This window comes from Notothenia rossii (assembly GCF_949606895.1).
Source record: "Notothenia rossii genome assembly, chromosome: 2".
NCBI lineage: Eukaryota > Metazoa > Chordata > Actinopteri > Perciformes > Nototheniidae > Notothenia > Notothenia rossii.
Window position 1 is genome coordinate 38,001,909 of NC_136904.1, and position 216,390 is coordinate 38,218,298.

General features: G+C 41.1%; 1 protein-coding gene across 2 annotated transcripts; it reads right to left on the reverse strand.

Annotated features, from left to right (window-relative positions):
* Nucleotides 1-31,468: 31,468 nt before the first annotated feature.
* cdh8 (cadherin 8) lies at nt 31,469-164,337 on the reverse strand. 2 transcript variants are annotated; one of them, XM_079666499.1, is made up of 12 exons: nt 164,036-164,337; nt 161,592-162,102; nt 123,647-123,941; nt 81,980-82,099; nt 71,786-71,953; nt 71,346-71,533; nt 64,390-64,637; nt 43,003-43,139; nt 39,979-40,100; nt 39,159-39,276; nt 33,744-33,995; nt 31,469-33,594 (listed from the first exon to the last, which is right to left on the reverse strand). In XM_079666499.1, the coding sequence occupies exons 2-12, from the start codon at nt 161,847-161,849 to the stop codon at nt 33,107-33,109; spliced, it is 2,394 nt and encodes a 797-aa protein (XP_079522625.1). In that variant the 5' UTR covers nt 161,850-162,102; nt 164,036-164,337; the 3' UTR covers nt 31,469-33,106. The 2 variants fall into 2 exon arrangements, with proteins under 2 accessions (XP_079522625.1, XP_079522624.1); XM_079666498.1 differs by having other exon boundaries at nt 31,469-33,600.
* Between the last annotated feature and the right edge of the window lie 52,053 nt (nt 164,338-216,390).

A 216,390-nucleotide genomic window follows, 5' to 3' on the forward strand; every position in this document is an offset into this window, starting at 1 on the left:
ACATAATATATATTTTAGAAACCTGAAGGCATTTTAAGATTTGTATGCAAGTATTATCCCACAACTCAATACCTTATTATTATTGAACGTTTTGCAGAATAGTTTCATGTTAACTTACCTTAAGCAACGTAAAATGTGCAGACCGGGAGCAATAGACGTAGGTTAGCCGGCTAGCATCCCAGATCAGCACTGCTGAGCATGTTAGCTTAGCTTGGTAGCCTCAGCTAGCTCTGGAACTTCCAGCTCGCTGGCAGGAGGTCCCGCCTCGGCTCCGCCTCTTTGCCCTTATTTGAAACAGGCGGGAGTTACGGCCCGTCCACACCACTTTGAATGGGGTGACGTCACGCTTCACCGAACTGCATTGTGGAGAGCGTAGCTACGCATTGCTCGCGTCAAAAGTTGAACATGGTTCAACTTTTGAAGCTTCGACGGAAGCGTCAGCCAATCATATCCCGTTTATGAAAATCTGCCAGTACAACTGCTAGCCAATCAAACCGCGTGTATGCTTCGAGTAGTGAATCACCCGGTGCTGTATGATCAGTCTCTCTTCATCTACCGGGATACAAACCGGAGGAGCCAGGCATGGAGGAAGGTGGCAGAGATAGTGGGTGAAACTGGTAGGTTTTCGCCTGTTTGGGGAGTTTATATACAGTGTACCTCGTTTAAACATTGAATGGACAGTATATATAGCTAGCATGGGCTAGCTCCGGGACGCTGGCTGGAGCTAGCCCCCTGCGGCCCCGTTAGCTCCGGCGGCCACCACTGGGATAATTGGGTCCCCTATTACCATTTGCTCCCGTTTAGCATTATGGCCATAGACTATAAAAGTCTTACCCAAGGCTGAATCATAAACTAAAATGTATATGCATGTATAAAGGATTACGTCCTTAGCTGGCTAATAAGTAACAAGCTAAGCTACCAAGCACACAAACACCTGCGAACGGGATTAACATGTATAATATTATCATTTTAGACTTCTTGGAAGTTCTGTTAGTGCATTCAAGCGCACAGCACGACATTTTAATTGTCTGGTATTTGTAACAATATTCCCTAAAAGGCACAATCACCACGAACACGGCTAAAGCTAAAGGGTCAAGTACAGTACTATGACTAACTAACGTTGTAGCCTCTATGGTTGTAGCCTAGCAGAGTGGACAAGTTGCTGTTAGCTGACAGTGAGGCATGTACATGTCCATCAAAGTGACCACGCCCTAATTTATGCAAACACTTTAAGACCTAATATAAATAAAAGGGTCGTGTTAGAAAACGATTCACTCACAGATTCATAATCATGAAGGTGGAATCTAACTATATTCATAATAATATTTATTGCATCCATGGGTAGAAACATGTTTTTTTCTGCTGTAAAGTTGGGCATTTTAACATGGGGGTCTATGGAAATTGCTCCTTTCTGCAGTCAGTCCCTAGCGGCCCATGTATGAACTGCAGTGTGTTGCACTTCCGTATTGGCGTCCCGGCTGTTCCCCAGAGTTTACCGCTTGGTTTAAACCAACAGGATTACACGCCAGGGAACATCAATATATGCATAAACCCTGTGAAAATTGTTCTCGATCTGTCATGTAAAGAAATATTTACCATGATAGTAGGGAGAGTGGGGTAAGTTGAGCAATTTTTTTAGTTATGCTGTCCTCTAAGCAAGGAATGACACATAGTAAAATGAAAGCACACATATAATTCAGGATGTCTCCTATCAATGGCAATGATATGAATAAATATTTTATAAAGGGCAGTGAAAAAGTGGTCTGGTGGCTCAACTTGTTAGGGGTATAATGGCGCATTCACACTACAGCGCGGAGCTCGCTTTAAGCGTGCCGAGCCGTGCGGGGCCTATTTTTGGTTGCGCTTACACTTGGCCTAGTTCCGGCCCGGGGCTACTTTTTCAAATTTTTTCTGGCCCGACTATATTGTGGTTCTATCGCGGCCAACAAACAGGGCTGAGTCGGGCTGAGTTTGCTAAACTAGAGAGAGAATCGCTGTCAAGGGGGCTACAACTACAACAAGATGAACATATTTTACCGTGATTTAATTGTAATACACGTTTCAAAATGATGCCGAAGTAACAACATACTGATACCGGATAGTAAAAACCATGAATTAATGCTTTGACAAGTCTGCAGACAGACGGCAGGCGAAAAACCTTTTAAAATGCGTGTTTTCTAAATGGAGCTTGGCTAAGCTAACGTTATATATGCTCCGACCGTCCACACTCACAACAACGGCCTATACAGACATAAATAAACCAGCGACTGTATTCACCATGACACAGGCAGTCTGTGGTTTGTACTTGTTTAACTTGTGTCTAGTTTCTGAACAGATATGAAGAGCTGTGAGCTCTGAGTGCTAAGAACTAACGGCTGTGTTGTTTTTCTGGGGCGCTCATTGAAGATGACGTCACGGCTCCGCCTACACTGTGTTACTATAGATACTACCCCAGTTCCTAAACTATAATGTGAGCGCAGCATTAAAGTGAGCGGGGCCTAATAAGGCCTGACCAAACCGAGCGAGGCCGAGCGAGGCCTGCAGTGTAAATGCGCCATAAATTGATCCAGGTCAGGGGGTAAATTGAACCACTGTTCAAACCTGGGCATAGCTGTTCGAACCTGGGCATACCTACAACAAATCTTAAAGGTAACTTTAAAAAATAAATAACAAACCAAATACAAGTTTAGTTTTTCAAATATTTTTAATATAAATTTTGATTGAATTGATTGATTTTGTTTTAACATGTTAAAAGGAAAAGTAATTTCATACATCTTACCAATCAAACACAGGATAAATTCAACTTTAAATGTAGCCTACAATGAGCTCTTATTATCAACTTGGCCTACTTTCATTAATTTCTACATTGAAAAACTGGCTCAACTTACCCCAAGGCCCATGGTTCACTTTACCCCATAGCCACCATTTTGGAAAAAATAGCCTAGCATTAAAATTCAGAGTCATCTTTAGCATAATGAATCAATACGCTGCCAACACATCAACATATACAATATATGTGTTTAAACCTGGATACATTTTTTACGACATGACAGCCGATATAGCTGACATCTAGAAAATGTACTTTCACAAGCAAAAAACTTTTTTTGTAAAAATGTTTACTTACCAGACCACAAGGAGCATCTCTCTTTCACAGGCAATGAGAAATGGGAGGAGCTTGCATAATTTCTGGTCACGTGATTACAACTATAAAGCGTAGCCTGGTTATAGGGCGTGGTTCAATTTTACCCACTGGCTCAATTTACCCCCTTCTACCCTATGTAGTCCTTTTCTGAAAATCTATGTATTAAAGACATATCATGATTCTTGTTTGTTGGGGTTTTACTAGATCATATTTACATGCTTTAATGTTCATTATTGATCTGTTTGTGTATATACATGTATTCACCGTGTCTAAAACGCTCGGTTTTGGCACCTGCATCTTTAATAACGTCTCCCGAGAAAGCCCACTCTTATATGGTTGCGAAAAAATATGGGGCCTCTTTGCCAAGAAAGTTCTCAAGAGGTAGATGGTGATACTCAGATGGGGGGGTTCTTATCAACCTGCAAGTGAAACAGAAAGAGGAGGCATATCTAAATGGCTAAATTCCATGTTTTCTGACTTCTAACCATAACCCTAACATTTGAACTTCATGGAGGAACTGGAGGAAAAGTCAGGGGTAAAAATCTGCAGACTTCTGCCCCTAGGGACCATTATGTATTTAAAATTATATTAATAATACTTCTGATAGCTTTCAAGATATTTCAATATGGATAAAAGCTGTAGATTGACCCACCAACGGGTAACCATGCTGCTAGCTTGTCAAAAAAGGCTGGCCTCCGAAAAGAGAGCAATTGTTATCCTTTGTTGTGTGCATCAGTCTTGAACATTGACACTTTGTTGGATAAAAACATCCATATACACTGTCTTTGATGGCTTTTAATGTTCTTTTGCTCTTGTTTTAATTCAGAAAGTGTCACAATACTTGCCATGCAGAAGAGGCCTTTGTGATTAACTTTGCTTTGAAATATCTAAACTTTCTTGCAATGAAAGCGTTGCCCCACATAGCAAACTGCTCCCATCTGTCACATAAGTAAGTTAAACTGAAAGCAAAAGGCAGATCTAAATAGTTATCTGGCTAAGATCTTTACACGAACAGACACTCATAACAAAGACCATCATAGTTTTAAAGTGACAGTAATGTTTTAAGTCATTTTGGCCTGACCAGAATGACTTCAAGAATATATATTCTGTCATAACTTTAGATGCTATAAACATTACGTTTCTTTCTTCAGGGTTTAAGAAGACATTTAAGTTTCTGAATAAAGGACATGTCCTACTTCTGATTGCACACATTATTTCAGTTTCTGCCCTAATACCCCAAAAGAACATATTCCTACCATACATTTTACATGTCTAATGAAAATACAATTGCCATTGATTTTCTCATCACATGAATCTGTCAAAAACAGTAATCTTTCAAAGTTTTTTCACTGTTTTAAACTTTGACGGTGTAAACACGAACTCTGTCTTCCATTCCGTCAACCTTTTTGCAATGGTTTGCGTATATCAAAAGACATGTTGATTTTAAAGTATTTTATAATGATTCTCTTAACAACCAGACATTTTAAAATGGCTTCCTTTTTGGTCATGCATCTCTAGTTGGTTTACTATGAATGCACAATGATGGCCTAACAGGCAAGATGTTATGCAATATGTTAAATACTCGAGTGAGACCCATACTCCAAATGCACTGTAAAGATTTACGAAGAAATCTCCTAAAAACAGCACGTCTCAATTGGAAGCTGCTACAATCCGAATACGGCCTGTTTACATGACCAATATTAAATTCAGCCATATTTTAAATAGCAGAATATGCGTGGTCATGTAAACATAGCCCCTAATGACATGTTACTTTAAAACAGACTGCAAAGTATCATTGACCCGGAGTCTAATGATTAGTTCCTAGATATCAGGGTATCTACATGCTGACCAATACCTTAAGGAATTTTTCCTCACAACCTCTCAATCAATGATAAATGGCATATAGCTGCAACAACAAATCATTATGACTTCCTTATTAAGTGCAAATTAGTTACTTTGTGATCACCCTCTCCAGTGAAGTGCTGCATCATATTGTGCTTTACTTTATAATTATCGTACCATTACTTACCGTTTTTTCTTTTTCTTTAGTACTTTACTCAAGGGGAATCAAAAACAGTAGATGCTCGAAGAGATATAAACCTGAAACCCAGATGAACCAATAATGCAACACAGTATTTCTCCCTTACACTTCCTACTGGACACCATTAGTTTGGATGCCAAAACGTCCATGCTTTCACCTAGTAAGTAGCATGCATTTGTTTCTGAATTAACACGTTGGATTATCCTTTTAAAATTTAATTAAGGCCTTTCTGAACATACTGTAGGTGTCCTTGTTAATCTTTGTGTTGAGCGTAGACGGCTCTGCTAAGATTGTTCCCTAGTTTAGGTGTCATGTTATGTGTTTAGATAGGTTCCTGTTTTATTTTTGATAGTCTTGTCTACCCTCATGTGTCTGAAGTACGTTTCCTGCCTTGTCTGTTTTCCCACTGTTGTGATTGTCTAATTGTCTTCACCTGGTGTTGTCTGTCTAGTATATATAGTTCTCGTCTTCCCCTGTCTCGTTTCCAGATTGTCTTGTGTGTTCCAAGCTTTCCAGCATTAAGATCTTTTGTCATTGTCCTTAGAGTAATCGTCCATAGAGAGTTAAGTTAAGTAAGTAGTTTTTGATAGTATAGGTTAGACAGTTTATTGAGTGTTTGTTTTGTTACTTTATGTATTCAGTGTGTTGTACCTGATTACATTAAAACACTTTATTTTGATACTTTTTTTGTCTCTGCATCGTGCATTTAATTCCACGCCTTTGTAAAGCCTCAACAGTACAATCTGGCCTAAACATGGAATTAGCAGATGCAGAACCAGTTAAAGCAGCGATACGACTTCAGGGTGAACGTCTACACCATCATGAGGAGAAGTTCTCTGTCATACACCAGGCAGTGAGGGACCTGGCGGAGCAGCAACATGGATTCCAAGCCTCTGTCAACACCCAAATCAGTGACATGGCGGAGACAGTGCATCGTGTGCTGGCACGCCTGGACGCCGGTGCCACTGCTCCGGCATAAAGACCGGGCAAAAAGTGGGGGGAAACTATTCTGCACCCCGTGCAACTGTGTGTTGGAGCATAAGAGAAAATCGACGGTGACGACCCACTTTGATTCATTCAAACATGAACAAGAAAGCGGACAAGAAAGCCAAACAACACACGTTCACCGAAGCATCAACCTCCAAAACCCTTTCGAGGGCTACAAGAAACGAAGTGAGTAGCCTACAAGATTGAAGCTGGTCAGATAACGAACGAGTAAATGAAAACAGAATGGGGCGGAGAAGTGTGTGTATGGGGGCGGGGGGGGGATGTGTGTGTTTGTGAGATTAAAATAGCCCAATTGCTTTTACAATAAATAAACATTGAATGTGTTTAATTGAATAGTAAAGGGGTTTAACGTTAGTGGCAGGTTGTGTGTGAGAGAGAATAAATAAGACAGCCCAATATTTGAATTTTTTTTAATTATTTTTTCCCGCATATTTAGCATATTTCGAAACTTTCCGCATATTTCGCAACTTCCCGCAATTTCACCGCATAAAATCACATAAAAACCCTGCATGTTTCATCGCATAATCAAGGATTTTAGCCCGCATAATCAAGGAATTTAGCCCGCATAATCAAGGATTTTTGCCCGCGTTTTTCTGGAGGGTCTATCCAATCGAGTCTGTATGCAGACCACAGCAAGGAGGCGGATCCTAAAGGGGGTGGATCCTATAGGGGGCGTTTGCTAAAGGGTTATGAGCCCCGCCCCCCACGTATTTCTTAAAGGTATATGAAGCTCTGTTTCTCATTTATTTTAATGCTTTGAATGAATCATAAAGGAACTTTGAAAAATAATAATTATAATTAATTTGCATAAAGAATGAAGAGTATACAACCCACAGAGAAGACAAATTAATTGACCTATTGACAGATCATAATGAATACAGAGTCAATTTGATAGTTTATCATAACATAGGATACATTAAACTCATAAATTATAGGCATATACTTTTTTACTGTTTGTGCAGTGGTAGTAATTATTATTCAAATCAATCAACTACGTTTTATGGAAGATATTGCTGTATATCATTTAACAACATGAGTAGAGGTTTCTGTACACCTAGAATACTGAAGTTGAAGTTATACAAAGAAGAAAGTCTTCATTAAACATAAACATTTTATTGGGTGTTCTAATTCAGCAACCACAAAATATGTGCCCAGATTTCATTATCTCTGACTTCATCAACCAAAAGATCAATTTTGATATTTAACATGAACTTAGAAAGAAAAACACACTGTCTGCCTTATACAACTTTTGTTGGTCATCTTTGAATATCCTCCAAGTTTTGGAGATGGACAATTTTGCTATTATTAGTATAAGGTTTACACTAGGCTATATATTTCACTATGGGGTATGTTAAGACCCAGAATGATATTTGGCTATTTCTGTGTAAATTCCACTTTGAACAGAGACAAGATAAGGGCAGCAACTTGAGTTGCCCAAGCATTGACATGAAACAAACATAATGGTCTGTCTCCTCTGTGACCAAACAAACAGCACATAGAGGAGTAGGGACAAGCTTCCATTTGTACAGGTTTTACATATTTGGAAGAATGTCATGTCATATTTGAAAATTGAATTCTGGCAATTGACCCTCTGGAGAAATTGTCTGTAGCTGCCATACATTATTTGACTTGCTATTTGTCAACCACAGCTTCCCAGTACGTCTGTATGTATGATGTCTGCTTATATTGTTTTAAAAATACATCCTGTCAGAACCATGTGTACATTGTCAATGTAATCTTATTCAAAGGAAGAATCAGAGCATAATAAATGAAGCGGTAATACACTAATACTTGCTATGCACCCAATGTCTGATGCATTATGAACATTCTTATAATGTATTATAATCAGCTTATAACACTGTATAGTTATAAGAACTCATTAATGCTCATAAATGAACTAGTTGATGTGGGATTCAACAATAGTAGGACTCAAGTTTCTCTCCATTCTCTTATGTAGGGTGTGAGCTTGCTTTACTGAACAGGACTATGAAGCACAGCTTCCCAGTATGTCTGTATGTACAGTATGATGTCTGCTTGTATATTGTTTTACAATTACATCCTGTCAGAGCCATGTGTACATTGTCAATGTAATCTTTGGGTTTTGCTTCTATTATTTCGAAGCAGGAGCCATTTTTTAGGGATTGCCTTTCTAATAATGAATAAATCACTTACCCAATTCCTTTTATCCTGAAGCTTATGGCATATCTTTAATGCAAATTATACCTGAGTCAATCCAATGTTGATACATTAATTAATTTCCTCTAAGATCCGTTATATACTTAGATCCCCAAATGGTCTGGTTTCCAACCTCATCTCCTGTACGGCTCCTTTAGTGTTCCAGCCGCTGCTTTCAGCCAGCGAGCCCATCTTTGAATGACACATTGATAGAAAGAAGGAATCCCTGTTAAAATCAAGGTTTTTTTCCGAATCAATTGTGAAATACTTTAGGCAATAGCTTCCAGTCCCCTGATGTTGGGTGATTGATCCATAATATGCTTCAACCAACCATAATGAAGTGCTTCTCTGTGAGATAAAAATATGTAGCATTTTAAACCCTGTCTCATAATCTCCAGTGATAACTGATCTTTTTCAATTGTATGCCTCTTTCCAGACCAAATAGTCTAGGGGTAAGATGAATAACTTGGCTTTGGATAAGTTGAGCCTATAAATAAGGGAAAATACTGTACCGTACACCACATGGCTTTAATAAACACATATTGTTTATGAGGAGAGAAAAGCTGTGTTTTTCATCAATGCATATATGGAAAGGAAGTTACATCAACACACATAAGATAATTGCAAAACACAAATTCCCCTTAAACCTTCATCTTATTCAAAGGAAGAATTAGAGCATAATAAATGAAGCGGTAATACTGGCTATGCATCATACTTATAATGTATTATAATCAGCTTATAACACTATAATTATTGTTATAGGAACTCATTGATGCTCATAAATGAAGCAGTTGATGTGGGATTCAGCAGTAGTAGGATTCAAGTGTCTCCATGCTCTTGTTCTGAAAACGTATGTAGAATTTAGAAGGTGTTTTTAGAATCGGCTATACAGTTATACAGAAGGACCAGAGTTTGCTCTGAATAGGAAGTGTTTTAAGGAAGATTTCAGAACCCATGGTGTAGGACTAAAACACATACACGCATATTACAATCACTCACTTAGACTGGCCTCCAATGTGTTAAAACAAGAGACACAGATCAGTGTCCCTTATGGGGTTAATTATGGTTAGGCTTGGGTCTAGGGGTAAAGATAGTTTTGAGGGAACATAGGGCTGACTGTAGGTACGCTCCCGTGTATGACAGTGCAAAAATGTTTGCCTATTCTTTGACTCCTGTTGTCTGTTATTCTGTGTTAAAGTAGTAATAGTCTGTCTGTTAGCACAGTTACATATCTGCCCGGTACAAATGTTTAAGTGAACAGCTTGACCTGTATCTGTTTTTGTGTAATTGTCTAGGCGGATGATGTGTCCCTTCAAAATGTGGCAGGCAAGACAGTTTTCTGAATCTTACATCAATGATTGCTATTAAAAATCATTGCTATCTGAAACATTAAAATACAAGGTTATTTAATTTTCAACAATGTAATAGAATCAGACCATACGATTTTCATCAGCATCCTGGGCTGTACAAAGAGCAGTTAGCACTGTTGAAAAAAGGACAAATATATAAGAGAAGTATAAAATTGTATTTTGTATGACATCTAAAGTCTAGAAACACAATATTTGTATGCACAAATTACTCAAGTATAAAGACATCAGCCCATTGTGTCCGATGACAGCGGAAGGAGAGAGCTGGTTAGGAAGACGTAACTCCTTTTCCCCGCAGCGTTCCATAACTTAAGCATTGGTCTGTTTATAGGAAAACATATGCAGCACTGTGCAGTTGTGGAGGATGCAGGACTTAACACTAGGACCGCCAGAGGTCGCTGTATACCTAAAACCGCCAACGGGTAAAATGTACCCGCTATAGATTTTCAAGGTACAATGTTCTTTTATTTATCATACAGAACAGTGAGTTTTGATCGCACAGGGATGAAACTTATACCAATAGAATCTGTGGACTCTCAGCTTTTCATATGGTATAGGTTGTGCAGATAGCATGAAGTTTAAAATATCGCTAAGATTTAAACGCTTGGTGTTACACTTGAGTTTTGTTTAGGTATTCATCTCTCTAGCTCTCTCTATCGATATATCTGTAATGTTCTGTTCTATGAACATATAATTGTCTACATAAATAGACGACGGGGACTACTCTCATTCTGAGTGTCCATCTTTATTCAACTGGCACGTAACCTGCACACATTCATTACGTCCTCAACATGAGCTCAGTCATCCAAGATCTTGTATTCTCCAAGATGTTACACTATCTATAAATATATATCTGTCTATCTCTTTCTCTATCCATCTATCAATATATCTATCTATCTATCTATCTATCTATCTATATATCTATCTATCTATCTATCTATCTCTCCCTCTCAATCTATCTCTATCTATAAGGAACCGCAGTAGACAAAAAGCGTTGCTATAGCAACACGTAATGTTTACGCTGCATTTTCTATGAGGTAAATATAACCCGCTGGCGGATATAGGTAGGCTATAACTGGCATTTCTTTTGGCGATTTTTTCAATCTGACTTCATATTGACAATTGTTACCAACAGAGGGTGCTACATAACACACTTTCAGGAAAAGTCACGGACTGGGAGACTTTAATATGTTATTGAACAAAAGTTACATAAAATAAAAAACAGCTGCGGTTAAAATTTACCCGTTGGCGGTTCTAGTGTTAAACATAAGTATGATTAAAACGAGCTACGCCATTACCCTCTCGACAACAAATAAATTATTATTATTAACAGACAGAACAGACGTGACTAGGAACTCTCAAGTAAACACGTGTTTAGTTTAAATAAAGCCTCTCATATTTGGTATAGAGCTTGGAAATAGGGCTTTGAATTTGAAACATTAAGGCTTCTACACAATTTCTGAACACACGATGGCAGCAGTTAACAATAGAGTCTGTATGCAGACCACAACAAGGAGGCGGCTCCTAAAGGGGGTGGATCCTATAGGGGGCGTTTCCTAAAGGGTTATGCGGTCTGCATCCAGACCCATCTCAGAATCTCACCTGAGGAACGACGTCGCCGCCTAGTGGAGGCAAGATGTTTCTACTGCGGTCAACAGGGTCATCAACAAGCCATGTGTCCAGTAAAAGAACAGGCTCGCCTGTGAAAGGGAAGACACTGGTGAGCCAATCTGAGTTTTTTGACTTCCCTCCACGCACATTAACTCAAGTTATGCTATGTGAAGGTAATCAGGGTATTGAACAGGGGGCACTTGTAGATTCTGGAGCCGATGAGAGTTTTTTGCATAAAGAGCTAGCTCTTAGGCTTAACCTGACGTTGACGCCATTACCTTCGCCGTTAAAAGCGAACGCGTTAGATGGGCGCCTACTATTCACAGTGACTCATTGCTCCACACCTGTAAGAATGACAATCAATGACACTCATGTTGAGAACATAGTTTATGTGTTTAAATCAGCTCAACACCCGATCATTGTAGGTTACCCTTGGTTACTTTTGCACAATCAATCCTGTCATCGATTGGCGATCAGGGAAAGTACAAGATTGGGGAATGTTGTGTAAACAGAAGTGTGTACACGATCAGAGTAAGTTGGTACTGAGGAAGATCTCCACTTCTAAAGCAGACTGTCACAACGAACCTCTTTCTGACTATTTTTCTGATTACCCTGATTTATCAAAGGTCCCCACATGTTATCATGATCTAAAGGAAGTCTTTAGTAAAGCTAGGGCGAATGCACTACCACCCCATCGGCCTTATGATTGTGCTATAGACTTGTTGCCAGGATCCACAATTCCCAAGGGCCGTCTGTACTCCCTGTCAGCTCCAGAAAAGGGGTCCATGAAGGATTAAATCGACGCCTCACTCAAGGCAGGACTCGTCCGACCGTCTTACTCTCCTGCCGGAGCGGGCTTCTTCTTTGTGAAGAAAAAAGATGGTTCTCCTCGTCCCTGCATCGATTACAGTCCACTGAATGACATCACGGTAAAAAACAGATATCCCCTCCCTCTCATTGACTCTGCTTTTGACCTATTGCAGGACGCTAAAGTGTTCACAAAACTGGATTTACGCAACGCTTATCATCTGGTAAGAATAAGGGAGGGGGATGAGTGGAAAACTGGATTTAATACCCCAACAGGACATTACGAGTACCTTGTAATGCTTTTCGGGTTAACTAACGCCCCAGCAGTTTTCCAGGCGCTGGTCAATGTTGTACTCAGGGAGTTTTTGAACGTGTTTGTCTTCGTGTATTTGGATGACATTTTAATCTTCTCTCCTGATAAGGAGACTCATCTGCAACATGTCCATCAAGTACTACAGCGCCTATTGGATAATCACCTGTTCGTAAAAGCAGAGAAGTGTGAATTCCATGCATCAACTGTCTCATTCCTGGGGTTAATCATTTCTCCTGGACAAATCCTGATGGATCCTGCAAAGGTCAGTGCAGTGACAGACTGGGCCACCTCCACCAAGAGGAAGAAGGTACAGCAGTTTTTGGGGTTTGCTAACTTCTACAGACGATTTATTAGGAACTTTAGCTCTGTTGCTGCTCCCCTTCATGCACTGACCTCACCAGGGGTTAACTGTGGGGCCTCAGGGCCGAGGAGGCTTTTAATGAGTTAAAAATAAGGTTTACCACAGCTCCCATACTGACTGTTCCTGATCCTCAACGACAGTTTGTTGTGGAGGTGGATGCCTCCAATGATGGGGTGGGGGCCATTCTCTCACAGAGATTGGCTCGGGATCATAAGATGCATCCTTGTGCCTTTTTGTCTCGCAAACTATCTCCCGCAGAGAGAAACTACGACGTCGGAAACCGAGAGCTGTTGGCAGTCAAGATGGCTCTGGAGGAGTGGAGGCACTGGCTTGAGGGGGCGCCACAGTCGTTCTTGGTTTGGACCGACCACAAGAACCTTCAATGCATCCGCAAAGCTAAGAGGTTGAACTCACGCCAGGCCCGGTGGCAACTTTTTTTCAACCGTTTTGACTTTTCATTGTCTTTCAGACCCGGGTCCAAGAATGGCAAACCTGACGTCCTCTCACGCCTCCATGACCCAGAGCTCATGGCCAAGGATCCAGAGCCAATCTATTCATGGTATTCCCAGAGACATTGTGTCGGATCGAGGTCCTCAGTTTTCCTCCAGGTTCTGGAAGGAGTTTTGCACCCTCCTGGGAGCTTCCGTCAGCCTCACCTCAGGTTATCATCCCCAGTCCAACGGACAGACGGAGCGGCTGAATCAGGAGCTGGAGACATGCCTGCGCTGCCTGGTTTCTCAGAACCCTGCAACCTGGAGCGAGCATCTGACATGGGTGGAGTATGCACGCAACTCTTTGCCCACCTCTGCTACCAGTCTGTCTCCCTTTCACTGTGTCTTTGGCTATCAGCCTCCTCTATTCTCAGAAACTGAGAAGGAGGTGGTAGTGCCATCTGATCACGCCTTAGTCAGAAGATGCCACCGTGTCTGGGTTGCAGCTCGTCGGGTCCTCCTGAGGAATTCGGCTCGGATGAAGACGGTGGTGGATCAACGGCGGCGGGCGGCACCTACATACAGACCGGGGTAGCGGGTGTGGTTGTCCACAAAGGATCTGCCACTCAGGGTCTTGTCAAAGAAGCTCGCTCCAAGGTTTGTGGGTCCATTTCCTGTCACTAAAATAATCAATCCTGTATCTGTCCGTCTTCGTCTGCCCAGGTCAGTAAGGGTTCATCCAACGTTCCACGTCAGCCGAATCAAGCCGGTTCTGGACAGCCCCCTGGTTCCACCCTCCAAACCCCCCCCCCCCGTGTGGTTGATGGCGGTCCGGTGTACTCTGTCAAACCTCTCCTGTCAGTGAGAAATCGAGGCCGAGGTCGTCAATTTCTGGTTGATCGGGAGGGCTACGGTCCTGAAGAACGGTCCTGGGTCCCGTCCAGTTTTATCGTGGGCAAAGACTTAATTGAGGACTACTACAGGTGTCATCCGGAGGTCCCAGGGCCATCAGGTGTTGTCCCTAGAGGGGAGGGAGGGTGCGTGGACGGCTCTGCTAAGATTGTTCCCTAATTTAGTTGTCATGTTATGTGTTTAGATAGGTTCCTGTTTTATTTTGATAGTCTTGTCTACCCTCACGTATCTAAAGTACGTTTCCTGCCTTGTCTGTTTTCCCGCTGTTGTGATTGTCTAATTGTCTTCACCTGGGGGGTATACTACGAAGCAGGATTCTCGCTTAGCCGGCTAACTTCAGGGAAAACTCGGGGTTTCCGGTCCTACGAAGCTGGTTCTCTTTTTAGCGGGCTAGATCTCCATGGTAACCTACTAGGGATGTAACGATATACCGAATATCGCGGTATCGCGGTAAATAAACTTCCCAATACCGTCGTGAGACTGACAAAATCTACCGCGATTTTCCCCAAAAATTATTTTTAAAAAAAGTTGTTTTTTTTAAACACTTTTTTTTTTAAAACACTTTTTTTTTTTTTAAACCTTTATTTAACCATGTGGAACCATTGAGATCATCGATCTCTTTTTCAAGAGAGACCTCTCTGACATGGCAGCAAGTAGGTTACAACATGAAAATAAAACAACAGATAACACAAAAGGACATCGTATTTACAGGGCTACATTTACACACCTAGAGACATTGACAAGTATCAACCATATATTTATATCTCGCCCTGTCAATAAGCCTGGCGTTAGACTTTTTCGCTGTCCGTCATTTCGACAGACAGGATCGTAAAATATCCGTCATAATCCCTTATTACCCGTCGGGTCTGAAAAGTTCACGATAGAGCATGCTCGTGAACTGTCAACGGGGGGGGGGCGGTGTTAAGCCGTGTGTGCATGCACCTCGCGGGACGCGCACAGCGTAAAGCAAGACCTCCCAGACATGTATTGATCTATACGGAAAAGTACGGCTTGGAAACTATATCATTTCCTTTTGGAGGGCATGCATAACACGGCATAACACCAGAGCCTGGCTGCGGGGAAACGTTGGCGCTGTTCCGAGTTTGTTCTAATCTGTCAAAATGACAGACTGCGTTCAGATTTTTCCGTCATTGTTAAATAAAATATTCGGTTAACGCGACCACTGGTGTCACAGCAACATCAGTACCAAGCGACAGAGTTTTTTCCAGAGCAGGGGATATTGTCAATGCCCAAACATCCCAGTTTATAAATACCTGGAAATGTGGACATTCTCATATTCCTAAAAACCTGTCTGATGATGGTGAGTGAGTGACTAGTGAGTTTGAGTTGAGTTACTTGAAAAAATAAAGTGAAACTTGATTTATTTTATTGCAGGGTTTGATTATTAAATGTCCTTGTTTATTTGTGAGATGCAGTGGCATAAAGAAAATGCTTACTTTGTTTGGTAGTACTAGTAGGTAAAAAACACTGGTTTTCTTGTTCCAGTCTGTTGTTGTCACTTTGTTTTTGACACTTTAAAATACTGCTATCCTACAAAAATGCTATAAAAATCAGATTTATTATTTAATAAAAAAACATTTTCCGAGTAAAAAAATGTTTTATTGAAGAAAAAAAAATTCAGATTTTTTTTCTTCTTCCCTTTATTATTCAATATCGCGATAAATACCGTACCGTGGACTTGTTATCGCGATATTATCGTACCGTGAGTTTTTGGTATCGTTACATCCCTATAACTTACGCAGGCTAAGAGATCAACTCAGTGAAAGCACTGCCTGCTGACCAATCAGAGCTCAGTGTGCGGAGTTTAAAGCGATCAAGTCATATTACAGGAGAAAGGAAATACAGAAAAGCTGCCGTTGCAGGAAAGACGGCCGGCAAAAATCACCGACTGTGTGAACGTGAACATTAATTGAATATCACCTCCCATCTTCAGAGCAATCTGACTATTATAACATTAGCGTTAAGAAAGCTTACTTAAGTTAAATATCTGCCACAACATAGGTAACAGGATCAGAGTAACATTAAGTACAGTCCGCAGCATATCACATCATAATGTATCATATATTTCCTTATCTGAGTCAGCCGAGCCGTATCTGGCCGTGCAACACTCACAGTGTCTCATACTGTATGCAGAAGTATTATTTTAAGTAATACATTCAGTTGACGAAACACTCGAGACAAATTTAATTAAAGTCAGATCCACTCGTGTCTTAGACGGGGCAGTGATACAATATCATAAACCTGTTAATGTACGCATTCAAACACTTTTTCTTTTACCAGCTGTATTCACCTTGCAGGTGCAGCTATGTGGCTTTTATCCTGGATAAAGTGTTTAAGTCATGGATGTTTAAAGTTTAACGTCTTCATATGTGTCTAATTATATAGTTGACTTTTCATTCAGGAAGTATGATGCTGCGCTGTCAGTATGCTTGTCCATGTTTGTGATTGGTCAAATGCTCCAAATACCACCCCTTTCATGTGAACGCGCACCTAACTAGATAGGACACGGCTGGCTTGAGCGATCCGCGTCATAGTACCGTTTAGCGAGAGTGCGTATGTTTTGGATTAGGCCAACCGGCTTACTCAAACATATCCATGTTAGGTTAAACCAGCTTCGTAGTATACCCCCGTAGTGTTGTCTGTCTAGTATATAGTTCTCGTCTTCCCCTGTCTCGTTTCCAGATTGTCTTGTGTGTTCCAAGCATTCCAGCGTTAAGATCTTTTGTCATTGTCCTTAGAGTAATCGTCCATAGAGAGTTAGGTTAAGTAAGTAGTTTTTGATAGTATAGGTTAGACAGTTTATTGAGTGTTTATTTTGTTACTTTATGTATTCAGTGTGTTGTGCCTGATTACATTAAAACACTTTATTTTGATACTTTGTTTGTCTCTGCATCGTGCATTTAATTCCACGCCTTTGTACAGCCTCAACACTTTGTTAAATGAATGACAAATAAAACTGTTCTGATAGCATATTGTTTGAGGCTAATAAAGGCAATCTGAACATGAAGGCTGATTAACACGATGATTAGAAGTGTTAAATATTTTGTGTGGGTAGTTATAATTTAGTCTAATGAAAAGGGAAGGGTATACAAAATTTGCTTTTCTCCTACATCCTTAAACTACACAAATTCCCACTGCTTTATGATGCAACAATGTTACATCCACACAAGGTCAAATGCCATGCACTGTTAAGAAAATCGAAACTAAGGTTTGAACAAAAGAATAAGAATCAAGTTTTCAACAAAGCTGTGAACTTATTGAATAATACAAGATGATCAAGTAACTCTAGACTCTCACTTCACTTTTTCATGTTGATATATTGTCATAAAGTAGTTCATACATACAACTGCTTTCATGGTTCATGATCTGGAAGGAGAAATTGCAGTTACATTTGTTGAATGTATTTGTTTGGTACTTGGTACAAGCCTGTATACATCTAGTTCCAATATATGTTAGAGAACATTTTTAAGGCCGATATCTCAAACACAATTTTAACTGAAACTGTTGGATACATTTTTCTCCTTTTTTTGTTTCGGACATCTCTGAACATAGCAGTTGGGTAAAAATAGACCACAGTACAATCCCAATGCTGGATAAACCGTCCTTCTCAGGGTGTTTTCTCTGAGAAGATGTTGCTGAAAAGTAACCGGCTATAATACCTTCCAACAGAAAAGTGTCAAACAAAGAGAATCCAAAAACAGCCCAGTATATCTCATAAGACTCGCTCTGTCGTCCAGCAGGGCCACGTTTCCTTCATGCCTTTGGCAGCTGTGAAGGGACGAGCAGGCTCAGGAACTGATTTAGGTACCAGCAGTCGTTTGGCAGAAGCCAAAACAGCGGTGCACCGTAGAAGCTGCAGGACAGTTATGGTGCAATTCTGCTGGCTGTGCTATCCACCAACAGAGGTGCTAATTAATGCTAATTGCAAGAGGGGGTCAATTATACACTCCATGGTGCATGATTAGGACCACTGTGTAAGCAACCAATGAATCAAAACCACAGCTATCCTCCCTTCGGCAAAAAAAAGCAGAACACAAAAAAACATATTGGTGTTAAATTAAAGTTGTAATAAGAGGCATTTTCCCTTCCCCTCTGCACAGCATTACCATAATATTGCTCCAGGAGAAGGATAACGTTGTAACTGAAAACCAATATGTTAATAAATACTTGTATTCGTGCAAAGATTTCTTAATTTATTTCTTAGTTTCTAGCCTGTTTTATTGTGGTTTGGAATAATAACTTTACACTCACTATAAAACTTAGGAAGTGACTACTGGCCCGCACCCACATGCATTTCCCCCTGCTCAGCAGCTGAGGATGCTGGGACAAATGTTCAGCATGCAGAGACATTGTCTTTTCACTAAACATTTATTTTTGGATTTCTTTCTCCTCCACATTATGGATGAGCAGACACTATTTTCGGAGGAAGCTGAGATCCTTCAACGTGTGCAGCAAGATGAGCAAGGCCTCCTCCGGCATCATACCCTACCGGGCGCGTTTCAGAAGCGGAGCGTCTTGCCTGCCGGCTCACCATTTTTGTTGATTTGGGCATATTTCCTGGACAGGCTACTTTGTACAGACAAAGTTAATAATAATTGTAATATTCCAGTTATAAATGACATGAATCAAAGATGTGTTGCTGTATTTTAGTGGTAAAAAAATTCATTCATCATAATTATTCTATATAATTTACACAGTGCCTGTAAACCAGAGGAGAACGCTGCCATCCTACTTGAAAGACTACGGAGGGATAAGGTCTGCAAAATGGTTTAATTTTGGGGATGGGCCGGATGCTCTGACCAGTCCACTTCCTGCCCGGTGCCTCTGCAACGCTTTGCGTTGCGTAAAAAAAAAAAAAATAGGATTCGAATCCTATTTTGAGCGGAGCCCAGCGCCGACACGCTTCTGGGACGCTTCTGAGCCGTAACGCGGTGCGTCTGGTGGAATAGCACCCATTGACTAGAGTGGCCGCGATTAGTTGGGAACGCCGCGGCGCAGCGGTAACGCAGCGGTAACGCAGCGGTAACGCGACGCAGACGGACCCGGTGGAATTTAGGGGGCTCTTGGGCACGAAGGAGGGGTTCGGTCTGAGTGTCGCACCGCTCCGGTCACCCCGGATCAACAAGCAACTTGGGTGCAACGATAGAGCAATGCAATGCTGTCTTCCACGACAGTGCTTTCAGGGAGGAGAGCTCCAGAAACTCAAATGGTTCTGTGATCAAAGCCTCGAGCACCAACGGCAAGTCCCACTGCACCAACGGCAAGTCCCACTGCACCGACGGCAAGTCCCACTGCGGGGCGGAGGAGTGCACTACGGGGCGCAGCCTCCTGCCCCCCTGTAAAAACCGCGACATTAGTGGCTGACTAAATCCCTCATGGCAGGACGCAACCTTGTCTCCTAAAAATTACTTTCTAAACTGCATTCTCAATTACGTTTAGCTAGAAACGTATTTTCTCCCACGTTACGTTCGTTATGAACGTATCTCAAATACGTTTATTTTCTACATATCTTCGAGAAACATATTTTCTCCCACGTTACATTTCTTATGAACATCTTCAATATGTTTATTTTCTATATATCTTTGCCATTTATTGTGTTGCTTATAATAATGAAAATAGTAATTTATAAATATCATTTTAGAGCACACATTTAAAATCAGTAGGCGAGGCTTTAATTTCGCCAGCTGTTACTCTCATGAGCGAGGCAAAACATAATAGTTTTAACATGCCAAAAAGCTGCTGTGTTGTTTATTGCACCTCAACCATTAAAACAAATCCAGAGTTACGTGTTTCTGTACTTCTTCTAAGAAGAAAGGACAGTAAGAGAAGATCTCTGTGACGCCAGATGTGGTGTTGTTAATGCGATATGATATCCGAAAAAAAAATCAGTTTAGGATGGCCGAAGACACTACACTACCCATGATCCCCAGCTATCGTTTGGGACTACAGTCCCGCTGACAAACCCCGTGATTAATGTTCAAGCTCTGGGATTGGATGTTGGAGTGGCAGTGCGCCAAGGTTACGACAAGCGTCAAGCTCTTTGAAACAGACTATTCAAAACTGGACTTGAACGCCCCCCGAGAACTACACATGCTGTGTTTCGCAACATGTTCTCTATGGCACGTCTCTACTGGGAATTGTAGTTTTAAAAGACGTTTTCGTTTTTCCCCAAATTAGAAGTTGACAGTATTAAACTGTGTACAGCCCTGGAGGTTTAGGTGATAGGAAACACATTGGTGTGTACAAATTTAAAACATGTAATTACTAAATGGGTGAAAAATGAATGTATCCATAATGGGCAGCATTAATATATACCCACATGATAGCTCATTGTTACTTTGTAATTCTACTCTACAATTCAGAGGTTAACCTGGTATTTTCACTCCACTACATTTAATTTAGTTACTTTGCAGATTCTGATTAATGATGTGAAATATAAACAACCCTTAAATCAGACTTTAGTTACACCTGAGTAAAATTCAGGGAAAGGTGATTGTCAAGTGCCAACAATCAGGAGAGATATTTGATAGTTGGTGCTTGAGAAGACTAAACATTTATCTGCAGATCTCTATAAAGTATGTTAATTACTCGTTATTCTCTACTAATAATGAATTAATGTTTATAATTGCTATTTTGCACATCCCTTTCAAGATTTCAAGATTTTCTTCAGGTTTATTGACATATCATATACACAACTACGGTGTAGTTATGCAATGAATGAAAAACTTGGGACACAGGTTCCTCAACAGCGCATTACAAGACATCTATCAATATGTGTGTGTACCTCCACCAAACTCAGTATACAGCATCGCTGGAGGGTCAGACACATTATCGTAGGAAATGAGCATGTTCAGTCGATAAATGTGGCCGTCATTACTCTAAACGTGTTCGCAAAAAGGCGGGGCTTAGATAGAAATGCTCATAACTTATCAACAATATACCAAAAAAAAACACATTTTGGTGGTAAGGTTCAGTCTGTATTGGGGAATAGGCACACAAAGTAATTTTCATTTTGGACTATAGGGGGTGCCAAAAACATGACAAATGTATAACTCATAAACTGATGTACAAAATAATTTACATTTTTTTAGACATACTCTGGGGATGAGTATAAACTTATATTTAAAGTGTCACAACGAATGACAAATGTGGGCGTGGCCTGTACTTTTTTTTTTATGACGATGTGCTAAAATGTGCTTCGGAACGCAAAACTTGGGACACAGCCCATCACCTTTTCGAGAATGTAAAAAAACCCCGTAATTTTTCAAAAAAACTGCTCACTAGCGCCCCCTATTGTGTGGTAGTCACATATAGTTTCTCAGAACTTCACACATTTTGGCACATACATTCCTCCTAGAATTGCGGACATATTTGTCTTTGGCTTCCATTAGCCCCGCCCCCCAATAAGTCGGCCATTTTGAAAAATGTGCGTTTTCCAGCCATTTTAAGCACATTCTTGCAAACTCCTCCTAGGGCAGGGGTCGCCAACTGGCGGACCGCGGTCCGGATCGCTTCGCGTCGGGCCGAACCACGCCCCTTAGCTGTAATATAATGAGCATATACCACGGCCTGTCGTGAGCTATTGCTTAAATATATCACACTAATTCATGAAGCAAGTTAGACATTTTGATGTTCCCGACCTTTGCATGGGGACATTTTCTCTAACTGGACCTCGTTGCATTTTAGTTGAATACCCCTGTGCTAGGGGAATGATTAGAAAAATCCAGGACACGTTCAGCCCCTATCCAATATAATGCTAAATTGAGAAGAACATTTTTGATAGCTCAATCGTGGAGGTCGTAAGCTAACAGCGAATACACCATTTTTGACGATTTACATGTCGCAAATTACTCCAAACTACTTGGATATAGTTATTCTGATATTCACGAAACGCTGTATACATATTGCTATTATAATTGCACACATATTTCAAATTGCATTCCATTAGCCCCGCCCCCGAAAATGTCGGCCATTTTGAAAGATGTGCGTTTTTCATGCATTTTAAGCACATTTTTGCATACTCCTCCGAGGGAAATGTTCGTAAAAATTGACAAGTTAAGCGCATATCCAATGTCATGGTACATTGAGAAGGAACAGTCCTTCGCTCAAACGGGGAGCTCGTAGGCTAACGGAAAATATACAATTTTTGACCATTTATATGCCAGATAACCTACTGACACCTGCCTGTCTGCCTGCAACATCAACTCTCACACACACCTACTGTTAGTCCAACAACGCCCTTTGCTGGCAGCATATTCATTACAACAGACACCTATACACTCCCTAACTCTAACCCTACTGTTTATTTGTAGATATCGCCTAAAGCCTACAAATAAAGTGTGAAATGTGGGCTGCCTGTTACATATATTATTGAGCGATATATATTATACACACTGTTCTGTTTCTGCACTGACCTCAGTCGCTGTTCTCACTGTAAACATCGCGTCACAATGAAAGCAGTTTTATTAAAAAAATAAAAAGCCTAACATCCAGTGGAGATCTGATAAGTGAGTAAACAAACGTTAAAGGGCAGAAAGTCTGATGCACATTTGATCATCTCAAATAACTTATAATCACAACGGGAACACAACGCTTTGTTGACATAAGTCCAGCCATTCGTCACACCTCTTTTAAACATCACTGTTGGCTGAAATCGTCTCCGGAGAATACTTCAGTGTACCCTCGGTTATAGCTCCTCCAAAGACACTCCTCTCTCCTCTAAATCAGTGTATCCTCGGTTACGGCTCCTCCAGACAGCCTCCTCGATAATCAAACCTCGACGAGCCTTTAGAGAAATTTGTTTTCTTTCGAGACAGCGCGCCGACATCCATTTCCGGGTCGCTGCCGGAGGACCTGGGAGTCTGGGACGCGAAAATTATAGAAATGACAAACGGCTCATTTCCCAGGACTCGCGCGTGCCGGCTTGACGCCGGGACGACCGGCCGCCCTCCCCGACAGGCGCACAGACGCGAGGGCCCGCTCATCAATGCGCGCACATGTGGGACCGCAGTTTTAATTCATATTAATATTCCTTCTGTCATATATTTATGTATATATATATATTTGTATATATAATACCTTGTTAAATTCAACATGTATATTTTGTACTTTCTTGATTATTTCTAGTCTTTGAATTGTTATTGTATTCTACATTGCCTTGTCTTCTTATGCTGCTGTAACACAAACATTTCCCAAATTGGGATCAATAAAGTGCCATCTTATCTCTTATATTATCTTATGAAAACATGACACTATCGTGGGTTTAATTACAGGTTGCTATTGGTCAAGCGCGGGATGTGAGAAGAAAAAAGTTCTAACTTTGGCTTAACTGGATGTCAAACTTGGCTGAATTAATTTCGGTCGCACAGTCCTTCCTGTCAACAACATTTTGAAAACTGCTAGCAGAATAAATTAGAGCAGGAGCTGCGACCATATGGTGTTTACGTGTTTTGGCGGTCCAGTGACCAATGGCGAAAACACAAGATTGGTTTGAACATTAGTGTGATCCTTTCTTATAAAGAACATTAATGGTCCCAAAAATACTTTGTCCACTTCTGAAACAAACTTTGATGAATTTCATTATCCTTTGTTCAAACAAGTGCACCCATTCCACTACCTATCTGCACCTGATAAAACTGTTTACTTTTCTTTTGTAATGATGTTGTACAATATTTCTCGCAGCAACCTGCAGAAGATCAAAGTGGACTAAATTAGACATGTAAACACTGTTTGATGGAACTTAATTAAAAAAAGTTACAGTTAAGGTTATTCTGCCTGAATAAGTTCAATCATAATGATGGAATAAATTCTTATAATAAAGAAACATGTTTATTTGTGAATTCTCTTGGGACTTTGTTATTGAGAGTAAAGGTAGGAAAACTATTTGCCTAAGCGAAATCACACAGGGATTCTGTTTTTAATACAGTTATATGCATGTGTATGTAGAGGCTAATTAGCTAGTTTTTACTAATACAAAGCCTTCTTCAATAGTGCTATGAATTAGTTTACATATATATAATTAATTCAAATCAATGCCAAATTCTAGAACATCTTGTGCAGCATATGTTTTTAATATTTCCCTACATGCAAAAGAAAACAGAGTTAACTCAAAATCATATTGCATATTCTTCCACTCACTGCCACTCATTGGACCACTCCAACAATAGGGAGTGCATGAGTCCTAATGGTGTGAACCCCCTGTAGGCCTCTCCCTTGGCGGCGCTTACACCCAGGTCCGTGGCAGATGAAGGCCTTGGACAGATGGGCAGGAGTCCTCCTTCTTCAGGAACAATGGAGGCTAGAAACTGGAGGCCTACTGGAATGGGGACTTTCCAGTGGACAAGCTGGTCAGTGTGTTGTTTGCGTATCAACCCAGAGAAAGTGCAGGGTCGGTTCTAGAGAATTTGCTGCCCTGGGTGAGATTTTAGCTGGAGATTTATGCATATTTTATTATCTCTCCAGTTTTAAACAATATTTTTGGTTTACTGTCCTATAGTATACATTGAAATGATTTCAAACCTGTTCATCCCAATAATTATAAAGGAGCGCCTTGGAAATATTTTTTTACATAAATTGTGATCAAAATGTTTGAGACCCACTGAGATAACTTAGAATAAAGTTAGCTATCCAAACACTCAGTTCTTTACCTCACTGAGTCTCTCAGTCTGACAGGAGACCTCTCCCCCACCCTTGTTGTAGAATCATCTTCTTCTTATATCCGTTAGCGCAGCTAGCACCAGATGCTAGTAATAACAACAGCGCCGGCACCGGTGCCCTCTCTCTCTCCCTCGTTCGCTCCCACGATCACTCGCACTTTGGCTGTGAGCCTGATAAGCCAACATCCCCCACTTTCATCACTTACAGCGCCCATCGTACAGGGCAAATGGAAAGTGTAACCGGGGTGAAAAGGGTGTTACATTTACTTAATTATGAATGTTGTTACATGAAGGCCAAAAATTAGGATGAGCACAAACAGTAAAAAAAGTTTTTTTCCCTCCCAGAGCTGCCAGCGCAGCACCCCCCCCCCCCCCCCCCCCCCCAGATCTGGCGCCCTAGGCGATTGCCTATGTCGCCTATGCCAAACACCGGCCCTGCTACAAGGAAAAGGATTGTTTAGAGACCTGCACCGTAGGGCCATCTCCATCTCCTGGTTCTACCGTTCGTTCTAGCCAATGGACTGGGGATGGAACCCAGATGACAGACTGGAGGTGTCCCCAATTATAGTTTAAAACTCCCTTCAGAACACTTGACCACATGGTCTCATAGTGGTTGCCTAACAGGAGCATGCAGAGAGGCATGGTCTAATTGGTTAATGTTCAAGGAGATGAATATCCACGGTGCTGGCAGGGACCGGTCAAGGCAAATAATCCTGATCTAAACCCAGCAGCAGGCCAGATCTGTCACAGAGTCTAATATCCTGCACAAGAGTCAAAACATGTGGTGAGGGCATATGACCCATCAGCCAATAATAGCTGAGCGAGAAAATATGTATTTGGTGAGGAAACAGTTATGGTTTGATCCACCAGTACATCCCCCATTACTGGCGAGCCAATTTACCTGCCGGGCCCTGCGCTTCTAAAGGGTGCTCTAAACCCTCTAGTGTGCGCTGGGTCCATAACCCAAATGCAGCACACATGACGCAAGGAACAGTTGGTAATAATAATAATAATAATAATAATAAATGATATTTATATATCGCCTTGCAAGGGACCCAAGGTCGCTGTCCATGGTGGATAAACAAAACAAACAGACAATCAAAGGGCAAACAAAAAATAAAGGAAGCCGGGGGACCAAAAAAGGGCTAGGGCCCGAAGGCCAGGGTGAACAGGTGTGTTTTTAATGATGATTTGAAGATGTCCAGGGAGGCAGCTTTACGGATCTCGGCAGGAAGTGCATTCCAGAGGGTGGGGGCCGCAACACTGAACGCCCTGTCACCAACAGTTCGGAGACGAGAGTGGGGGATGGAGAGCAGGCCCGTGTCTAAGGACCGCAGACTCCGAGGAGGGGTGTAGGGATGGAGGAGGTCCGATAAGTATGGGGGGCGAGGGTATGGTGGGACTTGTACGTGAGGAGGAGTGTTTTGTACTGAATTCTGGACTTGACCGGCAGCCAGTGTAGGCAGCCATGTTGCCATGGCTTGGTGCGGGTGAGAAGCCTGGCGGCAGAGTTCTGGACGTATTGGAGCCTGTTCAGGGTTTTGCTGGGAACCCCCGGACAGGACTCCATTGCAGTAGTCCAGACGGGATGTGATGAAGGCGTGTACAAGTGTTTCTGCCACAGAGTCAGAGACTGAATGCCGAGTCTGGCAATGTTTTTGAGATGGTAGAAGGCAGATTTGGTAACAGATTTGATGTGCGCCTGGAAACAGAGGGTGGTGTCCAGTAATGACCTTCAATGTCAAAACTCAGCAGGTACAGGGAAGGGTAGGTAAATTAACCAACACAAGTAGTGACAAAGTCCGAACTACATGTAGTGAACAGGCAAAAGATAGGTTAAGGCTGGGCCAAGGATCAGGAAGCCAGTAGGTAGGCCGCCTCAGTGACAGCCAACAGCCAAGGGGAGACACTGACCAAGAACGTGGAAGCAGATCTCAGAAGGTTTACCGGACAGGTCAGGGTCCGTAACTGGAAACCAGTCCAGAGCCAAGTTCTAAAGAGTCTTGCATGAGTGGCAAGAACAAACCTATATACTGGCTCGGTTGTGGATGAGATGTCCAGGTGAGCTGAGAGGGTGGGAGTGGCTGGGTGAATGGAAAAGTACGGAGGTTCAGCAAGTAGGAAGGGAAGCAGAATAAGGCCCAATTCCAATCCACACCCTACCCCTACACACTACCCCTCCGTTTGCATGTTCTGTACTTTAAGTGCTGCTCCAAACCAACGAGTGTGGAGGGGGAGTGGGTTATCAAGCCCTCAAACAGCGAGTCTGCATCGGTCCTGACTTCACCTGCTGCCCTACCTGACCGGTCTCAATGCTGTGTGTGTCTGTCAGGAAACAAGCTGTTTACATTAGTTCCAGCTAATAAATTGCGATGTTAACAACCTCATGATAACCTCATATGTTTTTAACTTAGGATCATACCTGTGTTTAATCTAGATTCTAGAACAGTGATTCCCAATACCAGAAAATAAAGAGAACGTTTTCGACATTGAAGGCTCGTGATCTGTGATCTTGAATAGCGATGAATGCTACAATATGAACATGCTCGTGCTTGGCCCACTGGTATTGTTTGTTTATTTATTTTGAAAATTAACTAGCAACGCCGTGCTGTCATATAGCAACTGCTAAGCTACTGCAGCAAATAAATCCTGGCGCCGCCCATGTCGAGACCCCGCTGAGTGTTGCTGCATGTAGCAGCTGCGTGTGTGTAAACGGCCCCGCCCCCTCGCACACAGACGGGGAGAGAGATCTCGTCTGATCGAAAATACATCATAGACGCATTTGTTTGTCTTTTTGCATATTAGAAACGAGTTGGCGACACTAAGACTGCGATATAATGTTTTTGTAGCAATAATACATGACATATATTTTTTAAATGTCTCCAGTACCGATAAAAAGACCAATAACTTTGGAGCTTAACGGCGCGTAAAACACACGTGACATATATTCCCAACCTGGGGGGCGCGCCCCCCTTGGGGGGGCCACCAGGCCTCAGATGATTTGAGGCCAAATATCATATTTAGACTTTTCTTTTTCTTTTCTTTTTTATATATAATTGCAATGCAATTCATGATTGTCACTAAAAGCCTTGTCTCTACATTACAATAAAATGTAAAAAATAATTGATTAATTAATTTGAATACAAATTCAAGTTAGTAGCTAATAAAGGCATAAAAAGACAGAAATGTTTCTTCTGCCCGTAAACTGTCCAAACCAGGCTTTTCTGGATAAGCGCATTTTTAAAACATAGTCATTGTCCATGCCGGTCTCCATTTTGTAGATTATTTCTGACTTTTGAATCCACATAAACACATCGGTAAAATCCGGCTTAATTTGAACATGTGTTTAATGCTCAACAGTTTAATGCCTTTGTGAATTGTTTCCACTTGCGCCGTCCTTTCATTTCTTCATACAGCGGGCATACTGTACAACTCCAATAATGCTCCTTAATTATGCTTTCATCCTCCTTTAACAAAATACTTCACATTCATCCAGTTTGTGACAGTAGTTGTAGCATTTTTTTTACTTTAAAAATGTAATTACCGCTGTTGCTGCCGGAGAGAGGGGAGTTTGTCCCATAGCTTGCCGCTGAATTTACACCCTCCATCTGATAGGAGGGAGCCTCGTTGAGCTGCGAGTGTCACTCCGACACGGAGTTCACTCTGCCACAGAGTGGGAGTGGGTAGGGTGTGGTTTGGAATTGGGCCTGAATCTAAATCCAAACACACAGACATCATTATGTTTCCAAAGCCATGTCGGGTTTACCAATATTAAGAAATAGTATAAATAAGGGACATCGTCCATCTCTATTATATGTTCTTACTTCATCACAGAATTCAGACACATTTCTTTTGGTATGAGAGTAAGGCAGATGATTGTTGTCTGTACACTGCAGATGATACAAAAGGGAAAGACATTGAATTAAACAATACACTACGAGACTAGAGCATGAGGTATTTTTAGTTTCTGAAATAAAAGACTTAACACTATAAGGACTGTACTTAAAACAGGACGGTTGCTTAGGGAGATAATGTCTGAAAAGCTTTGATTAATTTAGCAAATATCGTTTTTTTTGTTAGTAACAAATACAATGTACTATGGTTAAAAAAACAACAACTGAAAGCGCTTACATACCATTTGAGGTATAGTAAGTTGGAAATATACAAACACTTCAACACAATCCAAAACAGGACAACGGTAAATATGAAAAACACAAAGAACAAACATGGAGTACGACATAGCAACCTATGATACCCATATCTCAAAAATTCAGAAGAGAGAGCGGCTTTCCTAATTTGCATGCACCAAAGTTTGTTTGTAATTGAGGGCATCTCTGCCAGGCAACAGTAATTACAGTTTCTAAACGAGCCAGAGCCACGAGCCTGCCTTATACAATCTTCCAAATATCAGCAGGGAACACCTAGTGCAAGGTTGTCACCCTAGGGACACTTCCATTACGTGACAAAACGAAGAATATAATTTGATTTACTGTTTCGTTAGCCAACCTCTGTTAGACCTGCAGCCATACACAGCAGTGGGGGTGCATGAAGATTGACTACAAATGAGTCTGCTGACCTGCCGGGGTCGTACATCCCGGAAAACAATTTGTGCTATCATTTAGCTGTAGATATCGGGCGGTAAAATGTGTTCCGTGGCTGATTTTCTGACTAATGGATCAGGTGTGTACAGATAGCAGCCTCCAGATTTAACATCACTTTCAATCCCAGAGGGCAAAAGCATCTGAACCACCAACACCTCTCCTGGAAAGTTTGGAAAAGGTATGAAGCAATGTGGAATCAGATGATAAGACCTCTGATATTTCTGATCTTTGACATCAAATGTATCTTTGGCAATAGTATCCATATTGTTTTTATTAAGAACTTTATCAAGCAGAGCAATTGACTGCCTATATGTTGTACTGCACGCTCTATATATACGCGCAAGTGGATTTGTGTGATTCTGTGCCTTTGACTTCAGTGAGGCACAGCCGGTAATTGATACGATCAAAAATCTTTTGTCATTTATGAGAAACTTCAATATCAGATAGAGCCGAACAGAAGTCTAATCTTTCAACAAGATTAACAAAGACGAGACAATGCTTAACATCTATTAAAAAAAAAGGATAACAAAAGGAAGTACAAATAAAAAGAGGCAAGAAACGGGAAATTGCATTACATCTAATCTTCTTTGCTCATAAAAAATAAAATAAATGACAGAAGCACATGAATATCACTGTAACACAGCACAATTGACGTACCAGATTAATTATTTTTAATGAAGGCCTTTCTAATGCATAATTGTTATCTCCCTTGGTACTCTGAGATGGGAATAACAGTCGTACACAAGTCTACATTTTTTTCCCCCTGGTTTGATAAGACAAAGATAATGATAGACGGCAGATTAGGTCGCATTATTCTAATTATATCTTGCTGTTTAGAATTATATATATATAATTCAGTGTGACCATATTTGAAAGGACTGCTTTGTTCCTATCTGTGTGACAGGGACACATTCTGTTTAATCCTGCAAGTTATTTAAACAGCACTGCTAGCTATATTTTATAAAAGTTGAACAGTCATAACTTCATAATGTCAAACTGATAAAGCACTTTCTTAGGACAGTTTATTTTCTGCAAAAGCAAAACGGCAACTTGTATAGGGATGAAAGGTTGCCTTCAACATCAGAAACATTTTAAAACTAAGGAAAAGCTGCTAGGGAAATGATAAGCATTTGACTTTTCTTTCCTCCATGTTGTGTTTTCTTATCTTAATGCTGTGTTAGCGTGCATGTTCAGTTCTAAAGCTGTAGTAATAAAATGTTGAGTCAAGTCGGTTAGAAGTCCATGTCGTGCTTACCACAGCAGCAGGAAACACAATGGAACAAACAATGTTTGCTTTAAAGGAGCCCATGGCCAGAATATGCTATGTGACAAAGAGGGTCACTGTTTGATGAAGCATAAGAGATTCAACGCAGCCTTCCTGTTACTTTGACAATGGGTCCAGTTGTATTTTCTACATTTACATTACAATATTTCTCTTCAATGTTCAAGGCTTTCCACGAGCTGATGAAATGTTGTCATTTACATAATTGGTGCAATAACCTTTAGTCAAATCCATAAGAAACCAAGGACCAAAACAGACCAGGTGATTCATTTTAGGGTACATTCACAGTAGTAACCTACCTCCATAAAGTTGAGGGAATCACAAGACACAGTTTGAACAAACGATAGTTCAGTAGATTTCTTAACTCTAGCATCAAACTCCAAAATAACTTGGCTCTCATAATACAATCACTTGCAACTTTTGTTAGTTCCCCAATGTCTTGTAAACTCTTTCAAACTCAACACCTCAAGTTTGTTAAAAACATTTAGTTTGTAGCCTCCAAGCCATTGGCCGAATAACTGATGACATCACTGCAACATCATTAGGGTTCTTTTCTCAAACTTCAGACAGCTCTCTCTGAAGCCAACGGAGCCATTATCCAATTATCATATTACAAGTAATTCGCCCCTTGTTGGTGTATAAAAATGGTAGGAAGGTCCCATTAACAATTTGAATATCCAATGTGCAAGGTTTGATTGCCCTCAAGTTCTCATCTGCAAAAGAAAACCACAGCCAATCAGCGATATTTATAAAAATATATTTCACAAAGTAGGAAACAATACAGGGTATCTTAGATTACAGTACAGGGAGTAAATAATTGAACATACACATTTATAAGCAGTAAAGCACAGTACAAAATATGATCTGCATGTAGGACTATTCCATATATATTGTTAAGTCTACCGAGAACTGCCATAATACTGTATCAGTACAAACTGAGTATGCACGCAGCTGTAGTGCCATTGAAATTCTCATGTGCAAGAGCTAACGTGCAGAGACAAACCTACCACCTCATTGAAAGCTAATGACATTAGCGGTAACTCTATGTACATTACAAGTCTTTTTTATTTATATCATACAGTGTAAGCACAATATGCACAGTCTTGATTTGTGTTTTCCTTTTTCTTGGGCTAATGCAATCTGTGTTCCCTAAATGAGATTTGATGTTTTGGGAGAGTCACACATACTCTGGTATCAATTGGACTATTGTGCTCAGACGCTCACTGGCTGTACCTCAGAATATATGAGATATATTTTACACAGAATTAGCATGTGTCAGAAAGGTCCCATTCCTGCAGTCCCAATTAATTCGATCGTCTGTATTGTTACTTAGAGCTCTTGTTTGCTTTGCTTACATCTAGTCTACATTATCAACTGCAATAAATTCATGATATGGTTTGGCTGTTATGAAATAGTGTTCAAGTGAAAAAACAGCTGAATGTGATAGAATCTAAAACACACTCACTTCAAATTGTCAGCACAGGATAAAAGATGATTCTAATAACAGAAATTCAAAAACTGAGAACAATAATGAAGAATCAACACATCTCTTGTCAAAAAACAGTAGATTACAATTGTATTTAATGTTGCTTCTGTAAAAAGAAGGCCTCAGAGTTTCTACATTTCTCTTTTTTGTCTTCGCGTCAGTCTTTTATAGGCTAGTAACACTTGCGATCCACACCTGTAGCGTGTAAATACAAAGAGTTGTATAAAGCAAGCCTCTCTGGGCTTTAGATAGTTTATAAATGTGGCCACTGTAGAACATATCAAATTATAACAAATTCACCTTAAAGCCAATACTGGTTTGTCTTTTTGCCTTCTTCAAATCATACATACATTCATCATTGTAATGTAGACCATATATTGCTTTTTCATTGTCACTTTCTTCATATCGCCGATCAGTTGGGTGGCCTAGGGTGACATCGGACAAGAGTCACTCTGCACTTTCTGAGGTCCAACTTTCTGTCAATGGAGCATGAAATATCCGCTTCAGAAAACCCAACAATATTCGTTATTCCCTTTCATCAGGCAACTACCAGTTATCCCAGGGTTTTTCTGCTACTGGCAGTCTCAGCAATTGACTAACACCCATAATACTGCTAGACACTCCACAACGGAATCTAAGTTACACTCCACAAGAATCATAGATCTCCTAATAAAGACATTGTTTGGCTCAACAATTACAATGCGCTTGACGTAGTGGATGACGACTGCTATACCTCACTCTAAGAAGAATACAAAAAGTTGGCCTTCCTTTTTATTAACAGTTTTTTTTTTAAACACCAGTTTCTAAAAGCCAGCAAACCGCCTAGCGTTTAATACACAAGTATGTGGACAGAAAAGAAATCGGAAAGGTCTTTTTTTCTAACCAACCAAAGGTCAGGTTTCGCGGTCGCTCTCGCCCACTGAGTAGAGCTCCCCAAGTCTTCTGAAGCGTGGGCCCCACTCTCTGAGATAGTCATAGTTCTGATCCGAGTCTGATGATGCCGTTTCCAGTGAGCTAAGTGAACCGGCCATGGATCCCCGACCTTCGTATCCATAGATCTGGATGGAGTCGTAAGGCGGCGCTGTGGCATCATTGTCTGCCTCATGGAGCCGTACATTGATGAATTCGTCTACATCCACGCCGTTTGGACCAGAATGCTGTCCCGCCCTGGGCATGAACTGCAGGTCGGGCTTGATGTCCTTGCGCGGTAGGTAGCCGTTGACGCCATCCGGATTCTGCAGCGTGGCGATGTCGAAGGCCTCTGTGTCTTCCTCGCCGCCTCCTTCGTCGTCGTAACGGATGATATTCTCCCTCACATCTTCATCGTCTTTTATAATCAGAGGCTCATTCTTGTGTCTCCTCAAGGTCACAAATAGTACTACTATTACTGTCAGAAAGACGGAGGGACAGAAAGGAAGATAGAAAATAGAAGTCTCGGTCAAGCTTTGGCAGGTGCATTTTCTGTTAGTACAAGCAGATCATGGAAGTTCTAACAATAATGTGGCAATGCAAAATAAAGAAACTCCTCACCCAACAGCAGTATAATGCAGGCCAGGATAGCGATGAGAGCTCCCATACTCAGGCCGATAGGTAAGACGTAGGCCTCCACGTTGCAGGACTGGACGATGCCATCCTTACTGCATCCACAGACTCGGATGGTCAGGGTGTTGGTGCTGCTCATTGGTGGATTCCCGTTGTCCGTCACTATGATTGGCAGGAAGTACATTTCCTGTTTCTGTCGCCGGAAGGTATCATGCTTGGCCAGGACGCTGATTGAATTGTCTGTCAGAGAGAAAGGTAAAGCCAGAGATGAAGATGTGTGAAAACACCATTATTATTATTCATGTTAGCATCAGACCGAAATTCTATTTTTAAGTGGTGTGAAAATCGATGCAGAATGAGGGCTAAACTAATTTCCTATCAATCGTCACTAGGCTTTCTAACACTCTTGAATTCCAATGCCTTAGATCAGGGGTGCCCAACCAGTCGATCGCGAGATGTGTCTGAAAATAGAACAACAATATTCAGTTTTAACGTTAATCTCCTATAACATAATCGTCCTGTGCCAGAATAATGCACTTGAACGCATCAAAGCTTTGTGATTGGCCGGCGTGACCCCATGTGTCGGGGCGTGGCTGGTGGGCAGTGGGCACTATTTAGCTGACGTTGTCCGTGTCAACAGGAGTGACAGTCCGCACACACACAAGACCGCAATTATGGCAGAAGCAAAAAAGCCCAAAATATATAATTTTCACTCCGAGTGGGAGGATGATTATTTTTGTATCTATTCCAATTCAAAGTCCATCTGTCTCATCTGCAATGCGAGCGTGGCTTTATCGAAGAAAGGTAATTTAGGAGCGGCATTTCAAAACAGTGCACAAAAGCTACGAGACGGAATTCCCTCCTAATTCTGCCCTATGCTCCCAAAAGGTGAGGGTCCTGAAAGGACAGCTAAAGGCACAGCAGTCCATTTTCACCAGGCCCAACAACAAGAGCAAGGCTGCTACCATAGCATCTTATCGTGTCAGTCACGTTCTTGGGAAACACATGAAGTCTTTCAAAGACGGCAAAGTTGTGAAAGAAGCATTCCTGGAGGCTGCCGACGCGCTTATTGGGGACATTAAAAATAATAGTATTTCAACAGGTTTTTGATATAATAAAAACTCAAGTTAGATACCGTTATTAATCAGCTGTAAGTTTTAGTTTGTCTGAACTTATTCATAATAATTATTTTACAAAATGGTATAAGAATGCAACCATTAAGATATGTTCTGTTTAAATTGATTATAGTCTATTATCAATTCAGGCTAAGAAACTAGTGTTGCTTGCATCCTATTTTAAAGGCATTTCTTTTTATACTCTACTAAAATGCAACAAAAAAAGGGTTTGATTCTATTAATTTTGTCTTTTTTATTGCACTTTGGCAGCAGATTCCTGTGTTACTGCAGATCTGAGTTGTCTTATTAGTAAGCCTCATTTATACTTTTGTAGCAACACTATTTTTGAATAATGGCAAAGAAAGGGTTCAGAGTCTTTTCTTTTTTTCCTGTGTCATATGTGGCAGCACTGTTCAATGTTTCTTGAAAACATTACCCACTGTAGTATGTGACGTGTGAATAAACTCCAATTCTGTATCAACAACACTGTTGTGTAACTTCAGTTAAATACTTGTATGTGTGTAGATTAGAAAGAGGTAAGATAAAGGATCTGTAGTATTTTATGAAGTATTAATCGTACAAAGGTCAGTTTTATACAAGTAGAAGTGTGTATTTACCTGGTAGTAGGCTGTCAGTAATGGCTACGCCTCTCTATTTGGACTGGTAGATTTCGGCAGACTGGCAACTTTAAAAGTAGCTCTCGGTTCAAAAAAGGTTGGGCACCCCTGCCTTAGATAGATTTCAGCCACCTTCCTTTTTTGTCCACACTCCAATTTGGGAATTTTGAAGAAGGGCGAGCCAAAGTTGGCTTTTCTCCTTTGAGAGCTGAAGAAATGAAGGGACCACGCAGACGACACTGACTTAGAAGATGGCACATGTCGACCCAGAAAGGTACCAGCTGCTCTTTGATGACACTTCTGTGAAGCTGTCTGCTCATTAGCTGGCTCTCCTTACCCTGATCACATTATCAAACACTTGCATTCCCATAAGAATCTACTCCTGCTGATCTTATGGAAAACGTACAAGAATTTATGATAGTGTAACCTTTGTCTCTCTGCTTGAGGGTGCACTGAAGAGGGAGGGTTAAGAAGATGCTGTGATATACGCAACAAAGAGACGAGCCGCGTTGAGAGAAAAAATGTGATCAAAAGATGCAAAGCCTCATCATATAATTATTTGCTCTGCACAGTCTGCAATTCAAGTGAACATATGCTCAGATTTATTTTCTGCCACGAAGTGGTACGCTCTGCTTTATGAGCATCAACTTGTCCTATTTCATTTGGATCATTCCACAGTGCATGGTGAGTTTGCAAGTATATACTACTGAAGAAATCCATCAGGGCTCGTCTTCATATACAGGTCATTTTTATGTTAACTATAGATGGTAAAAATAGAAGTAAACATTTCCTGTCTGTCAGCCAATTGACAGGGAAGGTCTGCTACTCAAAGAGAGAGGCAGGTGTGCAGATAACCTTCAAATTGATTGAACTTACAGGAGTTAAAAAAATGCTCTTTTTTACTACCTATTATATTTGAAGGTGGAACAAAAGTGTTTCATCTAGCAGCTGATGGATTCTGATGAAACTCTGTACATTGAAATATTAATCATCATCATAACAAAAGCTCATTTGAATCAATGTTTGCTACAAATAGCTTTGTGGGGAGGTTCTAAATGACAGCATTGACACTAACAGTCTGAAACCATTTTTTTGAAGATTATGTGAGCAAGTAAGCACAGCTGTGGATTAATGCCAAATTAGTAGCAACATAATATGAACGAATGTGAAGGAACAAAAGGGGTAATGTTGGTACAAGTAGTATAACTTTGTTTAAACTTACTGTATCTGTTTTCTTTCTTTTCATTTTTTTCAAAAAAAGGAATACAACAATTAACTTCTAAACTGGCGGACACTGATATTTTTGCGGCTAGGGTTTTTCTTTACGCTGTTCACGGTGCTTTAGCTGATTAGATCATTAGCCTGCAGTATCTGCAATCATTAGCAAGCATTTTTCCCAAGGTGGATGTATGTTTCGTTGCTCATACAGCAAGACAAGCTGCAACCAAGACACTTCTCCGTGATTGTAGGACAAGAGTACATTAGCCACAAAGCCAAAGCTAATTTGTCTTTGTTGTGTTTTTTCATGGCGGTTGACCGGCTTCAGAGTCAGTGTCGCTGTCTACCAAGGAATAAAAGATCATGCATACTGCCTCATCCTACTGTAATATAGATAGTTGAACAGTGTCACAGCCACTGTCACCACAAGCAGCCCTTCTAACTCCTAAGTCAATGCATACAGCAACTATAGGCAAGAGCCCTACAGATTCAACAACTGTCAGAATCTCTTGTTATGGTTGACGAAAAGTAGGAAGTCAGGTCAGAAAGAAGTCTAGGGTGGCTGGATGGTTCAGAAAACGTTTACCAGGAGGCTGGTGCGGTTATCTTGTGTGAAAGCAAATACTTTAATTTATTTAGCCTATGCAAGTTAAATACTGTATGTACCTCAAATTCATATTAAACATACCTATTACCATTACATAAACCTTGTCAAGTAATTTGGTTGCCTGAACCCAATAAAGTTGTTTGCTGATGCTATATTGTATAACGTAGTAGATTGAAGTGTTGGGACACCGACCGAGCTGCCGTATTTTACGAGATGTGAGTGAGAAAAATTGCCACAGGTTACAGTATTGAATAATATAAAAGGCTAAAACCTGACTTGACAAACATCAGTAGAGAGTTGTGATAAATTCACCAATTGATTTAAAGTAATAAAAAACATTTTCCACCACAAGATACTGATACCAGATTAAGTAATGAGCAAATAGTTCTAATTAAATGAGAAATGGGGTATTTTGTTTGTTGTTTTATATTACACTGCATGATTATTTTATAATTTTTTAACACAGTTCAAATCAGTCTGGAAAGGTTTTTGTATCAGCCATATTTCTTGGCAGCATAGTGAATGTATGTTGCTGCTGGCCTGTGCTGCGACCCCGCCTGGTGAACCCCTGAGTCAGAGTGCTTGGTATGTTATACAGCTGGTCAAAACCATCGCCTTCTTCCTCAGTGTGAGCAGCCTCTAACCTCTTCACTGTACAATCCCTACAATTAAACCCATCATCACAAACAAAAACAGCCCACGCAGGTTCACAGGAGCCTGATGCTCTTCACTCAAGTGTCTCCCACAGCTGCACATTCAGATAGAAATAGGCACTGAAGTGTTGGGGGATATGGTGCGACGGGCTTCTTGTCTCTCTTTGCAATCGGCAATACCGTAGACAAGTGGTTGGTGCAGTATGTAGTATATATAGAGCGGAACTACAACATATATTTACTGTGGTTAAAGACTAGTGAGAGGGCTTTTGTTGTTTGGAATAACGCAGGTCTGTGTTTATGAATAATCTGAAAACATTTCTGGGGGGGATTTATCTGTAACATCATCTTAAGAAACTTTGAAATGTCTTCTTAACAAAAGGACAGGGTTCCAGGTCCTGCATTATTTATATCCTTTCAGGTTGATTCACAGTTAAGAGTATTCTGCAGCAGGTAAGTGCTTGTTAACCATCTCTCCATTTTTCATGATTTTGCATGTTCTCGACAGTCAAAATATGATTAGGTCCATTCCATTCAAAAGAGGTACAAAATATATTTATATATTTGAATTGCCTGTGATTTTGACACTCATGTTTCACCTTGCTGAAGTACCTGTTTCAAAAGTAAAAGCTTTTTTTTGTTAAAAATGGCGAGCCCATTTGATGACCTGAATTTTATGGACACTTGCAGTAAGTTAGCCTGCAGCCTCTACGCCAAAACAGAAGGCTAGTACCATATGAAGATGATCTGCCCAGAGCTGAAAACATTACACAATGTCATCATGAACACAGCCTGTTCGGAGCCAGTTATGGAGTAGAGGCAGGCGAAGAGGAATGGAATAAAGACAGAGCGAAAACGGCAAATAAACCAATCAGAGTATTTAGCAAATAAATGTAGCACCATCTGCCACAATGCAACAGCTCAGGGAAGGAAGTCACCCTACATTGAGCTGCGAGACTACCAGGAAAAGCCATTTGGATCCCATTCATTTAGTTTCCCTCAAAACGCACTGGGGAGTAAAAAAGAAGCTGGTGTCCAGACAATTTCACATCTGCTAATTTTGAGCTACACTGATCCACCACATTTCATCTCGAGTATGGCTAACACGCCAAGGGTTAGCGATTAGCCTGGAAAGCCATTAAAGAAATGTAGAGAAACTTCACTCAAAGAAGTAACATATTTTTGTTCCTCACCTTGGTTGTTTTTTATAGTAAAATTGGGGTTGTTGAGCATCTCAGGAACTAGACGATAGTCAAAGTAGTGGCCCTGGATTGGGTCGTCTTTGTCCACCGCGCTGACAGTCTGGATTACCTGTGTTGAAAGCAGAGAGACAAGAAGATTATACAGAGAGGCACTGGAAGTCATTAGAGGAGGTAGCCTATTCATTACTCTGTTTTTCGCAGATTGCCTCAATCTAATACTGGCTGCATCACACCTGATGAAATGTATGCCCTATTCATTCCCGGAGTTTGAGATTATTATCAATGAGGTCCTGTCTAGTCTGGAACTCTTTTCAGGCTCCTGGCTCTATCTGATAATCCGTCATCATAGGTTTTATCGTGCCGTTATGATTGATTGGAAATTAGAATTATGTTTTTTGGCTCCTCTTTTTGATCAGTCCTTCCAATAAAGCTTCCTATTGTACGTGCATAGGTCCCTCCAATGAGGTCGATTGATGAGAAGGATAATGCTAAGTACTTGTCTAGAGTGTTTGGCTTGGGTAACCATTGTGCCATCTGGAGGAGGACATGAAAGGCAGTCTTGAATTACAATCCACTCTGATCAATCCTGACCGCTCTCATTCCGCCTTTTGCTTTGCGCACACTGTGAAGGGAGAGCTAGGGCAGGGAGAAAAGGGACTGTACTCCCACCTCGGTAGTTTCCCGGTGAAATAAATAGGCTATAACTCAATGTGGCCAATCATTACAGGGGAGGAAAGAGAGACAGAAGCATAGGGAGTGAGAGAAAGAAGATAGATCAGTGGTTTGATGAATGAGCCACTTCTTTTCTTACCTGTCCAGGTTTCCCATTTTCACAAAGGAAGGCCTCGTATTCGGTGGCAAATTCAGGCGCATTGTCATTAATGTCCATTACTCGGATGGCAACGATTGCCCTCGATATCTGACTGTGATTTCCTAATATAGATAGATAGATAGATAGATAGATAGATAGATAGATAGATAGATAGATAGATATATAGATGGATAGAAAGAAAGGAAATCAAAGAAGGGAGAGACAAGAGGAGATAAATAAGAAAAGACAATCAAACTGTAAACAAAACAAGGAATGAAATCCCAGGTAAATTCTGTGACCTAGTTTTAATTTCCTTTATTTTCCCTCCTTATTTCTCCCTTCATTTCCTGAGCTGATGGGAGGACACATGATAAGTCACATCAATATACATTTTAGCAGGTGTCACATGCGTAACAGAGTCTAGGCACCAGAAAAGAAAGAACAAATTCCCATCCAAAGTGTATTTTAAAATCTCCCTCTACACTTTCATGTTTAAAACATCAGGGTTAAAACATGCATATTAATAAGTCATTCGTAACTGAAGTCTAAAAAGACAATAAAAGGCAGTTTAATTAGATTGGATTTTGATTTGAATAATTTATCTCTGGCAATTGACAGTCCCTTTCGAGAGTCCCCGTAAACGTTGGTGTTTATTAATCAGCAGTGCAAATGACAAGTTTTAAAGCAATTAATGTGGGCCCAAGAGGGTTTTGCCACTTTAGCCAATGATACTGTTGTGTTTTAATTTGACTTCTGTTTATTCATTTACTTACCCCTTCTGTCACCTTAAAAGAAGAATGAATGACAAGTGTATTGTGTCTTTTTTTGGGCATCCTAGGATCTCGTTTGCAGTAAGACTTTCTGTCATGGTAGCCAATAGCAAGAACTCTCTTGCCTAATATCAAAGGCTTTTTTAAAAGTGGCCCTTTAACTTGGACACGCTTTAATGTTCAAAAAGCTCTTTATTTGTCTCATACTGCCTGTGCTGCTGCACCTCTTTTCACCCTCTGTCTGAAACCAGAGCCCAGTCTGCTCTGATTGGTTAGCTGGCTGGCTAGGTTGTGATTGGTCAACCATTTAGAGATGTCCCACTCCCATCACGCACAATTTGTGGTGCTAGCCACTAGAATATTGAGTATTACATAGTGATGTTACATAGTGATGTCACTATGTTACGGAAGAAAACAAAGGAGTCCAATGGAGGTGTTTTGGGCAGGGGGGCCTGAGTTTGGGAAATTAGTATTTGCTGACCATTATCATGCACATAAACCTATAACACACTACAGGAAAATGCAAAAATCCCAAAAACCATATTAGGGCCTCTTTAAATTAGTAATCATGAGCAGCAAGAAATGTTTTTATATAGAGTGGCCAGTGTGATTACAAGATAATGATAATTTGGGGTTACCTTTATTTCCCAAGAAATGTGTTCCTAGATTCAAATGCACTCATTAATGCCAGAGAAAAAGCATGTAGGGTTTGTGTATAGTACCTTTTGTTAGCTACAATAAGCTTGTCTGGTAAAAAACTTTACCAGAAAAATATACATGTTTTTGTATTAATTCTAATTGATTTCAAATAAAACCTTAACATAGCGCAGTGGACAGACTGCCCTAGGAAAAAAGGCCCCTGGACAGGCCACTCTAAAGAAGAAGGGGTAAACAGGGAGGAGAGTGGAAATTGACAGGGTGATAGACGGTGATAGATGGATTAGGGCAGAGGGAGACAGGGAGACAGAACCCCCCCCCACAAAAGTGACTTTCCCCCGGCAGCAGACAGGGAATAGAGTCTGATTAGTCAGATGTCAACCGGTGCGAGGCGGCAGAACGTGCCTCCGTTCGGGCCGCAAATGGCATCAGGATAGAACTGGGAACACCTCTTCACGCCAGAGAAGACACAGACTTCCCTCCCATCCGTGAAGAATAGCAAAACTGCCTTGTATATTTTGGCAAGTTCCTATTAGGTGTTCTCAGAGATGCCACTATCTCGAGCCACAGTTACTTTGCCAGGAGGCATGACAACATGCTTTAAATGTATGGGTGCGAGAAAATGACAAGGCAACCGGCTTATCAAATGAGACACATTCAACTCCTCCAACGGGTTGCTACCATGGGGGAATGTGTGTGTCTGTGTGTGTGTGTGTGTGTGTGTGTGTGTGTGTGTGTGTGTGTGTGTGTGTGTGTGTGTGTGTGTGTGTGTGTGTGTGTGTGTGTGTGTGTGTGTGTGTGTGTGTGTGTGTGTGTGTGTGTGTGTGTTTGTGTGTGTGTGTGTGTGCTGCATGGCCAAAACATCATGACAACATTTTGGCATTCACTTCATTCTGTCAATTAACGTGTGTTTCCTTTGATTAAGGAAATGAAAGGACAGATAAAGGATGCGATGGAGAGAGGAAAGGGGGTGGAAAACGACGGGGAAAAAAAGAGTTACAAGCTGTGTACATTTCTATTCCAATAGCTTTAAGGGGTACATTAAGCTTTATCACAAAATACAGCCCCCCTGAAACAATCTGTATGCAAATAAAGCCTTACATATGGTTTGAGCTGTTTGTAGCTCTGCCGGCAATATTTTTTACGTAGTCAGTGAGTTTTGCGGTTTGCAGATGTTCTTTAATCTGTAATGGATGCTGGCATTGGAGTGATCCACTCCGGAGCATGTCTTTAAAACTGTTTATTTGATAAGTCTTAATGTTCTTGCACAAATTGACTACTGAGCTGTTTAATTCAATCAAAACTCAGCAAATTAACAAATGTAATGCCTCTGTGGATTCAAATGCTAATTGTTTGTGCCATACTTTCAGAGCGATTAGAAGCGCCCGTTTACAAAGTGCTATAGTGTTGAGCAGAGGATTGTGTGTAGCAGGTCAGTGATTCCTTTGACAAAGGCAACTTATGAAGTCGAGGAAGGGGATATTGTACGTGTCTCCCTGCAGTTCCAAGTTTTAAAATATTGCGTGCCAATGCATGTCTAATAGTATGCTGATTTTCAAAAATGGGGCATTACAAGCAGAGTCAGGGGTCTACTTACGGACTTCTGTGGCAGTCACTGTGATGTTGTGCCACATGTCCGTCTCCCGGTCCAGCGGTTTGGCCAGTGTGATCTTCCCGTCGTCCACGTTGATGTTGAACTGCCTCTCCAGGTCTGTGTGCCGATCGATGAAGTACCTGCAATTACAATCAATCATCAGCAAGCCCCCACTGCAGCATCTTTGGCAATCCTTTGTGTATTGTGGCTAACAGGGTCCTATCCAGCAGGAGAAACTTGTACATAAAGGGAAATTAAAATGATTAAGAGGTCTGATTACTATAATTTCCTACCAACAGCAGCCAAGGTCTGAACCTCATATTGTCTAAATTGCACTCCATCCTGTCCATCAAATGCAATCAGCCATGTACATTTTCATATCATTTAAAAAACATGCATTTAAAAATATCTATAGGGTCCTTTTACCTAGAGACACATTGAGGATACAGTTGATGACAGTTGTACCTTTACAATAAATACACTGAGTCCCAGCACAATTAATGGTAGTTCTACATTAATAGTAAAATAATTTAAAATTTCTATTTATTTGTTGCATTTATTTTATACTTCTTATCCTATAGACTAACAAGCCTGTGATAGCCCTTCCAGTAAAATGAATCTTCGGATGAATGTAGTATTTGCCATTCTGTCGTGCTACTGGGGTAGCCTGGAACAGTACCTGGTCTTAATACAATCATAGCGTAAAAAGCTGATAAGTCATGCCAAACGATTGTGTAGTGTTACTTTAGTTGGAACAATGGACTATATACAAGAAGTGGTCATAGTCAACATGACATCACACATTAATTTCTGGACTACAGTAAAACATACTTGAGTTTTACATGTTGACACCAGAGGGGTCGTGCTAAGTACAACCCAATGCTAAACAAGACAATTACAGGCAACCAAAATATTAGAAGTCACTTTACTGAAATGAAAACACACTGTGAAAGAGTTAAAGATTTAGGGCTTGATCACACCAAAGCGACCTGTCAATCACAATGTTGCCACGCCCTAATGCACACCCTGCTTTTTTCCTCTAAATACAACAATCAATTATAACATGAGGACTTAAAAAAACAGCTTTTTAAAAAAAAATTAACGGAGGTTATAAATCAAGTGAGAATTAAGGTAATTTTCTTTTAGACTTCTATCAAATCGGACTACTTTTTGCAAGCGGTGGAGTTGCCCCCTCTTCAATAAAAGAGAGAAGGGTCAGGGTATGTATCTTGTTGCTCCATGCTCCAACTCAATCTACTTTCTCCCATACCTCTAATCCTTCTTGCAAACACTTTACGCACGGTAGAGCAACTGATTTGATGGCTTCAGTTGATCAAACTATTACCGTATTACATAAATAGGTTTCAGTTCAGATCACGCCCTGCCACATGGACCGCATAGTGATTTACATAAAAGAAAGTAAGAAATCAATATTAACTATGGAATAATTACAGCCTAAACCTGAGCAACAGAGGGCATTAAAGCCTAATAAGGTCAGAGAAGCCCTCCCCCCCAATCGTTGCTACACCTCCCTCATGCACAGAAAAAAGACCATTAGTACGTGTCATGTCAGAATAAAAGATGGGGTGTTGTTAACCCTGTTTGGGATCTGTCAACACGCAATGGCCCCCAAAGGCTTTGCATTAATGAGTTAGGACAGCATTGTGTCACACATGAGATTTAACAACACAGTGCGGGGGAGGGGGGTAATTGATGTAATGGAGATGACCGGCTTGTTTTGTGTGACCTTGTCTGATCTAAATGATTTTGTTTGTTTTTTAAACCACTAGCCATTTGTAGGTCATGAAGCAACACATTAAGTAATCATTTAAAAAGGAGTAGACTTTTAAATAAGTCAAACACAGTCAAAGAATATATTTGTAAGAAATTCCTTTCCTTGATTCAGTTTCTCTGTGACCCTGCCTCTGACACACTGACTTTTTGAAGCTTCTATTAAGGATACAGTGGCAGTGATATACAACTCCTCAGGAAAAAAAAAATACTCTAGCAGTTGGTAAGAAAAATTGGAATGCACATGAAAGAGAATTTGCGGGTGCTACTGGAAGCTGTGAAATCGTTCCTTCATGTAGCGGCGCGTAGAGCCAGATTCTTTGGACGAGCACACACGAAACTGAGTTTAAAAAAGGATCCGTCATTATGGGTCATCTTTGGCTTCATTTGCCATTATGCGTAACTGTCACAAACATCCTACCCACCTAAAACACAAGGCCACGTGTTTTCGTTCCTCCAGGACAAACTGTCTCCCTACCTTTCTCCTTTTTCTTCTATCTTCCCTCACAATCTCGTCCCCCTCTTACCCACTCGACAGTCACAAAGTATTTTATTTTCTATCCAGCTGGGTCTCTAGCTCTCCCTAATCCAATCCCCCTATCCAATTCTCCGCGGCCCCCCTGTCCCCACACAGCCGTCCCTCTACACCAGGCGTCCCGCTGACCCTTCCCTCCTAACCCTGGGTCTTGCAGCAGAGCCGCTCATCCCTATCAGTGCAGACCTGTTGGCAGGAACCCTCCAGTGTTGCTATAAAGGGAAGAAGGGATACAGAGAGATGGAAAAGAGAAAAGCACAGAAAGCCACAATAACAACAATTTATATGAAGGAGGGCGCTGCTTATACAAGAACGGGAGGAAATGAAATAAATAAAACCGCTGGCCCAGATTCCAATTGTTGGGGAGATGTACCGAGCCGTGACATTTCCATTTTTGAGATGAAATGGTGTAAAATCCTCAAGACGCTGGGCTGGGAGAGGTCCATAAGGACCCACTCCCAGCCCACAAACCCTCCCTCACCCACCCCCCCATCTCTCCCTCTCTTTTCTCTCCTGCCCTGCAGACGCAAAGCACTTTCAAGACAGGCAGACAGCAGCAAACCACCTGGGAGCAGCCTCTCTCCCGCAGACTGAGTGGATCCCAGTCAAACTCTGACAGCCTCACGTGGAAGCGAGGAGACAGACCCTGAAATGTTCTGCCACCTGTCACTCAAACTGACAACGTGATGTGAAAAGAATTAAAAGCAAATAAAAAAATGATATCCAGCGTGGTACGTGCGCGGTTTCCCTGAGTGTGATGTGGTAATGTGTTTGAGTGTGACAGTGTGTGTCGCCTCGTTTCAGCTTTGCTTTACTTTACACATGCCTTTAAACGCCATTGGGATGACCTCAGTCTAACGGTTTAACCTTGCAGGGAGGCAGTTTGTAAAAAATATTGGAAACCACCAAAAAATATCGTTTTTTAAAGATGATTTTTTTTGGCCAGTTTATCCTTTTTTAGAAATACAAATTTGAAAGTGGGAGATAGAAGGGATGACCTTAGACGGGATTAGAACCTGCGTCCTCCGCAGCACAATTTATTCAACCTCAATATAGAAACATAACAAGCTATTCAAATGCATCAGTGTGACAGAAGCCGTTCACTGCATACAAATAGATAAGCTGTAATCAGTGACATCATCATTCTTTTTTTCCTAACTCATTTAAAGTTCCTTGGCTCATTGATGTGGCCTCTCTGCTCTGTTTTTCTGGCAGATCATCTGTCAATCAAACTGTGGCCCGGACGTCTTCTCTGTTTGAGTTTCTGTGGGTGGCAATCTTTTGTCTCTTTAGTCGCGGTGACTATCATTGCTCATGCTACCCAGTGATTTTTCGCTTTCCATCACACAATGCGTGTCATCGTCTCCACTAATATTTACCAATGTATAGGCCTAATGAACCCAACAACATGCTCACTATAGCAATCCACAACATCTGCACCATAGAACCTTGAGCATTGATCACACTGCTGCATAATGGGTTGTGTTTCACAATGAGGTGCAAACTGACACTGATTGAATCTGACAGGAAAACACTGAAAAAACAAGAAATTATCTGTGACCTCTAGCTTTAGGGGTTCATGTCAATAGGAGACATTTCTAATTTACTGAAAATAGCCGAGATTGGGATTGCTAGTGCATAGAATCAAGGACATGATTTCTCTCAAATCCCTTGAAGTGAGGTTGTAACTTTTATAAGCCAGGAAATTGACAGTAATTTCACAAAAACTAAATTAATTTTCTATTAAAAGTTTGCAAGAGTCAGTTTACACAAGCCCTAAGTCAAGCTGCTTACAATCCTGATTGTAATTAAGTGATTAATATTGTGTTTAACATCTTATAATTTATTTGTTCCATTTATATTATATCATAATTTGTGTATACTGAGAAAGTACTTCCAAATTGTAATGATGTACTTACTGTATGACATATTACTATGTATGTCATTATCTGAAAAGGATAAATGTGCGCCTTCGCATGTGAGCACAGTGTGATTTTGTCACCTTGAGAGTATAATCTGTGTGAGTGTCTAACGAGTTGCTGGATTTGATAAAAAAGGAACAACTCCTTCCCTTTTTTTCTGCAGGGACAAAAATGCTTCAGTGACATTCTTGCTTGTTATAAGGTCAGCAACTCTATTGGGAGTACCACAGATTTAGGGTTAGGGTCAGACTAACCCTAACTCTGAACCCACATTTTTGGCCGTGCCCTGAATGCTGACCGGAAATAGAAAAATAATATAGAGCAAATGCTTTTTCCCTTTTGTATCTGCAGAATAAAAAATGCCTCTGTGACATTTTTGCTTGTTTTCATGTCAGAAACTCCAATGGGAGTTTCACACATGTAGGGTTAGGGTAAGCCTAACCCCAACTCCTTACCCAGTTTTTGGCCTTCGCCGGAATGCTGACTGCTTCTGTATTGCTAACGCATTTTATTCAGGTGTTACTAGAATGTAGTTTTCCTGGAGGGTCCATAGTAAATCATAAATAACAAAACCACAAGTCCTGCGGAAAAGGCCTTCTCGACATTACATTTCAAAACCACCCAGTTTTCATGAGTTCTTGTATTACCATATACATCATGTTAGCTGTCAGCTGTGCTCAGGCAACATAAGGACGCCTGCAGTAAGAAACAAGCTTTACAGAATTACATTACATTTTCCTCACCAAGACGAGAATAGACGAAAACAAAGATGTCAAATAGAATTGTTTAAAATCCAAGGCTAGTTTTGCCAATGCTTGTCACAGTATCAATAGTTTGGACTGAAATACAGTCACAGCGATTCTATAGGCAGTTTGTGTCAGCCACAGTGACTGCCAGATGTCACATTGCCTTTTATCTGTGATCAGTCAGGTAGAAAACGGCAGAGCACAGGCTCCAGAGAGAAGCAATACTGGGAGCATTTCATGGAGTGCACCTGAAATGTTGTTGGTTGGCTGCATTAAGTACAGCTAAGGGCTTGTTTGTCTCCTGAGTGCAGAGGACATGGCAGCCCACCAGAGCACCCGCCCCCGAGTGGTTTAGACTCAGACCGGTTTAGTCTGGTCAGGCTGGAGGGGGGGATTGAGACAGAGAGGGATTCTAATCAGAAGCTCGTTCAGATGGGGGTCAGGAGAAGCTGCTGCCACTCCTCAACTATAGATCAACCTTCACTAACCTCAGCTTTATTTTTGGGATGCTCTTTCCCTTATATATCCTTAAGAGACAAAGATTCAAAATGAAAGATGAGTAAAAGAGACAAGAGGAAGGACGATAATTGTATGCTAATGAGCGTAATTTATGGGTAAATGGGTAAAACAAGCGAGATGTCATGACATGATATAACTGCCTCATTCCCTGGTTGATCAAATATATTTTAAATTAAAAAAAAAAACTCTTTAAAAAAAAAAAAGAGCCCTCTCCATGTAAGTTTAATTCATTATTTTGTGTTACTTCACCCAAACAAACTGTTTTAAGAGCTACAATGATTTGTGGGTTTTTAATTAGTCAATCAGAAAAAAAACTGAATTACCACACATCAAACATCAAATTTCAAGATTTTTCAAGGGGTTTCTAGGCTAAATACTCTTAAACTTTAGAAGCAAAATAAATGATAGCAAACTGAAAAATCGAGATGAATGAACGTTGCTCATTCTGGCGAAAAGAGGCGCTTGAAACAAGGATGAAACAGTCGGAAACACATGCAGAAAGTCTAGAACAAAAGGGAAAACCCCCAAATCATTAAAAGGGCCCCTATAAGTATCATCTCAATCTAAGACTAATAGAATACAAAGGTGACTGCTTATCTAGTGTGTGGATTTACCTGTTTTACATCATTCTCTATTGAATTTATTTGAGCTTTGAAGGGTTGGTTTAGATAAAGCAGAACAGTTGATGGAGCCACCTTTCATATTTTTCCGATGTTTTAAAGACAGAATGATCAATTGATTAATAATGGATAATCATGATAATGGCAATAATTAGTGCAAATGCTGTACAACAGCATTTGCAGTCAAATAACTTCAGCCTACTTTCAGCTACAGAAACCATTACAATCTCAAAAAATATTCAGCCTTTTCAGCACATGATGGAAACTTTCAACTTTTTCAAAAATATTCTGCTATTTTAACTCTTTTTTTAACTCAACGGGAACCTTCAAATCCTCTTTTACCTACACCTTGCGCCAAATGCAACTCCTTCCACATACTTTCAACTAGAGACTTCATTACAACTTTAAAATGATCACAAGACATTCAGCTATAACAATTTAATTCAGATTTTTCACATCTCGTACACTTTTTGAGATATTTAACTTAGTTTTGCAAAAACGTTCAACATGTCTCCATGAAGGCTCATTGTAAATTCAGCCTGATCTTTCCTAAGAGCAGCAGCTGCACACCTTTAATAAATATGCCAAAAATGCCACATTATTGACCCAAAAGTACACAAATAGCAGACTCAGATGCTCGTCAGGGTCCTGAGATGCTCCACGCATTGACATTTCAAACGTTCAAATGTAAGAGGTTTATCTCTCATTCAGATCAATGGAAAGGCTCTCCTCTCACAGATCACTGCACATCACCATGGAAACCTTTGATCTCTGCACACAGGTGTTGGATAACGTCGTCACCATGGACACCTTTGATCTCTGCACACAGGTGTTTTGATTAGGTGCTCAGCACAGAAACAAACACTGACAAACAGACTGGAGTTTAAAGACTTTCTCAGCCTATTATTTTCTGTCTGATGGAGAATTCATACTGACTTCATCATGTTCCACATATTTTACACATTATTGGTGACGTATGGTTTTAGTTCAAAAAATTACAGTTCAAATATTCTGCTGCGTTTCAAAGCGTTTTTACTTTCTTTTCTCTTCTTAGTACACATTAATTCACTATTACTTACATTCAAAATCCAACTCCTTCAGCCTACTTTCTGCTACGATACCATTAAACTATTAAATTATTATATATATGTCAGGACATTGAGGCTATACATTTTGTTGTTTATACCTCTTTTAAATATTAAGCTTCTTCACTATGTTTCCTACTCTTCCAGTTTAACATTTCACTTTCAAGTTTTCAACAAAGTCATTGCAATGCATTTGAGCTGTAACAATTTTGATTCAAATCATTTCACTTTTCTGCATTTCTCCGCTAAGTTCAGTAACACACTTACTTGGATGTTGTCGCTAAAAGCAGCTACAGAGACCATTCAACTAATAAAATATTTAGCTTTTTCTGCATTTTCAGCTAAATTCAGCAACAAATGTACACAGTTTACAGCATTCACACACATTTTCAGCAGGAAATGAATTTTCTAGTTGTTAATAGCAGCCCTGCATGCACTGCAAACAAAGTATGTTTCAAAGGCATTATTCAGTGAGGATTCTTTATTATAAAGAACATCCTTCTCATCATGTAAGAGGCGTTACTAAGGCTACAGCCTTCTGTTAGCCAGCATATCTGGAAGGATTAAAATCGTCCACACTGTAATCATTTTATCAGCTCAAGGCTCAGACTCACAGGCTGATACAAATGTGAAGTAAGATCAATTGGTGCCTGGTAAGGGGTGATGCATCATATTAAGCTCTCTGTAACAATAGTTTGTTTCATCTCACCCCCTACAAAGAAAACACTTGACATCTGTGATAGACCAAGCTCATCTTGAACATTTGTTCGAATAAAAGATGTACGTTTTGGACTTCAAAGAAAATCACATGTTGAGGCAAAGCCATTTGTTGTGACAAAATGCAAACTGGCACCAAAATGTCTGGTTGTGTGTGTGTAATCTTGGAGCAGTTGCTTCTTCACGCTGATCAGTGGCTTTGCAGGAGTTGGCAGATGATTAATGCAGCATTCCATTAGCCACTCACAACTTCCTCTCATTTCTCTTGGAGAATGGAAAGTTTGATAATGAGCTGTGTTAAAACAGTACTTGAGTACAATTTCAAAAGGCTTTATTTTCACTGCGAGAACATTTTTGGGTGCCTGACAGTCGCACAAAGCCCCGGAGCAACAATCCATTGTCCTGGCTTTTCCAAAAAAAAGAAAAAAACTGATGATTAAAAGCTAAATAGACACTGTGAGTGTAGGTGAATGACCTCAGGGCAAAATAAAAACAAATAAAGAGAGAAATCCAAATAGGCAAGAGACGAAGCTGGTACCTTATGACCTATTTCACACTGCATCATCCTCAAAACATTTAACATTAAAGTGCCAAGACAGGATGTTTATATCTGGACAGTGTCAAAGCAGCACATGTGTGAGTAGATCATGTCAGCAGGGGGGTGTCATCTGCATACACACTCATTCATTATTTAGGCCTTTTTTTTTCCAATGATGGTGCCCCGTACAAGGCGAGAAACAAGAAAGAACACATGACTGGCTATTAATACTGCTCATAAATCAGAAGAAAATTATTTTTATGAGACTGTTTAATGTAGTAATGTACTGGACTTGTATAGACTTAAGATAAAATAAGACACATTTGCAATAACATGTCTCTTTTCTGTGCATGTGTTTGTTAATTAATCGATCAACTAGTTAATCATTGAAATCATTTTTCAATTAAATACTTAAAAACTTCTCAGGTTATTTCTTCCCCCGTGGGAGGATTTATTGATTTTATATTTTTATAAAATAATTTGGACTATTGGTTGGAATTAGGGGTGTCACAAATACCAATATAGAAAATAACCATGTTGTTTAAAAATGTATACAATGTTAATTATACACAAATGTTAATATTGTGTGAATAATCTAGCACTTGTTCAATCATTTCAGACATAAAAACATGCACAATAAACAAAGTTCAAGATGAAGTTCAAGATGAATCTGACGTATAGCTGTTTTTTGTTTGTCTATAGATAATTAAGTTGGCCACATTATTTACCATTTAACATCTAATATTGTGACCTACACATAATCACAAAGGAATTGTTCAGTATAAAAACTAGTTTGGACTTATGTTATAAAATAACACTACCATAAGAAAATGCTGTGTCCGATTCCTTCCCCATTCTTAGTTATCTTGCCTAAACAAAAGACAAAAATAATACTAATGCAAATAAAACTTAATTGATTATTTTATGTAGTCAATTTGCAGATTTTGAAAATGTTGTAATAATTTAATTTCATCATTTGCTGAACTGGTCTCTGTATCTCACACTAACATACAAATAACTGCTAAACCAAAATAGCATCACCATGACAGCAAAAATAAGGACGGAGATTAAAACAGATGTCATTAACCATAAAAAAAACGTTTAACCAAGGAAGGACATCACACAACCTTTAGGCTTAGTTCGTCCTGGCAATCTCATCACTAAACATGAGGATGCCACCTGAAAAGTGTGGGGGAGAAAAAAGTAGAATGCAGAGAACCTGCTCTATAGCTGCAGCCAATCTTTGAAACCCAGACTGCTCGCTGCTCACTGGCAATTACACACAACCTGTTGAGTGTTGTCCCTGGAATGCGGTCAGCAAGTCGCTAGAGAATTAATGAAATGCCAAGATGGAGGGAGAGAAATTGCCTGTATAACCTATCCTCAAGGTGCCCTTGTGGTATTTCCAAGAATAAGTCATACAAGAGGAGAATATAGCAGTGCTGGTCAAAGATTGAATGTGAAAGTTGTGCTGCCTTCAACTCATAATCAACTTCTTTTTTTTACATCGGTATAAATGAGAGGGTCGCTGCCGAAGACACTGCAACATTCTCCAAAGGTCACCGGCATGAAGAGATTTAATTGCATGCCTTGGTGTCAAGCCTTTTATTAAAACAACTCATTATAGCCTGAAAGGACTCATTATTAACCTATATTCTAAATCGCTTCTTGAAGTTACACTTAAGAACTTTTTATTTCTCAATTGTATCACTGCTGTCAGTCAATAGCAAATGGGAAACAAAGAAAGGTTAAACTTACAGTAAACTGTACTCCCTGTAGGTTTGTATGCATGTAAACGGTCTGCAGAGTCACAAACCCTCAAAGTACACCCTGTAGCGAGTAAAACTCTAACATAGAAAATACCTCCCCAAAACGCCTCGTTGGAGATTTCTCATTTTCTTCCTGGGTATCGCTACGTAGGGATACCCAGTGTGGCCGCACCCTCTGCCAGCCTTTCACGAAACAAAGTTTCCCAAACCTTTCAACGATTCATGCTGGATATGTACAGCGTAGGGTACTGAAGAACGATGCTGTTCCTACTTTGTTTGGACCAGCGGGAGATTCGGGTACACAACCTGTAAGTATTCATTGTTGTTTGTGTATTTATGATGTTTAAAACAAACAAGGTATCTACCACAACTGTTTAAATGTGTAAATGTTTTTCGGACTGCTAAGTTGGGATGGCGGAGAAATGCTCTCCGCAGACCCATGCTCACAGCGTTATAAACCTTTTTCTTACTCAATATCAAGCCACACTTATTGTTTTTACTTCGGCTGTGAGTGTTTGTGTTTGCTCAGGATGAGTTTTGCTTGTTCTCGCTGTATCTATCTCCGACACGGAAGCCCTGCCTGCTCCTCACGAGCAGCTGCATGTCGCTTGACCAATCAGGGAGGGGGGGCGAGCTCCAACAAGCCGTTTAGGACAGAGAGTGAATACCGGTGAATACGAGGGCTGAACGATATATCGTGTCATGGCGATAACCGCGATATGCGCATGTGCGATATTCACACCGCAGGGACTTGCGGTTTTATTCATTTTAAATGCTAACGCACTTTAGCACAGAATTCAAAATAAAGATACCCTTATTACTTATCGAAACTGCACATACAATATATCCGATTAAAGCTGAGACTCCAAAGATTATTTAAGTATAGTATCATCACTAAGCGATCCGAACTCGCGACAGGGGAAGCAAACACAGACATCACAACACGTACCTTTACGGAGCTTTTACGGGAGATCGTCTCATCGTAGCTGTCAATCTGATCAAAAGACATGTTCAATGGCATTAAAACGAGAAAAAACGCGGCTGAATCGGTTGATCCATAGCTTAATAATGTATCTGTGGCTTTGAAGCAATTGTTTATAATCCATAATTCAATTTTTATGTAAAAATCGGAGCACAAAAGTCAGCTGCTAATGGTAGCCACCAGAGTGTATGCAGCTTCCGGTTTTGGCTACGCGTCACTCTCACTCCTTATAGAGAACCGCAGTGACGCGTCCTTAAACCCGGAAGTAAACTTCTTTCGGTTCCTTCGTCGAAAACCAATGCAAATTCTCCATAGGATTTTGGAAAATAGCTCGAAATAAGGTCTGTGGTTGACACACATTTAAGAGAGGGATCACGTTTTATTCAGCCAGATAATCTCCACATGTCAACCCTACTTTTATAATTTTTTAATCATAAATCTAGTCGCCAGAAGCAAAATGCTAACGTGATGCTATAAACGAACTACAAGCCAGTACAGCAGCAGGGCTGCTGTGGCTGCTTGCAACAAAAGGAAAAGTTGCGTGGCTCTCATGTCAGGGGTACTTGAGTGAGTGACATGCAGGCTCTGCATGCATAGCAAACCAACAATCACAATCATTCTTGATCCGATCACAGCAGGCCCCGCCCCGCTAGTTTGTAGACCATCAAAACACCGGTAAAAAATGAGCGAGGCAAAGGAGGACAATACCTTCATCTGGTTAAATATAGTTTAAAAAAACGCAATATTTATCGCAGGGGGTGAAAAAATCGCGATGTCAGTTTTTTTCAATATAGCCCTAGTGAATACACATACTACAGAGATGCTGTATGAGAAACCAATGTGAGTTTGGAAAATTGCATAATATGAATCTATTTTAGTATACCTCAACAATGGAATTATGATCAGTAGAAATGGCCATTTAATATTGTACCGTTGGTGCAAAATAAGCCAAAGTCTTCTGTTGGTTTTGTAATGTGACTTAAATCAAGGTTACATGTTTAGCCTTTGGTTTAAGACGATACCGGAAGATACTTTTCTTGTAGATATAGGTTTAGGGCAGGGCTATTCAACTACACATTCAGTTGGGCCAGATTTTATAACTACAAAATTCAGCTGGGCCAGACATTCAGCGGCCTGTAAAAAGCGGGTAGTGACACATTTTAAACCAACACATAGTACTGCGATGAAAAACATGCAATTTTTATTCATTGTTCATCTAACAAAGGTAGGTCAAAAAGTGCATAAAAACACAACAAATTAGCATTAATTTAACAGAATCTGAAAAAAAAGTGCACAGTTGTAGCATTACATTTGTTTGATTTAGAAGTCAAATATTCAGGTTATTTTTTTTTAACCAGGCACATCACAAAGTGCATTTACTGAATACAATAATAGCAGTCTTAATAAATGTCCTCACATACAAAAAAAACAGCTAAAGAGCTCCAATGCGACACAAAGAGGTAGTACTGTAGCAATACTATTTTTTCACTTTTCAAGTAATAACAAAAAAATCATATGTTTTGGTCACATTTGACCCAGACACATTACAAAGTGCATTTAAATGAATACAGAAAGAACTGTCAAACCCTTCAGTGCACAAACCCATAACAAGGGATACGGGTAACTATATGAATGAATACTACACTACACGTCTACTATAGTAAACTAGGTGCTTACTATCACCTCATTTGTGATTTGTCATCGCTGACTTTCTCGATGGGAGAAGGGACATTTTTTGTTTTGAACAAGAGCAGTGATTCTTGGCTCATAGGATGTCAATGCAATCCTAAGACTTGGTGAAGAGTGCTGTCAGTCAGGGAGCAGCGAGTGCTACTTTTGATTGAGTTCATGTGTGAAAAGCTTGATTCACATTTGTATCATGTTGATCCAAACATACTGAGCACACAGATCGCTACTTTCTGAACGTTAGGGAACTGCTGTTTTTTGACTTCACTCCAAAACTTCGCTGGCCCGTTAGTGCGCTGCATGTCAATAAGTTCCAGTGTATATTTCCCCTTGTCGATGCAGGGGACCACTTCCTTTGTTCTGGTTTATACGTCCCCCTCTATTGCAACAGTGAAGGGGTCTCTGGCAAAGCTCATCATCACCTCTGTGGGCAGAGCAAGTACATCCAATCGACCGGCAAAGTTCTCTTTCAACCTCGCAATGAAATCTGTCATCACATCCGTGATTTGTGCCGGAGATGTGATGTGTTTGGGGAGCGTCGGAAAATGCAGTATCCGACCCGTGCTCAAGTCGGTCGCGAAAAGGTCCAGCTTGACTTGGATCTGCTCCACAAGATAAATGACCGTTTTGTCTCTGTTTACGCTTCAGAGTTGAGAGAGACATGTTTTAGAGTTGCTATCATTTGGCTGCGGGAGGCTGGGCCACTCAGGAGTTGGTTCTGGGCCGCATCTGGCCCGCGGGCCGCCAGTTGAATAGGCCTGGTTTAGGGTTATGTCCCAGGGTTAGGGGTAGGGGTGTAACGCTATCCGTGTTCGTCTCATACCGTCACGGTTTGGTGCATGCAGTCACACAGCGATTACCCCTTTTTTTTTACGAGTGGGAAAAAAGTCTGTCATTCAGGGCAGTATCCACTACACTAGGAGTCGGCAAGTAAGTTTGGCCTTGGGCCAATTGTTTTCTGAGCCACTAGATGGCGGGCCGGAACATAATCAAAGGCTTATTTAAGTAATTGATTGTTAAAACATGTGACACGTGCCAATGCTTGGGGGGGGAGGGTGCTAGTGAACTGTCAAAGGGGGGGGGGAGCCTTGCTGCGGTGCCGTTCTGTGATTCTCCAGATTCTACAGATGGCCAGTCCGCCACTGCTCACAAGCTTATTAAGATCCAAAGCTTTAATGCGTTTCGAATCAATGCTGAGTACAGCCAAACTTGAGAGTCTCTTCCCTGTCATTGTAGACCGAATGCTTCTCGTTTTGCGCCGTCCCGTTAAAATGACAATCACATTTCCATTGTTACTGTTCACATATAAGTAAACATTACGTTTGAATGATTTAGTGATCTGGTGTTTTTTTTTTCAAACCACAAACCGCATGTTTGCTATTTCAGCACCACGCACTGTCCACCTACTTATTGATCAGCGTCAGTGCACCCCGCTGCCAGGTTGTGCCTGTGCTGTGGGTCATTCACTCTCAACATGGATAAAAGTACAATAAGCATTCTTCAGGTATAGGTAGATTCTCTATTCAAACATTATAGCCTATATGTGTGACTGTCGGTCCGATATTGTACAAAATAAAACAATTTTTTTTTTAAAAAACATCTCAAAATAATCTTTTATTTTTATTCTCAAAATAATTGTCCGGGCCGCCTATAGATGAGAGTAACACCTACGTCACTTCCGGGCGAGAATTACGGCCCGCCTACTTTTTAAATTGCGGTCTTTTGAATGGCGGTCAATACAAATTCTGAAGTTTTTGCCAATCCGATCAGAATTTTTTGAAAACCGTGGATTTTTGGATCTTCAAAGAGGCGGATTAAGATGGCCAGTCAGGCAAACAATTGCATTCAATCATTTGAACAAGAAAATCGGGTTCGATATATGGTTAAATTAAAATCAGTAGGCGAGGCTGTAATTTCGCCAGCTGTTACTCTCATGAGCGAGGCGTAAAATTATAGTTTCATCATGCCAGAAAGCTGCTGTGTCGTTTATTGCACCTCAAACATTAAAACAAATCCAGATTTACGTTTTTCTGTACGTCCTCTAAGAAGAAAGGACAGTAAAATAATTTATTCATTCTTGATCGCCGTTCAAATGACAGCGTTGTTTCCCCCAAAAGTGTGTGGGGCCGTAAAGTGACGTAGATGTTACTCTCATCTATGAAAATCGATAGCTTACTGCAATATTTAACCATATATCGAGCCCGGTCGTCGATTTCTATTGGCTTAAAGTGGACCTATCATGCTATATTTGAATAATATATTGTAGGGCCATACTTATATAAAACATGTCTGCAAAGTCTTTTTTTCAAAATACCAAACAGATCATGCCTTTTAGCCATGCCTCATTTTGCTCTATTTGTTCTTTTTTAGCCCTATTTTTGCAAGGGCTGAATCTGTGAGAAGTCTTCTTCGCTGCTTTTGTGGCAGACTACAGCGCCACCTACAGGCCTGGCATATGTACTACAGTGTATCCAGTGCTTTTGAATGGCAATGGCCGTGGCCGTCTCCTCCTGATAGGTGGAGAGTTGCCCATATAGGCGAAGCTCGTCGTTTCTGATGTCAGAGATATTTCAAATCTGGATCAGTCTGTATCAGATCCGTTGCAGCCCCGTTTTTAGAGATTTGGGTATGAAGGAAAAGAGCAAGGGTTGTTTTTTCTGACACTCGGTGAGTTCCCTGACACACCGGGGACACATGTTCATGTATAAAAGACGTACAAAAGTGCATTTTCCACCACACTATATATAATCCAGGGGGTGGTCTTGTTTGTTTTTGGGCTAATTATTGTCTAAACGTTATTTGTCTGTATGACACTTCATTTTTGAGAGACCATGCTTCTGATCCTGTGGATTACTTTTTGCCCTCTGCGGACCATGTCTGGCCATACAACTTTTCAAAACACACCTGAGCCACAACATGAACAGGTACGGCGAGGAGCCCCGGCCTCTACAGCCGAGAGGCTATCCCGGAGCTACAATGCGATCGGCCTCCTACGAATACACCAAGCCACCTGTGTTCTTCGTTATTGCATGACATCCCTCTGGAGCTGCTTAGACACATCAGGAAAAAGAAACGAGGAAGGAGGGGAGGCGTTCGGAATCGCCTACGGCGGAGATTCAGCCGGCCACCACTTCCATCCATCATTCTTACAAACCTGCGCTCATTGAGCAACAAAGTGGACAGACTAAGGATATACACAAGGTACTGTAATGAATTTCATGAGGCCTCTTTACTATGTTTCACGGAAAGTTGGCTTCAATCTACGATGCCTAAATCTCTCTTTGAAGTATCCGGATTCACCCTTGTTCGAGCAGACAGGGATGCGACCTCGGGGAAAACCAGAGGAGGCGGTATTTGTGTGTATATTAATGATCTGTGGTGCCGATCAAACTCAGTAAAATGTAAAACCTGGGATCCCAACGTAGAAATTCTCGGCATGACGTTAAGACCCTTCTATCTGCCTAGAGAATTTGGGTGTATTTTACTGTTTGTTGTTTACGTGCCTCCCAGCGGCAGAGCGTCACTGGCGGTAGTCTCCATTGCTGACTGTGTTCACGAGCTGCAACTCAGCCACCCCGATGCACCGGCAATAGTGCTCGGGGACATGAACCAATGTCGCCTAGAGACTGTGCTACCTGGGTTCCAACAGTATGTTAAGGACCACACCAGAAAAGACAATATCCTGGACAAATGTTTCGTAAATGTTAAAGGAGCCTACGTGACTAAATGTAGACCACCAAAACTGAACTCTGATCATAATGTTGTGAATATGATACCAGTGTATAAGACCAAACTGAAGAGAAGTAAACCGGAAAAGAAAGTAATAAGGACATGGACAAATGAAAGTAGGAAACAGTTGAAAGCCTGTTTTGATTGGACAGATTGGGACATTTTTCAGGAAGGTTCACTAAATGAAATAACTACTGTTACCAATGACTATATCAACTTCTGTGTAGAACTAGTTGTTCCCACTAAAGAAATACAAATCTATCCAAATAATAAATCTTATGTGACTAAGGATATTAAAACCGTTATAAATACCAGGAAAATAGCTTTCAAAAACAAAGACTATGGAGCACTTAAACAGACAGAGACAGAACTGAAAGTCAAATTGAGGGAATCAAAACTGGCACACAGAGAGCTTTTGGAAAATGCTTTTAAAGCCAAAAAACCCAAAAAGGTATGGGACACCATGAAAACCATGACAGGAATGTCATCCTCAGCTAAACCTATTGTGACGAACAATGAATTTTGTTTTGCTAATAAACTAAACACTTTCTTTACCCGTTTTGAGTCACTGGATAATTCTGCAAAGTGCACTGAAATGCTCGAAACCATAATACCTGCTTCCTCTGACAAAATTACCATCAGTGTCGAAGAGGTCAGGAAAACATTTCAGTGCACCAACACCAAGAAAGCGGCTGGGCAAGATGGGTGCAGCGGTTTTCTGCTGAAGAACTTTGCTACTGAGCTGGCTCCAGTGTGGCAACCCATCTTTCAGGCTTCTATTGACACGCACACCATCCCTCTGTCATGGAAAACTTCACACATCAAACCGCTGCCCAAAATGCCATGCCCAAAAGAACATAAGGACTACAGACCAATAGCCCTCACCTCAGTGATTATGAAATCACTAGAAAGAATTCTGCTCTGATTTCTTATCAGTACAACACAAGACAAACTGGATCCATACCAATTTGCCTATAAACAAGGGTGCGGCACGGAAGATGCTGTGGCCACTCTGGTTCACATCATCACTAAACATTTAGATAAACGCAACACCTATGCAAGAGCCCTCTTCCTAGACTTCTCATCAGCATTCAACACAATACAAGCAGACATCTTGGTGTCAAAAATGGCCAAAATGGAAGTAAATCCATACCTGATTTACTGGTATGCCGCTTTCCTCACTAGTAGAGAGCAACTTGTGAAGGTTAACAAAACCCTGTCATCTGCCATCACAACCAATGTAGGGGCCCCCCAGGGCTGTGTGAGTTTAGCTGTGCTCTTTACTCTCTACACTGATGATTGTCGTACCAACACACAAAATCAAGTCATCATTACGTACTCTGATGATACTGCAATAATATCTCTGCTAAGTAACACAGACGACCCTGAGCTGCACCAACAGGCTGTAAATCAGGTGGTGGAGTGGACTGATAACAATGCTCTTGAGATCAACACCAAGAAAACTGAGGAAATCATTTTTGGCTCACCATCTGACTCCCATAAAGTCCCCATGGTCATCCATACAGATGAAATCAAGCAGGGAGTTTCATACAAATACTTGGGTGTAATGATTGACCATCTGCTGTCATGGAAGGATCACATTGAATATCTGTGCAAAAGGACAAAACAAAGAATTTATTTTCTCCGCCGTCTTAGGTCTTTTGGGGAGAGCAGAGAAATTATTCTGTTGTTCTTTACATCTGTGACCTTGTCTATTCTGCAGTACTGCAATACTACCTGGTACAAATGTTTGTCAGCAGCTTTAAAATCAAAACTGCTCCACCTGTTAAAAATCTTCTCAAAGATTGTTGGTCAACCCTGTCAGAGACTCTATGACTATGCCTATCATAACAACCTAGTGAGGCTGTCCAACAACATCATCTCTGACCCAAACCATGTTCTGAACAGTGAATATGAACTGCTACCATCTAATCGGAGATACAGGGTCCCACGTTTCAATAAAGTCAGACTGAAGCACTCCTTCGTGCATCAGTCAATCCTCACAGTAAACACAGAGCTAAATCCCAGATCAAATGCACGCTGAAGGTTCTTTGAGCATGTTTTCTCTCACTGATTGTGCTGTTATGTTAAATGTTTGTTGTTTGTGTTTCATGTATTGTGTCTGGATACTTTGTTTGTTGATGTTGGACATGGAGCTGCTGTGACGCAAGTCAAATTTCAGACTTGATCTGACCAATAAAGTATTATCGTATCGTATCGTATTATCGTAAAATGTGACTGTTTACTCGTTTTGCAAAGATAGAAGCAGAAATGTCGTTGCTACATTTGCAGGGATAGTTAGAATTTAAAATGCAGCTTGATCGTTAATTTTGTTCTTGGCAAACAATATTATGAATCCTCTATTCAAAAATATTATTCAGTGTCCATCGACATGAAAATAAAAAAAAAGTTCACGCTGGACTCAAACCTGAGTCCCAATAGCAAAAATCACTCGTGCCAAAGCGCGTTATGAGTGAGCCACGGGTCAATACGATGTATTTTATCATCACAGGTTATTTACTCACATTAACATTGTTAAAAGAGTCAGAAAAATTCAACCCGACTATCTTTTATAATGTGAGCGAATGTATGTACACTTTAAGCCATATAATATAAATATGATAGTAGGCATTTGCTTTGAAATAGTATAGGCCTACTGACTGAGCATCATTAAGACCCACCCGCCGAGATCAGATATCCTAGTTTATCAGCCTGCGTGCCTACATTACGTTGTGATAAGTGGTCATTTTATGTATTATATATTCTAGAGCACACATTAAGTTCAAATATGCAAATCAGGCCATGTGTTTCGTTATGTAGTAGCTATAATCATCACCTGTCATGGAAAGACAACAATAACAAGGAATTAATATTAATATTACCAAGTTACACAGAAATAGATAAAACACATGAGAACAAAGACCACATAGATAAACGCATAAACGTTAAATTAAGAAACATGTTAACAACAGTGTGAAAAAGTATGAATATGCGTGTTTCTAGTTCTCGTAGCCTATGTGAGTATATTCGTCATTCGGTGTCTCATTACCTATGCATAACGAAAGTTAACAGTCACATTTTATCTGGATAAGTGCGGCAAAGTGCAGAATACCATGTTGATAAGGGGTAAATATGTGTGTAGTCTTAACATGATCGCTGGTTGATAGCCACAGAAGTCAGTTTAATCTGAGCGGATCACAATTAACCACAGCTCTCCACGCTGCGTTGGAGATGGGTGTAAACAACTCAGACAGACTGTATGTTTCACTAACAGACTGTATGAAAGTGTAAACGGGTCTCAAATCAACTCGACATCATATTAATAACGATATATGATACAAATATAAGACTGACAACAACAAGAACAAGCCACAGAATTCGTATCACAATTTATCCTGGGCGGAGCTCTCCAAAGCTTTAGACTTCTCCACGCTGCTTTCAAATTGTGAGTAAACAACGTGTGCTTCACTTTGGGGCCGTCTGAAGGTATACAAAGGTCTCGGATGGACTTGGTGTCACATTAAGAATGATATTCAGTAATAAGTCTGGCAAAAATAAATGGTTTAAATTATTTATTCAAGCTTGCATTGTTTTGTTTTGAACACACATCCCCAGTCACCTCACGCTGTACGCGTCCGGATATCGGCATCACAACCACAACCTCACACACTGGTACTGAATGTGCATCAAAGTGTTCCTATCCAGCCAAATATACCAAAAGATGAATGTAAACGACAGAAGAAGCGATGGAAATGTTTATTTCCTGGTTATTCGACAAAGGCCACGCCCCTGATACATCTGCCTACCGTTATAGAATATCACCAGTTGTTCGTCCCACATTTTATTCGGTAACACCGGCGTTGTTCGACAGCGGTGCGGTATGCTAATGGTAAAACAAGCCAAACATGCTAAATCATATCAGAAGGCATCACCCAGATTTGGCAATCACCGGAGCCCGGCAAAAGACAACAGCAGTTCAACAGCTTATCCCCGCTGTTTTTAAGAAGCCAATAGACATGAAAGTGAGACCAAAACAAATAACCGAAACTTTTGGCATATGTTTTTCAACGGCTATGCTGCGCCCTTATGCAATAGTAGAGGACCCCGGTTTTTAGTGATTGTGATTGAAAGTGATTTAAACACTATCTTATTATTTATTTTGTAATATTTTCAAGACATTCTTTTTAGTTTTACAGCTTATTGAACCTTTTTGTTTGACATCAGCCATTATAGATTATACGGCCATATGAGTGTGTGTGGTACTGTTTGTGGTTTGTTTTTAACAGTGTAATAAAGTAAATTATTCAAAATGTTCCTTATTTTTAAACTGAAACTTCGACTATTGTTCAAAATAAATAAAAAACAAACCTGGAATTAAGCATTTGCTTTTTCTTGTTGTACCGAGCCCGTACCGAACCGTGACCCCCAAACCGAGGTACATACCGAACTGTGAATTCTGTGAACCGTTACACCCCTAGTTAGGGGTAAGGCATTCTCCAACCCAAAATGATGAGGCTGATAAAAACCCATTAACCAATTAAATGTTGGGAAAACTGGCATCCACTCTCTTACCATCGCAGAGTCTGGATCCCTGGCAGTGACAGTCCCTATAGCTGTGTTGATGGGGGCTTGCTGGCAAACTGGCATGGTTATGGGTAAGGCCCCTTTCAACCCATATCAATGAGAGTGATTACCAATGATAAAAGTCCAGGAAACAATCAATGTTGGTGAAATTGCATCCACTCTCTTACCTGACAGTGCTGGCAGAAGAGTCCGGATCCCTCGCGGTGACGCTGCCTATGACTGTGTTGATGGGGGCATTCTCATTCACTTCTAGCAAGTAGACTGCTTTCAGGAAAACGGGAGGTTCATCGGAATCCTCCACCACAATCTTAACAGTAGCTGTGTCCTTGAAGGGCACACCGTTGCTGGGCTCCGAGCGGATGTTGGTGGCCTCAACTTTAAGGGTGTAGGCTCTCTTGCTCTCAAAATCTATCACCTGTAGGAAGGACCAAAGAGAGAGGAGCAGTGAGTATGTGAGTATGCTGCTTCCTGTGTACACTAAAGTTGTAAATTTACTCGGGTGTTGTACAATTATGAATAGGTTCATGTCATGCTACTTTGCACTTCTATTCCACCACATTGAGAATATGTACATATACTTCTCAATATTGGTTTGAAAGCTGCACAGATGCAACATATGAAATATTATACACACCAATTTTACAACTAACATGTTTTTTTACTGCTATCAAGTTTCTTTGTGAGAAATGTGGGAGCTTGACTGATATGTTTATAGGCTTTCTGCTGCTAAGACCTTTACTGACTTTATGCTAATGTTAACCCTTAATTACTTAAACCCTCTGTGATTAAACAATTCTAAGTGTGGCGCCCCCAAGTGGCAGTATTGAGAAACACGGAAGAAAGGACACAGGCTTTTCCGCAAACACGAGCTGACTGCACAGAGCATCCAAACACATTTTCTAATTTTTCTACAAAAATTATAATGCCATATCAATTATTGAAAATAAGTTGTTACCACATAAACACTAAATACACAGGGGGCTTTAATCTGAAAAGTCCCAGCCTTTACTTGCATGAAAGAACACAAATCTTACTAATGCTCTCAGTGACAGCTGATTATTAGAGCTCTCACACTGCTACCACAAGCAGCTCACATACAGTACAATGAATGAGATCATCTCAAAAAGGTATCATTTTCCAAAGAGAAATAAAAACAGTTTGCACAGGACGTGTCATTGTGTGACTGACATATCTGTTTAATCGCTACTTCTATGCAGTATTTTCTTTTACAGATGGCTCGTCATTAATATTTAAAAGGAAGCAGAGAGTCACAATTTTAGACTTGTGGCATCTCCGAGGACACCCCAGAATGTCACAATTTCATTCGGAATCACCTCTGGTCGCTCTCGTACGACGAGAATAATGGGATCAAGTCACTTCCACGCTCCATAACCGCGATTTATAGGGAAATCAAAACTGGGCCTTGCCGCTTGAGGGGATAGGAGCTGGCAAGGGGAGAGAGAAGGACTGAGAGGAGGGAGATGAACACCACGGGTAATGTATTCAGTTAGAGGGAGAGAGCAAGAGGATCTGTCCCTGAGGTCAGACGGGGCCGGTGCTGAGAGCTCCTGGGTGCACGGGGGGACGTGGGGTGTCTGGGGGTCCAGCTGTGAGACGGCAGAAGCAGCCGGGGGGACGGGGGAGGCGACCCAAGGCTTTGACTTCCACACTCCTGCCATCAGGGCACTAGTAGACAGCCCAAGCCCCCGAAGCCTCTCCAATCCCCGCTCCTCCATGTTCGAGGAAGCTATTTGGAACACTTTCATTATTAACTTTGTCTTCTGCTCCTCACACCCCCCCCCCCCTCCGTTCCTTCCTTTTCTCCCTCTGATCCTGCCATCTGTGCTGAGAAAGTACATAGTGTGGCTGTGACCCCAAGCCAAGTGATTACACTTAGATTCTGAGGGTAGTGGAGAGTAAGAGCTTGTATAAGACGATGGCTGGATAGTCAACATTATTGTATGGAAATGGAGAGAGGGGAAATTATCACTTTTTAATAGCAATGTATTATTTGAAAGTCATGTACTGGTACCCACATTGGCTTAACTGCTTGGTTTTTACAGTATGTATCTTTTAAATTGGTTACTACAGAATATTGTAACTCCAGCTATTTCATGGTTTACTGATTGGCCTGGGTTACTGAAAATTGCACAACATTCAAGTCCTCAAAATGAAAGTTGTATTAGGTCAGTGGAAGGTTCACTCGTAAAGGCAGACTCAAAATCATGTCTCAGATACACGCCAAATGTTCAGGAAGTTCAGTTTGATCAGCCAGGTACAGGCAGGGTTAAAACCAGGAGATCCATCAAACAGGCAAGCAAGTCCAATACGGGGCAGGAGAATACTCTGGATCCGAAACCAGGCAGGGAAGAACAGAATTTGGCAGAGCAGATAAACAGACAAATAACTAAAAGAACACTTGAGAGCTTGGAAGCACACGAGGGCTGCACGGTGATTACACACAGATGGAAAGAATCAGGGCGGGGCAAATAATCACAAAGGTGGGAAAACGCCAAGAGAGAAAGGAAAACTACCCATGACACGAGGAAAGAATACCTTTACAAAAATAAAAGAGGAAGTCAAAAAATAATGTCAAAAGAGGTAATAAATAGCACTTGTGTATTAAATGGAAATATTTTTTTCAATCAGGGCAGTTAAACGCTGAAATACTGGCGAATATCAAATACTTGATCATTCATACAGCGGACACTGGACGGCATTAGCATACATTTGGAGTCCTGTTTTGGCCACTTTGTTGAATGTTAATGCTAAATTCACTTTTAATCTCTCTAGCAGAGGCTGTGGGTCACAAAACAATGAGCTTAAAGACTCTAAAATGGCTAAGGGAAAATCCGACTTGAATGATAAATCCATGGTTTGTCACTATTAGGGACATCATTCACATTAGGCAACGTATTTTATAAGTTGTTAATACTACAAAAGGTTACTAAGTAGAGTACAGTTCTCTGCCAGAGTTCTGTCTCCAACAAAGAAGTCTCACTAAATTCTTTCTCCCGGCACCTTCACAATTGAAGTGGTGGTGAAGGTATTTGCATACTTTATCAGGTATGCAATTTACTTGCAGATGGTCTGGCTCAAAATGAGACCAAACTTTTCTTTAAATGTCAACTTTCAAGCCATGATAAAAGCCAAAATGTGGCCTGAAACAGACGAGGTAAGGCGTATTTTAATTCTAGGCGATTTTCATTTTAGAATTTTATTTTGCGATTTGTCTTGCAGTCAATGATAGTATATAATAGACAATATAATTGGCCTGTGGGGGAGATAAAAACAACATTTAATAAATGCAGCTATTAATGAAATAGATTTAGTTGTGAGCTGCCTTTTTTCTTTTAGCAACAAGTAACAAATAATTTAGCAAATTACTCCACATTAAATTCCAGGGAAATTGGCTCTCCCCTTATCAAAATATTGAATTGTTTTCCACTTGACAGCAACTACAAACAACTCATTATATTTGTTTCCAATGCCCTAAGGAGGGGAAAGGGGATCTCACTGTTGCTGGCGTACTCAATTACATGGTGGTTTAAGGAGAACACAGTGGCTTCTCTGATTCGCCGAGTTACTGTAAGTCTGATTCATTACTTTCAATAACAATTACAAAATCAAAGAAAGGCAGCCCCTTTTAAACAAACACAAGTCATATTCTAACCAGCTCAAATGATGAATTCAATAAACGCACATGCAGTGCTTAGAATAAGTAAGCCAGCAAGAACCGCTTTGATATTTGTTAGTATGCATACCGTTGAACAGATACTATTTGAGATTCATGAGAGCAAAAGAAAAACAGTAGAGCCATGTACTAAGCATTTTTTGAGTCAAGGTTGCATAGCCAGTTTAAATTATTATATGTTCCTGGAAAAAATAAGCTTATGAAGACATTTCGGCATGTGGCACAGCAGACTTACACAAATCAACAAAGCGACCATCTAGTTTATCCTGTGTTGGAAAACCCATCAAGACCATGTCCCACGCCACTGCTGTGTCATCTGTTGGTGTCTCTTAAGCATCAAATCAGAATGTACACACAAGCCATTTAGAGACTTCAAAGTTCAGTGTTGGCTGCAGGAGTGAAAGCTCAGCATCCCACGAACATCCCTCGACAGGCCTGGGGGCTGGCAGATAAAAAGCTTAAAAACCAAAACAGAAAAGAATATCTCACCTGGTTTGTGCCTCTCCAACCTCAGTGAGATCAATATGTTTTTAACCTTGCCGCAAAGGATGTGTAATAATTCAATTTTTTACATTAGATGGGAGTTCAAAGACTCGTACAGAAGTTGGCAGCAACAGGGCGTGTTGGGGAAAGAGTTACAATGAATACCTTCTTCTGTCACCCTTGTTTGAGGATAACACCAGTGAAGACGTAGAACAAAGGAGTAAAAGCATAACAACCGCTTCTTTTAACCTGTCTCGACCTGCTGTCTGGAGGGATTGCGAAAACACTAAGTGTGCAAATGCTACTTTCCCCAACACAATATCATCTATCTTGCTTTAGCGATTAAGGCAACCAACTAGAGGCTGCAGAGAGAAAGCTGAGCAGGCTTTGGGAAATCGAGGCCCTCTCTGTAGGATATGGAAGTGGAGCTTGAATAAAAGTCTAACACATGTGACATTTGCTATGTCAACAGTTGGACATTTTATAACTTTGTGTCGCATTTGTTCTCCGGCACTGCTGTTTTCTTTAGTGGCTGTGGATTGAAGTACCAGCGGATTGCTTTAGCTCTTATACGTTCCATCTCCCAAACAGTTCACAGTTTGACAAAGCCATACCACATGTCGTTGGGGTAATGTCATTTTACATCACAACACATGGCATTCTGCTTTTGAGTGATGTATAGCTCTGCTCTCCTGACGCCGAACCAACCATGACTCAAGACTGAAGAACGCCCATCCATCAATCACGTATGATTCAATATATGCAAACATCCTCCAGCAAGCAGAGTATAGAAGTAGAATATGGAATGCATACATATATAAACAGCTTTGGTGTCTTTGATTTGAGAACCTTGGTTTGATTCTCCACAGATGTCCTTGAGATACAGCTTCGCCTAAACATGCTTGCGGGTCACAGTGTAATATAAAAGCATTGCGGTTTTTTTATGTCAATTCCTCACAGTTCCGTATTGAGAACAAATACGGGATTGGGTGCTTCAAATGTCTACAGGCAAGCAACGATATACAGGCTCAAAAGGCTTTTATGCTTGAGGAAATATTCATATTGCATATCTAGAAACATATTACATTGTGCAATTGTGTGAAATCCTTGGATAATTATTCAATCAGCAGCAAAGTATGTGTCTTGGTTCTTCTTCCAAATTAAATGATGAATACAATGCTATTCTTGTGAACACTTTACCGGCACTAATGCATTTGACTCAAGGTAAGAGATATGTAGCTTAGCGCAAGTTCAACCAGGAAGACCAATATCCTTTGGTTTTACACGTCACTTCAATACTCTCTCCTCTCCCATTAAGTAATCAGGGGCGTTACTCCCCGGCTAGCCAATCATTGCACCCGCTAACCCCTTTAAATCTGCTCTTCCCTCTCCGTCAGTTGTCATTTCAGGTGTCAACGCGCAACCCTCCTCCACCCCTTCGCCTCCTGTCTCCTAATACAGGGCCAAGCTAAAACCTTCTCCCTTCAGACCGGACCGAACTACTTATCACCACCACCAGTGTCTAGACCCCGGGGGTTCATCGGAGCGGTTTTTCCCTCCTGAATGATCATCCTGCTAACCGGGGCCTAATCGCCAAACATCATTTCATTTACTTGTTGTAAACTGTCAATCATTATTCCTTCATATCATGTGTCCGGTAATAAACATGTATTTCATACATCACATCTCTCCTGATTGAATTAGGTTTTTTGACAGGAGTGTTGCTCACTCTCTTTCCTCAGGAAAATCTAATGAGCATTGTGTTTTCTTGTCTTAACAACTATTACTAATGTTTCATTTAGCAAGGCAATTAACTGGCAACTGCTTTGCTGATGTTGCTATGGGGCATGTGGTATATGTGTGAAGCTTTAACATGTTGTATGTGCTAGCATCACAAAGAACATCTGGAAGCATTAGGTAAAGACCATCTGTGTCTATGGTGATGACATTGTGAGTGTCAGCTCAACTGGATTCAACTAAAGTTTGAACAATGACCGAATCAATGTACAATATGTTATAATGAGCTTAGAATGCTACATGAGCTAAGAATTCTACATCTAAATAGGCAAGACTGAAATGCCAGAAGGAAATGTTATCTGAAAAAAGAGTTCCCTAAACTTGCTATACGTAAACAGAAAGTCCATCTAGAAAGCTCATACTTTAACTCAAGCAAACAACATGTGAAAGGAATAGTGTTTTATTAATGGAATAGGGAAAAAAAGAAAAATGCTACACTCGTGCAGGCCCTGGCGTTTTAATATTTAAGAATTAAGCTGTAGCAGCTTGATGCAAGGACTATTATTTTTGGAAATGTAGGACCGTGAAATCTTTATTGAATCATTCATCAATTGATATTTATTGAAATATAAATCACTTCAAAATGACTGAAATGAAATACTTGGGTTTGAAACCGAGCAGCGGATCAAAGGCGGGGCTTAAGGAAAACTCAAGTGCAAATGCTAACACCTGCTGTATTACACATTCCTGGACCTTGACGGTCTCTAAAGGCCCTGGCACACCTACCCGATTTTGGGAGTCAGATGCCGTCAGAGGCAGTCGGGCATTCGCGGCGCCCTACTCAGGTTGGTGTGTCCCGCACCGTCGTTGCTTTACGGCACATTTTCACACCTCCCGCGTGGCCGATTCAACATGTTGAATTAATGTTGAATCGGCCAAAGAAATCACTCTGATTGGCTGTTGCCTCTTTTGAATGACGAATACACGCTACCGCTGCCTGCTGGTAAGGACAGTTATTGCCACTCGTCAACTGAAGTCTTTGCGGTGTGTTCGTAGGAGGGCTGCGTAGCCGACGCAGGCGACGTAGTGGACATAAAAGTCGGGACGCCTTCGGTACGCGTTCTTTGGTCTCATGTTGGTGTGTAGCGGCCTTTACAATGACAGAGAAAGCATGAGCAGAGCCATGTAACAGCTGTTTCAAGTTCTTACCTTTTTCAGCCGAAGAATCCCTTCTTGTGTCTGCCCGTCGGTGACTATCTCGAACATGCCTTGTTCATCTCCCTCGATAATGTTATACGTTGACTTGGCATTATCACCGATGTCTCTATCGTTTGCTTTCACCTTGCCGCCCATGTTGCCTATCGGTAGGTCTTCAGGGATCACAAACTCGTACAAACCTGTGGAGGAATAGACATTGGATTGGAGAATTGTTGATCCAATTTGAGAAAGTCAGGGAAGCATATTACAGCACTAAATCCTCATTAGACTTAAGAAGAGTTCGAACTTGAGGTGCGTGTTTGAGGAAACTTACAAAATAACATTAATTTTCCCCAATTATAACCAATCAGAGAAACACTAGTTTACACTGGTGGTTATTGGTTTTTCCTCCTAATTCAATTTGGGATATTTAAGGCCACTAAGCTACTTACTTTTAGAGAACTTTGGCGGATTGTCGTTGACGTCCGTTAGCGTGACGGTGACTGTCGTGGTTCCCGACAAGCCCCCCATGTGACCTCCCATGTCCTTAGCCTGTATGACCACAAGGTACTCCTCTCTCATCTCCCGATCCATCGCATGGAGAGCAATTTTTATGGTCGCTGAAGGTGGAAACAGTTCATAACACATTAGTGCAATTATAAATATGACAGATATACTCTGCTGCATCGTTTTAACGATGCTCACGTGAGCATGCAGGAGAAAAACGAGGAATGTATTCTGTGACCTTCACACCCAACTTACTCTCAGTTTGTAGGTTGCATTATTTTCCGCCATGAATTCACACAACAAGGGCTCCACACAAGCAAAAGGTTAAAGAAAGGAATCCCTACAGGTTTACTCCAGGTCTTTGTGAGCATGGCAAGGTGGCCATGACTACAGCCCTGAGAATCAGCTGTGTTGGTTTTTCCAGTGTGTTGTTCCGCCGTCTGCAGTCATTTGTATTCTGATTGAGTGTGAATTATGCTGTCTGTCTTGTATAATCTTGAATATTGTATGCAGAATGGACCTTATTGACTCTGCCACGGCGCATAATATAAAAAGGGCTCAGCATCGGCATATACGGATAATCCACTCAGGAAACAGAGGCCCGCAGGATCATCAAATGAATATAAAACCCCTCATAAAAGCTAGGCTTTGGCATGACACCCTGCCTTGGTCCTGAGCTGCATCAGACAATGAGAATATGTTTTGCTATGATGAATAACGTGGGAGGGGTTAGGATGTTGACTGTGCCTGCATTTTCAATTCCTCTGAAGTATTTTCCTTCAAGATGTAGCACACTTTCAGGGTCAGCTTTGCTTTTGGAGGTCACACACGGCACTGATGATCTGAACAACTAAAGAATGTGAGTGACAAGAGTTGGACATTTCTTTACAAAATACTTACATAAAATCACCAGCAAGATTGCAATGGAGTAAATTCATTGTTTACATTGTTTCATCTGTTTCTTTAAGCCTTCACCATTATTTCCTTAACTTGGCTTTACTTGGTCATTGCTTCTATCCAACTGGCTTACTTTCCTTTTTTCCTTTTACAGACTTTTTTGGCTTTTATTCTGAAGTTATTCGAGTTTTATACTTTTGAGTATTATTTTCACAACCATTTCAATTTTCCGCTAACTGGGCTAGTACTCTAATTTCCTTTTTAAATGTGTTATTGACTGCATTATCAGACATATTTTATATCCATAGTCATTTACTGAGAAAGACAAACATTTTTCTCTTGTTAGTTATGTTTCTTACGTACTGTATGTTACTGAAAAGACGCCTTACTTCCTGTCAGAAATACTTTCATTAGACTCCAATAAAAAGAAATCCAGATAAAATTACAAGTATTTGAAACACAAGAACCTTCATACATACATACATACATACATACATACATACATACATACATACATACATACATACATACATACATACATACAGTAGATACATACATACATACATACATACATACATACATACATACATACATACATACATACAGTAGATACATACATACATACATACATACATACATACATACATACATACATACATATAGTAGATACATACATACATACATACATGCATACATACATACATACATACATACATACATACATTAATACATACATACATACAGTAGATACATACATACATACATACATACATACATACATACATACATACATACATACATACATACATACATACATACATCTCCCGGAGTCCGTAACCTGGGTGTCATCCTTGACTCAACTCTCTCATTTCAGTCACATATCAAATCCGTCACCAAGTCTGCCTTCTATCACCTCAGGAACATCTCCCGTCTACGACCATCAATCTCCGATTCCGTGGCCGAGACCCTCATCCATGCATTCGTCTCCTCCAGGTTGGACTACTGCAACGGAGTCCTGTTCGGGGTTTCCAGTAAAGCCCTGGACAGGCTCCAGTATGTGCAGAACTCGGCTGCTAGGGTGCTCACTCACACCAAGCCCTGGCAGCACATCACCCCCACCCTCATCCACCTCCACTGGCTCCCAGTCAAGCACCGTATCACATATAATCTCCTTCTTCTGACCTACAAATCCCTCCATGCCCTCGCCCCCCAATACCTGTCTGACCTTCTCCGCCACCACACTCCATCCCGGAAGCTCCGATCGTCTGGACAGGATCTCCTCTCTACCCCCCGCACCAGGTTGCGGACTTTCGGTGACAGAGCTTTCAGTGTAGCATCCCCCACCCTCTGGAACTCTCTCCCCCCCGAAATCCGCAGCGCCCCAACCTTGGACACTTTCAAAAAAGCCCTCAAAACGCACCTTTTCACCAAGGCTTTCCCCACTATATAGTTAGTTTGATAGGTTTATTTTTCCGCTACTTGCTTGCCCCCCCCCCTAACCTGTCTGCCCCTTTTCCCCTACTCCCCCCCCTACCCGACTTGTAAAGCGACCTTGGGTTTCGTGAAAGGCGCTATATAAATATTATGTATTATTATTATTATTATTATTATTATTATTATACATACATACAGTAGATACATACATACATACATACATACATACATACATACATACATACATACATACATACATACATACATACATACATACATACAGTAGATACATACATACATACAGTACATACATACATACGTACATACATACATACATAAATACAGCACATGCATACATACATACATACATACATACATACAGTATAGAGATAATGGGACAAGTTGCATAATATTGTAATTCCAGCAAAAGATCAAATATACTATATACTATATACTACTACTATTACTACTATATTACTATAGGACAGTTTAGTATACATTCAATATAATGTACTGCTACAATAATAATACTTGTATCAAATGTAATTGAATAGACAGCATGATCCATGTGCTGAGTCTCACAATAAATCCAGAGGACCCTAAAGCGCTCTTAAAGATGAAAATAAAACATGGAAAAAGGATAATTATCTTTAAGCACCTTCAAGCTAAAACCTCAAACAGTATGTAATGTATCTTTTCACATGTTCACATGACAGGCCCAGTGCACAACAGAGTAAACATGTTATTGTTGCAACAATTAATTGTTGCCATTTTAAACATTAAAATGATCATTTGAAATAATCAAATTGGCTTTAATAGCCACTTAAGCACATACATTATATTTGAACTTCATTTGAATAAATTCCACTATTTTGGTAGAGTTTTGTATCTATCGTTTTTATTGGATTATGTTAGGTGTATTTACAAGAAGGTGATATGCCGTAACATACTGTAGCTTTCAGTCCATAAATACTTTAACTACTTTATTACATAAGATTTTGGATGTTTTCAAGTGGATTGAAAGCAATTTGTTATTGTGTGTGACTGTATTCTGGTTATTTAATTAAAGCAGTGTTACAGCATATCTTGAATCATCAAGTCGGTAATGGACTGCTCGTGGTGCAATTTGATTGGTAAACACATACCTGGACACTATATTATTATTTCAACAACAAGAACTGCTGTTAAGGATTACCTGTCTCCCTTGTGTAAAATGTATGAGATATCTTTAAAAATTAAACATGTTTTTGATCATATTATTCTGACATTTCGTTTTAGTTATTGAATGCAGTGTTATAGTATATCGCCTATTTGGAATTATAAAGTGGGTAGTGGACTGGACGATATGTTATTTGAATGGATAACAACTGCTTCAACTCTGCACTATATACTTTTGATAAACCTTTGTTCTGGTTTTCTGGTTTGACCTTCCTCTCAATGAGTACATTGGATCTTCACAAAGGGATCGGAATGTTATGAAATGAGAACTAATTCATTGTGCAGAATAAGTGGCTTAAGAACTTATTACATTGGATAAACAGCCACTATGTGTGGTTCATGCTTATTGTGCAAAAGCAACATTTATGCTGCATTATGTTACCGGTCCAAGCAGTGAAGCTTTGAGCTTTGAGTGGCATCAACAAGGTACACCCACCTCCTCTCGAGTCAGGCAAACAAATTAACCCATGAATAAAAAGAGCAACACAAACAAGTCACTTGTACTCCCTCTTCCACGTGTGTACATACACACACACACACACACACACACACACACACACACACACACACACACACACACACACACACACACACACACACACACACACACACTTCAGTCATCATGCCATGAGCAACACTCTCATCTCTGTTGATCATCGTTAATTATTCAAATTAATTCCTAATCACTGAAAAGGGAGGATAGACAAACACTCATTTCCATAGATATTTGCCTCAACTTTTTTTTTTCCTTTTCTCTTTTCACCGACCATTAACCAAGTGATGAATTGGGGCGTGATGTTTATTTATTTATTGAATGCTTTTCATTTCCAATGTGACGTTGTTAGTGTCAAACGCATCCTAATGGTTGTTTTCCCCCTTACCTTTTATTTTTCATTAACATTCATCAAAACATCTGGCTACCTCGAATGAGCCATCTGCATGTGCTGCGCAATCACACAGAGCATGAATGCTAATCCTTAAATTGTCCGTTCAGCGCGCTTTCTAAAGCCACGATGCAGTAAGAATACGACGCCGATGTAGAAGTGAAGACGAGCCCGAATTTCTGTGTCGAGCTGATCGTCGCTTCTAATTATGTGCATACATTTCGAGCCTCCCTTTCTCCAATCTTGTTTATTGTGTGCTGTTTTCCAAATTGTGAGCAGTCGATTTCCATCTCATTTCTTATTAATGTAATTTCACCATTATTTAATCATATTGCTTACAGACACATGTTAAAAAGTCAGCTGAAAAAGCAATTAGAGATCCAATCTGGAGTCTGTTTGGAGATAACTTTATGCATCATGACGCTGCTGAAGAGTCTGCCTTGTGAAAGGAAGAAGTAATTATTATTATTACTTTGAATGCAATGATGTTACAGAGCAGCATGTGAGCACTGGCCCATTTAGCATTGAGGACGGCCAATCAGCTAATGGAAACAGGCAACTCACTGATGCCCACGTGAATCTTATAATTTAGTAGTTTTGATAATGAATTTCATGCAAGCTGTTGATGAACCATACAGCATGTCACAGATGACAAAGCTAAACCAAGACACAAATGATAGAAAACCATACAATTGTCTCAAAAGTGCCAGCTGAGGTGAGGCAAGGGGGGTCCGACAGATTTTCTAAAAGCGGGCACGGAGATGATGTTAAGTTAACAGAATAACAAATGTTATTAAACTCACTTGGGGGGTCCGCAAAAATATGTGCCGATTCAAATCACCTCGTGGGGAGTGGACGTTTTTAGGGCATCCAACAGGAAGGTATTAAACTATCCAACAGGGAGTAAGCAAACCTTACAACAGGAAGTCTGCCTTAGCTTAGCCGTGTTTGGTGAACATGCATTGTACCGTGCAAATACTTAATGCTTTACTGCCCAAAATAAAAGACCATACATTTGCCATACAGATGCTAACAACTTAACGGTTATATATGTTTTTTGATCTTTTTACTTAGAATTAATTAATTAAAAAGGTCCGCTGCAACTCTTGCTACTTTTAAATCCAGACTAAAAACGTATCTTTTTGTCGCTGCATTTGAGTGAGCTGTTTATATCCACACTGTAGTATGGCTTTTATTCATGTATTCTATACCTGTTGTGTTTATTTTATTATCCTTGCTATTTAATGCCTGTTATTAAATGCCATTTTATCATGTGTTTCTGCTGTATTTATTCTTAAATGTATTTTATTTTAATTAGCAAAGCACTTTGAATTGCCGTGTGCTGAAAGGTGCTGTATAAATAAACTTGCCTTGCCTAGAATTATGTATACCTATGTCTATTAAGATGTTGGTATTTTATTGAGTTATTTCCATTGTTTTTTTGTGCAAGAGATACTGCTTCTAAATCATCATTAAGAAAAGATACACCAGCTCTTGTTAGTGCCAGAAACAGGGGAGTTTGTGCCGAAGCTTTTCATAAAAAGGTGCCCATTATCAACACATGATAACATAAATATTTGATCACAAAAGTAGATTAATAGTTCCTATAAATATATGTATTTTTTAAATCATATCATCATCGTATAAATCATCGTTTCCGTACTGTAAAATATACCAGTACGACATTGTCATTACAAATTAAAAAGCTTTACATTGCTCCAACACATGTTTGTGTCTCCGTAGCCTCTACTTCCTCTATAAGGCTACACGTGTTCCCCTCTCATTCAGCAGGCCTGGGTGATTGTACTATCCAGATCGCATAATATAATAATATTGTGTGCATATAATACTTTCCATTAGTGATATCAGTCGGTGTGTCTGAGAGATCTGCGAGATATAAATGTTTCCTTATTACATTTATTAATATAAACAGACAATAAGACCTTGGAGAACTGCCAAGTGTCAACATCTACATACTGTATGTTCATAATGTGTTTGTCCTTTATACATCTGTTTACACCCCGTATATATCTACATATGTATATATTATTATAGTACACACTGTTTATTCTCCTGAACACGTATTAAATTAACATTCTGTTTATCTTATTCTATATTATATGTGTGTCTTTTTCTTGCAACTAAATGTTTCACTATTTGTTTTCTTTTACTTTTATTTTAAGTATATCGTATGTTACCTTTGAATCTTTTGAGTATTATTGGGATTCACATATGGGTCTTTCTCTCAGCACATAAGCAGTGTGGGTTTTTATTTATTTTCTTCACATAAACAATCTGTTTTCCTGCATTATTTCATGTTTTAATGCAAGCTATACCCGTTCTTATTTCAGTTTTAGTGCCCACACTTATACACATTTGTTGCCCCAGCTTACTGTTGATGCTTTGAACATAAGTGTGCATCTGTAGAGGGAAATGGAGCGCGCCCGGGAGCCTGAGTTAACAGCAGCCTCACACAGCCGTAATCTACAAACATCACGAAAAACAGATGGGCCGAGTTACCTGCAGTCCTGTTGATGTTACACAACTTTTTAAACAATAATCAGCATTGTCAGCTCCCTTTCAGAGTTCATTTGTTGTCCCTGAAGGGCTCGCAGAGAATTGGTGAGGGAGACGTGTGCACTGCGGTTAACAACGTTGTCATTTAGTCTATTGCTAAGGGCTTTTTTTAAATCCCTTTACTCTGCCTTCAGAAAATGAATGAAATGTTAGGCTAATGCACACATGTATATTAAAGGTACCATCTCCCTCAGTGCAGTCTTTTTTGAACATAATCCATACGGAGAGCATTTAAAGGCTTATATACTGATTTAAAAGTAAAGTATTCAAATATAATTACCATCACATTGAATTATATAAGGTGTTGATTGGATCCAAAGGTTTTCAGGTCCTTAACTTTATGTAACGCCATATGGAAATATTCCAATAACAGTAAAAGTCCTGCATTTAAAACTTTACTTTAGTAAATTAATGAATCAAGTTATATCAGAAAAATGTAACCAGTATTAAAAGTCATTGTGCTGTTAAGTGTCGATATTTTAGGGTGAATATTCATGCTGTATCAATCCATTTTTTACTGTTGTAGATGTTTAATGTTTTGCTCCTTTATAAACTGCTGGATAGTTGTATATGCCCTAATGCATTATTTTATAAGAGGACAAATTCTGCTCACATTCAGGTTCATATTTGTATTTTGTGTCTGCTTTAATGTTCAAAAAGCTCTTTATTGTTCTCATACTACCTCTTTTCACCCTCTGTCTGAAACCAGAGCCCAGTCTGCTCCGATTGGTTAGCTGGCCGGCTCTGTTGTGATTGGTCAACTGCTTAGAGATGACCCGCCCCTTAGTCTTAATGTGTTGGAGCACTAGCCAATACAAGTGCAAGTGTTACATAGTAATGTCGCTATGTCACGAAAGTAAACAAAGGAGTCCAATGGAGGTGTTTCAGGCAGGGGGGAGTGTGTGGGAGAGAAACTCCCTCTGGGGGGAACTTTGGGATTGTAGCCTTTGCAGACCATGTACATGCACACAAAGCTGTATAACACGCTACAGGAAAGGGAAATCCCCCAAAAGAAAAAAAGGGCCCCTTCAATAAGATCATCATAGTTTGTAGGTTTGGTGCTAAGAAACACATAAGTTCTGAAGGGTCAATGCATCATGATGCATTTTACAGCTGATCCAAGACAAAACATACTAAAATACTTCCTCCTCTTGTGCATGACAAACATTTAAACTCATAATATTTGGTGACATTCTTTTTGATTGGAACAGGAAGTTAGGAAAAAATTCCCACTGATTATCATCAACAAATATTTATATTCTGTCGTTAAATGTGTTTTGGAAGTTCATGTTATTCCTCATCATCTGCATAACAACCAATGTCTCTTTTTTTTCTCATTAATTTGGTAATTCCTTCCTGCCATTGAGCCTGCGAGTTCTCATTGAGAAAAAAAACAAAATCCTTTCTGCACTTGATTGAATAATTTGTGCACACAGATTACGTCATTTGTGCTTTTGATTTAATATTGTTTTTGACGTGAAGAGGCTTGACTTTCAAGGTCTGCCCCTCACCGCCGAAACAAAACCACAAAGCCACTTCTAATGGAAAATACACAGTGGCTTAACGGGAGCAACTGCTGCTGCCGCACAAAGGACAATTTATGAGTGCAAGGTTTTTCTTCCACCTTTTAACTCTGAGACAAAAGATACAATACAGACACAAACAACTCACTCTGAACTGTAAAAACACAGCTAACATCATCAGAATAGACATACAGTAACCTTAGGTTGTTCATTGGTTATTAGCATCTCTGCTATTTGAGATATATTTATTTGCCTACACTCTTGATTGAACTGTAGCATCAATATTCATATACTGTAGTAGGAATGGCTTTAGCTTCAATTGTAGGCTTCATTAAGGAGTCGTTTTTCCCTTCCTTTTTCAGAAACTAATTTAGGTCAACATAATGTTAAATTCAGAGGAATAAAGTATAGTATAGCTAATATTTGCCATTACACATTCATTTAAAGTGAAATTGTATTTTCTTAAAAAGTCTACATGATCACACAAAACACCAGGCAGCTCCAGACAAATGTCTTGGAACATATTATATGACTATATTATAATCAATGCTAAACTTTCTTGGTAATTTATTTTTATAATATATTAAATTATTTCCGTGTAGTGGAACTACTGTTATTTGTGCACTCAGTTTAAACTGTTTGTTTTATTTTTCTTTCCTTTTGTTTTTTGATGTTTTTTATTCGATATAATGTTATTCACTTTAATGTAACATTTACTTGTTTTGACCCCAGGAAGAGTAGTTGCTAAGTGGTAGTCAACATGCCGGTGATCATTAAAAGCTTGATAAAAATTGCTTTGAGGTGTGAAAATGACATTTAATAGTTATATATTTTTTTTAATTCCATGGGTCTTGCGTTGTAAAGTGTTAATTGCATGTTTAGTTGGGGGTCTGATTCACAGTTGGGTCCTGAAAGCCTAAAATGGGCCACACAGCTGAGATAGGAGCTTACATTCATACATCTAACAATAAGTTAAACCCTTCAATGAACAAATTATTCCAGACAGTGATTTTGACTTACTTATAGTCCCGGTAGCCCACCACTTGACCTGAGCTGACCTTGTAAGCTAATTTATTTAAGTCGAGCAGGTAATGAAAAAGGACAATGTTTAAGGTTCTGACCCGATGTGCCTGGCCCCGTCTAGAAGAAAACCACTTCTGAAATAATCCTTAGATGTAATCACTGTCTCGCTGTTAAGCCCATTTCTTTCCTTTTTGTTCCATTATGGGCGTGGCGTCCCTTCATTACATTTTGTAATACATTATGCTCTCCGTTGGTTAGAAACAGACAAAGGATTTGCACGCTGTATTAATAGCTCCCATTAAATTGAATGAAGCAACGTTTCTATCTCGAGAGATCTTCAGCGGGCTTTGTCAGCCAAACAATGAATATTTGTTTGGCTGACAAAGGGCCCCAAAGAGGTGTCCTGCTTTTGTGTCTTCCATTTTTTTTGTATCAACTTGACATGGCTGTCCTGAAGAGGTGACTCTTGAAACCAACTTGTTAAACATGCTCCGAGATGGCCTCAGTGTGTGCACATTTGCTCCATAGAAAAGAGATTCATGTTATAATACTAAAACACCAACAAGCACAGAACCGCACTTACCCGTGTTGGGGTCCACAGAGAAATATGGTTGTCCCTCCAGTATGCTGTACACCAGTTTAGCGCTGTTCCCGTACACTGGATCGTCGGCATCTGTAGCTGTTACCCGGGTAACTGGGGTACCTGTGGGGCAGAGAGAGAGAGTTAGGAACTATGACTCTATAGGCAATCATCTCTACATCGCTGTGCCAATCAAGATGAGACTATTCAACCCTATGTGGGGTTGATTTCCCAACAAAAGAAAGTATCATCTGTATCCGGCATGCTTGATATGTTCACTGCCAATTGTGTCATTTTTCTATCCGGATTTCATCATATAGAACAAAGGAAAAGTATGAAAATGATTGCGATGGGTTGGAAATCTTCATGAAAAGCAAAGTCCTCCACAGTTGTACAAGATGCGCCAATGAAACCTTGAAAATACAAAGAAACATAACACTTCTAACCCAACACTAAATAATATATCAATGTTCAATTGATACAACCCATTATATTAACAAACTTAAGTCACAACAATAATTTTCAATGATTTACTTTTTAATGTTAATATTTAAATGGATACAAATTTGAAAAATAACGCCAGATATAATTTGAATACTGCATCCAAAACACATGATTTTTTTTAGCAGCTGCTAACTTCACAGTTATTTCAACTGTCAGTGAAAAAAAAGGTACACATGGCAGCTCTTTAAAAATAAAAACATGTATATATAATAAATGGGTATAAGTCCAATCAAAAGACCTCCCCATGCTTTTCCAAACCTTCTTGACTATCTTCGAAATACACAGCCAGACACCACAGGCCAAAATAGTTTTTATGCATTCATTTGGGCTAAAATGCTGTTCAGACCGGTGGAAAGAACCATCCAAAATACATATGTAGGTGTTTATGTTAATATTGAGTTTGCTTGTGATATCATTTATTTTCAAATAAAGTATCCTTCACATTATGGACTTTTGAAATGCTTTTCTTTAAAGGCCATTTTCTCAAAATGAGTTTGTTTTAATACTCTGGAGTGGAGTTTGAGTAACATTATAGAGTTTCATTTTTACTTTATACTCGACGTATCCACAGAGGAACTTTTTTATATAAAATGTATATCCTGTTTATATATGGGCTCAGAACAGTCTCATAATACACACATGCACACAGAAGGATTCACACTTGTATTTCATGATCCGCAAAAGGATTCACAATTGTGTTTTTCAATGCACACACAAATGTGTTCCGTTTCATATACATGTAAATAAAATCCAAATAGAGAAAAAAGTTTCAAATGTGTATTTTTGATCCACACATATTTATTTTCCGTTTAAAACCTCTGAACCTGCAAACACAAGCCGCTTTCTGTGCAAGGATCGCTGTGCATTCGTGTGTGGGTTTTTTGAGAATCCCCTGACGGTCAGCCGATTCGTAATTGTAATTTTTTCTATCTATAGCCAATCAGATTTCTCCTCAATTATAAGCCCATCACATGAGAGCGCCCCCACAAGGGTAGATTTATTGCGTTCATGACGTAGCGCTTCATGTACGCATTTTGCGCAGTCCAGAGCTGACAGGTCCATGCATCTTCCGGCGCAGACTGAAAACTCATCTCTTTCGACTCCACTTCGAGCAATAGAATGACTATCAAAGCACTTATATACTAATAAAGGACTGGCTTATCTAAAGCCAGTTGAGTAGCACTAGAAATGTTTTAGCTCTATGAAGCCTGATGTACTTATATGATTCTGTTTTCCTCAAGTTTGTATCTTCTTGGTCGAATGTACTTACTGTAAGTCGCTTTGGATAAAAGCGTCAGCTAAATGCAATATAATGTCATGTAATGAAAACTGTAATGACATTACATTCTTTAAAACATGAGGAAATTGATATTTATGGCTGTTTTAAAATGGTTTCTGACGTACAAATGTTTTCAAAATGTCGTCCGTAAAAACATGTAACAGAATCAACGGATGGCCATGTAATTATTTCACAGTAATTGGTCTTGAAGAACTGCCTCGTCTCTCATATACACACTGAAAGCTTAAAATATAGTGACGTCTTAGCACTTAAAGCCTGAAACCCACACAAAAACACTTCTGAAGAAAAGTTAATGTAATGAAGGGCATATGTATTCTCAAAATGTTTATCGCTTATCCCTATGTCTTTTACATAGGAGCAATGAGCCATTACCTCCACACCAACAATGCTCAATGTAACATAAATGGGGTTTCTTTATTAAACCAGCTCGATGAGATTTTCAGGAAATGTACGCAAGGACCTTCATCAATATACCGACGCTCAAGGCTAATCACAAATTAGATTTGTGACAATTCGAGCCGCCATTTACAGCTCCATTATAGGGTTTTAGGGTGAGATACATTTGAAAAATGGAATAAAGAGACTATTAACGCAATTAAACAACTCCATTTAATTCCCAGTGACCTCGCTAGCTCCTCATCAGACTTGTTGTGAGGAAGTGAGAGAGAAAGTAGGAGAGGAAAGAAGCTGACATGCTGACGGTGAGCAACACGCTGGCAGGAAGCCAGATGGTATGGTAATTGTTTCTGTGAAAGATGTTTAGAGGTATTCTGACAACAACGGGAGACGTCCCTCGCCGCAGACGGCACAGGTCCCGCCACCGGCACCTGCGTCTGTCCACTGCAGAGGAAAAAGCCGGTAGCGCAGACCTCTGCCAACATCTGGATCCGAAATTGTGATTCAGTCATGAATTAAAACATTAAAATCAAACAGGAGTGCCAGATGTGGTGGACTCACAATCCCTGCATAGAGCCCTCACAAATCAGACATCTGTATTCTGTCGGCTTGTTGTCTTTTGCTGCCTCTAAGCACTGAACGAACCTTCAGCTGACCCTCTGACTAGTGTGCAAGACAGTCATGACTTAAGATACTTGGGATCCAAAAGAAGTTCAAATACAACTCTTTGAGTACATATTTTATCTCCAAAGCAAAACATTCCTGTTCAAGGGCCTTTGATAAATCACACTAAACCAAAGATGGCAAACGGACTGCATTCATAGTGCTTTTTTTAATTTTTCCAATATTCACCCATTCAAACACACACCGTTAGCCGTGCCATCACGAGCAATTTTGGGTTAAGTATTTTAACAAATTACACGTCATTGACTTAAAAGGGCTTGGAATCATAGGACAACTACCTCATGAAACACAGCCGCTGGTATTATTCCGATAATTGTTCAAGTGGAATCAGATTATCGAGACAAGGATACTACAAGTTTACAACTCTTAGACTGCTTCAGTCTAACATTTCACATATGCCAGGGCTAATCTTGTAATTCTATTCAACTTTTGCAGTAACAATGTCATTTTCCCCGCTGTGGGACAAATAAAGGTTTTCTAATTCTGATAATGAAACAAATGTTATAAAAAACGTAATGTGGTTATGTAGTGCACAATAGTTCCTTGAGGTTTGCTCCAGCAACTTCACATCATGATTACAAATGTTAACAGGGTGGTCAATCAAAGGTTTGGTTACTTATATAGTATTGTGGGCGTGGCCACTTTGAGTGACAGGATGGCACTCGCTCATGTTATCAGCTGCTGGCTGTCTGTTCTGGGGCGAACGTCCTGTTCATTTTGCCCATTTTTAGATTATCCAGAAGTTAGGAGTTGTAGCCTCTGACACAGAGACTCGGCCCATGTTTTATTCAGTCTGTGGTTTTAACATATGTTTTGTTTGTACATTCATCTATTGTTTGATATGGCCAGTCAGCTCTAAGACTTTGGATTCATGAATATAAAAACGTGTTTGTGAAGTTAGATATGACTCACAGCTGTTGTGTGGCTTGGGAAAAATACATCATTAATGTACCAGTCTTTCTTTAGCTTTACACAAAAGGTGCAACTTATATCAATGTATTTTTAAATGTTCTGCATTACAATTATTAGCTGGATACAACCTTTTGAAGCATTTAAAGAACATCTCTTACATTTTATTAATAGGAAAATAAATGTAGCTAAACTCTTTCTCAACAGATATCTGCAAATCATGTTGACTAGTATGACAAGGAAGAGTGTATCCTTATGATGTCTTGTTGAAAACTAACTATTTTAGTCTTAGTTTGCTTAGATGTTTTTCAGATCCATACACTTATCTTTTTTCTTTTATTACGTCATCTACACGTGTCCTACCATTGATTTATAGTCACCGCCAAATCAGTGGTCTTGTAACAGCAAAACAAAGAGAAAGCCAGATTTACACCTTAACTGGAGTAGCAGTTTGCACCGTTGCAACCCAATTATTTCACAGTGAGAGAACCTCAAGTGGTCCTCGGAGACAGAGGTGTTCTTGTAATTCATAGTCTTATGATGACCCATGCTGTTGTGTTTCCAGAGCTTACCTTGTAAATTCCATACCGCTTGTTACACCCCGTGCCTTTTGCAGTGTTTAGTTCACAGCAGATCAATGAGTTTCTATCTTTTCTCCCGTGTTTGTGGTTTTTGCAATAGTTCTAGCAGAAAAACCAACAGTAACTTGATGTGAGCTGCTGATAGACTTGAATGCAATAATCTGCCACTCAGGCCATTAACTCTACATTTGTATGAAATAAACTGCAAGATATTCTATTGCTACTCACTCTGCTTAATAAACTGCCACAAATGTGTTGGATAAGTAAATAAAATATCCAACAAATTGGTTGACAGGATGTAAGGAAACACATATGAATTTGATCCGACAGATGCGTGCAATAATCCAAATTGGTGTGCTAGTGCAGAAACAAATTATATCCTGTGTGACAAAGGTGTTTGCCAATTGTCAAATGAGCAAAATGAGAGACAGCTAAATAAATTGCACCTCCTTTTTCTCCGAGATACAGCCTCTTATCTGCCTTAAAGTTACATTACCACTACTACAGAGGGAGCACTGCACACATCTCTAATTATGAAAATTACCTTTGTGCTTATAAAAGGTGTCTGACTTTGGCAAACAGGCTTTATAAATGCGGTTACACTACAGATTGAAGTGGGGGGGGAAATAGAGGGTAGGGAAAAGAAAATCTTCATAAAAACAGTGGAAGCGGCGAAGCATGAAATAGCTCCCTCTTCCTTTCCCTTCCCACAGGGGTACAATACTCCTCAACACCCATGATAAAAAAAACAAGGGATTAGGAAAGCCTGTGTTTTGGTCCTGTTTCAAATCAGTGCAGATTAGCTCGTCCTTCCCCCCTTAATAATGCTCAGAAATGTCAGGGACACTGCAGAAATGGATGCAGCTGTGGGCCAAGCAAACAGGCACAGAAACTCAATTGTACCAGGGATATTGTCTCTGGCTTTTATTTGAAGCCTGTAGCATTGGCGATTACAATAATAGCAACACAACACCTATAAACTTCCAGGGACGAGAAAAAATGAAGGAAGGATTTAGGGAATGTACAAAAAATAATCCTATGGACAGTGTTGACCAAGTGTTAGACTAATGACCAGTATGTGTTACTGCTTGTGCATCTTTATCTAAAAAGGTGTTGTTCACTAAGGGGCTAAACATGTTCGTGGAAGTAGGTTCCATCATGGTATTTCCTGTCTAAATTAAGTTGTCTAATTATTCTCCTTTGGTTGAGCAAATGCCCAAACACTGAAAGATTACATTGAAGTTTCCTTGGAAAGCAAATCTCCCTCTGTAGCCCACAGAGTGACAGGTATTATTATTTATTTCAAGCTTCTACCATTGTTGTGATTACAATAATAGCGACACAACGCCTACAGACTTTCAAGGACGGGAAAAAACTGAATGGTGGCTAAAAACAAATAATGGTGAAGGCAGGAATTGGGTACATAAAAATAGTGTCCAATGGAAAATGCAAGATGACTAGCATACTACTGCGTTGGCATCTTGATTTACCTAAATATGATTTCTCACTAACCATTCTTGGTCAATTGTGTTAGTAGAAGTAGGCAAAATCAAGCTATTTCCTGTCTGAACGGATTAGTCTCCCTTTTCTTTTCTTATTCCCGAGAAAATGGACGGGAAAAAACACAATGGTGGCTAAAACAAAGAAAAGGAAGGAATAAGATATGAAAACAAATTAATGAATAAAATAGTTACCCATTATTTGCCAAACATCTTCGTGAATACAATCTTGTTTACTTCCTGTCCTAATGGATTTGACTCACTTGTCTTCTGTTTTCGAGAAATGCCCAGAAACTGAAATATTACAATTCCTGGGAAAGTAAATCTCCCTCTGTTGGTTTGGACAGTGGCCCACAGAGTAAAAGCCCCTACACACCAAACTGACACCAAAGAACGGACGGAACACGACTGTTGTGTCGCCTCACGTCTCCCGCGTCTTGGCCAAACAGTCGCACTGGAACGGCTCGTCCACACAGCGGCGTGCGTTGACGCTTCACCATTCACTTTGAATGGGGTGACGTCACTTTTCGCCGACCTGTGTCGTGCGAAGCGACGCGGAGCGTTGCTGGCGTGGCTCGCTGCAAAAGTTGAGCAATGTTCAACTTTTGACGCCTCGGCAGAAGCGTCAGCAAATCGAATCATATGCCAGTACAAGCTCTAGCCAATCAAACCGCTGCTTGTGTGTTAAGGGCGGGAGATTCATGTGATTGGTTGTTGGTCGAGTGTCAGACACGCCCGACGGCAAGCGTCAACACACGCCGCTGTGTGGACGGCCCGGAACACACCGCAAAGACTTCAGCCGACGGCCAAGTAGCACGTACGAACTGCGCATGCGTGAGTGGCAATAACTCTCCTTACCAGCAGGCGGCGGTAGTGTGTATTCGTCATTCAAAAGAGGCAACCAGAAGACAGACTACGTGATATATACAAACAAAAAATAGCTACATGCTACAGCTTAAGCCAAGCAGCACAGAAGAAGGCTCACCAAGAAGAGCCGGCTCTTTCGGCTCCCAAACGGCTCTTCAGTTTACCACATATTATACCTTTTAATTAAATCAAATGTAGCCCTGTTTTGACTAATGAATGATGTATAGGCCTATGTGTACACATATATCACTTACATTAATCAATACATCCTTTGTACTGAAGTATTCAAAAGTAAAAATTACATGTTTAATATAAATGATTTGCTGTGGCCAAATGTTTTCATTGCATTTACAGATCCTTGTAACTCTGATACCACCCCATGAATGCACTGACTTGCTTGTAGAACCACGCTACAAAAAACAGATAGCAACACCTATAAAAACTATTTAAAAAAAGGGGCTACTGTATCGACATTTTAAAATTATATTTAAAGAAAAGGCCGATTCTGTGAGCTGCAGCTGACCACGCCCCCCTGCAGGAGAGGGGAGCGTGCTCTGAGATCAGCTGCTGGGCTGTCAGAAGAGGGGGAGAAAAAGAGATCTCCCTCCTCCGTGTTTTATTCTTATAGAAGTAAGAAGAGAAGTAACGGAGCAGAAACCCTCCTTTTTACGCAGCGGTCCAGACATAGACATCAAACGGCGACACATATTCAGTTGATATTTACTTTGGCATTAGGGCAGGGATATCTAGATACTTTCCAAGGTTTGACATAATGAATTGTGCTACTTTTAAAGCAAGCAACGATGTTTTCAAATCTGTAATCAAAAAGCTCCTCAAAAACACTATCGAAGCAGTTCCTGCCATTGCTACGTTAGTTCAAACAGTAACAACGGACTATTTTTCTTTAACGGATGCATGTCAATTTAAATAAATACATACAACAATTTTTTAAATCAATAAAATCATTTTCTAAATCCATAAAAGCATTTCAATTAATATTGGGAGTCATGTCGTTACTTTGTTGAGAATGTGGCCATGTAATAAGCGGGATAATGTGCACATTGCTCATTATCGTGCAATTATATTATTATTATTATTATTATTATTAATATAATTATTATAAATATTATTATTGCACCTTCTAGAACCCTCCGCAAATAAAAAAAAGAACCGGCTCGTTCGCGGGCGCGAGCCGGCTCCCGTCGTTCAATTAAAAGAGCCGGCTCTTTGACCCGGCTCGTTCGCGACCGACAGTATCGGTGCAGTGCCTTTTCAGTGGGGCAAGATATAGCAAATATGCAACCCAGTCTCACGGCATTTCGTGTTATAGTCACAACATTTAATCTATTGATTTGTTTTCACAAACACAATTTTCCCCTTTTTGTGTCACACGTGACCGAAATACATTGCTTTTAAAATATTTCTATTGGTAGTATGTTTTATGCCTGCGTCTTTTTGTCCGGTCGGGTCTTGGAAGACCGGAAGCTGTGTGGTTCATCAAAACATTTTCTTTCTCAATATCAAGCCACGATGATTGTTTTTATTTTAAATCGTATAATGTTGTATGTGTTGATACCCCCAAAGCATTTTTCTTATTTAAAAGAAGACCTTAACCTAAAGTATTCTTTAATGTTTAAATAAAGGTTAATTAGTTTTTCTGTTTTGCACATCCCATTAATATCTTTGTACATCCGGCACTAAACAGTCTTATTGTAGAGATCACTTACAGTATCTTCTTGATATTTTATATTCTACATTTCTATCATTGACCTTCAACTTTCCCCCTATTTTGTATGTACTCTTAATATTTTTTTCATCAAATATAACATTTTGAAATTCAGTTCCTGATGGACGGCAAAAAAGCCAGATATTATAGAATTAGACAAATAAATAATTGTGTATTATTGTTGAGTAAATAACAAATTAGAAGGAAAAAAAGATTAAAACAAAGCCCCATTTATTTTCCTCACGGACGGCAAAAATAGTCCGACATTATACGATTTAAAATAAAAACAATAATCGTGGCTTGATATTGAGTAAGAATATGTTTTTATGAACCACACAGCTTCTGGTCTTCCAAGACCCGACTGGACAAAAAGACGTGGGGCAGGCACAAAACACACTACCAATAGAAATACATTGCTTTTAAAATCGTTCTGTGTGACACGAGAAAAAGGGAAAAATCGTGTTGGTGAACACGAATCAATAGATTAAATGTCGTGACTATAACACGAAATGCCGTGAGACTGGGTTGAAATATGTGTGCCTATCCTGCTATTTGTGATTATTATTTTAATCGCACAGCGTAAATAAAAATAAAAATGTGCCTACATAACTGTCAGTTGCAGCCGTAGCATTATTATTTGTTTAACTAGCCTACTAACAGTATATTTTTAAAACATTTTAAAATGACCATCTTGAACAGCTACAACATTAAAATACTTCTAGGCAGATTGTGGACAGTAACAAAGTACATTTACTTAAGTGCTGTACTGCTGCACTCCCATTCAGGCAAATAGTGTTTCGCTAAGCTAAACAGTCGCAGGCTCCGCGGCCAATTCAACATGTCGAATCAGCACGGCCGAAAAGACACGACGGTGCGGGACACACCAAAGAGTAGGGCGACAGGACGCTCATCGACGGCCAGATATCTATCGACATCCATCGACGGCCAAAATCGGCTTGGTGTGTATCCGGGCCTTAACACGCATTAAGCATGTATGAAAACACGGCCTGAATTTACGCTAGTTTTCCCTATGCGTGTAAACTCATGAATCACGTCGGGAAATGCCCAAGATTTAATAGCACACCATTCATTTAAACACACTTCGTTTTCAAAAGGATGCCATTACTGTACATTTAAATGTGTTTTACAGCTGTTGTCTGCTGATTGAAAGGCCTGTGGTTTCTAAATGGGCCTCCCAGTATAAAGACATGGTAGTCTATTCTCGTGTTTTATCAGCCGACAGAAATAATAGGACACGCGCCTCCTATTTACTCTGTACACTGGCTCAGTGATGGGAAATCAATAGGAATCTTCCCTGAACCAGAAAGGGGATAAATTCGGGGACGCAGCCCGATGTGACACACAATGGCTGTGGAAGGACATTGCAGATTATTTCTGCAACACATTATCCCACAACACAGCTTCATCTGCCTGCTTATGTCCTTTAAGTATTGAAAGAATAACCAAACAGAGGAAGGTCGTGAAGATGTCCATGAGCCATCAGGAGACGCTCATTTTCAGATGCTTACTGTACTGCAGGGTGGCAGGAAAAGGATTTGAAAATGAAACCAATTTCTACATCTACGCATGTGAATAAGGATGATAATGTGCCATGGTTTTCAAAATGTGGAAACATGGAAACAGTGATTTATACACATGACAAATACTGTCATGATAATAAATATAGGTTCTTCTTTAGGTCCGCAGCTTTTTGTCATCACTAGCTATTAGTGGCTAAAAGGCTTCCGTCTCAGATGTGGATGATTTTAAGTTGACACATTTTAGTATGAAGTGTGAATAAAGTGTGAATGATTTAAAAAAAAAATACCTCAATATATCCTGGGGAAATACAAGAATGTGCAGTATATCAGAATATAAAGTGGCAGAGCAGTGCAGTTATACAAGAGGTCGTGTTTGAATGGAAATGTGTAAAATACACAGAGAAATTTGCAGTAAGGAATATGAGGCATGGCTCACGTGATGTGTGATAATGTAGGATAAGGGTCAAACATCAAATGAATGTGGAAGAAAGAAAGAATCTGCAAACCGCTTCATCTCACTTTGTGATGATATTCTACAAAGTTCCAACCACTGCATCGGACAAAACTATCATAAAGTCTTCATTATAATGTTTGTATAGATATAAGTTCTATTTTCCAGTTGATCCAACAAGAACATGAGCTGCTTCCCCCCCATTGCCCAGAACTCACCCTCAGCATGCTTAGCACCACGGGGAAGCCCTCTCAGCTCAAGTACTATTATACCTATAATCACGCTAAAAGAAAGTGTCATTACAGTTCATTTGATATTGCTTGGAATGCCACACTTCTCCTGCACATCCCCGCATCCAACAAGCATGGCAGCTGTGTAACATCTCAGCTCTGCTCAGCTTGGACCCGCTCAGAAGCGTGAAGGGTAGAAGACAGGGGGCATTCATATGTATGCAGCCACTGAGCCATGGAGAAGGGATATCACTGAGGCATGGGGAGAGCTGTGGGTGGCAGGAGACGCGGGGCTAACAGCGGCCCGCTGTGAGCTCTACCCGGGTAAAACAATACTGTTTATGTCTGACTGGCTTTACACTGCGGGGGTGAAAAGCGAGAGGGAGAAAAATGGGGAGAAAATGGAAAGAGGGGCAGGAAGGTGCATGACAGCACAGAATTTGGTGGTTTATGGAAACAGTGAGTTCTACACATGACAAATACTGTAATAATAATAATAAATAGAGGTTATTTTTTAGGTCCGCAGCTTTTAGTCATCACTAGCTATTAGTGGCTAAAATGCTTCGGTCTCAGATGTGGATGATAAAAAAAAGACTTATTTTAGTTTTATACAACATGATTATTAGCTACAAGTCACTTGCTGCGGATGAAAAAGCTTGCTAACTAGTTGCTAAAAGCAAGTGGTTTAAAAAGGCACTATTATGCTCTTTCAGGATCTAATTTGTATTTGTGTTGCCTCTATTGTGACATGTTTACATGCACGAGCACGACACATTAAGTGCTGTTCCAAACCAACCGGACTCAACGCTGTGTGTGTCCGTCAGGAAACAAGCTGTTCACAAGTAGTTCCAGCAAACATCCGCTGATAAATTGCGATGTTAACAACCTCATAATAACCCCATATGTTTTTAACTTAGGATCATACCTGTGTTTAGTCTAGAAAAAGGTAAATGTGTGCATTTTATTATAAAGCTGTGTATATTTACAGACTGTTGCAAAAACTAAGAAGCTTATAAACATCAGGTTTAAAACTAAAAGAGCTTTACAAAAAAGTAACACAATGAAAGATGTTTGAAGTTTTATTTGAGTTATTAATTTACATTTTTTGTCAAAGAGATGCTGATTTGAAACCGTTACATACAGTTACGGCATTTCCTGTTCTATTTCGTATATGGCGCAGCCCTCTAAGGCTATCGCTTTTGGGTAATCCCCCTGCGCCCCCGCGCCGCACTGAAACACTTGTAGTCCACGCCCACCCGCAAGGTGGGCCCCACCCTCGGGCCTCCTTCCGGTATAAATAGGAAGGTGGCCCGGCAATCTGCTCCCTCTTTTTTTCAGCAAACCAGCACAGTTACTGAAGCACAGCAATTGAGAATCATCATGAGCAACAACTGCGTCCGTGATTGTCCCTCATGTGGCTCTGGGTTCATAATGAGTTATGACCTGCAGAGATAAAAGCAGTATGCGAATCCTGCCGGGGGTCAGAGCACGCGTACGCGGCTCTAAACCAGCAGGTAGTATGCACTGCGCTCGTCTCCCCTCGGGCGACAGGAAGCGGAGAGCGGACACTCTTGCTGCTGTGGCCGAGGAGGACGATTGGCCCGTCCAGGCTTACGAGCCCGCGGACGGGGCCTCGTGTCCCTGGGGCAGAGTGCCGGGCAGGAGTCCGAAGCAACTCCTGCCCCGCCTCCCTCCACGGTTCACCGCTCGGTTCTCCCCTCCCTCCTCTCCCCCGGACGGGGGAGACAGAGTCGGAGCAGGGTGCCAGCTTGGCGGCTGAACATGCTTTCCCCCTCTCCGTCACCACAGCGCGGCTGCGTCTGTTACGGAGACGGCCAGAAAAGTGCTACTGGACGCTCCAATCAGCCCGGACGGGCTGTTCGGACCCCAGTACCACGCCATGGTGGAGTCCATGAAGACGGCCGCGGAACAGGTGGACAGCATTCGCCAATATGTACAGCTGGCTCCAGTCGGCTGAGCTGCCACAGCGGCACCAACGCCCGCAGCAGCCGCGGCGTCCACGCCGGCCACAGGAGGCCGGAAGCGGAGAGACGCACACAGCAACCGCCTCGGCGGCTGCAGGGGCTCCGTCCCACGTCTCCGTTCCCCCGCCACCCCAGAGACAGGGTCTCCCGGCGGCGAGTCAAAGGGGAGTGAGGCTCCCCCGCTCCTGGTCTGCTCGGCGAGAGCCTCCAAGGAAGCGGAGCCGGTAATTAAGCCGGCTGCCACTAATCTGTTGATTAAGTAGACAGCAGGGCTTCTGCAGAAGCCTGCTGGTTTTAACCTATCGGTTAATAACCTGCAGAGCTCGCGGCATTCCCCTGTCCGAGATACGCCTCCTACACACGGTCATAATAAACCCATGAGCGGGCAGAGGCGGCGAGGGCAATGGCGTGGCTCGTCACCATGACGACCATTACAGCACATCACAGAGAAGCCAGAACGGGGGAATGAGCAGTATTCCAGGCTGAGTGCCCCCAGCGGCAGCGCCCGCAGCGCCACGGCGCAAGGGCTCGCTGCAAGAAGCCTGCTGGTTTTAACCTATCGGTTAATAATCAGAGTGTGTCTGATGGACAGATGGATGAGCAGGCTGATCAGCAGAGGATACGTCCTGCAGTTCGCCTCTCCCTCCCTCCCCCCACAGTTCAATGGAATACAGGAAACACTCCTGTCCTCCCAGAAGCTATGTCTTGCGCTCCAATCCGAGCTGCTGGAACTCCTGTTGAAAGAGGATATTTCCAGGGTTCCTCAAAGGGAGGAAAATCAGGGGTTTTCACTCCCGTTATTTTTCTAATCCCGAAAAAGACTGGGGGAATGAGACCCATCCTCGATCGTCAGTGTTCCACATGCTGACGATCAAACAGGTGCTGGAATGTGTTCACCAGGACGACTGGTTCACTTCCACCTGGAGGATGCATACTTCCACGTACCCATCATCCCGAAACACAGGAAATTCCTGCGTTTTCCATTCAGGGAATATCAGACCAGACAATCGTCTGCCGTTCGGATATTTCCTGGCTCCTCACATTTTGTGTAGAGAAGGCTGGAGCCACTACACAGAGGAGGGATGAGAGTGTGGTTTTCTCTGGACGACCTGCTATTTGCTGGCTCGCTCCAGGGAGGAAGTCTCTTTACAGACGGTACATCTCGTATCGCATCTGTCAAAGCCTGGGTTTCATAATAAATTGGAAGAAGAGCTGTCCTCTTCCCTCTCAGACAATCGTTTATCTGGGAGTGGAGTTAAACTCAGCCAGCATGAGAGCGCGGCTTTCGCGGCAGCGAGGGGAAGAACTGACAGCTCTCCTCCGGCGTGTCACAACCCACACAGCCCTCTCCGTGACGCAGCTGCTTGGCGTTGGCGTCAGCTGGTCATGTAATGATACCCCTGGGTCTCTTCCAACAGGGGGACTCCAGAGGTGGTTCATTCGCTGCAGAAGCTTGCTGTTTTAACCTATTGGTTTATAAACTGCAGAGCTCGCGGCATTCCTCTGTCCCAGATATGCCTCCTACACACGGTCATAATAACCCACAAGCACCGTTATAACGCCTCATGTGGACAGCATGCACACACCTCTCATCCCCTGGGCGTGTACGCACCTCATGATGAGAGACGGAGTGAAATGCAGCGTGTGGAAACTCCCTCGCAGCCCTTTTGCCTCACGGGCAGCAGCGGCGATGGCGTGGCTCGTCACCATGATGACCATTACGGCACATCACAGAGAAGCCTCTCCACCCAGCAGTTCCATGGGATACAAGAAACACTCCTGTCATCCCAGGAACAGTGTCTTGCGCGGTTTTTACCCCCGCTATTTTTCTAAATCTTGGAAAATAACGGGGGAGTCGCCCCGTTGCTGTACAATCGAACATGTGTTGATTCACACAGACAACAGGCCACAGCTATGGAAGCAGCCTCAATCGCCAGGGAGGAGTACGATCTGCGCAACTTCTGAACGCAGCCAGGCGGCGGCTATTCTAGGCGCGCAGTCGCGCACACATGTTGCTCTTATCAGAGCAATGTATATTCCCGGCGAATTGAACAGAGGGGCTCGCAGCCGTGTTATGCGAGGAGTATACGAGACTCAGACCTGTGTCATGCGCACTGGCGCCTCAGTGGAATTTGGCTTTGGTGTTACGCGCACTAAAGCAAAGCCCCATTTGAACCTTTAGACCAGATTCCCCTTAAACTGTTGTCAGCCAAAGTAGTATTACTTTTGGCTCTATCAGCGAAAAGGGTGAGTGATTTGTCTGCTCTCTCTGTGGCTCCGTCATGCCTCCGGATCCAAGGAGATGGCAGTTCGGCTGTTTCACGCCCTAACCTGGCTTTTATGCCAAAGGTCATCACAAGCTCTTTCGAGTTGAGAGTGATCACCTTGGATGGCTTCTTTCCCCCTCCTTACAGGTCGGAGGAAGAAGCCACGTCTCATCTCCTCTGTCCTGTGCGTGCGCTGTCCTGCTATGTGGCGCGCACGGCTGCCTTGCGCCATTCTCAGCGCCTGTTTGTGCACTATAGAGAGCGCTCGATCGGGCAACCTCTGTCTGCACAACGGCTGTCACACTGGCTGTGTGAGGCTGTGTCACAGGCATGTCTCCTCTGGGGTGGAGCCCCCGGAGAACATCAAGGCGCACTCCACAAGAGGAATTTCCTCCTCCACGGCTTTGCACGGAGGAATGTAGAGTGGAAGATATTTGCACTGCTGCATCTTGGTCTTCCCCCTGTTCGTTTATTCATTTTTATTTGAGGGATGTCTCCCATTCCTCTCTGACAAACCCTGTACTGGGTGTCCTGTCGGAGTGAGTGACGTCAGGGAGCCAGCTGTGCGCCTCTCTCCTGCCTCTCGGCACGCGGAGAGCGGCCCTTTTCCCCTATTATAGGAGGGATGTTCCTTTTTCCTCTGACACACTTTGTACGGAGTGCCTGGTCAGAGTGAGTGACGTTAGGGAGCCAGCTGGGCGCTCTCCTACCTGTCTGACACTTAGAGAGCTGCTGTTCCCCCTCTATGATCGCTGCGCAAGGTGGGACCTTCGTCTCTACTTTCTCACAGCGGCCGGTATGTATTGTTCCCAGCCTTCATCCCGTCAGGGAAGATAGGCATGTTTTGCTATGTTCCGGGGACGGTGATGCGCCATTACGCATGGCACAACAGGCATGGGGTGTTATTGAGCAGGTGTGTCTGTGCTTCTAGTGCCGGGCGGACCCAGTGGGGCGCAGACTACATCATGCTTCGCCCTTAACCCAATAGCGATAGCCTTAGAGGGCGAAGCCATATACGAAATAGAACTGAGGTTACCTACTGTAACCCCAGCTTCTATGAGTAAATGGCGCAGCCCTCTAAGCGCTGGGCCCCACTGGCTCTACGAATAGCTGAAGAAAAGTTATTTGGTATGGGAGCAGATTGCCGGGCCACCTTCCTATTTATACCGGAAGGATGCCCGGGGGTTGGGCCCACCTTGCGGGTGGGCGTGGACTATAAGTGTTTCAGTGCTGCGCGGGGCGCAGGGGGATTACCCAATAGCGATAGCCTTAGAGGGCTGCGCCATTTACTCATAGAAGCTGGGGTTACAGTAGGTAACCTCAGTTTCTGCCGGAGAGAGGGGAGTTTGTCCCAAAGCTTGCCGCTGTATTTACTCCCTCCATCTGACAGGAGGAGCCTCGTTGAGCTGCGAGTGTAACTCCACGGAGTTCAATCCATCACGGAGGGGTAGTGTGTAGGGGTAGGGTGTAGGGCGTGGTTTGGGATTGGCCCTCCCTCTGGCTAGAACTTGGGATTTTAGCATCTGCAGACCATTGACATGCACAAAAACCTATACCAACTTACAGGAAAAGGAAAACGCCAAAATAGCAGCATAGGGCCTCCTTACATACAAACAGTTATGTAGTTGCTATTTCTTCCAGGGTCTGTTTTAAAAGGAAGACCACTACATTCAAAACCCCATTGACAATTGTAATGATATACAATAAATACATGAAAAATACACATTTGTACTTGGAGAGCAATTGCCTTCCAAGGTTTGTTTGAACAATGTATTAATCCTGATGAAACAGTACCTACCATTGCCATGATGGCGTTTGTTTGTAGACAAACTTCAAATAGAGCATAACAGCTCACATGCTAACATACATTATTTCACAGCTGAGTTGAATATTAAATACTGATTGGTCAATTTGGGCATTTCAGAGGTTGTTAAAACGCTAACAAAACGCTGCTAAGCATAACATGACCTTTGCTAAGGAGGATCAAGGGACTATGTGCAGTTCTTATCAATCCGCAGAAAAATATCAAGTCGATTTAAGGTAAGCTGTGGACGAGAAACATTAGTTTTATTCCATCAGAAAACCCAGTGGCTACTTTGGCTTCATTAAGGCTAAACTATCGCCAGTAAATAAAGAAACAAATCAGCAAAAGAAGATAGACAAGAAGGAAACACTGAAGGAAACATGGTATGGGCTCTGGCAGTGTTTAAAGACTGGTTAATGGAAAGTAAAATGTGAACAGACTTGGACAGTTTCAGTAAACATCGACCAGTGCTGCTGTCATTTCAAGTTACGTTGCTGTTTCTGCAGTACCAGTCGTTGGTACGCAGTGGAACAGAGTATTTATTCATAGCGGAAGCAATACGATCATTTTAACTAAATCTTTGCAATGGCCCTTTACATAACATTTTGAAAATCTGGTTTAAAAAAGCTTTCCATAAGTCTGAAAGACTGCATAGCCTTTGTCTGACATTATACTGATTCATTCATTCAGGTACATTTGACATTGTACTGAAAACATCTTCACATATATTATATTTTTTTCCCTGCTTGTTGCCAGAGATAATTTGATTACCATGAACAAAAATAGACTTCTCGGCTGTGCAATGACAAGATTAAATGTGGAAAAAGCTGTCTATTACTCAGAAATTGAAAAATCTCCAAATGCATTCATTGGCCAATTAGATAGATGTTCAACAAAGCCATGTATAGTAATGAATAATGTTAAGCACTATAATTACTATAGCTGCTCCCTTGTCAGTAGTCAGTCTGTTGGTAAGTCAATATTTCTCTGCTCCCATAACCCAACAGCACACTGCAAACTAATGTAATGAACCCAAGCATAGTGAAAATGTAATAATGCATCCCGTGGCAATGACTGTTTAAATGAGTCCAGCCTTCACTTAGCCAATGCCCACCCCGCCTCCTGCTTTTCTAGGTCAGAATGATGGCGTGCCAAACCGTTTCTCTAAAATGGCTGGTCTGTGGGGCTGGACTGTCCCTTGATAGCGCCATCGCGGCGACAGCAAAGTGATTATGTATTGATCAAGATAACATAGACACTGGTGTTGCTCTCCCTGCTGTCTGTGGGCAGAGAGGATAATAGCTCATGATCAGACAGGGAGACTGACGGCGAATCTCTCCAGGCAGTGCCGCCAGCACTATTTTTGGACAGTACCACCTATTTGATTGAAATGCATGTGCACAGACGGGGCGTAACGCAAGAATTAAGAGGCGATTAGCTCCGTGAGGCAGAGTATTGTCAAATACAAAGTGCAGCGCTGCGCCGTAGTGTGGCAGGCCAAAGCTCTTGATAACACAGAAACGTTTGTAACGAGGTGGAGAAAACAAGCGTGCCGAGGCATCCTTTCATCCATCCATCCAGCCCCGTCCGACTATTCTCTCCGAGGAAAAGATGACATACTTGGAGCACCACCAGTTGATTTTCCAACAGTAGTCAAAGCCAGTTTCAGATTCCTGGGCTGCAGATGGGCATTTATGGCAACACTGCAGATGGGCATTGAGGGAAACCCTTAAATAAATAAGCATGCTCATAAACAACTGCTATGTGGTCCTTTTTTCCTCCAATGCAGCCTTTTAACATCCTACCCATTTATTTGTCACCATTTCCACCAACACTCACATGATCTACAGCCCGTCTGTGACTATAAGTGGTGGCTCTCCTCTACCCCATGATGCGTTATATTTATATCTGTAAGATGTAAGTATTTTGGATTACAGGGAGGCGCAGTAAGTAATTGCAAGGCACAGAAAGAAACACGGCCTCTCTCAGCCCATTAGTCTTCATAATAGGACTAATGCATGGTAAAGTGCGTGTTTCAGCATGGGCCGCACAACGCAGCTGAGGAACAGGGCAAATGAATGAGGAAATGCCCTGTGGAGGCTGAGCACATCAGGATATATGTGTTTGTCTCAGGCATTAACCAAGCGGGCCTGAGAAGTGGAAGTGTATGAGGGGCCATACAGGCCGTAATTCATACTGGTCCTCTCAAGCACACACATTCTCCTTTTACATACATACATGTTCACTCTCACACACGTATATATTTACACTCACACATTCATACATTTTTCACTCACACATCCATTTTGCTCTCATATTCATATATTTTAACGCTGGTATTTATACATTTTGCTCTCATGCACATTCATTCAATGTTTACATTTGATATTATAAATAATATATGCATGTCTGAAGACATTATATGTATGCAAGAGGAGAATGTATGTATGTGTGTGAAACTCGCGGAAGTGATCGAATCTAAATCTGCCGCATTGACCCGAAGGTATATTTGAGTTGTATACACTGTTGGAAAGAGGAGACTCCTAGCTTTCTAATGATCTCAGGATTCTGATGAAAACAAACTGTGAATCCGAAGTTCTGAACATGAGCCCGCCCCGCTCGACCTTCTGAGCCAATCACAGCGCGATAATGACCTGCCTTCCGTTTCCACCATACTCCTTCCGTTTCCTCTACTTTCTCTCACACATACATACAGTTGCAAGAAAAAGTATGTGAACCCTTTGGAATTACCTGGATTTTTGCATAAGTTGGTCATAAAATGGAGGAAGCCACTGTTGTCCAGAAAAAACATTGCTGCACGTTTAAAGTTTGCAAAAGAGCACTTGGATGTTCCACAGCACACAGGCAAAATATTTTGTGGACAGATGAAACCAAAGTTGAGTTGTTTGGAAGGAACACACAACGCTATGTGTGGAGAAAAAAAGGCACAGCACACCAACATCAAAACCTCATCCCAACTGTGAAGTATGGTGGAGGGAGCATCATGGTTTGGGGCTGCTTTGCTGCCTCAGGGCCTGGACAGATTGCCATCATCGACGGAAAAATGAATTCTCAAGTTTATCAAGACATTTTGCTTGAGAACTTAAGGCCATCTGTCCACCAATTGAAGCTCAACAAAAGATGGGTGATGCAACAGGACAACGACCCAAAGCACAGAAGTAAATCAACAACAGAATGGCTTCAACAGAAGAAAATACGCCTTCTGGAGTGGCCCAGTCAGAGTCCTGACCTCAACCCAATTGAGATGCTGTGGCATGACCTCAAGAGAGCGATTCACACCAGACATCCCAAGAATATTGCTGAACTGAAACAGTTTTGTAAAGAGGAATGGTCCAAAATTCCTCCTGACCGTTGTGCAGGTCTGATATTCAACTATAGGAAATGTTTCACATACTTTTTCCACCCTGCACTGTGAATTTTTACATGGTGTGTTCAATAAAAACATAAAATGGTTTGTGTGGTTTTAGCTTAAGCAGACTGTGTTTGTCTATTGTTGTGACTTAGATGAAGATCAGAACACATTTTATGACCAATTTATGCAGAAATCCAGGTAGTTCCAAAGGGTTCACATACTTTTTCTTGCAACTGTACATTCTTCTCTTGCATACATATATTGTATTGTATATTAAATGTAAACATTGAATGAATGTGTATGTGAGCAAAATGTATAAATATGTGAGTGACAATGTATGAATATGTGCATTGAAATATGATAATATGAGAGCAAAATGTATGAATGTGTGAATGTAAATATATACATGTGTGAGAGTGAAAATGTATGTATGTAAAGGAGAATATATGTGTGCAAGAGTGAAAATATATTACATTACATGTCACTTGTTAGATGCTTTTGTCCAAAGCGACTTACATACTCAGTACTGTGGACAATTCCCACAGGAGTAACTTGGGGTGAAGTGTCTTGCCCAGGGACACCAGGGCCTCAGACATCAGGGCCACCCCTGGCCAACTTGGGGCCCCAAGCGACATTGTGAGATGAGGCCCCCCCGCTGCCCCGCCCCCCCCCCCCCCCCCCCCCAACCGACAGGAGTGAAACATTTATTTTTGGAAACAAAGTAGGCTACTTTGCAAATATAATTCCTGTTTATTATTATTATCAACACAGTTACTTTTTTATGCAGTGAGGTAAATGGTAAATATGCATGTATGTCGTTCAGTATGCGTTTACAGGTGAATACGTCTGCATTTCCTGCCAAATACTAGCCTCAAAAAGATTAAAATATAATTAATGCAAATAAACTACTTCTACTACTAATAATAATAATAATCATAATCAATTCAATAATGTAAATACTATATTATATTATTATAATATAGTTGTAATATAGTCAAGACAAAACATGCTTATTACATGCTCAAAAACTGATATTTCTTATATCTGTATTCTAATGTAGTTCCCTCTGTCAGCAATGTATCAACAACTACACACACATTTCTATCAGTATTTATCTGTGTTGTGGTTGACATGATGATGACTGTTAGGAGTTAAGGGGAGAGGCTGAGCATCACCATGAAATGTGCAAATTGACATAAAAATGAATAAAAGGGGAAAAAATGCTCCATGTTTTTTAGGCTGTAAACTTTAACTGTTATGTAAGCCAACTAGACAGACAGTTGATCACTCTTCCTCCTGTACATTAGCAGATAAAAGGCATAACATACTTGAATGAATGGTAAATAAAGAATGCTGGAAATAACTGAATCTACATTAGCCTATATGCTATGCAGAGACTGCCTTCTTCATGTCGTGAATTGCAGTTGATGTTTTAATATGGCAATTGGCAATTTGACTTATACAACATTCGCAAGTTGTACATTTGACTCATACAATAACCCACCTTCGAGTGATGCTCTAGTTTCTTCATGTTTTGTTTTTTTCCCCTCTTGCTTGCGCCGGACTGAAACTGTCTTTTCACCGTCATCTCTTCACCTGCAATAGTGGCCGTATCAAAGCCGTGATTGGTCAGATGTCGATTCATTGCGACGGTGTCGGGTTACAGACGTGCTCGATGCACCTCTCTCTCACTCTCGCGGGGGGGGTGCGCGGAGAACTGAGGGGAGAACTGCGCACAGCAGCTGAGGCCCTCTGGGCGGGGCCCCTTCTGGAAGGCGGGGCCCCATGCAGCCTGCGTGATTGGCCTGTAGGGAGGGGCGGCCCTGAACGACATGCTGACTGCAGTGGGATTTAAACCTGTGACCCCCTGATCCGAACACCTACGGACAACCCACTACGCCACACGCCTCCCTATATATATGTATGTAAAAGGAGAATGTATGTGTGTGAGACTGAAAATATATGTATGTGAAAGGAGAATGTATGTGCGTGAGACTGAAAATATATGTATGTGAAAGGAGAATGTATGTGCGTGAGACTGAAAATATATGTATGTGAAAGGAGAATGTATGTGCGTGAGAGGACCAGTATGAATTACGGCCTGTACGGTCCCTCATAGAAGTGCCATGAACTAGCACTCCAACAGCTAGCACTGGGCGACTGAATTACAGCAAAAATATGTCAAATTGTATAGAAGTCTATGAGTAAATGACCCTCAGTAAACATTTTCCTAAGTCGATAAGAAAAAAGCCCAATAACTTATATACATAACAAACTTGAAATATACCCTTCCTATTTCCTCTTATGATAATCAATATGGGGCTCCTGTTGTAAGGGATGAGCTGCTAACAAAGTAAATGAAACTCCCTGGAGAGCTGGGATGTAGGCTGTTTATTTTTTTCATATTCTTAAAGCAAATTCAAGTATCAAGCATAATTTACCTACTATTGATTGATTTTGCAAACTTATAACTGAACTTATGAGGCAGTATACTTCACCTCTAGTGAGTGGCCCAGCCCTTCGATCATTTTTCTGTATTTGGCACTCAGTGAAAAAAGTTTGGACACCCCTGATTTATTTATTTTTTTTCTTAACTTTGTAAGTGATGTTACCAATGTATATTAAAAAAAGCAGTGTATGCTTTAGGCAGGATCTACATTTCCAACATTACCTATTCTTTTTCCTAGAACTTTTGCCCTTTGTGTTTTCATTTTGCCATACACTTGCATTGAGGCCACTCCAAGAGTTGCAAAATAAGTCAGATTGTATGGAATTCTATGAGCAAATGACACTCAGTTAAAATGTATTGTAGTTATACTTAGTATTAATTGCAAGTCTACCTCAACATAGAATCTAACTTTGTAAACAAGGGCACCCTTTATAGTAAAATAAACGATATGCTTTAGGCAGAGGTTACTTTTTGGTTGACATGTTCTTGGCATTGTCCATGTTTCCTTCTTAGAACTTTAAAACACCTTTTGAGTTGGACGTAACATTTTGGTCACATGAAATTGTATTTACCAGCATTACTTTTCCCTACTCTCTTGTATCCGAAAAACCTTGATGCAAACGACCAAATCCAAAGATTGGCAAGAGTGAAATGCGCCAAACCTTAACTTAAACCTGCAAAAACATAATCCGTGTACCAGTGGGTAGCTTTACGGCAGAGGTCTCCAACCTTTTTTAGGATGAGAGCTACTTTAAAAAAATAAAACAAGTCGCAAGCTACTTTTACTCCTCTTTTTTTTGTTTTTTGCAGTGTATATATTTAGCACATTTTAACATTATGATATGCTTACCTTTAACCTTTGTGTGTGGTTTGGGTCTGTGGGACCCATTTTGAGTGTTTTACTAAAAGCTTAGCGAGCTACTTATTGAGGGCTTGCGAGCTACCGGTAGCTCGCGATCGACGTGTTAGAGACCCCTGCTTTACGGTGACTACGACTTACTTCTTAAAAAAATAATCATGCTAATAAATACTGTAACAAACTTTTCTGAATTGGGTTAGGACTAAAACAATGGAGGTCACAGGAGCTCTAACAACAGGAAAAAAGATAAGATATGGTTGTCATCATCTAAGACACTGTTCCCAAGAGCCAATGATGGATAGGGGACGTTGCACTTTTGAGGAGTAAGGGGACCGTCACACTTTAGCACTTACATTGTCATTGTTGTACTACAATTACTAGTCTTTCATAAAGCAGAGTGGGAGCCATCACACAGAGAAACTGGGGACAGTGTGTGTATTTGTATGTGTGTGTGTATGTACATAGCATCCCTATGAAAAGAGTAAGCTACTGAGTCTGCTGTCTTGACAAGCCGTTTACAGGAGTGGTAGCAACAAAATAATTAAGAGGGTCCTTTGTTACCCACCGATGGCCGTGACATATGCCGCCATTTTAAAGGCTTGTGTCATTGATTCACTTTAATTAGTTCATAGGAAATGTGTGCAACATGCAGATAGAGTTCAGGCCTGGAAGTGGAGGACGGAAAATTGGGCACTTCACATGTTTAATTGCTCCCAAGGCATTTACCATGGCGAGGTAATAACAAAGAATAAGGCAAAGTATATTTTCTAATGAACAACTTTATCATGGGTAAATGAACAAAATGTTCCTAATTTGAGAACCCTGCCACAGGGGCAAAAGTGTTTAATGTGAATTATGCTTCCTTAATAAAAAAGGGAAAAAATAATAATAAAAAAGAGAAGTTTCAGCATAATGCAAAACGTTGGTGGGAAATTAACTTGCGGTTAATATTTCTGCTGCGCCTGAGAGCGGGAAGCCAGAGATCAAAGTAACTCCTAATAGTATAAATGAGCTTCTAATGTATACACTGTTGCTAACATGTCTTTAACAAGGCATGTAGCCCAATTCTGCTCAGTGGACAACTTCAGACACCTTCCAGTGTGTGCTTGTACATTTCTGTGGGAATGCAGAGCCAATGTATAATTTGGGAAAATACAATTAGACCAATAAATAATAACATTCCCCCTTATATATTTACACCAAGGTTAAGGTTAGGGTTAGGTATAACAAGGAAGGAAAAGGAAGCGTGTAGCTTGAATTCTGGTCTATCAAGTTTAAACTTGGTTCCAAGACATGATACGACTTTCAAAGTATTCAGATTGCTGGACTTTACACAACTGTTTGTCCTATACCACGGTATGTTGAAATTGTTGTTTGCACATCAAATTAGTGATTAGCAAACCGGGTTCACACTGGATTAGACATTATGCAAGAGACGGTCTTCCTATCACGTGCTTGAATTCAATCAAAAAAATATATGCCACACTTCCATTGGCTAATCAGAATTTAGTAATATCTGAATCTGGTTCTGATGATGGTTGTGTTGTTTCATAATAATAATAATAATAATAATAATAATAATAATAATACATTTAATTTATATAGCGCTTCTCATCTGCCAAGACAAATCTCGAAGCGCTTCACAGCAAAGGACACTGATACAATTTGAAAGAATAAAAAAATAAAAAAATAATAAAATAAAAAAATAAAATAAAAGTCGGAGATAGCGATAAAAAATGTCAATACTCCAGGTGTACCATGCTCAAAGTTTATTGGAAGGCCTGCCGAAAGAAGAGGGTCTTAAGGCCGGTTTTGAAGACCTCGGTGGAAGGGCAGATCTCGGCTGATCTGGGAGGGAGTTCCAGAGGCGCGGGGCGAATGAGCAGAAGGCTCGGTCTCCCATTGTTCAGAGACGTGTGCGGGGGATGTAAAGAAGAGGAGCGTGGCTGGAGCGGAGAGAGCGGGTATATGTCTGGGTATGGATGAGGTCACAGAGGTTTGTCCATTCAGGGCTTTGTAAGTGAGGAGCAGAACCTTAAACTGGATAAACTGTAGTTGTGCAAGTATGGGGGTTATGTGTGCAGACCTTTTTGTACCGGTGAGAACTCTGGCTGTACTGTTCTGGACAAGTTGGAGGCGGTTGATGGATTTGGCTGGGAGACCGGATAGGAGTGCATTGCAGTAATCTAGTCTTGAGAAGATGAGTGCATGAACCAGTTTTTTAGTGTCATCAGTTGAGAGTGAGGGCTTCAGTCGGGAAATGTTTTTAAGGTGAAAGAAGGAGGTCTTGGTGATATGTTTGATGTGGGCTGGAAAGACAGAGTGGGGCCAACCTTACACCGAGGTTGGTGACAACGGAGGAGAGAGAAATGAGCTGACCATCAAGGGAGGGGCTGATGTTGGCGGCCTTGGCAAGCTGGTCGGTGGTACCCATCAGGATTGACTCCGTCTTGCTGCTGTTGAGCTGGAGGTAGTTGGTGGTCATCCAGGAGCAGATGTCTTCCAGGCAGGTGTTTAGTGTTTGGATAGTATTGGTGGTATTGGGTTGTGTTTTGATATAGACCTGGGTGTCATCAGCATAGCAGTGGAAGTTGACGTTATGTTGTCTGATGATATGACCCAGAGGTTATAGATAGATTAAAAACAGGATCGGCCCCAGCACTGAGCCCTGTGGGACCCCGCATGTCACTGCGGTGTCGTCAGACCTGGAACCCCCCAGAGACACGTGGTACTTCCGGTTGGTGAGGTAGCAGGAGAACCACTTTAGAGCTGAGTCTACCCTGGTGAAGGTCTCGAGGCGGTGGAGGAGGATGGTAGGGTCCACTGTGTCGAAAGCTGCACTCAGGTCAAGTAGGACCAGGATGCTGGGTGACCCAGAGTCGGCTGCCATCAGCAGGTCATTGGCTACTTTTATTAGGTGTTTCTGTGCTGTTTCTGTGCTGTGTGCAGGGCGGAAACCTGATTGGAAGTCTCATACATTTTATTGTCAGACAGGTGAGACTGGAGCTTCATATACCAGTATCTATCAAAACTGATCAAACTACCTGTCAATGAACGTAATTACTTAATGTAATTGTTACTTTTTTTAGACAATAATATTGAATGCAATTGAAAAATACTATAATACAGGATATAATAAAGTTATATAAGATATGAGTAACGTATGGTTATTTATCATAATACAGTGATTTGTAAAAAAGGTTATTCCTGATTCTTTCACCGGTTTTTAAGCGGACTGCATCTTCATATTTCTTGTTTGAAATGAGTCGAATATATACAAAATTATTGATTAGGATGTACACAATTACAGTAAATTGCTTTTTGTAGGTTTAAGTACAAACAGTGTATGAGATCAAATATGTGTGTAAAAAACATGACTCAAATTAATAATAAGGCTTAAAAAAAGACTACATTGGAACTCAAATAACAATTTAGTACATTTTAACCCCATCGTATGCATTAGAATCTGTTGCCCTTGCAAAGAAACACTATAAGGATCCAAAGTCCCTCCCAAATGCATTGGCTGAATGTATAGGGTATTCTCTGGGCGAGTGTGCTATTTTCATATTCTGGGGGCAGCAACAACACTGAGGATGACGTTGCATTAAAAACAAAGGACAGAGTCGGAGGGAAGCAACAACTCCCCCATGATGCTGCGGCGCAACAGGATGTGCTCCGTCAATTATGTATTGTCTATTCTTACAACCTGTAGAGGTAGTGTAAAAATACAAAAACAACCCACTCAATGACATTGGTCTACAACCCCAGCAAGTTGCCTATCTAAACGCAATGTGTGACTGACGCTGAACTCCACTGAATCCAGCCATACTGCAGGTTTTTAGCACCGAGCGCCTTTCTAAGTAATACACTCTGTCATCTGACAGGCGTCCCGGAGCGGGAAGGGTTAAAGCGTTTTCCCAGAGGAATGTTGAAACGCACTACGTGACTGGTGACTTAATGTCTTCGTCAGCCGGTGAGAACGGTGCTATGCTGCCGTCTGACAAGCAATCCATCACAGAGAACACACAGACAGAGCTGAATGCCGCCACATAAAGTGTCCACACGCCCACACCTATGCATACCAGCAGTGGAATCACTTGTTAACATGCTGACTGTCACAGGAATACAGACACATGCACAAATACTAAGCAAAGAACTACACCTGCCCCTAAAATCTCAAAGTGGGTGGGGGGAGACATTTTGAAAGACGGGGGCGACAGAAATATTGGAATGTGGATTTACACCCCTAGTAATCCCAAGGTTTGTTTACACTCCCCAGAAGTGAAGTGAAATTTTAAAGGGATATCTCTGCAGCGTGCTGGAGAGCAGATTCAGCCAATTACACAGCAGCCCCCAGTGTGACATAGTAAACCTGCTGTAGGATTGACTGTGTGTGTGTGTGTGTGTGTGTGTGTGTGTGTGTGTGTGTGTGTGTGTGTGTGTGTGTGTGTGTGTGTGTGTGTGTGTGTGTGTGTGTGTGTGTGTGTGTGTGTGTGTGTGTGTGTGTGTGTGTGTGTGTGTGTGTGTGTGTGTGTGTGTGTGTGTTTGGACACCGGACGGTGACTGTGGTAAAACCACAAACTGACTAAATCCATACTGCAGCGTTGAGTGCAATGCAGCTGCCAATGCTCCAATACACACAAACATCAAGATCAGGAGAAGGCTGCCACCAATCAGACGCCTGCATGACAGCTGGACTAGAGGGCCAAACACAGGATGACCACAAGAGCTGACTGTGTTGGAGTTCAGCTTGGAAATACAAAATTAAACATTTAAAGTGCTACCCGAACCAGAAAAAAAATAAGCTGAATGGACTTGTGGTTAATATGTTTGCCGCACTACATCACCAATGTAATGAATAATGACTGTATGCTCAGTTATTAGTCAACGATTCTTAAAAACATTTATAGTTATTTCTTATTCTCTTAATGCATACAATTATGTGTGATATATAAAAAAGACTTTTACGATATTCACAAATTACAGTACATTACTTTTGTGGGGATAACTAGGAGGAACCTTGTTTTCTGATTGGATACAACTAAAACATTCACTGAACTACCTGTTACAGGGGAAAAAAGGTTTAATGGAGATGGGGTATATTATTCTGCCCCGTTTAATCAGCAACATAATGAATAATAACTCATTATATTGCAATTTGTTCAAAACTAAATGTAATTGCTCCTTTAGACAAGAATATGTAATGCTATGGAGTTAAAACATTCAAAGTTATTCCTCATTCTTTCTTCAATATGGATGTGTAAAATATCCCAAATGTTTTTTAGGATATACATGAATTAAAGTGCATTTCCTTTCATACTTATAGCTCCAAACAGTGGATGAGGCTCTGTGTACTGCTTGGAAATACAATAACAAAACATTTAAAGTAATACCTTAAACCGAACAAACTAAAGCTTAAAAAACACAATTACAAGCAAGGCCATTCATTTTATTGCAAAATAAATGAAGTTGAGTCCTCTTCTTTTTCCTCTACTTCCCCTTCATTGTATCAGACAGCTGAGGGCGTGGCGGGGCTGTGCGAGCCAGGCGAGGGGCTTCAGTTAATAGGGACAGCCATGAAGAGGAGGCTCTACTGGAGATTTGATCCTTTCGTCTTATCAGCTTCTTTTTCAAATGACCTTGCTGTACCGACTTTTATGCCTCTCCCTTTTATTCTCTGCCGCTGATTGGATGGGCCTCTCGAGTCTCAAATCTCCACCACCTTGATGAATGTGTTCCAACCGCATTTATTTTGCATTGACCAATAGAATAGGCAGTAGCCACTTGAAGCATCCACAGCACTAACAAGAACAGCTAAAACAAACATATATTTAGTATAATGTAACTCATAATGTAACTCTATATTAACTAGTATTATTATATCTTTCATTGGAATGCAATCCCTACTTTCAATATTAGGTACCGAGCGCCGGTTGCCTGCAGGGAACCTCAGACAATTAATAACGCAGACATGGAGGGGTGAGAGTTCATGGGATCCTGTTCTCGCTGCTCAACACTGTAAAATCACCTGAAGCATGAAAAGGGAGCGCAGCCCTCAGAAGCACACATATTCATGTTGACTTTCAGCCGCGTAGACACGGAGCAAAAGTTCCTGCTTTTTCTGAAAAAAGCAAAGAGTAAGTGGGGATGACGCACCGTACAATACAAGGACGGGAACTCGAAGGGGCAAAGTGGAATGCATCATGCAGAGTAAGAAGAAGTGTGCTGGAAAAAGGCCTCTACAACACATCATTAAATATCCACAACTCTATTCTTCAATTATGAATGGGTGAGCCACAGCGGAGTACTGAAGAATGCGTACGAGAAAGCGTTGCAGCAGATATGAGTAAGCATTTGCCAAGTTGAAGGTGAGAACTTCAGAACCTGCTCGTTTATAGCAGTGATACTGTGAGGACCTCCTACTCACCAGCATGACTTCACACAGTCCCTCATCACTTGTGGATGATATGTAACACGACTGATCAGGAAGCACACTGACACACACACACAAACAGGAAGTTGAGATCCAGACAACATGGAATTAAAAATGTGTTTGCGTTTGTCGTTGAAAAGGTTCAATGGAACGCCAATCCATCCATCCTGACTTTAAGCAGAAACAGTTGTCAGATGTCCAAAACCAACAGAAGTGCACATCGTGGTACATTTACCTCTATTTGTGTTTTGCATGTTAATTTACATCAATCCATGTTGCTAATGACGTAACGTAGGTTGGTTCATGGTCAAGTAAAGTATCTCTGAAAGGTATCCGTTCTGCACAAATATATTTTGAAAAACAAAAATGTTAATATTTTTTGAAAACAATATTTGGATGCGTTTGCAAGTAAGTGTGATACAATGTAGTTTATTTATGCAAAAAAGCATTGCTGGGAGTTCTGCTTTGCAAGCACTTGATTAAACAGTTCATCTTCTGACCTTTGACTGATATTTCAACAAATCTTTTAAAATGGACCCTTTGTGTCATATTGAAGGAAAATGAAATATAACTCCAAGTCCATAAAACGTGTTATCCATTAGTAATGAATTATTCCAGAAGTTTAAAGATACATTTACAGATCTCCTCTTTCTTACATTATCAACACAAACACATTGTGCAGCAAAGAAAAAGGAAACTGCCGTGAATGACCCCAGCTCAGTGTGCCATCTGTAGAATGGAGGCCAATAGGCAATAACTGAGTACATGTTTGAAAGAGCAAGTGATCATTAGACAGTTTCAGCCCAGCTAAAGCGGATCTATCTCCAGCAGGGTGTGATATGGACTGGCCTAAAGACTTCAGGCATCTGCATCAAACTTCCCTGTCTTACATGCAGGTGAGGTTGCATCTAAGTAAAAAAATATGTCCTTTTTATAATAAAAAATGGGCAATGTTGTATGTTGTAAAAAGCAATAACATCATCAAGGCCATGCAATACCCTGTTGCAGTGGTGTGCTGGGGGTTGAAGGTTGAAGGCCCCTGCTGTAGCGTGCTGATAAATCACATTTACGTGATATATGTGTGCTTCAAAACAATGTGTGTCACACAGCGACTGAAAAGTCCCTTAAGCTTGCATTCCCTCCAAAGGGCAAGACTCTATTGGTGCATATTGAAATGTGGTTGTATGGAGGTATTTGAGAACATTTTCCTGCTTCTCACTTGATTTATGATCCTAATTTAGCTTTGAATTATTCTACAATATAGCATGATGTTCATTTTGTAGCTCCCATTCAGAGTATCGATACCATGGAGCAAGTTATGCTAAAGGTAAATAATAATAATAATAATAATAATAATAATAATAATAATAATAATAATAATAATAATAATAATAAAACATTATTGTAAAACTCCTTGTTTGTACTTAAAATAAATGATTTCAGAAAGTTAAGAAAAAGTCCACTGTAAAGTACACAATGGGTCACAAGAACTCATTCTTGTTTTGCTTATCCACTTACATTTAGTTTACAGTCACACTCTGCAGTCGCATTGGTAGGACTCTGAATGGAGGTTGACTACAGTAAAAGCTGTGATCAGAGAACACAAAGGATGTTATATTCGACAGCTGGTTCACTTTAGGTGTAAAAAATGAGGGTGACTCAAATCATTTATTAAAGTATCCATTGAAAAGCACTCTATTATCAGGGCTAGAGTGCAATTTTACTTAAGGAGGGACAATTTTACATTGACGTTACAATAAAGTCGAATTATATTTTTGGCTCTTGAGGAATTCTGTCAAGCCTCAGAATAGTGTGCTTGGAGACTACATCATTTAACAGTCAAAGTCCTGCATTATATGCAGTGTGATGTTCAGAAGGAAAGTTGCTTTAACAAAGTACTTTGATTGATTGATTTGGTTTCATAGCTTTTAAATCTGTCAAGCCTCGAGTTGAGGTTCAATGCTAAATCGGTGAAAACAAAACTCTCTGACACCAATGGATAATTAAAAAGGGCAAAGATTCAATTTAGAGCCAATGGAAGGCTTCACCAACCACTATGGCCAAGCAAAAAGCCAAAGGCAGTTACAATTGTTGTATTATTTAAATATGTGTTCATTCTCTCAAACATGCCATTCATCATTAAACAACCTGGTCAAACAAATAATAGAAAATGGGCTATTACCATGCACATTACAACTATTTCAGATGTGTACTGGACTATTGTGGTCCTACAAAACAAGTGAAAATTGGTAAGCTAGCGTCCGTCAGCATTTTTGCTAAAACGACAGCAACAACTAAAAGAGTTAGTTCTGAATCATCTTTTTGTCGATGGACTAGTGGTGGCTTTAGTTACAATAGCTTACTCCCAGTGTCAGCCAGTAAACTTGGAGAACTTCACAGTAAATGGATCTTCCCATTTGAAGGCATTACGCTGTCTTCAGGTGACACAATGAATGCGACTCTGTCCCCTTCCACCCTGCAGGGCTGCTGATCCTGCGTCCTAGTGTTCACTCTCACATTGATTAACTGACCTTGATACAATGATCAGCAGTGTGTGACAGTATGACAGCGGGAGATGAGTTGTAAATGTAATCCAACGCTGCAAAAACTTTCATTACAGCACTTAATTAAACAGGACAGTAACCCTGGAAACATATTTTTTTTAGTAGTGCAATCCAACACTGCAGCCTTTTAAATATTTAAAAAAGCATTCAGCCAAATTAATTTTATTTCTAACCTTTGCTTCCCTCGTGTTCCGTGGGCCACTGACCCTGTTGCATGAAATCCATTTAATCACATCCACTGGCTGCAACAACACAGATGGTGGCATTTGTGGCGGCTTCAGCTTTCCGCATCCTTCTCCTCATTATTACAACAAAAAAAAACACGGCAGCTTGTAGACATGCTGCACACTCTCTCATTTACCTTCCCTTTCATGAACTTTATTTGTTATTTACCTCCTTCCTTTTCATTTTCCCGTCTCTTTCTACTTCATGGGCACGGCGCACAACAAAAAAGAGCGACTTTGTTTGAGAAACGACACTGTGGCGAAGGAGAGAGCTGCTTTGTGTCCTTAGTCTAATAGAGAGTCTTTTGCTATTCATCGGGGCTCTGCAGCCAGGCCATCGAGGGAGGCAATCTTATGCAGATCACATTGAAGGGCTTCATTACCTAGAAGCCAGCTACTTTTTGTTCCCCCTCAAGGGAGAGGCCGAGAGAGAACGATGGCGAGCTGAAGGAGGGGAGAACGGGGGAGGGAGAAGTACAGAGAGAAGGAGACACATAAAAAGTGTGTGCATGAGAGGAAGAGAGGGGGTGAGTTACAAAGAGAGTGCCTCTCTGCGGGTTACACAGGGGAGCGGGGACAAATTACACCTGAACAACAGCATCTTTACGACTGCGCCGCGGCTTTATGCTAACGCAGAGAATGTATGTGTATTAGTGCACTTGTATGCACTTTGTGTGTGTGTGTACATGTGCACGTGTGCCTGCTTGCATGCGTACTAGAAACTAAATAATGCCCCATGAGGCTCTAAAGGGCTTCTATGACTGCATCTGGACGAGTGACTGATGATGGTACATCCATAATTCAGAGGTACATTGGAAAATAAATAACATTTGGTTGAATTAGTAATACACATTTGTATTGATATTGAGCAGCTGTGACTGTGTGTTTTGTCATGTTTGCTTACCTTACTCCGGACCAGCATGTGTGTTAGCGAGGGGGATAATTGACTTTCCCTTTTTTTCTATACATACACTAATGTAGTGGCTTAGCGTGAAACAAAGACATGCTGAATAGGCAATGACTCTATCAGCTGCTGGGTGTAGCTACAGACATGAGAACAATGGATGATCGCAGAAAAAAAAGAGGGCGCTTGGCATGCCCCCAGGAAATGAGCCGGCTGTTGAAGCACTGGCCAAAAATGATAGTAATACAACTTCCGTGTCAGTCACTTGACATCATTGGGCCCAAAAATACCTTTTAAAAATCTAACAAAATCATTTGTTTGTAAAACTTGTAAAATGTGCTAAAATATGAATCCATCATTATATCCCCTCCATATATCTAAATGAGCCAGGAAAGCTGTGACGTGACAAAAAAAAAAAAGTGCTCATGCTCTATGGGCCCCAGTCAACCCACCAGGAAGTGCGCCGGGCGCTGAAGCACATTTGTGTAGTGGCAAAATTAAACTCTTTTTGTGAATTTGTTGAGCCCAAAAATACCTTTTCCCATTGACTTACATTGAGAAAGATACTTCTAATTCAGTGTTTAACTTTGTTATTTTCCCGTAACCGTCACAAAGCTTGGAGGAAGGGCTTAAGGAAAATGTGCACAATGATCTATGGGCCGAGATTACTTGAAGATCTGGATATATTTTTGTTCTCAAGAGTCCTTTTTGCTTCATGCTCCACAAGGCAACTTCTGTAGGAATGAACAGGGCCCCACTTCCTGTATCCAGTTCTGTTTATTCACCCATGGTGCTGGGTTATTGACAGGTGAAGAGTGTCACAGGCGCAAACAGATGTGATTAAAGCAAGCCTAAACACAGAGGACATGCACGTACACACACACACACACACGTACACACACACACACACACACACACACACACACACACACACACACACACACACACACACACACACACACACACACACACACACACACACACACACACACACACACACACACACACAGATGCACAAGTGAAACTGTTGTTGCCAAATGAGGTGAGATGGATGGGAGTAGCAGGTTATTTGCAGAGAAACTCCAGCATGTCAGTTAAATCCTCTCTGCCTCCGAGGCCTGTCCTATCCCCATTTAGCACGGCCACAGCAAAGGGCAGGCTGGCATGCACACTCCCTGGCAGTCGGACAGTTCTGAGAGGGTCGCAGCCCCGGCCAGGTTCACTGCTCTGACCCCAGCTCAGCCTGCGAGCCGCCCACCACCACCACCACAGATTCGGTCTGCCACGTCTCTGCCCAGCCCGGGAGCCTGCTCATCAGATGTGCCCCGGCCCAGCACTGGCCCAGCTCTGGCCCAGCTGCCCACCATGTTAAAGGGCCAGGGGCCCCCTGCCACTCAGTCCATCTGCCAAGCTGCAGAGCCTGGGATCAGAGAGGAGAGAGACACAAACACCAGACAACCTCGCTCTTCGCTCTCAAAGCACAACAGAGAAATGCCAGATAAAAAGATCCGCTAAATATGTGCCGCCCTCAACTTATGTGGGTTGATGCAAGCCTGAAATACTGCTCAGTTTATTCAAGTGAATACAACTGCATTGTAATGCTTTCAGACTCAGAAATTCCTAGCCTGAGATATGTTCGAGATTTACAGCAAGATCTGCATAGCACAATCATTAATAGAACATCTGGCCCAAGTGGAGCATGACATGCTCTGAAAATAGCTCAGCTTTCCCTGTATTGATCTGAGAGAGGTGTATGTGTAGATAAATACATGAGTAAAGAGCAATATGAATCTAAGAAAGATAGATAGATATAGATAGATTTATCAGAAACACATGCTTTGATGAGACATGCAGCTGTATTTAAGAATGTTATCTTTCATGCAGGATTATGTACGAGTGTATTACTTCTAAAATATATGCATATTAAATCATCTATGACCACAGCTTTCTGCTGTATGTTGAAGGCGTGAGGCGATCAGTTCCGATAAAGGTCTGCGCCTCGCTCATTTCCATACGTCTCCCCTTGATCAAGTCGCCTCATTTATCGTCCAAAATCTGCGTTGACAAGCCTTTACTTATTTTCCCAGCTGCCACGGGTGATGAGAGTGTAATCAGAAACATCATTAAGGCCTCTACATAGACGGCTGTGCCTGTTAGTCCTGTTACCCACACCCATAATAACTGAGAAAATGCAAATCAACTCCAGGTAATCTATTAATGTCACTTCAATTTTATGTCTGCGCTCCAATTTAGCAGATCTTGACACATTTGGCTCTGATCCGTGCTTTCATACAGGTACTCATTTTGCGGGGGTTTCGGAGAGCACTGCCCGCTGATCGAGGAGACGGGCCATCTGTCTGCGCGTCCGCTTATTAATCGCCCTGATAATGAAGTACACTCACACTCAACACTCCCGGGGCATCTTTCGCACGGGCTCCATCCGGCAAAACAACTTTCAGCAAGTTTGTTTCACAGTGTAGCAATTATTGTCATGTGCAGCCCCCCCCCCCCCCCCCAGCGAAGGGAGGATGACCTCCTCCTAATTACCTGAAGCTTCTCTTCAAGCAGATTTTGTAATTTCCAACTACATCACAACCCCCTTGTTAGCTGCAGAAGGGGAGCAGAGCCTCATAATTCCAGCATATGGTGGGCAGACATACGGGGGGAATTTGTCAGCTTGTACTGGCCTTAAAGTCGAAGACCCCATTAACAGGAAAAAGAGGTCTACTAATCCTCGGAGATCTGTGCTATCCCTGCACATGAATTCCAATTCCTATCATGGCTAAGCTTTTACAAATACGCAACACACTCACTTGATCATGGAGTGAATGGGAAACATGATTATCTATCGGATATGAAATTAAGAATACAGGGGAAATATGGAGAGGTAGAGTAAATATCAAATATTAATTAGAATGTATATCTTTCAATTAAAAGAAACCACACTGTCCTTACTTGTCTGAAGATTAGGGGCAGAGGAAATTACAAAACTCATGGATTTATATGAAACGTAACACAAAATCTAATAGATAATAAAAAAAACATATGTGGATACATTTGCACTAATTATTACACTTATATTAACTATGATCAAATGGGTTTAGGGAAAGGATTGTTCATAATGAACCAACTCAGCAGATACTTCACAACTGTCTCCAAAGAACCGACTTGATATACTACTAATTTGCATCAACAAATACATTTTGAAGGGACTGAAATGTATAACTGAATAATCATTTAAGATGTATTAAATGGACTTTTTTAGCAAGTAAGAAAGTATAAATGGTCAACGATTGTGGTCTTGGATTAATACAGAAAGATTCTGCAATGTGTGTATTCATATTTACTGTAACTGAAACTAAAATATGTTCCCAAACATTAACCAAAGAGCTATGTATAAGAGATTTCCCACCCCTTAACCTATCAGAATCTGTTTGAGCGCTATAAGCAGGGTGTTACATAGTGATGTCATTATGTAATGGAAGTAGAGTCCAATGGAGGTGTTTCAGGCTGGGGGAACCTTTGCAGACCCTTTACAGTTAAAAAAAAACCTATATAACACACTACTGGAAAGGGAAATCCCCCAAAAACAGAATAGGGCCACTTTCTAAAGCTTTAAATCACTAAAAAGAATAAATATACAAAAGTATAGTTCTTGAGGTACAGGCTAGTATATTGCTACAACTTATCCTTTTAGAACATAGAAGACGTATAAAGCAGCATTACATGGACAAACTACTTCTACATTTTACTTAAGTACAGAACTTGAGCAGATTTACTAAATCTAATAAATAAGTTATTTTGTATCAATTGTTAGTTACCTCCCTACATTTCCATTGGGTGGTGTTGGACTTATTTCTGTAATTACTTATGTTTTCTGTATTTGCAGCGCATTCACATTTGCTATAGTTACAGTATGCTGAGCTCCCCGGGCCACTGCACTCTAGCTTGTGTCCATCTGTTCATCCATTGTCTTGGTTTGACATCCTACCAATTCATTTCCAACCATGGCAGGCAGCTCCTAGTTAGCTAACATAGTGGAGCTTTTAGCATCAAGATTGCTTATTTAACCATTTCATTGAATTCAATTGTTTTGTGTTGTTTTTTGTCAAATTCGTCAAATGCCCAGAAAAGCATATTGTCTGTGTCTGCTGAATAAATAATTGTGTTAAAAACAATGTTATGTGTTCCACTGGCTTATGGATTTGGATAGAAAAATAACAATAGCAGTTTTCACTTATTACTAAAAAGTGGGCATCTTTCAAGATGCGTTGTCAAACAGCACCATTTAGTAACACCCCATCAAGCACAGCAGTCATGTATTCAGACTCCTTACATTAATACGCTCAAACTCAATTCCGACTTCCTCCAACACCTCCTCTGCTCTCCCCTTCCTCTCATTGTTGCACTGTACTTTGAGAAACCATCCGCTGAACAATTAGAACGGTAGTCACCTCCATTCTCAGGGAAATGAAAGTCAGAGAAAAGTCACGGAGAGCCACACGTCTTATCCGACTGGGCCTTTTAAAAAGGGAGAACAAAAGCTCTTTCTCCTTCATTTCCCATTAACCTCTATGGTCCTCCGCGAGCAGGAAACATGGCGACCTCGTGGCCCATGTCACATATCTCATCCGGCTGTGCGGACCTATGGGGGGGATGGTGACATTCAATGAGAAGGGCTTTGTACCTATCCGTAGTCCTTGGCAGATAAAAGGTGGGTGTTGATATTTGTCCCGGGTTTGTCTGATATACCGTGGACACACTCCTGATAAGCGAGGAGCTGCTGAGACATTGATGAAGCCTGGAGTGGAACTGACAAGTGGATAACATCGACAGGAGAAGCAGCCGTTACGGTGCGGATTAGATTTTTGATTATTCTACGCAGGAGGGTTCTCACTAAGCAAAATCACGTTCTCAGCATTGTCTGAATGCAATACCAGACGGCTGGTCTACTCTTAGCATGTGCCAAGATTACACTGTAATGCGTAGTTCAGGAATTTGCTTATATGCAGCAGCAACATCCGTTTAATTTCTTCCCCCTTTTCCTGTGCTTTTTATCCCCTGCACGAGTAATCCACTGAGGCCTGCACAAATTCTCATTTCAACGCAATAAAAAGATGAAACGCCACTGTAAAAGGAAGCCGGTTATATATGAATATTAGGCGATGAATGACTTATTGTTTGTTTGTCCGGAGAATCACGTTCTTCCCACCGTGCGGCGGCACATGAAAACTTAACAAGAGGAAAACTACTCGCAGGAAGAAACAAAAAAAAGGCTTTCAAGCGAACAACTGAGCATTACTGAATGTTTAATTAATCAGTAGTGACAAAAGGGAACAACAATCAACAAAGAGACTCAGATTTTCCATTTCGTATGCATTATTCCCACTGGCAAATCACAGAGTGCTGTCAACTACCACTTTGCTCGCTACCCCATCACCGTGGATGTCCCTGTACTGAGCCGGCAAACCCTTGGAGAGATACGTTAGCATTTCAAGCGAGATCCAAAACAATAAGCAGTGGGGATCAAGTAATGGAGTTCAGACAACAAGAGTTCACTGTTATTCCGTGTTTACATGGATTATATTGCACTGTGTTTTGTTCCTTTTTGCTTCCCTCAGCAGCTAACAGAAGTCATGATCACGAGATGCTAAATCGCCTTCCAAGAGCTGACGTCAAGGCTGCAACCTACAGATGGGATTTCCCAAAACAGATTCCATTACATACCTAGCGCCATCTGCCCTAGCATGTTGTGTCAGCTCCGTGACAGGTAACAAGAGGAAGCTTGATGAGAAAACACAATAACAAGCGCATACCGCCCAACAGCAGACCTCGGCACCCACGCTGAACTCGTCCAATGTCAAAACGGCATAAAGACACACTATGATCTCTTTCCTGCTACTGATGGAAACATTTTTCTACAAGACTCCTGCTGCTCTGGGGGTCAGTGGCAAGACTCCCCTGAAGAAAGAAAACAACAAAGTGTACTGATCCACTTACAGGCTTCTGCCAATCCTAGATGGGCTATACATTTGAATGATGTGATCAGCATGCAGTGGTCATTTAAATGCATGGATGGAATGTGAATATATGAATTGAATATATGAATACATTAGCATACGGCAAAATGGAAAGTGTTTGTGTACTAGTTTGTGGGGGAATGAAGAAAGGTAGCTTGTGGCAATTAGCATCTGTCAGTGTTGACAAGCTAAGTGACAGTTAAGTGTAAATGTAGACCATTTATGCTCTTCTGCTATAATTATACTTAAACGCTTGAATGTTGAATTAAAAGGATTCTTGCATAGACTTTTCTACAGCTGCGTTTGTTCAGCTCTCCTGCTGTGTTGAGAAGGGGGGAAAGAAGGTCACGTTTTGAATGCCTTTGATACTAAATAAAGTGATCCACTGTGGTTTCCTAGTCAATTCCCCACAGTTTTTCAACACATTACATCCTGCACTTTCTAATCTTTCCATAAATATTTGATCGCATTGATCACCAGCTCATACCACATAATAGACTGCACACATGAACATGTTAAACAACGCAATAAAAATACCACACTTTCACCAAATGCTCCACATAATAAGAAAGTGTGGCCCTTCACCTATGCAAAGCGGATAATAGCATTGTCTTAATGCTTGCCAGAAGGCCGAGTGCTGTATGCTGATGTTGCTGTAGAATGTCATGTGCTCATGGTGCTTTTTCAGCCTCTGTAGGATTCAAGTTCAATCAAGCTTTCCTGATGTGGTGATTTGCATTTTTCTTTGGAATTATTTGCAAGTGGGTTATTATGTACACAGTGTTAGCTTTATGCAGGGTCATCCTTATGTAACCATGGTTCTATCTTCCCAGGATCCTATGTTCTTGATATAAACTTACTAACCAACATAAAAACGACACTGATACAAAATGATACTCAAAACCACACGTTGTTTTATCCCAAAAACGGCTTACACAAAGATATCTTCCCCAAACTGGACACATTTCTATTCTTATTGTAGGTACCACAAACAATTTCACAATTATACACAAAAAGTTCAGCCAAATGTGAGATGTCTTTTTTGTGATTAGTTAAGAATCTGTAACATCGCAAGATAATTAAAATAACTTTGGCTTGAAGATAAAATAACGAATGTTTATTACTTTAGTAGTAAAAACTTTAGCAAGGGCTTTTCTCGCAGTCTAAAGTGCAAAAGACCAAAGGGAAATGGACGTTTCAATGGCTGTTTAGTCGTTACATCCTTATGCCGATGGATTTTTCTAGCCCCCAAATTAAAAGGTGTAGCTATCAGGGAGTCTAACATAAGTTGGCTTTTAGTTGTAGGTGAGTAACTTCAAAAGCATACATTGTCCTAAGTTAAAACACTTTAGTAACAGCATAAGATCCTTTGAAAGGTCCCAGTAATGTGTCATAAAGAGGATATAATATTAATAACAATAATACATTAGATTTATATAGCGCTTTTCCTGGTGCTCAAAGCGCTTACAAGCAAGTAAAACAACATAACAAGAAAAGTATAAAGTGCTAAAACAGGTGGAATGAGGGCGAGGGCTTAATGGATTAGGAGTTGAAGGCAAGAGTGAAAAGGTGTGCATAGAATCATGTAAACATAGAATCAGCCCCTTATTACACAAAGGGAATGGACGTGTCAAATGCTGTTTGATTGGTAAATATTCTTTCAGCCACTGTGGAGATACCAATGTCTAAAGTCCAAGGAATTGTCAAATTTGAAGGTGTAGCTTTCAAGGACTAAACACAAGTATAGGCTTTAAGTTGTCTGTGAGTGATTTCAATGTTTTGACCCAGTGTAACAAACATTGAACGTTTGACCTAATGTAAAGAAAAGAATGCTAAGAAGATCATAAGAACCCTTGAATGACACCAGTTATGCAGATACAGCCCTGAGTTATGGCTGAAGTTATATGATTTATCTTTGTCCGATTTTCATTTGCCAAAATACTCATAACAAGCAAGCATTTAAATGGGCATACTCATTTCCTCTTGTTCCTACTCACTCATTATTTTCATGCAATAACCCATTAGAGATCAGCCGTCCTGGAACTCTCACACACTGATCAGGCTGCAGACCAGAAATGAAATGTGTTTATCGTGACTCACCGACACCGGACATCTCTGGAACCGACGCTCGGTACGGGCCTTCGTTGAACTGCGGCGGATTGTCGTTAATGTCCTGGACTTTGATGATGAACTCTGACGGTGGTTCCAGGGGCTGGTCGTTGTCCGCGTTGACGACCTGGGCTGTTAGCGTGTACTCGGCCTTCTCCTCGCGGTCCAGCCTCTTCATGGCGTGGATGTCGCCCGTTAATTCGTTGATTGCGAAGATGGTGCCAGCACCCTCGCCCGCTAGGACGTACTTGATGTTCTTGCCACCCACATCCAAATCTGTGTGTAGCTGCAAGTAAACAGAGATGGAGAATAATGACATTAACAGGTGGAGTCCTCAGTTTGATCCCACTGTGGAAGCAGAGACAGCTGTGGGGGTTGTAATGAATGCAAGTTGATATGCTCAGCAGATTCCAGAAGTTCTCACCATGTAAATGCATATAACAGTATACATGTAATGTGTTGCTCTTTTTCCTCCTTGCTATGCTCCAACTAGTTTAGCAGGGATACTAAACGTGGCTCAACATAGCCTACACTTTGCTAAATGAGGCCCACTGGGGGCAATAGCTTTATAAGTAGCACAGGAAATGGACCTTAGCCTACATTGTTCCTCATTATACATTGCAAATACATCATACAAACACACAATGTGGGGGGATATTGCTCCCTTCAGTCTGGAATGCACAGAAGCCAGAAGTGCTTTGAATGTGCAAAACAGAGCAGAGAAAAGCATCAAAACCCATGAAAAATGCACGAGGAAACTCTGCACATGATGATTCATGCTGGCAAATAACTAGCCCTAAGTTAGTGGACGCTGCTGCATGTTCCTCATTATTTTTGTAATTACAGTTTCATTAGTTCACTAAGGCTGCATTACGTGCAAGGCTGAGTGGATGGCTCCCACTCGCCGCAGAGCTGAGTATAACTAATGAGTGTGACAATGCTACATTAGGCTGTTGAAACATCTGTAGACCGAGGAAAGGAGCAAAGGCTTCTGTACGTAAAAAAAAAAAGGTACATTTGCAGCGTAGCGGATACAACAGCACAAGATGACAAAAGGTCATGAGAAAAAGGGACATGAGGGAATTTTAATTCACATAAACAGACAGAGCACTTATGATACTGTAAGTCACCTTTAATATAAGCCTTTTTGATCCCCGAGGTGAGTGACTTTCAGAGGGGAGGCGCTGAGTAAAACATTTACAAATCCAGCAGTGCTGTGAAACGCCTGTCAGCCCTCTTCCTTTGTATTTTTTCTTAATATACATTCCTCTCAATAACCCACACACACATCTGAGCCCACACTCACGCATACAAACATCTGTATTCAGCAGCTTTAACTTCATTTCCAGCCACAGTGTTCCAACAGCGTTTCCCGTGGGAGCGTGGATAGGTTGCAAAATAGCGAGGTAAAAATATGTCGGGTGAGAATCCCAACCTCTAAACTCACCCCCCGCGCAATGTTTTTATAAGCTGGCTTTTATGCATATACTGTCTCAGAGGTGTTGTTTGCAGACACTGACAAAGCACATTCACTTAAATTGTCACACCTTGCACTTTTGTTTTCCTAATTGTGCCATCATTTCAAATGAATGATGTAGCTCATTAACACAAATGCCTCGCAACATCCTGCCCACTGAGAAACTCTTTAAATGAGCTCAAATTAATGATGGTCTGTCATTGTTTTTTTTATCCTGCGTGTGTAGTGGTATGCCTGCAGCTCTGCATGTATGGCTGCATGTTGCTCTCAAAGGGGTGCAAATTGACTATTTCAGCTTGCATATTGGATTTAGTTATGGCATGTATATTTTTAGCAACACATACACAACATAATCTTGATGCATGGCAATTATACTGTAAGGTCACCCATGTACAATTGTATGCATATTGAGGTAGAAATATGTGTTTAATCCGGATATGATTCAAGGTCAAAATTAGTGTTAAAGCTCAAAGTCAACCAAGTTCATCTTAAATACCTTCAGTGGAAACTGTGCACCCTCAATATGCTGGTGATATATGTTATTTTATGTATGAATATATAAATATGAAAGTGTATTAAGCGTGTGACTTTGCATCCTTGGCAGGACACCATTGAGACTTTTTGTATCATGTGTTATATGATTAAATAAAAGTTATAAGAAAAGAAATGTAAGAACCATGTGACATAACAAGCAAGGGACCATGGCATCGTTTGTGTCCACTTTTCTTTAGGTCAAGAATAAACCGTCAATCATCCATAACTATCCGTCGACGAACAACCATCCATAACTATGGTTCAATAAGTATAAAATATAGATGAGAGAGTGCACCGGCTTAAAAAACTGAATTTAGGCTTGCTGCTTTTGCTGATTATTCGTCATCATATTTGCAATATAAATGTAGTTTTTTTGTTTTTTGTTGACCATGGAGATTTATGCATCCTATGAGCAAATTTGCTTCATTTTATTCCCATCACTCTTATTGGAGTCATTTCCTGTCATCTCTGTACTTTCAACTACAAAGGCATAACAATGCCCTTAAAGATCATTCATACTAGAATGGCACTCAGAGAGCTCAGACCTCCGCCAAGGCCAATGGTGATTCCAAAAACGTCAAGGATGGACTCACTTGCTGAGTTTGGAAATCATTCTTCCAACTCAAGTGAGTTTTGAGACGAAATGTGGAAACACAATGGACCCAAAGAACATTTGGTCTGTTTTATTTATATCAGTTTCAGAGTTAAGGGGATGGTCATATACACATTGTCCTGTCAGGAACTTATTTTTTCATAATTTTCCCAATCTCAACGAAATGTAAACATGATGCATGTAACCGTCCAATGATTCCATTCCAAATTGCAATGGGTTCTTCCATTACACCCTTCAGCCAAGAACATAACAATGAGGCCACAAAACAAAACACAAAAAAAAGCCAAAATCTTGATCTTCTTGGCAGACGTACAAATACATTTGTTATAAACTGACATGTTCCTTCATGCTCAAAAACCTGGTTATTGCAATCTGAAAATACAATATTCAACCACAGTTAAAATGTGTTGGCTTATCGTCATGGACTGGTAAGATCATTTAGTTGCTTTATAACTAGGTATGAACTTAGTCAAATTGTTTTCCTCAAAAATCAAGCAGAAAAGTAAGGAAAAACAAATGAAAAAGGTAACAGACAAAAAACTAATCATAGAAAACAGGCTATATTGGCACTAACATGCATGAATTGATATCCACATGCAAAAGTTTGTGTTATCTGAAGGCAGCGCATTGTACAACTAATCATCAAGGTGGAAGGTCATGTACCAGATAAGCCTTGTGAAAGGATATGTAAAACGCAACACATTCCATTGTGTTAGTAGATCAATTCCTCTGCTTGTAACATTCAAATGGAGTTTCAACATTGTGCGCCTCTCTATGTAAGCACGAGCCATGGTGTATTTTGGCTGACTAAATCCTCTACTACAAAAACGGCATACTATGTTCTTTCTTTAACAAAAAAGAAAGAAAAGTCTTGCAATCAATCATCACTTTGCTGTAATCTGCCACTTTGTCCATTCCCTGAAAGTTGGTGGGTAACCAGCTGCAGCTCTTTACACTGACGTCTCCTCTAAATGCCCTGGTCGCCCACTTCCTAGACAGCCTTCGTACTGGAGTACACAAACAGTCATCAAAGAGTACAATTACTGAAGGGAGGAATCTGTCACAGGTCCCCGTCATTAAGTGAGTTGCCTGGGCAACTAAAACAGCACCAAGAGTCAGCAACATTGACTGTGGTGCTCAGGAGAGAAAGCGACATTACAGTATCATGATCCCTTACTGTGTTTGAGGACTAACAGTGGCAATAGAGCCTTGTGTTCTTGGCTGTGCAATCTAAAGCCCTATCTGCACAGGACTGGTATTACCAAGGGACCTCATATGATTCAGAATCACCCCCCGCACATATGTGTTTTGTTTGTGCGCATTGTCACAAGGTAAACCTGTGATTTACTGAAATGTACTGCAACGATCCAATGGTATCAGCCTACAGTATACTGTATGTTAAAAATAAGAATATCAGGTTATATGTCATATTTTAAATATTACATTATACATGCCTACTTATATATTATTATGTTCCCCTGTGAATGCTTCTCAAGGTCTCTATGGGTCGTGTCACCTCCCACATTTCAACCAGAAATGTTGTAAAAAAAAAATCAGATTATATTTCTATGGGATTATACAATATGATATCCCATATCATCATATTCTCTACGAGGACACAAAAAGGCAAGTCAGAAGCAAAAAAGATTGCAAAAAAAACAACAACTAAAAGACACCAATTCGCAGAAGACTACAATTTTTACGAGCTCTGTGTCTGGCAAAATATGGGAGGTAAGCTCTGCCGAATTTTTACTTTACAAAGTTGTGTTCCTATGAAGAGAGTTGCCCGACTACGTGGAAGCGCTGCCCTAACTGTCTGAACCGCTCTAAATGGTCGCAGAGCGATGTGCTCTAAGTGCAAAATACTTCACAGCTGACATTTGGACTTGCTTCCAATCACATGAGAGCTATGCTAAGCGGCCCCAGCTAGCAGGGGAGGGAACCATAGAAACAACACTTTACTGGCTTTTGTTACCGCAAGGCTCTGCACCCAACATCACGACAACCAAAGATCATGTCATGTGAATGCAGCTAAACCCTAACCCTACTGACATAGCACTGCGTTGGAATCACATACAACCTTCACAATTATTACAATTTAAGGTCTCTAGGTAATGAATATGCTTTATTGTATTGGTGTAACAGAATCTATCATGAAGACAAAACACTCATTAGAGAATTAAGTGTGTGTGGGGAAGCTTATAATGACTCTTTCGTTAGCTGCTGTACTCAAATCAGCCATATAGTATGTGGAAGCTGCAGCTCAGAGTGATAAAGAAGGCCTTGGTTGACTGCAGAAATTAACTCGTGGCATAACTTTACAGTACTCTTTTTGCATGGTGCCTGTACTGTTGTGCACAGTACACACACACACAAACACACACACACCCCCCCCCCCCACACACACACACACACACACACACACACACACACACACACACACACACACACACACACACACACACACACACACACACACACACACACACACACACACACACACACACACACACACACACACCTTCATTTGCCAACTCCCAATCAGGGGCTGCTTGGGAGTTCTTATTCTGTCAGCGGAGGAGGAAATATGTCAGTCCCTGCTGAAGACGAGCTTTTTACGGCAATCACTTGAACAATCACTGTGTCCTAATGAGGAATATTCTACAGATTCTGCTCCAACCCCACAAACCCCCCCACCCCTGCCTAGGGCTCCCGGGTTGCACATCCTTAAGTGTAGCCCTACAGAGGGAACTAATGATATTGCTCCTTGTCAGGGCACATCGTAGATAGGACGTGTGCTCCTCCTATGCATGTACCAGCAGGACTGGAGAAGGAGAAGTGAAGTGAGGAGCGGGGGTGAGGAGATGCTGTCACTGTGATGCAGCTTGTCAGCTACTGTCTGCTGGAACAGACTGCACACAGCACGTCTCACTGCCTCCTCCAAATCCTACCTCAGTTAGTACTCTGCAAGGGTCAACCGCTAGAGTAACACTTTCTATGATGCTAAAAAGCATCATAAACAACCTTCTAATGCGGTATAATCTGCTTATAGCACTGTATAAATACTTCTAAGTACTCAATGAGATCCATAATGGTTTGTAACTATTATCAAAGCAATTTATAAAGCACTTTATAACTTGGAAGATGTATTGGAAGAATGCTCCATTTATGTTGAACTGCCCTGTCTTTGTGAAGTGTAGCTTTGTATAACCAACGGTATGTGTGTGTACTTAAAGTAACCTTGTAACGTTGTGTTTAATGTTGTTCAAGGAAATATATATCGCTATAAAGACAGACATCTCTGTGGCACTCTTTGATTCTCCCTGACGAGGCAATTTTTTTTCTTATTAAAACTCTTAATGGCAAATGTATATTTTGATCATCTTTTTATAACATTATCTCCACGACCACCACAAAGATTTTCTTATACTTCATAATTGTTGGACAGCCATTAGCACTTTTGTACACAGAAGGCAGACCCTTTGCAAGAATATAGAAGTTGAAATGAATCATTAAAATCTCTATTCAATTAAAAGTACAGAATTATGATCAAGTCATGTTACTAGACACTTATATTATGACAGATACTGTCAATATGTGACTTACAGTTCCAACAACATGTGTTTATAAGTAAGTTGTAACTTGATTTGATATACTATTTCATATACAAGGTTAGGTAATACGGTCAAGTGGTTGTATGTAAGTGATCACAAACAATTTAGTACTGTGACAACCAGAATGATCTTTACGAACACAATATATTTATCATTTTCATAAAATGTCTTTTTTTATAGTCACTGTTGGATAAATACAGAGTAGTAAAATCACAAAACACAGTGGCAATACTTAAGTAAGTACAGAACAAGTACCTTAAATATGTTCGTATTTAAGGTACTTAACTTGAGGGTTTCCTTATTTAATATACGTTTGATTTGATACAAGGATGAGTTATGTAATTGTACAACCTATAGGGTTGTAAAACAAAATAAAGGTATAGTCCCTTTTTTTGCTTGACAAGAAGAAAGAAAAAACACAGGATATCATTTTTGGTTGTGTTGTGTGGAGGAGGACTTCATGTTATTTAATGTAGCAAATGATGCAAACTGCAGAGGACGTATTACAGCGTGCAAATGTGGCGCACTGTATAATGCATCATCGTGTTGACTCTAAATGTCATGTCTGGTTAGATCCTGGTCAAAACTAAACCTGACAGACTTGTTTAACCGAGGTTGCATGACCAGACCGTAACATGTCATGTTACAGATTAAATTTGTATAAGATTGCATGTTGTTATGTAAAACGTATGGGAACCCCCAGAGCCATGCACTGCTAGTTAACATAGCACCTTTTGTAATGACCAGATGTTGACATTTTTTTTATTTGATAGTGCAGAGTAGAATGTAGCCTAGTTTTCCTGGTCGACGTGACCCAGTCCCACAGAGCAAATCCAAAGAATTCATACAAGAGGGCCTCATACTGCAATGAGGGACCAAGAGCGGTAATTCATTGCCAAAAGTGGTAAAATTAGAGCTACCATTTTTTTCCCATCTGTACACCCTAAGGCAACGCTAGCCTAAATAGTTACTCCACATAGATTCTGCTCAAACATGTCAAGGAATGAATTGTCGCTTTTTCCTCCCATTTGTTGGATTTTGACTCTGTTAATTACACTTACATGAATAATCTGTAATTCTAAATATTGCAATAACATTTTGAATGTACGGAGCAGATGGCGCGATGCATGATATATGATACACTTAGGTATTCTTGGGAACAATTTCCCTCCAGTCTGTCTCATGGCACGTAGCGTTTTATCAAATTGGACAGAAAAAGTTCCCCTTCTGGTGTGATCTACAACAGACTTCATTGAAGGAAAACCGTATAGTGAACATACGCGGTGGTGGAAAATTGGATATAAAAAGGTATGTTCAGAAACTAACCCTAACCCTAGCCATGATCTAAAATATGTTAGGTCTTTTACATTCCAAAAATGGTGCCAAAAAGTGTTATTCTCATTGAGGACAACCCTCTTTTACTGCCAGGTTATCCATTGTTGTCGCCTTGCATTGCCCACAAAGGAATTCAATCCATTGGGATTTTGGTTCATCTCTTGCGACAGAACAATAATCAATACTGCTCTCTGGAGAGGTCAAATAGGTATTCATGGAGGCCAAAAAGTGTTCTTTGTCATGTATTATCACTGGAGACAGTATTCCTTTATTGAGACAATGGAAAGGAGATTGTGTCACGACCCACATACAAGCAAAGGTGAAGGTTTGTAATCGAAAAAGCACTCCACTCAGAAAAGTTACAGTAATTACAGTCAGTACCGAGACCCCCAGTGTTATACCTTCTCCACACTGCTTTTGTGAGAACAGAGAACGGATTCTTTGGCAAGCTTTTGCCTTTCACTTTCAATCGTTTCCATTTTTCTCTTGGACAATCGTGAATTAATGAGATAAACAAAATACAAAAAAGCACAACATCATTTGTACTGGATTTGTGTGCAATCTGTACCAAGGTCAATCAGGGATAATGTCTTCCGTGTCCATCCCTGCACTTTGAGCAATGGCACATGTGTTGCCTTTCACTGCCAGCGGCGCATTATTGCTTCTGGAGAATAAGTCAAAGTCAAAGCGGCTACCTTTAGAAACAAGAGGGCGGCACAATTAGATTTAGCCACCCATGAAAAGCCTTTTTGTTTGTGAGTGTGGATGCATGGGAGGATGCATTTTAATCATTGTAGGGTACAGTGTCACCACAGAAAGAGAATAAGAAAATAAAACAACTCCGCATAATGAGGCCAGGCCTTTCGGGCTACAGCACTTCAAGAATGACCTATTGTATATGTGAGCAATATGTACCGCCTGCTCATTACAGCCTGTTGTTACAACATTAGACAATCAGTGTGTTCATTGGCGTGTGCCAGACTCAACCGTCATCGCCAGGAAAACAATGGGTAAATAAGAAACACGAAGAAGCTTCCGACCAATTCCTGGCAGCTCGGCATGTTTTTTCCTGTGAAGAGCTCTGCAGTTTGAATTAATTCCGCAAGAACAACCTGTGATTTTAGCAAAACAAACAAATAACAAAAATAAATGTTCTCGTTTAAAAGAGCCGTGGATAAAGTGTAAATGAGCTCTGCTGCGGAGGCTGCGGCGAGCATGCTGAGTGTTAAATAGAGGGGGATCTTTTAGCATTAACCTCGACTACTGTCATTACCCTACCTGTGGGCACCGAACTCATCGGTATACACAGCATGGTGAAGGGGGGGTGCTAAACAAAACAAGCTTAATCAAGGAGCACAACAGTCTTTCTCTTTCTTCAGCGTGGCCGACCTAATCAAATCAAGCAATGAGATTGATTTCACGAGGTGCAGATGGATCCCGTAGCAAGTCTAATTCAATGTGCCGGCTCTCCACTATGATGTGTGTTTTCTCGGTCCAGATGGTGACGCTCGGGTTTATAATTCATATTTCAACATTTCACTCCCCCCTCCTCCCCCTTACTCCCTCGCTCTTTCTTTCACTCACTCACAGGCTCTTTGCCTGTTTGTCCGTTCATAGTTTAAGCACTGAGTGAATGAGCGTGGATCTGTCAAACATGGGATCCTGTGATCTTGTTAAATGTCACGAGCAACACAGGCAGACTGTGGAGTTTCACGCTGGGACTGTTGTGGCTCATGTTAAGGAAAGTTGAGCGGAACAAGAGTCGGGTATAGTGTATAATATCAGGGAGTGTGTACAAATAATGAGACATGAAGGGAGGTCAGAAAATAAGGAGGATATCGTAATGTGTCTCTTGACTTTAGGTTACTCAGACTTTTTCATGCAGCAGGGGAGGTTATCTTTTTCCCATCCCTAATTTATGTTTTATTCCAGGCTTATTTTGAACTTTACTTTACAGATATACAGTATTAACCCTTAAATGGGCAATATTTTGGGAAAAACAAGTACTTGCAACAAACTTTTCATTAACACATTCTAATGTATCTAGGCAAAAATTACAAATTTCATAATTTATTTTAAAATGTTAATTTCATTTTACAACTAGTACTCTGTATCTCTAGTGCTATATTGCACATGTTATATGGATTTATACCATATTACACCGTTATTACACCGTTATTACACCCATGTTACAAAGAAAAATACTGTCAAATGGCTGTCTCCCAAATAACACAGGAACCATTTTAGGGTTAGAATGAAGTGTTGCCTTTTCCATTGCTCATAGAGGTGCACTCATTTTATACTCATGTTATTTTCTACATAATGGGAGGAAGGTCTTTGCAGTTTGTCCTTTTTTAAGTTCCAATGCCTGTTGAAATGTAACATTTATAAAACAACTGTTTACAAACTAAAGCTTGCAGTGCAACCCCAATCCCCATAAATATACTCCATTAACCCAGAAGCCCTTCATTTGTTCTTGAAGAATGTTTTTTTCTCAACATTTATTTAAAACAGATAAATTCTTTACACTTCTAACTGCTCTCTATGCTGTTAATTTGGATTCATTAAAGAAATTATATTCTATAAACCGATCAGTAGCTTTTCTTATCATCTACTTTAATCTAATTATAGATGGGTGAAAAGTAGATTGTACTTTCCATCTTAAAGACTGGCCTTGCATGTGAGAACACAACACACGCCTTGTTAAATTATGTACATACTGTACCACATGTCAGAGTATAGATTACCTAATTTACTGTGATTCTGGGATGAATTAAATATTATAACAGAAAAAAACGTGCAGGGAACAAGAGTCAAAACTCAGATTCTCTTTGCATACAAATAAGCATGTTTCAGGTGGTGATTCATATATAGCATATACCCTATATAGACATGCACATATTTCCATAATTAGAGTGCCGGAGCCATTCTTAGGGGCTTATTCCTGCGGAAAAATGCAGATGTGCTCCACAGTGCCTGCATCGAGCTGTCAGAGTCAGTGTTCTCAACCTGAGGAGCCTTGCAAATTAGCCGCTTTCAATGCCAACTGCCACCGCGGCTGGAGAGAGGCATGCACGGCTGCTGTTGGAAAACTCCTGCAGGTATGCAATACGTTTGGAGAGGACTTGAATAATGGGCTTCGACAGCTTTTTCTTAGCACTTTTGTTTCTCTTATATCAAGCCTCTGACTGTAGGCACTTTCCTAAAATGCCCCTGCAGGCTATGGCTTTATTGGTTAATGTGCGAACATTGTGAAGTCCAAAATCTGCTCCATCATGTAAGGACAGCTGTCAGATGTACGAGGGGGTTATGGAGCGAGACCAAACGCTGCCAAAATAAGGGTTGTGACCTGTCTGTGTAAAACATCCAAGAATAGGAGTTCTGATCTCATCTCTGTAGGATCAATATCCCCGCTACATTATTCTGACGAAGTATCTTTTTGTACATCAGTTGCTTAATACAGCCTCCAAACTGACAGCATGAATCTGCTGCTGTTTAACACATTCAAAGTCTCTATTTATGTTTTTTTTTTAAAAGCATAGAAGGTATAGAAAAAAAGCAGCATTTTGCTCAGACCTAAGAACAAAAGGCTGTGTAAATTAGGGCTTCATTGGCTATATTAATAATCATCTGTGCCTTCTCCTTTGAGAGCCCTTGTGATATGGAGTATCATTAGACATGCAAATAACAGCTCCATTTCCCGTCCCTGGGATTAGGAAGGAAAGGGAGAAAAATGAAGAAGAGGCATGGCTGTGGCAGAAACAATTAAGCCGTCCTCTTCGCAGAAGCACTTGGCAGCCGGCTACAGACTGCTAAGGGAGAGGGAGGAGGGAGGGGGGGTCTTGGCTAGGCAGCGACGTCAACACGCTTGTCTGAGTGAATGTGCAGTCGTTTTTTAGGATGTCAGATCACCTTGGAGTGGACGGCAGCAACAAGCGCTCCCTCTGGGTGTCGTGATGCCACTAGACACCAGGGAGGGGGAAAAAGTAGACAAAAGAAAGGAGTCATCCGTTGTTTTAACGCGGGGATGACACGTTCCTTTTATCTCGTACCCTCACCTCACATGGGCGACCATCGAGTGCCTTACCGCGCCGCTCAGAGCCAGAATCCCCCCAGCCTTTGAACGCCACATTAGATGCACATCCAAGGCATCTTTCTCGCTTACATAATCATATCCGGTGGCTAAACAGGGCAAACTTTTCCCTCCGCGAAAACCAAGAAATATAAATGATACAGAAGGCCCTCCTGGAATACTCAAGATGAAGCACAACTAAATATTTTCATACACTAAAATGAAAGTCATTTACCTATTCCTTTGGCGCTGGGAAGAAGGAGGGGAGTGGGCATGGAAATTGCCTCATAACCCATTTCCCTGATTCCCTTGATACCCTCACTTCATTTCCAAGTTATCTTTTTCGCATCATGAAAACAAAGCTACCAGACCTGGGGGACACAAAATCAATCTTTGTCTGTTAAAAGGTTACCCTAAGAAAGTAAGAAAACAGGTGTGGCCTAGAGGGTGTTGAAGCTGGGAGATTAAGCAGGTTGAATTATCCTTGAAAAAGGACAGAAAAAAGAACATCTCCATGAGAAACTGCAGATGAAAGCTCACCGAGTTCAGTCCGTCACGCCAAAGACGAGACGGTGAGTCGGAAAAGTAAAAAAATTCAAAAGTGACTCCCTGAAATGCTCACGTCTCCTCACATCTTCTCTCTTTTCGCTCCCTCCCTGCTCTTGCTCTGTGTCTTTTTCTGGAATCGCCCGTCGGTAATGTCAACAGAGATTTCACGCCACAGTGCCGGTGCATCAGCCGGGCTCACATTTCCCCTACCTGTGATTTACATCAGAGAAGAGGCTCATGGGGGATTTTCCATGCCAACGAAAGGGGAGGCGGGAGGGATGGACCCTGGGGCTTGACGCAGTAAGGCACTCTAACAATGGTGGCACGGACCACCCAGCTGAGAGAGGCTTTTACTGCAGACAACCTGCATGACTGCATTCAGGCCCAGCTCCCTAAATGTCACACAACTCACAGGTTTCACTTTCTACAAAAATATGTTTGAAAAAGGGAAAAGCGTTTGTATTTGTCAGGCTTGCTATATCTTTTTGGAATAGTTGAATTTGTTGATGCTTTTGAACTATACAATTGTTTTTGTTTCCTTTATATTGGTGAAAACCCTCTGAAAATGTATGTTCATGTCATAAGTCCTTATAGCTTCATATTTTTATTATTATAGTATAAAGTACATATTCCAAGCAACATTATTTAACTTTATATATTATTCTATTGTGGTTTGCAATCTTTTTCTGCAGTATTTAATGTATTTTACATTTATGTGAGGTATGTTTAATGTTGCATTGTTGTAGCTTAAAATCAAGATTGATCAATACACTGTAGCTTTTGTGCATATGACAAATAGCCAAATATCAAAGCAAGGGTTTCTACATCCACTTATAATTTAAACATGTGTTCATGTGTATTTCGACCTATGTTTATAATTTGAATAAATAAAGTAGATTGAATATCCAGTGATCGATTGATAAAAGTATGTCTTCTTCTCCTTAAAATAAAAACCATACAAGAGCAATTAAAGATAAATACGAGGTAAAATGACATAAGTCGACAAGTTACAAGATGTACAGGGATTCAGAAATGTTGGATGGAAAGAAATCCGAATATCCAAACCCTAACCCCATTCCTTTAAAGCACTATTTGAATAATACTTCAAATGTTTTTAAAACATTTTAAATGATTTGATCTGACCTATTGGTCAGAGCAGAACCTCTATCATCCCAGAAAATGACACTGACAGGCAAAAATCTATTATTAAACTAAAACCCCAAATCAAGCTGTCCAACATCTACAATAACACTTTGAATCCCAACATGTGTGCTGTCTGAGCTCTCCACACGTTCACGGGGACAGCGGGACATGTTGCGACGGTTGTCATGTCCGGAGCTAACGAGCGGGGACGCCGCGTTTGAACGACATGTCATTTGTCTCCCATAATAAGACATGAGAGCTCGCAGACGTTTGAAGGAAGTCAGCATCGCAAAATGACTCCTTCCTGGAAAGACACACAGCGGGGAATGCCAGGAAATCTTTTTTTTTCCGAGTCACTGTGCATACGTCCCTAACAGGCCTCTGTGTGATAGATATGTGCATCCTTGCTTGCTAAAATGGGTAGAGAAAAACAAGCTTCAGTGTGTGTGTGTGTGTGTGTGTGTGAGTGTGTGTGTGTGTGTGTGTGTGTGTGTGTGTGTGTGTGTGTGTGTGTGTGTGTGTGGGTGTGTGTGTGTGTGTGTGTGTGTGTGTGTGTGTGTGTGTGTGTGTGTGTGTGTGTGTGTGGTGTGTTTGTGTGTGTGTGTGTGTGTGTGTGTGTGAGTGTGTGTGTGTGTGTGTGTGTGTGTGTTTGAGTGCGTGCGTGCGTGCGTGTGTGCGTGCGTGTGTGTGTGTGGGGGGGGGTGGGTGTGGGTGGGTGGGTGTGTCTGTACAAATGCCACCTCCCTATTACAGCTGACTCCTAGATGGATGCTGGCTGTCACACCTGCCTGACTTTGTTCCTGCCAGATGCGATGGGGTCACGGGGATAGCGCCCAAACACTCATCAATCTCAACCATTGTCCAACATCCTTTCGGCTCCGGCAACAGCTTCCAATATCCATTTAGTCGCTCCAGATGCTGGCAAAAAATGCTTACACACAGAAACGGGGTGGCCATACATATTGACCTTCACTGTCCTTACGGAAGGTTGAAAAAACTATAAAAGAAGGACGTCACATGATCAGGAATTGATCCTTGAGAGCATGGGACCATTAGGGGTTTAACTTCAAATGTACTTTCAATTTTCAAAGTAGGGTTAGGGTTACATGGATACATACATAGCAAGATAAAATACTTGGTTGGGGTCTAACTGAGATACATGAAATAACTAAACAACAATCCACAAATAAAAAAATATATAACGGATGAACAATATTGTTATGCTATTAAGTTAACAGATAATGGATACATCGTTAATTCCTATAATCACATAATTATCCCGTCTGACCGAAGGGTCATTAGTACCGTTTTGTGTTCAACAGCTCAACAATTGTTCTCATTTATTATCAAAGATATGATCCTAATAAAAAATGTTCAGGGTTATTTTTTCCATATAACATTTTGAGTTTACGAAGTTATTATTCATCTAAATTGGTTTGGTTGTTGCTATCCTTTTTATGAGGGATAAGTAAGATACTTTATGATCTGGTATTTTACAAGTAGTAGGATTAGTTGGTCTTTATTAAAATAAATACAATATCTGATAGATATTTCCCAGAGACCACTTAAAGCTTTACATGACAACATATGTGTGTCTATGGTTTCCTTCTACATTTAATTCTATTGTTAGTAGAATGGCAGGAGAATAACTGTATTTCCAAAGGCTGCTGAAGAGTGGGGCGCTGCGAGCAACCGGAGGTCTTTTCATTTAATAACATGAAAGCCAAATGGAAGAGCTTGGGAGTCACATTGAGAGTAGAGAGCGGGGGGAACTGGAAGGTCTAAAGGACGCAGGTATGAAACAAAACCAATCACATAACATTAACAAACAGTTCCAGGGGATTTTTTGGAAGAGGTGAATATAGCCAGGATGCAAAAAGTTTTGGCTGCGTATCCGAAAGCGAAATAATGTGTTGGTCGTACACAAACAATTGTTTCTCTTTGTGAATGCAACAAACTCAATTAGATTTGAAATACACTTCTGGCCTCGTAGTTGCAGTACATAGAGAGAAGCCAGAAAGTAATTTCCATCATTCTGGCTCGAGTTTTCCCCCGATAGGAAGCGGCACTTCAGTAGCCAATCCGCTAATGGGATGGAGACAGAGTACATTTTTATCCCTCTTTTGCCTCCTTCCTGTCCCAAAATATAAACGTTTGGATGAGTCTGTAGTGAAATATTTATGGCAAAATATTTTTTTTAAATGGGGAACAGAGCTGAGAGATCGTCTTTGAGCATAGCAAATCATTTGTGTTTATAGTTTCTTGGTCAACTATCGCTTTGGGTCGCGCTGTCGTATTCCAGAAAGATGTTTTCATGCAGCAGCACAACACTTCTTTTTTGGACATGGCGTACTTACTCAGGGTGCTAAAACGCTCTACAAATAGTAATGGTGTGAAAATGCAGCCCTCGCTCTGTCTTCCTTCGCTCTGTCTCCCCCCCCCTCCTCCTCAGCGGCGTCTTTTCCCTTTCTACATTTTCATTCCTCAGCTCTTTTTTATTTAAATTCCCCCTCTCTCCTCGTCTGGGCCTCCTGAGGGTTGGGGAAATAATGTACACAAACATAACAGGCAGGACGGGATAAGCGCCTCGTGTTGTTTACGGGAGAAAAAGTGGCAAATGGAGAGAGAAGGAAGAAATCATCCCAGCGTGCGTTTTCCATTCCCGCACCCGCTTTAATTGTGAGGAAATCAGAAAGTTGGGAGTATTCCCCGCAGTATGCAGATGCTCTTTGATGCTGTCACTCACACGGTGTGGGGCTTTTGATTAGGCCTTGTCTCGGCGCTGGAGGATCATGACCACACTTGGCAAGCAGGAGCCATTAGAATCCCACAAACTCCGGCTCCCCCCTCAGTCTCTCTTTGTCTTTCCCCCATCGCACAACTGGGTCATCCACTGAGAGAGGTTTGATCCTGAAGGTAGCACCATTAATCACTAGTGATCGCAATGCAGAAGAGAAGGGTCCAGGGTTGGGGGATAAAGCTGGATATTGTGGAATAAGTTCAAATTTAAAAGAGGACAAACTATTGTGTACACATACTGTGGGCATTAGCTTCAATGCTTAGGTGAGAAATAACTAGGCATTTAGTATTTGCTATAGTAAGTGCCGACTCAATTGAGTATTTCCAATGCATGCCACTTCACTCTTCTACTCCTAAATATTTTACTCCACTATATTATTGAATAGCACATACTTACTCTACAAAATGTATATTCACTTAAAATCTGAATCAGAATATTTTGTTTCTCCCAGGGGACATTGAGTTTTGTGACAGTTAATAATTATTTTAAGGAAATCTAAATAAAATGACATTTAAATAAATATATACATAAACGTTCAATGTCAAAGGGAAAATGTGCAATAAAAGATCAAATAATAAAAATATCTAATTCTATGATGATTGTTGTTAATGTCAGATCAAACTAGAAAACAGTAGTAATAAGTATGTTTAGGAGAACTCCAACTCACCCACTACAGCATAAAATGCTACTTACAAACTAATAGATCAATAATAACGCTTTATAATGGACCATTCCATAAAGAAATTACTTTAATCTTTGATACAGTCATTTAAATGCTGCTACGTACTCATACGTATAATTCTGAAAAATACAAAATGTTTGTGTACTGCGCTTACTAAAGTAATGGATGTAAGTGAAAGCATAATGGAGGATCATCAGATGTAGACATTTTCTCAAGTATCATAATATGTGCAGCATACTATGCGCCCACATCTTACACCACCAAATTGCATAGTTGTTCTTTAGGTATGTGCCTAATCCGTGTACTTGTTGTGTGCTTAGAACCTGTGAAAAATCAGCTAAACAAAGCAACATTTTCATGCTTCTTCTCCATGAAAGCATCTTCCAACTGTGGCTCCCCAGCATCCTATTAGATGAGATGCACATAAGCTATTTCCCCAATTCTTCTCCTTTGTTGCAGTCATTCCGCTCTGTCTCTCCCTGTGTTTCCCATCTGTGTCTCCTGCCAATAAGGGCTAAACAAGTCATTTAGTGTCTTAGAAGAGGTGCCCTTCATCCTATCCCTTCAATAGATGGGATGTCATGTTTTCTTTTGGTTTTATCTCGCTCAAGGACTCTGTGTGGATCACTCCCTCAAAATCTCTACTCCATTAAATTGGAAGTAGTGTTCCAGTCGCTGACAATCTGGAACACTCCGACACTCAGGTTTACCTTTGTACCGAACAGAGAGCCAGTTTGGTCCCTATATCTTGCAAGTATTCTCATTTTTATAATGTACTGTAAGAATGCAAAGTCCTTTAAAGGCAAACATCACAGTTTGGGACAAAGAAGATGTGAGAGTGTTGTGCACACAGTGGGGCAGACTGATCTAAGGATTGCACCGATATTTAGCCTGTTAAACCTCTGCAAATTAAGAAGAAGTGTGATATTTGAAGGTAAAATGCAAAGCAAACAGCGTCTCATTACCCTGTGCTTTTAGCCAGTATTTAAAATATGTAATCTGCAGTCATTTGGAGCAAGAATTGGCAAAAGTAGTCTTCTGCAAAAACATTACAAATCATAAAGATCGACTTTGAGTTCTCAACAATTGGTATCATGACCATTGACCCTGTTTTGCATATCCAGCTAAAACCAGCCCCAGGCCTGTAGAAAGGCATTCTAGAAGCAGTCCAGGGTTCAAAGGGTTAAAACAATGTTTGTCCATTTGTGCGGTGGAACATTTTGGAAAGCGACAGAAAGTGCGAAGCAGCGATTCATGTGCCACAGAGCGACAGAGAACCAGAGACAGAGTGACACTTACAGAGCGGATGACACTTCCACTCTGCCGCCCACTCCTCTGCACGACCACACTTCCTCTCCGCCTCACCCAAGTCCCGGGGACATCTTCCACGCTGGGTGTCACAGCAGACGGATGACTAGCTTCAGCAGCACCATGCCATTTCCCCTCCTCACACTAAACTGTATCACCCCCCCGCCCTCCTCCTCTTCATCGCCTTACCGGCCTGCCGGGCCTTGCTGCTTCTTGGCCTGGACTGTGATTCCCACACACATATTCATACGTGCACACTTACACACAAGTACACACAAGTCCATGCTTCTCGCTTTCTTTCTTTGATTTTCGCTCTGTGGGGAACTGCGCGGCCAGCCACATTCATCCCACTAACCATCTCCAGGAGCCTCTTCTCCCGGGCTAAGTGAGGACCAGATTGCACTCGCAGTCATGCTAAAGTTCACGCCAGGAAATGTTCCGCACAGGCCTCATGGCTCAGAACATCGGCAGACTATGGTCGTCATGGTTAAATGTGTAAACCGCGGAACATTTACGAAATACATTACATAACATTTTACATTGTCAATTCGTCACATCTGGTTATTTAGTCAGGACTCTTTGGGGTCACTTCTCACTGAGTATACCGTTTGTGTACAATGTTTTGTACATGGTGTAAGTTAAGTACTACTTGGTAAGATTGAAGCAACCAAATTACTTGGTAAGGATTTGGAAAAGAACATGGTTTTATTCAGAATATGTACGTATTTTACATTATTAGGTATGCAAGGGCTAGGGTTAGGATTTCTATGATATGCTAATAACATAAACCAAGTTAAGTACTTTACTACTTGGTTAGATTGAGGCAATCAAAGTGCTTGCTAAGATTACTGAACACAACATGTTTTGATTCACAATAAGTATGTTTGTTTCCAGGCTTGGGGAGCAACGGATGTAACAGGATATCAGGATTCAAAAAATGTCCTTACATTTGAAAGAGTGGGGTTAACTAGCAGGATAAAAATGTTACAACACAAATTAAAAAGAGAATACACAATACATTCACATAAAATATTAGGGTTAGGGTTAGATTCGGGGTTAAATCTACAAGTTATTGTTTTACTAGGGGCACTGTGTTTACTTTACATAAGTTAGGTAACTTACAATTAATCAAGGTTGAGTTTTTATACCCAATCATCCACTATGAACTCCTCCCTATGTGGACTTAGTCGCTCTTTAGAGTCACTTTCGTCTATACTCATTACTATGCCCACGAGTTTCTTTCAAAACTGACGCTAGAGGGGTATTTGGAGCATCATAGTTTGACTGTTGGGGCCACTGACCAAGCATCAATATTTGATGGTTTAGGAGTGTGAACGGTTTGTAAAACAGCAAGAAATCCATGAATGCTGATTTGCAAACTGCACTCTTGACCTCACATCACTGTTACAAGACTTTCTGAGGTTATAAATGATAGATGGTTTGAAGTGCCTTGACTGCTGTGGCTTGAGTGCAGCAGAAAGACATTTGGCCCCATATATCCTCACACACGGCCCTAAGCTGTGTGCCCATGCAGCTCCCACTACCAGTAATTATTATTAGGCCAGTTTCAACCACTGCCAGGAAATTATCATAAGCAGCCTACTGCTGTTTCCTCTGCCTTCCAATGATTGGAGAGTAAACCCGAGAAAAAACTAATTCGGGCATAAAACAAATGCTACCCCCCAAGACAGCACACAACAAACAGAATATTCAAGAGAGGGGAACAAACTATGGAAAGGGATGAAAAACGGGATGTGAAAGCAGCACGCTCTTCCAAATCAAAATTTGCCACCAATTTGCTCTTGTTCAGATTTCTGGAGGGGGTCGGTGGTTTCTTTTTGTCCCCTGTCAGAGTGTGGAGGGCTCTGAAATGAAGCCCTTTGACAAAACATGCACAGAAAGGGGGGGCTCTACCAGCAATGCAGAACACCATTCATTCTTATCAAGACTCATGCATTAGAGTTAATTTGCAGAACTGCATTAACGCCTCTGCTAAAATCCACCCCCTTGCCGTCTCCCCTTTAAATCTCCCATAAATCTCCCTTTTTTGTACCAGCGTCATCTAAGCGAGCCACACGTTTCAATTTCTGGAGTGAGAAAAGGACAGGGGGTAAAAAGCCTCTTCCAGTATTACATCTGTTCTACTTTATTACCAGTCTTCTGGGAAAATGGGGGCAGCTTTTGCAGCCTGGCTATCTGTTTACATTTTCTTTACAAGACTATATTGGAATTATAATTGTGTTGTATGGCGCCTTCTTTTGGTGCCTTGCCCTGTTTAAAGGTCCTGTGGACCTGGGGAGATGAAGAAAAATGGCCCCCTTTTGAGGGATTCGATTACTGAGGAAGAAAATGCAGCTGCACACAGGCCCATTCTTTTCTGTTTTCCTCCAGGTGCCAATCTCTGGAGATGCTCGATATTAGAGCCAGAATGGAACTGAAGCAAACACAGTGTGTGGAGATAATTTCTTTCTGCAATTTAGGTGGGAACAGACAAAGGGAAATATAACTGTGATAAGGGTCATTATGACAAGATAATAAACATGAGTTGTGTTTCCAGAAGTTAACACTGATTTTGCAGGAGTTATATGTTTGTTTTCTTCTCAAGGTTCCCAGAGGTCACAGCAGCACCTCTTCTCACCCTCTGTCTGAAACCAGAGCCCAGTCTGCTCTGATTGCTTAGCTGTCAAGCTCTTTTTTGATTGGTCAACTGATAATACATGTCCCACCCCTTAGCCTACCTACACATACAATGTGTTGGAGCACTAGCTGATAGAAGTGCGAATGTTACATAGTGATGTCACCATCTTACAAAAGTAAACAAAGGAATCCAATGGAGGCGTTTCAGGCAGGGGGGGGGAGTGTGTGGGAGAGAAACTCCCTCTGGAGGGAACACAGGGATGTTAGTCTTTGCAGACCACTTGCATGCACAAAGAGCTATATAACACACTACAGGAAAGCGAAAAACCACAAAAAGCATACAGGGGCTCCTTTGATGTTACCTGGTTACCATGTTAAAAACTGGCCTTTAAAATATATATAAGAAAAACAAATACATTCAATCAGTTTTTTAATCCAGCCTGTGATCATTCCTAACAGTGAATTTCGTGTTGAAACAAACTGAGCACGTCCATTTGAATAAAATAGTGTTGCAAAGTCATATTTCCAATTTGCAATACACTGCTCTTGTTTTGATGTATCATCTATTAACCAGAAAAACGAATTTGTTTTGTTTCCCAACCCTCTTTCCAAAGAGCAGAGAAAAGGGGCTTTATCGGCGGGTGGAGACACAATGTGACATGCAGGTTACACAAACACGGTGTAAATATTCCACCACAATATGGATAATTGCTGATATTCCTGCGGCTCGACAACATTGAGTAGTGCAGTCGGGTGAAACGGTGAATTTGTATATTTAATAATGTTAGGAATTAATTAAAAGACAAAGCCACGGAGCCCAGAGAGCAACCACAGTGCGCAGTGGGAACAAAAGTGATGAGTTCAAGCCTCCGTAACTCATGTCCATTTAACTGATGATTTCTAATTTTATTATTCTTATTCTTATTATTTTTTGCCACCAATGAGTTTGCCATTTTATACAACAATTTCCTGTGTAATATCATTCTATCAATAAGTAATTACTTGCTTGGCAAATTGCTGTGCAAAATGTTCAACGGAGGGGAGAAGATCCATATCAATTGTTCATTTGCATAATGCAAATGAATCCACAGAGAGGAAAAAAAAACGTTGCTGCCATCGCTGACAGTTGGATGCCAGCACTGCTGCTGGAAAAACATAAGTGCCTTTACTGCAGAGCGGCACAAAGTTCTACAGCGCTCCGCCGCTAGGAGCGGGAAAGTAAAGTCCAGGCCTCGAGCTGATAGAACGATTTATCTCAGTTTTAGTTTTTTACGAATACAATTATAACTGCAGAAATAAGTGACAATTGCAGCAGGGGTTTGTGAGCAGTTGTCCATTTGTTAGAACTTTTGCTTTAGCCGAGGATGAGCTCCCAACACTCCATTAGGCTTTCCCCCTGATAGAGTAACACCATTTTAGCCCCCTGTTTACTTAATATGCAGGAACCGGCCCTCTTCTATTTGCTTCTAATCAACTGATAAGACGAAAAGCCTTTTCTCCAGCCCCTGGAGGATGAAAACCAAACTCCTAATGGTCATTAGTAGCAATTATGTTCTGTAACTGGCACCACCCCTCTCTGCTTTTGCTGCGTTGGCTGCTTTTAAGCGCGTGTGCATCTGATGTGGATGCTAGAGGGACCACAGCTCGAAGCGTACAGGATATACTTTGAGTTTCGTGTCTGATTGCCCGCTGTGATTGGAATAAGTTGGGTACACATTATCCAGTCCCTGTGTATGTGTGTTTTCTTGATTTGAAAGCGTGGTTCCAGTGTCAATTGGCTGCATAACTCAAAAACAGCCCTCCACTCTGAAAGCATCATTACCACAGCACTCTGACTTCACTGTAATTGCGGCGTTGTCAAAGGCATTTTGAGGACACGACACGGAGCCACAGAGTGTCCGTCCCGGAGCGCAGCAGCACCCCCCAATTAGCTAAGTCAGCTCCTTTGCTACAGGATTCAGGAGAATTTGTGATTCTTATGCAAAACCACCATGATCAAACGGCCTTTGCTCTAATCCCCAGAGTCGAACCTGGGGAGTGTGATCCTTATCGACAAATGCAGAGCCGCTGCATAGTAGGATCCCATTACGTATGCGCGGAGACCTCTCTGACACGCATTTTCCCTGCTCACCGCCACTGATGTAACAAAGGCAGGAATCCCGCTCCTGGTTTTGCATTGTGTATGTTCACACACACACCCGATCGGAATTTTCGTCTGGATCCGATGCTGTAGTAATACAGTTCGGTTAAATCCCTTCATACTGTTCTCATCTCTGATCCGTTCATGAATCCCCCGAGATCTCTCCTGAGAAGCTGCTGTAGATGAATAACTGGATAATAAAATGGCATATTATGGATATTATTGTTGACATATAAATAGAATCGCACTCTTGATCCGTTGTCTTTTGTAGGCGTGTGTGAGCAGCAGCCAGTACTGTGGTGCACTGTAGGATTCAGCTGTGTAAACAGGACAACAGAAGACACACACACACACACACACACACACACACACACACACACACACACACACACGCACACACACACGCACACACACACACACACACACACACACACACACACACACACACACACACACACACACACACACACACACACACACACACGCACAGCACTCAGCGGAAAGATGAAGGCCATTGTCTGAAAACTAATAAAGAGGTATCGTGTTTCTGAGGCGGGGTAATTACACATCCAAGGATATCAGCAGAGTATTTATAAAAAGAAACACCGGGCATCAACAAAAAAGGAAAAGGTCATGAAGGCAGATATGACATTAGCATTTTGACTGCGGACACATTTGTGTGTGCTCACACAGGTACAAGATAATGTCATGTTTTCTTATCTGGCCACTCAATGAGACGTGTGTTTGCGCCTGTGTGTTGGTGTTTATGTGCCGCTGTGTGCAAAGAAGAGACCCTGATAAGCACGCCACATCTTGGCAAGTGGTGATTCAGACGGGCGCCGGCTTCTGTAAACACTGGGAGCGCCGCACAGGTTGAGATGGAGGGAAAAGAGGACCTGTGTGACTGCCTCCATCCAGATGGAGGCTACAATGGTGTTGGGGTTGGCCCAGGTGGTTTCCCCCCTATCTCCAACAACCCTGGATGAAAACCCATTTAGAGATCTGTGGAGCCATTCAAAAATCGCTGCCTCATGCTTCCCACGTCTTCATCAGCTAACAGCGTTGTGACCAGTGCTTGAATTGGGCCGGTACTCACCGGTACGCAGTACCGGCACTTCTGATTTTTCCCCATGTAGTACCGGCACTTCTTACTGAGTACCGGCAAGGTGCCGGTACTCAGTAAAATGCCGGTACTCAGCCGCCGGCAATATACGTATATATTGTAAACGCAACGCAGCGCAAATGTGGGTCTGACTCTGCCTCACAGAGGGTGACTGGCTGTCTACATGACGTGGCCTGCCGACATTGCCACTTTCATACAGATCATACTAATGCCCTCGATTGGTCTCTGTGTGTCATTCAAGCTCGGGAGGGTGTGTGTTGGTGACGTGTGTGTGGCGCGAGCGAGCGAGAAAGCGCGCGCACCGGTTACGTGTATTGTTGTTAGCATCTGGTGCTAGCTAGCTCCGCTAACGGATATAAGGAGCTTTTTCAACAACAAGGTGGAGGGAGAGTCCTTTGCTGTCAGACTGAGAGGCTGATAACTACAGCTCTGGTGAGGTAAATTACTCTCTTGAGTCTTTAGATAGTTAACTTAGTTTAAGTTATCTCAGTGGGTCTCAAACGGTTCGGTCACCATCTATGTAAACACATATTTCCATTTGAGGGGGTAGTGATTAGTAAAATATGCATGAATAATACAAACAAAATGTTAACTAGGTGAAAAAAGGTAAGATAAACTTGTTGAGAGCTAAAACTAGTCTTTGCTGTTGCCTCAAAGAGGAGCAGGGGGGAGAGGAGGGAGACAGGAGAGGCCGATTCAGGAGCCCAGACACACTCACAACTATAAATGAACCAAAAACAAATAAATAAACAAGTTTCAATGTTTTTTCATATTGGATATTGTATGTTATTGGTTATGGCCATGTACTTATGATTTTATGATTATTTAAATGTATACATTTTTGTTTCATATGGGTGTAGTCTCTTTATTTCCCCCTCAAAATGCACCAGATTGATGCATTTAAGTCCAACATTTAAAAACAAATCTTACCGGGGGAGCATGCCCCCGGACCCCCCTATAGGATTTGAGGCCCAGCCCCACTGTTCCCAAATAGATTTGCAATTTTTTTTAAATAGTAACCCATCTCCATATGTTTCTTTTTGGGTAGTAGATTTAAACTAGAGGGCTATCACTTTGTGCAGCAACGCTATTGACAAATAAATCCAGCAAAATGGCACAAAAAACTGGTAGTGGCCTCAGGGACGAGGAGTCATTTAACCAGTCAGTAGGAGTCAAGCTTTACTTTCTTTTATATCCATAAAGAAAAAGTAAATCTGTTTACAGTTGTTTCATTATGGATGTTGAGAGGTATCCATATATCTCTTCATTTTGCTCTCAAAGTGCACCAGATTGATGCATCTAACTTCAATATTTAAAAAAAAATGTTCCCGGGGGAACATGCCCCCGGACCCCCCTAGACTAGAGGGTGTCAGGTCCACTCCCCACTTATAAAAATAGCACTTTACCACTGCACCCCCTCTAATCTCAGATGCACCCTGAGTCATTTTGTTTAAGTACAGTGAGCCTTTCTAAAATATACAGTAAAGAGACAAACCCACCAGCATTATAGGATATACTATGACTTTGTGCGAAATACTTGTTGCTGATTTAGAGTACTGGCACCTTTTTTATTCCAATTCAAGCACTGGTTGTGACACAGATAAAGAACAGAAAGTAACATGAAAGGGCACCGTGCCATTTGGCAGAGTGTTACCTCTTCTTCTCATGAGACTAGCGGGGGGTTCCCTCTCCAAGAGACGGCTCCTCGTTCTTGTGAGATTTTTAAGTACACTTCTTGCTAAAGAGAATTTCCTCAAAGGATAATATTGTTGGCAACCTTCTTAAATTCTGAAAAGGAAATCATGCTCTTATTTACATTTTTTTAATGCCACTATTTTTGAGAAAACACGCTAAAAATACCATTAATTAATACAAGCCGCATTGTGGCGCTACATGCAGGTTAACTGGTGAAGTGGACATTCTAAATGGCCCGTAGGTGTGAATGGGGGTGTGAATGTGTCAATGTGTGTTGAGCCCTGTGATAGATTGGCAGCCTGGAAGGCGTACCCCGCCTCATGCCCAGTGCATGCTGGGAGAGGTGCCAGCCTCCTGTGACCCTGAGCAGGATAAGCTAAGAAGATGGATAGCTCTATTATATAACAGCCACTTAGGTTGCTACTTATAATTATTAAAAAGCTTTTTATTATTTAAAATTGAAGTGAAATGAAAAATGTTGCATTTGGTCATTCATTTATAAAAATAGTCAATTTGACTTTTTTCTTCAGCAGTGCCCTTGCAGTAGTGTTCTCAACTGGATCCCATTTAGTTGTAAATGACACTGTTATGGGATTGGTGCAAATGATGTGTGAGCGAGCAGTACAAAGAATGTGTTCACTTCATTTCCAATGACCACTCAGACAGTTCAATAGCTACTGGGCTTATGGTTAGCTGTTGCTCAGTCCCAAGAGTAATTTGGACACAACACTAAGTGTGGAAGAGCTGCCAAAGTCTCAGCAGGTGTTCTTGTAACAAGGTGGAGACTTCCATCTAGTGTAAATCAATGCTAATATGTGACCCGCTCTCAGGGGCGGACTGGCCATTGGGAATACCGGGAGTTTTCCCGGTGGGCCGGTATCGAAGTGGGCCAGTCGGACAATTCACAAACTTTAAAGGCCTTTTTCTCAAAATGATGACTCGGTGACAGTCATTATATAATGGGACATATTTAGCTTAATATTTGGAGTACAAATCCTGATATCCTTAGAAAGCTAGAAATCTCCTCTTTCCAACAACTCAAAATGTGTCTTCGGGTCAATGCGACTGATTTCGATGGAGCAGGTCACATATTAGCAATCTGTGCTAACACTTTCTAAATGCAAGTAAGTGGCTTTTCGGAGTACAAACTTAAAGAGACAGTTCACCCCAAAATCATCCTCTCACCAGTAGTACTCTTTATCAATCTAGTTTTGGTGTGAATTGCCAAATATTGGAAATATAGAAAGGTAGAAGTTTCTGCCTTCTTTCCAATATAAAGCTAATTGTTCCAACATAGCTTTGTAGATTGGACATTTTGAGTGGAATCCAAACTTCTTACCTGTATTACTTTTGTATCAATCTGGATTGTTTTGAGGTTGATTAAAGTTGGAAATAAGTACCTTCTTTATTAGATAAAGAAGTAGTTCCTATGAAACAGCTCACAACAAGCTCTGTGGATTATCTTGAGTAACAAGTTCAAGATTTCACTAAGGAGACATTGCTGTTGAGTTTTTTCAAATATATTTTCAGCACTTTCAGCACCTAAGCAGAGTTCTATCAAATTCCATTTTATTGGGAAGAAGGCAAAAGAACCCTTAGCAACTCAACCTGACAATTAGGGCTACACATTCAAGGAAAATAACCATCTGTAACTGTTCTATAAATCCTATTAACCCTCTGAGACCCATGGGCCATCATAACTTCTCAGCTGTTTTTCCTCTTAAACTACAGAAACGGCCATAAAAACTCTATTAAAGGTCCCATGTCATGCTTTTCTGGTTATTACCCGTCCCCTTCTGTGTTATGAAGGTTGTTATGCATGTAAATGGTCTGCAGAGTCACAAACCCTCAAAGTAAACCCTGTAGCGAGTAAAACTCTAACACAGAAAATACCTCCTCAAAACGCCTCGTTGGAGATACGTCATTGTCCATTTGATTCTTCCGGGTACGCATGATGTCAACCGTACCCGGAACCAAATGGACCAATCCGTGGAGCCGCTACGTTACGTTCGCGGAGCCGTTACGTTAAGCCCCCGCTGATTGGTCCAAATTGACCAATCCACAGACTTCTTCACACACACACTCAGTGCAAGCAGCTCTTCTGATCTCTCCTCCCTGGATGCAGGCTGATAACAGACAGTTGGGATCGCGGCGAAATTCTCTCTGCAGACCCATTCTCACAGCGTTTATCAACCTTTTTCTTACTCAATATCAAGCCACACTTATTGTTTTTACTTCGGCTGTGACTTTGTGTGTGCTCAGGATGAGTTTGGCTGTGTTTTGCTGTGTATCGCTACACAAGGAAACAACACCTCCACGGAGCTTAGCGCGATTCACAACGTCCCGACCAATCAGAGCACACTGTGCTCCCAGGGAGGGTGGGGGCTGGAGCTATTGGAGCTACAACGAGCCGTTAAAGGCAGAGAGTGAAATTCAGTGAATACACGTAGTTTACAGAGATGCTGTATGAGAAACCAATGTGAGTTTGGAAAATTGCACAATATAAATCTATTCTAGTAGACCTCAACAATGGAATTATGATCAGTCGAAATGGCCATGACATGGGACCTTTACGTTTTTCATGGAGAGCCGTTTACTTATTTTGGTGAAAGAAATGTGTGTAAAGTTTTAAAAGATGCGGATAGTCTCAACTTGATTCTGGCGCATTGCTAATCGTTTTCTGTATGTTTATAGGTCTATTCTCATCCACCATCTTTGTTTGTGACGTAAAGAGTGTAAGAGTCACGTTTCTGAATCGGACACTCTGGGTGGATGCAGTCACAGCCAATCGGAGTCTGATTCAGAGGGTTGCCTCTCAGTTCCGTTGTTTTGTGAACTGAAACGAGAGCTGGTATAATTCCACGCGCGAAAACAAAATAAAGGTTGGAATACGTCCTTTTAGTGTTTTGAAAGTAAACTGAGGTATGGCAAGGAAGTTTACTACAGCTGAGGCTTTGGAGCTGATTTTTCAAGGGGACGATGTCGATGAAAATTCAGACGAATCTGCTCAGCATGCCATGTGTGATTGTGGACATGATATATATATATATATATATCAGGTGTAGTCTTCAAAATTGGCAGGACAAAAAATGTAAATTCCTGGCAAAAGAAAGCCCAGGTACACTGCCCAAAAGAGTGGGCAGAACGAATGAACAGAATAAGTTAGAATATTCGAATCAGTTCTGATACAATGTTAATAAATGTGTGCAATTTTCTGTGTTGAATGTTTCTTTCAATGTTATGGTTAGTAGTTATTTGTAATCAAATTCAAGCTCCGTTTTTGGTTTCTTTTTTATTTATGGGCAAATATCCCATATTATAGTGTATATAAGTTTCTAATGAGTGAGAGATATCATTAGCTGAGGTTGTGCTGATTTATGGGATGTGTAAAACTTGATTATACTGTAAAGAAAGGACAATGTATAAGGCAAAACACAGAAATATACAAAAACGGTAATGTCCTATGTGAGGGTTTGAAAAAAAAGGGAACGGGAGGACAAAAAAGTATTGTCTGAACCTTGGAAGGTAATGTGACATTCTTCATCAAGTTAACAGTTCCTCTCTCAAATATCAGTCGACTGCTGCGGTGGGAGCTTGGGGCTTAGGCACTCCTTCCACAAATATGTACAAAAATGACTTCCTCCTCTTGTTAAAGACAAAAAGCCACCACAGTTGCAGTATCACAGTATCATCATATCTTCTTTCCTTAGGAAAAAAGTCAAAATCCACCTCAGTTCAACTTTAAGTTGTGTTTGGATGAACTTCCTTGTATGTAAATCTTCGTAAAAAAACCTCCCTTAAATTCAACCTTGTCTGACGTCAGTGCCTAGTCATAAGCAATTGACCCACGCGGCCCGACCACATTCAAACACTTTGATAACTTAACTAAATGTTCACACTCCTCCTCACATTAGAGCAGAACAGCTCTTTTATCAAACTCATCTGCGATGATGTTACACTAATTGGATGTTCTATTATTCATAATAGCAGAAGTTTTTCTTGGAACTCTGCCTTTCATTAAAACACAATGGAGAAGACCGTGTGTTAGCAAAGATTTGTTAATATTTCATCAGACGGACCGTCGGTGCATGTCCAATCCACGAGCACAACAACACGCGACCGTGGCTAGGATAGAGGCAATTAGCCAGACTTCGATAACAGCCGGCCTCTACTCCCCGAAAAGCTTTTCACATGTTTCTGGCATCCGCTATTCGTCGTCCCCCAACACCTAATTTGGTTGCCATCGAAGCGACGTAACGTGCCGTGTCCATCTTTGTGCACGCGGCGGCTGGCAGACAAAGCACTCACACCAGGATTCTTTGAGAACAATTTTAACATCCAGCACGTTCATGCTCCTGATTCCCATTAAGCATTCATGATTCATCTGGATTTTATATTATAACGTTTTGAATTTTTCATGCATCCCCCCACCTTCTCCTCCACTTCTAAACCTCTTTCTTCTGATGTGACAGAAAAAAGAAGAAGAATTAATCAAACATTGGTGGAAAAAGGAAAAAAAGTGTCAAACACACAAAGAAGCGTGTGTTTCCATCATCGGCACCTGCGTGTTACATCCAGAGGATTTTCTCCTTGAAGTCGGTTCATTTATAAGGCTCGGGCTAGATGTATCACATGCACCTTGGAGACGCAAACACAAGGCAGAGGCTTTATTAGAGGGATACAGGTGTCTTCACAGGCAGACTGAAAGTAAGGTTGGAGGGAAAAAGAAAAGTCTATAAGGTGTGGGTGCCCTTTTACATCTCCTGCTCTCCTCCCGTGGCTTTTTATTTCAGGTCTTTTTTTTTTGTTCTTCCTGCAGAAGGGATCATTAAACCGAAATAATTCATTTGTGAGAAAGGTCAAAGCCACAGTCTGTTGGCACCCAGATACCAGCGTCAGGAGTGGATGCGTCAAGGGAGGGAGAAGAGAGCAAATGACGAAACCATTGATTTCTCCCGTGTGTGTGTTTTTATTGTCAACTCAATGATTGAGGTGAGCAACCTTCCGCCTTGCGCTCCACGCCGACGATAATCATCATCTTTAATACCTGTTATAGGTGAAGACACCCATCTTCAAGTAAATGCCACATCCACTGTTTACCGTGCTTGTTGTTATTATGTGGAGGGATAACTAAATGGTGGAGGACTGGCGTTTTTCAAGTGCCAGAAATAGGCACTCACTCCCCCCCGCTTGGATCCAAAACTCCCTCCCCATTGTCTCTCCAGCCCACGTGTGCTCCGAGCTAACCGAGAAGCCAAATGCACATCCAGCTGCACAATAACAACATCCATTCTTAACAAGATTACTCCGGCAGTCCCAGTTTGGCGGATGGAACGTGCATGGGAGCAGAGGCACGGGGATAAGCTTCCTGCAGCCGCCTGCAGCATTTCACATATACGCTGGGCTCTATCCATAGGAGAGGAAGCCTCCTGGGGAGCGCAGCCAAACATGGAGCTCCGAGAGAGCACACTGGCACACGGAGCAGGAATCTCTGAGCTGCTGCTGCTGTGCCCACGACTTCCATGTTAAACGCACGGGCCAATTAGAAGGTTTCAGATAATCATAATCTTTTCATTTGAATAATCTGATTTGAATAATTGTAACCTCATTTGCAGCCGCTGATGCTCGGGCCAGTGTTTTGACTGGATTCATAAGTAAGCAGAATGTCCGACTCTTTAACGCCGCGTCTCGGAACGCGATTATACAAGGGTTGGTGTTTTGTCTGACTTATCAACAATCATTTACATGTCAGCTCAAGACATAAAAGGCCAAGTGGCTTAAGCCTGTTCAATTGCAAATGGATCTCTTGATAATCAAAATAAAGTATAAACAAACCCCCCCCTTTTTTTGGGAAACTAATTTAGCCCGAGTGGCGCACGGGCCAAGCGTTTGAGGTGAACTGCTTTAATTCCTATAAATTAGTTAGAGCAAAGTTCAAGGCAGAGCGCCAGATGATTTAGCCTGCTAAGCGCTCCGCCTCCGCACAGGCAGCCCAGGCCAAAGAGTGTGAGGGAGGCAGGAGGAGATGAGAGTAGCAGTTAAAAAAGGGTGGGGAGTAGGGGAGTGTTAATGAGACGCGGGGGCTTTTTTCAGGAATTTCGCCATACGAGTTTGACACCGTTGACTGACAAACACCAGCATGGGATTGAGATAATCGCGGCGGCGCAGTCCAAGGTGAAACCATAAAGGGGCCATTTACTCTGAATTAGCTCGGGTGTAGGAGCTCAGGAAAGTGGCCCCCGCCCGAGCCTCTCACTGTACGACATGGATTTAATCACGCTGAGCCACAGATGTGAGTGATAGCAGCAAGCTTGTTATTTTGCTCGGGGACTCTGAAGCCGTGCGAATGGATGTGCTTTCCTGTTAAATTATAATTGCAGCTGATGCATGTACACAAGAGAGCTTCCAGGGATCGCGGACGAGACGCGTCATGTGCCTCCTTGCGATACACTGAAATGCAACATGATTTCAGCTCCCTCGTGGTCATACGCAGGGAGGGAAATACAGTGTGTGATTTAATGCAGAGCGGTGACTAGGTACATGTGAGAGGAGAGACGGCGCGTGGTGTTTATATGTGTGAGTGTGTTCGGAAAATAGACATGAAAAAGGGAAACGGAATTATATTTCGAAAAAATGATCTGCCGATTTGAAAGTAGCAATAACATTTAAGATAAAAGCAATAGCCTTCAAAGCAATATCGCCAGCGAGGACAAGGTCACTGGTAAATTGGAAACACAAACAGAATTTGCAGCAATTTTTGCTCAAGACACACAGAGAGCAGTTTAGGGAGAAATCTTTCAAAAAAGATGACACCAGTGAGTGTTTGCAAAGATACACCAGCTATAAAGCTTCACGGACACGCTGTATTTACCGTCTAAATATACTCCATCTGAGCCTGTCCGCTCATCTCATTTTAGTCCACAGCACTGCCGTCTGGACTACTGTACGACACACACATACACTGCTTCTTAATGGGAACCGGGCGACAACACAGAGACATAGAAAACCTGTCAAGCTCTTGGAGGGCAGCACTAATGTGATCCCACAGCTCTATCAGAGCCACCGCTGGGCCCTGTGTTGTATTACAGACCGGGAGGGACGGACAGAGGGAGGGATTGGAAAGGAAGAGGGCCCATTGATATAATAGCCCTGCCGGCAGCACCAGTGATATACTGTACAGGTGAGCCTCGGGGAAAGAGAGGAACGCGGTGACAGAGCAGGGAGAGGAGGTGGAGGCAGAGAACAGAGGGATGTAAGCATGTTTTTTTTTCTAAATTACACAAGAGGAGGGGATGGAGATCTAAGGGCTGGGAAACAGAGGAGCTGCTGCTAGAATGCAGCTCAATACGGATCTTTGTGGTGCTGCCTGAAGAGAGATTACAGAGCTGCATCTCCACGAGCTGCTGTGGGTGTGAGAAACCAAAATGAAGTCCAACAAACATACAGACGGGATTTTCCATTCCTCGGTTTATTGACAGCTTTCTGATTCACCTCCTCTCACTGCGTCTAATTTGGGCTATATTTGACAATGTATTATAACCGAGCCAACGCTTATAATGTGTGTGTCATAATGGCTATCAATCACTGGCAATAATTCGGGTACTATTCTCATTAACTCCCACTCTGCATCTATCAATCAAAGGCACAGCGAGATGTCCGCTTCTTAGAAAGGGGTTAATGCAAATTAAGGTTGAATTATCGTTGCTCAAAGGCCACATTGACATTACTCCGTAAAGAAGGGGGTCAACAATGTATTCTCATATACGGACGCTTTGTCAGGACCCGTTTACGCAATGTTGTAAACACATGGTTAACGTTGTGAAATCAAACAAAATGACTGGGTTAGAGTTATGCAACAAACTCCTTGGCTAGGTTTGGAAAAAATCATGGTTTTGGGTTAAAATGTGTAAATTGTTGCGTAACGTACCCTAAAACAGGTTGGTATCTCAATGTTCACTAACTCCATGCTCCTGGGCGCTCTTGTTCTGTTTTTTTTTTTATCCACCCTGACCTCCACCTTCAGACTTTGGTGCTCTCTACTCTAAGGCACCTTACTTCCACCTTTGCTCCCAACATAATAACTAAGGCTGCTAGAGGTGTGTGATGTATTATATCTGTAATGGTGATCAACCATGTGAAAAGGTCATAACGGTCTTATGAACCTACTAGTCGGCTTAGCAGGCCACTTCTAACCCATATCTATGATTCTTATAACCACTGATAACAACTATCCATTGGGCTGACAACATCAGAAAGGGGAAACACATTGACACAACTCAAGAACTGGGATCAACATCTAGTCTGTAAACCAGTAACAGTCTGTCCTGTGGAAGGCAGAGAACCTGAGAGTATGCTGCAGTCAAGACTCAATCCCACCCCAGCTTTGCCTTGCTGCCTCGCATTGCCAAAGCCGAACAATGTCATCTTACCACACCTCATCGGCCCCGGAGGCGAGCTTACTTGAGCTCAAGAGTCAATCTCTCTATAATCACCCAGTTACAGAGAAACAAAGAGGGGAGAGAGGTGGAGGTGGGGGGACAGAGACAGAACGAGGCAATCCAGCCGAGGAGAAGTAGCTTGCTTCAGTATTTATAGACTGATATCCCACATTGTGTACCAGCAGTCCGAAGTGCAGAAGGTAACAAAGCAAAAAAAACGTTGGGGCAAAAAAAAGAAACATCCCAGATAACAAATTATTTACTGAAGTGGCAAAAAAGAGCAACACATTTCAGAAAATGCATGCATACATATTAAGGGCACCTGTTTTCTCAAGGAACATACTTAACCAATGAATCCAAGCTTTGATTTCTTATCAGTTTCACCCGAGTGGACCTCTAAACCGGGCAGAAGGATTACAGCATCTCAGGAAAGTCCGTACTAGAAAAGAGTCTTCAATTTTAGAGGTGTACAAAGCATACATCACTTAAACTGCAGACTATCCCCTCTGCTTCAAGCCAAAACAGCCTGCGGACCTCCATTACTGCACCTATCTAAAAGTACTTTGGCACATCTTGTTGGGATTCCTGTCAAACAGCTTGTTTGGAAGAATGACGCTTGTATTTCTCTCTCAGCACAAACAAAGACACAAAGTTTTTTTTCATGCGAACATATCCGTTTTCTTTGCTGAATCAATAATCAAAGCCTTGTTTCCTCTCTGTTTCGCTGTCAGTCCTTGCAATCTTGCAGTGCAAGCCTGAATTTATGAATATTAATGGTTGATTATCATTTATCTTTGTGCGAAAAAAACACATACAATGCTGCGGTGGATAAAAGTGTTGGACAATGGGATGAGGGATCAGTCAATTTACCAGATCTGCGCGACAATTCGTCAGAGCGGGACGCATCATTATCAATCCTCACACACCATATGCTTAATGATTGTCGGGTAAATAAGGGAGTCTAGAAAAGTTACGTCTGAGGCTGTTAGATATTCAAGCCATCAATCTGCCACGCATTACAAAGGGAAGAATTCTGACTTCTCTTTGATGCAAACACAGCAATTTGTTCTGTGTTTGTCTGTTTGTTCTGAGGCGATGTTTTGCTTTTAATGGCCTGGTGTAAATGAGCTGCCTCTTTGTATGTCTGGATAATTGAAATATCTTTGATTGAAGAGGCAAAATGGTGGGAAAACATGGCATTAGGGTTTGTATAGGCCTCATACAAAAACAAAGCAAGGTCTTCAACAACCTTAAACACTTAGGGACTCTCCTTTACTTTAAAAACCAGGCTATACTTTCCCATTATGGCTGTGGAATGGTAAACCGAGAGCTGCTTTACCTAAAAGTACCCTCTGTTGCCTTCCAATAGCCTACATGAGGGTCTCTACTTGTTGAAGAGCTATTTCCCACTCGTCGCCAACAACGAGCAAACACGTGTCCCCAAGCCCCCCCCCCCCCCCCCTTCCGTGTGAGCAATATATTCAAGCCCATCTACCTTCACACTCCATTTGCCCGTTTCTATTCTTAATGACGCGTTATTTCTGAAGCGTCCCTGGCTCGTGATGAGTAATCCTTCAAATCCCTTCCAACACAGTGTTCCTTTTTAAAGCCACATCTGAGCAACAAGCTTTCACAGCTGTCTCTCCTGCTTCACTTTAACAGGTAGCGCATGTCTGCTCCGCGGGACTGGCGGGGGCTGACGAAAACACGGCGCTCAGTGAATCACAATGTCAGGAAAACGGCGCGCTGGAGAAGAACAGCGAAAGGGAAGGGTGCTGTCACGCCTTGTGGCCGTCCTTCTCACTCTTCCACACGTCCGCCTCCTCTAAACCCTCCTCCCTCGACTTCCCTGCGTTTATGCTAATAGCCTCCGCCGAGAGAGAGAACACCGAGAATGACACGCGGTTAAAAATCGATGGCACAATTCCTCTCTGTCCCTCTCACAAGCACTATCTCTCAGTCTGGTGTCGGTGTAGTTGAGGGGAGCCTAGTCACAGACAGTAGATTGGGGATGCTTCGTATAATTAAACCTCAGAGCACACTGGGTAATAAAAAACTATGGGGTGGAAAGAGTCCAGTCCTGGCCTGCTCTTCCTTGATAATAGCACAGACAAAGCAGGAAACTACATAATACACAGCGCTGCGTGACCCGTTTGAATCACACCTCCCACCCATTTGATTCATTTTGTAATCAAGCGTGAGAAACACAGAGAAAAGGGAGAGATTTATAAACCAATACAGTGCCATCTTTGGTTCAACACAGGACTTATCTTAGCTCTGCCAGGCATAGTCATGAGCACTTAACCTTGCAGTGAACGCAACCCATCATCATCATCATCATCACCTCGCAAAAGGCTAGTTCTTCTTCATCCTGAGCTTCCCCCCTCTTTTTACCCGTGCCCTGCGCCCAATCCTTGAATGTCCTTCAACAGGAAGATGCTTATGCCTGTGACTAACCTATCCATATTGTCAAGTTTGTTGCAAAGCATTAAGAGAGGCCTTGGGAAAAAGCATCCCTCATGACAGGGGAAGTTGATTTTGTGCCACCAATCCCCTGTAGCGTTTCACACTCACACAGCATGGTGTTCAAACTGTGGGTTTTTGATGATTGTAGGCATTACATGTAGTCTTTGTTGCCATGTTTTAAGACATCTGCAGTTCAAATGTCTACACAAATGCCATGGTGATGTTTGGTCACCGTGGCCCCTGATGAGTGTGTGTTTGTTCCAGCATTTTGATGAGTAGCCATTATGGAATCCAGCAGAGGCTGCCTAATTGACTCGCTTGAAAAATTAATGCATCACTTAACAGCATTTTTGTGTTCGTATGGTATTTGGAAAACACAGGTGCAAATCCCACATGGTGGCAACTGTTTAATTGATGCAGCCATATGACAATGCCAGGGACAGGAACATAAATAAATAAGAGGAAATGAAAAGTGTTTGCTTGGACTGCAAGTGATTTCTTTTTCTCAGCTGTTTTGTTTCATGTGCCATGTCATAGGGGGGACAATGTATATTTCAATGGCAAAGTGTCATAAGCAAAAATTACCAATTATCAAATATCAGGCGCCACGACACTGCTTGTGAAAGCTATTACTGAACGAGATCAAATATGCTTCGTGGCCTGCTTTCGCGTTCCATGCCAAAGTGGCTGGGTGATATTCTGGGGGGGGGGGGGGGGGGGGGGGGGGGGGAGCGAGCGTGACTGCCAGGCCGACTCTCCCCAGGTGAGTCCCAGCAATGAGCTGTGAACAAGCTGCTTTGGCCGGGCTTTTCCCCTCCCCTCAACCCCTGAAACCAGCCTTACACTTCCACACAGACCAGGGAGCAGGTGGCCCTTAGCCGCAGGATTAGCCTGCAGTGCTATTCATCAAGAAAACCGACTAAATACGTTTTTCTTATGCTATGTCAAAGTCAAAGAGTCAGAAAGAAATTATTGTGGGTGAAAAATCGTAGATTGAAATTAAAATGTTATGTGGAAAATAGTACCAAAGTAACATTAAAATCTGTCTGTTACACATTATCTTGGTTTTCAAGGACGTCCAACACAGAAAATGAGAACCATTATTTAATGAGAGTTTAATTATTGCTAAAAGCATTCCATCCCTCTCTCTTGTCCCCGTATCTCTGCTTCCCCTTGACAACCCAAAACCCTCCCACTGCCCATGGGAAGAAGAAGACGGAGAAAAAAACGGAGGGAGCATTCAGATGGCCGAATTAATGTTTCCACACGATAAGAAAGCTTAATATAACGCTGACAATCACAGCACTCACCCTGCCAACCAGAATTGGATCGGGTCCAGAAAATTCCTCCAGCACAAACATTTGATTCCAAACCCATCCCCTCTTGGCGCGGCTCAGTAATCTTTGTCCTTCGCCAGGGCCGCTCACCACCGCTGCGGACCCACCAGTTTGTGTACTTTTCGACGGGCCTATGATCGGAGTCATAGACACGCAGGGAACGCAAGTAATCCACACTAGCAGCAATGACATCCACAGATCCACCAGCATCTCTTCTGACCGCCGTGGCATCCTGTCTCCCGTGTGTTTTTGTTTGTTTGTCCGTCTATTTGTCTTACAAAGTCTCTCTTTGGCTCCTGTCGTCAGATCAACAGCTCCTTCTTAGATAATGAGAAAAGGTTACTTGTGTCCTCTTTGAACTGCAGAGCCTACATTCATGGTGCGATAAAGGTCACTTGCATGGCTTGGCATGCCTCCATAGCAGTTGGTGAGGGGGTGAAGAGCTCTGCGCAGCATCCATTTGGTGTTATTCCGAGGGGGAGACCTGTAAAAGGAAGCAGTTGTCCGTTAGTTGTCTTAAAGTGTTGTGAGGAGTTGTATGAAGAAGGTGGGGGGAGAAAAAAGGGAGGCAGGGATAAAGAGTGTGGAGGCCAATACACATTTGAACTAATCAGAGGAGACAAACGCAATGAGAAGGGAAGGGAAAACAGTTTCTGAGGCAAGGAAAATAAACGAAAAACGGGTTTTAGGAAGAAAATTCTCATTTTGGGACAAGAAGGCAAGATGTCACTTCATCATTGCGAAAGATCTTGCCGCAGCATTCATGGCACTTTATCCCAATCGTGTTTCCATATAATGCTGCTACAATTGCACAACAAATGGGGATGTCTGTACTCCGAGGCTATTCAGCCCACAACATCAGATTGCGTTGCTTTAATCTGTTGTTCTGGGGATTATCCCGGAAAGATTTTGAGCAATTACATGTTCCCCTTTATGATGAATGTCTTCACAATACATTTTCTGTGTAGAAATTATTGTCATCATTCTGCAATCAAATTCCTTAAACATCCTTGCACGCAAGATTTTTTTAAGCCTCAGATTGATGGGGTGGCAGCAGGTGAGCGCTACAATGTCAACAGCGCTGCAGGTATCATCCAGATGAGATACATGTGAAGGCATTCAGGGAAGGTGTTTCAACATTGATGTTTTATAACACTCAAACAACCTCTTTCCCTAATAGGCATGAAATGTAACTTTTAACACAAAAAGACTGAAATAAAATACAAAAATTAAACGCATCCGAGTGACTCTGATGAGAAATATATGTAAATTCTGCCCTTTAATCAAGAACTGTTTTAGCTTTAATATCCATTTTACAACCTCAGTGGCTTCACACTGATATGCATTGATCCCAAAATTGCAAAACCTAGAGGAAGAAAATAAAAAAAACAAAGACACAAAGGTTTGTCTTTGAGCTGTCCTCAGACTCATCTGATGCAGGTGGACACATGCTATCACAGGTTGTGAATTAACTGGGCTGTGATTCACAGCCCGGTTAATTCCGGTAACTTTTACCACACACTGCATGTCACTGTGCTCATATTGCGTGTGTGGCTTCAGGAGAGCAATTCCAAGGACAATAACGCATTCCACCTGAAGCCAACTGCAATATCATGAAGTGAGGAGGGATCCTGTGACATTCTACAACTATAACCCGGAGACTGGGGCAGATTTAGTTAAATATATGCAAGGAAAAAAAGCGCAAACCATTTGAACATGAGAGTAAAAACCTGAACAAATACACATATAAACATTTTTATAATTGTACCAATTAGACATAAATAGCTTATGTAAAAATAAGATATTTCCTGTTATTTTAGAGCATTTTAAGTAATTTTGGATCGTGACTAAGCAGCCTGTTTCAGCACCACGGGGGTAGCACAACTCCCCGGAAGAAAACAGCCGGTCCAGACGGCTCAGCCGCACACCGAGCACCGGCAGCGGCGGAGCTGTCCAAGGTAGTCCATACACATGCATGAGCTATTCGTTTTCCAATATAATGTCAAATAAAACCAATAAATAACCCACCAAGTTTCAACTTCATGCCTTTAACAGCCTCTAAAGTCTGCATCACGTACCCAAATTACCTTAATTCCCTGTCTCTCTGAAGTTTTACCATTTCAGGATACGTTGTTTCCAATGAGCCCGTGTCAGTGCATCAAATGTGGGACTCGAGCGCACAAGCAGTCCGGTTTACGGGAATAAAGCATACATAAGCAACATTTAAGCGAGACCAATCCCGACATAGGAGAGTGAAATGTGAATAAATAAAGCAGCCTAAGTTGCAGACCTTTTGGGAGACTTGCTGCGTGGCTGCGTGCCGGGGGGAAAAGCACTGAAACCCCGCTATGGAGAAAGAGAAGAAGTCCACCCACTAAACACCATCAGTAATACCTGTTAGGTTTACGGTGACTTACCAAAGAGACTTGCATCCGCTGCTGCTGCATCATTTCACGATGTTTCTCTCGTTACGCAAAAACTAAAAGTCCCAATTCGTTTCATTCAAAGGCGTTTGATGGGAAAGCGAGGGAAAAAACGGCAGAGGCAAGAGGCTAGATATCCTTCCCGCAGTTTGTCAACGCGCAGAGTGACAGACAGACAGTGTGGGGCTTGTAGTTAAGAGCTCCGACAGGCTTGCTGGCCGACTGGAAAAGTGAGGAGGGAGATGGAGGAGAGATGCACGGCGGCGAAGAGAGCCTCCCTTGCACGGCGCTCATTGGGTTGATGAGGAGCCGGGTCAACAGGCGCACAAATGAACGCATGCCGCTCTGCCCAGGCACTGACGCGCAAAGGTTATCGTCTCAAATTGCCGGGTGCACCGTAGCTGTAGGCAAGGTGTGTGCAGGTAAAAACCCTCTCATTACTGCATTTTCCCCCACTCTATAATTGTATTTGAGATGACCCTCGCCTTTCTCGGTTATTAGTGGAAGCCAGGTAATTAGTAAAACGAAGCCGAAGCTCATTTACTCTGTCATTCGATAGCAGCAAACAGATGGACGTTGTGCCCATTTGGCACAATAGAATGTAACTATCCTCTTGAAGGCAATTTATTGAATTCCCTGGCCCTTTAAAGTGATAGTTTATTTGTATTCTCAACACATGATGGAAAAACGTAAGCCCACATTATTGAAAGACAAGTAGCAGGGGAAGTGTTACACAGGTCTTATTAAAACCGTTTGTGAAAAGGTCATGGTTGCATAGCTGTGTTTGAGTGTGAGTGACAGCAGAAGGGGGCCCATGCTGCTGTCCACGGAGAGGGCCCTCTAGTGTTTGTCCGGATACTTGGCAGCCTTGGGGGGAGGGGGAGAGCAGCCTTCATTAGTGAAGCAGGAGAGGATGGTCAGTGTATTGTCTGACACAGGTTGATTTTTTCCCCTGGGCTATGACACTCGTTTGATGAAACAAACCACAGAGTATTAAATCTCGGAATGCTGATATCTCCCCATTCCCTCAACTCAACCTGAAGTGCGGCCATGCATATTCAGGGAGTCAAAGCACAACATGTTATTGTTCCCCCTTAACATAACAGCCTCTTAGGCTCACAGTGGAGGCCTTTTGACCCGAGTGCCATGAGATCCCAATTAGCAAAGACATCAAGTCTACCATTATTTATTTCTGTACCGTTTAATTTCCTTCCCACTCACACTTTGATGTTGCAGCTGCGTTTCAGTTGGGAATTCTCCAATCATCTTTTTTTAAAAGACTCTGCTGCATAATACATTAGGCTGTAAATGTTGAGCCATGTTTCTCTTCCTCGGAATGAATGAAGTTTTTTTCATTGACGGACACATATCGGACGTGTGTGTGGAGAGTTAAATGTATGAAAAAAGAAAGCTCCGGGCGGCTGTTCATTTAAAAATCACAGTAAGTATACGTAAACAGGGCAGGAAACAACTTTTCAAATCCATCCTGTGTGGCATTTGTGTAGGAGGGATGAGTTGATTAAAAGTTGCAAATACGCTTCCTGTCTAACCTGCACATTTTCTTTAAATAGTTGCAACATTTTGAATACAAGACTACATTTGCCTGATGAAGGTCTAGTTAAGAAAAGTAAATGAATAGATAATCATATTTACTTAAACATATGAGACGTTAAAAGAAGACTTAAGTAAACCTAGAGGAAAACATCCAAGTATGAGTGAAGTCAGTGCCAGTGTGCATGTAACATTGTTTCTAATGGCCAGCAGGGGGAGCCTACATTGGTTTTAAAGATAAGTTGTATAGAAGTCTATGAGAGTATTCCCCTTCTTTCGCTTAATTTATTACCTTCGTAAAGATTGTTCCAAAACGTTTGTGATCTCAATCTCTAGTTTTCTTCAATTTTGCATTGTTATGGTCACAATAAGAGATTGCTTTTAAAAAGAAGTCCAATTGCATAGAGGTCTATGAGAAAATCGCTGTACTTCTTACTTGATTTATTACCTTCATAAACATGTTTCCAATAAGAATATGGCCTCAATCCCTAGTTTATAGTCTTCTTGGATAAAGCACAATGTATTTTTTTGGAAATGATGGTCTGAATTAGAGTAAAATACAAGCAGGATTGCTTGAGGGTGCATCTACCTTGTTATTAATTTGCAACCACACAGCGCTTCACATTCTGGGTGTTTTCCATGTTTCCGCTAACAACTTTACCTCATTCACAGTGTCACTTCAGGTTTAAAACAAGGTGGGGACGGACACAATTCTAAACTCAAGGCTTCAAAACTCAAGTCCACAAGCCAATAAGTGACGTAACAGTGACTCCATCTTCTTTCTTAACACATACAACATGCTGGACCTCTTTGTGTGGTATAATTACTTTGATGTATTGCACACACACACACACACACACACACACACACACACACACACACACACACACACACACACACACACACACACACACACACACACACACACACACACACACACACACACACACACATACACACACACACACACACACACACACACAGACAGACAGACAGACAGACAGACAGACAGACAGACAGACAGACAGACAGACAGTGCCTAACACACCGTAAAAGTGCCAAAGCACAGCCCTAATTCATGCTAAATACAAGTCTACATAAACCAAATGACTGTCATTCATGGCACGTTCTCTGAAAAGTAAGGTAATTGCACCGCTAACATCAGGTCAATCTGAAACCCACTCATCATTCAAAATCTCGTTCTGTGAGTGGAGTTCTGTGAAAATGAGAAGGCTCTATAGCTTTAACTTAGTGATTAATTCCACCTACATGGCCCCTGCCAGTGATCAAAATATCAGAAGGGTTTAAAAAAAAAAAAGGCAAGCAAGTGAAGGGGAAATGGTCTTTAGAATCCAAGCATCCTCAATCGATCATTAGTTACTGCTTTGTCAGTGGTATTAATCACAGAGCTGTTGCAGTGTGTGCTTCTGACTTCAACATCTGAAACTCTCGAAACTCACCACAGCGGGATTGTACTATTTGGTCATGGTTTTGCATGACTTGGATTCTCTAGTATGTTATTTGTTCTCTGGTCAATCACTTCAAGCACACAACTTTCTCACACCAGGGTATTCTCAGTTGCAGGTATGAGCCTGTTAAAGCAGGGGTAAGTGTCATCAAGGACACATTTCTACAAATAACCCCCACCACCAGCATCCCTGCATACTCATTTGGCTGACTTAACACCTATCAATCATGTTGATGAGTCTTCATAGAAACAGTGTCCAGCCTGAGGTTGAGTAACCAGGAATGGCAAACTATGCTTTCAGCCTGATGCTCCTTCTTCTTTACTTTATGCTCTTTCTTCTTTACTTCATGCTCTTTCTTCTTTACTATTTCTTTATTGTAATCGTCACTGGTAGGCCCCCTCTCACCCCCTGCCGTGTCACCCCAACCCTCAACAGCTGCAGCTGGCCAAGCTCATCCATAGAAAATCCTGCAAAAATATTTTCCTCTTTGGAAAGGTGCCTTCAAGGGAAAACTGTCATAACGAGAAGAACAACTTGATTTTTAAGTTTGCATGACCTGTGACACCTTGTCGTCATGGAAATAAGGACTCTTCGCAAAAAACCAAGAGGCCAATTCTGGTTCCAAAAAAATGCATCTTGCAAGTTTCAATTTTAAGGATAACTTTGATGTATTGACAGTAATGGAAAATAATATTAACTTTGTTCACTAATGTACAATTACCTAAAAATAGAATTGTGTGTTTTGTGTATTCATTAGACTAGAATGAACAAATGTAAGTGGTTTCTCTCCTACGGAATACGCCATGGTGTGCCCCCATTTACTATCCCAGAGTGGACAAACCAAACTCTAGCTATGGGCTTTTAACAGTTTAACAAAACATGTTGGACGTTGTTGATTCCCTGAAACATTGAAAAGGCCAGTGGTTTGGGGAGGGGTTCTTAGTCTGTTGCAATCTGCAACCTCACCACGAGATATCACTAAATCAGACTCCCTAGACTCTTAAAATAGTTTGATATGTCCTGTTAACAACATTCCAAAATGTTGTCTTTACGCAGCAGATCACACAAATCCTACATTGTTATGTCTATCTTGCACTTTTAGACCAAGAAGTTTACCAAGTATTAGGGTAAGGCTCTACAAGCCTAAGCATGCAGGGAGTTGAGAGTTTCAGCTCCACAGTGTTTCCATATAACCCTGGAGTAGGGCTGTCCCGAATACCATTTTCCAGGCTCCGGATATTCGGTAGTAATCAGCAGCGAATATTCGGCCCGCTTCAACATGTGTATTTCGGTTTAATCGGGGCATTAATTTTGTTATTCTACAGTATTGTTGTTTTATAGTTATTTGTTCATGTATACAACCCAATTTGTGTTCTTTGAAATTTAAAAGGATATTGCATTGTGTTTGTGTTTCGTTGCAGTTGTATAGGCTTCCTATTTTGTATGGACATGCTTTTATTTTGAAGGAGAGTTAGCGCTGTTGACAGGAAGTTGTTGTTTCTATGGAAACAACGTGACGGAGATTAATGGAGAAAAAGTAATATCTACATATAGATATAATATAAAGACGGAGAAAGTAAACAATAACGTTTATGGTTCAGTGTTAGCACCCCCGAAGAGACACAAACTCTTACGTTGATATTTGAGTTTTCAATACATTCATTTTGGCAGCCGCAGCGCAAACCGAATATCCGAATAACGAAATTGAAACCCGAATAGTAGTCCAACGAACAAACGAATATTCGGATATCCGGGTACAGCCCTACCCTGGAGCTGGTTTATTTGCACTGGCTTCATGTGAAATTTAGATGGCAGTAAAAATCCTATTAATTGTTTTCAAGGCGACCAATTTAGCTCCACAGGAAATCAGTTGTTCTCAAAATGTTTGGGTAGTTAAAATGTTTAGGTTACTGGCAGTTATTAAATTAAAAATAGTTATTACTACATCTTGGCTTCTACACAAGGGAACCCTAACCACAACCTTTCCTTAACCCAGTGGTTCTCAAACTTTTTCTGTCAGGCCCCCCCTTTGGAGAAAAAAAAAAAGTCGGGCCCCCCCGACACAATTAGTCAGGCTCAGTGGCGGCGCCAGAGATTTCTTTTGGGGGTGCTGTGTGGTAGCTTGACGTTTCATAGAGGGTGCTGAAACATTTAAAGTTTCCCATTAATGTACCAGTCGCTACAGTGGAGTTTTCTACTGCAACATTCCCCACGCATATATACAATGTACCCACGACTGTTACAATGAAGGCTCGATAATCAGCTCACGGCATATAGGTGTAAGCAGAGGTAAAGTGCTATTTTTATAGATGGTGTGTGGACCTTACATAGGGGGGTCCGGGGGCAAGCTCCCCCGGGAAGATTTATTTTTAAATATTGAAGTTAAACGCATCAATCTGGTGCACTTTGAGAGCAAAATGAAGAGATCTATGGATACCTCTCTCAACACCCAACAGATTTACTTTTTCTTTATGGATATTTTACAAATCACTCCCTTTTAACTTTATTATTTTTTTACTGTCATATAGTAAATTTTCATACCTGTTTTTCATTTATTCTCTTATTTTTTTATAACTATAATGATCATATAAACGTGTACCTCCGAAATAATTGTTTACATTAATGGTGACCAAAACGTTTGAGACCCACTGAGATAACACTCAGAGAGTCCTTTAGCTCACTGAGTCTCTCAGTCTGACAGGAGAGGACTCTCCTCCACCTTGTTGTTGAAAAAACTCGTTATATCCGTTAGCATAGCTCGCTAGCACCAGAAGCTAACAACAACGATCTCCGGTACCGGTGCGCTCTCTCTCTCTCGCTCCCGCACGCACACAAAATGGCTCGTTCCACACACACACACAGAGCCGAGCTTTAATGAAACACAGAGACCCATACGTAATAGTACTGTATCATATTATTTTCGAATCAATCATTTTTCAGAATATTATATATATATATATTTTTTAATAACCATTTTCCTCCTGGTCTCTCGCCTCTGCGACAGGCATGCCCTGTCGTGCCTCTGCGCGCCCTCCACTTTGAGAACCACTGCCTTAACCTAATGAAAAAGTGGCCTCAACTTAACCGAAACACGCTCATATTAATCTTTTTAAATACACATTTTGTTGCTCACGTTGTAAAGCGTTTTGTTTCAGTTAACGATGTATAAACACCCAAGGTCGGACACATTCAGACTGAAGCTGTTTTATATGTCAAACTCATCTGGTAAGATTGTATTATCAAGAAAAACAATCAACATTGCAGCTTTAATTGAAGGTAGACCATTGAGAATAATGGTCATTCACATCATGCTACCAGGATTTCCCAGGTGACCAAGAGATTGAATCTCCTGAAGATTCTGGGCTGCTGCCAAAACCATTAGGGCAAAAGAAAGGTTACAATGACGTTACAATGCCATTCATGAATTAGAGTACTGTGAGAGATGGGGGCAGGGGGAATGGCTCTGTGTCTGAATTGACAAAAAGTGTCTTCATTTTCCTCCTCTTCACCTTGTCCCCCAGTCTCGGTCAATAAAACATTAATATAGAATATCAGTAAAAGTGCTGTACTCAAAGTCGTGTGGCTGGTGGACATAAAAGGCTTTGGAAATACTCATTGTTCTTCATTGTCAAGTGTTGCCCTCTCCATTTGACAGTATAATATTAACAGCACAATTGAGTACCCTGGCTGGTTCCTTCCATTTGGCTCTCTTCAAAACCTCTGCGGCAGGTTTTTAAAAATCCTTTATTTTTTTTTAAATATGCAAATCACTCCTCCTGACCTTATTTGAATCACGAAACATGGAAAATAATCAAACTTATATTTGAGTGGAGTGCAAGGAGAATGTTAAAATATCCCTCCTGCTTAAACACTTTGAGTGTTTTGTTCAGAAAATGTGCAACCAATCCCCCCCAACGCTTGACGTCACTGACACATTGTGGGTGTGTTTGAGCGAGCCCGAAGTATAAGTACAGCATGTGGCACATTAGCATTCCTAAAAGTCACACTTTAATTGGTTGGAGATTAAAGTTAATTGATTTAGCTGATAGTTTTAAAGCTCCTGAAGATAATTAAGTGCAGTGTTGAGAATTCTGACATGTTGATATTTTGAGAGTGAACAACCTGCGACGCGTGGGTACAACATAACGTTAACTAACATCTTAATCATGCAAATTAAAAAACACAGCGGATTTAATTATCATCGGTCGAATCGCTGGTCCTCATTAATTACATTGGGCTTATTTATTCACTTTCACATATCTATTCCACTTACTTCCCAATTATGCAGGACAGTCCTCGGTCCCCCGCTGATAGAACAAACAGGGACTCTATTCCTGCTTCATTAGGGGACGCATGTAATAAGACGCTGAGGGGATGGAGCGACAAATGAGTATCCAAGGTTGAAGAGCAGCGGCAACAAGCACAGCATCAGGAATGATTATGAGGCTTGCTTACTACATATATTTATTTATATATATATTGAGTCTATTGCGTTCTTATTGGAATGTCCAAATAGAGGCCTAATTTACTCCATAATAATAATAAACTTTTCTCATAGAGAAGTTTTCTGAAGAAAGGTCTTTCCTAACGAAAGAACAGCAAATAAAAATCATAAACTCCAATACAACAACAATATAATAAAACACAAACAGAGGGATCAGAAAAACATAAAAATACAGGAGAAGAGAATAAAGTGGAGAATATATAAAATGGCCAGGGAGAGACAATAAAACCCAGCAACATATTAAATATTCATGAACGCTTCGCTATAAAAGGAGGTTTATAGAACTCTTGTGAATTAACTCACATGACACACAGCCCACCAACACATTTTAAAAAACAAGTTTATATGCTGTTCTAAAATTGTTGGCTGACACTGAAATGACTTCAATTCATTAGCAGATGTTGCATTTAGCTATTGTAAGCATTAATTAACTGATCTAATTCATGAGTAACATTAAAATGTATTTTTTCAGGTGAGAACAGGGAAACAGCTGAGCATGTGTTTGCGGGTCAGCGTTGAATTAGAATTTCACTTTGAGCATGGCTGAACGATTTATTATATCATATCCTTAGGACAAATCCATAACATTCTAATTTATTCAAACAATGTAAAAAATGTAGGTATTAAATCGCTACGTTTCTTATTTACAGTGAATAGTTTTTTTCCCAATAGGGTGCAAGACATAGTTTTGGGAAGAATACTGTATGACCCCATACCTCACCCCACCACAATACTATTGGGTCAACACAATGTTGTAACAATTGTTTATGGTTGTAACATTGCATTAAATAAAACCCTGTCTGCAACAAAATTATGTTATCATATAACTGGACAGAATTATCATTTTACTTTCGATGTAAACATATTTTTTCCAGTATTAGGTTCTTCGTTTTTGACAAAAATGGTAAATTTAATATATTAAAGAAAAAACTCCCTGGCTTTGTTTTGGCAACCACGGGGCCTGGCTAGTTTAAGCTCATGATTCTGCTTGAAATAAGTATATTTTTTTACACTATTTAAGTTCCGGACCTAAATTAAAAACTAAAAAGTATGCATTGACTTTTGCTTTAACGGGACACGAAAAGCTAGCAATAGTCTCATGTTTGTTTTGAAAAACCAATCCGCACTGAACTTTTGCACTTTGTTGATTTCTGCTGACCAACATTTAAAATAGTTATGTGGGATATCAAAAAACAGATAATGCTGTTTCTGGGAACCTATTTTCAGGAGAAGGCTGGTAAATGACATATGCAGTGCATACAAAGCACAGAAACCATTAGTTTGGATAGTGTTGGGAATTTCTTAGCCTTTCCTATCCAATAGCCATTGAGATTGATGGACCAACAGAGCAACATTGCCGTCCCAAAGACACTAGCATGTCTTCGAAAGTCAATGTGACTAATGCACAGGATGTGTTGCACTTGTTTTAAGAGCTTCTGTTTGAAAGTGACTGTGCACTAGTGAGAGCTTCTTTGGTGGAGCGGTTGAAGAGGTGATGCACTTGTGAGACCACAGTGATCATAACCTACAAAGTACTGTCAAGACTCCAAGATATTGAACTACAGTTTAGCGCACAGTTAAAGTTTGCAATATTCATATTTGTTTCAGATATGACATCCACACAGTGTGATTGCTCTGTCTCTTAAGTATGTCTATTCAAGCCACAAATAACCAACTCAAGTTCTAGGAGTTGTCCATACTGCATTTGATCTACGAAAGTGACCAATTTGTATTTATTGATATGGTTGATGCGATTAAGTATCTCTAAACATTGATTTTGTAGACAGTTCTGTATTGTAACTTGAGATAAAGTCACCTAAGGACTTCACATGACCCGGCTCTTTCTATTAACATCAGTCTGTCCCTCCACAAGCCTCATTACAGTTGTGACGTTTACAAGCGTTGGGATACAATACTGAATGTGGCTCAAAAGAGGTAATTTGACATTAATCGGATGTAATGTGAGAGGGAGGTTATAGATGAAGACAAGTGCTAGCAGAGGAGTCCTATGATGAGATGAGGACGGAGATCAATAGACATTGATGGTTGTAATGAATAGACAGAGTGCTGTGGTAATGACACTTTACCTTTAATAGTGCTCATTAAGAAGACTAGCCACTTGGTTGACGAGGATGAAAGATGAGCTCTGTCGTCAGGCCATAGACGGAGGAAGAGTCTTATGAATGTCTTTGCTGATAAGAGGTACAAAATACATACATGGAAGACGCAAGGTTCTTATAGTCATGGTCATCCAGGAGCCAGTCGAGTACAATTTGATTGATGGGCAGAATGAGAGACACTGAAAGAATGGAGGGAACATTTGTAAAACAAAAACAATTGTGCTAGAAATGTGAAGTTCTGCCTCAAAGCATAATTAGTCTTACATTGTTAATTTAATAATTGTCCATTTACATATTCTGATGGAAAAAGCACAACATTGCGTTTTTATATCAATCACAAACCCTGTTTTCTCGCATGCCTTCACGGTAAGCAAATCATTAACAAAACATGTTATTTGGAAGTTAATGGGGGTTAAGTTAATATTCAACAACAACACAACTTTAACAAAACATCTGTTTTCAAATATAGAAATCTTTGTTTTTATTTGGAAGTGTTTTAAATTGTAGAGAAAACATTGTTTTTTGGAAGATAGTGAGCATACGAGTGGATAAATAACAGTTAACTGTGAAGTTATGCAAGTTTTCTTCGATAAGGAATTCATATACAACATTTTGTGAGTGAAGCATTCCTTCAACATTAAGCCAGAGTTGCAAAGAAGTGTAAAGAATGAAAATTAATATTCACTGGGTGAAATATTAAATAAAGAAAAAAACGAGGAAGATATGATTACAATAAATAGAAAATTGGAACAGTTATGTTGTAATGAGTATGCATAAAGTATAGATGTGGGTACAATTATTTCTAACAGTTTGTTACAGTATGTTACAGACTACAGAGCTGGAGGTATGATTTAAATACAGTCTTAACACTATTTAGATCTGATATGCACAGTGAAGTCAGTGGTATAAATGTTAGTATATATACAGCATGGACGGTTGTGTACATGTAGTATTTTTGCAGGGTTAAGTGTGAGCTAGCAACCAATATCAATATTTCCCAATAGCCATAAACAACAAGGAAAAGTACTCTCCAAACCAGAACTTACTGGTATGTATTTTTGGTTATTTACGAATGGGTATAGGACAACCCGACTAAAAGCTGTAGACATTACAAACTAACCCCCTGACCTCTATGTGAGTTCACATTTCTACCACTATCAATAAAGGTGCTTGTCACACAACTCAACATTTTAATTCGGACAAGATTACAAGTTGATATTTCCCCTTGTAAGTGTTGTTTTATGCAACACATGTACATTAACAGCTGAATTGATTTTTACACAAAATAACAGATGTCAAGATTTTTAGGGTCAGGTTTAGCCTTGTTTTATCTTCTGTATTCTTAGTATGACCTGAAAGTAAGTATGTAGTGAGTTCCAACTGCATTGTATGTGGATTATGATAAATGTGAAATAACTGGAGGTTTACTAGAGAAGCAAGAATTTCTGAGTATGAGTTGTGAGTTGACATACTCCAACGCCCATAAATACTACTCGTCACTGCTGTTTTCGGCAATACAGCTCTAAAAAACCCACTGTACACCAGCTGCTCTACACCAGACAGCAACAAGACAAAGTCAGCAACTAGCTAGAATGAACATAGGGGAGCATTTAACAGCAAAAGGGCCAGATATTTCCCTCAAGAATTGCCAGAGATAAAAAAGCAGCTCAAAAGTGAATATTGGACTAAGATATTGAATCGTACCCCAGGCATGACGCCAAATAAATGTAAATGATGCTCCTTTACTGATTCTTAACACCTGCTTAAAATATCTACATGATAAGTCAATACATCAGTTATTGCTGGTTTAATTGATACTGTATGTGATTATTGATGACTATAATACCTCACGTTTGCAAGTTTACAACTAAAAATAAAATGTTATTGACTTTTTCATACTGTCATTCACCCCCCCTTATTTCTCACACCTCTTAATTAAGCTGTCCTTGTATCGTTGTGCCTTATACTGTACAAATCAAATGAGCGAAGCTTGATCTGGCTGGATGATGTTTGGCTTGATTTAGAATCCATTGCTTTTCCTTGGGTTCCTGGATGTTTTTTTCAACAAATCTCGGTTACTCGAAACTTGAATATACAGTATATGTTCATTTTCAAATGTGAATTTCTGATAATTAATTTGTGAACATTGAAAGCAATTGGAAATGAGTTCTAGACAATGTGAACAATTCAGAGGCAAATAATTCAGATACTATATCATTTCAATGCATAAGTATTCGGTGCTGGAAATCCAATGGCTTTTTTTATTTCCAAATCAGATGGAACAGATGGACTTCCATTGTACTCATTCAATAAAGTAATGAAGTGGTGGCATTTAGAAGCACCTTGCAAAGATCTGCAATCTAATGACTGAACATCTCTAGTTTGATTATGACTTATAATGATTATTTAAGCTTCAAACTAGGTACTTGATTACATTTTCAAACCAACATTTGTAAGTAGGGCTAACTGGGGGACAAAGTTAGACAAAAGGTTAATGCATAACTGAAACTCAGAACAAAAAGCTCATGTAACTGTGTCCCTGTGTGTATGTACACATCATATAATCTCACTTAAGATGTTTTGATTGATCTCTCGGAACATCCCTTGGATACTTGGCAGTACACCCTGCATTTGAAGATGAACTTGAAATAGCTTGCAGCATGGCAACTATGGGACTACCTAATTCTTTTTTTTCTCGCACCAAGACGAGATCTCGGAGGGATTTCCAGTTTCTAATTAATAATTGGTATATGTGGCTGACGCTCTGTGAGATTATTTGAAGTCATTAGAAAACACCCCCTTCCACTAGATCTTGGGAGAGAAAGAAGGCAACCATCAATCCTGTAGGGATTGCACCGCCGCACCAAAAGTGTTTTGTTCAGGAAATTTAATTGCGGCATCCACAAACTTGTTCCTGTGAGTATTACAAAAATAATGACTCTGTTCTAACATGAAATTAAAAGGGAAAATGTTTTTTTTCTCCAGGCTGGAATCATCTTAATGGAAACATATTAACGCTAACACCCCAAGTCCTGTTGTTCTCAGTGCCATACTTCATTGTTTGATGATAAATTGTCGTGACTCTCAATCAAATTCCCTCTTTCTTTGGTTTTCCATATCGTGTAGCTTTCACAGTCCAAAAAGGCCTCTCCCCTGGTGATGTATACAGACAGTTTCCTTTGTTCTCTATAAAAATTAACCAAAACAGACAGCCGGGTGTGAAGTATGTTTGATGACAAACACTGGGAAGTACTGTGAAATACTGTATCATGACAAATTAGCAGACGACGCAATTTACAACGGCTTTTAGATGGTGTTTGACAAATAGGCCTAAAAAATGAAATGTAAAAGAAGAACAAAGGCACATAAATATCAAAGACATTGTGTGGATAATAGCAAAAGGAGAGGAGGGTACTTCAGGACGAGAGGAAAGGGCTCGATGAGAATGGAATGCACCAGGACAAACACATCTAGGCTATTGATTTATTGGAGGGTATAGTCTTAGAGACGGGTGCAAGATTGATCAAATGGAAGGTTATCCTTACTCACAGAGGCAAGCTGTTTGCCAATATCCATCACTGGAAACTCAAAATGGATCAAAGGGTCTTTGACATTCTCCCCAACGCTGCAGAGGCAATGCTGGACAGGTTAGGATGTTCTCTGTGTGTAGAGGGACTGATTTAGACCAATGAGAGGCTCTCAAATATCCCTAAAGGAGGTCAAGACAAGCATATCGTCATCTGATTTTCATTTCTGATATGTTATATTGTTCAATATATAGCTTCTTACAGTTTCATTTGAATCTTCCTTTCTATCCATCTAGGAAGGGTGGATCATTTTATCACAGTATTTTTTCCAAATGATTCTATTGTGATCCATTTGTAGTAGATCCAGTACTTATGAACATAAAATCTCTTTAAGTAAATAAAGAGTACACCAAAAATAACTAAAGTTTGTTAACATGTGTTGAAATGCCTACATTATGAACTGTTTGCATGGAATTTATATATTGGTGCAGTTTACATTTTCAGTTGGTCTGTCTATTGTCATTAAAACAAAAAGTAAACACTCTTGTGTGCTGCTGGTGGTGCACTTGTGAAACAAAAGTGTAAAGATAGGTCCACAAAATAGCTGTTGGGTGATAATTATTTGTGGGGGTGTCACCTCGACATACATTGAGTCATTTAATCCATTACTGATGTCAAATCATTGATTATATCAGCTTTGAGAAAGCCTATGATCCCCTGCATGACCAAGAAGAGCCTTATAGTGAATGGAAATCTGTGTGGAAGTTTATTTTTCTAATCTAAATATTCAACTTTTGCTAACAACACATTACGATTGGGTGTGTTGAGATAGCTCAACCAACACTGCTGTGTCTGTTTTGGGAAGGGGACTCCTGCAAGGCTGCCATACGGTTTAGTTAGTTCAAAATAGCTTTGCTTATGGGTATTTATTTGATGTTGTTAAGGAGTGTGCCTTACAGCACATCACAGATATCCAGTGTATTCTTAAGGAAATGTTTACTATGTAGGGCATATCTTGCATTTGTCAATTTTAAGATAAAAATGGTGCTTCTTAAGTCTACTACAATGCAAGGCAACAAGAAACACAATGTATTGCCTGGTACGTCTTGTTCTATAGTTTTGAAAGGACCTTTTCAGCTCTAGCAAAGATTACTTTGTCACTGAACCTACAAAACTAACCTCTACCAAATGTACTGCATGTTTTACCTCTACCAAATGTACTGTAACCTCTAGAAAATATGACTTTTTGTGGAGGTTACAGTAAATGTACAGACATTTAGCTGATAGATGCGCGGTATACAACACTTTGACCCGAATCATGTCGGAAATAAGTGAAGGAGAAAAAAAGCAAAACAATGTCCCGCGCTTTGTGATTAGCCACTATATATCCTGAACCTGCCCGGTCTGCTCTGGGGAAGTTACGGCCTGTTGAGTGTCTATTAATTTGAATCTGCACTGGTGTTGACAAGAATCACCACCAGGTTTACTGGCCTGATTGTTTCATCTGTCGGGGCCTGGGAGTGAAATGAGACACAATTAATTCCTGTGAACCAAAATCCACCCTGTCCATTAATCTTGTAATTGTAACCGAACACAGTGGTGGCAGCTCGGTGAGTAGGGGGAGTGAGGTGAAGGAGATCCAGTTATACAGTCACTGAGAAAGCTTCAGCACACCAGTGATCACTGTAGCTGAATACTATATATCAATTACATGGGACTGCATGAACTCCTGTTTGTGCACATTCCTTCTGGAAAAGCTGAAACAACGAAAACATTTTTTTATGATCAATCACTTAATTGAATTATGTGATTGTTCTTGTTCAGATGTAGAAAAAGTCCAAGGCATTGTTCTGATTGGATGAATACAAACTACATATGTTCAAACGCTGTACATCTTTAAAAATCATCCATAACATTAGATTCAACCCCTTTTTACAGTTTTTCTCGATTGCTAACACACTAAAATTATACATAAAGCACAATTATTTTAATTGACACTCAAAGAGCAAAACATCGGATCAAATCTCCAAAACTCTAAACACGTTTTTCAGCTTTTCACACAATTTGCAACTCAACATGGCACTTTTTGCAAACCACTGCACACATTTCTCCAAGTAAGACACAGGAATCTGACATAAAGTCACATGTTAGCAGGTTTAAAACACTGATATTCAAAATGCCTCACACATGGACCAATGATCAAGAAACACGTTCCCCTTTGGTTGACCATGTTATCAACCATGGTTTGACGATGAGAGAGGCTGGACAGAGGGTTCAGCCTAACCTAAGCCGATTTACTGTTGCCTCTGTAATCCGGACCCTTAGACTTGAAAACAGGTTAGTTCCCAGTTTTTAGCTCTGCATAATTCATGATATATCAGTGCTTATATCTGTTGTGTGAAACGTATTTACTTCATTACTGTAATTGAATTGTTGGCATGTTGCATACTATGTATCTATCTATCTATGTATGTACAAAAATCCTGCACAATGTACTGTGGTAGACTTACTTTTATGCAACACAGACACTGACCGACTACTATATCTTTGTTGTTTGTCTGAAGGACTGAGAAAAAAAGAGGTGCAGGTGGAAGGTTAAGGATTTTCAATGAGGCACAGGAAGCAGCAGTTACAAACATGGTTTTGGCAAACAATGCCATCACACTTAGAGAGATCCGAAGCCACATCATAAGGAACAACACCATTTTCAACAACATCAGGCAAGTCAGCCTGTCCACATTGGCCCGTGTTCTCCAGCGTAACCAGGTTCAGATGAAGCAGCTGTACAGGGTGCCCTTTGAGAGAAATGCTGAAAGGGTGAAAGACCTGAGACATCAATATGCGGATGTAAGTACAACATTGACTAAAGTACTGTAATAGACCATTGATTCAGTAATCCACACATAGCACAGCATTTTTTTGTACTTGTCCAAACCACTTTGATTGATGTTACTGTAATTTTTGTTTTCAGAGAGTACTGGAAATGGATGCTGATGTCATCAGACATTAATTTATTTTTATTGACGAGGCTGGCTTCAACCTCACAAAGACCTGGGGCCTTATTTATAAAGGGATATAAGCTCAAAAAATGGCTTACGGCAGTTTCTACTCAATGTTTGCGATTTATAAAATACTAACTTGACGGGAAAACATGCGGTCCTCCACGAAAACTCTAACCCATGCGTACGCACTAAGCACAAAAACGGGAGAGACGAGAAAGTGCGACACCGTTGGCAGAAGGAAGAATGGAGAGAAATATGTGGAAATAATACCATAAATAAAATGTTACCTCTCATTTATCATATATGAAGAATTCATTTTCAAACATTGATTAAAGCCAATCTTAAAATGATTTAACAAACGCCTGTTTGAGACTCCTCAGTGCACACAAAAACATAACTTGGAGAAATAAATAAATAGGGATATGTTATTTAAAACCACCTTGAATATGTTGTGTTAATGTTATTAAATGTTTTCTCATAAATCATGCGGTAAGCAGGAGGACACAATTACGTCTAAACTGACGTAAACGTTTTGCATTTCTATAGGTTGTAGATACGAGTATGGTTTTATATACTATCATGTTTACAGTTTTTCTCGATTGCTAACACACTAAAATTATACATAAAGCACAATTATTTTAACTGACACTCAAAGAGCAAAACATCGGCTCAATTCTCCAAAACTCTAAACACGCTTTCAGCTTTTCAAACAATTTGCATATCAACATGGCACTTTTTGCAAACCACTGTACACGTTTCTCCACGTAAGACACAGGAATCTGACATAAAGTCACGTGTTAGCACATACATAAGTAACACTGATATTCAAAATGCCTCACACATGGACCAATGATCAAGAAACACGTTCCACCTGACCAAACACCTGATAGCATAATTGTTGGCTCATCAATCAGGATGTTAGCACTATGAAAAGACCACAGGTGAGTATTTTCTTACAGCAACAATGGAAGCCAACATGGAAGCAAGAGCAAGAGGAAGAGGAAGAGCTGGGCTGAGAGTGAGAGGAGTAAGAATGAGAGGTAGAGGTAGAGCTGGAGGGAGAGGACATTCAGAGGGTTCAGCCTAATCTAAGCCAATGTACTGTCGCCTCGAAAAAAACAGGTTAGTTACCAGTTTGTAGCTCTGCGAAATTCATGATATATCAGTGCTTATAAAACGGACAAGTCAAATAAAGCAATCTGATTGGTTGTTAGCCTTGATATACTGAGCGTATACCACGGGTAGAATTGTAAATTACTTTTCACAACAAGTCAGTATCCCTCCGCGCAGTGGCGGCTGGTGGAAAATATTTTGGGTGGGGCTATGGAAATGGTGACAAAACCATACTAGGGCATTTAAAATCAGGAGACTAAATACGAACATTGTGTGTGTGTGTGTGTGTGTGTGTGTGTGTGTGTGTGTGTGTGTGTGTGTGTGTGTGTGTGTGTGTGTGTGTGTGTGTGTCATACTTGCCAACCCTCCCGATTTTCGCGGGAGACACCCGCATTTCTCCCGATTTCTGACAAAATCAGATTTACTCACAACTGTTTCCACTCGGACTTTAATACAGGTACACCATTGTTTGGTTTCCATGGTAGCGCGTCTCTTTAGCAGCACGCGCAACTCAAAGTCTGAGAGGGTGAGGAAGATGAAAACTGAACAAGAATCGACAACTCGACCCTCTGATCACTCCTTTCCTGTAAAATACAGGTCCAGCCCACACATATGCTCCATGGTGCCACAGGCCTTGCCCTTACAACTACAATAAGCATGCAAATGTTAATCTACAGCTCCGGCGATCCACTAGCACCGGAGTCTACAACTGCAGACGCAGCCATCCCCTACTGTAGCGTCACCTTGGATACGAGTCTAAACAGACACACAGGCTAGGGCGCTGAAAGGGCGCCCTTTGAGCATCAGATCTGACGACGCTGATTGGCTGAAATTATGTTTCGGCGGCATAGTTTACAGATAGCAACAGTCAGCTTGTTGGTTGCAGCTGCTCTGGCAGAGGGCTCTTTTCTACCGCCCGGACGAGAGAGGGTAATGATACATGCTTCGGCCAGGCAGGAAACATGTGACTTATCAGTAACTTTAGACATCGTAAAACAATTTTAAACAAGATTTTATTGTAGATTATACATTTTACTGATATCAACTATATAATATTTACCTTGTTCTTTAAAAATAAAAATATATTTTTTTTCTTTTTGGGAAATATATTTTTTTATGAATTTTTAATTTTTAATGACAATCAAACATGTGAGAAGAGGGGGGGCGGCGCCCCTAGCGCCCCTATGGACCGGCCGCCACTGCCTCCGCGTCTGAGAAAAACAGTATACCGTTGGGCTGAAAATCAAACTGCCTGCAGTTTGCTTTTCATACTGGAACAAGAAAGCAGCAGAGAAGTAACGGGGCAGAAGCCCTCCTTTTTGACGCAGCGGTCCAGACATACAGTAGACATCAAACGGCAAAACATATTCAGTGTGCAGTTCGTTTGGCATTAGGGCAGGGATATCTAGATACTTTTGAAGGTTTAACATAATGAATTGTGCTACTTTTAAAGCAAGCAACGATGTTTTCAAATCTGTAATCAAAGAGGTCCGCAAAAACGCTATGGACCAATCAGATTGCTTCGCGTCGGGCCGAACCACGCCCCTTAGCTGTGATATAATGAGCATATACCACGGCCTGTCGTGAGTTATTGCTTAATTATACTGTATCTGTTGTGTGAAACGTATTTACTTCATTACTGTAATTGAATTGTTGGCATGTTGCATACTATAACTGTACACAAATCCTGCACAATTGACTCTGGTACACTTACTGTTATGCAACACAGACACTGACCAACCACTATATCTTTCTTGTTTATCCGAAGGACTGAGAAACAAAGAAGTGCAGGTGGAAGGCTAAGGATTTTCAATGAGGCACAGGCAGCAGCAGTTACAAACTGGGTTTTGGCAAACAATGCATCACACTTAGAGAGATCCGAAGCATAGTATAACTATGTGCTGAGATGCATGTTGCACAATGTTATCTTTGAATACAATGTGATTTGTATTTCTTCATTTATTGTATTTCTTGATACTCAAGCAATCTTTCTCTGCAGAAACCTCTATGTACAGAGCATAGCCCATAAAAGATGAAAGTGCTTTAGATGATGCTCAGCAGTGTGTAGTTGGGTGGTCAAACAATCTAGTATTATGAATGAAGTGTGTTATATTTGGTGCAAAAGTTTACATTTAGTAAGTGTTTATGTAGTTTTGAGTGCAGTTCTTCATTTAGCAGGAGCAATTAGGTGTTTTGCACTTTGGGTGTGTGGTTTTGTGAATTGTGTTTAGTGTTCTGAGAAACTGAGCAATTAAAAAAAAATGTGTGTTAGCAATCGAGAAAAACTGTAATCGTGTTTTATGCCGTTTGCCAAGACTTGATAAGTCGCTCGTAAAACACAGGAGGTATGGAAACTAAGAGCACCAATTGTGGTAAATTGTACAGCTAATATAACACTACACATTAGTTGTATTTCCTTTAACTGGTGGATATAGAGTTGCTGCGGAGGGGGGGGTTGAGATGCACAAGCTGCAGTGGAGACGCTGCGCACAGCTGATCGACAGCTGGGACACAAACCGCCAAATACAAAAACATAATTCAGATCCAGTCGTCATGACTCCACTCCGGAGGAATTCCCGATTATTTCTTACAGTTTCTCATCAAGGTGGTGTCTCCTGTCCCCGCTACAAACAGGAAGGCTATGTGTATTTTTTTTGTCATTAACCTTTTTCGGACCACTTATTTATTTATTTTGGTGACGATCCAACCTCCATGCTGCTACTCTGGTTCAAACTGCATCCACCAAACAATATGATTTATCTCGACCTCCCCAAAATAACCAGAATCTGACACGGTGTGAGATGTTTTTTTTAGCTGTTCTGTCGTCATTTCCTGCGATCTTCTCTATGCAGTCAGTCAAAATGAATGAATGAAAGGGCGTGTCTTTGACTATTCATAGGCAAATATGGGCGTTACGTGAAGCCCGCAAAAGCTGCACCTCATTTCGAGTCGGTTGTGATTTATAAAATGGAAACAGGCGTAGTGCCATACGCACTTTCCTCGCCGGTACGCAATGTTTGGTGAATCGGAAAGTGGCGGAAAATGTATGGACCTATTTTTCGGATTTCTACTACGTAAGCAACCTTCCCACGTCAATCCTACGCACGGCGTTATACATGAGGCCCCAGGAGAAGGGGTAGGAACATTATTGGTCACAGAGCCATCATAGATGTCCCTGGCCAACGTGGTGGCAACATCACAATGTGTGCTGCGATCACACAAAATAGTGTCCCCACCGCCATGCCCACCTTGGTCCATATAACACAGCCCACATTGCAGCCTAAACATTTGTTCCTTTGTTTTGTTTTTTGCTCCAACATTTTTTGTATTTGAAAGAAGCACCATTTTTGTTTTGCGTTACAGAACAACTGTAACTATGTGCTGGGAGGCATGGTGCACAATGTGATTTTTTCAACAACTCATTTGTATTTCTTAATTTACTGTATTTATGTATACTCAAGCAATCTTTATCTGCAGAAACCTCTATGTACAGAGCATAGCCCATAAAAGATGAAAGTGCTTTAGATGATGCTCAGCAGTGTGTAGTTGGATGGTCAAACAGTCTGGTATTATGAATGAAGTGTGTTATATTTGGTGCAAACGTTTGCATTTGGTAAGTGTTTATGTAGCTTTGAGTGCAGTTCTTTGACCTTTTAAAATAGCAATTTCAGAAATATTTAAAATGTACCACTTACAGCGTCCTGTGGCCTTCAGCAGCAGAGTGGAATTTACTCAGATGTCATGCAGATAAATACGTTTTTACATAATAAAGTATTACAATTTGATATTAATACTGTCAAGGGTGTTACTTTGGTTTAAGAGGAGGGGGGCACACAAAGCAGGGGGTCCTCCGCAATAAAACATGTTCTCGATTTAATTCCATTTCCTGCATTTCTACAAATATAATAGGGACTATAGTGTTTAAAACACCCAAGAAAAATGTGTAGTGTATATAATCAGTGTGCAAACTTATCTAGTATCCTATCCATGTGAACCTGTTGTATTTGTGGGTGGACCTCACATCGGCCAGGGGGGTCCAGAGGCATGCACCCCCGGGAAGATTTATTTTCTTTAAATTGAAGTTAAATGCATCAATCTGGTGCACTTTGAGGTCAAAATTGGGATACAGCTCTCAACACTCATATGAAACAGAACTTTATATATTTCAATAATATATTTCAATAATTAAAAAAACATAAGAATATGCACACAAGCAATAACAAATATTTGATAAACTCCTCTCTCCTATCTTCATCTTACCTAGTCTGCATTATTTCTTGTTATTTATGCTTTTACTAATCACACAATCTTTTACTGACCTAGTACACATTAGAATGATTTGTTAACTTATTTTGTACAATATTAAATAGATGGAAATATTTGTTTAGATAGATGACCAAACCGTTTGAGACCCACTGAGATAACTTGGACTAAAGTTTACAGTCTAATCACTCAGCGAGTCCTTTACCTCACTGAGCTGACGTTATCTCATTCCGACAGGAGAGGACTCTCCCTCTCCTTATTGTTGAAACAGCTTCTAATCTCCGTTAGGATGCTGGCTTGGTAGTTGCGTACTTCCAAGTCACTTCCTTCAGAAACTAAGCAAGTATGCTTCCAAGCCATGGCTTTGGAAAACGAAGAAGAATGGAACAGGCTAACAAGTGTGCCACTCGGTTTCAACATAAACTGTACCGAAAATAAATACCTCACGATGTCTATCTAATTATGAACTTGCTTTACTTTCACGGAACACATTTTTGGTGATAACAAACAAATGTAACAAAGTAACATATTTACCAACACATGTTCTACGCCACTACATACTTACATTTAAATGTGTGCTGCGTCGGTTCAGCAATTCTCTGCAAGGGTTTTTGAAATTGGTCCGTGTGCAAAGCATTGTGGGGATTTTAAGGACGCAAAGTCTACCCATGTGCAGCCTCGAAATTTCCCCCAAACCAAGGGACGCGGCCTCGGTGGAATTCCAAGTATGCTGGACATTGGAACAGTACTTCGGCGGCACTCGATGACGTAGAATCCTTGGAATATTGGCTTGGAAGCCAGTATCCTCGAGATTGAGAAACGGCCAGTGATTCAAAGCTTGCTTCAAATCACGTGACATGTGACGTCCAAACCAGCAACTGCTTCATTTCCTGAATGAATCACTTGACTGGTTCGCGGTCCAATCACATGATTCAATGCACCGCCTCATCTCTATTCTGACAGGTGACAGGTTGAAACAGTTTCGAATTTGAGCGCTTCAACACTTCATAACCGCTCTTAACAATGCGCAATGTGTGGGTTGTTGTCGTAGTTTGCGTTGTTGCTGTTGGTATTGCATTTGAATTGTATCATTATAGAGCAAGCCAGTAAGAAAGATAGGTCGTTCTGGCTCGGGAAACACTTCGAAATGTGGAGAAGTTGTGAACAAAAAGACAATTATGTGTAATAGAAAAACAGTTCAGTATAGTTCAAGGAATAGATAGCCCAGTGGATACAGCCGGCGGCCCGAATGTGGCGATGTCCTCTGCGCAGCCTGTTCACAGCCCGGAACGGATGAACTTTTAATCATTGCTTTTCAACTTTAATACTTTAATGACTGATAAAAGGCCCTCTCCGCCCAAAACAATTTCCAGCACTCTCTAGTCTCTTCTCAATAACCCAATACACACAATTATCAATCTTTAATTGCAAATAGAACATGATATTCAGTCTTAGTGTGTGTATGCATCGAATATTGTTCAAGGCAAAGATACGTTAAACCCACTGCAGCCTTGCACTTCGCCAGGAGAGGTCGCTGTAACTGAAGCTTCGAGAAATTAACCTATTTCCGACACAATTGTCCAAGTGGTTCGATGCTTCATTCAAAGCTTAATTTTGCCATCACTAACGCCTAGCAGCCACCAGAACAGGCAAACAGGAACCAGGAAACACACGGGCTGGAATCGAAATCTGGAATGGGGAATCCAGATAACGGGTAGGTGCAAAACAGGCAGAGTCTGCAACGAGAAATCACTCTGGGAAAGAGTGCGGGAAGTTCTTACGTGTAGAGAGCAAAAAGGTGTAGTGAGGCAGGAGCTTCAATACCAGGCCACTGGATGTGATGCAGGTGTGTGAGCAGGTGACCACAGTCAGGCTGATGAGAGACTGTGACAGAAGTAAAGAAAAAAATATCCCATGTAATGCTGCCTGGAGTTTTTGACCAACTTTACCACAATGCAATGCACAAGCCTCTCACAGATGCAAATATATGTTTAGCCAACAGTAGCAAGAACATTTAAAAAATAAATTTAAAAAACAACCCAAAAAATAAATACGGTTTTACCAAGACATTTTACTTTCTGTAAACTACTCTGTGTAAAGGTTCATTGCCAGATGATGGTAGTAAATAGTAAAGTATATATTGCATTGTAATTAATGGCATTGTTGCGGTGGCTGAGAAGTGCAAACGAGAATTACAAAGTGGGAAAAACTTTAACAAAGCTTGAGACAAATTTACATTTTATAAAACAAAATTACATTAACATAAACACATTAACAAGATGCAAAACACTTTTACAAAGCTACAGACACATTTAAATGTTATAAAACAAAATTAGATTTTATAAAACAAAATTACATTAGCGAAACACTTTTACGAGAACTGAGACAAATGTACAAGTCCCGAACAACTTTAACATTTGCCGAACCACTTTAACATTCCCCGAAACAATTTAACCTGTTAAGCCCCATAGCCCCCGCCGGGGGAATGGGAAGAAACTCAGCTAACTGACGATATGAGCCATTTTTGAGACAGTGTACATGTGCACCTTAAATGAACAACTCACAACCAAAGACATAAAGTCGGATTCAGACACATTTGAGGGTACCGTAAGTTATCAATGCATCATACCCACTGGGAGTTGTACGATTATAGACTCTGAGACACTAAAAGTCTAAGATACGTATAAGCCGACATAAAGCTGCGTGTTTGATTTCTTTGTTGTTGTCATTTTGAGTAATCTTTGAGTTGTTATACTTACCTTTCCTGCATATGTTACATTTGATTAAATTGTAATACCTCTGCACTCTGAATCTTCTCTCAAAGAGAAGCACCAGGTGTTCCACAGATAGCATGATTTGTCATCTGGTATGTTCCGTTACTGTGTAGGCCGCTATACCATAAGAAAAGTCCCTGAGTTTCCACTGCAGGCGCTTGTGTCACGCTCATCACGTTTGACAGCTGTTCAAACTTCACCGCATCTGCTTATTTGGAGGGAAAAGTCTGCTGCTATCATTAGCACACTCACAACATTGCCATATTGCCCCTTCTTGCATCTGTTCTCAGAAGTAAACTGTAACTGATGGTATTATCTAAAGCCGTGATTCAATAATCTGGCTAATCCTTTGGGACTTCTTAGAACTGGGTGGTGTAGGACTGAACACTTGCTGTGCTCTTGGAAAATTGCGGAGCCTTAGAGTCAAGAGTTGAAATCATGGTGTGTAGGATAAAACTATTTTTTTAGGGATTAGGATAATTTCATTCGGAGAATTAATGAACGTACTTTGCGTTGAAAACTTTTGTGCTTGCATACAGATGATGAACACAATATCACAACTATGAAAGATTAAATATTTCTTCTGATCATTCCCACTGAGCATGAACAGCAGTGTTGCAATGTGACAGTGATTTAAAATGCATGCTTGTTTAGGAGTACTTATTGGAAGGGTCCATTATATCTGAAGTGGGGCTATGTTTAGACTGGAGGAACGCTAAGGTCATAAGAAGCTTTGGGGTGGGGAGAAAAAACACACACGCCACCTCCTACCCTCAATCCCTTATTCCTTCACACTTTCCTGCAAACCCTGCCATTTCAGAGATTTATAAATAGTATTAAGCCTGTTCTTGGCTCTCTTGTCGTTATGGGCCGCTCAATTTGAGTGGCGGTTGTCACAGACAATTTCAATCATACTTTTGTAGAAAAAGGCTATTCACCGAGGAGAAGAAAATTCTCTATGAAGAGGTAACGTCTTAGTTCGGAGAAAATTGAGCACACCAAATGATGTATTTTGGCACCAATATTCCGATGTTACCAAAGGTCTTCGAAGCTTTCAGGCAAACACTTTGACTTCAAGAAAATTACTCACTCAACACAGGAGTACAATTTGATAACCTGCCGAACATTCAAACCTAGTTTATATTTCTTAAAACTGCATTTGCAGATGGTCCTTTCCAAGTGGAAAGCAAAACGTTTTCTATACTTTATAAACCAATTTATGACATTTACAAATCATGGGATGCATGTCAGTCCAAATCACTCCTACAGTTCACTGCATATTCAGGAGGTGTAGGTGGTATCAAGCCTGACTCACATATCAATAAAACATAGTGGCTATAGACGCATCATGCGCCTAATTGCCGAGGAGGTAAAACAAATGCCAAACAAAGCTGTAATGTATATTTCAGTGCTGTGTTGCGTAGGATTAGGCAGAGACTGGATGGATATTCTGACAGCCATCTGGGGAATATCAGCAAAAGATGGCAAATCCCTTTAAGACTCAGAACTGAAAAGAAAATAACTGATGTAATTGGCAGAAAATGTCTCTGTCCTGAAGCCTAGTGTTTTGCAGAAGTTCTTCATTTGTTCTCACAGAAGAGTAACATTTACACACATACTGCAAAAAGTAAGCAATAGCCCTGACTCTGGGAATATTGCATGGAGCTCAGTTTGTGAAGCGCTTTGCCCTCAGGTCCACACGATGCCTTGAGATAAACCATAAACAAGAACTCCGCACCAATGATCTTCCACTCTTTTTGCTAGCTCACATTATTTGACAAAGCTTACATTATCCGTCTCCTCACACTTATGTCAATGCTATATGTCACGTTAGTTCAAAGGATCTGACGTGATCACACCGGAGACATTTTAAGCGGTAAGCTGCGGCCTTTTCCTGTAATTGTTTTTAATGAGTTTGAAGCAGAGCATGCTGGTTCTGCGCCACAGGCCCCATGCGCTTCCCTGCTTCTGGCAGTTTTGAGGAAGGGCCTGGCATTCTCAGAGCTGAAAATGATCCAACTCTTGATGCGCCCTGTGTTACTGTCATTATTTTCCCTTCTTGTCAAATTGTAAGAAAACAGAGGAGGACTTTTGATGGTAAGCAGGAAAAACAACAGAATAAGTTTGATGCTTCACCTTCAGAGGAGAATAAAAAAGCTGTATCAAGCTTGTTATCGTCTTGACAGATTTCTCAGTTGTGTTTTTGCCAATTCTGCCATCCGCATTTGTCTCCACTTCATTAAGCTTTATTGCATTGTCTACCGATGCCCGCGGACTTCCTGGTAACCTGACCGACACATCCTCCTGCTCACCTGAGTCTCATTTCCAACACAATCTTTTTCCCCAGTCAGTTTTTATATTTGTCAGCCCACTACTGCCTGATCCTTAAATCCTGATGAATCTCTGCCTAACCCCTGTGGTTAAATGTACCTGCTTTGACCCAAACCTTTATGTTATGTTATAAATGTGTGTGTTCTTTTGTTACAGTAAATTAAACATGCTTTTCTTCATGCTATGACTGACATGCTTTCCATCTTGGTACAGCAACTATGCAGTTTAAAATAATAGTCCAGATTAACAACTTTGACGTTTTTAGATCATTGATACTTGATTTACAAAAGTTAACAAAAGCAGGCATGGAATTGCCAGCCAGTTGCGGACGCAATGTCACTGGCAGATTTGAGCTAACTAATACATGATAGCTGCCTTAGTTAGTTGGGATGTAAGTTTTCAGCTGGCCTGTTTACATTTAAAACATTGAAACAGTGTCAATGTTGCCATGCCAAAAAGAAAACAAAGAAAAACCCATGGCTTCATTGGACTTTAACACTTTAACCCTTAACCCAGTCTAACCCTTACCAATGTGGATCCTCATGATGATCCTGAATAACCAACCCATTATCTAGGCTAAAAAGGCAATGACTACTAGCCAATCAGATGCTTTTGTCCTAGTAAACTATTTTGAAAGTTAAATAACGTCATTCCATGTTCTTGTCCCTCAGAACAATGGGCAGTCCTGGTTACATGCTATTACAACACCAATACTAATGCTTAAAATGGATAAAAGGAGCAACATTGTTTATGTTTCACGGGGCAGAAAACTGAATCCTAGAAAATATGTTGTGACATTATGTTGCACTGATGCTTAGTAAAAACACAGTGGATGTGTTGGCCCTGAATATACATTTTCTAGTGTAACTTTTAAGTCACAACAACATTGGTGTCCATAATCTGAGAATAAGTGATATGTGTGAGGTGCCTGCGAAGGCCCTAAGGATCCTAAAAGATAACACACCCCCTCCACAATGATGTGCTGTCCTACCATCAGGTTACAGAGCAGCTGGTTTCCTGAGGCTGGTTCATCCTCATGTCCTGAGTTGAATGTGCAAATGTATGCCGATGATGCGGTCATCTTTATAAACGGGGAAAAGACTGAAATAATCTCATCTCTCAAAAGCTTTGGACAAGGTTCAACACTGGCTGAACAACATTTGCTTACAGTGAAACGTAAAAAAAACAGTATGCAAACTTGACTTTTAAGAAAAATATTAAGAAAGTATCCAATACTATTACATTCAACTTGCAACATTTTAAACAAATCAGACCTTTCTTAACTGTCAATGCTGCAAAGTCATACCTCCACTGTATGATTCTATCCCACATTGAATACTGTTTTGCAAACTGGTCGTTTGCTTGTGCCACAAACCTGAAACCCATAGAACAGCAGCTGTACAAGATAGCTATCAAGGTGTTTGACAGAAAGCCACATTCATACCACCACTTGACAATTTTAAGTCTTTTAAAAGTATGTGGTTTTTTATAAATGTTTACATGGACTGGCCCCCCCCCCTCCCTTAGGGGAATCCCTGCACAAAAAAGACACTGGACGCTGCACTAGGTCAGACACTAGAGGAGACTGTGAAGCCCATCACAGACGGATCACTTTTGGATGAAATGTCCTCTCCGTTAAAGGCAGCTCATCGTGGAATAGCCTCCCAACTGAGATACGAGATTGTCCCACTCTCAATAGCTTCAAAGGTCAACTCAAAGAATGGTTGAGAAACAAACAGACATGCAATCACCGCTAAATGCACTTTAACACAGGGGTATCTCCTCTTGCACTTTATGTATCTATTTGTATCTTCTCTTGCACTTTACATGTCGTTGCTGCTACATTGTACTGCCATCTGGTAAATACTTGTGTGTGCTGCTCTTGCTCTTTTTTTTCATTATTTGTTTTTTCTATCTTTATAAATGTCATGTTCTTAAATGTTTTTTGTGAGGGGCTGCAGATGGAAATGAGCTCAAAGCTGAAATCCGGCGTATTTACACTTGACAATTTTTTTTGTTTTAAGTGTTCCTTAATGTGCATTATCCCTGTCAAATAAACGATTAAATGAAATAAAATGAAAGTGAACACAATGATTGACATTACCCAAGGTGGATTTACGTGATATCTCAGGTGTTGATTGGCTTTGCAATAACAGAAAAACAGTTATTTTTGCATCTCTTTCTTCAGGTATTCAGTGTTCCTTGTTTTATATGCACCACACAATGGAGCATTTTTTGATTGCATCAGTACAGCTATGCAAATTAGTGTTTTGGCCTTTTTGACACAGATCTCCACATTCATCTGAAGATAGACACCCCTCAAAGCTGTGAAGCTCAAACAACCAATAAACAGTCAAATCAATGGTGATACACATCTATTTTAATGAAATTCACACTTCAAATGTGTGAAATTTGAATTCAGCAATGATAACGGAAAATGTAATTGCTGTTCACCTGATATATCTTGAACAGGATTTGTCAGTTCTTGACGTTTTTCGAAGTTTTTTCTCGTGTTGAATGGCATCAGCTCCAGAACTATTCGCAGCCATCTTTGCCCAGGTCTTCTTCCCACTGTGTCAAAACAACAACACCACGGAAATACTAAAAATACATTGACAAGGGCAGACTGCCTACACAACCTTCGGTAAAAAAAGAAAGAACAGAAGAAGAATAAGAGAAATACAACTCCTCCCACCCCATCCCCCCCATTTGGATCACTTGCTCCCTGTTAAAATGACCCGGCCCCGGACGGAGCGGGGGTGGTGATACCGTAATGAAGATGAATATTCAGCTGCTTTAGAAAGGCTCCTGGAAGGCTGCCCGGCCTGCACTCGCTGTTCCAGTCAAATTGGCGGCAAGGGAGGGAGGGGCCCAACACACTGGGCTGAAGTGGGGAAGTTGGGTGGAGGGAGCCAGTGGAGATGATTGGGGTGGCAGACAGGCAGGGCATGCCTGTGTGCTCCTCTGGCAGATGAGACAGCGATGCATAATCTGTGTTTGCATACACACATGCGTACGGATGCATGTAGACACCAGCACAGTGCATAATCAGTGGATAGAAGCAGGAAGCTATGACCAATGTGAAAAGTATAGAGGCTTAACACAGGTTATTTTATTTTCATACAATTTGCTTTTAAAACATACTTAGTTGAACTATTGATTTTGTCATAAAAACATTCACACAGGACACTTTTATTACGCAGCAAAATGCGCACGTTTTTTTGCAATGTGATTTTTCTGAGCTTTAATCAATGTTTATTTATACTGTCATGGATATGGGGGGAATAATGATGACATTTCAACCATATTTGTACCAAGCCTACACCTATAGAATATATAGAACACGGTGGAGAAGTATAGAGTGAAATATGGTCCATGTAAGGAAGAACAAAGGGATCAGCCCATCGAGTTTTGCTAAACGGATCAAATTGTGCCTATATTTATGAACATTTTAAATCAGCAATACTCCATAAACTGGAACTTTATTACTCTTTTTTTAACCTTGATGAAGGAAGTGCATACCATATCCACTCCTTCCTTTCTTAACTTTCACAATGAGAGTCCGCATTTTCACCTCAGTTTGTTTCGCTCCCGATGTGTAGGCCTACAGGCATTAAATTAGAGAAAATAAGCAGTCATTTACACGTCTGGTTCATTGTTTTTGACCCTCTAAACCACCCTTTTATGATTATGAATATCATCATTTTCTATCTGAAAATATGATTTTGATTAATTAACTAGAAAGTGATGCTATGCTAAAGTATGGATACTGTCACATTTGTGGGGGTGGAAACACATGAGAAAAGGACATATTTTTAAACAAGTGTATTATTCTTATTTAATTTATTCTCATTTATTTAACAGGGACAGTGCTGATTAAGTCACCCTTAACAAAGAATGAATGTAAAATAACAAGTAGGAACAATCAGTAAATACACACATCATAGATGTTTATGTTACTGGAAATGCCATTAAAACTACATCTGTAAAAAGCACAATCTATGATGTACAATTATTGTATTCCTAAATTATTCCATTACTGTGATTTCCAATATGTTACCTTAAGGCAGGGGTCGGCAACCCCTGGCACGCGTGCCAGCATTGGCACGCGGCACCGTAACCAGTGGCACACTAGGAGTGTGATAAGTGTATAAGTGTAATAAGTGTGCAAAAATATTTAAATTGTATCTTCGGATCCTGAACGAGACCGCCGCCAGAGCGCGTCTCCCCGTTACCTGCAGAAGGAAGCCATGCACGTAACGCAGCCCCGCTCTCTTTAACTCCAGGTGACTTTCTGCCGCTTTCCTCTGTGGTGCAGTGCTGATCGTTTCACCACGGAGGAAAGCACTTCACTAATTGCAGTACCCATAAGGAGCTGTACAAATGCCGCAGTTTTTGCGTGGCTGTGTATTTAGTTGAAAGCCCAGTGGCGATCTGCTCATCTCTCATCGAAATAATATGCTACAAAGGGGCGGACTGGCCAACTGTGTGTTGAACTTTCCTGTCGGCTCCCAGACCGTAGTCGAGGAGGGCAGAAGCAACAAGCTTCAGGTTCAATAACCAACTTTAGCTTAAATGACTGGAGAGAGGCGAGGTCTTCTTGGGAGGCCGTTGCATTTATTTAGCTGTTCTTCTGTTTCACAAAATACATCACAGACCTCTGTTTTTCTGCTGCCTCGTTTCACTTCCAGAAACATACACGTTGCCTCACTGCCGCTCTACCATCCACAAACACACATGCACAAGCCACACCCCCCCTCTCTCTCTCTCTCTCTCTCTCTCTCTCTCTCTCTCTCTCTCTCTCTCTCTCTCTCTCTCTCTCTCTCTCTCTCTCTCTCTCTCTTAAAGGGACAGCGACCTCATCTCACTGTGCATGAACCTAATATCATGACATGTGTACTCTGGAAAATCACAGAACGGACGATTGCCCTTATTATTATGCCATTTAAACCAATTGTTTAAATGTGTTTGTTAAATTCGGCATTATGTAAGTTGCGCTGACATGTCCACACGCTGCTTCCCCGCAGCGAGGCTGATAGTTGACGAGCGTCAAGCTCCTCAACCCCCCCCCCCCTGTTGATAATTCTCGATCGTTGGCACGCTGATAAACTTTTTTTTTTGAAATGGCACTTCATATGAAAAAGGTTGCCGACCCCTGCCTTAAGGCAACACTGTACAGGGAGGCTGCTTGTACCTTTTCCCGCTGCTGGAGAGGACGCTGGCGTTGACTGTTCGCCGCTTCTCCGCCTCTGTCACCCTCTATCACCCTCAACTACCACTCGTTCTTCAATCTTTCGAATTGGACCACTGCCCTGCATTTACACATCTTTAATGCAATGCACATTGTTTTTAAAAAAAAAAATGTTTAACTTATTTTGGACTTCTGCCTCCGTTGCTGGCTGTAGCCGGCTGCCCTCACGTAGCCATCAACGTGCCGGGTGGCTATTGCTATCTGCTACATCGCCTACTGTCTGTCTCCGTCCCATGCAACAACCGTGGACTCTCTCTGCCTCCTGCCTTCATCTCTGGGGTGCATCTGTCCCGTTCCGCTGCTCACATCCTCCTGCCATGTCGTGGATCTTCCTCGTCTCCACAACAATCCTCCACCTCTGTGAACCTATAGCTAGCCCGCTAGCTGCTATCTGCTGCTATCTGCTGCTAGCTGCTATCGCTGCTATCGCTGCTATCGCTGCCATCACACTGCTCCCAGCCATTCCGCCTGTCATCATGCTGAAATAGTCCATCTCACAGCTGCTTTCATTGACCAACTCCTCCACTCCGTCTTCCATCTCAGTCATCAGACATCTTGGACTCCTTCGTCGACCCCGCTACATTCACCGAAGCACCCGCCGCAGTTTTGTTTACCTTCAGCACGGACAATCCATTGCATCCATCTGCTCCACGCAACGCACTGTTGCACACCTGACGCGTCATCAGAATGCAACTCCTACTGCTTCTCTTACACTCTCCCCCGCTCACCTACACTCCCAGCTGCACGGAATACCTGGAGCGGATCCCTCTCCCCTCCGCCTCCCAACACATATAACAAGCCATTTCTCCCCACCATCAAGCCCCCCTCCTTTGCTCCACTGCCCCCCCTCTCATGCCCACCCCCGCGCTGCTAACCTAGACAACCTCATACCTCTCCAGCCTGCCACCACCCCTACAACCCCCCACTTGACCAATTTTGCCCTTCTAAATATACGGTCACTCAACAATAAAGCCCACATCCTTCACGAACTCATCCTGGACAAATCCATCGACTTCCTTCTGCTCACTGAAACCTGGCAACAACCCAATGACTTCTTCTCGCTTAATCAAACATCCCCCCCTGGTTTTAATTACATCACTAAACCCCGCCCCTCACGCCGTGGTGGTGGGCTGGCTGTCATCTACAACCAGAACATCCGGACTACAGAACTCACCCTCCCCTCAGTACCATCTTTCGAATTTCTCGCCTTCAAAACCCCTCCCTCACTGACAGTTATCCTCATTTACCGCCCCCCTAAACCACACCCCTCCTTCCTCTCTGATCTCACTGAACTCCTAACCATTGCTTCATCCCTCTCCCCACGTCTGTTACTCCTCGGCGACCTTAACATCCACATGGACTCCACCACCTGCAAACACGCTTCTGAATTTTCCTCCCTTCTGGACAATTTCTCATTTACACAACATGTCACCTTCCCCACCCACGATAAAGGACACATCCTTGACCTTGTCTGCTCCACCAACCTCACAGTACTCGACCTCCACCCCTGCCCCTTTCCCCTCTCTGACCACAAACTCATACAGTTCACCACCGCCTCCCCCGTCCGCCGCCCCCCCCCCCCCCCCATCCAGGAACATCACTTTCCGTAATTTACGCTCTGTTGATCCCCAGCACCTCTCCGACCTGCTATCCTCTACTCTCCCCCTGGACTCGAACCTCAGCTCACCCGATGATCAACTCAACCACCTTAATTCAACCCTACTCGCCTCCCTCAATAGCTTGGCCCCCCTCAAAAGGAAAAACTTCACTTTTAAAACCTCCTCACCCTGGTTCACCCCTGCACTCCGTAAACTGAAGCAAACCGGCCGCCAGCTTGAATGCCTAACCATGAAATCCTCCCTCACAGTTCACCATGATTCCTACAAACTCCATCTCACTACCTACAGAGACGCCCTCAATGCCGCAAAATCTGCTTACCTCTCCACCATCTTCATCGACCCCTCCCGTAACCCCAGGACCCTCTTCTCCACCGTCAACAAGCTCCTCAAACCCCGTGCTGACACCCTCTCTTCCTCCACTTCCACATGCAGTTCATTCCTCCAGTTTTTCTCTGACAAAATCGCTGCCATTAATCACTCCCTATCTGCTGCATCTGACACACAAACATCTCTCCCAACATCCACTGCCACAATTCCTCCCTCCATCTCCCTTGACCTCCCGAGCCCTCCTCCCCACGGCATTCTCTCCCAGTTCACTCTGGTTACCCCCCCTGAAATACTCCAACTGATCAGCTCCTCCAAACCCACAACCTACTCGCTTGACCCTCTACCCACCCCTCTTCTGAAGTCCTGCCTCCCCGTCCTTTGCCCCTACATTGTCAACCTTTTCAACTCCTCCCTGTCCCAAGGAACCGTTCCCTCTGCCTTCAAAACTGCTGCTGTCACTCCCATCCTCAAGAAACCCGGTCTGGATCCCTCCTCCCTCAGTAATTACCGCCCCATCTCCAACCTCCCCTTTCTCTCTAAAACAATAGAATGCATCATCTCCAAACAACTCCACCGCCATCTCCAAAAAAATGACCTTTTTGAACCCCTTCAGTCTGGTTTTCGTCCTCACCACAGCACAGAAACGGCACTCATCAAAGTCCTCAATTCCCTCCTCACCTCTGCTGACACCGGTTCCCTCAACATCCTCATCCTCCTTGACCTGAGTGCAGCCTTCGATACCGTGAGCCACACCATCCTGCTTACCCGACTCCGGGATATCGGTATCGAAGGTACTGCACTCAGGTGGCTCCAGTCCTACCTCTCCGACAGATCCCACTTCATCTCCCTCAACAATCACTCCTCTACCACAGCTTCAGTCACCCAAGGTGTTCCCCAAGGTTCAGTACTCGGCCCCCTCCTCTTCATCATCTACATCCTCCCCCTTGGTCAGATTCTCCGGCATCACAACCTGGACTTTCACTGCTATGCTGACGACACACAGATCTACCTCAGCACCAAATCCCCCCACAACCCCCCTCTCACACACATCGAATCCTGTCTGACTGCAATAAAATCCTGGATGCAACACAACTTCCTCAAACTCAACAGCAATAAAACTGAACTCCTCCTCATCGGCTCCAAATCCACCCTCAGCAAAACCCCCAACCTGACACTCACCATCGATGGCACCCCTGTTTCCCCCTCCACCCAGGCACGCAACCTTGGCGTGATATTCGACCCCACCCTCTCCCTTGACCCCCACATCCGCCAAGTTGTAAAAACCTCATTTTTCCACCTCCGCAATATTGCCAAACTCCGTCCCTCTCTCACCCGCCCCGCAGCTGAGCGACTCATTCACGCCTTCATCTCCTCCCGCCTTGACTATTGCAACTCACTCCTCTTCGGCATCAGCACAACATCCCTCAACAGACTCCAGCGTGTCCAGAACGCAGCAGCCAGACTCCTCACCCACACCAAATTATGGCATCACATCACCCCGGTCCTCAAAGAACTCTACTGGCTTCCCGTCCCACACCGCATTCACTACAAACTTCTGGTCCTCACCTATAAAGCCCTCCACGATCTGGCCCCCCCCTACCTCACTGACCTCCTCATCCTCTACCAACCACCCCAGTCCCTCAGATCCACTTCAGCCGGTTTGCTCTCAATCCCCAAGGCCAAACTCCGGAGCTTCGGGGACAGAGCCTTCTCTGAGGCAGCCCCGAAGCTCTGGAACTCCCTCCCCCAAGACCTCCGTGAGTCTGATTCCCTCACCCTGTTCCAGTCCCGTCTCAAAACCCACCTCTTCAACTCTGCTTATCCTTAAACCCGCCCCTCCCCCCTCTGAACCAACATCCTCCTGACTGCTTTTCTGTTTTTGTTTTGTTTTTTGTTTTTTGTTTTTGTTTGTGTTTTTTGTTTATGTTTTGTTTGTCGACCTGACTCATAATGTAAAGCGTCTTTGGGTCTAGAAAAGCGCTATATAAATCCCATTTATTATTATTATTATTACTTGTTATGTATTAGAATGATATGTTATATGCTGAGATGATGATAATGATGTAAAATGATGTTTACCGTCTATACTTACTGGTGAGGACATTATGCTCGGGGGCAGTGAGAGGAAAGGATCATACGTCCAGGTTTGACAGACAGTTCTGTCGGTTTCACAACCAACACACTATGTTTCCTTGTACATATTTCTTAAACCTTTAATCAATGTTTATTTATACTGTCATGAATATGGGGGGAATAATTATGACATTTCAACCATATTTTGACCAAGCCTACACCTATAGTATATATAGAACACGGTGGAGAAGTATAGAGTGAAATATAGGAATATCATGTAAGGAATAGAGAGTGTAGCCATGCAAATATATTGTGATTATTAAACAGGAATTATGATTCTGAAGGCTGCATGTATGCACACACACAGATTGTATACAGCTTGGAGGTATTATAATAATAGTGTCCAATATAGAGGCAAAATGTAAAGAAAACAAAGCAGACATCAGGAAATGATTTCACCATTGGGGACAATGTCAACCAGCAATGAGGTCCATGAAACAAAGTGATCAACATAACTTAGCGGGAATTAAGTCTTCCATGCTCTGTAAACTATACAAACTGTATTTTGATAGACCTCCTTTTCCACCGAGCAGTTCCAGGACCACTGCAGCAGCCCCAGCTCTTGGCCCCAAAAACTGGTTTAACTTGGGCACACACTGTTTCCTCGGCTGACACCGAGAACGAAGAGCCGCAAACGTCAAAGGCTTTGGTGGAAAATTAACCATTTATAATATTCTCAGTTTATTCTTATTTCTATTTTCCAATTAATCCTTTCTGATCCACGTGTTGCTCGTTTTCACCTATTTTAGTTCCAGTGATGTGTGACCCTTATGACACAGTACCCCTTAGGTGACAACAAATTAAATAAGAGCATGCTATAATGTTAAACTGAAGAAATCTGCTTGAAGTTAAATTAAATGAATAAACTGTGCAAACTTTAACTTTGCAATTCAGCTTTAACATATTATTAATACTAAAACACCACTGTATGTATTGCGAACACATGTTATATAAAGTAGAAAGTGTGCCAATTTGTATTTTGACATTTAATGCGTTGTATTTTGTTTTGCAGCGACTGTAATGAAACCCAATTTCCTCAGTATAAATAAATAATTCCGATTCGTAATAATAAAAAAAAAAGTTAAATTATCTATATTTGTATAAAAATGTCAACTTTAAAGAACAATCTGATTCTTAAAAAAAGGCTTTTTACACTTCAGTGAAAATTGTTTCTAAATGGATGTTGATGATGCCACGTTCAAAAGCTCAGCGATTTGCCATGAGCTGTTAGAGTTCGACTACCTTTGGCCGTGGCTGCGAGCCCCCCCACCCCTGTTGCCAGGTGGAGAGGGGAGATGGAGAAAGCCGGCGGCCATTAGCGATGTTGGCTATTGGAAGTGAAAAGAGAAGAAATGTGGGGCAGCTTTGCCACCCGTTTGAAGTAGGGACAGCTTGTTTGTGAAGTGGAGGCCGAGCGCTGGGCTTTCATGTCCTGCTCTCATGTGACCTGGGGAGACCTCAACTTCATAAACCATATTGACTATATCGCCTGGGAAAAAAAACAGTGACACAATCCTTTCCAGCACTTATGGGGCTCGGGAGCCTGAAGCTTTATGAAGTGAGATGAATGAGTGGGAGCGCGGGGAGTTTGAAGGCCAGCCCTCGACACGACTCACAAACATTGATATGTCCTCAAGTATTGACTCATTACCTGAATAATAAGTGGGAAGCTTAAGAGTGAAGATGAGATTGTACATTTCCGGCTGTATTTGTTCACGATTCTTCGAACAATGCCTTCACACTCCATCAGCACTCGCTCCCGATTTTGTGATTATACACGAATTAAAAGTGAAACCATGAAATTGCGAGTCCTCCCCGCCACCTTCTCTAAAGTCCAAATCTTGTGCTCTTAACGGGAATTTTGACACAAGTGCTGATCCAGCTCTCGGGGATGAGGGCTTGGGAGACTTAGACGTTTTTTTGTCGTCTCTGCATTTCTTGGGAGGGAATTGGCAGATTATTTGGTCAACCTCGATCAGTTCCACCACAGCTTAGGGGGATACATGCTCGCTGACTAATATTGCCTGGAAATCCATCAACGTCAGAGGGCTTGTCCCATTTTTTAAAACTTGTGTGTTCCAATCAAACTCTCAGCGAGTCAAAGGCATCACAAACAGGAGCTATACGCCGCCTGCAACTCACGCTGACAGATCCCGATGGAAATAAATTATGCTGTCTCCGAGCATTACAGTACCTAATGTAAAGTCAAATGAGACGACACATCTTTGAAGCACTTCTATAACGCTATGCCGTTTTCTGGTTTGATATACCAAAAAGAATAAAGTTAAGACGCAGTTCACACTCAAGAGTTCTGAAACACCAAAACTGTCTTTCATGGAGTTTGCAACTGTTGCTTCAATTCTAGAAAGGTGATTGCAGTTAGCTTAATCAGTAAGCCAGGGGATCCATTAATAAGTAGGATCTATTCGGAAATTAAAGAGGTTAAAGCTTAAACATAAGGAGTAGGTAGAGCAGTTTGCACATCGGATGACATATGCTCCAAACACACTTGTGTCTTATGATTGCATTTGAGGACAAAAGCTGTAAAAGCTGCTCCTTATAACGATAATAATATATAAAGCCTGATGTCACAAATGACACATGTACACAAATGAACAGGCCAACATCAGTTTAATGAAGTTATACATGTAATGCCATCATTTTAATTCTAAAAAATAATCAAACTTTAAATAGTGTTTTTTTTCATTCAAAATAAACAGTAATGTTGTATTTTTGGTGAATCAATCTTTTGTTTCCTTTCTTTCCATTTCAAATATGTTTTCCTTTGAATACTTCCGTGACATCATGATATCAATACTTAATACTTGTGCTTCCATTGGCTAGCGCTCTAACACATTGTACGTGATAGCCAAAGACTGGGCTCTGGTTCTGACAGAGGGCTAAAAGAATGTGAGAACATTTAACATTGAACAGTAAAGTATGGATACATGTCCCAATAAGGCACACAATACAAATGTGAACTGGAAAATGAGCACAATAGGGCCCCTTTAAACATGCGAAGAAATAAAGTTCACTGGAATTTTAAGTGAGACTTGTTTTTGTTTGGGGTACATTTTAAAGAGAAGGGCATTTTTGTATTGTTTATTCAGAAATATGTACATAACAGAAAAGATGAGTCAAGGTAAAATCCAGATTATCGTAAACCTTAGTCTTCCTACGCCTCAGATAGACATGAACTATTCTCTTCTTACCTCCTGCCGTTACACATGTCAGTGCTCTGCTTAGCAGGCCGCACCACACAAACCACACACGCTTTGCACCCAATTTCACATTCCTTCCGGTCCTCGGCTGCAGCACGTGACAGAAACAGTTATTCGGCACAGGTCCCACGGGTTAGCTGTTTGCTCGTTTGTTAATGACAAGCATTTGGGGTAGCCATCGATTTCCTGTGGCACTAATTAAGAGTAGACTCATTAAAGCGTTTGCAATACATCCTGTGTTAACTTTGCAGGTTGTTGTTTTTTTCCCCTCTCTATTCATTCCACTTTGATCGTTGTTTGTCTTTTCTCTCATTGAGGCGAGTGCTCCTACGTCTTACACGGAGATGAATCACAGAGAAAACGAGGATCCATCAGCTGGCTATAGTCAGAAATAGAGCTGAGTAAAATGTGTAGGCAGATACATAACATGGATATTAGGTGTTGAATGTGTTTTAATCTTTGACCAAGTGTTCTAACATTGCCCTTATGTGTGCATTCAATTAACTGTAATATCAGTAAATAGCGCTAATATTGTCGGTTTCACCCTAGATAATCATGCACCTGAGGGGCTGCTCAGTTATTATAAGGAAGAGGTATAGGAGGAAGTCTTTCTACTATGATTCTGACTAAGCTTGCTTACACTGGGAGGTTTCTGAGCAGATATGCACATCCATTTAGAGGTGCAATCTGTATTAAAAGCCCAGTACTTCTTATTCCGTGCAGCTGTATTGATCGGTCCAACTGTCCTCCCTGTGTGTGTTTACGTCTGCTGCCTGGTCGGATAACTGTTCCTGGTGCCTGCTGATGTCCATGTGCTGCTTCTGCTGCCTGATCACAGTTTGCAAGGTAACTGTGTGCTAGTCTTGTCCGCAAAGGGTTAGTCCACCAACCTCCCCCCCTCACTGCGGTGTCTGACAATGCAGGTTTGGTTCGATAGTTTTTGCTTTTATCCTGCAAGGTTTTCCAGATATTCATCCACCTCTGAAATGTCTGCTGTTACCCTAATAAAATAGAGGTGAAAGCAATTTCGTTTGTTGCTAAAATCTTTGAGAGATGACATTTGAAAAACTCAACAGGAGTGTTCCTTTCCAGAAACAATGTCCCCACTCGGCATAATACAAAGACCTCCCTTGCTTTAGATGTGTTATTATTCTACCACTTTATTATCTCTCACATATTGGGTACTGCAAATGTTTTCTATGCCTCTGCGGCAGTCGTGACAAGAGGCATAATGAGTTGAGGTTGTTTGTTTCATCCTGTTTTCGTGAATGCGATAGCTCATGAACACCTGGAAGGTTATTCTTAAATTTAGCACAAATGTTTACTTGGGCTGACTATATTTTGGTGTTTGAACGTCCAAGTGAACTTGCATCTGTCCTTTTCTTCTTAATGCGATATTTCAGGAACGCCTGGAGGTTATTTCCTAAATAGTTGTGCACTAACGTGCACCTAGACTCTAAGATGAACCAATTAGAATGTGTTGGTGTCACTGTAACCACACACAGTACGGACCAGATTACTGTAGGCATTACAAGCAGGACAACAATGTTACAATACATTATAAGATAAATATATTGTAGGTAGATGTACTGCTGGATTTTTCTTTTTGGTTTTAATTGAGGTTCCTTCCATTCTTCTTTATTGAAAATATATTGCGCCAGTAAAAAAAAAATGTTTTATTGCAGTAGGTGGACACCTGATTTATTAAACATCAATTCTGGGTTTGCTTCTATTCATTTATTAAACTTGACCTGCATTTGTCAAATATACTATTATGTAGTATATGTACATCATTTAGGAGACACATTTTTTAAAGAAAATCTTAATTATTTATTTTCTATGTTTTTTTTAGCATGTAATTAGTACAGTAATTGTAATGGAATATGTTTTGAAAGAAAGCCTCCCAACCTGTTGGCGCAGACTGTGTCCCTAACCCTATCTGGCGGCCCAATAATGCTTATTTTCTTCAGAATCTGGTTTATACTTTATCATCTCATTCTTTCTGAGCACATTAACAAGATAAATCAATCAGCCAAACAAAAATAATTACTGTTAATGGCACACCACCTTTTTCACAGTCCACATAATAAACTGTCGACTCCGCTGGCACTTCTTCGAACTCAACATTTGTCCCAATATAATGGCAGCTACTCTCTTCCTGCAATCGTGCTCTCCTAGTGGGCAGCACTTGGAAAATGTGTGGAATGAACAGCCTGCAACAATATAAAGTGTTAGCAGTCAACTCAACAGAAAGCTAATGAACCATAGCAAACAGCTTGTGGGGTGTAGAAAGAGAGAGCAGTTGCATCAAAAGCCCTTCATCGGCTTGAGCATGCTTAAGTGAATAAACGATATCCTAAGGCTGGTGGAAAATAGACATAAGCCATTTACATGTATGCAACTCAAAGTGAGAAAAAGTAGCAGACTGTTGAACTAAAGAATAGACGTCATACATAACAAAGATTCCTTTCAAATGGCTGTGGAAATCAATTGCATTGACTTCTATGCGGTGTCTTGCATGTTTTTGGGTCATGTATATTGTACAGCATTGAAAGACAGAACCTTGAACAAAGGGTCACCTATTGCTTACTGTTGTACAATACAATTAAACTCATAAATAGAAAGTATTTTAAAATTCAAGTCAAACTGAAATGTTACACAAAGGTTATGGTCAGGGTAATCTCTCTAAACAGATTTTGCATTCATGAACACAATCTTTAAGCAATGGGAAAATATAGTTTGTATCCGAGGAAAAATATAACTAAAGCACCAAATGTTTTTTAATCCATTAGAGAAAATTGTACATGGTAAATGCAGTCCTTACACCCGTTGCAGTGTAATTTGCTGAAAACAAATATGTTTTTGAAAATCAGAGGCCCTTTAAAAAAAAAATACACATTATGTGACACACCAAGTGTGACGTCCGTCTCTGCTTTTCAGACGATAGGAACATTTTTTGGGACTACCATTGTATTCATATTTAATAAATGACTATTCATAGGAAATATGACTGATGTTTGATTGTTATTCATGCTATATACTGATGTAGGGCTAAGTAAGCAATCAATCCTGCAAATCAACCCTTAGTTGTTCAATATGTGTATTCAGACAATGTGAGAAGAAATACAGGAATCCTGCTCCCACCTAAGCCCAACGCTGCAATATTGTTTCGCTTTTTTGTTGAATTTGTTTTCTGTAAGAAAAATATAGAATAAAACCATACATTCAGAAGTGTTCCATTTGTGCAATTGCAATGAAACATGCTGAAACAAAGGTTCTTATTCATTTGCTGCCTTCTCCTCCATTGCAGCATTCAGAAAGGTATTAATTAAAATTCATGTCCTATGATTCCTCACTCTGAAAAGTACCCCCCCCCCCCCAAGTCATCCGCCCTAGCATTGTGATCCTCAGCTAGTTCTCCTCGCCGCAAATCCTGCCCCTGTTTCCCATGCAGGTGTTGGACTCTCCATGTGAATGAAGCATGAATGCTAATAGGTCTTTGTAATAGGGTCTTTGAAGTATGCAATACACTGTTGCAGAATCATAATGTGAAAATCCCTCTTTGAATCGGAAGACGCGGCCCTGCTCGACATAAGTGGGGCCTCCTCTGTCTCTCTCCAACCCCTGTCTTTCTCATCATACTGCCCCCTACCCCCACACCCACCTCACTCCCCAACGCACCCACCTCTCCATCTCCCCTACATCTTTTAATAATCACTTCTGGCAGGAAGACTTGCCTTGCTCTGATAGGTCTTAGATGACAAGCAGGGTTTCCAAATACCAACATGTGGGATGAAGTGATCCGTGGGAAAAAAGTGAGGCTGTGGACCCAACAGGGAGGGGGCTGGATTATCGGTTTAGGAGTGAAATAGAGGGGGTTTAGGAGTTGGGGGCTAGAAAAGGGATGGAGTTGGTCGGAGAGAGGGAAGCTAAGGTGCAGCACAATGGTAATACTGCTTTAAGATCTGTTTTTATGACCCCATCATAATTCCCATGCATAGTACATTGAGACAACCTTTCATCCGATAACTTCAAGTAGTGTAGTCTAATTGTCTTGTATTCAAATATAGAGCGGCTAATGGTAATGTGGACAAGTGATGATATTGACAGCCCGTTGAAATTAACCTCTTTTCATGTATGACCATAGAAGGCTTTAACAGCTCCACTGAAGGCTGTCCGACATAGTGTCTAACCCAGGCATGGGCAAACTAAGGCCCACGGGCCATATACGGCCCGTTGGGCTTTTGAATCCGGCCCGCCGAATATTGGTACAAAATTGTCCAAATTATAGTAAAGACCACATTCATTTTGCCTTTTTCCTGCAATACCCGGCATTTTAGTTGATCCCACTAGATGGCGCCCTCTAGACACAATTTACCTTTGCTGGAGTCTGGTCTCTCAGCTGGCCCCACTCGGCAACCGACCGGCAAATACAAGTTGTAACAAGCAGTAGCGCTGAGCAAAGTGACTAGAACGCGACCACACACTTATAAAACACACTTATATAAAGTCAGGCAACACTAACCAGGCTTAACGTGATTCTGTTTATTTTACCTTACTTTAATAACCATCCGTTCACTGTTATTGACCATTAGAGGCAGACGTTTCTTTTTGTTTTGTATTATTGCAGCTATCGGATGGAATCAATACATGGGCTACATGTGGCCGTCACAAGTAAAATCATAACGAAAACTACGCCGGTAAAATATGCGTGTAGAAAACGGCTTATGCCACAATATGATAGCAACAAGTAATAAAGATAGTCTGATTAGCTAACATCACCTGTAGAATGCCAGAAAAACTTTCATAACAGCGCTGTGATGGCAAACAGCTTTCAGACTAAAACACATTCACTTATGGGGATGGGGGATATTTATCAGCTGCTTGTGTGACAGTCAGACAATGAAAACTTTACAGCGGCTGCTGCCGCGAGTTAACGGGAGAATAAACTCCGGTAGACGAGCAGCACTGCAACAGGCAGTAATGCAGCTGAACTACATTAATAAACAATGCACCACGGCACTCTGGTGAAAGGTACAAGGTTGCAGAAGTAGTTATTTAATTTAATCTGGCTTCGTATAATTAAAAACTACCCGACGCAGCCCTCTATTGATGTTGTTGTGAGTGGTGTTGCGGAGAAAATCAGCGACGTAAAACGCTGTGTGGGTTATAAGAAAAGTAAACGGTTACGTCATGACGCAAACGAAGATGCAATGACGCAATAATTCACCTTTGAACCTGCATCTGTAAGAATGAGTTGACCAAAGAAAAGAAAAGTCAACATTGAGTGCCGAATGTATAATGAGGAGTGGACAGCTAAATATTTTTTTACCGATCTACTGCTGGCCCGGCCCGTCTGTCAAATTTAAAACTCATAGTGGTCCCCGAGCCAAAAAGTTTGCCCACCCCTGGTCTAACCTCTGTCTTTTTACACTCATTCAGCAATGGCAATCTAAACTCCAAAGAGCTTTGCTCATTTTGATGAACTGAAACCCAAGGCAGGAAAACATCGAGCCACTTGGCGTCTGTCATTCGGTCAAGACCACTTCAAGTTTCATCTCTAAACATAATCACCGTGATTATAATTAGTGTACTCCTGAAGAGTTTTATAACAATGTTTTTCTATCACTACCAACCAAAGTAATGATTCAAGGAAATACATGTTATTCCATTTCATTTAAAGCTTTACGATTAAGCCAATTAAAAAGTGCCCTTGATCATAACACAACATCTGTTTTTCTTAGTGCAACAGATGTTGGGATGCACAGGACATTAACGTAATGTACATAAGGTCAATCACACATATTGAATACAAAAAATGTATTTTCTGTTATAAGCAACAAGCCAATCAAACCTTCATTACATTATAACCTTACTCAAAGTGTGTTGTGCAATAACTCAATTTGTCTGAGGGGAAATTACTGTAATATCCCTGATTATCCAACATAATTCCTTATTTGAGCCGCTTTAACTTAATGCCCTTACTTAAAACCCAAAGGATTTGCGAGAAGAGAAACCAATCGTTTGTCCAGGCATGCTCGTAGAAAAATTACATTTACACTTACATTTATACTGTTTGGCATTACCTTAAACAGTTGTTATGTTATCAAACAGTTGCTTATCTCCGCATACAGCACATTTCAACAATCGCATTCATTTGTGCTTCGTGCTTTCGTTTGGGTTTGAGTCCAATCGATCTCTGAACCCGACGAATGTAAAATGGTGCAGTGATGATGTTTTTTTTTGTAAGCCTACCATGAATCAAGATGCTTACCCTCGACAAAGAGCAGTTATTTTCCCCAACACACTCTATAATCCTTTACACGTTTATTTTAGCAGCTCAAAATATTTGTTTTCCGTTTAGATGCCTGCTTACAGGCCAACACTTCCTCTTCTGTGAACTGGTCATTGTTTATATTCCGGTTAGGAACTTGACAGACCATTATAAGTAGTAAGGAACCAAAGCCTTGTAAAATGCGACCTGTCATCTCTTCTCAGACTCCAAAACAGAAACCAGAAAGATTCCGATAACAATATTTTGCTGATAAATGCTAGAATTATAACCAACCACTTTCACTCACATGCAGTCTGTTGATCCATTGTTGATATGTTATTTATATTACAGGAGCTTTTAATACGTCACCTGTGTTATTCTTGTTGAGAAATAAGTATTCACACTGTTAACTTAAAAATATTTCTATAAACTTTGTTCCGAACTTTCCAAAATGTTCTTGTCCTAACTTTTTGTTTTTCTTCACAAGAAGCAACTTCAGGTGTACCCAGACTAAGGTGCTCCACAAAAAAGTGAAACATGCTTAGAATCTGGCAGAGAGTTGTGTCATATGCAATGAAACTCATTCTTAATGATTGAGGAGTGAAGACCACTGAATAACACTGAACTTAACTACAGATTCTACAGACTTTTTTTTCAGTGCAGCCAATTTCATTAACTAGAGCAGGGGTGCCCACACTTTTTCAGCTTGGGAGCTACTTTTAAAGTGACCAAGCCCAAATGATCTACCTACTGTGTCGCAAACTGGGGGGGGGGGTGCTAGTGGACAACGGCGGATAAACTGTGGCGTGCTTACACTAATTGCGCCGCATAAGCGCATAATAGTGCGCCGCATTTGCGCTTCAGATGAGGAGGTGAGGCCCCCTCATAACTGCATGAACCCGTATGGCACGATACAACTCAGACTGGCTTACCTGTACGTCAATCAAGTGGTAAATGCCATAGTAAGGATGGATGAAAGGCTAACTTTAAAAAAAAAAGCCATGCGAATGCGATCTACCCACACAACCTTTGCGATCGACCGGTCGTTCGCGATTGACGTATTGGGCACCCCTGAACTAGAGGATTGTAGATAATGCATGTATGTTAAGTAAATAAAAGGGTAGATACTTTGCCAGTAGAATGTTCTGTGACTAGATCTTTATTCTCTTATCTGATTTTCTTGAAATGAGTCGCTCCTTAATTTGTTTTATAAATATAGAATTTATTTAATTGCTTCAATTTTTTTATAAAATGAACAGCCTAGTGAAACACAATGAGTTGGTTATGTAATGCAAGGAAATGTGTAATTAGTTGATAAAAGGTGAACACACTTCATATCCACTCTATTCTGGAAACAATTATTCCGGACTTAGTGAGTATTCATACAAAAAGTCACGAGTGATTCATCCGTTGCACATTCTCTCATCCTCTATTGTCTACATCTACTTCAGTCCTTTATATTGTACTTTCCCCAGAACTGTGTTTTTGACAAGCTCTCAGTAACAAGGGCTCTCTGTGCTACGTGTAGGTGGATAACAGCAGTGCAAGGGTTCCTGCAATCAAGAAAAAAAAGGAAAGTAGACAGAAAAGCAATGCTGCAATGTACCATTTTAGTAACAACAAATATGCACACCTGATATACATTTCAGGTTGGATTTCTCCTTTTAAATATGTGTCTAGTTGATGGGAATATTTGCTATCCTTCCCGTCTCAACTCTACTCTTCCTCCCATCCATCTCTGCTGTTGCCTCATCACTTATGCCACTGTCAATCACCCAGTCATGCTTATAAAATGGCTGAGTTATGAAGGGCTTTTATTTGCCAGGAGCGCCATTGAACTTGATCTGTGATAAAGCCTTGACAGAGAACGTGTTAATGATGAAGCTGGGCTGACTGATGTGCAGTCATACAGGAGTCAGGAGGGGAAGTTGTGAGAGGTTGACCTTTATGGACTGAATACGTCGCGGGCTCCCACTTCTCCGCTCGCTTGTTGGACCCATGGATGGTATCAAGAGAACTGGATGCAGTGTTAGAGGCGGGACCTTGATCATTGCTATAAAAGTTGTTCAGCCATGCACAAAGTCAAGTCAGTGGCGAGCCGTCAGGGCCCTCTAGGCCCTCTCTGAGGGCCTAACATATTCTACAAAATAATATTTAAAAACATAAAAAATATATTTGTTGGTTACATTTTCCATTAGATTTACCAAAATAACTTCATTTAAAATAACATTTGCAAAGAAATAAATCCTTTGAATCTGCCTATTCAGTTTCTGTTGGAATGGTGGACGGCGGAATATTCATCATTATAATAATGACATCCTGTTGGTGGTGGTGTTTATTGTGCGTCTCTTCTACCTCGCCGATTCCCCTTCCTGAATGCTTTTGTGACTCATTCTCCTCTCTGCATCTCTCATCCACTCTCTTTTCAAGCTCCCCTATTCGTTCTTTTATCTTTCCGAACAGGTGATTCACCCCGTGTCTGTCTCTCCTTGGCTCTCCTCGCTATATCTCAGTTGCTCTCATTACAAAAGGTGATCACCCATTGAGCTCATCAACCCCAAGTGAACTCCTTTCACCCCCTGACTGATGAGACTGAGAAGGGGGCTGTCGCCGAGCTGACAGCTTCTTCTGAGGAGAAACATATTAATGGCTCTGCTACCGACTGAAATGCTAGGCGCAGGACACTCCTGTCCCACCCACACTGCCGATACGGCAACGCTCTCTGCTGGTATTTCTTAAATGCCAACGTCAGTCACGAATAGGTCAGGACAACAAGCACTTAAATAAGGCTTTGTCACTGATTAATGAGAGGACTGTGAAGGCCTCCGCACAGATAAAACAATGAGTGTTTTGCAAATAGCCATGGGTGCTTCTCTCTCTCCGTTATGTCCTTCCTCCACTTGAGAGAAATATCGGATTCAGAAAACTGACAGCCACTCTGGGGATGGCAGAAACACATGTTCCCAGCCGCAGGACCGGGGGGAAATCCAATCAGATCCCAGCGAGCCTGCAGTGGCTCAATTTGCCAAGCCAACAGGCCTTTTACCAGTATTGTTGTAATGGTATTAACAGGTTGGATCCCAGCCAAGGAGCACTATGGCAGCAACATGCTGATGTTATTGACTACTTATCCATAAAAATGCATCCCTTCTCACTGCATTATACTCAAGCGTGGCACAAATCGACTAATCTGAGCAGATTAAAGTCACTTAGAGGAGATTGGGGTTCACCCACGGTTTTATTAAAATGCACAAATCTAATCAGAGACGATGTGTAAATTGTCTGGCAAAGATGTTACATGATGTAAAAAGGGATAAATAAGTCTTGGCTATCAATCAGCATTTGTTCCTAAAATTAAATGTAACCAAATCTGATTTGTGAGTTTAATGATGCATTCTAGGAACATAACATTTATATGAATGGTGAACAAAATTAAATGTACAGCGCCTTATGTATTAGAAAATGTAATACATGTTCATGTCATTATGTTATAACAACACATTGTGCAATAACTAGAGAGAATGTAAGCAATGAAAGATGTCTTATGTTACAACAAAATGTACTGACTGTTCATATTATGTTATAACAACTCATTTTGTAATAATTAGATTTTATTTTTTTTAAATGTTCACTTTTTTATGTAATAACATTTTGTAATCATCTGCTACAATTAACAGCCTTAACCCAATGAGTAGACATTTCCTCAACTTTATTATATGTTATTACATAACGCAGTTAGGTGGAACATGTTTTAATACATGCATTATGTAATAACTTAACTAATTGGATGTATTAATGAATATAAAAAGTAAATATCGATTATTACTCCAACTTTTTGTAATGCATTCAATCATGAATCATACTGCCTCATAATGCATTTACTAAGATACAATTAGTTAAATACTTCATCAAGTGCCACCATATTCCTTAACCTTTCTGATGTGTTCATACAACATGTATTTTTGTATTACAATAGGCAGTGTTGCTACAGAATGTGTTGTCACACAGCGTCTTGGAGTTTTGGAGAAAAAGTTAGAGTAAGCATGAGCACACACGGAGCAGTTTGAGTGATCCATCAGTGGGTAAGTAGTGGCGTTCCCTCGGCACAGACCTGGCTCTCACACTCTGCACAGATGTCTCAGAGTTTCCGCCGTGTTCATTTTTTCTTCTTCTTCCAAAGTAATTAACTCGTGGAAATGATTTACCCTTGAATCGTTGTCAGATCAATTTCTCATTGGTGGTCTCTGTAAACCTGCCATGGCACCCGTAGCCTTTCAGATCCCGGCCACTGGGCACATCACGTCCCACATGAGTGCTTCTCCAGTGTAACACAGTACGGAGAGCCTTTGAATAAAGAGTGGACTCCTGCAGGTTCAAGTGACCATTTTATAAATAACAGGAAATAATTTTGGTGGAAGCCCATGAACGAAGTATGCAAAAGTAAACACTTTTAAAGTACAAATGAAGCTCAGCGCAAGTTCAGGCAGGAAGACCTATCACTTCGTATTGCACGTCATGGCAATACTCGCTCCCTTCACTAAATGATGGGGAGCGCCACTCCTCCAGCTAACCTATCACTTCCCTCCATTCACAAGCCTAATTATCGCACCTGTTAATCCCTCTATATATGCTCTCCCCTTTTCCATCAGCTGTCTTCCAGGTGTCAACGCGCAAGCAGCAGCAGGGCTTCGTCCCAGCTCCAGGTATATATTCATCAGCTCCGCAGTCTTGCGGATTAAGCTACAGGCGGCGTTCCCCAGTTGGCTAGCGGTTCTAGCCGGAATGCTCAGTAAGTACCGCAGTTTCAAGCTTCAACACAGCCGCGGATGCTGCCCAACCGTGTTTTTTTGGCAACCATTCAGAAAAATGTCAACGACTTCTTGGACTTTGGTTGCCATCAGTGGCAACCAGTTTTTAACATAAGAAATAAGGACAGCAAAACGTGCACCCCAAAATAGATAAATGTTCATATTTGTTTTAAGAGTGATATTTAATTGTTGTGACCAATCGGAACCTGGTACTTAAATTGCACGTGCATTGGCGTGATTACGGAGCCAGAAAGCGATGTACGTTTACTCGCGTGCGCGGTGGGCCGTGTGTTTGTTTTACAACAAAATGGCGAAGCAAAAATAAGTTGTTTGACTGTGTGATAAAAAGTTCAGCCAACACCTCAACTTCTCAAATGAATGTTCAAAGTGATTCAACTGATGGAGCGTAAGGTAAAACCCGAACGAAAAACAAAGAGGAATGTTTTCCATTCACTTCCGGTAAAAGTTCATTCAAAATAAGAGTCCCGATCTTATTACTACCAAAATAAAAGTGCAAAACGAAAGTTTACCATAGGAAAATGGTTGCATTAAATTATAATCACTTCTATAAAAAGGTAACACATTTTAAATATAGTTAGACATATTAAAGGTAATTTACAGCATCAATAATTAATATCAAATGTTTAACTATGAATGGTTTTCATTTATTTAACATTAGAAATGTATTAGTCTGGCCAATCCAAGACTTCAATGCTGAAGGGCCAATGGGTCTATGGTGGGGGTCAGCACAAAGGTCAAGAAAACCCACATTTGAAAGGGAGACAATGGATGATCAAGAAACTAGTGACTTGCTCAATTCATTTGTGAGGGATCTATGAAGAACAGGACAACAGCAGCACTACTGGTATTTTGTATACCAACAATTGAGGGTGGACAAGTTCACTACCACTTAGGTTCAAATAAGTGCGTTAATTACTTATTGTAAATCATTTGAACAGTCTTGTGTCACATGTTCATTATTAAGTTGATGTATAACTGTATAGCATCTTAATTATCTAAAATATAAGGTATCTAAAAAAAGGGCAACCGTATTTTCAGTTGGCAACCAAAAGCGGAGGCCTGGTTGCCAGCCTGGCAACCACTTTTAAAAGTTAGCGTTGAGCCCTGCCTATATCATGGGTCATGTCTCAGTATTTACCTAAGCAAATATTATTTCATGCTGCTCATATTGCACTATTTGGTTTCATGCTCACATGGCTTATGTTAAGCAGGGTATGATATTCATGCATCATTGTACTCAAGCTAACAGCCGCATTACATTGTCTACATCTCCCTCTTCGCCGGGCATCGGCTCGTGCTCCCCAAATGTATTAACCTCTCATTTCATCCATAGATTTCCACTGCATCCCACAAGGTAAGATTTCATCACGTTCAGTACTTCATACTTTCACTTCTTTTGGGGGTTCATCGGAAACGGTTCTTGCCTTCCCGAATGACATCCTACCAAACCTTGGCCTAATCGCCAAACACCATTTCATTCACTTGTTATAAACTGTCATCATTATGTTTCATTTATATAATGTGACCCGATAATAAACATGTATTTCATACATCACGTCTCTCCTGATTGAAATGAAGCTCAGCGCAAGTTCAGGCAGGAAGACCTATCACTTCGTATTGCACGTCATGGCAATACTCGCTCCCTTCACTAAATGATGGGGAGCGCCACTCCTCAAGCTAACCTATCACTTCCCTCCATTCACAAGCCTAATTATCGCACCTGTTAATCCCTCTATATATGCTCTCCCCTTTTCCATCAGCTGTCTTCCAGGTGTCAACGCGCAACCCTCCTCCACCCCTTCGCCTCCTGCTCCCAACTCAGGGCCAAGCTCAACCTTCTCCCTTCCAACCGGACCTAACCACTTATCATCACCACCAGTGTCTAGACCCGGGGGGGTTCATCGGAAATGGTTCTTGCCTTCCCGAATGACATCCTACCAAACCTGGGCCTAATCGCCAAACACCATTTCATTCACTTGTTATAAACTGTCATCATTATGTTTCATTTATATAATGTGACCCGATAATAAACATTTATTTC

Coding starts and splice junctions, on each gene's coding strand:
- cdh8 (XM_079666498.1), bottom strand. CDS start 161,849: ATGCCACGGCGGTCAGAAGAGATGCTGGTGGATCTGTGGATGTCATTG. Junction 43,140..64,389: donor TCTTCTGCCAGCACTGTCAG/GTAAGAGAGTGG, acceptor TTGTAATTGCAG/GTACTTCATCGATCGGCACA. Junction 39,277..39,978: donor AAAATGGGAAACCTGGACAG/GTAAGAAAAGAA, acceptor CTTTCAACACAG/GTAATCCAGACTGTCAGCGC.